The 244,982-nt window shown below is 41.9% G+C and overlaps 2 protein-coding genes across 2 annotated transcripts; one reads left to right on the forward strand and one right to left on the reverse strand.

Annotated features, from left to right (window-relative positions):
- Positions 1–21,666: 21,666 nt before the first annotated feature.
- Positions 21,667–99,149, reverse strand: LOC126418520 (cytochrome P450 6k1-like). The gene is made up of 8 exons (XM_050085319.1): positions 99,026–99,149; positions 73,042–73,268; positions 68,366–68,604; positions 56,832–57,094; positions 52,402–52,583; positions 42,783–43,004; positions 29,177–29,428; positions 21,667–21,966 (listed from the first exon to the last, which is right to left on the reverse strand). Exons 2-8 carry the CDS (start codon positions 73,259–73,261, stop codon positions 21,800–21,802), a joined length of 1,545 nt encoding a protein of 514 aa, XP_049941276.1. The 5' UTR covers positions 73,262–73,268; positions 99,026–99,149; the 3' UTR covers positions 21,667–21,799.
- Positions 99,150–198,364: 99,215 nt separating this feature from the next.
- Positions 198,365–234,783, forward strand: LOC126418522 (ribosomal protein 63, mitochondrial). Its single transcript, XM_050085324.1, has 3 exons — positions 198,365–198,499; positions 212,957–213,068; positions 234,515–234,783. The coding sequence occupies exons 1-3, from the start codon at positions 198,441–198,443 to the stop codon at positions 234,659–234,661; spliced, it is 318 nt and encodes a 105-aa protein (XP_049941281.1). The 5' UTR covers positions 198,365–198,440; the 3' UTR covers positions 234,662–234,783.
- Positions 234,784–244,982: the final 10,199 nt, after the last annotated feature.

The following is a 244,982-nucleotide window of genomic DNA, read 5'->3' on the forward strand; positions in this document are numbered from 1 at the left end:
AAGAGTGCTAAAAGGAACTCGTTAAACTTCGGTTACACGATAAATCAGTCAAATCTAAAAGCCGTAAATTCAACTAAATACCTAGGTATTACAAATACGAACAACTTAAATTGGAAGGAACACATAGAAAATGTTGTGGGGAAGGCTAACCAAAGACTGCGTTTTATTGGCAGGACACTTAGAAAATGTAACAGACCTACTAAGGAGACTGCCTACACTATGCTTGCCCGTCCTCTTTTAGAATACTGCTGCGCGGTGTGGGGTCCTTACCAGATAGGACTGACGAAGTACATCGAAAAAGTTCAAAGAAAGGCAGCACGTTTTGTATTATCGCGAAATATGGGAGTGTCATAGAAATGATACAGGATTTGGTCTGGATATCATTAATGGAAAGGCGTTTTTTTTTGCGACGGAATCTTCTCACGAAATTCCAATTACCAACTTTCTCCTCGGAATATTTTGTTGACACCGACCTACATAGGGCGGAACGATCACCACGATAAAATAAGGGAAATCAGAGCTAGTACGGAAAGATATAGGTGTTCATTCTTTCCGCGCGCTATACGAGATTGGAATAATAGAGAATTGTGAAGGTGGTTCTATGAACAATCTGGCAGGCACTTAAATGTGATTTGCAGAGTATCCATGTAGATGTAGATGTAGAAGGACCTGGTAAGGGCGCATAGACGCGCGTACCACGATTACACCCATAGTGAAAGTCTTGCAGCTAAACTGTATTGGTAGCACGACGGTGGCCGCAGAACTTAGTAGGCTGATCAACGAGGTATGCGCGGCCATATTGTGTCTGCAAGCACCGCACACACGAGATGAAATAATTCCAGGCCTTCCGAGGCAGTATATGCAAATCACAGACACAAAAAAGGTCAAGTCTGCAATCATTGCAGTAAACAATAACATTACAGTAACACAAATAACGCAGTTACGCACACAACATACGGTTGCAGTCCAAATAACTTTACGGACGCCAGAGTACTAATAATAGTCGACTTTATAAACGAATGTAATCTTTTCGTTTTAAACAAACCAGGCCAATCCCCAACTTATCACAGAAATAATGGAGTAGGCAGCAACATAGACATATCTCTGGCAAACATCGCATCCTACATTCTGGTAGCGAACTGGCAGGTGGTCGATAAGAAAATACTCAGTGATCACAGCGCAGTAATTATTCACACTAAAACAGGCACAGACACATTATAATACCCAAGGTTGCTGCTACGCAAAGCAAAAAGGCAGAAACTAGGGAAAGTGATTGAAGAGTTTCCATTATGTGGCTCCCAGGGAAGCATAGATTACAGAGCTCACGTTCTTACAGAAGTTTTACAGAGAGCACAAGCTACATCAATGCCTGCAGCACGCCACGCACCCAAACATAGGGCACCATGGTCAGCACTATTAACAAGACTAAGAAAAGGCGATATTACCAAATATCAAAGACATCACAGGAAAGAGAAATTAGGCTTCAATATTATCGTGACGTTACTATACGATACAAGGACGAACTACATCAGACCAGGAAAGACCACTGGGACACATACGTTAGCACAAACTTACAGAACAACATCCGGGGAGCCGTTTAAACTGCAGACGAATAAAGACTCCTGCAGTATTATCAACATTGAAGAAACCAGATGGTACTACCACAAGACAGGAGATGCGGAGCACAGTATCTTCTCAACAAACTACTTCTTGACGAAGACCACTGTCAGGACAACCAACTTCAAACTGCTATTCGTAGACTTTCTTTTTCTGTTTTGTCATCAGGAATGGTTTGACGCGGCCCGCCAGGAATTCCTCTCCTGTGTTAAACTCTTCGTCTCAGAGTAGCACTTGTAACCTACATCCTCAGTTATTTGCTGGATGTATTCCAATCTCTGTCTTCCTCTACAGTTTTTGCCATCTACAGCTCCCTCTAGTACCATGGAAGTCATTCCCTCATGTCTTAACAGATGTCCTATCATCCTGTCCCTTCTCTTTGTCAGTGTTTTCCATCTATTCCGTTCCTCTCCGATTCTGCGCAGAACCTCCTCATTCTTTACCTTATCAGTCCACTTAATTTTCAATATTCGCCTGTAGCACCACGTCTCGCATGCGTCGATTCTCTTCTGTTCCGGTTTTCCCACAGTCCACGTTTCACTACCATACAATGATGTACTCCAGACGTACATTCTCAAAAATTTCTTCCTCAAATTAAGGCCGATATTTGATATTAGTACGCTTCTCTTTGCCACTGCTAGTCTGCTTTTGATGTCGTCCTTGCTCCGTCCGTCATTGGTTATTTTACCGCCTAGGTAGCGAAATTCCTTAACCTCATCTAGTTCGTGACCATCAAACCTGATGTTAAGTTTCTCGCTGCTCTCACTTCTACTACTTCTCATTACCTTCGTTTTTCTTCGATTTACTCTCAATCCATATTCTGCACTCATCAGACTGTCCATTCCGTCCAACACATCATGTAATTCTTCACTTTCACTCAAAATAGCGATGTCATCAGCGAATTGTATCATTGATATCCTTTCACCTTGAATTTTAATTCCATTCCTGAACCTTTCTTTCATTTCCATCACTGCCTCCCCCAATGTACAGACTGAGTAGAATGGGCGAAAGGCTACAACCTTGTCTTACACGTTTTTAATACGAGCGTTCTTGGTCGTCCACTCTTGTTATTCCCTCTTGGCTGTTGTACATATTGTATATGACCCGTCTCACTCTATATCTCACCCCTACTTTTTTCAGAGTTCCGAACATCTTGCACCATTTTATATTTTCCAACGCTTTTTCCAAGTCGACAAATCCTATGAACTTATCTTGATTTTTCTTTAGCCTTGCTTCCATTATTAACTGCAACGTCAGAATTGCCTCTCTCGTGCTTTTACCTTTCCTAAAGCCAAACTGATCGTCATCTAGCGCATCCTCAATTTCCTTTTCCATTCTTCTGTTGATTATTCCTGTAAGAAACTTGGATGCATGAGCTGTTAAGCTGATTGTGCGATAATTCTCACACATGTCACCTCTTGCCGTCTTCAGAATTGTGTGTATGACGCTTTTCCAAAAGTAAGATGATATGTCCCCAGACTCATATATTCTACACAGTAACGTGAATAGTCGTTTTTTTTTGCCACTTCCCTAATTATTTTAGAAATTCTAATGTTATTCATCCCTTCTGCCTCATCTGATCTTAAGTCCTCCAAAGCTCTCTTAAATTCTGATTCTAATACTGGATCCCCTCTCTCTTCTAAATCGACTCCTGTTTCTTCTTCTATCACATCAGACAAATCTTCCCGGCATAGAGGCTTTCAATGTATTCTTTCTACCTATCCGCTCTCTCCTCTGCGTTTAACAGTGGAATTCCCATTGCACTCTTAATGTTATCACCCTTGCTTTTAGTGTCACCGAAGGTTGTTTTGACTTTCCTGTGAACTGAACCTGTCCTGCCGACAGTCATTTCTTTTCGAATGTCTTCATATTTTCCCTGCAGCCATTTAGTCTTAGGTTCCCTTTACTTCCTATTTATTTCATTACTCAGCGACTTGTATTTATGTATTCCCCGGAAAGTTGTTATACTTCCTCCTTTCACCGATCAATTGAAGCATTTCTTCGCATTTACCTATTTTGTACCTATGTTTTTCTTTCCAACATTTCTGATTTCTTATTTTAGAGATGTCCATTCCACTTCAACTGCACTGCCTATTGAGCTATTTCTTATTGCTGTATCTATAGCATCAGAGAACTTCAAGCGTATCTTGTCATTCCTTAGTACTTCGTTATCCCACTTCTTTGCGTATTGGTTCTTCCTGACTAATGTCTTGAACTTCACCCTACTCTTCATCACTACTATACTGAGATCTGATTCTATATCTGCTCCTGGGTACACCTTAGAATCCAGTATCTGATTTCGGAATCTCTGTCTGACCATGATATAATCTAACTGAGATTTCCCGTATCACTCGGCCTTTTCCAGTTATACCTCTTCCTCTTGTGATTCTTGAACAGAGTATTCGCTGTTACTAGCTAGAACTTGTTACAGAACTCAATTAGTCTTTCTCTTCTCTCATTCCTTGTCGTAAGCCCATATTCACCTGTAAACTTTTCTTCTACTCCTTCCCCTACAACTGCATTCCAGTAACCCCATGATTATTAGATTTTCATCTCCCCTTACACACTGCATTATCCTTTCAATATCCTCATGCACTTTATCTATCTCTTCATCTTCAGCTTGCGGCATGTATACCTGAACTATCGTTGTCGGTGATGGTTTGCTTCCGATTCTGATAAGAACAACCCTATCATTGAACTGTTCACAGTAACACACTCTCTGCTCTGCCTTCCTATTCATAACGAATCTTAGTCCCGGTATACGATTTTCTGGGCCGGCCGGAGTGGCCGTGCGGTTCTAGGCGCTGCAGTCTGGAGCCGACCGACCGCTACGGTCGCAGGTTCGAATCCTGCCTCGGGCATGGATGTGTGTGATGTCCTTAGGTTAGTTAGCTTTAATTAGTTCTAAGTTCTAGGCGACTGATGACCCCAGAAGTTAAGTCGCATAGTGCTCAGAGCCATTTGAACCATTGAACCATTTCTGCTGTTGTTGATATTACCCTACACTCATCTGGCCAGAAATCCTTGTCTTCTTTCCACTTCACTTCACTGACCCCTACTATATCTAGATTGAGCCTTTGCATTTCCCCTTTAAAATTTTCTAGTTTCCCTACCACGTTCAAGCTTCTGACATTCCACGCCCCGACTCGTAGAACGTTATCCTTTCGTTGTTTATTCAGTCTTTTTCTCATGGTAACCTCCACCTTGTCAGTCCCCTCCCGGAGATCCGATTGGGAGGTTATTCCGGAATCCTTTGCCAATGGGGAGATCATCATGACACTTCTTCAATTACAGACCACATGTCCTGTGGATACACGTTACGTGTCTTTAATGCAGTGGTTTCCATTGCCTTCTGCATCTTCATGCCGTTGATCATTGCTGATTCTTCCGCCTTTAGGGGCAATTTCCCACCCCTAGGACAAGAGAGTGGCCTGAACCTCCGTCCGCTCCTCCTCCCTCTTTGACAAGGCCGTTGGCAGAATGAGGCTGACTTCTTATGCCGGGAGTCTTCGGTTGCCAATGCTGATTGTTAATCAAAATTTAAGCAGTGGCGGGATTCGAACCCTGGCCGAAAGACCTTTTTTTTTCAATAAGAATCAAAGATGCTGCCCCTAGAGTACGGGTGCAGACTACTGTCTCACAAATATGAAAACGAAGGTATCACCATCCCCTTCGCTCGCAAAGAAGTTCCACTGACAACACACAAAATAAAAAACAAGATGTCTCCTGGTGCTGATGGCATCCACCCCGTAACAGTCAAACAAGCTCCTCCACTTATCGTACCATACCTGACAGACTTAGTAAATGATGCTCTTCTAGAAGGACGAATACCGAACATAGAGAAGACGGCAAATGCAGTTATAATAAAGAAAACAGAGGACAAAGACCCGACTGACTCTAAGACATACAGACCAATAAGCGTCGTTAACGTTCTGGCAAAGGTACAGGAGAGACTGCTGTGCGACAGACTTCAGTCGCACCTGCAGCTCTTCACGTTTAGCCCACATCAGTTTGGTTTTCGAGCACATAAATCCATCGGCGAGGCAGTGAACAGCGTCATAGAAATGACACAGACAATACAAGACAAATACACTACTGGCCATTAAATTGCTACACCACGAAGATGGCGTGCTACAAACGTGAAATTTAACCGACAGGAAGAAGATGCTGTGATATGCAAATGATTAGCTTTTCAGAGGATTCATACAAGGTTGACGCCGGTGCCCACACCTACAACGTGCTGACATGAGGAAAGTTTCCGACTGATTTCTCATACACAAACAGCAGTTGACCGGCGTTGCCTGGTAAAACGTTGTTGTGATGCCTCGTGTGAGGAGGAGAAATGCGGACCATCACGTTTCGACTCTGATAAAGATCGGATTCTAGCCTATCGCGGTTGCGGTTTACCGTATCGCGACATTGCTGCTCGCGTTGGTCGAGATCCAATGACTGTTAGCACAATATGGAATCGGTTGGTTCAGGAGGGTAATAAGGAACGCCGTGCTGGATCCCAACGGCCTCGTATCACTAGCAGACGAAATGTCAGGCATCTTATCCGCATGGCTGTAACGGATCGTGTAGCCACGTCTCGATCCCGGAGTCAACAGATGGGAACGTTTGTACGACAACAACCATCTGCGCGTACAGTTCGACGACGTTTGCAGCAGCATGGACTATCAGATCGGAGACCACAGCTGCGGTTACCCTTGACACTGCATCACAGACAGGAGCGCCTGCGATGGTGTACTCAACGACGAACCTGGGTGCACGAATGGCAAAACGTCATTTTTTCGGATGAATCCAGGTTCTGTTTACTGCATCATGATGGTCGCATCTGTTTGGTGACATCGCGGTGAACACACATTGGAAGCGTGAATTCGTCATCGCCATACTGACGTATCACCCGGCGTAATGGTATGGGGTGCCAATGGTTACACGTCTCGGTCACCTCTTGTTCGCATTGACGGCACTTTGGACGTTACATTTCAGATGTGTTACGACCCGTGGCTCTACCTTTCATTCGATCCCTGCGAAAGCCTATACTTCAGCAGGATAATGCACGACCGCATGTTGCAGGTCCTGTACGGGCCTTTCTGGATACAGAAAATGTTCGACTGCTGCCCTGGCCAACACATTCTCCAGATTTCTCACCACCTGAAAACGTCTGTTCAATGGTGGTCGAGCAACTGGCTCGTCACAACACGCCAGTCACTACTCTTGATGAACTGTGGTATTGTGTTGAAGCTGCATGTGCAGCTGTACCTGTACACGCCATCCAAGCTCTGTTTGACTCAATGCCGAGTCGTATCAAGGCCGTTATTATGACCATAGGTGGTTGTTCTGGATAATGATTTCTCACGATCTATGCACCCAAATTGCTTGAAAATGTTATCACATGTCAGTTCTAGTATAATATATTTGTCCAATGAATACCCGTTTATCGACTGCATTTCTTCTTGGTGTAGCAATTTTAATGGCCAGTAGTGTATTATATATAAATATGCACGAAATGCTATATAAAACAGGCAGCATCCTTACTTGAGAAATAAATAAATAACCCCCCCCCCCCCAGACGATTCATGGCTTCTCTAAAGACACCATATGGCTTCAAACGCAGTGAACATGATCTGACGCACACGAATTTCTGAGCTGTGGCGGGCTTTTTCTTTTCTTTTCTTTTGTTTTCTTTTCTTTTCTTTGAGGCAAATCAGAAACTTCTGCGTCCTAATGGCAGACAATTCCTGGGTTTCAAAAAAACGACCTCTAATTGCGTGCTCAGTGTATGAGACTTATAGAAAAATGGATCGTTACAGTGGATAAAGCACCCGCGCAAGTTTTTATTCGTAATAAGCGTTGTTAGTTGTTGGAGAGCGCTCCGTTCGGGGCAGGCGTGTCTGAACGTTTTACATTTACATCTACATCTGCTCTCAGCAAACAGCCGTAGGTATGTGTCAGAGGGTACGTCCCACTTTATCACTTATTAGGATTTCGTCCCGTTCCATTCACGAATGGAGCGTAGGAAGAATGATGGTTTGAATTCCTCTGTGCGAGCAGTAATTATTGTAATCTTCTCCTCACGATCCCTAAATGAGCGATACGTAGGAGAACGTATTATATTCCTAGAGTCATCATTTAAAGCCGGTTCTTAAAGCTTTGTTAATAGCCTTGTAGTATATTCCTAGAATCGTCATTTACAGCCGGTTCTTGAAACTTTTAGGAGTTCTCGGGACAGTTTACGTCTACCTTCAAGAGTCTTCCAGTTCAGTTTCTTCAGTATCTCTGTGACACTCTTCCACGGATCAAATAAACCTGTGACCATTCGTGCTGCCCTTCACAGTATACGTTCAATATACCCTTTTAGTTCTATTGGTAAGAGATCCACACGCCTGAGCAATATTCTAGAAGCGCTCGCACTAGTGGTTTGTATGTAATTTGGAATCTCCTCTGTAGACAGATTACACTTCCCCAGTATTCTACCAATATACCGATGTCTACCTCCCTCTGTACCCACGCCTAAGCCCATGTTGCCATTCCATTTCATATACCTGCAATGTGTTACACTCAGGTATTTTTATGAGTTGGCCGATTTAAACAGTGACTCACTGACATTACAGTCATTGGATGCTGTGTTTTTTTTTTTTTTGTTTTTTTTTTCGTTTTACGAAGTTCACAGTTTTATATTTCTGGACATTTAAAGCAAGTTGACAATCTTTGTATTCAAGGTCTGATTCAACATTTATGCAGCTTCTTTCACATAATACTTCATTGTAGATAACTACATCATCTGCGAAAAGTCTGAGGTTATTATTAATATTGTCTACAAGTTCATTAATTTACAACATTGAAACCTTCCCGTCTCCTGTATATCAATTTTTTTGTTACGCAACCTTCCCTTTTGCAATAACCTATGAAACCTTCCCTTAGGATTTCTACCTCTTGCTTGGTAATAATAAATGAAATCTTCCGTTTGAAATTAATTCTCTTTCTCAATCTTCGCATACAAATTTAATTGCTGCTTATTAAAAGTTATTTTCTGATTATTTCGACGAAACATAGAATGTGTCGTCGTCGTGGCCCTCAGTCGTTACCTGCAATAATCCGAAACTGTTCCTTACCTTTTTTACTATTACTGGATCGCCATCTGACTGCTACATCGAACTGCGACACGAATATACTTACTCTGTTTTACTATACTCTATTAGATGCTGGTGGGCTGTCATAATAAGTGGCTGTATTTATTACCAAAGCTGACGTTATTCTTTAATAGCAAAGCTGACGTTATTCTTTCATTAATTTAACTGAAGTTACGTAATTCATAGTTAAACTTTTTCTTGACAAGAATAAAATTTTGCGAAGTTTTACGTTGGTGGTTTTTGAGATGGATTATAATCAGTAATGCAATATTGCTGGCAAAAATTAATTATATTCTGAATGAAATGATTTTACAAACTTTCAAATGGGACTTACTATGTACAATAATCTTACAACTAGCAATACGCAAACATACTTTCAGCAGTCTTGAGTTTCTCAAAAAATTAATTCTATAATATTAGTTCCTCTTATGATAATAATTAGTTGAGGTCGATGTACATCCGTTTATAATCTCTTATAAATCATAGCTGGTGGCTGGCAGGCACACTACTCCTCTCAACGTCTCGCTTCAGACCTGCTACCAACTCGCTTCACATCTCGCTTACTACTCACTTCCTACGAACGCTAAAGTGCGGTCTCTCCTGCCACCAATGCTTTCTGGTGCAGACAATCGCTGCTACCATTACAAAATGTATCAATGTGCGGTCTTTCCCGCTCTTTTCTTAAACTGTATCCATACTCTGTCTCTCCCGCCCTTTTTTAAAATTATATCAATGTGCGGTCTCTCTTACCAACAATACTTTGATGCAGACATTTCCTGCTACCGCAATTATTTCCGACATGACAAATATTAATTATTCCTACTTAATGCTATTAATAAAATACAAACATCTTTAATAAATTGTGGTTTGACAATAGACGATAGAAATATACACGTCTTACAACATGAACAGCAATGGTCCCAAACACTTCCTCGGGGCACACCTGAAGTTACTTCTACTCAGCTGGTGACTCTCCACCCGAAACAATATACTTGGTCCTCTGTATCAAAAAACCCTCAATCCAGTCATATTCCGTATAATGCAGCGATGCGTCTCTTTTGTGTGCATAAATACGCTAAATGTTAGTCAGTTGTGACAGTTCAGAGACTATTGCGAACGAAGTATCACATAAAATAATTTCACGTAAAAGGTACAACAGACAAACCAATCTATGGCTGGTAGAGACCGGCCGCTTATGTGTTGTGAAGGAATCAGACCGCGAGCAAAGAAGGTGCAGCGCGTGGCCGAGCCGTTTGTCAGGACTCCGGAGAAGTCGAGGACACACGCCAGCAGACAGCTACAGGTACCTCCGTCAACTTTCCGGCGCTTTCTACACGTGCCTCTGCGTGTAAAGGCGTACCGTCTGCAAAGAGTTTCGTTCTGACTTCGGCAGTGGCCTGCATCGGCTAATGGAAGAAGACGGTTTTCCACAGAAATGGGTTTCCGGTATCGTCGCCAAGTTTCATCCGTCTGGAAGAGTGAATCGCCATGACAAGCCTTCTTTCAGACACATAACACATTCGTGATTTATCTAAAGTTAACATCTTCCGTTCTCTGTCCTCTTCAAACATTTACGGACCATTTTTTCTTTGCGGAGATACTTCTGGCTGTTTCGTGCACATGAACATGCTGCAGCAATGGATAGTGCGAGAAATACAGCAAGGTAGTGGATACTTCGTTCCACAACAGGAGGGTCTCCACCATAGTTTCTCACAGACGTTAGTGATTATCTGAGTGCTGAACTGCCTCGCTGTTGGTTTGGACGAACTTCCTGTTGTGGCTTTCCTCTTCCTCGGTGGCCCCCATCGTCACCTGACGTATGTGCACATGAGCTTATGTCAGAGATAGTGCGATTCTGCCTCCACTGCAACTTAATAAGAAAGAGTCGTAAGGAAGGATAATGGAGCAGTCTCTAATGTCGACCGTGTCAAAAATTTGACTATCGCATTGACATTAGCATCGTCACAAAAGGTGTCCTTATTGAACGCCTGTTGTTGTTGTTGTGTTCTTCAGTCCTAAGACTGGTTTGATGCAGCTCTCCATGCTAATCTATCCTGTGCTAGCTCCTTCATCTCCCAGTACCTACTGCAACCTACATCCTTCTGAATATGCTTAGTGTATTCATTCTTGGTCTCCCTCGACGATTTTTACCCTCCACGCTGCCCTCCAATGCTAAATTTGTGATCCCTTGATGCCTCAGGACATGTCCTACCAACCGATCCCTTCTTCTAGTCAAGTTGTGCCACAAACTCCTCTTCTCCCAAATCCTATCCAATACCTCCTCATTAGTTACGTGATCTACCGACCTAATCTTCAACATTTTTCTGTAGCACCACATTTCGAAAGCTTCTATTCTCTTCTTGACCAAACTATTTATTGTCCATGTTTCACTTCCATACACGGCTACACTCCATACAAATACTATCACAAACGACTTAAATCTATACTCAATGTTAACAAATTTCTCTTCTTCAGAAAAGCTTTCCTTGCCATTGCCAGTCTACATTTTATATCCTCTCTATTTCGACCATCATCAGTTATTTTGCTCCCCAAATAGTAAAAATCCTTTACTACTTTAAGTGGCTCATTTCCTAATCTAATTCCCTTTACTTTTGACGTTCATCTTATATCCTCCTTTCAAGACACTGTCCATTCCGTTCAACTGCTCTTCCAAGTCCTTAGCTGTCTCTGACAGAATTACAATGTCATCGGTGAACCTCAAAGTTTTTATTTCTTCTCAATGGATATTAATACCTACTCCAAATTTTTCTTTTGTTTCCTTTACTACTTGCTCAATATACAGATTGAATAACATCGGGGAGAGGCTACAACACTGTCTCACTCCCTTCCCAACCACTACTTCCCTTTCATGCCCCTCTTATAACTGCCATCTGGTTTCTGTACAAATTGAAAATAGCCTTTCGCTCCCTGTATTTTACCCCTGCCACCTTTAGAATTTGAAACAGAGTATTCCAGTCAACATTGTCAAAAGCTTTCTCTAAGTCTACAAATGCTAGAAACGTAGGTTTGCCTTTCCTTACTCTTTCTTCTAAGATACGTCGTAGGGTCAGTATTGCCTCACATGTTCCAACATTTCTGCGGAATCCAAACTGATCTTCGCCGAGGTCGGCTTCTACCAGTTTTTCCATTCGTTTGTAAATAATTCGCGTTAGTATTTTGCAGCTGTGGCTCATTAAACTGATAAGTTCGGTAATTTTCACATCTGTCTACACCTGCTTTCTTTGGGATTGGAATTATATTCTTCTTGAAGTTTGAGGGTATTTCGCCTGTCTCATACATCTTGCTCACCAGATGAAAGAGTTTTGTCAGGACTGGCTCTCCCAAGGCCGTCAGTAGTTCTAATACACTCCTGGAAATGGAAAAAAGAACACATTGACACCGGTGTGTCAGACCCACCATACTTGCTCCGGACACTGCGAGAGGGCTGTACAAGCAATGATCACACGCACGGCACAGCGGACACACCAGGAACCGCGGTGTTGGCCGTCGAATGGCGCTAGCTGCGCAGCATTTGTGCACCGCCGCCGTCAGTGTCAGCCAGTTTGCCGTGGTATACGGAGCTCCATCGAAGTCTTTAACACTGGTAGCATGCCGCGACAGCGTGGACGTGAACCGTATGTGCAATTGACGGACTTTGAGCGAGGGCGTATAGTGGGCATGCGGGAGGCCGGGTGGACGTACCGCCGAATAGCTCAACACGTGGGGCGTGAGGTCTCCACAGTACATCGATGCTGTCGCCAGTGGTCGGCGGAAGGTGCACGTGCCCGTCGACCTGGGACCGGACCGCAGCGACGCACGGATGCACGCCAAGACCGTAGGATCCTACGCAGTGCCGTAGGGGACCGCACCGCCACTTCCCAGCAAATTAGGGACACTGTTGCTCCTGGGGTATCGGCGAGGACCATTCGCAACCGTCTCCATGAAGCTGGGCTACGGTCCCGCACACCGTTAGGCCGTCTTCCGCTCACGCCCCAACATCGTGCAGCCCGCCTCCAGTGGTGTCGCGACAGGCGTGAATGGAGGGACGAATGGAGACGTGTCGTCTTCAGCGATGAGAGTCGCTTCTGCCTTGGTGCCAATGATGGTCGTATGCGTGTTTGGAGCCGTGCAGGTGAGCGCCACAATCAGGACTGCATACGACCGAGGCACACAGGGCCAACACCCGGCATCATGGTGTGGGGAGCGATCTCCTACACTGGCCGTACACCACTGGTGATCGTCGAGGGGACACTGAATAGTGCACGGTACATCCAAACCGTCATCGAACCCATCGTTCTACCATTCCTAGACCGGCAAGGGAACTTGCTGTTCCAACAGGACAATGCACGTCCGCATGTATCCTGTGCCACCCAACGTGCTCTAGAAGGTGTAAGTCAACTACCCTGGCCAGCAAGATCTCCGGATCTGTCCCCCATTGAGCATGTTTGGGACTGGATGAAGCGTCGTCTCACGCGGTCTGCACGTCCAGCACGAACGCTGGTCCAACTGAGGCGCCAGGTGGAAATGGCATGGCAAGCCGTTCCACAGGACTACATCCAGCATCTCTACGATCGTCTCCATGGGAGAATAGCAGCCTGCATTGCTGCGAAAGGTGGATATACACTGTACTAGTGCCGACATTGTGCATGCTCTGTTGCCTGTGTCTATGTGCCTGTGGTTCTGTCAGTGTGATCATGTGATGTATCTGACCCCAGGAATGTGTCAATAAAGTTTCCCCTTCCTGGGACAATGAATTCACGGTGTTCTTATTTCAATTTCCAGGAGTGTAGAATGTTGTCTACTCCCGAGGCCTTGTTTCGACTCAGGTCTTTCAGTGCTCTGTCAAACTCGTCACGCAGTATCGTATCTCCCATCTCATCTTCATCTACATCTACGCCTGTAACTTGAGTTAAAAACTTGGACGGAAACTGTAATCACTGATATGTGTCTATTTTCTGCTTGTCTTGCAGTTTTTGGGCACAGGTCTTGTGAAAAACCGCGGAGGTGCAGCAAAACTGAAATCGTATCTACTTGATACCACCCTCTGAACCTCGCCGTTGGTGGGGCGGCTTGCGTGTCTCAGCGATACAGATAGCCGTACCGTAGATGGAACCACAACGGAGGTTTATCTGTTGAGAGACCAGACAAACGTGTGGTTCCTGAAGAGGGGCAGCAGCCTTTTCAGTAAGCTGCAGGGGCAATAGTCTGGATGATTGGCTCATCTGGCCTTGTAACATCAACGATGACGGCCTTGCTGAGCTGGTACTGCGAAAGGCTGAACGCAAGGGGAAACTATAGCCGTCACTTTTCCTGAGAGCATGTACTTGAACTTCATGGTTGGATATAATAATTCCAATCCCAAAGAAAGCAGGTGTTGACAGGTGTGAAAATTACCGAACTACCAGTTTAACAAGTCTGGTTGCAAAATACTAACACGAATTCCTTACAAACGAATGGAAAAACTGGTAAAAGCCGACGTCGGGGAATATCAGTTTAGATTGCATTGAAATGTTGGAACACGCGATGCAATACTGTCCCTATGAGTTATCTTAGAAGATAGCAAACAGAACAAGGTTGCTATAAAACCAATTTTAGTATCATTTCATGTCGACACATCCTGTCTCTCTCCCGGGAAGCCAGAATCTACAAGCTTCCAAAGAGCTGTAGGTTTCAGCAGGGCACAAGAGAGCTAAACATTGGTGAACTGAGCTGAAATAGCAACAATAAGTTCCCATGCTTACGGGTTCTACTATTATTCAATAATTATCAGTGCAGTCTCACATTAACAACTGATATTGACACTGCAACAACCTTTCTACAAGCCTAGTAATTTAGCTCTTTTACTTTCAGTTTAGTTAAGTGACATAAATAAAAAATAAAAATCAATACATTGTTTAAGTCATAGAACATGTCTTCAGTATTTCGATTAACTACCACAGTAACACAGTAAAGTCAAAAAACTTAAGCCGGCTGATATTGCACGAATCTCTCCTAAATCTGATGACTTCCATGGAAGGGGAGTACCCCATAAGATTATGAAAATTTAATAAAAACAGTATCACGTAGCTGAAACATCTTATTGCAGAAAGACTACTCAGGGTGACCCAGTAAGGACGAAAATATGGGTACTGCATCACACACACACACACACACACACATATATATATATATATATATATATATATATATATATATATATATATATATATAAGAAACAAACTATTACCATAAAGCAACGAACAAATGAATCAGCCACTGAGGTAAGTACATAACCATTTAATAGGTGGACAAAGGATTGCAATTATGGAGTATAGCCTTGACACAGATGGATGGACATGTGAAAGTATAACATGAAACTCTATTGCGGATACGGCCAATGACTGAGGGAATGATTGGAGGTTGAAGAATGAACCCAAAAAATTAAGTACAGACGCCAGAAGAATTATAAAAAAGCGTGATGTAAGTAACCAGTTGCTGTTAATGGTAAAACTGTGCAACAAAACCTCAGTTGACAAGTCTTGGTTGCCCCTCGATTCTGTGATCTCATTACCTTCTCTTACCACTCCTATACGGTATTAATGTGAAAGACGGAGGCGGTATTGGCTGGAAATTATGAGTCCAGGTCGACCTCTGTGCTCAGTTCTAATATGGAGACATCCATCTGCGAGATCCCTAAGCAACAAGAGTGTACTCTCTTCGACCATCTGGTAGCAAGGATTTGCCCATCAATGGTCTGGCAGCGAGTGGCTTCTGACAACTCTCTGAAACTGCGCTGCTTCTGCCAGCGTAGGAATCTCACTGGCCAATTGGAACAGACCTTGCGAATTCCGAACTATAATAATTTTCCAAATAAGTTTAGCTCCTACTCTCACAGACCCTTTTTCATGGATAACCAGTAGTGGTCTGACGTGAGTAGGAAGCCATAAAATCTCTACCACTCCACGATAGCTTTCGAACCATGGCCAACTGAGGAACTTATATATAGACACATGTGGGAAAGTGTGCCTTCAACAAAAGTAACTATTGTGAGACAATCAGAGTGCCCTTTACTAAGATTTTAAGCAAACATTCTTTCATGGCACGATCACTGGGTAATAGCCAGTCTTACGTTTCCCCCGCTCTGGTGCCTACAGGTAGATTCACATGTTGTCCTTTCCAAAAGGATTCGTAGTGTCTCACACAATAGAGTTTTGTGACAGATAGGCTGCCCTACATTGCCTGCAGTGCTGAGATGGGTCGTAGTGAATTCTGCATCTCCTCCTGCTCAGGAAGACAGCTTTCAGCCATGAACACGTTTATGACACCTCCTAGTCCTTTTAAGTAAAATATCGTGTTGCACTGGCCTGCTAGAAAGAGCTCCAATGCTGCAGAAAATAACAGGTTCCTCTCACTGTAATAAAAGATGAGGGAAGATAAAAGTAATTAGATGTGCAATCACTGGCCATATTGAATATTGGCTGCAGTTATGATGCAGTGTTAAAGGACTGACTACTCTGACTATTGGAGTGCGCGTGTTACGTTATACAGTTTGTTGTAGATAGTTTGGTGATAAACCGCTATGTAACGTCTGTGCCACGTTTTGCACTGTATATACACTCAATCACCTACAAACATTATCATATACTCTTCCTACTAAAGTGTACATGCATAAAATAAAAATTTTGATATTTCCCGTATTCACTGACTTTACAGTTTCAGTGGCCGGCAGTTTATCATCCAAACGTGGTAAGTTGTTAAGCCGGTCAGCCTGCCACTGCATTTACATTTATTTTTACTACACTTTCATCCATTTCCACTTGACTAATATGTTTCTAATTGTTATGTATACTTACCATACTGTCTTGCACTGGCATGGCAAACCCCTCAATATTATTTTTAGTACTATTATTATTTCTTTCCTTTCTCAGACGTTATGTCTGGTTAAAAGTGGAAAGTGTCGCGGACTTGATCAAGCGTGACTTCCTTTTAACTGTACGGTATATGTTACATTGCATTTAGAAACTTTCGGGTAAATGAACATGTATCAATAATTACAGATTTCTGTAGTTGTATATATACGTTAGGATGTAGCTGTATTGCGTTGATGTACTGGTGGATATTATGTCGTATGACTCCTGTAGTTGATAGTATAATTGGTATAATGTCAACTTTATCCTGATGCCACATGTTCTTGACTTCCTCAGCCAGTTGGATGTATTTTTCAATTTTTTCTCCCGTATATTTGTTGTATTTGCTATGGATATTTCGATTAGTTGTGTTAATTTCTTCTTTTTATTGGTGAATATGATGTCAGATTGAAACGTCCCCTTAGAAAAATTTATGAATGACTGTACTAATAAACCTCTTACATTATTTGATTTTCAAACAGATGAGCAGAACTGAACGTACTCACACATTTCGCTCTGTACCTGTTCTGATGAACACTAAACTGACACACAATATTTTCAGCGCAACGCAATCTGACTTTCAATAATCCCTACAAAAGAATGACCCTGACTAACATTAACCTATACCTTTCACAAATCACTTACCTCGCAAAAATCTTCGTTACTCGAACTACTGCAATACATCGGGCGCCACTACTGCCAGCTAAATAAAAGATTCAAACTACTGAAGGCACTAACTACTGATAGGCATGGTTAGCAAATGAAAGATTTTGATAGAGAACAAACAATTCAAAAGTCATAATATCAGTCCATGATACTCAATATTACAAATTTACTGTCTCTCCGCTCTCAAAACTCCGCCATCTCACTCCCCACATCCACAACTGCTGGTGGCTCACCTCCAACTGCGCAACGCTACGCGCTGTTAACAGCCAACTGGCCAACACTACAATGGCAAACAACAATTCAAACTAGCCACAGACTGCACACAGCACAGCCAGTGATTTTCATACAGGACGCTAGGTGACAGTGGTTACCAATATAAGAACCTAAACAGCCTACTTACAAGGTTTGCTAAGTGGTGTTGTTTTATCTGTTATAATGGTTCTGTTCAAGTATAATTTGTATTCATCATTCTCCAGTACATTTTGTGGTGCATACTTGTATGTGGGAACGTGTTGCTTTATTAGTTTATGTTGTATGGCAAGTTGTTGATGTATTATTTTTGCTACATTGTCATGTCTTCTGGTGTATTCTGTATTTGCTAGTATTGTACTTCCGGTTGTGATGTGATCTACTTTTTCTATTTGTTGTTTGCAAAGTCTGCATTTATCTGTTGTGGTATTGGGATCTTTAATAATATGCTTGCTGTAATATCTGGTGTTTATTGTTTGATCCTGTATTGCAATCATGATTCCTTCCGTCTCACTGTATATATTGCCTTTTGTTAGCCATGTGTTGGATGCGTCTTGATCGATGTGTGGCTGTGTTAGATGGTGGTGGTGGTGGTGGTTAGTGTTTAACGTCCCGTCGACAACGAGGTCATTAGAGACGGAGCGCAAGCTCGGGTTAGGGAAGGAGTGGGAAGGAAATCGGCCGTGCCCTTTCAAAGGAACCACTGTGTTAGATGATATGGGTGCTTGCCATGTAGTGTTTTCTTTTTCCCATTTACTTTCTTCGTATCTGTTGATGTTATGTGATCTAAAGGGTTGTAGAAGTGGTTATGAAATTGCATTGGTGTAGCCGATGTATTTATATGAGTGGTTGCTTTGTGTATTTTGCTAGTTTCTGCTCGTTCTATAAAGAATTTTCTTAAATTGTCTATCTGTCCATAATGTAGGTTTTTTATGTCGATAGATCCCCTTCCTCCTTCCTTTCTGCTTAATGTGAATCTTTGTTGCTGAATGTATCTGATGTATTCTATATTTGTGGCATTGTGATCGTGTAAGTGTATTGAGTGCTTCTAGGTCTGTGTTAGTCCATTTCACTACTCCAAATGAGTAGGTCAATATTGGTATAGCATAATTATTTATAGCTTTTGTCTTGTTTCGTGCTGTCAGTTCTGTTTTCAGTATTTTTGTTAGTCTTTGTCTATATTTTTCTTTTAGTTCTTCTTTAATATTTGTATTATCTATTCCTATTTTTTGTCTGTATCCTAGATATTTATAGGCATCTGTTTTTTCCATCTCTTCTATGCAGTCCTGTGGTTATCCAATATGAAATCTTCTTGTTTAGTGTGTTTTCCTTTGACTATGCTATTTTTCTTACATTTGCCTGTTCCAAAAGCCACATTTGTATCATTGCTGAATACTTCTGTTATCTTTAGCAATTGGTTGAGTTGTTTATTTGTTGCTGCCAGTAGTTTTAGATCGTCCAAGTGTAGCAAATGTGTGATTTTGTGTTGGCATGTTCCAGTAATTTTATATCCATAATTTGTATTATTTAGCATGTTGGATAGTGGGTTCAAAGCAAGTCAGAACCAGAAAGGACTTAATGAGTCTCCTTGGTATATTCCGCACTTAATCTGTATTGGCTGTGATGTGATATTATTTGAATTGGTTTGGGTATTAAGTGTGGTTTTCCAATTTTTCATTACTATGTTTAGAAATTGTATCAATTTAGGATCTACTTTGTATATTTCCAATATCTGTAGTAATCATGAGTGGGGTACACTATCAAAATCTTTTTGGTAACCAATATATGCGTTGTGTAGCCACCTTTGTTTAGTTTTAGCTTGATATGTCACCTCTGCATCTATTTTCAGTTGCTCTTTACATCCACGTGCTCCTTTGCAACAGCCTTTTTTTCTTCATTTATAATTTTGTTGTGTTGTATGTGTCATTAATTTCTGTGTAATGACTGAAGTTAACATTTTGTATATTGTTGGTAGGCATGTTATGAGGCGATATTTTGCTGGGTTTGATGTGTCTGCTTGATCTTTAGGTTTCAGATAAATTATTCCTTATGTAAGTGTATCAGGGACTGTGTTGGGTCTGCAATGTAATTGTTAAATAATTTAGTTAGATGTGAATGTGTTGAGGTGAACTTCTTTATGCAGAAATTTGCTATTTTATCTTTTCCAGGGGTTTTCCAATTGCGCATAGAATTAATTGCTCGGGTGACTTCACGTTGCAAAATTATCACTTCAGGCATTTGTGGTATCATCTTGTATGTGTCTGTTTCTTGCATGTCTGTTATGTTGTACCAGGTTTGACCATAAGTTGCTCCAGAAGTGTTCCATGTCTGTTATGTTTGGTGGATTGTATATTTTAATGTGTGTGTTATCTGTTGTCTGGTAAAATTTCTTTTGGTTTGTGTTGAATGTTTGGTTTTGTTTCCTTCTATTTTCACTTTTTTTGTATCTTCTAAGTCGTTTGGCCAAAGCTTGTAATTTCTGCTTCTTCTCATCTAATTGCTCTATCGCTTCTTGCTGTGAGATTTTACCTAACCTTTTTCATTTTTTGTCTGAAATTTCATTTCTTATAAATTGTGTAAGCTGTCCGATGTCTTTTCTCAGTTTTTCTATTCTGATCTGTAGCCTGTGTTGCCATGCTGGTTTTGTGGGTTTCTTCTGTGTGTTGGTTGGTTCTGATCTCTGCTTAGTGTGTATATTTACTGTAGTGAGTGCTCCTATGTAAACCAGTTGTTGTAACTCTTCCATAGTTGTATTTTCATTTATTTTGTTGTGTATGATTGTGTTGATAGTTGTTATTATTGTTTCGACTTGTGGGTTATTTGGTGGTCTATGTAAGAATGGCCTAATGTCTGAATTTGTGTCTTTGTATTCTATATATGTCAGCTGAAAGTTTTCTTCTACATCTAACATGTGTGTCACTTCGTGTTCTATTTATGCTTGTTCTGGTGGCTGTCTTAAGATTTCGTTTTCCTCTGATTGTTTAATGGATGCGTGTTGTTCTTTGTTTGCTCTGGGATGTTTGAGCCCATTACTGTATTTTCTTCTTCTTCTTCTTCTTCTGATTGCACATTATTTTGTTCCAGCATTTGTTGTACTTGTTTTCTAATTCTGACTGGGGTATCCTGTTATTTTTGATTATTACATGGATCTAATCAGGTAGTCGTTGTTTTGTAAAAAATTTTAATTCTGAGTGTCTGATAATAAATGTTGTGTATACTTGTGATCTGTATTCAGTTGTGCTGGTTCCTAAGTTTGTTGCTTGGTAATAACAGAACATGAGGTGTCGGGTAACTTCATCTGACCATCTCATCCGCTGTCTTTGTTTTCCTTCTAGAATGGTTGCAGGAAGCATATCCTGCAAAACACCTCTATTTGGATTTAAATCATTTTCCATGTGGCTAGCAGTGTCGTTACCATTGTGGACGGGCATAGTGTTCAAGCGTCGTGCCCGACCATGACAGCGCTTGTCCGAGGCTTCATTAGTTCTGTCCTGAACCAACCAATCACACTAAAAGGGGGGTTAGCCCTATTAGAGGTTTGTTCTTTTCGTCGCCTTTTACGACAGGCAGAACATACTGGAGCCCTGTTCTTTTTGTTATGTATACTACTTACCACACTTCTTGTACTGGGATGGCAAACCCCTCAACATTATTATTACTATTATTATTATTATTATTATTGTTACTATGCCTTTTATGATTATTACTTTAATTATAACCAATATTATTGTAAATGTTACACATATTTTACTGAATAGCAGGTATTTATAAATATCAGGTGGTTTCAGATGCTGTATTAGAAAGTGATATGAATAATTCAAAGACTAAATTGAATAATGGCCACAAAATTGTAATGTGATCTATCTAATTACACCAGTAGATAACATACCATAAATAACTGCCAGTAGACAAATAACTGAGCTGAAAACATGGTATGCAAATTGTAAAAGCGGCAGGTTTTTTGTTTCCAGAGTGACATGATGGAAGCAGCCGGAAAGTTCAGTGTTCATAAAACGAGGGGCTTTCCTGTGATGAGTGCTGTGTAGTTATCACTGTGAATTTTGGAAATACTCTGTCCATAGTGCGAGGAAGAAAGTAAATGTGTGAAAAATAGATTCCTAAGTATTATACTTTTATTATTACAAAATGAAACAAACATATGCTACTGCTGCACAATAGACAGACGATTAAGCCACGTACAGTCTTTAAAGTTCCTCTTTATGTCATGTTGGCGCGCTAGTGAATCTCCTAGCATCGTTCCACAAATTGCAGCTCGATTTCCTTTGTGGGCAGCAGCAGTACATTTCTGGTGTTGTAGGTGACATGCCTGGTTGTGTTCTTCGTAGGTCGCACGCAACACTTGGACAGGATGTTCGCAAGACCCACTTTGGTCTGCAGTAAACCGAGTCTCATACCTGCAAATCGAAAAGAGGGTGTCACCCTGATTATCAAAAACTTTATTACAGCAGATCAAGATTCCATGGGGTTTCACAGTGAAGGACTTCAGAATGCATATTTCGCCTTTGTTTAACATTCTGAAAAGTGTAAAATATTTAAGCACATTAATGTTTCTGAAAATTTCAGAACTAAGAAGACTAAATGTGAGTGAAGTACACTAGACATCAGGAAGTAGGTACAGGGAAAAACTAGTTATTAGAGTTACAGAACTGTTCATGATCCGTGATTTTGGGAATTCATTACCGTACGAAGAACTCTCGCTGTGCTGTACTTCTTAACCACAGTGCACGTCAAGAGATTCTGATGGCATTCCCGGTGATTTTTTCGCCATCTGGTTTGTGTGCAAGTTCAGGAACTTTCTAGCGCTGTTGCTGGAGAAGCAACCTTTTGAAGGAATACAGTAGCTCAGGGAACATACACTAAAATGAAGGTCGACGGAGAGAAGGTTAAAATACTAAATTTAATCTTCAGAAATTGAGTAGTCGATAAAAATTATACTGTTACTGTTTTACAATTTAATCCCACCAGACTAAATGTTTGGCGCCCACACAAAACAGCGCTTTGCCCGTTTTGGAGTGTTGTAGGCCGGATACCTGGCAGTCATGTGACCCTCGACCCGCGACATAAGTAATGGTAGTGGTGTGATGTGTACGTTACAGCCGCTTTTGTGGGATTAGAGCTCAAACAAGGAACTTCTTGAGTGCAAAGTAGCAAGCTCAGTCTTCAGTAAGTGTCTGTTGAAACCGTTGTGTTAACAGTTATGATAGGAAAAATATTAGCTGACAATGACTCACCATATGCATCACGAGGGCGACAGAAAATGAGTGTCCAGGAGGTGCAGAGATCAACCTTCTACGGGATGTATGTACCACACTTCACAAGATGGCCATAGCTGACACTTAAGAAATCTTCGAAACAAATCATTAGCTTGCACCATGAACACGGAATGCTACAGTGATCACAAAGGTTCGCCCCATCAGATTCTAAGGCGAACTCCTTGGGAGTTACAAACAGGGTAGGATTTTCAGCTAGGTGTCCACTCTTAAAGAATGCATATAGAATCATACTGGTGTAACACGGTGACAAGAACTGATGGAATGTGATGACATGCAACGGAATACGACACGGCCTGTAGTGCAGTTTATCGTGGAACTGGCTATCTTTTAAGGCGCAGCTGCAGATAGTGCGATAATATGTTTTATAGGTGCGGAAAAAACAGACATCCTGAGGCTGAATTTGCCAAATAGTGCCAGGTGTATGAATTGCAATGTCACACACTTTTCAGCAAGGATAGTTTGCTCTTAAGGAGTATGATTTTTATATGCAGACCAGAAATCAAGCAGAAGCAAGTTATTTTAACCAATTACTGGTCAGAGACAGTGGTCATACCATAGTTGTAGTTCTCGTACGTCCATTTTCCCACTCTTGCTTGCTGTGACGTAAATATTCCCTAATGCCCTTGCAAGCCCACGTACACGAGAATAAATCGTAGGGGCAGAGCACCACCAACCTCACTCAACACAATAAATAACTTTGCCGTCAATTTACCATCCAGATTAACAGTCGGGATAATTGTATGCGACTGCTTTGAGGGATTGATGTTAGTCGATCTTCATACAACTCTCTTGTACCTCTAATTTCCAGCGTTCCTTTAATATGCATTTCCTCTTCAGATCCCAATTGGTCAGAGTTCAAAACTAATTCCTTGTGATCAATGGGATTATTTTGTTTATCTCTTCAACAAATGTTTGGGGCGATTCCGCAGTTTGTTGTTACGTCTTTCCATTCTGTAGCTATGTTTGAAGGTATGCAACCATTCACTGCTTCCTTTGAAATCATTACACTCAGTGTCTCGCGTACTCTGATGTGCATAAAGTTGTAGGTTACTAACACACATCTTGTAAGCTGTATCGAGTATCCCGGAAACGCGGAAACACTAGGTTTTGTAGCACGTGCTTCTTGTCCTTGCTTGAATATCGGTATTTTTCTTTCACACTACACGATAATATTGCTGCAGACTTACTCGAAATCTATTCCTAATTGTTCTTTTACTATGCTGCGGATGATTTTCCATGTACGTGATTATATTTAATACTCGCTGCTTGGACATTGATTTCCCTTACCACGTGTCACTGGAGATGGGATCTGTGGCTCTCTGTCCGACAAGGATGATGAACTACTTGGCCAGTCGTTGTGACTGAGCGGTTCTAGGCGCTACAGTCTGGAACCGCGCGACCGCTACGCTCGCAGGTTCGAATCCTGCCTCAGGCATGGATGTGTGTGATGTCCTTAGGTTAGTTAGGTTTCAGTCGTTCTAAGTTCTAGGGGATTGGTGACCTCAGATGATAAGTCCCTTAGTGCTCAGAGCCATTTGAACCATTTGATGAACTACCTGTTTCAACACCACTCTCACTTAAGCACGTACCGTCATCATTGTACTCCTCATGTACATTGTCCCCACAGTCGATTATATACGATACCACACATTTCACTGATTCATTTTACATATACGCTAATCTTTCATCTGCTACTTCTTTCTCACTCTGCGTTTCCTCGGGTTCCTTTGTGACGAAATGTCAATTTCGGCAGCTGTTATTACAGATAAAACGCAATGTTTGCTTTGTTTATCGTTTCCATTGCTCTGCTTTGTACGAACAGCACTAGCACTGTGAGGTACTCGCCTCATGCTGCGCTCACTATTGGATTCCTTCAGTACCGCCCCTTTTGCCATTAGCTGTCAATATTGTGATCGCGTAGTAGACAATGTGTGGGGCGTCGCATGCCGTAAATATTGTTGGCCTTTTACGACCTCACAGTCAAGAAGTTCCTTGTAAATCGACACAGAGAGATACATAGTGACAGAGAAGAGCTATCGTGTTTCGACGTGATCGCGACCACACCGTGTATACGGTTGCCCGATTTGTTGGGAGATCGGCGCGGACGGTGGAACCTGTCTACAATGAATGATGTACCAGACACAGAATATGCAGACGGCGTCAGAATAGTGGTCGTGAGAACATCCTAACAGAGAGAGACAGGAGGTGAATGTCACGCCTTGTCAATGACAATCGGTCGCAGAACTGTAACGTTTCCATCTCAAACAGCTTACGAACGGACAACACGTCATCATCAGGCGTAGTCCGGTGTTACACGGTATTACAGCGCGACGTCTCTGAAGGGGTGACTGATCTTTTGCCCAGCGTCCTTGTTGCATAAAATATTTCTAACAAATGATATTATTACTGTGCCAGTTCTCATCGTTGGAGTACACAGTCATGTAAATTTACAGGGTGGCGCACAAAATGCGTTACCAATTGTTTCTTTCACAATTTACGACGCACATCAGATATCCCTCTTGGAGCTCTACAGCAGTACCAGTAGAGCTTGGAAAAACAAATGAGTTAGGAAATGACGTGTAATTCACGATACTGCTGCTAGGAGACTAGTAAGCAGCAATGGCTGACAATGGAAGACTGACGACACAGCAACGATCGGCAATTGTGTTACTTTTTCATGAAACGAAAGACCTTGTTGTGACTGTTTTCGACAACACGATGGGTCCCTTGCAAGAAGACCATCCACAGGTTGTGCGATCAATTTGTACAGGAAGGAACAGTATTGGAAGCGAAGCGACCTCGGCCTAAGACCGTTTGTTCGCCGCCGAAGAATATTGAAGCGGTACGAGTTGCTGTACAGAGAAGTCCCGGGAAATCGTGAAGAAAGGCAGCTAGTGCAACTGGGAATATCCAGAAGCTCCGTTCAACGCATTCTTGAAAGTGACCTCCATGTGTACCCATACAAGATGACCTGTGCACAGAAGCTCACTGAAGAACACAAGCAGCAGAGACTACTGTTTGCTCAGTGGGCGGAGTATAGGAACGAAACTCTCAACGTTTGGTTTTCAGACGAGGCGCATTTTCATTTAGACGGTGTGGTTAACAAACAAAATGTACGCTTTTGGGCCACTAAAAACCCACAAGTGCTTCATGAACGACAACATTATCCTCCGTGGATTACAGCGTGGGCAGCAATTTCCAGTCACGGACTTATTGGACCCTTTTTCTTTGAAGAAACTGTGAACAGCGAGCGTTATTTGAGCATGCTTCGCAATAGCTTCATTCCACAGCTTCTTGCTACTGCCTTGTCCTTCAGCACGCAGTGGTTCATGCAAGATGGAGCAAGGCCACATACTGCAAACACTGTGTTGGAGTTTTTACACGAACATTTCGACATGCGGATCATTTCACTCAGGTGTCCAGGTCGCTTCAATGACGGACAAAATTGGCCCCCCAATAGTCCAGACTTCAATCAATGTGACTTTTTTCTTTGGGGGTGCCTAAAGGAAAAATTTTTCCCGAAACGTCCACGTGATTTAATGGAGCTCATAAGACTTACTCTTCAAGCTTGCAGTGAAATTACGGAAGACATGTGCCGTAGGGTAATGACTAACTTCAGTGTTCGTTTGAAGGAAGTTAGGAAACGAAATGGTGGACATATTGAGCATGTGCTGAGTTAGAACAAATCTCCATGGACGGCTCTTCATTGTAGTATATGTTCCTTTCAGATTGTATTGACAATAGAGTTTATATTCAGAAACAAAATGGTAACACATTTCGTGCGCCATCCTGTATGATCTCTTTTAAAAATTACTATATTATATCCTCTGTCGTAACGTTGGAAGTGGTTAACTTCTCATCACAAACAGTGATAAGTGGGCCTGAATACAGCTGTGTAAGTAGCAATCAAGTAGGCTAATGAAAGGAACGCATTGTAAAGTGTATTTTATCCAGGGAAACACCTAACATTCTGCGTGGTGTCTGTTTGTTCTAAGTCGTGTCTCCCTACCACTTTCGCGCAACGACGCACTGAGCCTGTTTTTAGGGAATTGACTAGTTTGAACCTGGGACCTGTTGCTGGTAAGGAGACGCCAGACCACACATGACATGTAGCGTTCAGAAGAGTTCAGTGAGACTAGCGATGATATAACTAAACACTTAATGATTTCAGCGTCAGCTCCACTGCACTCCCTGTAAAAGAATCTTAATACTAACTAAATTTAGTGGAAGGGGTTCAAGGCTTTCCTATTTATAGTTAGCTGGTAAAATAACGTCGAGAAAGTAGTTAAGTTTACCATTGGAATTTTTATTCTACTCACAAAACATTGTTTATAAATTGCACTATTGATAAAAGGAAATATTTTAATACGTGATGATAAAAACCAACTGCATTCAACAAAAATGTGAACGAATATTCTCTGAATGGGTTTCCAAGTTCTATAATGGATCGAAGGATGACCTATGCCATATCACATCTATAATCTAGGTTTAAGTTAAGTTTCATAAAAGAGAAAACTATCAAAACGGTCTACAGTGACCCTCAATTATCTTCAATTACTTATTTAACTTGTCGTAAATTACAGTGGCTGATGTGGCTTCTCAATAATTATATAACAGAAAAATCATCGCGTTTCAGATTTTAACTTCTAGTAGCAAATGTGAATAGCTGTAATTGACGATCGACACTAGTATTACTCAAAAAGGCGATGTAACAGATGAGACTTCTGCAGTTCTGAGTGAAGCCTTATGACTCTTATGCGGCATCGCGTGCGTTCATTATCTTGTCGGTGGTTAGTCAGCGTCAGGGGGCGGCGGGCGACGCAGCTCCACACACCTCGCCGTCTTGGAAGCAACTCTTTCTATCTTCTCTTTACTACAGTTTACCGAAGCTGGTTTAAGAAAAGCTATCTGCCTGTGTTTTCAACTGACCAGTCAGGGTCTCAATGTTAACCTTAAGCTCCGGCTACAAAAATTCTGTCTATCCAATGAGAAACGTTATGCTTTTCGTGGTGGGGCAATGTTTTTAATGTTTGTGTGGTGTGCGTACTGTAAGACCTTCGATACACACACCATCAGATTATTTGACTTGTCGCTCTATGCGAGTGTCAGAAATATGTCTCGTGGTCTTATCGTGGCGTGTTTATCTTCTGGCGTTAGGTCAGACGATAGAAATGCCACTTGCACGCTTAGAGTAGCAGATTGACGGTGACCAACGTTAAACAGAACTTGATTAATTTTCACACACATTTATTAAAATAATAACAAGCCTAAAAACTACTTAACTTGGTTCTGGATGCTATTTTCAATTGACAATCGGAAGTTCCTTTGGTCTTGGTATGTTAATCTTATTCTCACATATCTCTGATACTTGACAAAGTGTCTATTCATTTATCCTCATGGCTATGTACAGGAATATGATAATCTTATTAGGCACAGACTGAAACTTGACTATAGACTGGTACAGACTAATGCAGACTGGCTAATTGGAGGTCTGTACACTCATTATAATACCTCGCGCATTCAGTTATCACTGCGCGAGTGCGGTCTGCGAGGAGAAAAGGTTCTACGTTAGCAGCAATCTCATTGGCTGTGTTACATATTAATATGCAGATCGGCGGAAGCAGAATTTGGTCCGTCTCTAAGGCAGCGCCATCTCGTAGTGCGGAGACGGACGAGCGCTGTGCCTGTGCTGTTGTGCTTAGCGTGGCGCGCTCTAGTGGGAAAGTTGTGTATGCGCTGACTATGCGGAACTATGTACACAACAGTTTGCTACGTAACAGAGACGCGTATATTCTCACGCTAAAACTTGCAGCTGGTGTGGCCCTTTTAGTGTTATTGTAAGATCTATACTGTTCTTCTGGAAGGCTCTATCATTTAACATGGGCTTGGGGGGTGGTCTTGACGGTCGGCGGGTGATGTGGGTGTCCCTTCTCGTAAGGCCTTCTAGCTTACACGACTCTGCTCTCGGCTTCTGTTCTCGTTTCTCCCCTCGGAACTGCGTCTGTTTCACGGTGGGAAGGTATGACATGGATTTAGGTGTTCTTGTCTTAGTCTGTGGTATTCCATTTGCTCACTCGTTGATCGTATTACTTTGGTTAATTTAATGTCAGGATTTATTCGGAGCTATGTCACATACTGCCGGATTTGCTATCATGTCAGGGTTTTCATGGAAGGTGTTGGAATTGCCTGACACCTTTCAACCTAACAAACTGCACTTAATTGTAGAGTAGACTTTTTCGACCACGTTTCGTTGCCTACTCTACTCCGGCTTCTGACTATAGTTGTATACCTATATTAATGTGTATCACGAACAGCAGTAGCCAATACAAACCTATGCAGATGTGAGGCCCGTCGCCGAATGGCAGGTACACGTAGGGGTGCCTCTTGGCCTTCTGCTCCTCGGAGAACCTCTCGGGGTCGTAGCGCTCTGGATCAGGAAAGTGCTCCGGGTCGTAGTGAAGGCCGAACAGGCTGATGACGACTGCCGTTCCTTTGTCCACGACGACGTCGCTGTCCGGGATCTTGTAGGGCTCCACGCAGTCGCGGTTCAGGAAAGGCAGCGGAGGATACTTCCTGAGCGTCTCTGTCGGAAAGTGGGAAGAGCGGACTCAGTCTGAAGCTGCTGGAACACACCTCAGCTCACCACTGGCGTGGAAGCTCATAACTGTTGGAGGACTCAACTGGATCTGGTACAGTATGAACGACGATCCATAATTATTTATTTATTTACACGTCAAGTCCCGTAGGACCAAATTGAGGAGCAAATCTCCAAGATCATAAAACGTGTCAGTACATGAAATTACAACACAAAAGTAATAACAGATAAAAAAAATGTTTATGAACCCGAAAAAATTCAGTCAATAAGATTAAGTAAATGCAGTCAACAATACAATAAGAATCAGCTTAATATAAATGATTTGCCCTCTAGTATTAAAGGTAACTCTAAAATGTTTCTGTTTCCTGACGACACTAGCTTGGTAGCAAAGGATGTTGTGTGCAACATTGGCTCGGTTTCAAATAGTGCAGAACACGACCTAAGTTCATGGTTTGTAGAAAATAAACTAACGCGAGTCCTCCCTCGGGCATGGGTGTGTGTGTTTGTTCTTAGGATAATTTAGGTTAAATAGTGTGTAAGCTTAGGGACTGATAACGTTAGCAGCAGTTAAGTCCCATAAGATTTCACACACATTTGAACATTTAAGTAAGGGAGAACGGAGTACAGTAAGACTCAGTTTTTACAGTTTCTAACACACAATTCAGCAAAACCTGACGATTTAAATTCACAGAACGGGCATATGATTAGTGAAACTATAAAGTTCAAATTTCTAGGTGTAAGCTGTCGTGGAAAGCTCACGTTCAGGATCTTGTTCAAAGACGTAACACTGCCATTTTTACTATTCGAACGGTATCTGAAGTGAGTTATCCTTTTTACACGAAAATTACTCTACTTTACTTATCTTCATTCGCTTACGTAGTACGGTATTATATTTTGGGGTAATCTTCCCATTCTAAAATTATGTTTTTGCCTCAGAAACGGACGGTTCGGGCAATAAGTGGAGCAAGTTCACGAACCTCTTGTCGACCTCTGTTCACGAGTCTGGGTATTTTGACATTGGCCTCTCAATACGTATATTCCTTATTGTCGTTTCTTGTTACCAATATTAGTTTATTCCCAAGTATAAGCAGCTTTCACTCGGTTAATACTCGGCAGAAATCAGATCTGCATTTGGATCGGACTTCCTTAACTCTCGTGCAGAAAGGTGTGCAGTATACTGCTGCATCCATTTTCAATAAGCTGCCACTCGAATTCAAAAATCTTAGCAGTAATCCACGCGCTTTCAAATCGAAACTGAAGAGTTTCCTCATGGGTCACTCCTTTTATTCTGTCGAGGAGTTCCTTGAAAAATTAAGCTGATTCTTATTGTATTGTAGATTGCATTTACTTAATCTTATGGACTGACTTTTTTCGGGTTCATAAACGTTTATTTTCATCTGTTATTACTTTTATGATGTAATTTCATGTACTGACACGTTCCATGACCTTGGAGATCTGCTCCTCAATTTGGCCCTACGGAACTTGACGAGTAAATAAATAAATCCGTAATTATGATTGTAAACGTTCAGAATGCTATATACATAATAATCTATTCCACAAGATATTAATAGACATTTTCATGAACACGACCACAAAGCTGTTGGAATACCCATTATTCCGCAACTACTTTAATTAAATTTACATCATTATCCGGTAGACTTTCGAGTTTATAATGACATATATCAAACGTACATTTTTTTAAAAAATATGATACATATCTACTTAATGATGAAAAAAAGCTAGTTGCAGCATATAGCGTGATGATGCGTCAGTCGATCAGAACATGTGGTGGTGGCATACTCTGTTCGTCCTACACGGTGAGAATATTTTTTTAAATGAAACTGAGTTTTGTAATTACTGGAGCTAAAGTTAACGTTAATCATTGGAAAAATTTCGTTTCTGAAATGCAGGTCCCGTGTCGCTTACAGAAAATAATCATCAAAGCTCGCAAAAGAACTGTCACGCACCAGACAGAAACTTAAAGCACCACTCGTTATCAGCTTAAATAACTGAAGTTTCTTTTAAGTGACCTTGCTTACATATCTCAGTGATAGCGTGTTAAATCACAAACGCAAACACCAGGAATTACCTTTCGCTCGTATTTTTATTTTCACATACCAATTACCATATTTGAAATGGATAAGTAGTTAAGTCAGAATTTCAATGCATAATGAGCCACGGAATAGGTAATGAGCCAAGTTAATGTGGCAAAGAAGTAATGAGGTTTTTTACCTCCTGCAGATTCTGCAGTCTGTTTTCATCAGTTCATGAAAACAGATAGTGGCTAATAATTATCGGCAAAACAGTAAAGGGAGTTGTCATGACGTCACAAACTTGAAGGCTATGTCTGCTACGTCAGTTGCCCCAAACATTAGCTTTTGGTCGTAATATTTTGGTGAAAAGTGTCAGCTTTCGTCATTTGCGAGTGTACCAAAAATTCTGATTATAATATAAAGTGTAAAGCAATCACATATAATTCGTAATTGGACTCATTCAAGCGATATTATTCTTTTATATACATCAATTCTGGTGGCGCTATTTACTTACTGTACTGGTTTCATTCCTGGAATTCGATTTTAATCTTTCTATCAGCCCAAAACTAAAAGCTCTCTGGGTGAACGCTTTGAGAAGAGAAGACTGGGAACTGACAAAACATAGCAAAATATTCTCAGTAGTTTTCGGGAAGAGGACCTAGACCGAATATCAGTTTCGTCGTTTTATATTAAGGAAAATGGTGCGCCGGCCGGGGTGGCCGAGCGGCTCTAGGCGCTACAGTCTGGAACCGCGCGACCGCTACGGTCGCAGGTTCGAATTCTGCCTCGAGCGTGGGTGTGCGTGATGTCCTAAGATTAGTTAGGTTTAAGTAGTTCTAAGTTCTAGGGGACTGATTACCTCAGAAGTTAAGTCCCGTAGTGCTCAGAACCATTTGAACCGTTTTTTTTAAAAACGGTCCGTTATGAAAATAACCATGTCACGTTCCACACTCCTCTTCTTGTTTATTCGAAACGTATACCACAAATAAAGTTACATTAACGAAACTAAATGCGTCTTATTACTGTACGAAAATTGCGTGTGAGGCCAGAAACACGTCTGAAAATGCCATCCTGACACGTATGCCACTTTTCTTCCACGTGACTTCCCCGTAAGGCCGTAGCGCGTTCACGACAAGTGTGGCCACAACTTCAAACGGCAGTTCGAAGATTCATGTGTTCCGAACGCCGAGTCCTGCATGGTCGACAGTCACTACACCTACGTTGCCGTCCGAGTGGTGGAAGCGATATCCATCGGTGGAACGTCGAAGAAGTCGTTCGCACGCTGCTTCATCTATAAGTTTCAGGTAAACTGTACTGGAGATGATTAAACAATGTATACCGATAAGTTCCTGTAGATCGATGTGCATGGTTTCACGCAGGAAATGCTCTACTTTGTATGCCTTAGGTCGTCAATACTGGGCATCGAACGTTACTTTAATCGTAGCCTTTCTATAAGAAAGCGCCATCGTCATTCTAGGTGGTCTGTTTACACTTCAATACCACTGCCCGCGCGAGTAAACAACGGCCCGCTTGCGGAGCCCCGCACAGAGGCTCGCGTGCGTCCGCTTCACAACACGGCTGAGAACCGACTGCGTCCATGTGAGCCACCGAGGACACAGATATGTGGTGTCACCGCCGGACACCACACTTGCTAGGTGGTAGCCTTTAAATCGGCCGCGGTCCGCTAGTATACGTCGGACCCGCGTGTCGCCACTATCAGTGATTGCAGACCGAGCGCCGCCACACGGCAGGTCCAGAGAGACTTCCTAGCACTCGCCCCAGTTGTACAGCTGACTTTGCTAGCGATGGTTCACTGACAAATTACGCTCTCATTAGCCGAGACGATAGTTAGCATAGCCTTCAGCTACGTCATTTGCTACGACCTAGCAAGGCGCCATTATCAATTGCTATTTATCTTGTGATGCATGTACCGTCAGACCGATGTTCACCAATTATGGATTAAAGTTAAGTATCCCTGAAGCTACGTACTATTTTTGCTACTATAACAACCGTGTCCTGTTCCAGACCTCACGCCAGCCTGCGTGAGCTAAACGCGTGCCTTTCGGCTTCCTCCAAACCCCGTGGATTGGCTCCTGCCAATCCACAACATATGGCGACGAGAATTTTGCGTTCGTATTGATATTCCTGATTTACTTGTGTCATGGCTTCGCCACAATCTCCAGATGTACTGTCCGAATTTTATCGCTTACAGAACCAGCAGACGCAGGCCTTATTGGATGCCCTTGGACAGCTCGTCCAGGGTCAACGTGCGATGCAAAACGATGCGGCAGCCACCGCTCCACCGCTCACGCAGCCACAACACGCAGTTGCACCACCTTTTCGTCCTTTTGATGCGGCACTGGAAAGCTGGACGGAGTGGTCACGCCAATTTGGATTCCATCTCGCCGCCTACAGAATTCAAGGTAATGAGCGGCAGCCTTTTCTCCTTTCCGCCATAGGCGTCCAGACGTACTGTGTGATAGTGAAATTATTTCCCCGACGCGACGTCGCAACTCTGCCCTACGACGAGATTTTGTCTGCATTAGATGCATATTTCAAAGAATCAGTCAATGTAGTTGCAAAAAGGTATACGTTCTTTCGTACAAAACGTACGGCCGGTCAGATTAATAGGGAGTGGGTTGCAACTTTGAAAGGCCTTACTAGGGATTGTGCTTTTGAGTGTCTAAGTGTGACTCGCTTATTCAGATACTATGGTGCGAGATGCAATTGCACAGAACGTTTCTGATGTTCGTAGAAGGAAATAGATTTTGAAACTAGTCAGTCCCTCCCTTCAACAAGTGATGGACATATTGGATCGGCAGGACACACTTGACTTTGCTCAGGAATCATTTGAAACTTCGCCACCTGTGTGTCAGGTTACCCAGCCTGCCAGGCGTGCTGCACGGAACAGTAAACAGCCCTCGCGCCCGTCCGCGCAGCTGCTGCCAAGCTCTCCGCCATGTGTGCTGCGCAAGCAAGCAAATGCAGTGCTAAAATCATGCCCGCGGTGTGCTACTAGACATTCGCGTGAGAATTGTCCGTCACGCCAGGCTATTTTCTTTCTCTGTAATAAAAAAGGACATGTTCAGAGTGTTTGCCAGAAAAAGCTCAGATCGGACACTCACAACCATTCCAGGCCCTTTGCTTCGCGCCGGAATTGGAATCGAACCAAGAATACTCAGGCTCGTGAACCTTCGCCCATGGAAATTCATGTAGTTCATTCCACTCCGCCCAGTGCCACTCTCTCTAACAGTGACTGTGCTCGTCCCACAAATAGTGTGCGTCGACATCGCCGGAAATCCCGTCAAGTCGCAAGTGATTCTGTACCAGTGTCAGTTCGCGTAGCACGAGACAGTCGCTCTTGTCGTCAGCAGGACAATAAACTTTTTGTGGATTTGGACATTAACGGCAAAGTGATACCGTTCTAGCTAGATACCGGAGCTGCAGTTTCACTAATCAATCAAGACACGTACAAACAGCTGGGCACACCTCCGTTGCGTGCCGCAAATGTTAAGCTCAGTTGTTATTCAGGACAAGCAATCCCTGTGTTAGGACAGTGCAGCCTTCTTGCAACATACAAGGGACAAACAAAACTTGTGTCATTTTACGTTCTTCGTTCTTCTTCTACTGTGAACTTGTTTGGTTTAGATTTATTTCAGTTGTTTAACTTGTCTATAGTCAATTAGACAAGGGCATCACCCTTAGTAATTTTGCCTATCAGTGAACCAGACTGTGCCTTCAGACAGTGTTTCTCGCCTATGTGAAGAATTTGCAGACATTTTTGCACCGGGCCTTGGTTGCGCTGAGAACTATAAAGCACATTTGGAACTGAAAGTAAACGCGCAACCGAAATTTTTCAGAGCGCACAATGTTCCCCACGCATTGCATGATGAGGTCGCAAGAACATTAAACGATTTGGAATCACAAGGTGTGATTGAATGTGTGCAGGCTTCTCTCTGGGCATCACCCTTAGTAATTTTGCCAAAACCTTCTGGCAAATTGAGACTTTGTGTGGACTTCAAGGCAACAGTGAATCCACAACTAGTGATTGCAACTTTTCCCTTACCCCGCCCGGAAGATCTTTTTGACAAACTGTGTCCAGGTAAATATTTTTCGAAGTTGGACCTAGCAGATGCGTACTTGCAAATACCGGTGGACGAAGAATCCCAGCGCGTTTTGGTGGTTAACACGCATCTTGGCTTGTATCGATTCAAACGACTGCCATTCGGGTGTGCCTCCGCCCCTGCATTGTTTCAGCAATATCTGCAAACTGTTTGTGCGTCGGTCCCTACTGCAGCAAATCATCTGGACGATATTGTGATCTCCGGAACGACGGAAGGAGAACATTTAGCCAATCTCAGAACATTATTTCAGGTCTTGCGACAAAATGGTCTTCGCTTGCGGAAGGACAAATGTGTGTTTTTTGCTCGTGACTTATCCTACCTGGGACATGTACTCAATGCCTAAGGCATACATCCGAGTCCCGAGCACCTCCGTGCCATACAAGACTTGCCTTCGCCGCAGAATATGAAGCAGCTACAGAGTGTGCTGGGAAAAATCAATTATTATCATCGCTATGTGCGCCACGCCTCTTCCATTTCAGCTCCACTTCATCGCTTACGCCGTAAAGGTGTTCCGTTCGTCTGGACGACGGAATGCGAACGCGCCTTTCGCCAGTTGAAATCGGCGTTGCTTTCCAATACTTGCCTTACGCCATTCGATCCCCAGAAACCCCTTTTGTTGATGGTAGATGCATCGAATTTCGGGATCGGTGCTGTGCTTGCGCACAAAGATGGATCACATGATCGCCCTATTGCCTTTGCGTCCAAATTGCTCTCCTCTGCGCAAAGAAATTATTCACAGATCGAGAAAGAAGCATTGGCTCTCGTATTTGGTGTTACTAAGTTTCATGATTTCTTGTATGGTCGTCACTTTACCATCATCACGGACCACAAACCTCTGACATCGCTTTTTCATCCAAACAAGCCTGTACCTCCACGTACAGCGCAGAAATTCATTCGCTGGTCTATTTTCCTCTCACAGTACCGCTACGATATCTTGTATTGGTCCACTGCTAAGCACGGAAACGCCGATGCGTTGTCCCGTTTGCCTGTTGCTGAGGATAGAGCATTCCATTCTTCCGAACTTGCTTGCATGTTCATTGACTCGGAAACCGATGACGTGGTCGAATCGTTTCCGATTGATTTTCGTCGTGTAGCTACGGCCACAGCTGCTGACCCTGTCCTTGCTACCGTTTTGCGTTTTGTTGCTACGCAATGGCCCTTGTCAAAGTCACGGATCGAGGATCCGTTGGTTCGCCGAGTTTTTACTCACAAGGAGAGACTTTTTGTTCGACGTGGTGTTTTGCTGTTGCGTTCCGATAATGATCAGTCCCGGGTCGTGGTCCCACGTTCGTTACAGTCCTCTGTCTTACGGCTTCTCCACCAAGGACATTGGGGTATAGTGCGAACGAAACAACTTGCTCGTCAGCACTGTACTTGGTTCGGAATCGATGCTGCGATTATGAATATGTGCTCTTCTTGCATGGCGTGTGCCGAACAACAATCCACACCGCCGCGGCAATTCTTTGCATGGCCGAAAGCCACTTCCCCTTGGCAACGCTTGCACATCGATTTTGCTGGTCCATTCTGGAATGCTCGATGGTTGGTTCTGGTCGATTTCTTCAGTAATTTTCCTTTTGTTGTCCGGATGTCTTCCACGACATCCACTGCCACCATCCAAGCGTTATCCACTATCTTTTGCATTGAAGGTCTTCCACAGACTATTGTTTCCGACAATGGCCCACAATTCATGTCCGCAGAATTTCAGTCATTCTGCAAGGCCAATGGTATTCAACATCTGACATCCGCGCCGTTTTCGCCTCAGTCAAACAGCCGCATAACGATTGGTCCGGACTTTCAAGTCACAGATGTTGAAGTTAAAAGAGTCGCATTCTCGGGAGGACGCGTTATTGCTCTTTTTGTCCTCGTATCGCTCTCAGCCCCGAGATGGTCGCTCACCGGCTGATTTGCTCCACGGTCGTCCTCATCGAACCTTGATGTCTTTGCTACATCCGCCGCATCAGGTTCCTGTGCAGCGGCAGACACCTGCTTTTGCTCCGGGCGACGTTGTATACTATCGCAACTATCGAGGTTCACGGCGTTGGCTCGCAGGGCGCATTCTTCGCTGCCTCGGCCGCGCTATGTATCTGGTTTTGGGGGCCTCTGGTGAGGTGCGTCGGCATCTCAATCAGGTGCGCCTCTGTCGTCGCACGGGTTCTGCCGCTCCCCGTCTGCTTTCAGCGACGGTGCCGTCCGGTCAGCGCCCTGGGGACCCATCTACTGGCTCGCCTCAGCCCCAGGTGTTACCGACGCTGCCTTCCATTTTGCCCCATGGCGACGCGCCGCCGCCTGTTCTCCCGCCGGCGACGCCCGCCGTGGACGCGTCGCTGCAACCGCTGGGCGCCTCCCTGGGTCACGCGCCGCCGATCGCTTCCCATGACCCATTGTCCTCCGCCATGGTCTTCTTGGCCGCTCCGGACCACATGACGTCTTCGCCCGTCGGGTGCCCCGACCCGATGGAGGTCGACCCTTCGGCCCCTCCTGTCTCTCTACGGGCGCATACACCGCATGTTGGCGTGCACCCTGGACTAGGTTTTCAGGCGTTTCCTAGCTCCCCTCGGACCGAATGGCAGAGTGCGGGTGGCACAGCCTCGCCTGTTGTCAGGCTCCCCACCTCGTCGCATACGTCAACATGGGGTCCTCCCCACGGCGGGCGGAAGCCTTATAACACAACCGTACGCCGATTTGCGGGGGAGGAATGTGGTGTCACCGCCAGACACCACACTTGCTAGGTGGTAGCCTTTAAATCGGCCGCGGTCCGCTAGTATACGTCGGACCCGCGTGTCGCCACTATCAGTGATTGCAGACCGAGCGCCGCCACACGGCAGGTCTAGAGAGACTTCCTAGCACTCGCCCCAGTTGTACAGCTGACTTTGCTAGCGATGGTTCACTGACAAATTACGCTCTCATTAGCCGAGACGATAGTTAGCATAGCCTTCAGCTACGTCATTTGCTACGACCTAGCAAGGCGCCATTATCAATTGCTATTTATCTTGTGATGCATGTACCGTCAGACCGATGTTCACCAATTATGGATTAAAGTTAAGTATTCCAGAAGCTACGTACTATTTTTGCTACTATAACAACCGTGTCCTGTTCCAGACCTCACGCCAGCCTGCGTGAGCTAAACGCGTGCCTTTCGGCTTCCTCCAAACCCCGTGGAATTGGCTCCTGCCAATCCACAACAAGATGAATAGCGCGACTGCAGCGACTTATCCCTTGCACGCTTCCCGTGACACCCACATTCCCAACTGTCCACGATCTACATACGTAATGCACCTAATACCCACTGGTTGCCCGATCTCTTACAAGAATCGTCACTTTAGTGTGCGCGAGTAATGAGTGGATGGGCAAATATTCATTAGGTACATTACGTTATGTAGACTGTAGACAGTTGGGAATGTGGGTCTCACGGGAAGCATGCAAGGGATAAGTCCGTGCAGTCGCGGTATTCATCTGTGTCCTCGGTGGCTCAGATGGACGCCGGCTCGGTAGCTCAGCGTGTTCGGTCAGATGGTTAAACTACCCTATGTAAAAAAAAAAACTGAGTTAACAGATCAGCGGTGAACCTGAACGGGTGTCATCGGAGGTCCGCCACGAACAAATTCAGCGGACAATGTAGAACAAAATGAGATCAAAAAAAAAAAAACACACACATGGATAGAGAGTGTGCCATGTAAGCAGGAGATCCAGGGTTCGAGTCCCGGTCGGTGTACACATTTTCAGCTGTCCCCATCGAGGTATATCAACAACACCTGTCGGCAGCTGAGGGTTTCAATTAATTATCAAAACAATTTCAGATTAATTTCGATCAATTTATGGCATTTAATCTTTGGTATTACTGGACAGTGTACGATACGCAACTGAAATTTTCCGTTAGTGTGTTGTCTTCAATACTGGAGGAACTACCTATTGAAAGTCACTGCTATTCACCTTAATATAATAATACGATATGCGGTCACTGCTATTCACCTTAATATAATAATACGATATAACGGAAAGGTGTTTTAAGAGCTATATTGACGTCTACACAAACAGCTGCCGTTTGTGTACTTTCAATTCCCTTGAACCTGAATTTCTGCCTTCCTTCACATTATTATTGTTGTGGTCTTCAGTCCAAAGAATGGTTTGATGCAGCTCTCCATGCTACTCCATCCTGTGCAAGCCTCTTCCTCCCCGAGTGACTACTGCAACCTATAGCCTTCAGAATCTACGTCGTGTCCTCATCTCTCGGTTTCCCTCTACGATTTTTACCCTCCACGCTTCCCTCCAGTACTAAATCGGTGATCCGTTGACGCCTCAGAATATGTCCTACCAACCGATCCCTTCATCTAGTCAAGTTGTACCACAAACTCACCTTCTCCCCAATTCTATTCAACGCCTCCTCATTAGTTATGTGATTTACCCATGTACAGTATTCTTCTGTTGCACCACATTTCAAAAGTTTCTATTCTCTTTTTGCCTAAACTGTTTATCGTCCATGTTTCACATCCATACATGGCTTCACTCCATACAAATACTTTCAGAAAATACTTCCTGACAGATCTATACTCGATGTTAACAAATTTTTCTTCTTCTGAAACGCTTTCCTTGCCATCGCCAGTCTACAATTTATACCCTCTCTACTTCGACCATCCTCATGCTGCCCAAATAGCAAACTTCATCTACAGCTTTAAGTGTCTCACTGGCTAATCTAATTATCTCAGCATCACCGGATTTAATTCGACTACGTTCCATTATCTTCGTTTTGCTTTTGTTGATGTTCATCTTACATCCTCCTTTCAAGACGCTGTCAATTCCATTCAACTAACTGCTCTTTTAAGTTCTTTGCTGTGTCTGACAGAATCACAACGTCATCGGCAAACCTCCAGGTTTTTATTTCTTCTCCCTGGAGTTTGATTCTGACTCCAAACTTTTCTTTGGTTTCCTTTACTATTTGTTCAGTATAGAGGTTGAACAACATCGGTGGTAGGCTACAACCCTCTGTGACTCCCTTCTCAACCAGTGTTCCCCTTTCGTGCCCCACGACTCTTATAACTGCCATCTGGTTTCTGTACAAAGTGTAAATAGCCGTTCGTTAGTTTCACATTGTAAGTAGTAATTCTTAAGAGTATTTTAGAAAAATCTTTTTTCTGTATTTTTTCTCTTATTGGGGCTGTGTCGTGTCTGCTAGTAACTGGGGTAGTTACATGAAGTCACAGCCGGCAGTTCCCGCACAGTGCAAGCTGCAGCTCATAGTTCAACACAACGCGACGTCATTCATCATGAATCCATGCTTTATACCCACGGCTCCACTTTTGCTGAGGTGCTGATGGCAGCCTGTGCGTGGGCCGTTCATTTCCATACCCGGCTGCTGCTAGCCTCCACCGAGTAGTGCGGGATGACCCCGAAAGCTGCAGGGACCTCATCTCTTGTTCTCACACGGCAGGCGCAGAGGCGAGGAGGCCACGACGTTCCTGGCGCACACTACGGAGATCCTCTCCTGTGGTGCTCAGACGTAGTCAGCTGAAACCTTGAAAGCAGGTACGCCTGCCCTACCCTCATCTGCCCGTGCAGTCCATCTGGATATTGCGCGATTAGACCAGTCGCCCATCGGAGACCCAAGATGCGGCTCCGATCAAGCACTGTCAGGTGCTGATAACGCCGCCTCATACAAGTGCGCAGCATCTCCGATCCTTTCAACATCTGACGCTGTTCACGCCCCTTACATACCCTACAAGACCAGGCAACAACACTAAACACGAACAACGCTAATTCAGTTTGCTGACCGTTTTATCTGCCCCAGGGAATTATTAACTCTATTCATTTACATACTCCTTGTCAATTTGTATGTGTACGAGTTTACACTGATGTTTGACAAAGTCTTCTGTGTTTTCTTTCTTCTTGGGCAGATAATATACGTTTTGACCCGCCAGGTTAACCGAGAGCGCTAATGCGCTGCTTCCTGGACTTGGGTAGGCGCGCCGGCCCCGGATCGGATCCCCCCGGCGGATTACCGACGTCGGCCAGTGTGCCGGCCAGCCTGGATGTGGTTTTTAGGCTGGATGTGGTTTTTAGGCGGTTTTCAACATCCCACTAGGTGAATACTGGGCTGTTCCCTACGTTCCGCCTCAGTTCCACGATTCGCAGGCATCTGAACACGTTCGCACTATTCCATGAATTACATTTGATGCAGACAGCTGGGGTACCCTAATTCCATCCTGGGGGGGGGGGGGTATTTGGTAGCGGCAGAAAGGGCATCCGGTCACCCCTTAAAATTAACCTTTCCAAATCCGTCCTGACCATGCCGACCCTGCGAAACCGCGGGTCAACGCACTAGCGAAAGAAAAGTATACATTCTCATTGCAGTATTCCTGAATGAGGTACCTAATATGAGATACATTTCCAAATATTCGCAAACTTACAGCATTTCCTTCGTTATCAGTACAAGTGTTTATTCATCTTCAGCTCCAGAAACGCATGTCTCGTTCCCCTCATTGACTACATCCTCAGGTTTTAGAATCTGGCAGAAGGGGCTACGTAACTCTTCCTGAGACTCCCTCCCTTGCAGCCCGTGAGCGTTTGTCAGTCTTTTCCTTCGTTCTTCACTTGCAATCTACTGGTCAATTTTAAATTCATCGCACATTTGGCAAGTCTCATTTTTGTGATATGGAAAGACAAACTAAAATATTTATTAAAAGTCGCCTGCAGGCCAGTTGCTTAACTGGCTGAATTTCTCTTTCCCAGAAAACACCCTGAATACACATCATTTCAATGTCAAGCAAAACACTGAAATTCCATATCTCATCTCACACCAGACGTAAATACTAATATAGAACTTGGAAACATCAATACGTAATGCTTGTTGTGTTTTTAATTACTTTTATCGTCTTCACAGTTAGCCCACTATAAACGCGAAACTCAAAGATACAATTCGCCTTATCCAACCAACACTCAGTGGTGATGCCCATGTTACTGAACGCAGAGGTATGATTTCTTAGAACTACACTAATATGTTAACGAAATTTCTTAACCATTTAACGGTGGAGTGATATATTCTCCAGAGCATCGACCATTTATTCCCCTCACGAATATCTGCCTTTGCTACAAAAAGTAATGACAAACTCAAAAATAGCAAAATGGTCGCCCCTTTTGGCTCAAGCTTGCATATGACATAATAAAATAAGCGGAAAAAGCTACGTAACTCACCGGAGACCACGTTGTCCAGGTAGGACATTTCCGCTATAGCGTCGTACGTAATGCAGCCACCATGGCGCTCCAGCACAGTGTCTATCTCCTGCTGCACATTTCTTTGGATGTCCTCGTGCAGCGCCAGCTCGTATAAGCTGGAGCTAATTGTAGTCGTCGAAGTCTCGAAGCCCGCGATGAAGAATCCAAAAGATTCTGCTGCTAGGTCGTCCATTGGAAAATCTGCAGTGACGAAAGATCGTTTTGATGTTAGTGGCAAAGACAAAAAACAACGGCCGTTTACTGAACCTACGAAGTGCACATTTTAGTTGATTGTCATAAACTGATACTGCTGTTGTTGTGCTCTTCATTCCAAAAACTGGTTTTATGCAGCTCTCCGTACTACTCTATAATGCGCGTGCCTCTTCGTCTCTGAATAACTACTGCAACCTTCATCCTTCTGAATCTGCTTACTGAATTCATCTGTTAGTCACCCTCTACGATTGTTAACCCCCTCCCTCCACACTTTCCTCCAATACTAAATTGGCGATCCCTTGATGTCTCAGAATGTGTCCTATGAACCCATCCCTTCTTCTAATCAGGTTGTGCCACAAATTTCTCTTTTCCCGAATTCTGCTTCGAATCCGTTCATTAATTACGTGATCTACCCACCTAATCTACACCACATTTCAAAAGCTTCTACTCCTTTCTTATCTAACCGCTTTATCGTCCATCTTTCACTTTCTTACACAACCACACTCCAGACAAAAACCTTCAAAAAAGACTTCCTAACACTTAAATCTATATTCGATGTTAACAAATTTCTCTTCTTCTTAAACGCTTTTCTCGCCATTGTCGCTCTGCATTCTATATCCTCTCTACTTCGACCATTTATTTTTTCACCCAAGTAGCAAAACTCACCTACTACTTTAAGAGTCTCGTTTCCTAATCTATTTCCCTCAGCACCATATGATTAATTCGACTACATTCCATTACACTTGTTTTGCTTTTGTTGCTGTTCATCTTATTTCCTCCTTTCAAGACACTGTCCATTCCGTTCAACACCTCTTCCACATCCTTTGCTGTCTCTGCAGAATTACGATGTCATCGGCAAACCTCAAAGTTTTCTTTTTCTTCTCTGGTTATTTTAATTCCTATACCAAATTTTTCTTTGGTTTCATTTACTGTTTGCATAAGGCACTGATTGAATAAAATCGGGGACAGGTTACAATCCTATCTCACGCCCTTCTCAACCACAGCTTCCCTTCCATGCCCACCGGTTCTTATAACCACCGTCTGGTTTCCGTACAAGTTATAAATAGCCTTTCGTTCCCTGTATTTTACCCCTGCTAATTTCGCACAACATTGTCAAAAGCTTTCTCTACGTCTAGTAAAGCTATCTTCTGAGAGAAGTTGTAGGCTATTTCGTCTGTCTCATACATCTTGCGCACCAAATGGAATAGTTTATGATAGCTGGCTCTCCCAAGGCTATCAGTAGATCTGACGGAATGTCCTCTAATCCAGCGACCATGTTCAGACTTAGATGTTCCAGTGCTCTGACAAGTTCTCCTTTTAGTATCATATCTAGGTCCTCTTCCCTTTCTACAATACCGCCCTCAAAGGTCTTGTCTTTTTACCTATTGGATCCTCTGCTGCCTTTATTATTTCATCTCTCAAAGCTACCCGTTCATCTTCTACTGTATACCTTTCCCCTGTTCTAGTCAACTGTTCCCTAATGCTCCCTCTGTAACTCTCCATAACCTCCCGCTGTTTCAACTTATCCAGGCCCCATCTCATTAATTTCCTACCTTTTCGTAATTTATTCAGTTTTAATCTACACTTCGTAACCAATAAATTGCTGTCAGAGTCCACATGTACCCCTGGAAATTTCTCACAATTTAAAATTTGGTCCCATAATCTCTGTCTTACCATTGTACACTCAATCTTTCCTTTGTCTCCATGTCTCTTCCAGATATGCAACCTTCTTTAGTGATTCTTAAACGAGTTGCTAGATTCTACCAGGCGGCTTCCTCTTCCAGTCCATATTATCCTATAATTTTCCCTTCTGTGTCTTTTCCTACTGTCGAAGTCCAGTCCACCATCACAATTAAATTTTCGCTGCCTTCAATATCTGAATAATTTCTTTTAGCTCATCATACATTTCTTCACTCTCTTCATCATCTGCGGAGGTGGTCGGCATACAGACTTCTACTACTGTGGTGGGTGGAAGCTTAGTGATTTCTGTCCAACGATAATGCGTTCACTATGCTGTTCATAGTAACTTACCCACATGCCTGTTTTCTTATTCATTTAAAATCTACTCCTGCAGTACTTGTATTTGGTTTTGTATCCATGATACTGTACTCGCCTGACCAGAAGCCCTGTCATACTGCCACCGAACTTCACTAATCCCCTCTATTTCTAAATTGAATCTACTCGTTTTTCAATTTAGATTTTCTGACCTGCCTGCACGATTACGGGATGTAACATTCCACACTCTGACCCGTAGAATGCAGTTTTGTTTCTCCTGATGATAACATCCTCATGAGTAGTCCCCACCTGGAGATCCGAATGGGGGACTATTTTATCTCCAGAATATTTTAGGCAGGAGGATTCCATCATTATTTAACCATACAGTAGAGCACCATGTCCTCAGGAAAATTGCGGCTATAGTTTCCCCTTCGTTTCATCTGTTCGCAGTACCAGCACAGTACTGTCATTACGGTTTATGTTACAAGGCCAGATCAGTCAGTCACCCAGATCGTTGCCCCTGCAACCGAAAAGGCTGCCACTCTTCTGCAGGAAACTCATGTTTGTCTGGCTTCTCGACAGAGGGCCCTCCGTTGTGGCTGCACCTGTGGTACGGCTATCTGTATCGCTGAGGCACGAAAGCCTCCCCACCGACGTCTAGGTCGAGGTTTATAAAGGAATGTAATGTCGTAATATTACGTTGGACCTCTTGTCTGTCTAGATGGGTTAGTTTTCTTCCTACGCTGACACATTGTGATATTATACATTTTTCGAAAATGATGTGGCTATATTTGCAAAGAATATTGTTTTTCTTCAGTTGAAATAAGGAAACCAGTTCTATTCGCTTTTCCTTCCAGAATATTTATTTGAGTAACATACTAAGAATAGAAATCTGATCACATTATAAAATAGCGAGCAAGCAGAAAGAGATAACTTCATGATTTTACCATACTGAGGTCACGTTTCCGACAAAATAAGTCGTGGGTTTCGAAAAACTAGGCTACAAATTAGCTTCAGGACAGTGAGCAATGTAAGATCACGTCATATACACAATACATATATTAATAAAAATATAACATGTCAGGTATATATAAAATAATATGTAGTGAATGTGATACATTTTATATTTGGCAAAGAGAGAGGAACTGCAAAACGATATTTAGAGAACATATTAATCTCACTGGAGTCAGCCGCTCAGCATCCACTGCTCATTTAAGGGAATACAAGCATCCAGCTAATGACAGAAATAAAAACATCACCATTCTTCATAAAGCAGAACAAGGCAGATAATTAAATATTTTATATATATATATATATATATATATATATATATATATATATAAAAAATTGGTGTTTTGCCCTTAAAGAGCGCATTTGGACTAAACTACATGGCCAGTTCCTTTTGCTGCCTTCCTTGCTACCCGAACTTCCCTCATTCGCTCGCTGTGTTTCTGTTTCCGGTCCTCTGTCCATGCTTCTTGTCGGCTTTGTGTCTTCGGCTTCATCTTGATTGCCTTTTTGGTTGCCCATATTTCTTTCATCTTCTGGCTGTGATCTTGCTTGCGTTCTTCGGTCCATTTTATGCCTGTTCGTTTGTCGCGTTGTATCTCATGTAGTTTACTTTTCTTAATGATGTTTCTGAATTTTATTCTGTCGTTTATTGTGTCTGCTGTTATGTTGAGCTGGTTCAGGTCGTTTTCTACCTCTGCCACCCATTTGTTGTTTCTAGTGGTTACCCAGTCAAAGATCTGTTTGGTCAGCCTGTGTGATGGCATTCTGTATAGGTGTCCATAGAATTGTAGTCTACGTTTTCTAATCTTTTCTGTGATTGTCTCCGTATGTTTGTACAGTTCCTCTATAGGTTTCTTGATCCATATTCCATTGTTGTTAGTTGCGCCAAATAGTTTCCTAAGTATTTTCCGTTCTACTTTTTCTAATTGTCTGATATGTGTATGCCCTAGGATTAGTGTGGTCTCTGCTGCATATAGTGCCTCGGGGAGCACCACAATGTCGTAATGGCGTAATTTGGCTTTTTGTGAAATAGACTTCTTGTTGTAATGATTCCACACTGCTTTGTATGCCTTGTCCGGTTTAGTCTTTCTTTCTTCGTTTGAGTCTCTGTTATGTCCACTCATTTGTAGTGTTTCACCGAGGTATTTGAAGTTTGCCGTTTTGTAAATCGTGCCATACTTTGTGTTCAGAGATGAGAGTTTCTTTGTGCTCATAAACTGTGTCTTTTCGTAAGAGATCTGTAGTCCAGTTTTGGAAGCGATTTCGTGCAGTTTTTCAATAGCGTCTTTTGTTTCCTTTATACCTTTCGTGACAATCGCCAAATCGTCTGCAAAAGCCAGGCATTGAATCTGTAGGTTTCCTAAGGTTATCCCCTGTTGTGATGTTTCCCATTCTTTTATGACCTTATCTAACACCAGATTGAAAAGGAGAGGTGAGAGGCCATCGCCTTGTCGGACACCTGTGCGAACTTTACTTTGGAGGTCGTGTTGGTTAAAGTTTGCTCTATGATAGCCCGTGTTTTGTTGTCTACTTTGTATTCTGCTAGAATTTTGAAGAGAGTTTTCCGGTCGACAGAGTCGTGCGCCTTTTTGAAGTCAACAAAGGTAATGATCAGGTTCTGTTTGTGTTGTAAAATCATTTTCAGGTTCCAAATTTGTTCCGCACAAGACCGCCCTTTACGGAAGCCTGCTTGGTATTCCCCAATCAGGTGGTCGGTTTGGCATTCTAGTCTGTTCAGTAAAGCTTTAGAGAGGATCTTGTATGTGACCGGTAGTAGGGATATTCCTCTGTAGTTGTTCGGGTCAGTCTAGTCACCTTTTTTGTGTAGTGGGTGTATCACGGCAGTTTTCCAGTCGTCAGGAATTTTCATGGTCTTCCAGATGTCTTCCAAGATCCTGTGGATGTCTTTGGTGAGTTCTGGGTCTTGTAACTTCCAGATTTCCGCGATGATGCCATCTTCTCCTGGTGCTCTACGATTGTTGAGTGACTTTATTATTTCTTTAACTTCTTCTAGAGTTGGAGGTTCACTATCTGGATTGTATGTGCTCGTTTCTGTCATCATTTCTTCCATGGGGGGGTCCGTGTTGAGCAGTTTTTCAAAGTACTTTGCCAGAATGTCACAATTGTTTTTGGTATTGGTTTCTAGGGTTCCATCCGGTCTTCTGAAGCACAAGTTGGGTGGTTGATATCCATATATATATGACGAAACAACCGCACAAAATACTTAATGTGCAAACAGAGTTTCAGAGTAAGAAGTATATACCAAAGTTCAACAGTGTTTTAGCCAAAGAAGCTGGACTTGGAGTCTCTCCATATCCTGCAAGCAAAGTTGTCTAATTTGACCTCATATATTGGATTATTTTGCAATTTCATACGGTTTATACATTCCACATTCATATACCATCTGTTCAAAGCTTGTATTTTACATATATAAACGTATACCACAGGTGTGCAAGACTTGTAAACAACAGAAGACAGATAATGTAAACTCCTCGACTTGTCAGTTCCGTGTTTACACTATATGACAGTTATGTCAGACGTGATCAAGACTCGTCACTATCTAAGGTCCGACAGCAATAACATACCCGACAACCTGTGTTGTGTATGATAGGAGTGATTTCATATCCTGTCGCATTAACTGACGCACTCATGTCATTGCTATAGAGATACATAATGTAAACAGACATATTTCTGCTATTATATATACAGTTGCCATGATGTAGAACTCGATGTACGTACAGTTGTCTGCTCCTCTGTATCAGACGCCACTGGTAGTGGGTTAAACACTCGAATAGCACTTTGGCAAATAAACATTTTAAGTGCAGCCCATGATGTTCTGAAAATATCCTTCAATAAATATCTTAAAGCTCCGGGGCACCAAGCATTCAACCTTTTTAGGGTGAGCTAATGCTATTTTCCGCTCTTTTGTAAACTTAGAAATGTTGTCATAAAACAAGTATGAATCTCTTATAATCTTTGGTTCCGACGGTCTCAATAATTCTGCTGTAATAGAGGGTGTGTCGTTTTTTAGTATTTTTATGGATTAATGAATTTATCGCTCTGTCGGTGTGAAATATTCCTCACTTTTTTCTAGTATTGCTGAAAATTCTGGTTTGACTGTTGTAACTCGATAGTTTTTGATAACACTTCATAATTTTTCTTCTTATTTGATCCTATTTTATCATGTTTACCTATCAGTCAAATACTTGGTTTTTGATATTCTTTAAGTAAGTTTCGTAAAAAGTTCTCGTTTATTTTTAGTGAAATTTCCTTGTATGTGTTAAGATTGAGATGTTTCAAATATTATTTTGACTTGTCGGATTACTATTGATGTTTCTTTTCTTTGTTGTCTGAATTTTTCGAAGCGATCTCTCTTTAACATCTCCATTTTCTCCATTTTTGTTTTCTTTGTTCTAATCGTTCTTTGCAATCCTCATTGTTCAATTTCTTCTTTTTGTTATTTGCGAATGCTAATGTTTTCTCTGCCACTTTAGTGACCTCTACCTGGAGCTCATGCTAATCACATTTTTAGCTGCCTCACTTATTTCTGTAACTTTTTCTATGTACTGACTTGACAAAAGTCATGGGATAACGACATGCACATGTATATATGGCGGTAGTATCGTATATACAAGGTATGAAAGGGCAATTCATTGGCGGAGCTGCCATTTGCACTCAGGTGATTCACCTGAATAGGTTTCCGACGTGATTAATGGTTAATGGAGCTATGCGCATGGGACATTCCATATCGGAAATCGTTAGGGAATTCAACATTTCGAGGTCCACAGTGTCAACAGTGTGCTGATAATACCAAATTTCAGGCATTACCTCTCACTACGTACTACGCAGTGGCCGACGGCCTTCACTTAACGGCCAAGAGCAGCGGCATTTGCATAGAGTTGTCAGTGATAACAGACAAGCAACGCTGCGTGAAATAACAGCGGAAACCAATGTGGGAGCAAGACTAGCGTATCCGTTAGGACAATGCGGTGCAATATGGCTTTATTGGGCTATGACAGGAGGCGAGTGGCTTTGCTAACAGCACGACACCGACTGTAGCGCCTCCCTTGGGCCCCTGACTGGATCGGTTGAACCCTAGACGACTGGAAAACCGTGCCTTGGGAAGAGCTGATGGTACGACTCGAGTGTGGCACGGACGCCACGAAGCCATGGAGCCTAGCTGCAACAAGGCTGACACATGCAAGCTGATGGTGGCTCCATGATGGTGTGGGCTGTGTTTACGTGCAGTGGACTGGGTTCTCTGGTCCAACTGCACCGTTCATTGAATGATAATGGTTATTTTCGGCTACTTGGAGACCATTTGCAGCCAACAGAGATGGAATTTTTACGGGTCACGATGCGCCAGCTCACCAGGCCATAATGGTTGGCTGCAGACTCCTGACTAAGGTACGAGCACATGGGATTGGTTCCCAAATATGTGAGTGGCTCGAAGACTTCGTAAGTAATAGAACCCAGTACGTTGTCCTCGATGGTGAGTGTTCATCGGAGGTGAGGGTATGATCTGGAGTGCCCCAGGGAAGTGTGGTAAGTCCGCTGTTGTTTTCTATCTACATAAATGATCTTTTCGATATGGTGGCTGTTTGCTGATGATGCTGTGGTGTACAGGAAGGTGTCGTCGTTGAGTGACTGTAGGAGGATACAAGATAACTTGGACAAGATTTGTGATTGGTGTAAATAATGGCAGCTAACTCTAAATATAGATAAATGTAAATTAATGTAGATGAATAGGAAAAAGAATCCCGTAATGTTTGAATACTCCATTAGTAGTGTAGTGCTTGACACAGTCACGTCGATTAAATATTTGGGCGTAACATTGCAAAGCGATATGAAGTGGGACAAGCGTGTAATGGCAGTTGTGGGGAAGGCGGATAGTCGTCTTCGGTTCATTGGTAGAATTTTGGGAAGATGTGGTTCATCTGTAAAGGAGACCTCTTATAAAACACTAATACGACCTATTCTTGAGTACTGCTCGAGCGTTTGGGATCCCTATCAGGTAGGATTGAGGGAGGACATAGAAGCAATTCAGAGGCGGGCTGCTAGATTTGTTACTGGTAGGTTTGATCATCACGCGAGTGTTACGGAAATGCTTCAGAAACTCGGGTGGGAGTCTCTGGAGAAAAGGAGGCGTTCTTTTCGTGAATCGCTACTCAGGAAATTTAGAGAACCAGAATTTGAGGCTGACTGCAGTACAATTTTACTGCCGCCAACTTATATTTCGCGGAAAGATCACAAAGATAAGATAAGAGAGATTAGGGCTCGTACAGAGGCATATAGGCAGTCATTTTTCCCTCGTTCTGTTTGGAACAGGGAGAGAAGATGCTAGTTGTGGTACGAGGTACCCTCAGCCACGCACCATGGTGGACTGCGGAGTATGTATGTAGATGCAGATTGGTTTGAAGAACACTCTGGGCAGTTAGAGCGAATCATTTGGCCACCCAGCTTACCCCACATTAATCCAAGCGAACATTTGTGGGGCATAATCGAGAGATCAGTTCGTGCACAAAGTCCTGCAGCGTCAACACTTTGGCAGTCATGGACCGCTATAGAGGCAGCATGCCTCAGTAGTTCTGCAAGGATCTCCGAAAGAGTTGTTGAGTCCATGCCACGTCGATTTGTTGCACTGCTCCGGGAAAAATGAGGTCAGACACGTTATTAGGTGGTATCCCAGGAGCCTTTGTCACCTCTGTGTATATATGTTTGTAATATTGGTTCTACTAAAGTTGTGTGTGACTAGTTTCTGAAGTTTCTCTTTTCGTTTTAGGTGGATGGAATCGTATGTTAACATTTGAGAGATAATGGTCTGACTCAAATTTCTCATTTCTATACTTTGTATTGGTAAGTTGTATTTTTAAATTGAGCCTAATCCTAATCATACAACACACTACAAAAAAGTAAATTGTATGACGTGTTACATAAAACAGAAACTAATCATAAAATGAGTTATTTAGTACCACTTGCTGAATCATTTTCCCAACAGGTTCGCATAACACAGCACAATCAAAATTTACGATGGACATGCCACCATACAAAAATCAGTCAGCCGAAAGTCATGCTATATTAACAATGAGTTATGGATACATGGATTCAAGTCTGGGAATATGCTTCATGATTTTAAGATTATAATCTTATAAATAATAATAAAATTCCCTTGGGTGTGCCAAATTCCCCCCATCCTCCCCTACACCTACGAAGCATAATTGGTATGAAACTGTTTGTAATGATAAGGGACCTATTTTTCTTTATAGAGAGTTAACCGCAAGAATCTCGATGTCATAATTTCGCCATCTTCTCATCACATCGATATAAATGTGCGAGATATTGTTCACTTACATGCTACATTAAAAGCGAAATAACTCACAAGTTTTCTCTGTATTGTTTCCATTTTGCAATTTGTCTCCGTCGACGAATCCTTTATTTTTAAGTTGCATGAGGAGGTCTATAAAATCATTCCTCGTCACATTCTTCTTCTCCCTGTACTCCACATTGTCTGCTATCATTTTCCGAAAGAAGCTGCTGACTTCTGTGAAGCCACCTTTGATCCTGGAACGCAGAAATGCTTGATATTAATTACTTAAAGCATCCTCTAACACACAAAATGCGGTGAACATCTGATTAATGCAGTTCATTTTACGTGCTACTGTCATTTAGTTGTCAATTCAGTGAGTCGCTCAGTGAATAAAAGGAAACAAAAGATAATCCTGTGCTATCATAGAATATACTCTAGTTGCACAATGCCTAATTTTACCTGTACGAACTGAAATTCAAGAGAAATATTTTAGGAGAAAGTGCAGTGTGCAAATAAACAGAGCCTTAAATCCTGTCATTATATGCAGGAGAAGCATCTGGAGAAATTAATCGATTCACCATCAAGTTTCCTATGAAAATTGTTTCTCTTCGCTTTCTGTGATGTAGAAAAATTTCGAGCTCCTATAGCAAATACAAAAATATGTTCATTCCTCCATACATTCCACTCAGTATTTGCAACAAAATAGTATAAAATAAAATACAAAGTTGCAGGACAACTTAACGTAAATAATGTAATCCACGAAAAATGAAACGGCTCTGAGTGTATCCAAACTCTCTGGGTAGCCATAATGACCTAATATCTAATATCAAACAAAAGTATCATTGATGGTTTCCATGTGTGTGGATTTCTGCACAATGAAGGATGTGCAGCGCCTGTAACAAATATAAACGCAAAACACTTTGACGCGCCAAAATCACGTTTTTTAAAAATCAAGGGACGACTTAACTTGCCGATGAAATTCACATTTGGTTTGCAGATGACAAGCTATCAGTGCAGTAAACCAAAAAGTTGGTCCAGCAAAACCATATACTGTAAAATCACGGTAATAAAACAAAACGAATAAAAACTTCCTTTAGGCCTCATTTTGTTAGATCAGTTATAAACTATAATATGTTCACTTTCTACAGTTTTCAATAAACAAAAACCCATTGATGATGGCACAGAGGTGCTGAAACATGTTTGGGTAAAAAGAAAAAACAGTGTTTCCAAAAAGGCGGAACCTATATCCTACAAACGAACGATGCATATTTACCTAGAAAGATACAAATAAACATTGGCAGTATTGCATTGTGTTTAACGTTAAAAATACTTAGTTATGCAAACCAATGTGGGCTTAGGTCAGAACAACAGCGTTAAACAAAGAAATAACCAAAAAGCGTGAAAGCAGACGGAGTTTCCACATGCGAGCGAAAAGGCAGGCATGAAATATCGTAAGTAAAAATCAATATCTATTGTAACGAACTAGTTTCCGTTCTAGAAGGCAACTCAAACTGTAAATAGCATTCATTACAGACCACTTATAAGGTTTTATTTTAGTAAAACCTGACGCGGTTAGTGACAAAAACACGAATTTTCATACAGCTGCAAAGACGTCAAAACACAATAACTGTAAAATAATAATGGACAATATGGCCACACACATGAAAAATACTGCTTTGGGACGTAAAAAATCATAAGCTTTGTATTTTCCCATTTTCCGACACGGTTATTAATACAAAGTCAAATAGTGTTAATGCAGCAGTGGATTTAATAATGAATAAGAAAATAAGATCACGGGTAAGTTACACATTATTGTAGCCAACATAGACACGCAGCTCACACCTCCTACTGTAGTATAAGATTATATGCCAAATAGCTCCACACATGATGAAGAAATGTATGATGAGATAAAAGAAATTATTCAGATCGTTCAGGAATACGAAAATTTCATTGTGATAGGAGACTGGAATTTGATAGTAGGGGAAGGAAGAGAAGAAAAAACAGTAGGTGAATACGGACTCGGAGAAAGAAATGAAATAGGGAGCCGCCTGGTAGAACTTTGCACAGCGCATAATTTAATCATTGCTAACACTTTGTTTAAGAATTACGAAAGAACGTTGTGTATCTCGAAGAGACATGGAGACACAGGAAATTTTCAGTTTGAGTATATAATGGTAACACAGAAATTTCGGAATCAGATTTTAAACTTCTAGACATTTCCATGGGCACATGTGGACTCTGACAGAAGTTTATTGGTTATGAAGTATAGATTAAAACTGAAGAAATTGCAAAAAGGTAGGAAATTAAGGAGATGGGGCACGGATAGATTGAAACAACGGGAGGCTGTGGAAAGTTTCAGAGGAAGCATTAGGCAACAGGTGACTGGAACAGGGGAAAGGTATACATTAGAAGACGAATGGGTATCAGAAAAAAGATATTTCACAAGTCCTTTGTTGTCACAGGAGAAGTTAACTGATGAAAGGGGAGAATATAACAATGCAGAATATCAAAAAGTCGAAAGGGAATACAAAAATCTAAAATATGAGATTGTCAGGACGTGCAAAATAGCTAAGCAAGAGTTCCTAGAAGACAAGTGTAAGGATTCTGTAGCATATTTCGCTAGGGAAAAGATAGATACTGTCTACATGTAAGCTTAAGAGACCTTCGGAGAAAAGAGAAACGCCTGTATGAATATCTAGAGGTCAGATGGAAAACCAGTCCTAAGTAGAGAAGAGAAAGATGAAAGGTGGAAGGAATATATAGTGGGGTCTATACAAGGGGAAAGAACATGAGGGCAGTGTTATAGAAAGGGAGGACGACGTAGATGAAGATGAGGAGGAAAATATGATACTGCGTGAAGCAGTACTGGAAGAGAACTGCAACACCTAAGTTTGAACAAGGCCCCTGGATAACACGACATTTCTCCTTGGAAGAGCCAGCCATGATAGAACTATTCCATCTGGCGTGCAAGATATGAGAGACAGGTGAAACAGCCTACAACTTCTCTCAGAAGATTTGTCAAGGAAAGGCGAAATTATTTCTGTATCATTAGTAGACATAGAGAAAGCTTTTGACAGCGTTGTGAGGAATACTCTCTTCGAAATTCTGAAGGTAGCAGGGGTAAAATACAGGGAACGAAAGGCTATTTATAACTTGTACAGAAAGCAGACGTCAGTTGCAAGAGTTGATGGGCTTGAAAGGGAAGAAGTTGTTGAGAAGGGAGAGGGGATGTCACCGATTTTATTCAGTCAGTACATTGAACAAACAGTAAAGGAAACCAAATAAAAATTTGGAGTAAGGATTAAAGTAAGTGAAGAAAAGTTTGAGGTTTGCCAATGACACAGCAATTCTGTCAGACAGCAAAGGACTTGGGAGAGCGGTTGAACGGAATGGACTGTGTCTTGAAGTGAGGGTGTAAGATGAACATCAACAAAAGGAGAACAAGTGTAATGGGATGTAGTCGAATTAAATCAGGTGTTATTGAGGGACTTGGATTATGAAACGCGACTCTGATAGTACCATGTGAGTTTTATTATTTGGGGAGCAAAATAAATGATGATGGCCAAGGTAGAGAATATAAAATGCAGAGCAACACTAGCAAGAAAAGTGTTTCTGTAGAAGAGAAATTTGTTAACGTCGAATATAGATTTAATTTTAGGAAGAATTTTCTGCAGGTATTTGTCTGGAGTGTAGTCACGTACGGAAGTGAAAGATGGGCAATAAAGGGTTTAGAGCAGAAAGGAACAGAAGCTTTTGAAAAGTGGTGCTACAGAAGAATGATGAAGATTAGATGGGTAGATCACGTAACTAGTGAAGGGATACGAAACAGAACTGGAGAAAAGAGAAATTTGTAGCACAACCAGATTAGAAGAAGGCATCGTTTGGTTGGATATCAAGAACTCACAAATTTAGTCCTTGAGGAATTTGTGGGGGGCAGAAATCGTGAGGGAGACAAAGAGATGAATACACTAAGCAGATTGAGAAGGGTGTATGTTGGAGTAGTTATTTGGAGATAAAGAGGCTGGCACAGGATGGAGTAGCATGGAGAGCTGCATCGAACCATTCTTCGGGCTAAAGGCCACAACAATAACAACAACGTAGTTACAAACTAACAATTCAGATTGTTCCCTTTAATTGTACTGCAAAATCTTTCTTCTTGCCAAATTTCATGTTTCTAGACCAACGGAAAGAACCCTATAGGTTTTTATGAGTGAATATACGAGTATGAAAATATGTTACATAAATGGCCGTATCTTTTGACTGTAGTGACTTAGATTTTCACTTTTTTACGTCACGAATGGTCCGCAGACCCCAGCATGTCGTATGAATTCCAACTCGATTTGTCTACGCGTTCCTGAGAATAAGGGCTGTGAACAGTCAGACAGACGGCAAAGTGATCCTAAAAGGTTTCCGTTTTTACGGACTGATGTACGAAACCCTAAAAACTTAACTGTAGCAGTGCTTAAGTGATATTGTGAATTATGGGACGGCGCGAAACTCGCCTGAGTAGGTGCGCGAGGTGGGGGCAGATGAAGTTGAGCCTGGCACTGAGGCTGGCCTTGAGTCCGGGCGCGAACACCCTGCGGCCCCAGTCGCGGAACACGGCGTGCGGGTTGCGCTGGCAGTCCGAGTCGACGCCGAAGCCCACCGACACGATGACGTCAGTGGTGTAGCGCGCCGCCAACTCGCGCACCTCGACGGGGCTTCCCCGGCTCGCCGACTCCGCCGCCACGTGGGCCAGCTCTCGGCCGCACTGCTGGATCATCTGCCGGGCAGGCGTCGCTTTTGTGTTTCACAGCACTCAGCAAGAATTCAGTCTCAAACAATGCAGGGAGAATCAAAACGTATGTTTGTACACGCTCTTCTCACAACTCCATCCAGTTGACAGCAGCGATTTCGTGCTAAGGATATGCCAGTTTTACACTACTGGCCATTAAAATTGCTACACCAAGAAGAAATGGAGATGATAAACGGGTATTCATTGGACAAATATATTATACTAGAACTGACATGTGATTACATTTTGACGCAATTTGGGTGCATAGATTCTGAGAAATCAGTACTCAGAACAACCAACTCTGGCCATAATAAGGGCCTTGGTACGCCTGGACATTGAGTCAAACAGAGCTTCGATGGCGTGTACAGGTGCAGCTGCGGTCGTGCATTATCCTGCTGAAATGTATGGTTTCGCAGGGATCAAATGAAGGGTAGAGCCACTGGTCGTGATACATCTGAAATGTAACGCCCACTGTTCAGAGTGCCGGCAATGCGAACAAGAGGTGACAGAGACGTGTAATCAATGGCACCCCATACCATCACGCCTGGTGATACGCCAGTATGACGGTGACGAATACACGCTTCCAATGTGCGTTCACCACGATGTCGTCAATCACGGATGCGACCATCATGATGCTGTAAACAGAACATGGATTCATCCGAAAAAATGACGTTTTGCCATTCGTGCACCCAGGTTCGTCGTTGTGTACACCATCGCAAACGCTCTTGTCTGTGATGCAGCATCAAGGGTAACCGCAGGCATGGTCTACGAGCTGATAGTCCATGCTGCTGCAAACGTCGTCGAACTATTCGTGCAGATGGTTATTGTCTTGCAAACGTCCCCACCTGTTGACTCAGCGATCGAGACGTGGCTGCACGATCCGTTACAGCCATGCGGATAAGATGCCTGTCATCTCGACTGCTTGTGATACGAGGCCGTTGGGATCCAGCACGGCGTTCCGTATTACCCTCCTGAACCGACCGATTCCATGTTCTGCTAAGAGTCATTGGATCTCGACCAACGCGAGCAGCAGTGTCGCGATACGATAAACCGCAATCGCGATAGGCTAGAATCCGACCTTTATCAAAGTCGGAAACGTGATGGTCCGCATTTCTCCTCCTTACACGAGGCATCACAACAACGTTTCACCAGGCAACGCCGGTCAACTGCTGTTTGTGTATGAGAAATCGGTTGGAAACTTTCCTCATGTCAGCACGTTGTAAGTGTCGCCACGGGCCCAAACTTGTGTGAATGCTCTGAAAAACTAATCATTTGCATATCACAGCATCTTCTTCCTGTCGGTTAAATTTCCCGTCTGTAGCACGTCATCGTCGTGGTGTAGCAATTATAATGGCCAGAAGTGTATTATCTCCAAAGGCACCACTCAACACTGTTCGCCAGCCGTGCAACCTTTGAGGAGTGAAAAGCTATGTACACACTCATTCCTACCTTTGTAACACTAACGTATTGTGTCAAAAGTACACTTTATTCGGAAGAAAATTTTATTTCTATTTTTGTTTACACAAATGAAATTTGTAAACGAGTTGTAAATGAAATTTTTGAATGAATACTGGAGGCTAGGAGAATACAGCAAGCGCAGGAATAATGGCAACCCCAAGGATTAGCGACCTTTTCTTTTTTTTTTTTACGGAGTTTCCTTCGACCTGGGAATTCTGCCATCCGCTTAATTTTTGTCCTCATCGAACAAAAGGAAAGCACTTACATAACCAATAATCCTAAAGATACCCTAAGGATTGGTGAATTTTTTTGGCTAAGTTGCAATCGATCTGGGGATTCCAAATTCACTGGGTTCTTCATTTACACTTTCCTCCTACCTGCTTGGTTTTTTTTTTTCTTTCTCGTTGAACTGAAGGACAGTAGCTACATAAATAATAATCTTAAAGGTACACCCGAGTGGCCATTGTGCACGACAAAATAAGGCATTACGCACACGTAGTTAAAAGTGGCTGAATAAACTGAGAAAAGCAGTTAATCCTTCGAAAAAATGTATAGAGACAAAAAAGAACTTATTTACACTACAAATTATTTTTGTCCTCACCGACAACCTCACACTGTTTTTGGGCCCAGATTGGCATTTTGCCTTAACCTCACTGTTGGAAATGTTTTCCAGAAACCACCAATCCACCATTTCCCTCTCTTTATCAAGATCATGAGTAATGTTATTCCTCTCGCACAATTCAGGTGTTGTGCATTGTGGACCCTTACTTTCACGCCAGAAAAATCTTGCCTCAAATAATAGGAGATGGTCGTAAATTTTCGTTTCTTGTTTTGAGATAAAAATGATTCAAACCCTGCAAATACCTTATATTTATCCGAATGCGATGGAAATCGGTAGATTCAACTCAAATGTATAGACAAACGAATGCTTAACATGTTAGAAAAACCGGTTGGTTTGTACAAGAGAAAGAGCTTCACAAACTGAGTAACTCAATAACGCGTTGGTCTCCATTTGGCCCTTGTGCAAGCAGTTATTCGGCTTTGCATTGATTGATAGCGTAGTTGATGTCCTCTCGAGAAATATCCTGCCAAATTCCGCCTCATTTGCGCGTTATACGAGCAGGACAATTGTACTCCAGTCAATGAGATTCCAAGCCCGAGACGTGCCTGGGAACGCGTTGGACAGCGGATGGATGCCAACCCGACTGCTGCCCGCCTCATGGCGATCGTGTGGGGTGCCACTTGATTTTATAGCAGGACACATTTGGTTGTCATTTGCGGCAGCCCTGCAGCACAGCCGTACGTCGACGATATTGTATGCCCCGTTTTGTTGCCCTTCATGACAATCCATCCTGGGCTTACATTTCAGCAAGATAAAGAACATCAACACACGGTGAGAGTTTCTGCTGCTTATCTTCATGCTTGCCAAACTCTTCCTTGGCCTCCAAGGTCGCCCGATCTCTCACCATTTGAGAAGGTTTGGTGCATCTGCGGCAGGGTCTCCCAACCAGCTCGTGATTGTAACTCCAGTTGGACAGTGTTCGGCACGTTATCCCTGAGGAGAACATTCAAGAACTCTGCAATCAATTCCAAGCCAAATAATTGCTTGCATCAATGTCAGAGGTGCACCAACGCACTACTGACTTACTCAATTTGTGAAGCACTTTCTCTTGGATAAATCATCCAATTTTAGCGAAACTGTAATCATTTGTTTGTCTGTACATTTACATCAGATCTGTCGACTTCCATTCAGATAATTCCTTAGTGGTGCGTCGATCTTTTAATTATTTGTCTTAGAGTGCATTTCAATTCAGGTCGGGTATAGTGACCAGCCTTTTGCCACTGCGTCAGCCTAGACGCCATTCAATGACAAGTTGCTTTTAGATGGCGATGTGTACCGATGAAGCAATCGTAGACGTTCGAATCTGTCTCTAAGAAATCACTCTTTCAATACAATTATATTAGAAAATCCTCGATACTTAAATTAGTAATAATTACACTATGCAACTGAATTAAAGGATCGCTTTTTTGAAACCCTTCATTTCCCACTCGTTGCGACGAGTAAGTTTGTACTTTGGCTGAAATGTGGTAACAGTCTTTCTCCGTAACGATTCAAACGTCCTGCCACGTGACCCGCAGACTCGGCGGCACCTCAAACAGCAAGGTGCCGACACACAGGAAAAAAAGGCCACACCTTAGAAATTCATGTGACGTGTAAGGCGGGCTAGTGATGTCACATTGGCACAATTCTGCCCACCATCTCCGTGGACGTGTCACACGACCGGAATATCGTCACATCCCCAACTCGACGTCCAGCGTCGAAGCCAGGCGGTTTTCTTATGAGTGGCCGAGGAAAACATTCCAGACACGCAGTCGGCACGGAAAGGCCCCAGAGAGCGGCTTAAAGGACGTCGATGAAACTATATCTTTCCCTGGGGCGTCGAGGGGCACACATTTCGCGGTCGAAAACGATAGTTCGCAGCGGGATGGGCAACAGAAAGACGTTCTTCACAACCTTTGACATTGCTAACACGCTCGGCCGTTTGAACCCCTCTCTGAAGACATTGTGGGTCTACATCCACGTCACACGTGATCATACCCCTTTAGAGAACAGCGCAACCGCAATTTTTGCTCTCATATACAGGTTGGAACGACTAGGGGCAGTTCACAACCCTTCGACGAAATCTGAACGTGAGAAGCAGCTTATGCTTTTTCAGATCTCCTACTTTGTGTCTTCCTATGGCGTAATCGTGGGGAGAAGCGATATTGACACATGCGTGAATAAAGCGACAAAGGATCATTCTAAGACTCCTAGTTCAGCAAAATCCTCGGTGGCACCCGCACTCCTTTACTCAGAATATTAAAAATGTATCTGTACAGACTGAACCCGTGGCGAAGTCCTAGGCGCTTGCAGTCCTGCAACCCCTTCGACATTCATCCATTCCGGGTGGCCTACTATCAGGCGCAAGAGCAACAGTATAGCTGCGAAAGAGCAGCAGTGTAGCCTGCCTGCAGGCGCCAGGAACTCTCGCCACGGCTTCTGTCTGTACAGGTATACTTTAAGGTGCTAAACAGAGGAGGGTAGGAGGTACCAAGGGTTTTGCCGAACCACGGTGTCTTACAAGGATCCCTTTGCCATTTTATTCGTTCATGTGTGAATGCTGCATCCCCCTGTGATAAAGCCAAAGGAGGACGTGACTAGGTGGCATTCGTGTACCGGTGTGCGACTCGCTCTCCTTTATCTGCTCTGCACACTTCTTCCTTTTATCTTCTACTTGTTTTATGACCACTCGGTTTCTACTTTGATTGTAACAAGGTTGTCCATTCACACTGTGAACTTTTCTCTGGGAGCTGCTGCCGGCATCGGCCGCCTGATAACCGTGTCTTCGCTGCTCTGGACGAACTCTTGGATCCCCATTGCCACTTCACTACTCGAGACCACACGCAGCTCCGTTGTCATCACGCTGTTCCAAAATTTGTTACTATCGAGTAAGGTGGAAGAGAAAGAGTGATACATCTCTAGACTTGAAATATTCTCATTCAGCTTCCTATGATTACACTCTCCATTGCTTGAAGAATATGACTAAACTTTATGTCCGCTAATCACTTTTTACGTCAGTACTCAGTTAATACGATAGGTTTCTGTTTATTTGAGCTTCCTGTCCTGCTTAAATTCAACCGTCCATAAAATCCTGAAGCTGGCCTTGTGGCCGAGCGGTTCTAGACGCTTCAGTCCAGAACCGCGCTGTTGCTGCGGTCGCAGGTTCGAATCCTGCCTCGGACATGGATGTGTGTGATGTCCTTAGGTCAGTTAGGTTTAAGTAATTCTAAATCTAGGGGACTGATGACGTCAGATGTCAAGTCCCATAGTGCTTACAGCTGCCGACCGCGGTGGCCGTGCGGTTCTAGGCACTGCAGTCAGGAACCGCGGGACTGCTACGGTCGCAGGTTCGAATCCTGCCTCGGGCATGGATGTGTGTGATGTCCTTAGGTTGGTTAGGTTTAAGTAGTTCTAAGTTCTAGGGAACTAATGACCTAAGATGTTAAGTCCCATAGTGCTCAGAGCCATTTGAACCATTTTTAGTGCTTACAACTATTTGAACCATTTTTTAAAATAACGAAAATTAATACGGCATTTCTGTACTATAGCTTTCTACAAGTGTTGATACAAAAAAACTTCTTGTCCTCCCGTGAAACGTCCAGAGTATTTCTATATAATTATACCCTGGCTTAAACATAGTATTGGTACCTAATATTAAATGTTTCATGAAATAAAAAGGTAAACATTCCCAGATTCATAAAGAATTAAGATGTCTTCAGTGGAATATCTTAAATTTTACATCCTTAAGTAGCACGTTTTGATGTTTAGCACATGTGTTAGATTAGGCACTAGAGAGGCAATTCTGGCATTGCGGTTGATAATGGAAGCAACACTAAAGAACAATCAAGACACGTTCATAAGATCTGTCGACCTGAAAAAAGAGTTCGACAATGTAAAACGGTGCAAGATGTTCGAAATTCTGAAAAAAATAGGCGTAAACTACAGGGAGAGACGGGTAATATAAGATATGTACAAGAGCGAAGAAGAAATAATAAGAGTGGACGACCAAGAACGAAAAAGATTAAAAAGGGTGCAAGGCAGGAATGTAGTCTTTCGCCTCTGCTGTTCAATCTACATGACCAAGAAGCAATGACGGAAATAAAAGAAAGGTTCAACAGTGGAATTAAAATTCAAAGTGAAAGGATATCAATGATAAGATTCGATGATGGCATTGCTATCGTCAGTGGAAGTGAACAAGAATTACCTGAAACTTCCTGGCAAATTAAAACTGTGTGCAGGAGCGAGACTCGAACTCGGGACCCTCGCCTGTCGCGGGCAAATGGTCAACCATCTGAGCTACCAAAGCAAGACTCACAACTCGTCCTCAAAGCTTCAATTCTCTCAGTATCTCGTCTCCTACCTTCCAAACTTCACAAGAATTACATGATCTGTTGAATGGAATAAATAGACTAATGAGTATGGATTGACAGTAAATCAAAGAAAGACGAAAGTAGTGGGAAATAGCAGAAACGAGAATGACGAGAAACGTAACATCAGGAAGTAGATGAAGTTAAGGATTTCTGCTACCTAGGCAGCAAAATAACCATTGACGGACGGAGTAAGGAGGATATCAAAAGTAGACTAGCACTGGCAAAAAGGACATTCCTGGCAAAGAGGGGTCTGCTAGTATCAAACATAGAATTTGTAGAAGAGATTTTTGAGAATCCACGTTTGGAGCACAGCATTGTATGGTAGTGAAACATGGACTGCGGGAAAATCGAAAGAGAATCGGGACAATTAAGATGTGGAGCTACAGACGAACGTTCAAATGGCTCTGAGCACTATAGGACTTAACTTCTGAGCTCATCAGTCCCCTAGAACTTAGAACTACTTAAACCTAACTAACCTAAGGACATCACAGACATCCATGCCCGAGGCAGGATTCGAACCTGCGACCGTAGCGGTCACGCTGTTCCAGACTGTAGCGCCTAGAACCGCTCAGCCACTCGGGCCGCCACGAATGTTGAAAACTATGTGGTTTGGTATGGTATGGAATGAGGAGGGACAGGATGATAGGACATCTTTTAAGACATCAGGGAATGACTTCCACGGTGCTAGAGGGAGCTGTAGAGCGCAAAAGCTGTAGAGGAAGGCAGAGACTGGAACACATCCAGCACATAACTGAGGACGTAGGCTGCAAGTTCTGCTACTCTGAGAAGAAGAGGTTAGCGCAGGAGAGGAATTCGTGGCGGACCGCATCAGGTCAGTCAGAAGACTGATGACTCAAAGAAATAGCACATCTCGGTGTTTACAATGAAACATGTAGCAAAAGAGGCAGACGGGTTGCGCTAAATTTGAAGCTCAACGCAAGCTATGCGGTGGAGTTCCAACCCTCCTGGCAATTATTACAAAGAAATCGAACGAAAACAGACTACAAAATATGCCATTGCCGAACAAAGAGAGATGGTTACGTGACGGACTATGATGCAGTATGGAAATACGTGAGGCTAATGTTCCCATGACGTACCGATCTCCTCTTTAATATTTCGTATCAGGAAAGGAAAAAAAGTGTTTATTATATCTAATATATAAAAGTAGTATTTGCTTTCTCGTCTTCTATGATTTATCCGATTACGATGAAACTGTGGTTGGTTGTTGTGTGTGCGCTCATGAGGTTTTCTGGATTAGTGCAACCATAACCTTACCACCCTTCTACCGGTAGTACTAGCTATGCGCTGTGAGAACCCGCGACGTGTAAAAATATTCGATAATGACCGATATTAGTATCGAATCCATAGTTTTCGGGGATGCTCGACTTATTACCAACGGTCCCGCTGACGTTGCACCTCTAGCGGAAGGGGGCGGGGGGGGGGGGGGGCAATGACATACAGTACATCTCTGCAACACCTGAAGCAGTTTCTACCAAAGCGGGTACACACATAACTTGTAACTTGCTATTCGCACAAATTTCTGTGACAGTTGGACAATTCAAGCAGCACTACGGCTGAGAGCCGGTGTGAGTAGATGTGACCAAAAAGCATAGCTTGGGAACACCTGGAGCAATTCCAACCAGATGTGGCATATTCATGACTCATTACTTGTATAAAGGTAGTGTGAGAGAGAGGGTCCTCTACTACACCTGGGAATGGTGGCGGTAACGAGAAGGAGTAGCATATAAAAACCTTTGACAACAAGCTGTTGGGACTTCTTTCTTGACTCGAAATATTTTAAAAGTGTGAAGCGCATGTTGTGTTGTTCAGTGCGTCAACCAGGTAGCGAAAATGAGCACTGCCACGACCCAACAGTTTTGTCCTTATCTTTTGGTGGCACACTGCTGAAGAGCAAAGTGACAACGCCCTCTCCAGAATCGCATGGTGTAAAACAGCGCTGGGAACCAGACAGCTCCTTCAGGATTCAGATGATACTACAGCGAAAAATTTGCTACAGTTACCTGTGAAATATCTAAAATATATGCGAAATATAAACGTATGTGACGTATGCACAAACAGGCGAAGCCGCACGCAAAATGCTAGTGTGGATGTAAACACCATTCCGTTTTACGATTTCGCTTGACAGCGCCTGGGTCTCCAACGAGGAACCACGTGGACAGCTCTGATGACCAAATGATCCACTGGATTACGACTACTCGATTTTCATTTGTCTAGTTGACACTTTTCTTCTGGCCACCATCTCTTGTGATTTGTACTAAATAAGTCATCTTTCCCATACATACGCCGAAAACGGCTTCCATGTTATTGCAAAAGCTATGATGACTAAATCATTACATTGATACCGTCAGATTTAGTTGATATTTCAGTGGAAATGAAAGGAATGTGTTAGCAGGTTCTTATATGACTCGTATTATTGCAGTACGTCTTTCCAGTGTTGAAGTGCTTGAAAATGTAGTACTAACGCTGTTCTAGCGAATGCGGCAATTCTTCGGAATTGCTAAATACGTATAGGAACTACGTATACATCCTAACTCCTCCTCCACCACCTTATCCCCTTCTCCCTATCCATCCATACCTCCTCTTCTCCCTTCATCTCCTCTTGTCCCTCTCTCTGTCCATAACCTCCTCCCCTTCTCTCAGTCCACCTGCTCCTCCGATCCTCTCTTCAGCTCCTCTTTTGCCCTCTCTCTGTCCATCACCTCCGCCCCCTTCTGTCTCTACATCCCTACAGCCACCTCTCTCTTCATCTCCTTCCGTCCCTCTGTGCATCACCTTCTATCAGTCGATCACCTCTTCCTCTTCTTCCTTCATCTGCACCTCTGCCCTCTTTCTGTCCATCACCTCTTTTCCGTTCTCTCAGTCCATCACCTCCACCTATTCTCTCTTTATCTTCTCCTCTCTCTCTGTCAATCGATCCTTCCCCTTCTCTCTGTCCATTCCCTCCTCCTCTCTCCATGTCCTCCTGTCACTTCATTCTCTCTCCTTCACTTCCTCCCCTTCTCTCTGTGCATCCATTATTTCTCTCTTCATTTCCTCTTCTTCCCTCTCTGTATCAATCCCCTCCTCCTTTTCTCTATTGATCTCCTCTTCTCTCCCCTCTCTGTCCATCACTTCCTGCCCTTCTCTCTGACCATCCCTCCACCTCTTCACTCTTCTCTCTCTGTCTATCACCTCCATCCTCTCTCTATCTATCTCTCCTCCTCTTCTTTCATCTCCTCTGCCCTCTCCATCGCCTTCTCCCCTTCTCTCTGTCCATGCCCTCCTTATATTCTCTTCTCTCTTCTCCTTGTCCACCTCCTCCTCCCCTTCTCTCTGTCCATCCCCTCCTCCTCTTCTCCCCTCACTCTGCTCTCTCTGTCCATCACCTCCTCTACTTCTCCCTGTCCAACTTCATTTCTTCTTCTTCTCCCTCACGTTCTACTCACCTTCTCTCTGTGCATCCAGTCCTTCTCTTCTCTATTCGTTCCCTCTCATCTCTGTCCATCACTTCCCCCTTCTCTCTATGCATCTTCTCTTCCACTTTCTGACCTTGATCCCCATTTATTGTTATTGAAACCCTGACTGAGAATAAAAGTCGCTTAAAATGAATAGGTAAATTAGTTGGGATCATTGGTACATGGGGTATGAGGGAGACCTCTCAAGCTGCTGGAACTGTGAGGATAGTAGCTACAATGACAGTATTTCGCATAGTTTTAATTTTTTAATGGATAGGACTGCAAAGTTTCAGACGATTCAGACTCTGTTGTAGTATTCTAATCATAAAAACCACTGCGAGCAAGACAACAAAGCAACACATTATTGTATACACAATTTTTGTTTATATTATATATAAGGAGAGAGAACACATATGGCAAAATCAATCTTTTCTGCTACCTGCTATAGCAGTGAATACTGACTGCGAGAAAAAAAACGAAACTGTGTGTTTTCACAGCATAACATCATTTTTTCTTGCAGACAATTTTAACAAAAATATGTAGATTTTGTAATAAGAAATATATATTCTATGTCCTTCTGAAATCTTATTCGAGTATCGCCTGCATATCTGAAGAAAATCGGTCCATTTATAAATGTGCTCAGATAACACACAGCACAATTATGGAGATCTCAGAGTAACGGTAAATTAAAAAATGACAATTGAAACATTTTTGTTACGTTATAACAGTCAGTTAGAATCTAATACTTATTGCAGGAAAATGATAAACAAAGATCTGTAGTGCAGTAATACTATCGTTGAACCATTTTTATGAGTTCAGCATTTATATCATCATACGTGGATGCTGACTCAGTTTTCCAGATGGGAATAAGAGACGAATATGTAACACACACGTGGAATTCTTCCGGGTTATATGGCCATGGTCCATGGAATACTTCTATTCCTAACGTTTCGTCCAATACTACGTTAGGAATAGAAGTATTCCATGGACCACGGCCATATGACACGGAAGAATTATCAACAACAGTACCATCCGGTCGTGAAAGCCTTCATTGTATGACACACGTGGAAGCTTGATCATGGTCCAAATTCAACTGCAGTTGTGTGCCCGGTGTGCAATGGTAAGTGATGAGGGCGAAATGAACAGTAACAAGTAAATTGCTGAAACACTTCTCGAGATTTTTGTTAACAACGTTTTACCATTGTATACATACATTAAAAATTTGTAGCCTATGTCCAGCAGAAAGTTTATTAGAGCGTCGTGTAAAAGCTTGAAATAAATCGGTCAAGAACTTCTCAGTATTTTTGGTAACATCATTAAACAACGTCTTGTGTTTATGTAGTAGTGTAGATACACACGTTAGTGTTCAGCTCACCTGGAACATGCCCTTCAATTTGCCTGAGGTGAACGCAGGGCTCAGCTTGACCCTGCGGTGGCGCCACTCGTGAGAAGGCAGGAAGAACAGCTGCCGGTTGAGCGGCTCCTCGTCGTCCAGGTAGACCCCGCGGTCGTGGAACGAAGCAAAGTCCTTTATCAGAATTCGTCGAATAAGTTCAGGATCCCTCACGAGGAGCACAGGACGGAGTATCGAGTAGAACCCAATGAATCGTTTGCCTGAAACAATGGAACTGTGTGACTACCCACCAGGTCGGACCACTTTTCTTACTTCTAGTGCTGATATACACGGTGCAGTCACGTTAATGTGGCCAACCGTCAAAAGCCTGTATAACCATCTTTTGCAGTGTCGACCGCTGCGAAATGTGCAGGAAGACAGTCAGCGAGTATATTTGGCAGGTCGCTTGTATACCACATAAAATGAATAGCTCTATTTTGGGTCAACTCCAGCGTCATCCACAGACCTGTATTGATCGACAAGTGCATGGAACCCCACCCCACAACAAAAAGCATGCATGACTGCAAGCATGTATTCAACATTCTGGGGTTTACACCAATTATCAATGTGCCAGCATTTCATATTTGCAATGGCTTACATTAACGCGTGCTCTTGCAATGGTAATCACGTAAATATGGTTCCTAGACAAATGTAATCCCAAAATTTCATTACTCTAATTGCCGGCCGCTGTGGGCGAGCAATACTAGGCGCTTCAGTTCGGAACCGCGCTGCTGCTACGGTCGCAGGTTCGAATACTGCCTCGGGCATGGATGTGTGTGAAGTCCTTAGGTTACTTGGATTTAAGTAGTTCTGTCTAGGGGACTGATGACCTCAGATGTTAAGTCCCATAGTGCTTAGAGCCATTTGAACCATTTGAACATTAATTATTTTTTGACGTTGGATCAACACCCCTACGATTTTGAGAAAACCTCCCCTCCCAATCGACTTAAGATTTACAGGATCGATTGATAACTGAAAATTGAGCGTTGTTGGTCCACACAAAAAAATGTCTGTGAGCACTATGGGACTTAACTTCTGAGGTCATCAGTCCCCTAGAACATGGAACTACTTAAACCTAACCAACCTAAGGACATCACACACGACCGCTCGGCCACCCCGGCCGGCTGGTCGACACATAAGGGGTACGCAAATGCACATTTTCCTAGAAATCTAAGAAAGAAACTGTTACGAGTGCCACTCATAAAGCCATACGGATTTTACCGAACGGTGTACAGTGAAATATTCGCTGGCGTAGCGGCCAAGGCATTTGGGAGGGGATAATTGTGTTCCATTCCCATATGCATTCTTCAATTTTTTTATTTGTATTTTTTTCCGTATCTAAATTTTTAGGAATAGAAAATCAGTAAAGAATAATAACAAAGTAAACAAATAAACTTCTCAAATGACTTTATTTAGTAAGGAATCAAAATTTCCGGCCTCGTTGTATGACAACGCTGCGAATTCGGCGCAAGGGAGCACAGACAACCGACCCTGCGATGTTTGTTTCCGCGGGGCACGCCACAGAACTTAATGTAGAGATCTCAAAATTGCAATATGCTTCTCGGAACCTATCGGGAATTGCAAAAACGCAGCAATGATTCACAGCATAACTCATTACCAACTTTCTGCACCCATTTTACAGGTGATGTTATAGTGTGCGTGGTATGCATTAAGATTAATTCCCAAAAATGAAATATTTTAAAATGTAAACGAAGTCTGTTTTCCGACAGATCTTCGGAAGAAACGATGTAGCTGGACTAAATTACATTTATTAGATGTTCTTGGTGACGTGAAAATATTTGGGCCGAATGTTTGTATGCCAAGTACCATTGTTCGAAGGAAAGTGAGGTCATGTCAAAGACCGAGTGAAATGTCGGTTATAAGACAACCAGCAGTAGAGTCTTCATTCTTTACTAATCCCAGTCATCTGAAAAAATTATTTGCCTACCTTGTTGTTATTTCTTACTGATTACCTTAGTAACCACCCTATTCCTTCCAATTGCAATATGGAAAAAAATACAAATAAAGAAAACTGGAGAATGCAGATGAGAATCAAACACAGGATTTCTGCTCCCTGGCCAGATGCCTTGGTCACCATGCCAGCTGAAATTTCGTTGCTCAACGTTTCATTATGCGTACGCAAGTGGCTGCCATAAACGATTTCTTTTCTTGATTTCTAGAAAAATACGCGTTTGTAGATCCCATGACGATGAAGAGAAATGCTTATTTTTCAAACGTCGATCCGGTCAATTCTGAGTCGACTACACATCGTGAACTTCGGGGGTAGTTTTGCTCAAAAATGAGTGGGTGTTGGACCAAAATATCTTATAATCTTTTCATTTGAGCTTGTACACAGTGGGCCTGCCAAGTGTGATCCGAATCGGTTGACCGTGTCTGAGACCTCCGCCTTGTTGGTTTTCTGTCCACATGGATATTCAAAAACGAACTGCTCACTCATCGACAACGTGCCCATGTTAGACGCGCGGTATATGGTCACATCCGAGGACAGCCAGGAGTGGTGCCATTAGTTCATTATTCCTTGGGAGTGACAGCTTATGGATGTGGGAGAACGAGTGATAACCATAACTATAGTGCAGCTGTCATAGGAGTGGATGGCGCGTATCTCAACGCAACAAGTACACTACTGGCCATTAAAATTGCTACACCAAGAAGAAATGCAGATGACAAATGGGTATTCGTTGGACAAGTATATTATACTAGAACAGACATGTGATCACATTTTCTCGCAATTTGGGTGCATAAATCCTTAGAAACCAGTACCCACAACAACCATCTCTGGCCGTAATAATGGCCTTGATACGCCTGGGCATTGAGCCAAACAGAGCTTGGATGGCGTGAACAGGCACAGCTGTCCATGCAGCTTCAACACGATACCACAGTTCATCAAGAGTAGTGACTGGCGTATTGTAACGAGCCAGTTGCTCGGCCACCATTGGCCCGACGTTTTCAATTGGTGAGAGATCTGGAGAATGTGCTGGACAGGGCAGCTGTCTAACAGTTCCTGTATCGAGAAAGTCCCGTACAGGACCTGCAACATGCGGTCGTGCATTATCCTGCTGAAATGTAGGGTTTCGGAGGGATCGAATGAAGGGTAGAGCCACAGGTCGTAACACATCTGAAATGTAACGTCCACTGTTCAAAGCGCCGTCAATGCGAACAAGAGGTGACCGAGACGTGTAACCAATGGCACCCCATACCATCACGCCGGATGATACGCCAGTATGGCGGTGACGAATACACGCTTCAAACGTGCGTCCACCGTGACGTCGCCAAACACGGATGCAACCATCATGATGCTGTAAACAGAACCTGGATTCATCCGAAAAAATGACGTTTTGCCATTCGTGCACCCAGGTTCGTCGTTGAGTACACGATCGCAGGCGCTCCTTTCTGTGATGCAGCGTCAAGGGTAACCGCAGCCGTGGTCTCCGAGCTTATAGTCCATCTGCTGCAAACGTCGCCGAACTGTCCCTGCAGATGGTTATTGTCTTTCAAACGTCCCCATCTGTTGACTCAGGGATCGAGACGTGCGGACAAGATGCCTGTCATCTCGACTGCTAGTGATACGAGGCCGTTGGGATCCAACACGGCGTTCCGTATTACCCTCCTGAACCCACCGATTCCATACTCTGCTAACAGTCATTGGATCTCGACCAACGCGAGCAGCAATGCCGTGATACGATAAACCGCAATCGCTATAGGCCACAATCCGACATTTATCAAAGTCGGAAACGTGATGGTACGCTTTCTCACACGAGGCATCACAACAACGTTTCACCAGGTAACGCCGGACAACTGCTCTTTGTGTATGAGAAATAGGTTGGAAACTTTCCTCATGTCAGCACGTTTTAGGTGTCACCACCTGCGCCAACCTTGTGTGAATGCTCTGAAAAGCTAATCATTTGCATATCTACATCTACATCTGTGTGGGCTCTAATCTCTCTGATCTTATTCTCATGGTCTCTTCGCGAGATATACGTAGGAGGGAGCAATATACTGCTTGACTCCTCGGTGAAGGTATGTTCTCGAAACTTCAGCAAAAGCCCGTACCGTGCTACTGAGCGTCTCTGCTGCAGCTCTCACAGCATCTTCTTCCTGTCGGTTAAATTTCGCGTCTGTAGCACGTCATCTTCGTGGTGTAGCAATTTTAATGGCTAGTAGTGTATTTGTTCCGGTCATGTGTTTCAGGACTTTTTTTCTAGTTTTGATCAGCAGTATCTCCTAGATACACATTTTTAATGCACTCTCTACGAGTAAGTTTGTAACTCAATGTATTTTCACGAAGGTCAGTTGTACCATCTCATGAACCTATATCCAGGTGTTGTTAAACCTTTATATAATGGAAGCCGTTGTATATTCTGAACATAACGTCCGTAAATCAGTTCATAATAACCTAGTCTACCTGTTCTTTACCTTTTTCTCTCAATACTCTAAAATAAATGAATTTCTTGCTATTTGCCGCATTTTGTAATTACCACCTGTTATCAGCTACTATGTGCTCTGCATACAGATTTAATTGTAGTCATCAGATGTATCACTTGTATTATGATTCTTGCTGTCTACTATGTACACTAAACACTAATAATAATAGTAACAGCAGTGCTCTCAACTAATGCAGCAGTAAGGAAGGCCTTTACCTTTTGCCTTCTCGTACAGGTCACGGAGGACGTCCCCATAGTACTTCTGGCCCAGAAGGCTGCGTCCCAGGTTACCGAACGGGAAAGTCGGCTCCTCATACGGCACGCCCTTCCTCTTCCAGTGCTGGTAGCCACGCTGGAAGCGCAGGTAGAGCGCCAGCACCACAACCGACAGAGCCAAAACCAGCTCCGTCATCCAGCCGTCCAGGAGCACGCCCATCGTAGCTCTGCAAACGAGGAGTCGTGCTCTTTACGACCTGCGTCAACGCAGCTTCACCACTAAATGACCATTTAACTAAGCCACCATAGCCAAACTACTAGCTTAGACAACATCTGCACTGAGTTGCTAGCCACATCATGCCGCGGATGCGCTTTGTTGTGCACCACGATTTTCGTTGTTTTTAGTGGGTGTTCATCAGCAAGCAGTACAGGAAATTAAAGAGTTTTTGAAAAGGAATTAAAATTTAGGAGGCAGAAACAAAAACTTTGAAGTTTGTAGATAGTAACGTAATTCTTTGAGAGACAGCAAAGGTTGTGGAAGAGCAGTTGAGCGTAACGGACAGCGTCTTGGAAGGAGGATATAAGATGAACATCAACAAAAGCAAAACGAGGATAATGGAATGTAGTCGAATTAAGTCTGGTGATGCTGAGGGAATTAGATTAGGAAATGAGACACTTAAAGTAGTAAAGGAGTTTTGCTATTTGGGGAGAAAAATAAATGATGATGGTCGAAGTAGAGAGGATATAAAACGTATACTGGTAATGGTAGGGAAAGCGTTTCTGAAGAAGAGAAATTTATTAACATCGAGTATAGATTTAAGTGTCAGGAAGTCGTTTCTGAAAGTATTTGTATGGATTGTAGCCATGTATGGAAGGGAAACATGGACAATAAATAGGTTGGACAAGAAGAGAATAGAAGCTTTCGAAATGTGGTGCTACAGAAGAATGCTGAAGATTAGATGGGTAGATCACATAACTAATGAGGAGGTATTGAACAGAATTGGGGAGAAGTGAAATTTGTGGCGCAACTTGACTAGAAGAAGGGATTGGTTGGTACGACATGTTCTGAGGCATCAAGGGATCACCTATTTAGTATTGGAAGTCAGCGTGGAGGGTAAAAATCGCAAAGAGAGTAATGGCTCTGAGCACTATGGGATTTAACTTCTGAAGTCATCAGTCCCCTAGAACTTAGAACTACTTAAACCTAACTAACCTAAGGACATCACAAACATCCATGCCCGAGGCAGGATTCGAACCTGCCACCGTAGCGGTCGCGCTGCTCCAGACTGTAGCGCCTACAACCGCTCGGCCACTTCGGCCGGCGCAGAGGGAGACCAAGAGATGAATACACTAAGCAGATTCATAAGGATGTAGGTTGCAGTAAGTACTGGGAGATGTAGAAGCTTGCACAGGATAGAGTAGCATGGAGAGCTGCATCAAACCAGTCTCTGGACTGAAGACCACAACAACAACAATAACAACAATTCTCTGGGGTGTATCCTCGTACAGAAGTGAAACTTGGTCGATAAACGGTTCAGACAAGAAGAGAATAGAAGCTTTTGAAATGTGGTGCTATAGGAGAATCCTGGATATATAGACAGTGTAACTAATGGACTGGAGAGAAAAGAAATTTATCCCACAGCTTGACTGAAAGATTGGATCGATTGATAAGACGCATTCTGACGTATGAAGGGATTGTCAGTGTGATACCAGAGGGTAGTGTAGAACTTGTAAAATCCGTCCACTGCCCCTGGCAGGCCCGGCGGTACCGACTGATCGCCACGTCATCCTCTGCCGATGGCTTTATTGGATGCAGTACGAAGACGCATGGTGTCTGCACACCATTATCCAGGCCGCTGTCAGTTTGCGGGACTTGGAACCGCCGCTACTCGGTAGTTAGTTCCTCCCTCGGCCTCACGAGCCTCAGAGCACCCCATTCCAGTTGCGGCTCACAAGAAATACAAGCCGTGATGCGTATATAGCACGTCACACTGCAGGTCTTGCAAGTGCCAGCAGCCGTCTCTGGCAGGGAGTGAGTAACTATTTCAGATGAGTTTAATAATTCTTGTCTGCCCCTTTAAGTCTGTGCAAGCTCTTCATAGCACACAACAAAGTGAACTCCTTTAATATTATATACTTGTGGTGTGCGTACTGTAATACCTTCGGTACATGCACCATCAGATTATTTGACTTGTCGCTCTAACGAAGTAGGCGAGTGTCAGCAATATGTCTCGTGGTCTTATCGTGGCGTGTTTATCTTCTGCCATTAGGTCAGACGATAGAAATGCCACTTGCACGCTTAGAGTAGCAGATTGACGGTGACCAACTTTAAACGGAACTTGATTAATTTTCACACACATTTATTAAAATAATAATAAGCATAAAATTACTTAACTTGATTCTGGATGCTATTTACAATTGGCAATCTGAAGTTCCTTTGGTCTTGGTACGTAAATCTTATTCTCACATATCTCTGATACATCTAAATCTACATCTACATCTATACTCCGCGAGCCACCTTACGGTGTGTGGCGGAGGGTACTTATTGTACCACTATCTGATCCTCCCTTCCCTGTTCCATTCACGAATTGTGCGTGGGAAGAACGACTGCTTGTAAGTCTCCGTATTTGCTCTAATTTCTTGACAAAGTGTTTATACATTTCTCTTCATGGCTATGTACAGGAATATGATAATCTTATTAGGCACAGACTGAAACTTGACTATGGACTGGTACAGGCAAATTCAGACTAATGCAGACTGATGCAGACTGATACAGACTGGTGCAGACAAATGCAGACTAATGCAGACTGACTAATCAGAGGTCTGTACACTCGTTCTAATACCTCGCGCGTTCAGGTATCACTGCGCGAGTGTGATCCGCGAGGAGAAAAGGTTCTACGTTAGCAGCAATGTCATTGGCTGCGTTACGTATTAATACACGGATCGGCGGAAGCAGAATTTGGTCTGTCTCTTAAGCAGCGCCATCTCGTAGTGCGGAGATGGACGAGCACTGCGCCTGTGCTGTTGTGCTTAGCGGGGCGCGCTCTAGTGGGAAAGTTGTGTATGCGCTGACTACGCAGAACTATGTACACAACAATACTGATATCCCGTGTGCTCTGCACCGAGCCGAGTGTTCGCAACAGGCCTGCTAGTGTGACGTCACAAGTTCGTTGCAGGGCCCGTAGTTCTCGTTCTCCCCGGTTCCAGTCCTCTCCTCCCACCAAGGGAAAATGCCTGGCAGCACCGGGAATCCCAGATGGATCCCCCGCATGTCAGTCAACTGCTGTGACCACTCAGGTGTGGAGACGGGTGCAGAGAAGTGCAGGGTTAAAAACTGTAGAAGAACACAGTTAGCAGGTTCAACTGGGTGGAGGTTGCAGAAGTTATTTGCATGTGAAAAGATTTATACAGGATATGCTAGCACGGGGAACTGCATCACACCAGTCATTGAACTCAAGACCACAATAATACACATGTCGACCTTCTGAAAGATGGAAGGGATAAACACAACGGCTATACAACTGAACTGTAGATAATATTACAGGAAGGGAAAAGGGAGATAATGAATATGTGATGTGAAATACGATGCTACGAGAAGAATTTGGCAGAGCACTGAAATACCTTACTCAAAGAGACCTCTGGGATAGACAACTTTCCCTCACAATATTGAGATCATTGCAAGGGCGTTAACTATTGCTACTGTTGTGTAAGATTCATGAGACAGGCAAAACACACCCAGAGCCCAATAAGAACGTAATAATTTGAGTACCAAAAAGGCAAGTGCTCGTACATTTGCAAAATACTGCCACGAATTATTTACGGCAAAATGGAAAAACTGGTAGAGGCATTCCATAGGGAAGATGAGTCTGGTTTCAGGAGAAATATAGGAACGCACCAGATAACACTGACCCTTACCTCAGAAAGTAAGTTAAAGAAGGGAAAAATTCCATATTAGTTGTAGGTTTAGAGAGAGCTTTTGACATTGCTGACTAGACTACATCCTTTGAAATTCTGAATGCATCAGGGGTAAAATACAGGGTGCGAGAAGTCATCTACCACTTGGATAGAAACCAGACTATAGTTATAAGAGCCGAAGAGCATGAAAGGGAGCTGTGGCAGTGACACGGGGTGAGACAGTGACGTAGACAGTTCGCGATGTTATCCATTCCCTACAATGCGCAAGCTGTAAAGGAGCCCATGGAGAAATTTGAAAAGGGTATTAGAGTTCACGGGGAAGAAATAAAAACTTCGCGGTTTGCCGATGACATTGTAATTCCGTCATGGACGCAAAGGCGTTTGCAAGAACAGTTGAAAGGAATGCATAGTGTCTCGAAAAGGGATCATGAGGTGAACATCACCAAGGTGAAACAACGACCATGAAATATAATCGAATTTAAGAACGCGATGCCGAGGTATTTTGGCGAGGAAATGAGACACTAAAAGTCGTTGATCAGTTTTACTACTTGTGCAGCAAAATAACTGATGACAGCAGAAGAGGAGAGGATATTAAACGCAGATTTTTAGACAAGAAGAGAATAGTCAATAATATTCTGTTCAAATTTGACGTCATTTTGAGCAGTGGTTCTCTATCTACAGCGTTTTGAAACTGGAATATTTATTACAGAAACCCTGTATTTACTTTCATGATCCCTTCGCAGATGATTGTGGTCAAATTTTTATCTTTTTCATGTACAAAATATAAATACTTTTGCATTCTAAACTGATGTTGGATGAAATTTTACATCGTCGTTTCTTTCATGGTGGCATAATTATTTAGGTGACTAGCTGGGGTACTCGGCTTCGCTCAGGGAGTTGATATAACACTGTGTGAGAGTTGGAATAAAACGATATACAGGATGATTCAAAAAGAATACCACAACTTTAAAAATGTGTATTTAATGAAAGAAACATAATATAACCTTCTGTTATACATCATTACAAAGAGTATTTAAAAAGGTTTTTTTTCACTCAAAAACAAGTTCAGAGATGTTCAATATGGCCCCCTCCAGACACTCGAGCAATATCAACCCGATACTCCAACTCGTTCCACACTCTCTGTAGCATATCAGGCGTAACAATTTGGATAGCTGCTGTTATTTCTCGTTTCAAATCATCAATGGTGGCTGGGAGAGGTGGCCGAAACACCATATCCTTAACATACCCCCATAAGAAAAAATCGCAGGGGGTAAGATCAGGGCTTCTTGGAGGCCAGTGATGAAGTGCTCTGTCACGGGCTGCCTGCCTTGAACCAATTTCAGACGATAAGGTTTCATAACTAACCTTTCTCGTAGGACTCTCCATACAGTTGATTGTGGAATTTGCAGCTCTCTGCTAGCTCTGCAAGTCGATTTTCCTGGGCTGCGAACAAATGCTTGCTGGATGCGTGCTACATTTTCATCACTCGTTCTCGGCCATCCAAAACTTTTCCCTTTGCACAAACACCCATTCTCTGTAAACTGTTTATACCAACGTTTAATTTTGTGGCGGTGTTCGTAGCGACAAGCAATTCGCTGTAGAAACGGCTTATGAAGTCACCGCCACACTTTTAATAGCGGGCCGACCGGTCCGCTGGAACAGTGAACAGAAAGATGAAAACCCAAACACTCTGGTTAAATAAAAGTCGGTACTTATCTTTATTAACGAAGATACAGAAACAGTAGTGAACTCCGTGTCTACAGAAATCTGTCTAGTTCGAGTCGGAGCGGCTAGGTCAGCGTCGGCTGACGACAAACAACAACTCTGCTGCGATGAACACACAACTGACTAGCAAGTACACAATTCGGTGGCGAGTATACAACTGAGCGGCGAATACAGAACTGTCCTAGCGCTCGCGACTCCAGCGCTTAAGAACCCAGAAGCCAGCGGTGGCGCGCGCAGACTTGCGGCGATTTCCTGTCTCGCTGGCGCTGCTTATGCGGACGGCGTCCGGACTTTGATGCTGCCAACCTTTTGGCAGCGGGCTCGGGTGGCATTACTGGCTAGGATATAGCACTCCTCCCCCCCAAATCGCCGCACCGTCGTTGAATAATGACGTGACGAGCGTCGACGGCGGGGGAGGGGTCTGGCCGCAGGCGTAGCAGAAGAGACCGGGGCGGAGACTGTTGGCGGTGGCAGTCCCCGGTCCGCACCCCAGCATTGGCTGCGCGGGGCCTCGGGAAACACCGACTGAAAACCGAGGTCAGGGTGCACGCCTGTGACCACGGGCGCACTTCTGGTACTGGACGCGACGGGGCGTCGGGACCCACGAAGAGAGGCAGCGTCTCCTGACGCTGCGTCGACGGCTGCTGAGTGGGCGCCGGACAAGGCGCTGCGGTGTCAGACTCCTTGGGGGTGCCCAAGGAAAGCGGCTGCAGGACAGGCTGCACAGCCACCGCTTGGGAAGGCGGCCCGGCTGAGGGGTCGACGTCCATCAGCTCCGAAGGCGGTGGCGACTGAAGAGGGACCGCAGGCGCCGGAGCGACCACCTGGGGCGCTCCCGGATGAAGCTGCGCGAGAGGCATCAACGGGACGGGCTGTCGGCGTGGTAGCGGCGACGGCTGCTGCTGCTGTCCCGGGGGCGGCAGCGAAGTCGGAAGGCGCGGCTGGAACCGCCGCGGACCAAATCTGTGGACAAAGAACGAGCGGCAGAATCCGGGCGGCCAGCGCGGCGCAACTGGTTCTGATGCCTCCTGTGCACCCCAGTAGCACCTTGAACAGTATAAAAACCGCGACCCTGGACACTTATCACGGTACCACGTTCCCAACGACGGCAACCGTGATAAACTCTGAAAAAAACGGCGTCGTTGCGCTGAAAACGCGTGCGATGCTTAGAAGCGGCGGGTCGATCCGGGGGGTGCAACAACCGTAGTAGGGTGCGATGACGACGGCCGTGGAGAAGCTCCGCAGGCGAAGTGCCGTCGCGTGGCGTGGTCCGGTACGACGACAGGAACGTGATGAGGGCCTGCTGACGAGAGTGCGTAGCACGAAGGCGGTCCATATGATCCTTGAATGTGCGTACAAAACGTTCCGCTGCACCATTCGATTGAGGGTGGAACGGCGGAGTAAGAACATGGCGAATGCCATTGGCAGAACAAAAACTTTCAAATGCAGCAGAGGTAAATTGTGGACCATTGTCAGACACTAAAACTTCTGGAAGACCCTCAATACAAAAAATTGAAGTCAACGCCTGTATAGTATGTGCAGACGTTGTAGACTGCATGGGCACAACAAACGGAAAATTACTAAATGCATCTATCACGATGAGCCAACGAGAATTCCAATATGGACCAGCGAAATCAATATGTACCCGCTGCCAGGGACCGGCAGGGCGTGCCCACTCAAAATAGCGTTGAGGCGGAGCAGCTTGGTGTTCGGCACACGTCGAACAATCTGTAGACATCTGCGTAATCTGCTTATCAATGCCGATCCATGTACAATGACGGCGGGCAAGCTGCTTGGTGCGGACCACTCCCCAATGACCTTGATGCATCAAGTCGAGGACCTTGGATTGGAGCACTTGGGGAACCACTACACGAAGCTGGTCATTCTCGGTGCGTAACAGCAAAACTCCGTGCGAAACAGACAACAGATGACGTTGCGGATAATAGCGACGAACCACAGGATCCGATATGTCCTTTGCCTTGGACGGCCAACCACGTTGAACAAAACGTAATAGTAAACTCAGATGAGGATCCGTAGCTGTCTCACGTGCCACCTGACGATAATCAATCGGAAAATCCCGGAGGAATTGATGCTCATCGGCGTCAATCTGATGGCAAGAGTCGTCAGAGGAATCGAAGACATCATCCGCAGCAATCGGCAATCTAGAAAGCGCGTCAGCGTTTGCATGCTGAGCTGTAGGACGATACAGTATCTCATGCTGGTATTGTGATAACAAAAGAGCCCAACGTTGTAGTCTCTGAGCTGTCCGCTGAGGAACTGGTTTAGACGGATGAAACAGTGACGTCAGGGGCTTGTGATCTGTTACTAAATAGAATGGTCTACCATAGAGGTAGTGATGGAATTTTGTGACACCGAACACAATAGCCAACGCTTCCTTGTCCAATTGGTTATAATTACTCTGAGCTTTGTTTAGCAATTTAGATGCGAACGCAATAGGACGTTCGGTGTTACCGACTCGGTGAGACAACACAGCACCGAGGCCGAAAGAAGAGGCATCACAAGCTAACACCAGAGGCTTGTTAGGGTCGTAATGGACCAGACAACGCTCATTCAATAAAGCCTCTTTAAGCTGCTGAAAGGCTGATTGGCAATCAGCTGACCACACAAACGGAACATTCTTACGGCGGAGACGATGCAACGGTGCAGCAATCTGTGATGCATTAGGTATAAACCTAATATGTCAATTTGCCAAGAACTGCTTGCAATTCATGCAGATTGCGAGGGGCGGGCAAATCACGAATAGCTGCTAAATGTGACTGGGAGGGATGAATGCCTTGAGCATTAATAACATGTCCCAGATACTCCATCTCCGTAAGGAAAAATGAACATTTATCGATGTTGCAACGTAGGCCTGCCTGAGACAACACTGTAAACAAACACTCCAAATTATGGAAATGTTCAGCAGGCGTCCGACCGGACACAACAATATCGTCTAAATAGTTGCAACACGATGGCACATTAGCCAGAAGTTGTGACAAAAAACGCTGAAAAACAGCTGGAGCTGACGCACAACCAAAAGGCAAAGGCAGAAAACGGAACAACCCCAACGACGTGTGTATGACAAAATACTGTTGTGATTGCTCGTCGAGGGGCAATTGCAAATATGCTTCACGGAAATCAATTTTGGAAAAGAAACGAGCTTCCCCTAACTTATCCATCAGCTCGTCCGGTCTAGGCAAAGGAAAAGAATCAATGACAGTCTGAGGATTAACTGTCGACTTAAAATCAGCACACAAACGTAACTTGCCAGACGGTTTCTTTATAATAACTAAGGGAGAAGCCCACGGGCTCGCTGAAACGGGGTGAATAACACCGTTGTTTTGCCAACGACGAAGTTCATCTGCTACAGGTGCCCGGAGGGCGTGAGGCACTGGACGAGCACGAAAAAATCGAGGCTGAGCATTATCTTTTAACGTAATATGAGCGGCAAAGTTCGCAGCACAACCTAGTTCGTCTTTAAATATGTCACTGTATCGTTTACACAAATCGGTTATGCTGTCTTGAGGAACAACAACAGAATTAATTTGCAACACATTGTCTTGGATAGACAGGCCAAACAAGTCAAAACAGTCTAATCCGAAAATGTTTACACTGTCTGTAGCGCGGAGCACTGTGAATGAAACTGTTTTTGTATTGCCACGGAATGTGGCCGGCACGCTACATACACCTAACACAGGAATTTGTTCTCCACTATAAGTAGCCAAAGAATGTTTTGCCGCTGAAAGTTTAGGGCGGCCGATAGCCGCATACGTAGCACTATATATGAGAGTCACAGACGCACCAGTGTCTAATTGAAAATTGAAGGTCTTATCCTGGATGCGTAGCTTCACAAATAGTTTATTACACTGTCTCTGGATCAGTGCAGTGGAGGCGGAAGACACAAAATCAGCGAGTTTAGCGCGTGTTCGCTGCTTACGACAACTCGTGGGTTGGGCGGGTGGAACAACAACTCCCGCTTCACTTGCAGTCTGTACATTACTTTTTACAGCGTTTGAATTACGCTTGGGTCGCATAGCAGAGGGCTGGGTGGGTGGCTTATTGCGAACAAGTTTATTACCCACACGAACCGTGGAAGAGTCTTTAAACGCGACCTTCTGGGCGGGCTGGCTTTGAAGAACATGAATATCCATGGGCTGGGCAGCACTAGAATTGTTCTTGCGTTTACGCAAACAAACAGTCTGGATGTGTCCTTTCCTTTGACAAAAGTGACAAACCGCGTTTCTCAACGGGCAACGTTCACGAGGATGAGCAAGAACACACTTTGGGCAAGACTTAACTCTATCATTTTGCACACGCGGCTGACGAATGTGTTTAACATGACGCGGCCGGCTAGTGTTTACAGTCTGACTCTGCCGGTGGGGCCGCGGGCGTGACATAACTTGCTTAGCACAGGCAATTTGAGAAATACATGGCTGATCTAACTCACACTCAGCATAGTCAAAAGTATCTTGGGCTTCAATGATGTTCATCACAGTCTCTAATGACGGGTCAGGCAACTTTAAGATAGCAGCACGAATACGAGAATCTGCAATGTTTTGAGTAATAGCGTCTCGTAACATGACATTACTGTAGGAAGCTCCACACACACAATTAAATCGGCACTGACGGGTGAGGCCCCGTAAATCTGCTAACCACTGTTTATTAGATTGATGTGGCAGTTTCTTTAATCTGAAGAACTTGAATCTGGCTGCTGCCACATGAACTCGCGACTCGAAATACTCAGCAAGCTTGTTAACAACAACGTCATAGTCTAAAGCTTCTGGCTTGGATTCCGGGAACAACTTACAAAGTAGTCGATAGACTTCCACGCCTGCAGTGGAAATTAAATAAAGCTGCCGCTCAGTACCCGTGATTTTGTAGACTGTCATGTGCGCCTGCAACTGCGCGAAATATTCTCGCCATTCTTCTCTCGATGCATCAAAAGCACGGAAAGGTGGTGCTGCCTGTGCTTGTTCCTTTTGTGTTGGAGGATTAGCCGCTTGTTTGGCGATTGCTTCCACCAGACTTTGTATTTGCTGACTCTGTAACAAGATCAACTGTTGTAATTCGGCAGACATAGTGAACACAAATTAAACCAGCCCCCAAAATTTTATCGCTATAATTAGTATAACCAGAAACAAGTTGAACCAGCCCTGCACACGAGTTCGGAAGTCCTCGTCGCCAGTTTTGTGGCGGTGTTCGTAGCGACAAGCAATTCGCTGTAGAAACGGCTTACGAAGTCACCGCCACACTTTTAATAGCGGGCCGACCGGTCCGCTGGAACAGTGAACAGAAAGATGAAAACCCAAACACTTTGGTTAAATAAAAGTCGGTACTTATCTTTATTAACGAAGATACAGAAACAGTAGTGAACTCCGTGTCTACAGAAATCTGTCTAGTTCGAGTCGGAGCGGCTAGGTCAGCGTCGGCTGACGACAAACAACAACTCTGCTGCGATGAACACACAACTGACTAGCAAGTACACAATTCGGTGGCGAGTATACAACTGAGCGGCGAATACAGAACTGTCCTAGCGCTCGCGACTCCAGCGCTTAAGAACCCAGAAGCCAGCGGTGGCGCGCGCAGACTTGCGGCGATTTCCTGTCTCGCTGGCGCTGCTTATGCGGACGGCGTCCGGACTTTGATGCTGCCAACCTTTTGGCAGCGGGCTCGGGTGGCATTACTGGCTAGGATATAACATTTAATACACCACCTATCAGGGGGTTTAACATCACACTTCGTTCGAAATGCACGCTGAACAACTGTCGTCAATTCACGTCTGCCGTACTCAATAACACAAAAAGCTTTCTGTTGAGCGGTCGCCATCTTAGCATCAACTGACGCTGACGCCTAGTCAACAGCGCCTCAAGCGAACAAATGTACAACTAAATGAAACTTTATAGCTCCCTTAATTCGCCGACAGATAGTGCTTAGCTCTGCCTTTTGTCGTTGCAGAGTTTTAAATTCCTAAAGTTGTGGTATTCTTTTTGAATCACCCTGTACCTTAAAGTACAAGAGGTAAAAAAATTCTTGAAAACAATTACAATACTTGTTCAACTTCAAGAGCTAAAAAAAATTTATTGGAAATGTATTCTAACTATTTACAAATCTTACTTATAAACAACATTTTTCATTTAGTTATCCGGGTATAAATGAACAAATCTTTAGAATTTTCTTCTCGAGAGAAAATTACGTATGGTTGACCGTGAGAGAAGCAGGAGTCTTTGAGGATGATGCCGCAACATTTTAACGTTTGTCCTTGCCCTTTGTTTATTGTAAAACTATAGTCTAATTTGATTTGATATTGCTGTCTTTTAAACTGGAATAGTAGTTCAGTAGAGATCAGTGGTATTCTGGGGATAAATCGTGTGTATTCTTCGTACTTTTCAGTCCTAAGTTCGGTTTCGAGGATGTTATTAAATAGTTGTTTGACGATCATCCTTGTTCCATTACGCAGTTTTTGTAAGTTGGTATTTCTGAATAGTATGGTCTGATACTTGCAAATAGTTTAGAAATTCTGTAGGGGAGTTCATATATCGTTCATTGTTTACCATCGTGTCGATCGATTTGTATATTCTCTCTACACCGGGAATTTTCTTTGGAATATTAAAGTTGATGTCATCGAGAATATTATTTTTAGTTGGAAAAATTGCCCTTTCAAATAGCCAGTCCGGATCTGTATAGTTGTGAACAATGTGTGGAAATCACTGTTGAGTTTAATGTGACCATTCGTCTGGTCGTAGGGTATGTGCCTTCGTCTGTTTGTAAAAGTTACTGATCTACATGTGCTGTTGTTTCCCCTACTGTTTTAGAAGTTCACCCCGTCCAGATTCTCTTAAAATTTTACATACCGGGAATTGTTCTTCGGCTATATTCAACAGTAGTTGTAGGGCGAAATGGGCAGTTCGTCCTCCTCCTACAAGAGTGGCTGCAATGCCGAATGATCCTAGTGCAAGTGCGATGTGTTGATTAGCACGTATTTCCGCCACCACTAGATTTATTAGAAACGCTTTCCCTGTGCCGCGAGCCGGCCGCTGTGGCAGAGCGGTCCTAGGCGCTTCAGTCCGGAACTGCGCTGCTACTACGGTCGCAGGTTCGAATCCTGCCTCGGTCGTGGATGTGTGTGATGTCCTTAGGTTGGTTAGGTTTAAGTAGTTCTAAGTCTAGGGGACTGATAACCTCGGATGTTAAGTCCCATAGTGTTTAGAGCCATTTGAACCTGTGCCGACCGATGCGTCCAGGTAAATAATTCCACCATTGTTGCTGTCGATCTGCTCAATGATAAAGTTCTAAATTTTCTTTTGATTTTCATTGAGGAATGTTTTATTGTAAACAATGTATTGAAGTATATCGTTGATGTAGCAGCTTTTTTCCTTTGTAGTTTCGAAGTTTGGCACATTGACAGCATCTCTTCGTGTTGTTTGCATCCCTCGTTGTACTAAGGCCTGCTTGTTTACTGCTAAACATTTATCTTCTAGGCGAATGAATGTTTCATTGAAGATGACATCGTTGAATTCGATGATCAGCTCAAAATGAGCCTGTCTGATGTGGTACAGTGTGTCATCACTCATACTCTCCTTGAAGGAGTCCAGTAGCTGTTTTGGATTCGGTGGGTTACATGTTGTTAGAATTATGGCGAGTAAGTCTCTCATTTCTTCAGCAGGGGCTGTGAGTGAGACTTCTTGCAGTTTTAATTCCCAGTGATTGTCGCTTTACATTGGCCCTAAGCATTGACATGCTTCTCTGCTGGTAACCGTCAACATTCTTGAGATCTGTGAAACTTGTTGGTCCCTGTCTTTCTCGTAGCAACATCCGGAGCTAGAAACATCCGGCGTTGTTCGGATGTACCGTGTATACTCGGACTGGTGCGCCTGTTTTCATGATTCCTGCATGATGTTTTACTGGAATTTCTTTTTTTTTCCGTCGAGTACAGATTTTTCTTGTTGGGTTCCACGTATAATAGGTAGGGACGTCAACATATAGTAACGTTCTCGTTAATGGATCCGTTTGATACAGTTGCTAAAAAGCTGTTAATGTTGTGTTCTAAGGTAGCTCGCTTGCAATTTTTCTGCCGGTCTCCTTTGTGAAGTAAACTCTCTCTCCATTCTCCAAATGTACAGCTAGGTGTTGCACAGTTGGTTCACGTTCGTGTATGGGAAATCCGAAAATCCGTCGGGCTGCTTCGTTAGTTGCTGTATCTTCCCATTTGGTACATGATGATCTCCTCGTTTCTGTTTTGTTGTTCGCTGCATTTGGATGTTTGAAATACTGCCGTGTCACAGGCTTCGTTCACGTACTTACAGACATACTTCATGGATTTCACTAAATTACAGTATTCTACGTTTATGTGTGTTTGAAAAATTTTGGAAAGTGGTGTGTTATGTGCCACTACCCATCGATTATGTTTCCAGTTTGTCACTGTCTTGTATTCGTGCTTTTGCTGTGAAGCCACCGTTTTTGGGTGATCGTCTTCTGCCATCAACTCCGGTGTGTGTGTCGCCCAAGTAAGGTTTCAGTTTTTTTCCTTTATTTTTGGTACATTTTCCATCACTCACATGTGGCGAATTGGGGTTCAATGGCCGCCATAGCCCGTGAATCCCTCGTACAATATGCATTAGATGAGTATGTGCCAAGCAAGGTCGTAAGAGATAGAAAAGAGCCACCGTGGTACAACAACCGAGTTCGAAAACTGCTACGGAAGCAAAGGGAACTTCACAGCAAACATAAACATAGTCAAAGCCTTGCAGACAAACAGAAATTACACGAAGCGAAATGTAGTGTGAGGAGGGCTATGCGAGAGGCGTTCAATGAATTCGAAAGTAAAGTTCTGTGTACTGACTTGGCAGAAAATCCTAAGAAATTTTGGTCTTATGTCAAAGCGGTAGGTGGATCAAAACAAAATGTCCAGACACTCTGTGACCAAAATGGTACTGAAACAGAGGATGACAGACTAAAGGCCGAAATACTAAAATTCTTTTTCCAAAGTTGTTTCACAGAGGAAGACTGCACTGTAGTTCCTTCTCTGGATTGTCGCACAGATGACGAAATGGTAGATATCGAAATAGATGACAGAGGGATAGGAAAACAATTAAAATCGCTCAAAAGAGGAAAGGCCGCTGGACCTGGTGGGATACCAGTTCGATTTTACACAGAGTACGCGAAGGAACTTGCCCCCCTTCTTGCAGCGGTGTACCGTAGGTCTCTAGAAGAGCGTAGCGTTCCAAAAGATTGGAAAAGGGGCACAGGTCATCCCCGGTTTCAAGAAGGGACGTCGAACAGATGTGCAGAACTACAGACCTATATCTCTAACGCCTATCAGTTGCAGCATTTTGGAACACGTATTAAGCTCGAGTATAATGACTTTTCCGGAGACTAGAAATCTACTCTGTAGGAATCAGCATGGGTGAAACCCAGCTCGCGCTATTCGTCCACGAGACTCAGAGGGCCATAGACACGGGTTCCTAGGTAGATGCCGTGTTTCTTGACTTCCGCAAGGCGTTTGATACAGTTCCCACAGTCGTTTAATGAACAAAGTAAGAGCATGTGGACTATCAGACCAATTGTGTGATTGGATTGAAGAGTTCCTAGATAACAGAACGCAGCATGTCATTCTCAATGGAGTGAAGTCTTCCGAAGTAAGAGTAATTTCAGGTGTGCCGCAGGGGAGTGTCGTAGGACCGTTGCTATTCACAATATATATAAATGACCTTGTTGATAACATCGGAAGTTCACTGAGGCTTTTTACGAATGATGCCGTAGTACATCGAGAGGTTGTAACAATGGAAAACTGTACTGAAATGCAGGGAATGGCAATTGAATCTCAATGTAGACAAGTGTAATGTGCTGCGAATACATAGAAAGAAACATCCTTTTTCATTTAACTACAATATAGCAGGTGAGCAACTGGAAGCAATTAATTTCATAAATTATCTGGGACTAGGCATTAGGAGTGATTTAAAATGGAATGACCATATAAAATTAATCGTCGGTAAAGCAGATGCCAGATTGAAAATGGTTCAAATGGCTCTGAGCACTATGGGACTTAACATCTATGGTCATCAGTCCCCTAGAACTTAGAACTACTTAAACCTAACTAACCTAAGGACATCACACAACACCCAGCCATCGCGAGTGCCAGACTGAGATTCATTGGAAGAATCCTATGGAAATGCAGTCCGAAAACAAAGGAAGTAGGTTACAGTACACTTGTTTGCCCACTGCTTCAATACTGCTCACCGATGTGTGGTCCGTACCAGATAGGGTTGATAGAAGAGATAGAGAAGATCCAATGGAGAGCAGCGCGCTTCGTTACAGGATCATTTAGTAGTCGCGAAAGCGTTACGGAGATAAACTGCAGTGGAAAACTGTGCAGGAGAGACGCTCAGTAGCTCGGTACGGGCTTTTGTTGAAGTTTCGAGAACATACCTTCGCAGAGGAGTCAAGCAGTATATTGCTCCCACTTACGTATATCTCGCGAAGACACCATGAGGATAAAAATCAGAGAGATTAGAACCCACACAGAGGCATACCGAAAATATTTCTTTCCACGAACAATACGAGACTGGAATAGAGGGGAGAACCGATAGCGGCACTCAAGGTACCATCCGCCACACACCGTCAGGTGGCTTGCCGAGTATGGATGTAGATGTAGATGTAGATGCAGAATTATGTTTTTCACTTCTATGTCGTACAGTTCCGGATCTTCTTGTGGATTTCGGAATTCAGCTTGGATGATCTTGTCGATATCCGTGGTATGAATTCTGTAGTGTAGTAATATGATATTGTGTGAGTGAGGCAGTCCTTGTTTTTGCCATTCGATTGTGTACGTCCCGCATTTAACGCTTCCGAAGATGTATTTTGTGATGACTACAATAACGCTCTTTCATTTGTCGGAAACTCGAGCTATCATGTCGTGTCGATGGATGAGGGCTTATCTCCATCTTAGTTCTTTGATTTCTGGCCGCGACGAGTTGCATGTGAATGTTATGAAAAGGACAGGTAGTCCATATTTTCTTGTGTAGGTCAAGCATCTTGAGTGCATTCGTGCATGTGGCTCGGACTTCCTATGTATGATGAGGGTAAGCTTACCATTCTTCAAATGTCAACAATGTTTCCGCCATTTATGATTGCGTCTCGAGGGTGGATTATTCTTCCATGCGTAGTTTCTTCTGATTCAGTTTTATGTAAAGCATCCGTTCCGCTTCTGTTTTTGAACCCATATCTACCAGAACCTGTTGGAATAAACGGTGGGTGTTGAGAACGTGATTTTATGTTTCATTGTCTATGATCATTAAGCGGTAAGCATGGAACTCCTTGGAAGTGATGTTTTTGTTTGTTTCTACACCTGTTTCAGGTTGAATTTGTTTCACATTAAAACAGTATCCTTCCTCTCAGTGCAGAAATATTAATGGATATTTGAATGAATCGTATGAACGGCGTGTGTCTGCAATAAGTTGTAGTTCTTCTCTTCTTCGTTGTACAGTTATATCACGTCTTGTGTTTTCATTGTCCACAGCTACGATGGCGACTTAGTCTATCTGAGGTACATTAAATCGACGGACGTTCGCGTTCTTCAGTTGGTCTTTTGTCGACTTGAATTATAACTTTATAATCATCAGAAATCATTCGGTCTAGAGCTCTTTTAAATGTGTAAATCAGTTGATCGTATTTTTGTAAGATCCTCTGCATATCTTGGAATGCTTGTGTCTCAATTCGCTGATATCTGTGCGTCACTGAACAATATCTGTTTCTTCATTTCCGATGAAACATACTTGCGGAAATTTATGGTCTTCGTTGGGTAATGGTAGTAATCATCCCATGTTGTGATAGATTTATCCTTGGATGCAAGAAATATCTCTGTTAATGTTGATCGAAATGACACTGGAAGAAGTCATTTGGAAGCAGGCGTTGTACGCTTTTATATTTTGAAGAAAGTGTTTTGATTCTGGAGTTTCCCCGGCCATGTAACAAAAATTCCAGTGGTGGTAATCGAATTTTTCTATTCATGCAACAGAACCCTGTTGTTTCTCTAATGAATTTTTTCGTGTTGCAAAATTGGCAGATGTTATCCATTTTCCCGATTACGACGTGTTTGCGTTTGTCGTATTCTCTCGCCGGATCGTTCATTTGTTAGGTTGCACTGTTTACTTGTCCTCGACGGCGCTTCTCGTAGGTTGATATTTTCATGGGTGGCTTGAGTTCGTAATCTTTTATAATTAGATTGTGTCGCAATTCTTGATTCTTCAATCCTTTCATTTCGTTGTTCTTCGGTTTCTCTGCTTCTCTATGGCGCTCATTCTCCTTCGTTGGGAACTTAAACGTACTTCGCGCTCTTCGTCTGTTTCGTTTTTCCGCTGTTCTTTTTGTTTTCACTGTTTTGCTTCACAACTGGTAAGATACAATCCTGTTTTACGTTTAGGCATTGTCTAAAATATAAATCAAAGTAACTTTATACTAACAAATCCACTAAGTACACTTTAAACATGTTTTGAACTTTATTTTCGATTTATATTCAGTCACTGCATCACTTTGACTGCTCACACTTCGCTGTTTGCTTTTATTCACTCATTGCACTACTTTTTCGGTTCCTCCATTCGTCACTGATAAGAAACTGACGTTCGAACCTACGACGGGTCATGCTTTATATAACCCCACCAATGGGCAACCACACCAGTGGAGAATTCCAGAACATACGAAAAAGACTTCGAATGGTCCGCAATGTTTCAGAACGTTCTACAAGACTTGAAAGTGTTCTGAAATGTTTCACAATGGTATGGGATGTTCCGGGATGTTCTCGAACATTTTGGAACCTTCCCGAATGTTCCAGACTGTTCCCGGACATTCCAGAACATACCGGATCATTATGGAACATTCCGGAACATTCTGGAATGTTGTGGAATGCTACCACATACTCTACAATGCTCCGGAATGTTCTCAAATACTCTAGAATGTTCTGGAATGTTGCAGAAATTTCTAGAGGGCGAAACTTCCCGGCCATTATATCTTCAAAAGCACGCACTTCGGGTAAAAATAGGAACCTTCTTCATGGATGGGGGATGGAGGGTTACCACACTATATAAATCCCTTGGTCGTACCGGGACTCGTTTCTGAGCTTCAGTGGCACAAGCATTGTGCACTTACTTTTATAAAATACATTGATTTATTTCTGAGAATTGTATATTGTTGTCTGAATATTGCTGTACTTTGTTTCCAAGCTCCATTCAAACTTCAAACACCTGTAATCGCTAGCAATTACTCGTTTTATTTCCTATAGTTTATAATTTGTTACAATTGGAGACATGAGCGATGAAACAGTGAATGAAAGTTTTTGGGTGTGTCAGTATGACGCAGTATCACATCTGTTTGATAACGCGAATCGTACCCGTTGTTTCCTTGAGTTCGCCTAACAAACAGAGGATGCTCGGGATGACTGTCAAATATTATGTGCACTGAGAGCGAAATGTAGGAAGAGATCTGTAAAAGACTGACAGATCCGCACAATTATGTTTCACAAACAAAACTAACGTTTTTCCTCAGTCGTGGATAGATGTTGCATGACGTCGCAGAACTGTAATATTTAACGAACGGCATGCACAAGTCAGGCTGTAGAAATTAGCATTGGTAAATGACTAGAATAACTACAGTGCTGAGAAGCTGTTGATAAAGGCGTATCAAGTATGAAAATTATTAGAAAATTAAGTTTGTAGACTCAAGATCACTGTTGCGCCTTACAGAATATTACCTCACATATTGCAAATGAATTACTAGTACTTCCTACATTAAATGAAAGAAGTTAGGCCTATATACATAGTGTCAATGTTTGAAACTAAAAAAATGAAAAATGTGAAATTCTTTAAGCCGCATTATGAAATTTTTACTCAGTGGGCTGGAAATCGTGGGACACATTTAGTTAGGACATCGAGACATAGCAGCTTTATAGGAAGCATAGGGTGGTAGTCAGAACAGAAGACAGATCAAATTTGCAAATATAATTGAAGGTGTCAGGCAAACGTGCAGTCTTTCACCCTTTATGTTCTGTATTTATACAGAAGATACATTTTATTTGTCAAGGTCCGTTTTGATCACACAAATTTTACATTTCACTATCACTGGTTTCGGCTACTGCCATCTTCAGGTCATAAAATTGTCTGATGAAGGTATCATCGTCAAAATCCACACATGTAGGTACATAGTCAGTACCTACATGTATAGATTTTGAAGTTGGTACCTTTATCAGAACATTTTATGGTCTGAAGATGGCAGTAGCCGAAACCGGTGATATTGAAATCAAAATTTATGTGAACAAGGTTGACCTTTACAAATAAAGTGCCACGATATGATCACGGACTCATTTACAGACTTTATGTGTTCAATTGATGAACACAAATATAACCATTGTAAAGATACATCTACTGAGACAATAACTGGGAGAACATAAATGCTTTAAAATGCAGACGATTTATCTGTCTTAGTTGATCTAAGCACAGCTCTCAAAGAGCAACAAAAGCTATGTAGCAAAACACCAATAGCAGCAAACGCAAATACGAGTGCAGAATATAAGACACAAAAATCCACCGATTTGCCCCCCACACACGAAAGAACCCGGCCTGCTGCCAGGACTGAGGGACTGGATCCGATGTTTGGGTCCCGCACGTTACAACAGTGGGGAAACGACGGACCGCATCCCATGGTTCTGGTCCGGCACAGAAATCTGCTACTATGTGGCCGGACTACCGAGTGTGAACCTTTGACACCGCCAGCCACGCGTGATGGCGAAACATCTGGAAAATCATTAACAAGACGAAGGGCAAAGTTCACGAGACATGACCCAAAAGGTAATATGTCGACAATCGGCCACGAAAGCAACAACAATTTTCCATTACTATATTGGTTAATGCTATTCGTGAGTGTGCCTTCTAAATATGACTAAGTTAACTAGAAATCCCCCCCCATGAACCATGGACCTTGCCGTTGATGCGGAGGCTTGCGTGCCACAGCGATACAGATAGCCGTACCATAGGTGCAACCACAACGTAGGGGTATATGTTGAGAGGCCAGACAAACGTGTGGTTCCTGAAGAGGGGCAGCAGCCTTTTCAGTCTGGATGGTTGACTGACCTGGCCTTGTAACACCAACCAAAACGGCCTTGCTATGCTGGTACTGCGAACGGCTGAAAGCAGGGAGAAACTACAGCCGTAATTTCTCGCGAGGGCATGCAGCTTTACTGCATGCTTAAATGACGATGGCGTCCTCTTGGGTAAAATATTCCGGAGGTAAAATAGTCCCCATTCGGATCTCCGGGCGGGGACTACTCAGGAGGACGTTGTTATCAGGAGAGAGAAAACTGGCGTTCTACGGATCGGAGGGTGGAATGTCAAATCCCTTAATCGGGCAGGTAGGTTAGAAAATTTAAAAATGGAAATGGATAGATTAAAGTTAGATATACTGGGAATTAGTGAAGTCTGAAGTCTGGTGGCAGGAAGAACAAAACTTCTGGTCAGGTGAATACAGGGTTATAAATACAAAATCAAATAGGAGTAATGCAGCAGTAGGTTTAACAATGAATAGGAAAACAGGAATTCGGGTAAGCTACTACAAACAGCATAGTGAACGCATTATTGCGGCCAAGATAGATGCGAAGCCCAAGTCTACCACAGTAGTACAAGTTCGTATGCCAACTAGCTCTGCATAGGACCAGGAGATTGATGAAATGTATGATGAGATAAAAGAAATTATTCAGATAGTGAAGGAGACGAAAATTTAATAGTCATGGGTGACTGGAACTCGATAGTAGGAAAAGGAAGAGAAGGAAACATAATAGAAGAATATGGAATGGGAGTAAGGAATAAAAGAGGAAGCCACCTGGTAGAATTTTGCACTGAGCATAATTTAATCATAGCTAACACTTGGTTCAAGAGCCATAAAACAAGGTTATAAACATGGAACAAGCCTGGAGATACTGGAAGGTCTCAGACAGATTATATAAGACAGAGATTCAGGAACCAGGTTTTAAATTGTAAGACATTTGCAGGGGCGGATGTGACCACAATCTATTGGTTATGAACTGTAGATTAAAACTGAAGAAACTGAAAAAGGTGGGACTTTGAGGAGATGGGACCTAGACAAACTGAAAGAACCAGAGGTTGCAGACAGCTTCAGGGAGAGCATTAGGGAGCGATTGATAAGAATGGGGGAAAGAAATACAGTAGAAGAAGAATGGGTAGCTTTGAGAGATGAAATAGTGAAGGTAGCAGAGGATCAGGTAGGTAAAAAGACGAGGGCTAATAGAAATCCTTGGGTAACAGAAGAGATAGGAGTAAGATAGATACCGCCTACAGGAAAATTAAAGAGACCTTTGGAGAAAAGAGAACCACTTGGATGAATATCAAGAGCTCAGATGGAAACCCAGTTCTAAGCGAAGAAGGGAAAGCAGAAAGGTGGAACGAGTATATAGAGGGTCTATACAAGGGCGATGTTCTTCAGGACAATATTATAGAAATGGAAGAGAATGTAGATGAATTTGAAATAGGAGATATGATACTGCATAAAGACTTCGACAGAGCACTGAAAGACCTAAGTCGAAACAAGACACCGGGAGTAGGCAACATTAGAACTACTGACAGCCTTGGGAGAGCCAGGCCTAACAAAACTCTACCATCTAGTGAGCAAGATGTATGGGACAGACAAAATACCCTCAGACTTCAAGGAGAATATAATAATTCCAATCCCAAAGAAAGCAGGTGTTGACAGATGTGAAATTTACCGAACTATCAGTTTAATAAGCCACGGCTACAAAATACTAACACGAATTCTTTACAGACGAATGGAAAAACTGGTAGAAGCCGACCTTGGGGAAGATCAGTTTGGATTCCGTAGAAAAGTTGGAACACGTGAGGCAACAATGATCCTACGACTTATCTTAGAAAATAGATTAAGAAAAGGCAAACCTACGTTTATAGCATTTGTAGACTTAGAGAAAGCTTTTGACAATGTCGACTGGAATAATCTCTTTCAAATTCTGAAGGCGGCAGGGGTAAAATACAGGGAGCGAAAGGCTATTTACAATTTGTACAGAAGCCAGATGGCAGTTATAAGAGTTGAGGGGCATGAAAGGGAAGCAGTGGTTGGGAAGGGAGTGAGACAGGGTTGTAGCCTCTCCCCGATGTTATTCAATCTGTATATTGAGCAAGCAGTAAAGGAAACAAAAGAAAAATTCGGGACAGGAATTACAATCCATGAAGAAGAAATGAAAACTTTGATGTCCGCCGACGACATTGTAATTCTGTCAGAGACAGCAAAGGGCCTGGAAGAGCAGCTGAATGGAATGAACAGTGTCTTGAAAGGAGGATATAAGATGAACATCAACAAAAACAAAACGAGGATAATGGAATGTAGTCGAATTAAGTCGGGTGATGCTGCGGGAATTAGATTAGGAAATGAGACAGTTAAAGTAGTAAATGAGTATTTCTATTTGGGGAAAGAATTAAGTAGAGAGGATATAAATGTAGACTGGCAATGGCAAGGAAAGCGTAGGTGAAGAAGAGAAATTTGTTAACATCGAGTGTAGATTCAAGTGTCAGGAAGTCGCTTCTGAAAGTATTTGTATAGAGTGTAGACATCTATGGAAGTGAAACGTGGACGATAAATAGTTTGGACAAGAAGAGAATAGAAGCTTTCGAAATTTGGTGCTACAGAAGAATGCTGAAGATTAGATGGGCAGATCACATAACTAATGAAGAGTTATTGAATAGAATTGGAGAGAAGAGAAATTTGTGGCACAACTTGACAAGAAGATGGGATCGATTGGTAGGGCATATTCTGAGGCAACAATGGATCACCAATTTAGTATTGGAGGGGAGCAGAGGGTAAATATCGTAGAGGGAGACCAAGAGATGAATTTACTAAACAGATTCAGAAGGATGTAGGCTGCAGTAGGTACTGGGCGATGAAGAAGCTTGCACAGGATAGAATAGCATGGAGAGCTGCATCAAACCAGTCTCTGGACTGAAGACCACAACAACCTAGAAAGGCAGCTGATACTTTGAAAAAACAGCTAATGCTTTCTCATTTTATGTTACAAAGTTGCTGTTTATACCTGATATATCTTAATGTTTGCATGATTACATCGATACTTAAAAAAAGTTTTTCTACTTCTGTAAATATAGAGTCCTGCTTGCAATACACCTTTACATGTCTTACAGCCTGAACTGCTGCTGTTCATGTAGCTAACAGAGTTTTTCAATCCTTGAATGTAGGTAATGAGATATTTTCTTAATTTTCTTTTCAAGGACATCTTCAGCTTTTGTGTTCCTGTCTTCCTCAGTTGTGTGTAATATTACGGTATATTGATAAGATGCCTTGCAGAAAATAAAGGCGGAACGCGTATGGCATTAAAATTCAGTTGCTGTCAGACGGTCCATAAAGTAAAAATTATCAATTTACCGTTATTTCAAGGGTTTCCAAATTTCTTCCATTTGTTAGATGGAAGTTTGTTACACACATTTGCACCAGAATACATAACAGCACTCTGAATACTAGAAAAGGAAGCAAAGCCTACACGAAAATTGTTTTTGGGTCCACCATTGTGCCTATGTGCATCATTGTTTACCTAAAACTGATTGTCATTCTGAGTAACAAAAACAATTCAGGAGTAAATATACTGGGAAGTGAGCGTATGAATTCCATAATCCCTAAAATGGCTCTACGAAGCATGCAGTTAATTAGTTCATACAATATTGTTGGTGCTCGCTTCTGCTGGGTAAAAACTTTTTTATTTACCTTGTGGGGAATACACAGAAGATAAATCCAGTAAAGTAAGTCAACACCCTTGCTATTAGGTCAGCACAAGGAGATACATCTCTAAGGGCAAAATATCCTGAAGTGAGCTCCTTGATTACTTTAGCCAAGTGTTGACTTCATTTTAACTTGTAATCGAGTTGGAAGCTAAGGCATTTTCATAAAGTTGTATAACTAATTTGTCTGCCGAATTACCATTAGTGTGCCCTATTGGTACTGGCCTGAGGATGTGTATAACACCCGATTTGAACAAATAATTACTGAATCCACAAACAAATGCTTAATTTCCAGCAACAGACATCTACAAAGAAGCCATGTTATACTACACATTCCTCATATGTATTTACAAAACAGTAAAAGTGAAGTAAGTACAAACGAGTACAACAATTAATTAATATCAAGGTTGCCAAAACCAATAAAACAGTATCAAATGATATACTTTGTATTTTTTCGGTTCCACCTTCAAAAATTATTGAAACTAAGAACGCAATGGATAGTTACACTCTTGAAAGAAACATTTACAGACGGGAGGAAAATGCAGTAGAATAATCAGAAAAAGCAACGTTCATAAAAAAAATACCAGCTTACCTTACAAAATGCATACTGAGAAACGAATGTTCAAGTAGTCAGGGTTTATCAATGAAAGATCAATCGATAGGGTTAACACATTAGATGGTTTACAGAGAACGGCAGCAAAACCCGTAGTAAAACAATTTTCCTTTCTCGGAGGAATCCAAACAGTCGACAGTAGTTGAGATGATGAAGAAGAAATACGTTAGAGTCTTGCAAAAGGAGAACTAAAATACAGATATTAAGTGGGCTAAGGGTCATGTAGGCATGTATGAAAATGAATTTGCAGATCAGCTGGCCAAAGAGACATCTGCGATATAAGAGGAGGTTTTCTGCAGCAAGCGTCACAGAACCTGCGTCAAACATAATGCGAAAAGCAGATCTGGAAATATGGTAGAATGAGTAGTAACAACCCACAAAGAGAATGATTACAAAAAAATGCTTTCAATAGGTACACCTGATGCTGACTACTAAATTACAAATATGTCCTAACTTCACGGTAATGATAACAGTGTTCCAAAAAATGAAGACTTTTCTGATACACTGAAAAAAACTTATGTTGCTCTGTGTATGCGAATTGGATGTAATTATATTGTGGATCAGCTTCACTGGTGTGTAGCAGCTTGGACAGAAAAAGGGACACAGTATTGAAAAGTGTAATAATGGAGGACGACAACAACATCAGATATGAAGAGTGAAATACCAAAACTGATTTTAGAGGATTTTGATTCCATCGAATTTCGAAATGTAAGAATTTTACTCACCTATTTGCAGAAAAAACACAAAAGTAATTCTAGGGCAGTAACAAACATAGCGTAATCAATGCGATATTCCCAATAACTTTTCTGTATCTAGAACAATGGTCACAATGAAATGCATCAATACATTCAGGATTACGCTTTGCAATAGAACACTGGAATCAAATAAAAGAAATCCTTGGGGAACTGAACGTAAGTAAATTGGAAGTTAGTTCACTTACATGCGGCAGAAGACCGAAACGAGTATCGCTGACCTTACACTCACACAGTTCAGTCAGAAAGTAAATTATCTTTCGTAACAGTTTTCTGATGCGAGCGAATGGGATTCACATTGCTGTTATCTGGAGGGACTGTTTTATATATGATCACGCACTCTGCAGCGTAATGCTGATGATTGTGCGTGTGGGGGGGGGGGGGGGGGGGGGGAGGGGAGAGGGGGGATCTGCTGCAAAACAGTGACTGTGCTCGCTAAGACGCGTGTCATTCTCGTCCCATCAGCGAAGGCCACAGTTTATGATAACGAACGCTCCGGGCCTCAAGCAAGAATTACGGTGCTAGAAACAGCTGTTCAAACAGTGTCAAATGTCAGCGGCTACCTGAACACTTTCTGACAACGTGGACACTGGATCTTAAGAAATACTTACGATGTCACAGTCTATGTCTTCTGCATGAATGAATTACAAAAACATTTGTTGCATTTCAGTTAGCGCATCGATACTGAATGTTTAGCTCGGCGCCAGTTGTAAGTTTCCGGTTCGTGTAGCTTCCGGTAGGGATCTGCCTTATTCGGCTAACTCGTTTGCTGTCTCGTTCGTCACACAACGTGCGCCGAGTCTGGATCTAAACCTACACCTACATGGATACTCTACAAATCACACTTAAGTGCCTGGCAGAGGGTGCATCAAACCATCTTCACAATAATTCTCTATTAGTCTTCTCTCTAACAGCGAGCGGGAAAAACAAATACCTATATCTTTCCGTGCGAGTTCTGATTTCCCTTATTTTATTATGATGATCGTTTCTCCATAGGTAGGTTAGCATCAACACAATATTTTCTCATTCGGAGCAGAAAGTTGGTGATTGAAATTTACTGAGAAGACTCCACCGCAACGAAAAAGTCTTGTATTAACTGTGTTCATCCCGTATCCCGTACCATGTCCGTGTCAATCTCTCCCCCATTTCGTGATAATACAAAACGTGCTGCTCTTTGTTGAACTCTCTCGATGCATTCCGTTAATCCTTTCTGGTAAGGATCCCAGACCAAGTATCAGTACTCCAAAAGAGGACGGGCAAACGTAGTGTAGGCAGCCTCTTTAATATTTTAAATTTTCTAAGTGTTCTGCCAATTAAGCGCAGTCTTTGGTTTGCCTTCCACACAAAATTTTCTACTGGTTCTATCCAATTTGAATTAATCGTAATTGTAATTCCTAGGTTGTTGTTGTTGTTGTTGTTGTTGTGGTCTTTAGTCCAGAGACTGGTTTGATGTAGCTGTCCATGCTACTCTATCCTGTGCAAGCTTCTTCATCTCCCAGTACCTACTGCAATCTACACCCTTCTGAGTCTGTTTAGTGTACTCACCCTTAGTCTCCCTCTACGATTATTACCCTCCACGCTGCCCTCCAATACTAAATTGGTGATCCCTTGATGCCTCACCATATGCCCTACCAACCGATACCTTCTTCTAGTCAAGTTGTGTCACAAACTTCTCTTCTCCCCAATCCTATTCAATACCTCCACATTAATTACGTGATCTACCCATCTAATCTTCAGCATTCTTCTATAGCACCACATTTCGAAAGCTTCTATTCTTGTCTAAACTATTTGTCGTCCACGTTTCAGTTCCATACATGGCTACACTCCATACAAATACCTTCAGAAACCTGACATTTAAATCTAAACTCGATGTTTACAATCTCTCTTCTTCAGAAATACTTTCCTTGCCATTGCCAGTTACATTTTATATCCTCTCTATTTCGACCATCATCAGTTATTTTGTTCCCCAAATAGCAAAACTCCTTTACGACTTTAAGTGTCTCATTTCCTAATCTAATTCCCGCAGCATCACCCGATTTAATTCGACTACATTCCATTATCCTCGTTTTGCGTTTGTTGATGTTCATCTTATATCCTCCTTTCAAGACATTGTCCATTCCGTTCAACTGCTCTTCCAGGTCCTTTGCTGTCTCTGACAGAATTACAATGCCATCGGTGAACCTCAAAGTTTTTATCTCTACTCCATGGACTTTAATACCTACTCCGAATTTTTCTTTTGTTTCCTTTACTGCTTGCTCAATAGACAGATTGAATAACATCGGGGATATGCTAAAACTCTGTCTCACTCCCTTCCCAACCACTGCTACCCTTTCATGCCCCTCCACTCTTATAACTACCATCTACCTTCTGTACAAATTGTAAATAGCCTTTCGCTCCCTGTATTGTACCCCTACCACCTTCAGAATTTGAAGGAGAGTATTCCAGTCAACATTGTCAAAAGCTTTCTCTAAGTCAACAAATGCTAGAAACGTAGGTTTGCCTTTCCTTAATCTATTTTCTAAGATAAGTCGTAGGGTCAGTATTGCCTCACGTGTTCCAACATTTCAATGGAATCCAAACTGATCTTCCCCGAGGTCGGCTTCTACCAGTTTTTCCATTCGTCTGTAAAGAATTCGCGTTAGTATTTTGCAACCGTGGATTATTAAACTGATAGTTCGGTAAATTTCACATCTGTCAACACCTGCTTTCTTTGGGATTGGAATTATTATATTATTCTTGAACACTGAGGGTATTTCGTCTGCCTCATACATCTTGCTCACTAAATGGTAGAGTTTTGTTAGGCCTGGCTCTCCCAAGGCTGTCATTAGTTCTAAAGGGATGTTGTCTAATCCCGGCGCCTCTTTTCGACTTAGATCTTTCAGTACTCTGTCAAACTCTTCACGCAGTATCATATCTCCTATTACATATTCATCTACATTCTCTTCCATTTCTACAATATTGTCCTGAAGAACATCGCCCTTGTATAGACCCTCTATATACTCGTTCCACCTTTCTGCTTTCCCTTCTTTGCTTAGTACTGGGTTTACATTTGTGCTCTTGATATTCATGCAAGTCGACCTCTTTTCTCCAAAGGTCTCTTTAATTGTCCTGTAGGCAGTATCTATCTTACCCTTAGTTATATGTCCCTCTACATCCTTACATTTGTCCTCTAGTCATCCCTGCTTAGCCGTTTTGCACTTCCTGTCTATCTCATTTTTGAGACGTTTGTATTCCTTTTAGCCTGCTCTATTTACTGCATTTTTGTATTTTCTCCTTTCATCAATTAAATTAAATTTCTCTTCTGTTACCCAAGGATTTCTATTAGCCCTCGTCTTTTTACCTACTTGATCCTCTGCTACCTTCACTATTTCATCTCTCAAAGCTACCCATTCTTCTTCTAGTGTATTTCTTTCCCTCATTCTTATCAATCGTTCCCTAATGCTCTTCCTGAAGCTCTCTACAACCTCTGGTTCTTTCAGTTTATCCAGGTCCCATCTCCTCAGTTTCCAACCTGTTTGCAATTTCTTCAGTTCTGATCTACAGTTCATAACCAATAGATTGTGGTCCACATCTGCCCCTGGAAATGTCTTACAATTTAAAACCTGGTTTCTGAATCTCTGTCTTACCATTATATAATCTATCTGATACCTTCCAGTATCTCCAGGCTTCTTCCTAGGTACTTAGTTGAATTACGGCCTTTAGATTTGACTGATCTATCGTGTACCCGAAGTTAAACGGATTCCTTTCACCACTCATGTGGATGACTGAACACTTTTCATTACGCATCAGTTGGCAATTTTCGAACTATCACATATCTTTCCTAAATCGTTTTTCAATTTCTTTTGATCATTTTATGACTAATAGAGAATAAACGACAGCGTCGTCTGCAAACTACGCAACGCGGCTGCTGACGTTGTCTCCTAAATAGTTTATATAGATAAGGAACAGCACAGGGCCTATAACACTACCTAGAGGCACGCCAGAAATCACTTCTGTTTTACTCGATGACTTTCCGTCAGTTACTGCGAACTGTGACCTCTATGACAGGAAACCACGAATCCGGTCACATAGCAGAGACGATATTCCATAAGCACGAAATTTCACTATTAGCCTCTTCTGTTGGGCAGTGTCAAAAGCCTTTTGGAAGTCTAGAAATACGGAATCAATTTGAAATCCCTTATCAATAGCAGTCAACAGTTCGTGTGTTTGAACAGCTAGTTGTGCTTCACAAGAACGATGCTTTCTAAATCCGTGTTGACTGATTGTCAATAGACCGTTCTCTTCGAGGTAATTCATAATGTTCGAACGCGATATATGTTCCAAAATGGTGCTGCATTAATGATATGGGCCTGTAATTTTGTGGATTACGCCTACCACATTTCTTGAATATTTGTGTGACCTGTACAACTTTCCATTCTTTGGGTACGGATCTTTCGCCGAGCGAACGGTTGAATATGATTATCAAGTATGGAGCTATTGCATCAGCACACCGTGAAAGGAACCTAATTGGTATACAGTCTGGACCAGAAGACCCACTTTTATCAGGTGATTTAAGCTGCTTCACTACTCCGAGGATATCTACTTCCAAGTTACTCGTACTGGCAGCTGTTCTTGATTCGAATTCCGAAGTATTTAATTCGTCTTCTTTGGTGAAGGAATTTTGAAAGGATGTTTTTAGTAACTCTGCCTTCGCAGCACTGTCGTCGATAGTACTCCATTACTATCACGCGGAGAAGGCACTGACTGTCTTGCAGGTAGCATACTTTACATGCAACTATAATCTCTTTGGATTTCCTTCCTGGTTTTGAGACAAAATTTCGTTGCGGCAACTATTAAGCATCTCGCATTAAATTCTGCTCTAAATTTCGAGTTTCTGTAAAAGATCACTCATCTTGGAGATTTTGAGTTCGTTTAAGTTTCGCATGTTTTTTCGTTGTTTTTACAACAGCGTTCTGGCCCGTTTTGTATACCAAGGGGGACCAGCCCCGTTGTTTGTGAATTTATTTGGTATAACTCTCTCAATTGTTGTCGATACCATTTCTTTGAATTCAAGCCACATGTGGTCTACACTTACATTATTAATTTGGAAGGAACGGAGATTGTCTCTCAGGAGTCTTCCTGAGAGACAATCTCCGTTCCTATGCATCAAGTGAGTTTTATCTGCTTTTTTGAATATTTTCGTTCATTTTTGGAGAATTTGGGGGTTACAACATTCAATCTCCCAACGACAACTCTGTGTTCACTAATTCCTGTATTCGTTTTGACGCTCGTTACTGGGTCAGGATTAGTTGTTGCTGAGAACTCAAGTGTGTTTTCACAACCGTTTACTATTCACGTGGGTTCATTAATTAGTCGAAATAATCTTCAGAGAATACGTTTAGCATAATTCCGGATGATGTTTTATGCGTTTTTCCGGATTTGTAATGTATTTTCGCCAACATATCGAGGATAAATTAAAGTCAGCACCAACTATAATTGTATGAGTCGGATAAGTTTTTGAAATTAAACGCGCTTTCTTTGAACCTTTCAGCAACTGTATCATCTGAGTTGGGAAATCGGTAAAAGGATCACCGGCCGTTGTGGCCGAGTGGTTCTAGGTGCTTCAGTCCGGAACCGCGCTGCTGCTACGGTCGCAGGTTCGAATCCTGCCTCGGGCATGGATGTGTGTGATGTCCTTAGGTTAGTTAGGTTTAAGTAGAGACTGATGACCTCAGATTTTAAGTCCCGTAGTGATTAGAGCCATTTGAACCGTTTTTGTAAAAGGATCCAGTTATTATTTTATTTCGGTTGCCAAGAATGACCAGTGCTCATACCAACTCACAGGAATTATCTGCTTCAACTTCGCTACAAGATAAACTACTTCTAACAGCAAAAAGCACGCTACCTCCAAATGTGTCTCGCCTATGCTTTCGGAACACTGTTAGGGTCTTCGCAAAAACTTCGGCTTAACTTGTCTCCTGATTTAGCCAGCTTTCAGTGCCTACAACCATTTGAGCATCAGTGCTTTCTATTAGCGCATGGAGCTATGGATGGCGACAACATAGTAACTAAAGGCGTTTTACGTTCTCCGTTTGAACGGGTGCAGTTCAATCACGTCAGACAGAGATACGATAATAATTCCAAAAGCACGGCCTCCTATTTTTTGTAAGTACACAGGCCTGTTTATTTCTACAATGGTTTATATCAGTTTACAGCTTGAACATTTAGCTATTTTTCGACATAATCACCATTTATGGTGATGCATTTTTGTAGACGTTGAGGCAGTTTTTGTATGCCCATGTCATACCAGCTCGCCGCCATGCTGTTCAGAAATTTATGAACCTCTTCTTCACCTAGTCGTCGGAGCTGAATCGCTTTCCGGCCCCATGTTCTTTTAACCTAGGGAACAGGTGACAGTCACTGGGCGCCAACTCAGGGCTATGGGGTGGGTGGGTGATTATGTTCCACTGAAACTGTTGCAGGAGAGCAACGGCATGCCGAGCGATGTGTGGGGAGCGTTGTCATGGAGAATGTGTATGCCTTTGCTCAACATTCCTCCGGTTCTGAATTGCTCGTTTGAGTTTTTTCAGAGTCTCACAGTACCTGTCAGCGTTAATTGTGGTCCCAGTGATTCGGCTCCGACGACGAGGTGAAAGAAGAGGTTCATAACTTTCTGAACAGCGAGCTGGTATGACAGTGGCATACGAAAAGTGCCACAGCGTCTACAAAAATTCATCGATAGAAATGGTGATTATGTGGAAAAATAGCTAAATGTTCACGCTGTAAACTGATGTAAACCATTGTAGAAATAAACAGGTCTATGTACTTAGAAAAAATAGGAGACCTTACTTTTGGGATTACCCTCGTATGAAAAATGACTAACTCACTTATGACACGAAGATTTGATTTCCGTGAACTATGTGTAAAACACTGCTGAATACCCACTACGTTTTGAACTGGTACACTTGTACCTCCTTTAAATGGTGGCACGAACGACAGAGTGGCTGACATCGAAATAAGTGACCATGGATTAGAAAATCAACCGAAATTTCTCAGCAGACCACTGGGCCTGATGGAATACCAGTACGATTCGACATGCTCCTCTTACAGTACAGCGAGCAACGAATTATTCCTGATGATTGGAAACGGCTACAAGTCGTTCCCGTTTTCAAGAACGGCCACCGAACAGACGCACGAAACCATAGCGCCATGTCTCAGACGTCGGCCAGTTATAGGATTTGTTGTTATATACTCGCATATAATGACATTTCCGCAGGCCGAAAATCTTCCCTGTAGGAACCAACATTGGTTTCGAAAACAACGGTCGCGTGAAAATCAGCTAGCTCTATTCGTCTACGAGACACAGAAAGCAGTAGATACAGGGGCCAGGTAGATGCCGTGTTCTTTCACTTCCGGGAGACTTTCGGTATAGTTCCGCACTGCTACCTAATGAACAGAATTCGAGGGTGCGGAATACCGGACCCGTTGTGTGACTGGACTGAAGAGTTTCTGGCAAACAGAACACAGCGTGTTATTCTGAAGGAAGGGAAGTTTCCTGACGTAAAAGTAACTTCGGGCGCGCCTTAGGGGAGTGTTATACGACCGTTACTTTTCACAATATAAATGAGCTAGCAGATAATGTCGGACATTCTACGAGAGTTTTCGCTGACGGTGCTGGCATAGACAGAGCAGTCGCTGCAGGGGGACCTGTAGAGGGCCGACGCTTATTACAGGGAGTCGCGATTAATCCTCAATATAAACAAATGCAAAGTATCGGAAATACATAGACAGAAATACTCCGTATTCTACGATCAGGCAATTGCAGGACAAGCACTGGAAGCAGTTAGTTCCATAAAATACCTAAGAGTATGCGTACGGAGCGATCTGACCTGGAACGACCATATAAAACAAACCGCTGGTAGAGTAGATGGCAGACAGATTCATCATCAGAATCCTCAGGAAATGTAGTCCATCAACAAAGGAAGTCGCTTACAAAACACTCTTTCGACCAATACTTGAATACTGCTAGACAGTACGAGTTGCGCACCAGATAGGACTAATAGAAGATCCAAAGAAGAGCAGCATGTTTCGTTACAGGTCCATTTAGCAAACGCGAAAGCGTCGCCGTTGTGATCAACCAACTCCAGCGACAGAGGCTGGAAGAGTGGACTTCTGCCTCACGTTATGGCTTATTGTTACAGTTCCGAGTGCGTCCATTCTTAGCAGAGTCAAAAAATATATTTCTTTGTCCGACGTATATCTCGCGGAAAGGCCAGGAAGATAAAATTATTGTGATTTCAGCTGAGGCTTACCGGCTATTGTTCTTAACGAGAACTATTCGCGACTGGAACAGGGGAGGGGGAGTACGAAGCTAGTGGTTAGCGTTGCCGCCTCTGAATCACGGGGTCCCGTGCTCGATTCCCGGCCGGGTTGGGGATGAAAATTTTCTCTGCCCGGGGGATGGGTGTTTGTATTGTTCTCATCATTTCATCATCATCATCATCATCATTCGTGACAGTGGCTAGGTTGGACTACGTAAAGGTTGTAACTTAAGACGGGAGCGCAGTTGAGCGCCCCACAAGCCAAACATCATCATCATCAGGGCAGGTGGGTAGTGAAAGTGGTAGACAAGACACCCTCCGCCACACACCGCAGGGTGGCCTGCGGACTGCAGATGTAGATTCTGTTGTTGTTGTTATGGTCTTCAGTCCAGAGACTGGTTTGATGCAGCTCTCCATGCTACTCTATCCTGTGCAAGGTTCTTCATCTCCGAATAACTACTGCAACCTACATCGTTCTGAATCTGCTTGGTGTATTCATCTCTTGGTCTGGGTCTACGATTTTTACCCTGCACGCTGCCCCCCAATACTAAACTGGTGATCCCTTGATGCCTCAGAACATGGCCTACCAACCGATCCCTTCTTCTAGTCAAGTTGTGCCACAAACTCCCCTCCCCAATTCTGTTCAATACCTCCTCATTGGTTATGTGATCTACCCATCTAATCTTTAGCATTCTACTGTAGCACCACATTTCGACAGCTTCTATTCTCTTCTTGTCCAAACTAGTTATCGTCCATGTTTCAGTTCCATACATGGGTTCGCTCCATGTTAACAAATTTCTCTTCTTCAGAAACGCTTTCCTTGCCATTGCCGGTCGACATTTTATATCCTCTCTATTTCGACCATCATCAGTTATTTTGCTCCCCAAATAGCAAAACTCCTTTACTACTTTTAGTGTCTCATTTCCTAATCTAATTCCTTCAGCATCACCAGACTTAATTCGACTACATTCCATTATCCTCGTTTTGCTTTTGTTGATGTTCATCTTATATCCTCCTTTTAAGACACTGTCCATTCCGTTCAACTGCTTTTCCAAGTCCTTTGCTGTCTCTGACAGAATTACAATGTCATCAACGAACCTCAAAGTTTTTATTTCTTCTCCGTGGATTTTAATATCTACTCCGAACTTTTCTTTTTGTTTCCTTTACTGCTTGCTCAATATACAGATCGAATAACATCGGAGATAGGCTACAGCCCTGTCTCACTCCCTTCCCTACCACTGCTACCCTTTCATGCCCCTCGACTCTTATAACTGCCATCTCGCTTCTGTACTAATTGTAAATAGTCTTTCGCTCCCTGTATTTTACCCCTGCCGGCTTCAGAATTTGAAAGAGAGTATTCCAGTCAACATTGTCAAAAGTTTTCTCTAAGTCTACAAATGCTAGAAAGGTAGGTTTGCCTTTTATTAATCTATTTTCTAAGATAAGTCGTAGGGTCAGTATTGCCTCACATGTTCCAACATTTCTACGGAATCCAATCTTATACATCTTGCTCACCACATGGTAGAGTTTTGTCAGGGCTGGTAGATGTAGAACTGTGTATATCGTCTTCCATAAACAACCAGTAGTTTAAAATCGGTGCTGTTATGCTCGAAAGCTTTGAGGGTGCAGAGCCGTACCCTGCAGTTAATGACCTCGCATACAATATTCATAGTATCGTCAGGCCTTTTGCAGATGATGCATTTATATATATTGAAGTTCTGACTGAAAGAAGCTGCATAAATATTCAGTCAGATCTTGATAAGATTTCAAAGTGGTGCAAAGATTCGTAACATGCTTTAAACATTTAGAAAAGTAAAATTGTACGCCTCACAAAACGAAGAAACGTAGTATCCTAAGACTACAATATCAATGAGTTACTGTTGGATTCAGTCAATACAACAAAATGCCTGGGTATAACACCTTGTGGGTATACGAAATGTAATGATCATATAGGGCCAATGGTGGGTAAAGAAGGCGGTAGACTTTGGTTTATTTTTAGAATACTGGGGAAGTTCAATCAGTCTACAAAGGAGATTGCTTACGTATCGCTTGTGTGGCCAGCTCTAGAATATTGCTCAAATATTTGGGTCCCGTACCAGATAGGACCAACAGGGAATATCGAACGTATACAGGAAAGGGCAGCATAAATGGTCACACGTTTGTTTATGTGACCGTTGCACAGGGATACTGAAGGAACTGAACTGGCACACTCTTAGACGTAAACTGTCCCAAGAAAGTCTGTTAACAAAGTTTCAAGAACCGACTTTAAATTATGACCCTAGCAATATACTACGATCCCCTACGTATCGCTCACATAGGGATCATGAGAATAAGATTAGAATAATTACTGCGCGCACAGAGGCTTTCAGACAATCATGTTTCCCGCGCTCCTTACATGGATGGAATGGGAAGAAACTCTAATAACTGGTATAATGGGACATACCATCTTCCATGCACCTCACAATGTTTTGAAGGGCATAGATGTAGTTAACTGAACTGCAGTGGTTGAAATGTCTTTTGTTCTTGTGCTGTCACCGCCCCTCCTCAGCTGATATTGTACATTATACCGTATAAGCTGTAGCAGTCGGATGCCTACGGGCAACTTGCAGCTGCCGCTAAGCTAAACATTTAGTTTCTATGCGTGAACTAAAATCGTTCTCAAGTTTCTATCTTCATTCACTTCATTCATATACAAGACGAATTTTTTGAAACTGCTTGCACTTTAAATGTTCATCTTCTCCTATTGTTAGTGCTCTAACTGTGTGGTCAATACATAACAGTTAAGGGGGGGTAAGGATGAAATTTCAATCTGATCGTAAAAAAAATATCACAGATGCCTGAAAACTTGTTTCATAACATATCTTGGCACGTTGAATTAAGTGCCTAAATCTAATCCGTCATACAAAAATTTTTTCGCAATTTTGGGTTTTTGAATTTTGAATCGAAATCGTTAGTTTTTCAAACCCATACATGAGGTCGTTGGTTATCACGGATTGTATTCACAAAAACATTTGAGCCAAAAATGTTTAAAATTGAGGGAGAAGTAGCATCTTTTCGTTTCGTTTCGACCACTGTGATTTTTTTCCCCGAAATTGAAGTATTGTGATGCTTTTAATACTACGTACACACCAAACTTGTTGATAAATTATAAAAATCCTGTTTTTATAATACGTGACAAGATTTACCATAAAATGGAATTACTACGACATTTACAATGTTTGGCCAGTACGGAGGAAAAATAAATAAAACACAACTTAACACGTTTGAAAACTGTATCCTTCAGTTTCAGTTTGTATATTAGACCGCATGCGCACCTTATGTGTGTGGATAATACGCAGTTACATTAAAACAACCCATCATCGTAGTTTCCAGCATCACCTTCGAATATATGGCTCTGAGCACTATGGGACTCAACTGCTGAGGTCATTAGTCCCCTAGAACTTAGAACTAGTTAAACCTAACTAACCTAAGGACATCACAAACATCCATGCCCGAGGCAGGATTCGAACCTGCGACCGTAGCGGTCTTGCGGTTCCAGACTGCAGCGCCTTCGAATATAGCTTCTTCTTTTTTATGCTTGGCAAAATCTATTTTTCGAGGAACTTCTTTGTATTTTTTCGAATATTTCACTTCGGATTGCTGCAATGCTGCTTTGTCCTAATTTTCTGATGCTTGTGCTGTTCGATAAGCATGTTTGGGTCCTCACTTTACCATTATTTCAGAAACATAGTCTGTTTGTGATACCTACTCCATATAATACTGTCATTGACGTTTTGTGTTATACATCGCGCACATCGTATTAGTAGTGATTAATCAGTCAAGCGACTATAAAGAGGCTGTATTTTATCCAGGCTCAATTTCTTTTGACAATGCTGGCTGATAAAAGCACCATTATGTCTCTCCTTTCGGGCAGTGAGCATGCTTAGGATTTTTATCAGAAGCGCAATGATATATTGATCCATATATTGCAGCTTTAATATTCTCATGAAAATAAATTGGTTGACACTGTTCCAGCTGTAAAATGGCAAACCATATCGAAAAGCATGTTCATAAATACGTTCATATCACCTTTTTTTCTATATATTGGTTTTTCTGTAATATCTTACAAGTTTTTTTATCATAGTGTCCTTCATTGTGCATGACACTTGCCACCCAACGTAACTTTCCTGCTTCTTTCTTCTTTCACAATTTGTATCATACCTACACAGGCCTTACAAAAAGTATGTGTTGTAAATCTTGCCTATGCGAATTTTGCGGTATAAATATTGAAAGTATAATAGTTGTGAAGTGGGTATGTGTACACGAACAGGGAGACAATTATTGAACTATACGAGAAAAACGTAAAAGAGCTACAAACTACGGCGTGCACACACTTTATTCAACATGTGAACGCCACTACAGATATTCGGATTTATGTTATGTCCGACATACCTGCCATCATTGGCGATGACGTGGCGTAAACGAATTGCGAAATTCTGCATGACCAGCTGAAGTGTTGGAACATCGATGCAGTCGGTGACCTCCTGAATGGCTGCTTTCAGCTCAGCAATGGTTTTGGGGTTATTGCTGTACATCTTGTCTTTAACACAGCTCCACAAAAAGGAGTCGCATGTGTTCAAATCTGGATAACATGGCGGCCATCCGAGGCCCACGCCAGTGGCCCCTGGGCACCCCAGAGACAGAATGCGGTCCCCAAAGTGCTCCTCCAGGACATCAAACGCTCTCCTGCTTCTATAGGTTCGAGCGCCGCCTTGCATGAACCACATCTTGTCTAACTTAGGGTCACCTTGTGATAATGGGGATGAAATCATCTTCCAAAATCTTCACGTACCGTTCGGCAGTCACCGTGCCATCAAGGAATATCGCGCCGATTATTGCACACCACACAGTCACCCGTTGAGGGTGAACAGACTTCTCGATAGCGAAATGCGGATTCTCAGTCACCCAAATGCGCCAATTTTCCTTATTGACCAACCCATCCACATGAAAGTGGGCTTCTTCGCTGAACCGAACCACACAGCACATACTAATTCCCATCATGTCCCCCGGCCAACCGTGCACTTTAAACGTCCTAATGCAAACCATTCAGAAGTTATGAAGATTTTATTTCATATAGTTCAATAATTGTCACCCTGTATGTATATACAAGAGATTTGGTATAAACATACTGACATACAATACGCTTTTGCAACATGATTTACACATTCTTCCATTTGCATTTTATGATAATCTTCATAAATATTCAGTGAGACGACATGATTGAAAGCTTTTGAATCACCATCTCGAAGCATTTCGGTATATCTAAATCCATAGCTTTTGATTGGTCTCCACGTGTTTTCAGCAGTCGTAAGTTACATCGCATCAGAGGATTCCGAATGATTCACGGAACACTGATTGACGTGCCCTTCCAACCAAAAATTAATTTCCGATGGTTCTTTTTATTTTTAAAATGGTTCAAATGGCTCTGAGCACTATGGGACTTAACATCTATGGTCATCAGTCCCCTAGAACTTAGCACTACTTAAACCTAACTAACCTAAGGACATCACACAACACCGAGTCATCTCGAGGCAGAGAAAATCCCTGACCCCGCCGGGAATCGAACCCGGGAACTCGGGCGCGGGAAGCGAGAACGCTACCGCACGACCACGAGCTGCGGACAATTTCCGATGAATCTTCGCCTAATTCAGTTGCTGTTTCCATGCAAGTCTGACAAAACTTTGTTACAATATGAAAATTGACGGTGTATTCTGTGAACAAATACATAACGCTGCCAAGATCAACTTTTGATCGGAAACCTCTAGCTGGCTATGAACCATAAAGTTATTTTATCATCTGAGCTTTGCACTATTATATCATTTTTGCCAGCATTATAATTAGTAATCTTACAATCAGAAGCCACGTGCGAATTGTCTTCACATTCTTTATCAATAAGCTCATTACTGGAATCGAATTTTGCATTTCCCCTGGATCATTATGAATAAGCTCATTCTCAAAATCCAATTTTGAATCTTCACCAGAATCACTTTCAATAAGCTTTGACCTTTTATAAGTATTTTTTACTATTAAACGACGTTCATCAAAAACGACTTTCGTAGATTCATCAACAGCAGTCTCTATACGTCGCAAATTTTCTTGAAAAGTATCTCAGGGGAAATATTGCATATTCATAATCATCGTGAAACATTGAATACTCGAATATCCTCTTTCTGCGTATATAAATTCCAGGTACAGACATGTATTTACATCAAAAGGAGCCCTGCTTGTATTTTGTTTGAGACATGATCTCGACGTTTGGAATATGTGATTTGGAAGATTCATTGCCACTCAGTTCGCAGTAAGAACATTTTAGCGTGATTCTACGCTGATACCACCAGCACGTTTGACTTAATTCAAAATTCAAGGTATTTTGGTCGCAATCAGAGCACTTCGTTTTTGATAACGATGATGTTAACAATGAAAAATCGAGTAGAATATACAATTTCATCTGACTTACCTTCCGTGTTTTTTTCGTCGATATTACTAACAACATTGTGCTTCACAACGCTATTCTCAGCAGAACTGCCAAATTTCATTTGTTACGTATGTTTTTCTCCTACGATATGCACTGAAAATTCAAAGAAAGTGGTTCACCTGCCTAATATCGTGCAGAGCTCCGCGAGCACGCAAAAGTGCCGCAACACGACGTAGAGTGGAGAGAACTGACATCATGAATCCTGCAGGGCTGTCCATGAATCCATAAGAGTACGAGGGGTGGAGATCTCTTATGAACAGCACGTCGCAAGGCATCCCAGATATGCTGAATAATGTTCATCTCTGGGGAGTTTGGTGGCCAGCAGAAGAGTATTCCTGGAGCCACAGCCACTCTGTAGGAATTGTGGACGGGTAGGGTGTCGCACTGTCCTGCTGGAATTTCCGAAGTCCGTCGGAATGCACAATGGACATGAATGGATGCAAGTAATCAGACAGGATGCTTACGTACGTGTCACCCCTCACAGTTGTTTCTAGAAATATGGGACCCCTGATATTTCACTCCAACTGCACACGCCCACACATTTACAGAGCCTCCAGCAGCTTGAACAGTCTCCTGCTGACATGCAGGGTCCATGGATACATGAGGCTGTCTCCATAACCGTACTCGTCCATCTGCTCGATACAATTTGAAACGAAACTCGTCCGACGAGGCAACACGTTCCCAGTCATCAACAGTCCAATGTCGGTGTTGACGGGCCCAGGGGAGGCGTAAAGCTTTGTGTCGTGCAGACATCAAGGATACACGAGTGCGGCTTCGAAAGCCCATATCGATGATGATTCGTTGAATGGTATAAACGCTGACACTTGTTGATGGCCCATAATTGAAATCTGCAGCAATTTTGCGGAAGGGTTGCATTTCTGTCACGCTGAACGTTCCTCTACAGTCTTCGTTGGTCCCCTTCTTGCAGGATCTTTTTCCGGTCGCAGCGATGTCGGGGATTTGATGTCATACCGGACTCCTGATACTCACGGTACACTCGTGATTAGTCGTACTGGAAAAATCCCCACTTCATTGCTCCTCGGAGTTGCTGTGTCCCAGCTGTCGTGCGCCGACTATAACACCACGTTCAAACTCACTTAAATCTTGATAGCATGCCATTGTAGCAGCAGTAAGCGATCTAACAACTACGCCAGACGTTGTCTTGCATAGGCGATACCGACCTCTGCGCCGTATTCTACCTGTTTACGTATCTCTGTATTTGAATCGCACGCCCCTACCAGTTTCTTTGGTGCTTCAGTGTAGTTGACACTTCCACTACTGCCACTGGCACTTTCGTTTTCTTCTCTTTCCACATTTTTTCCTCTCTTCTTCACTATCTCGTTGCAATTCACCGAGTGTCTCTTCCGAGGCATGTTTTACAGTATTAGTTAGTGGTATTTCATCATATGTAAGAGACGATGAAGTTGTGGAACCGAAACTCACCCTTCAATGCAGAAAGCACATTCCCGTCTCCGCTGCGTCCGGACGGGAGGGTAGTTGGCCGCGGGTACAGCTGGCCACGAGGAGTAAAAGTGGTTCTTTTCTGGCCGCCAGAAGTCGTGCTACCATCAATCGCCGGGCGTTACAGTTGGTAGACTGTAGGGGCGTTGACAACTAGAACGTACGTACAGGGAAACAATTATTGAACTGTATGAAATAAAATAGTCACAACTTCTGAACGGTTTGCGTTAGGACGTTCAAACTGCACGGTTGATCGCGGGGCATTATGGGAATTAGTATGCACTGAATGGTTCGGTTTAGCGAAGAAGCCCACTTTAATTTGGATGGGTTGGTCAATAAGGAAAATTGGCGCGTTTGGGGGACTGAGAAACCACATTTCGCGATCGAGAAGTCTCTTCACCCTCAAGGTGTGGCTGTGTGTTGTGCAATGTCCAGTCACGGAATAATCGGTGCGATATTCCTTGATGGCTCGATGGCTGCCGAATGGTAGATGGAGGTTTTGGAAGAAAGTTTCCTCCCCATTATCAAAAGTAACCCTCATTTCGACAAGTTGTGGTTCATGCAAGATGGAGCTCAACCCATCGAGGCAAGAGAGCGTTTGATGTCCTGGAGGAGCACTCTGGGTACTGCATTCTGGTTCTTGTGTAGCCATAGGCGACTAGCATGGGCCTCGATTGGCCGTCATATTCTCCGGATCTCAACACATGCGACTTCTTTTTGTGGAGCTATATTAAGGACAAGGTGTACAGCAATAACACCAAAACCATTGCTGAGCTGAAAACAGCCATTCAGGAGGTCGTCGACACCTCAGCGAGTCATACAGAATTTCACTACTCTTCTGTGCCACGTCGTCGCCAATGATGGCAGGCATATCGAACATGTCATAACCTAAATCCGAATATCTGTAGTAACGTTTACATGTTGAATAAAGCGTGTGGACGCCGTAGTTTGTAAGAAATATACTTTTTTTCGCATAGTTCAATAATTTTACCCTGTGTGTATCGTGGTATGAATAAATTTATGTAAAATAGCTGGGCTGTGTTCGAATGTTGATCACCTGCTCGCCCTAAGGATCTCACACCTCGCCGCCTCCTATCCTGGACCAGAAAGCTTTAAAACATAATGCTATCTAGTTCACAATTGAGACCGCTGCGCACTTAAATCCGCGTTTCTGTAAATGGGAAAAAAACGTAAATTATGTTACACTAATATATTTACGTTGATTTCGGATTTACATATAAATTAGGCACATTTACATACATGTTTGCAGGTGTACGTATAGATTATGCACACATATAGACATATTCATACAAAATTAATGTTTAAATTAAATTTCTGCACTATCCATCTAGTGTTAGAAAAATAACTATACCTAAGTTTTTCTAAAAAAATCAAATTGGCAGCAATAAAAAATTCTAATTTTAAACATAATTGGCTGGAACGTTTTTTGCGCGTACATTCCGTGACAACCAACAACTTCACGTATGTGTTTGAAAAACTAATGATTTTTTTTCAAAATTCAGTAATCCAAAATTAAGAAAAAATTTTCGTTTATCAAACTGGGTGTGTCCACTTACTTCAGCATGCCAATATATGTTATAAAACAAGTTTACAGTCTCCTTTAATTTTTTATGATCGGGTTGAAATTTCACCGGTACCTCCTCTTAATGTGCCGAACCGGAACTTGAAACTAGGACATTGTGTCCAACGCCTGCCTCGCTCCTCTTGCCGCTGACCTACCGTCCTTCCTTCCTTTCTCTCAAATCCTATGTCAGTGACAGTCGAGAAATCAAACTGCTGCGACGTAAGATACTTCGTGAAACAACTACCGAAGGCTAAATTCGAGTCACATTTTAGATGTTTTATTGTATACAGATAAGTACAAAAAATTAGAAATAAAAACATATTCCACACCACATGCTCAGTGTCTAAACGGAGCTGACCAAAAATGATTTTCAAAACTTTACAAAACGTTCTACCTCATATTGCGCAAAAATGAGTACCACGGCCTTCTATCACAAATATTAAAATGCCACTTGCTTGTATACAAAATCTGTATCCCATATAAATTAAGTCTAAGATACACTATTTTCAGCGAATTTGTACTCCATATGTCTTATTTTCTATATTCACTAATGTTTACAACGTATTTTATTCTTCAGATTCAGCTCCTCTGTTTTAATACGTGATGTGTTCGATCAGTCTGGATCATCTTCAGATCTAAAACTAAATATGTACTTTCTATTATTCAACCTCCAGATACCCTTTTAAAACACTGGCCGCAGTTGCAAAACACGGCACTCTGATGTGAGCTGCTGAGAAGACAAGGCTGGTCGCTGACGCAACTACACAAGTAAATTCTACATTTATGTACACTTCTTTTCTCCTTGCTGTTACATAATACACACTACATGTTCAGTTTTGCTTTGTTTTAGATATGAAGATGATCGAGAGTATTCGAAACATGTGGTACATAAAAAATGAACTAAGACTGATGAATAAATTTGCATTGTTTTAAATATCACAGCTGCTGCTCTCTCGCAACGAATACGTCAGCTATAATATAATATATAATAACTAATATCTTATCAAAACAAGAAGAATGCAGACTCCACACTTTTAAGGTATTTTACAGTGTAAAACATCTGGAGCGTTGCACTATGTGGTGCGAAGACCTGGACATTGAGAAAGGAAGATGGAGAAGCCTGGAGGCACTAGAGATGTGGATATGGAGAAGAATGGAAAAAGTGAAATGGGAAGACCGAGTAAGAGTTGCAGAAGAGTTGGAGAAGGAAGAAACATGCTAAAAGTCATCAGAAAGAGAAAACGGAACTGGATAGGACATTGTTTCAGGAGGGACTGTTTATTGAAGGAAGGAATAGAAGGAATGGTGGAGGGAAAAAGGGGAAGAGGAAAAATGCTGGACAATATCAAAGGAGGCAAATATTCAGAAATGAAAAGACTGGCTATGGACAGACAAAAGTGGACGAGGCTTAACCCATGACTTGACCTGCCTTAAGACAGAATACCATACTACCACAGTGTTAATATCGATGACGCTCTGGTTAGAGGGACAAGTAGATGAAGTGCTATTTTCGTTTTATAAATTCATTATTCTTGCTGCATTATAGTTACATTCAATAGGTTCAAATGGTTCAAATGGCTCTGAGCACTATGGGACTTAACTTCTAAGGTCATCAGTCCCCTAGAACTTAGAACTACTTAAACCTAACTAACCTAAGGACATCACACACATCCATGTCCGAGGCAGGATTCGAACCTGCGGCCGTAGCGGTCTCGCGGTTCCAGACTGTAGCGCCTAGAACCGCACGGCCACCCGGCTGGCACTCCATAGGTGTTTCGCTTTTTGTGTTACAGGAATCATCATTGACTCGTGGTACTTTTAGATTCGAAACAGTTCACAATTTTCACACGAATACAATACTTGTTACAGTCACTCGTCTGACACACAAAAACTGGGTTTCCCGTATTTGTAGTTGTTCATGTCAAAATAAACTGGTAGTATCATACTAACATCTCTCACAGACGTTTAATTGGTCTCTACTGTTCTTTGCGTTAAGGGGATACGGAATCACCTATCCCCGCAATGTTAATATATGCCTACTATAGGGAACATTTTCTCACAAACTACTGGAGACAGAGAGGTAAAAATTTTACTGTATGTGCATTCATATGTTACAACAATACTGAAACAACAGTTTATTGTCAAAGTATTTTCTTACAGAGATATTGTACATTTATTTTTAAGTAAATTTTTTCCATCGCTTTTTACTAGACTATCACCCCTAAGTCTTTTGTAAATCAAGTAATTAAAAAATCGTTGTTTCAGTATGTAATAGGGACCTATGTCACTACGTCATAAAAATTTCAGACTTCTAGGTTGACCAGTACCTGAGATAATGTTCCTAGATGAAGTAAAAAGTAAACTTACGGGAAACGGAGAAAGAAGATTAAAACATTCCTGATCCGTAGCTAATACCCCCTTCACAGTCTTCATAATCATCTTCAAGTCTTCTTTTGGCACCCCTCTGCACCTGTCTTGCTTTTTTCACTAATGTCTTGATTATATTATCAGCATGCCTTAGTCTGTGCTGATCTAAAAAGAACATAGCACGTACCGTACGGGAACCAACACACATACCCAACTTTTGAAGGACCTGGCATTTAGTTATATTTCCAAGATTGAAGGTTGCCACAGCATCATACACACCAAAATGTAGTGTATTAATTCCGACAAACACTGTTTTTGGGAGACGATGCCATATCACACTATTCAAGCACTCGTTGGGGTTCTGCGTTTTTCCGTGAAGACATTTCATCAGAAGACTTCTGTCAGCCAGATCTCTGAAAATGGGCTTTATTTCTGCCATGATGGCTGATGGTAGACTGTGGTGGTGAATGTATTTCTCTCCTGTTGTTAGTCCCCTATTGTATTTACACCAGCTGTTTTCACCTTTGGGGCACAAACCATGTTGTGGATGCTCATCCGTGGATGCGGTGTGGAAATATAAAGCCCATATAGCTCTCCTCATTTCTTCAAGATTGCCTGTATTTTGCCTGATTGCAAGGCCATAGCAGTTCTGAATGTGGTCTATTATGGAATCAGTCAATCTTCCTCTGCCATCCAAGGTTTTCCCATCATCTAGTTTTTTCCCTTTCATAACTGATTTTAACCTTCTCAGCCTGGCACCCATTCTCTTCTGCACATGTCCTATACATTCAAGTTTGCTTATATTTACACTGTTCCCATATGGTTTGCTTTCCAAAACTTCTTTGAATGCTTTAGAGTCACCATCTCCCAGATATTTGACATAGCGAACATTATACCACTGTGAAGAGCGATGAAAAATTTTCTTCACCCCAGCAACCTCCATGCCACCACTACTACCATAATAATTAGCAATACAGTCATCACTGTGTTCATTTTTCAGCCTGCCTGTGCACCTACAGTATTTAGACATTATTGCAACATCAATAACCTTGCCAGTATCAACACTAGTTGCTGTTACAACACCATTGTTGGAGGTGTGGCCCCTTTTCTGCCACGTGCCATCAAACGCCACTGTGAGGTCACGACTGCCGTCATTTTCTTCCACTGCTTCTTCCACAGCAACCTGCATTGACTTCTGTGCTACATCTTCAACTGCAGATCCTAGTACATAATTGTAAGCTTCAAACTTTGAAGGTGCACTTGGAAGATTTAGAACACCACATAGCATATCACCAGCTGCTTTGCCCTTACCAATTGCTCGCAATCCATAAACTAACCTAATATTTACACTATAAAGTTCAGTTTTCTTGTATCCATTATTTACAGTTACTGAAACCGAACTTGGAAACTTACAGCTGTATTTACAAACACTGCATATTAAATTAAACTGGGCAGCCAGGCCAACATGGGATTCTACTTTCAGAGAAACGTTTCCATGACATTTTTTGCAGCACAAACTGTTTTCAAGAGCTTCACACAATATATTCGTATCAATGAGTTCAAAAACTTCATTCCCTCTATCAAGTAAATTATATTTCTCTTCCAAATCTCTTAGTTTTTTATGAGAAGCACTGTTTTCATTTGGTGTAAGTTCGTTCGGCAAATCAGTAATAAGTGGATTCACATTTTCCAACAGTGATGATGATGAACTGCTTTGCTTTGCTAATGAATCATTATTTCTTTTCTTTTGCCAGTTCACACGCTTTTTAAATACTTTTGCTTTAGCTCTAGGCATTTTCACTGCGAAAAATGAAGCACTAAATACGAAATAACTCAACAACAACTACTTTCTTATATCACACTGTTTACAAAACAGTCCCGCCACAAAGTCAAAGAGTAACTTGAGGAAACCAGAGAGAAACATTTTCGGGCAACTAGTGTATAAATAGCCGCTGGAAACCGGGATATTTGAATTCATGTCACTTTAAAGGTACTGCCAAAAAGTTCATGGTCAGCCACGAGAGACGTGTATAACTAAAGCGCAATACCCGATCTCACAAATATATAAAAATAAAATAGTTATAATTGTAGTAGAGCTATGTATGATACGTCATTTTAAAGAGGAAACATGGCAGAATATAATACGCCAATAAAAAAAAATTCGATTTTTTTAACCCAAAATCCGATTCCGTATCCCCTTAAGTATTTGCTGATATCGACAACATGTCGATAACACTGTTATCTCTTTGAAACTGTATCGGCCACCTCCAGTAGTCATTGTATATGTTTGTTCGGTAGCGTTCCTGCCTACTCTGACAGTGAATCTTAAAACAATACTGATAATCTGAGATATGCATTGTCAAGCTGCAAATGCCGACTCATTCCGTAGTTAAATTCGGACACGTGCAGGAAACATCACGCAGTACAGTTGCAACTGTACTAACACCATATTTCGCACGTTTCGGAAATAACAACGGCGCTGTTACCTAAAGCACGTGGGCCGTACAATACTTCTTATTCTTGTAGCTTGCGTTTATTGTTGACTTCAGTTTCCAAATCGAATATTTCATAAATTGAAGTTGTTTTTCACATAGGCAGCTATAACACTCAAAATACTAAACAGCTTGCTAATAGTTTGTCCTGTAAATGTGATGCAACGATGAACAAAATTATCTTCAAACACCAGAGGGAGATGATGCAAAAGAGGTGTTTTACTTCACGAAGAGAATTGAAAGGTGTCTGTTTCAACCATCTTTAATAAAATTATTACATGTAATGATCGCTTCATTTAGTTCTGTAGGTCGCTTTTCTAGTACTTGCTCAAAGATGTAGTCATGCGTGGGAGAAGGACTGCATAGGGAACCAAGTTTATTTTCTTCACATCAGCTTCATATGTTACACTTTAACCTTAATCCTAAACATGGATAGCTCCGTGACGTATGAATGTGTGAATGACTGGAAGTGCACGTGCTGTCGGAGGATCAGAGTAGCTTCTTGGTTAGCGTCGCAGGAGCGTGGAAACATCCTGCGAATTTAGTTTTCAAAGCTTCATGACCAGACCAGAGACAGCAGTTTGCCCCGCTCTTTTTAAAAAGTACGTTTTGCGATTGATAAGGCAGACCGACGCGGAAGCTGTGGAAATTTCCACCGAACTCTTGCTCAGATTTTCTACGGTATACTGGAGGGAGACTTGAGCAAGAGACACGGACATAGTATAGCAACGACCCGACTGCACAAAGGGCCCATCGTTTCTCGATGATCGGCTATTCTCTGCTCCCACTCTGGGATGTTGCGCCAGACCGTAGCGTCTGGGGAGCCTTATAAATTTGGTGAGTTCGTTAGATTGCGTCTAACTGTGTGGCGAGTAATTCATGCTGCTTACTAGCGCAGTCAGGGTAAAAAGAAATTTGGTTGGGACTATGAATAGCCGTTTCATTTCACGAGGTAGGTAATCCCTGCAGAAATTACATTCCGTTATCAAGGGACTTACGTAGCTAAACTTTGCGAGTGTCAACTTAGTTTTTGGAAGGACGGCTTGCTTTCATTATCCAACCACGTTAAATTTTTTCCATTATGCTCTACAGAACTACTTGAACAGAAGTATTCGTCTCAATCCAGATTTGATAGCAACAGCTCGCAATACGTAGGAATTATTTGGTATGATGAACTTATCTTCTAGTAACATTCCATTCCACTTGTAATGAGTGTCTGAGTTATAGTACGTTGACAAGAGCACCCCTGGCCCACCCTTTTGGTAATATTATCCTTTTATGAGAGAATTCTGCCAAGAGAGTTTGTTAGGAGAACGCTCTCCTGTGAGGAAATACAATATTAAGATGGCTTTGCCTTGTTAAAAAATTCCTAAAACCGAGGCGAGAACATGTTGCTAATAATAAATGTCCTCTTTCACGGGATATAGATCATTAGTCTCCCTTCTGCCTCATCTGGTTATTGACAATAGCTGTTCGACTTGAGATATGTCTTTTTGAATGCTTAATTGAATACATTCCTTGACAAGTCTTCGTGAAGTCATTTACTTAGATTCCGTTGCGCATTACAGACAAATCGTTGGGTCAAATTCCATAACATTCTTTTAATTACTTCAGACAACATTACACACAGTGTAATTTGCAAATATAGGGGCATCGCCTGCTCATGATAAGAAGCACAGTGGCTTCATATAAAGTTCACGGTATATAGCGAAAGATGTATCCCACATTTTAATAAAATCAAAATTCAGAATGGGCCAGTAATCAGATAGCAGATAGCACCAATTCCGACAGTAAATATTACACAACGGAAGTGAACCGTGAATTTACTTTCAAAAATCTTTTCTTAAGATTTTGCTTTATTTACTAGCGTTTCATCAAGAACATTAACACATTTAATCACACTATGTGAGCGTGGAAATAGTTGCCAATTGGTAATTGATGAAACAGTTAAAAAAAATTTTAGAATGAGCTTTCGGGCTGAGAACCTTGTCGCTCCCTTTTAACACGACGGCAGTCACGACCGCTCACAACAACCTCTGAAAGACTACACTGGTGCAAATCTGCAACACACCAGATTACTTTAAACTAAAAATTTTAACAACTCACACAAACACATAAACTATACACCCCGTAAGAGGGATGAAAATGGTACAAAACACTCACATTAAAAATTATTTGCCACCGAAAGTGCAACTTGTTTTTAAAAGAACTCTTACGGTGGAAGGGTGGCAACTTTATATACTAAAATGACCATTTAAATAAAAACCCATGAAATGCAGTTTTACAGGAAATGTACCAACATGCTCTACATTACACATATACCTCCTCGAAAGATGATAGGCAAGAAAAAAACATATTCTAGGAATTCGGCCTTTACACCTTAAGCAATAAATTCATTAACACCGAATCCGACAAACAAGACACAAGCATCTATTAACGCAAGGCAGACCGACAGACAAATGCCTAACAAATGCGGACCGGAGACAGACGAGCAAGCTGGGGACGATAGACTGACCAAGGAAACAAGTAGAATTTAACAAGTAAATGAAACAACATATCACGAATCACTTAACTTCTAATAGACTGCGATGTCTGGCGAAGACCTGGCGCAGCACCCCCAAAACGCTCTCCCGAACCGTCCGCTGCCAGCCGCTTCAACGGACGCAGGAAGGCGCGCCGATCTCCCGTCTCTCGGCGTCGCAGCTCGCGCCGGCCAGGCCGATGTCATGGTTTGACTCCTGTTGCTCTCGTGTCGGCCGCGAAACCACTACTCCTCGCTATACGGCGCGGCCACTGGACTGACGTGGCGACCTCACACGCACCGACGCTCAAGACGGAGAAATCTTGTGTCTCAGTGCGCGAACGACCAACCGGCATCTGGCCCTGCGTCACTAGTCTTACAGCGCACCGAGCGAGGGGAGGTGCGATTGATAGTACTGTGTTCACAATAGCGAGCAGATAAATACAAATCCACTTCTATCCATCCCGATTCTGGTTTTCCGAGGTTCCCCTCACTCGTTAAAAGCGAATGCGGGGATGGTTCCTGTTATAAAAGATACGTCTGTTTTTCTTCGGCACAAAGTTGGGTCTCGCCGCTAATGATATCGTCGTTCACGTTATATTAAATCCTGCATTTGCTTCCCCTCTTGTAACAGCTTGCGCAGTAGCTGTCTGCAGGTACCTTCCGCGTATCCTGACGAAGAACCTTCACGAAGTTTCTTCATGAAAAACGGCGCCCACCTCCAAAGCCGCGAGGCAGCTAACTCCCGCCTGTGCGATAGCTCTCGAATCGGAGTTAAGTCACTCTTTCGCGGGCTGGCAGCAGCTTAGTACGCTGCTCTACAGCCTACAGACTTTTTAAAAAACGGAAGAAGAAAAGAAACAAGAAAACAGGCGGTAAAACGGTGACTTAAAGTGTAAAATGGCGGAAAAATGCGGAAAGTTAAAACAGAAAGCAAAGGCGTTGGCAATGTTAATAAAATACACAGGAATCAGACAAGTAATATAGTAGACACACAATTAAAAAAAAACATGGCGACAGTCTGGTTTCTGTTCGCAAGAGATAAAAAATCACACCCAGCGACAGTATGATGGCCGTTCACAACACTTCCCAAAAGACACACAACACGGAACACTCACTGTAAAACACTGCACGAAAATGGAGCCACAAAGATGACACTCCCGAGCCAAGGGCAGACGGGGGGAGGGGGACCTGGAGGAGGGGGGAAAAAACAAGGAGTGAGAAGAGGAAAAAACGAAAAAGGGGGGAAACCAAGGAGGGAGAGGACTCATAAGGGGGGGGGGGGGAACCAAGGAGGGAGAGGACTCATAAGGGGGGAGAGGGGTAGGGCAGACCCGAGAGGGAATGAGAAAAGGCAGAGGAGGGAAATGCAAAAGGACTCGGGGGAGAGAAGGGGGCAGAGAGAGGGGAGGTGGAGAAAAAAGAGGATGGAAGGGGGGGTATAGGGAGCCCAGGAAAAGGACAGAGGAAAGGAGGGAGAGCCCCGCCGAGCTCATAGCGCCCCTTAAATGCGCGTGGCTACCTTTCCCCTTTCCCACCAGAGGGAGACACCACAGCCGCGACAGCCACAGCAGCGCCACCGCCAGAAACAGAGAGGCGACTGCTTCACACTACACGCTGCGGCGTGCTCTTCAAAACAGCAAATTTTACTATGGCTCAGGAAGTCTTTTAGGATTACTGTCTATATTACGAGCGTTTAAGTTTCAAAAAGAGTCGGGCAGTATATTAGTTCCCATGATATGCACCTTACGGAATGAGCGGTTCAGAGAAATTCGCTCTCGTGCGGAGGCTTGATGACGGTCATTCTTCACACGTATCATTTGTAAATAGAACAGGAGATGGGTTCCAGAGTGTATACATAAACTTAGACGTTAGAACGCTAAACTCTGTTGATTCTTTTGAAGACAGTTCTACGTCTTTGGGATCTCCTCGATCGTACTGATCTCTCGGTGGATCACTTGCCATGGACACTTCAAAAGGCGTCTTATGTGTGGCACATATCGAGGCATGGAGACCTGACAACACAACACTGAGCTCGTCCACCAGTCGAGTGTGTGACAAACGACAAACGGACGTAATAATGTTCCACCGCGACCCCGTTAGGGTTGATGAACTATTCCTGGAATGCTGAGCAAAACGTCACCACACAGAAGGAAGGGAGCATCAGCCTGAACCCCACTCACAGATTCGCAAGAATGTACATTCAGAACGAAAGAACGCATATTCAGGAAGTAGACGAAGTGTGAAGTTGGTCAATACCACAGCTCCAGCTCGGCTCCTGCTGACAAAACAAAAGAAGTCGTGGCCACCCAATGGCAACACCTAGCTACAACAGCTTGTTCTGCTGCTGGAGAAATACTGGACAGCAGACTCTCATAAATACCCCTCTCCTCCCCCCCCCCCCCCCAAGTCAGAAACTCACTCTCAGGTGTTCTCAGATGATCACCGACGTGTTCTTTAGACGACCGTATCAGGGTGTGAACATGATACCGAACGCCACTGTTTTCATCAGCTGTTAATTTCAGGACGAAGATCTCCGCAGCACTAGATGAAGCCCGCAGTCACTATCCGAGGTCTCTGCCCGCAGTAGTTCCAGGCGTCTGCCTGACCTGGAGACGACTTCGCGCCTTCACACCAATGAGTCACCTGCCGGACGACTATTTTCTGCTGTTGAAGGCCTTCACGGAAGTTCACGTCTTCGAACTTTATCTCTCTCTTGCTGTACACCGGTTTCTGAGAGCCTTCATCGTCGCTGACGCCTGCTCGGTGTGGTTATACGCCTCCAACTTTGGCGATGTTGGACGTCAGGATTAAAAACACTGTCTGTGCCGGTGTGATGGCGGCGAGACGAGGTAGTCAGGCTGCCAGAAGCTGCGTCGCGTGCTCTCCAGCGGCAGCTTCGCCTACGCCGGTGCCGTCGCTGCTGACGTTAGCCGTCCTTCGAGCCAGTGACTGCCGCCCTCAGTGCCTGGCGAAATGGCAGCCACCTACGTCCCCGACAGGGATTAGTCTTCAGCCTGCTGCGATCCCATCACCTTACCGAAACGAATAAAGGACCATTGCAAACAGGGCTGTTCCACTAACGGCTCGCCGAATGGTTTCATTCATTGCAACCTCTGTAATAGGGAAAAAGTCGAATGGTCGAGGCCTCCGCCGCCCTGGGCTCACGTCCTGACCGCAACAGTAATACAAACATGTACACTGAGGAGCCAAAAAATTATGACCACCTACGCAATGATCCTGCGTGTCACGGATTCGACAGAGGTTTGTGGCACCAGATGCGTAAGCACGGATCACACAGTTCTACATGTACATCCATACTCCGTAAGCCACCTGACGGTGTGTGGCGGTGGGTACCTTGAGTACCTCTATCGGTTCGCCCTTCTATTCCAGTCTCGTATTGTCCGGTGGAAAGAAAGATTGTCGATATGCCTCTGTGTGGGCTCTAATCTCTCTGATTTTATCCTCATGGTCTCTTCGCGAGATATACGTAGCAGGGAGCAACATGCTGCTTGATTCCTTGGTGAAGGTATGTTCTAGAAACTTCAACAAAAGCCCGTACCGAGCTACTTAGCGTCTCTCTTGCAGTCTTCCACTGGAGTTTATCCGTCATCTCCGTAACGCTTTCGCGATTACTAAATAATCCTGTAAGGAACCGCGCTGCTCTCCGTTGTATCTTCTCTATCTCTTCTATCAACCCTATCTGGTACGGATCCCACACCGGTGAGCAGTAGTAGTGGGCGAACAAGTGTACTGTAACGTTCTTCCTTTGTTTTCGGACTGCATTTCTATAGGATTCTTCCAATGAATCTCAGTCTGGCACCTGCTTTACCGACGATTAATTTTATATGGTCATTCCATTTTAAATCACTCCTAATGCCTACTCCCAGTTAATTTATATAATTAACTGCTTCCACTATCTCACCTGCTATACTGTAGCTAAATGATAAAGGATCTTTCTTTCTATGTATTCGCAGCACATAACACTTGCGTACATTGAGGTTCAATTGCCATTCCCTGCACCATGCGTCAATTCGTTGCAGATCCCCCTGCATTTCAGTACAATTTTCCATTGTTACAGCCTCTCGATATACTACAGCATCATCCGCAAAAAGCCTCAGTGAACTTCCGGTGTTATCCACAAGGTCATTTATATATATTGTGAATAGCAGCGGTCCTCCGACACTCCCCTGCGGCACACCTGAAATTACTGTTACTTCGGAAGACTTCTCTTCATTGAGAATGGCATGCTGCGTTCTGTTATCTAGGAACTCTTCAATCCAATCACACAGTTGGTCTGATAGTCCATATGCTCTTACTTTGTTCATTAAGCGATTATGGGGAACTGTATCAAACGCCTCGCGGAAGCCAAGAAAGACGGCATCTACCTGGGAACCCGTGTCTACGGCCCTCTGATTCTCGTGGACGAATAGCACCAGCTGGGTTTCACACGATCGTCGTTTTCGAAACCCATGCTGATCCAACAGAGTAGATTTCTAGGCTCCAGGAAAGTCATTCTACTCGAACATAATACGTGTTCCAAAATTCTACAACTGATCGACGTTAGAGATATAGGTCTATAGTTCTGCACATCTGTTCGACGTCCCTTCTTGAAAACGGGAATGACCTGTGCCATTTTTCAATCTTTTGGAACGCTACGCTCTTCTAGAGACCTACGGTACACCGCTGCAAGAAGAGGGGGGGGGGGGGGCAACTTCCTTCGCATACTCTGTGTAAAATCTAACTGTTATTCCGTCAGATACAGCGGCCTTTCCTCTTTTGAGCGATTTTCATTGTTTTTCCATCCCTCTGTCATCTATTTCGATATCTACCATTTGTCATCTGTTCGACAATATAGAGAAGGAACTACAGTGAAGTCTTCCTGTGTGAAACACCTTTGGAAAAATTTAGTATTTCGGCCTTTAGTCTATCATCCTCTGTTTCAGTACCATTTTGGTCACACTTCCCGTAATTTATGGGCGATTGGTTTGTGGACGCCGAGCTGGCGCCCGATAGCTTCCCAGTTGGGTTTCATAGGATTCAGACAAGCCGGATTTTACGGCCGAGACATCAACGTGAGTTCAGTATCATACTACTCAGATCACTGCAGCACGATTGTGGCCATGTGACACGGACAGTTATCCTGCTGAAAGATGCCACCGCTGTCGAGGAAGACATCAAGCACAGGGAGTTACAGGTGGTCCCTAATAATGTTCACGTAGTCCACAGCTGTCATGGACGCCCAGATGAATGATGTCCCCCGTTACATTATACTGCTCCTATCGGCCTGAGTCCGCGGTACGCTGCATCTTTCGAGTAGCCGTTCGCCCGAATGACGGCATATCTGGAAAATACCGTCTGGTTTGGCAATAAACGGAATCCAACCGACCGGGCGACACAATCCCATTAATCCGCGGTCCAATCTGGATGATCCCGTGCGCACTGTAATCATAATTGGCGATGTTGTTGGGTCAACGTGGGAACATGTAGGGGCCTCTTTTTCAGAGCACCGTGTTCAACACTGTGTGCTGAACGGTGTGCTCCAAAACACCTGCGACTGTGCCACCACTGCACCCTATCGTCAGATCTGCCGCAGATCACCTCCTGTCCTGCTTTAAAGAGAGGGAAGGCCCACGATCCCTGCGATGAAGTACGAACGTCCAACTTCTGGTCGCCTACTCGTGGTTTCAGCTATCTTCAGCCACTTATGATAGATGCTCACAACAGTAGCACTCGAACCGCTGACCAGCTTCACAGTTTCCGAGATGCTCCCTCCCAGGGAGCAATCTGACTATCGTCAAAGTCGCATGTGGTGGCTACAATGATTCCCCATCCGCCTCTGCTCCGCTCACATACTTCTCTTATCGTGTTAACATGCCGTCATCGCCACCAGACCTCATACAACGTCGCACTGGGCAGTGGCCATAATGTTTTGGCTCATCAGCATATTTATGACTTGACCGCCATGTAAAAAATTTTACAGCAGTTTCTGGGTGACACAAGTAATTACGATTCCATTGTTGAACGGAGTGGACAGTGTCTTGAAAGGAGGGTATAAGATGAACATCAACAAAAGCAAGACGAGGATAATGGAATGTAGTCGAACTAACTCGGGTGACGCTGAGGGAATTGCATTAGGAAATGAGACACTTAAAGTAGTAAAGGAGTTTTGCTATTTGGGGAGCAAAATAACTGATGATGGTCGAAGTAGAGAGGATATAAAATGTAGACTGGCAATGGCAAGGAAATCGTTTCTGAAGAAGAAAAATTTGTTACCATCGAGTATAGATTTAAATGTCAGGAAGTCGTTTCTGAAAGTATTTGTATGGAGTGTAGCCATGTATGGAAGTGGAACGTGGACGATAAATAGTTTAAACAAGAAGAGAATAGAAGCTTTCGAAATGTGGTGCTACAGAAGAATGTTGAAGATTAGATGGGTAGATCATATAACTAATGAGGAGGTATTGAGTAGAAATGGGGAGAAGAGGAGCTTGTGACACAACTTGACTAGAAGAAGCGATCGGTTGGTAGGGCATATGGTGAGGCATCAAGGGATCACCAATTCAGTATTGGAGGGCAGCGTGGAGGGTAAAAATCGTAGGGGGAGACCAAGAGATGAATACACTAAGCAGATTCAGAAGGATGTAGGCTGCAGTAAGTACTGGGAGATGAAGAAGCTTGCACAGGATAGAGTAGCACGGAGAGCTGCATCAAACCAGTCTCAGGACTGAAGAGTGGCAACTGACCCTTAACATAGACAAATGTAATTTATTGCGAATACATAGAAAGAAGGATCCTTTATTGTATGATTATATGATAGCGGAACAATCACTGGTAGAAGTTACTTCTGTAAAATATCTGGGAGTATGCGTGCGGAACGATTTGAAGTGGAATGATCATATCAAATTAATTGTTGGTAAGGCGGGTACCAGCTTGAGGTTCATTGGGAGAGTCCCTAGAAAATTTGGTCCATCAACAAAGGAGGTGGCTTACAAAACACTCGTTCGACCTATACTTGAGTATTGCTCATCAGTGTGGGATCCGTACCAGATCGGGTTGACGGAGGAGATAGAGAAGATCCAAAGAAGAGCGGCGCGTTTCGTCACAGGGTTATTTGGTAGCCGTGATAGCGTTACGGAGATGTTTAGCAAACTCAAGTGGCAGACTCTGCAAGAGAGGCGCTCTGCATCGCGGTGTAGCTTGCTCGCCAGGTTTCGAGAGGGTGCGTTTCTGGATGAGGTATCAAATATATTGCTTCCCCCTACTTATATCTCCAGAGGAGATCACAAATGTAAAATTAGAGAGATTCGAGGGCGTACGGAGGCTTTCAGACAGTCGTTCTTCCCGCGAACCATACGCGACTGGAACAGAAAAGGGAGGTAATGACTGTGGCATGTAAAGTGCCCTCCGCCACACACCGTTGGGTAGCTTGCCGAGTATAAATGTAGATGTAGACCACAACAACAAACATGGTACTGCGTCATAATGTATAAAACTACTGCTGCTCGAGAAAAAAAAACAGCGTTTCGGCCACGGTTGCAGCCGAAACGTTGGTTTTTTTCTCCAGCAGCAGCAGTTTTATACATTATGAGGCGGTACCATACCCAGAAAACTTGTATGTCGATTGACTCTGGCGTGGAAGCCTACGCAATTTTCTTTTTCTTTCTTTCTTTCAATATGCTGTCGTCAGCAGCAACTGACTTTACCTTATACAGCTGTATCAGCCACGAGACGTGTTTGTATAAAATGTGAACGTCGTATGGCATTGTTGGCTGGGATATCTCACGGGGTGGGTTCAGCCGCCTTTCGGGAACGGTGTCCTTGCTGTGCACACACCGGCCCGTTTCCTTGCAGATAAGCGAGAGTTGCGGTGGGCGTACGTATTTGTGCAGTGTACTTAAGTGTAATTGATTGCTGTATAGTGTAGTGTTACGTTTGTGTAGTAGAACAGCGACGCCAATGACACGGAATAAGGCAGAAACACCGTGTCGACACACGGCCCACTCCTCTCGAATAGGAAGTCGGCTTATAGTTCCCATTCGACGGACAGATCGCCGTCAGTATCACGTGCCCTCATATCACGAGCCACCGCAGAGAGGCTGGGAATTTAATCAGGGTTAATGGAGCAAAGACTGACGATCAGGAACTTTACGCCACGCCCTGACCTTTCCTCGCCCGGCTGAAACTAGCAGTGAAAATTTCATCCGTCAGGATTCCAACCGCCTCGCCTCCGAGTTGAGCGTCACTGCGCAGGCGTGCGTTAGCGTCCTCGTCTACGCAGGCGTGTAAATGTTTGTGTTACGTAAAGAAAGGGAGCGATAACAGTTCTGAGTTCTGGCAGTGATTCAGCTTTATCTCTCGTTATCATCTTTCAGCAGCAGAGAGTGGAGCTTAGCTTTCTGCTGTGTATTGCAGTAAAACGCTTTGTCATCGAGAATTACAACACTGTTTCTGTGCACAAGCCAAATATGTTTTACAGCGTTCCAGCTTCTTGCTTATTCCCGGCATTTTTACACTAACTTTAAAAAAAATGAATATACCGAGTGATCAAAAAGTCAGTATAAATTTGAAAACTAAATAAATCACGGAATAATGTAGATAGGTACAAATTGACACACATGCTAGGAATGACATCGGGTTTTATTAGAACCAAAAAATACAAAAGTCAAAAAATGTCCGACAGATGGCACTTCATCTGATCAGAATAGCAATAATTAGCATAACAAAGTAAGACAAAGCAAAAATGATGTTCTTTACAGGAAATGCTCAATATGTCCACCATCATTCCTCAACAATAGGTGTAGTCGAGGAATAATGTTGTGAACCGCACTGTAAAGCATGTCCGGAGATATGGTGAGGCATTCGCGTCTGATGTTTTCTTTCAGCATCCCTAAAGATGTTGGTCCATCACGATACACTTGCGACTTCAGGTAACCCCAAAGCCAACAATCACACGGACTGGGGACCTGGGCGGCCAAGCATGACGAAAGTTGCGGCTGAGCACACGATCATCACCAAACGACGCGTGCAAGAGATCTTTCACGCGTCTAGCAATATGGGGTGGAGCACCATTCTGCATAAACATCGTAGTTCCAGCAGGTGTTTATCAGCCAGGCTGGGGATGGTGCGATTCTGTAACATATCGGCGTACCTCTCACGCGTCACAGTAGCAGTTACAAAACCAGAATCACGCATTTTCTCGAAGGAAAAAGGCCCGATAACGGTAGATGAGGTAAATACAACCCATACCGTGACGTTCTCGTCGTGAAATAGACTTTCCAAGACAGTTCTAGGATTTTCGGTAGCCCAAATTCTGCAGTTGTGGGCGTTGCCAGACCCTCGGAGCGTGAAATGAGCTTCGTTGGTCCACAACACGTTACTCAACCAATCGTCACCTTCCGCCATCTTTTGAAATGCCCACATCGAAAATGCCCTCCGCTTCACTAAATCGCCAGGTAACGGTTCATGATGGCGATGGATTTTGTACGGATAGCATCGGAGGGTACGCCTAAGTGCCTACCAAACTGTAGTGTATGGAATGCCGGTGTGACATGCGACTGCATGAGCGCTGACTTCCCCGTCCAAAGACGAACCCGCTAGTCTCCATTTCTTCCCGAACTGTCTCAGCAGTATTGCGCCTTGTGCTCGGTCGGCCACTACGGGGTCTATCGTCTAAACAACCCGTGGCTTCGAACTTTGAAATCATTCTCACCACAGCTGCATTTCTCAACGGACCTTTATCCATTGGAAACCCCTTCCTGTGGTGATAGGATCGTAACGCTGAACTAGCACATTCCCCATTCTCTTAATACAGCTTCACTAAAAGCGCCTTTTCAGGTAACGTCAACATGCTGCGACTGCTGGTGCATCTGATTCTCTCTCTCTCTCTCTCTCATTACAGCTCCTTTTATACACGATTGTCATGTGCAGTCACTGACGTTTTGTGTCCAGCGCCATCTGTCGGACATTATGTGAACTTTTTTTTGTTTTTGGTTCTAATAAAGCCTCATCTCATTCCAAGCATGTGTGTCAATTTTTACCTCTCTATCTACATTATTCCGTGGTTTATTAAGTTTTCAAATTTATACTGACTTTTTGATCACCTGGTATATATTTGCAGCTACGAAATTCCGCAGTGAGGGGCTCTCCAGTTCATCAACATTACGGGAACCATACTAAGAGAGCGCAGTTAAGCAAAAGCCTTAATTATCTTGGTTATTACCAATAGGTGAACAAAATTATTTCTGGTTTGTATTTATTAACACAAAATTTACTTGTCTAGAAAACAGCAAAAATGCACTGGATCCAGTCAGCTGGAAACGCCAAAATCTATGTCCTCTACTCACAGCTTTCTGTCTACTCATTAAAGCAAACTACTTCGTACCAAGAGCAGCAGCAATCTAATTTGAAGTCATCAGGAACAAAGCCCATCCTTCGGAATCTACAACACACTCAAGAGGTACAAATTTGCAGTTGTGCCCTAAAGAGAACGCAAGCACTCTTTGGGGGCGTTATAAAACGCGCTCTTTCACACAGACAATGATTCCATGTGAAGTCAACAGATGGCAGCACACGTCACATTTGTAAAATATGTGGATGCATTATGCTAGAGTGCAAGCCAGCCTTTCAAAATACAATCAAGAATTAAAGGCTATTGCTCTTGTATTCTGTGTATATCTTATGCAACAGAGTACCAGAACTACATCAACAAAGTTGCGAAGTTCGCTTCGGAAACTAAATGCACATTTTTAGCCATAGTATGTAAGTCTATTAATCAGAGAACCCTGTTTAATAAAGCATGAATGCCAATGCAAGTTATCTTGTGCGCGGTCGCATGTGATCGCTGGTGAGACACAGAAAGGATGTCTAGTCTTTTGTTAATTACTTCTTCTGTTATCTGTTCTGGAATGGAGTCGAGGAAGAGCCTCGCGCGTTAGACTGGCCGCTCTAATTTAAACTCTTTAATTGTATAAAATGTCACTGCATACTGCAGGGCGCATACTAGTAATTATACCGACGTGCAGATAATCAAAATATCACTAGTGATTAATATTGTATTCCCAATGTAAGTAGCATAGTGCATTCAGTAATTATAGTTAGCTGTGATTTCATTATTTCTTTAATCCATGATCCTAAAATTTTAACATTGTATGTAAACTCTATTTTCAGTATTTATCTCATTTTAGCTCAGAAATAACGTGGCCCACTAACCTCCTCCTTACGGCGACGAAATTCTCAAAGTGTATGTCCGATGCCACCTTATCAGGGTATAAATAAATTCACTGGTTTTTAAATATTTCCATCCATCTAAATTCAGTTCAACAATAATTAAAATAATATAAATAATCATATATATATATATATATATATATATATATATATATATATATATATATATATATATATTGGCGGCACATTGGCCGGGACTTTTATTTGTGAGCTAATAATTTTTTTGTTTTTTTTTTGTTTCATGTTTCATCACAAACATTACTCGGAGAAATCACCAAGAAGGAATGGTAAGAATATTAAATCCAGAAAGCATAATGGAAAATCTGGTCAGACTACGACAACAATCACCACAACAGAGAAGGTAGGACAGACTTATCATATCTACCGCATTTGATTCTGGCGCAATCTTTCATTAACTCGCGATATATAGTGAAGTTTTGCAAAAGTGTTTTTTTTTTAAAAAAAAGAAGTGATTTTTACTACTGAGTGTGATTTTTTTTCAAAATTTTATTCATATTTTCAAAGTACGACAATAATTATTGTAATATGGCCGATACACAGCTTAGTAGAGACAACATGGCGTGTAGATACATCGTTAATAATATATCAACTCTATGCATTGTTTGAATAACAGTTACATACAAGCTAAACATTGTAGATATTTGCTGTAGAGACGAGTTTAATAATATTTCACGCATTTACTTTACTGAATTTTCAAAATAATTTATTGCATTTTTGCTATTGATATGGTCACGACTCGTAGTATGGCAATTAGTGTTCTGAGCAAGCGTAATTTGATTCTGTGCTTCGTCATTGGATACGGAACTTGCAGCAGGCGACATAAACAGGTCGCCTGCTGCAAGTTCCGTATCCAATGACGAAGCACAGAATCAAATTACGCTTGCTCAGAACACTAATGCTCAAACAAGCGAAACAGTAAATGAAATACAGAACCTAAACAATCTAGCCGTAGCAACAGGCAGTAACATAGAGTCGCAAGATATGGAAACTGAATCAGAAGCAGTAAATTCTCACGATTTACCGGGGGCAGATAATGTTCAAACAGTAAATTCCTCACAATTTATCAATGCAGTTACGCAACAATTTCAGCAGATGAATACAAGTTTACAGAACAATGACAAACAGTTTACGGAAAAATTTCAGGAAATAAACAAAAAACTTGACGGTAATGTCGCTAAATTAACCAAAATTGGTACTGACTTAAACAAAAGGATCGGTGAAATGGACACGATGTTATCAAAACTAACAGTTTTAGCAAAACATAATGAAACCAAAATCAATATTCTTGAAACCAATGTCAAACAGTTAAGTAGCACGTGTGACACCGTGATGACAAAAGTAGAAAAGTGCGTCACCGCTCATGATGACATCACGAAGCGCGTCACACAAGTAGAGACAGATTTAGAAACCATGACAAAGACCATTGAGCAGACAATCAAATTAGAGACAGACAGACGTTTTTTCTAAAATTAATGAAGAATTTCATGAGTGGACTAACAGAAAAGACAAACATCTTGACGAATGCATTAGGACAAACCTACCGGCAATAGTCAAACAGACTGTAGATGAATATGTTGTAACGAAAGCGAGCAAAGTACCTGATGCCGAACACACGAGAATATGTGTAAACAAACGTGTACACGATGTTGACAGTACAGACAATTCAGATCACAGTGATAGTTACATTCAAACACACAACCGACATAAATTGTCGAGACGTAACAGACATAAGAGAGAATCTTATTCAGACAACTCAGACAGATGTAAATACAGAAAAGTAGAACAAAATCGAAATTTCGGAAACGATTCTGACCCACAGTCTTCTTGTCCTGAAATGTATCAGAGACGAAGGATGAGAAGAGGAAACATAGATCAATCTGACAGACAGCAAGAAAGTTTTATGAACCACCGAACCTTTCAACCTTTTACTTCAGACAAGAAAACCATTCACCCTGTAATTTTCATGAAAGCTTTCAAAGACGCATTTCCTCGCACGTGGAGTGAGAGGAGGAAAATTAATTTTGCTGTATCTTATATACTAGGAAACGCAGCTATTTGGGCCGATAATGAGGTACACAATGCCAAACTTTTCAGCAATTGGAAAATGCTTTCCCGTCAAAATTCTGGTCACATACCGTGCAGGAAAGAATAAGGTGACAGATCGTAGAACCCAAACCATTTAATCCACAGTACGGAAATCTTAGACGTTACTTTGAGAAGTATATAAATGTGACGCATTTCTTGTCAGAACCTGTCGCGTCTAGAGATCTGCTCCATGCGTTGAAAGCACGTTTACCGTTCTATATCAAAGAGAAATTGTTACATATTCCGGATTACGACATAGAATATTTTCTCCAGGCTCTAGATACTGTTGATCTGTTATTTGAAGATCAGCGTAGCAGCCGACATGACAACAAACAATATGACAGTCGTAATTCCAACCAAAACAAGCAGTATAGCTAACCTCATCAATACACACCACCTACCGTAGCATATGTTGCGCCGAAATTTGGCCCTCCAGCGAATGCAAATTATGCTAGCAACAGTGTACCTAATATGCAACGACCCATCTTGAATACTAACCCCGCCTAGCGACAATGGCTACAAGCGCAGGCGGAACAATAAACAAAACCGCAATTGTGAAAATGGCCAAAACTGGCAAAGTAACCGACAAAATTTTAATTACAACGGTAACCAAAACCAACAGGGGCAGGTTTGGTACAATAATAACCCAAACTACGGAATGCAATATCCATCATATCCGCAGCCTCAGAATGTAAACAACGGCGCATGGCAACATCAAACTCAATCACAGCCACCGCCGCAAAGGAATTACAGCAGTGCAGTACAGAACACAACACAACAGACACCTAATGCAACTTTTACACAGCAACAAGGAAGGAATGCGGGTGACTGGAATAGACAGTACCCGAATGTAAACATAATAGAGGTAGACAATAACCCATCTACACCAATACAGACTGACGGAACACAAGACAGACATTTAAACTAATGACAGCCATTACTAGACACCAAGTTGTCGCTGAGGAATACTGTGGGGGCGACTTTGATTTACAAGAATTATTTCAGACTGACACAGTAAGTACTGAACAAGAAAAAGTAATTAGTATTTACAAATATAAATCTGTGTTATTCTTACATTATAATTATGGTCAAAATTTAACAGTTGAACTCACTGAAAATGATGACAATATTTGCCGTTCATCACACAAAATAGTAGTACTTGCTTCCACTAAAGCAAAAGTAGGAGGTATAACTACAAGTCTCACATTAGATACTGGTGCAGCTGTAAGCGTATTATCTGAGAATTTTTACAATTTAATGCAAGAACATGGACAAGTGGATGTGTTTCCAGTGCAAGGATGCAACATACTGACTGTTGTAGGTCAGCGAAAGGCAAAGGTCCCGAGTTCGAGTCTCGGTCGGGCACACAGTTTTAATCTGCCAGGAAGTTTCATTTCAGCGCACACTCCGCTGCAGAGTGAAAATCTCATTCTGAAAAAAGCCTATTAGTATTAAGAAGCAAGTTCATATATCAGTTCAAGTAGAGAATGGATCGATCAATTGGGCATTCTTAGTTGTACCTAATTTAGTATGTGATGCTATACTGGGACTGGATTTCTTGTGCGAAAAGGACGCTATAATTGACTTCTCTGCACAAACATGTAGTTTTAAGGATTTTGGCAATCAGTACACCATGCACTTAGAAACTAGAGAAGTAATCCATGATAAACACTGTTCAGGATACAAGTAACAGATAATACATGAACATAATGATACAGAGACATGCACACCAGTACCTAAGCAAGACATGTTTGAGACAGATACAACTATACAGAGTAAGGTACAGCAATCATCGGCCTTATCTGAGGATGATCGAAGTGAAGTAGCAGAACTACTGCATAGATATGCCAGTGGTTTCTCAAATAGACCAGGAGTAATTAACACATATTCTTATAACATTGAAGTGAAGCCTCATTCAGTATTCTACCACAAATCATATAGTGTACCACACTCACAGAAAGCAGCAGTTTGGAAAGAGTTAAAACAGATGCTGGAGTGGATCTTCATATTGCAGCCCACTATTAGTTGTAAAGAAAGCTAATGGTAGCATTAGACTTGTGTTAGATACTAGGGCAATAAACAAGATTATACTACCTGTTAGAACTAAGCCTGAGAACCTTGAAGAGCAACTGCAGAAACTTCTAGATGCAAGATATTTCAGTTCCTTAGATCTGGTCAATTCCTTCTGTCAAACAAGACTGGAACCTCAGTGTACAAAATACACAGCTTTTTCGTTTAATGGAAAGAGTTATCAATTTTGTGTACTGCCTTTTGGCTTGAATATCAGCTCTGGTGTTTTCATCTCAGCCTTAGAGACGGTACTGAATGAAGACTTAAAACATTCTGTCACACACTTCATGGATGATCTTTTGATAGCCACCCACACATGGGAAGAACATTCATACATTCTTAACAAGCCATTAAACAGATTTACGGAATGTGGTGTTACAGTGAATCTATCGAAGTTTGCTTGTCAACAAATAAAATTTCTAAGACATATAATAAATGCACAAGACATAAGGCCAGATCCCATGAAGCTGGACGCACGAAGAATCTCCCAGCGACTAGAGCAAAGAAACAACTAAGGTCACTAATTGGGTTTTTCTCATTGTTTAGAAAATTTTTACCTCACCCACTTCTAAACAACCCGCATCTACTCAAACTACTTAAGAAAAACGAGAATTGGCATTGGAGTAAGGAGTGTCAGGAAGGCTTCGAGAAAATTAAACATGCACTAATGAATGCAGACATATTATGCCACCCAGATTTTAGCTCAGAATTCTGTTTAGCTTGAGATGATTCCAACTATGGTTTAGGAGCATGTCTTTTCCAAGTTGTAAATAAAGATGGTAAGGAAGAAGTTAGAATTATAGGATTTGCTAACAGAACTTTGACCGAATGTGAAAGATCTTAAACAACTACAGAACTAGAAACATTAGCCATAGTCAGGGGATTCAAGAAATTTAACTATTACATTTTTGGCAAGCACACAATGGTATAAACAGATCATCATGCGATGACATTTCTTCTATCATGTAAATTATTACACCCCAGATTAGCCAGGTGGGCGATTTCCCTTCAAGGATACTCATTTGAAATAATTCACATTAAAGGTACAGATAATGTCATAGCAGACACACTATCACGACTGCCACAAGGATTAAGTAATGTTACAACAGCACCAGAGAACCTCCATGATAACAGAATTTTGCTAATGCAGAACAGCAATTATACTCAGTATCACAAAGACTTGTGTACAAGCATGGAAACACTACAGATGGCAGACCATCACTGGTCAAAAATTAGGAAAGTTAACACAGATCTGCCTCAGCACACACTGTGTAGTAGATATAAACTAGGTAGAGGAGTATTACTTTACAGAAGACACATTTTGAGTAAAAACTGGTGCGTTTGTATTCCCCAGGAATATGAAGGATATCTTATTTGGCATACACATTTTCTCTTTGGGCATTATGGATGTAAGAAATGTTTTTCTAAATTAAGCTCATACTGTTACTTCACGAAGATGAGGAGAAAAGTACATAACACACTCAAAAGTTGTACCATATGTCAGAAAGCAAAAGCAAGTAACCAGTCACACAGAACAGAACTACATTCAATACTGCCTACCAAACCATTGGAAATAATTAGTACTGACATACCTGGACCTCACCCTACAAGCTCTGGAGGAGCAAAATATATACTTTTATTTTATGATGTTTTTAGCAAACATGTAAAATTATTTGCGCTGAAATCTGCAACAGCAAATGCCATTATCGGGAGATTTAAGAACGATTACATACCACATGTAGGAAAACCTGTTAAAATCCTATCATGCCACATACTATACAGTATTTCGTTGGAGGAAATTTTTATCCGACAACAACATACAATCCATATTCATTAGTAAATTTGCACCACAAGGTAACCCAGCAGTAAGAGTATTTAGGGAACTCAATCGGTACATATATATAGTTGTATCTTTCAAGAGTGACATTACTCGATATAACCTCCTTCAGCCGCGAAGACCGCCTCTATTCTTGTCCTGAAGCGATCGCACCAACACTCTCAAAACAGCACGCTCCATATTCGCGTATGCTGCTTCAATAGTGGTGCGCAGAGATGCAACATTAGGATAAGTCCCATAGTGCTCAGAGCCATTTGAGCCATTTTATATGCTCTGGCTCTGCTACTCGCTACAAGACTACATAACTAAACTTATTGTTCCGCCGCTTGAAATAACAATGCGTTGATATTCTCTACCTCTTTGTCTTGCAGTAGTAGTGTTGCTAACAGTGATTTTGAGATTTCGTTAACTTTGCAGGACGCTTTCGTGAAGAAGGCCTTCCTTTTTTGTCAGTGAAATTCGCCAGAATAAAATACGCCAGAATTTTGGTCAGGTACGTCAGGTACGTCCACCAATCAAAATTATGTAATTAAAGGACAGAAACTTGAAATTTGGAGAGGGCGATGATCTTATACTATGGACTCCGCTTAACAAGGAATTTTTCGAAATTCCTCCTCTAAGGGGGTTCATTTTATCGGTCAAAATTAAAAAAAATGTATACTTCAGGATTTTTGGATATTCCACGAATAAGGGCATAAAATATTATGTGAAAGATTTTTTGAAAATAAATCATTATTAACGTTTTGTTGTAGAAATAGTAAACAGCTAATCGGGTGCAATTTGGAAAGTTTATTAAAACCGCTTTACCATTGTTTTACTTCTTCACAAGGAGATACTGACAACTGGATCACATGTTGTGGCCAAGGTATTTTAAACACAGCCAAAAGGTATCAGTTGAATATAAAATTTCACCTCCATAATAAATTAAAACATGCACAACATGTTGGTTGTTATATCGTATTTCATCGCCAAAGTACAGCTGGTGCACACGTTGAAACCATGGTAAAGCCATTATAATAAACTTCCCAATTTGGAACTGACTGGCTGTTTACTATTTCTCCAATGAAGATTTCATTTTATGGTTGCTGCACCAACCATGCACAACATTTTATAACGTTATTAAAGTAGCAATAAAGCATTTTAAAGCTACATCTATGAGAATTGGTAGTTGACTTCCCGGTTAGCTTTTTTTAAAAAAAAAGACTTGTTTCCATTGTTTTTGAAAACGCAGCCCCCTAATGGGGTTGAAACAGTATGAGGACTTTTATGGGAATAATTCGTTATATTGAAACATTTCTGAAGTTAATCTACGAAAATTTGTATTTGACAGCTAAAGAAATATATATTAAGGGATGAAAGTTGTTACGGATATATCACTACAAGAACTCAAAAGACAGCATTAACTAAGACCTCAGACTCTAGCTGCCAGAATCGCTTTTTGGTCAGAAGTACACTCCGAAAATACAATGCTTCTATGGCCTTAATTAGCGCGCAAAGTTTAGAAGATTCTGAAATTTGTGAACATAAAAATTCAGTTAAAGAAAAAAGTTTAAAAAACACTGTGCAGAGTGTACAATCGACACGAGCCAAGCAGTGGGCGCTAAGCCAGTTTCTTAATAATATACAAAAAAACTACCAGCCTCGATTGCGGTAATGAAACCAACCTTTACCTATGTTTCAGCCGAAATAATTGAGCCTTCTTCAGAAGATATACCTGAATGTATAATTTGTCTAAGAGGGCATGGTCTAGAAATAAAACTAAAACAGCCTGAATAGGCGTAGTCATATTTTCAGGCTGTTTTAGTTTTATTTCTAGACTATGCCCTCTTAGACAAATTATAGATTCAGGTATATCTTCTGAAGAAGGCTCAATTATTTGGGCTGAAACCTAGGTAAAGCTTGGTTTCATTACCGCAATAGAGGCTGATAGTTTCCTATATATTAGATTATCACGATTGCTGACTGTGCTGCAATGTTGAAAGTACAAAAATAGTTTCTGAAGAACTGTGAAGAATCGCTCTGACCATATGAAACACTTGCACTGGCAAAATTCAATAGGCATCAACATACAAAATTATGAACAAAAAGAAACTGTTGTGCAGAGGGCTCGGCCATCAGGATCGAAAGGATTGAGCGATTGATTGAGCTTAAGCCACATATTTTACGTAAAACAGTTATTGAAACTTTTATTAAATTTGACATTAATCCACTCATCAAGACAGCTTTAGTCAAATAGCCTTTCAAATATTTAAAGATGTTTGCCAGTGACAGTGAATTCCGAAAACTGTTACAATAATAGAAAAAAGAAAGGCTGGCATGTAATGCAACTGTCGAAAATTCTTAATACCCTTCAGGAGAATGTACTTCAGTTAAGACTGGCAAGCAAGTAGGGATTAATTGTAGTAAAAGATTAAAGCAGGCAATACACACATACAACCACAACTCCCGAAGGAAGTTATGGTTCTCTTCGGCACGTCATTACACAAACATAGAGAATGGAGCTGCTTCTAAAGTGTTAAAGCAATCTTTCAATACCTTTAACTAATGCTATTATAATAGATACAGGACATTCATTGTAATATAAGGCACGAACAACATTAGCTTCCCTTGTCCACTGCGTGTTGCAGCAGCGTCAGTCTCCTTCCCACATGTGACAGACAGTTTGGCGCATCGTTTCTTTCAGTTAACAGCTGTAAAGGGAATCTAACCAGCAACAGACTATAATCAGTACCCACTAATCTCTGTTCTTAACAAGCAGAAGTGTCGGCGCCCAAAGAAACACTCTGTGGTGAAACTTTACAATAAATAATTTTGGTGCCAGATTGAATATTATGATCTCTGTAGAAAAACAGTAAATATGTTAAGGTTGATCTTGTTTTGTCACATTCTGGTGTCTTTAATTTCTGAACGTTGAACAGATTTTGTGGGGTTGGGAGTAAGTCTGATCATTATTAAATAAGAACCATTCTAGTGAAGAAATCGGTGTACATAATTTTTATTACAGTCCGGTGACCCATAACCATGAAATATTGCACTAGGAAATAACCCGTTCGTACCTCTCTCGTTAATGTAATTTCCTTTTGTGTGTTGTGACTAACGATTTCATAGAGAATCATCCTCAAATTGCGTGCGTATCTGATTTTCTAAATAATTAAATTATGTTTCTCTCACTAAGCAGTCAACAATGTTTACAACTCCTTCTATGCTGGTCAGTAAATGTAAGTTACACAGAAGGGGATTTAACAACGTGCTTTAATACAGGAACACAGTCTGCCGGTGGACTCAAATAAACTCACTGCCATGTAAGATGGAACTCAGAAAATATGACAGTACCTTTGAACACGAAGAGCAAGCGAAGCTCAGACTCGCTACACACACCACAGATGCATACCCTTCCCTCTTAGAGGCCCAGGAGGATACAGTCGTCCAATGTACAGGGTGCGTTGCTTAAATCCAGACAAATTTCAGTTTGAATTTCCCCCCAGTCACAGTTCTCCCGGAGGTCGCGATTGGCGTTCTAGAAAGCCATAGGCATCTAGTATACAGCCAGAACCTCAAAATGGCCGACATGTTACGGAGAAGTGGGGAGTACAACTGAAGAGCCGCGATTATCGAAAGTCTTGGCGCTGGGCGTTCCACCACTGAAATAGTTCGATTCTTCAGGTACACGATATCAACTGTTTACGATATTGTGGTCAGGTAAAATGCTTCGGGGAAGTGTGGTGAAAGGTTCCGCTAACTTGGCGAGGAAACCTCATTCGAGGAAACGCGTGTCACGAACTGCGGCAGTCATCGAAAAGGCTCAGGCGCTGATTTCGTAAGTACCCCGGCAATCGATTAGGAAATTGGCGTCAGTAGTGTATGTCAGCGAGGGAACAATGCCTCGGATGGCAGAGGAGGACCTCATACGAGCCATTTAGGTCAAAACTGTGTCTCGCATAACGTTCACATGTTCTGGTCAAAGCAGTCCGGATTTGATCCCCTTGTGCTACTATGTTTGGAGCGTAGTCTAAAGCAGGGGTCTCCAAACTTTTTAGTCCGCGGGCCACACTGACTCCTCCACGAAGTCATAAGGGCCATGATCTACCAAGTGTGACTACAGCACCATAGCACTTCATGATCACCGTAATGTAAGGCTAAAGGAAAGATGAAATCGCAAATATCTAAGGTTATGGGAATGGGTAACACTGAAACGAAGGCCTCGGCGCTTGTTGGTGACGTCACGTCAGCTGGGCACGGTGAACGTCAGGTCTGTTGCAGGCAGAAACGCCTGGGCGTGCTTATCACTATAAATCTCTTATTTTTTGGACAAAATGTTTGGTATTGTTTTGGATTCTGCAATTTTATTTAGATGAAAGATTTTCTTACTATCGTAAAGCTACAAATGAACATCATAGTTCTGTATTACTGAATCCTGTCGAAACAAACGCAGATCAATATGAGCTTCGGAAATTTTACTATATTTACTTGATCCATTTTGCTATCGAAATTTACCCCAACCCCCTTACAATTAACTCGTTTCTTTTATTTATTTATTTTCGTTTGACATCGTCACTGGAAATGTGAACTAATTTACATGTGTAAATGTCCAACTGTTAACAGTCATTAGATTACAGTCGTTTTCAACGAAAGGAATTCTAAACGGGAAACAAAATAGCTTCATACATCGAAAATACTGCTGAGCTTAAACTTTTTTGAACATGCCCATTAGAAAAGATAAATATTCCCCTCTTCCAACTGAAAGGAGAAACTTTATAAGATAAAAAAAATTTTATTTGACAAAACAAGTATCTCACTTTTGCCTCTTCTTCTGTCCCCCACCCCCTCCCCCAACGTGTACAATCGCAAGATATTTATGAATATTCAGTGCTCCTCACCCCATAGTCAACCAAGATACCAAAAGGAGAGCACCAATGTGTTCACAGTTTATTGTAAAAACAACCCAGTACAAACGTAACTTCCTCAGATTTACAAATAAGGTAAAGAAGCACGAATTCTGTTGCTGTTGGACCATGAAGTTGTTTTTATATGTCAGTCCTTAAAACAGGTGGCAATTTAAGTTCAGGAGTACACTATTTGTTAAGGAGTGTAATGAATTGCACAATTAATTGATTGCAGAAATCTCTCAGAACAATGTGTGCTGGTCAACTACCGCCAATAGTTTCACATTTTCCTGTGTCAGAGAGGGAGACACCACGGTTATGAGTATGCCAGCAACAGACCTGGCGTTCGCCGTGCCTAGCTGACGTGACGTCACGAACAAGCGCCGAGGCCTTCCTTTGAGTCGGTGTTGCTGGCTGTGCCGCACGGGGTAGCTGAGCGGTCGAGCAGAGCGGCCTGAGCTAGCGAGGCGAGCGCATCGCTGCCGTTGCGCGCTTCGCTTACTCGGCCGTTGAGAGCTCGTGAAGAGGTTTTCTGTGCTGTGGGCGCCGCGGATAGCAAATTGTCGTGCGTTGTTTTGACAACGCGTGCAAATTGTCGTGTTCCGCGCCTCGCAGCATGGGGAAGAACGGTGCGCAGAGGAAACCTGCCGCTACGAAGGGTCCCTCGGTTGTGCAACTCACTGAGTCTGCCGACCGTGCAAGGAACTCCAGAGAAGACGAGTCGCGACCTGTCCCCCCTTTGTACGTCAAGTGCAAAGGCGGGTGGACAGCGCTGTTCGACACCATGACGAACTGCGCTCGGAACGAGGTGGTCTACGAGTCTGTCGATACAGACTCGCTGATCTGCGTTCGAGCCGCAAACGTGGCCGACCACAGGGCGATCAAGGTCGCAGTGGCCGACCACATCGTCGACGCGCCGCTGGCGTGTGAGAAGGCACCTTCCGTAGGAAGGATGAAGACGACTAAGGCACTCCTCAGGGGGTTACCTTGGTGCTGTGATGAGGCAGCGGTCCGGGAAGGGCTGCTGCGAGCCGGGTTTGGTAATGCAGCCGCAAGGTTGCACAACCGGACCAACAGGAAGAGGGCGCCGCTCTATGCCGTGTCCGTGCAAACGGTCGACGGCGGGAGCGACATCCTCGACTTGCGGAAGTTGCTGGGCTTCCCGGTTACGACGGAGGCTCTCCCGACCGCCATGGATCCTCAGCCCCAGTGCTTCAGGTGCCAGGGCGAGGGCCATGTTGCGAAGTATTGCCGCAACGCGGCGCGGTGCGTCAAGTGCTCAGGTGAGCACGACAGCCGCGCCTGCGACCGCGGCAGCAACGCTCTGCCGATTTGTGTCCGGTGTGGCGGCCCGCACGTCGCCAGTTGGCGCGGTTGTGCGGCTTTCTCAAGCCGCAGCCGTGCCGGGGGCGGCGAAGCGGCCGCGGCCGCACCGACGCAGCAGCAGAAGAGAAGACGACGTCAGAAACGGCGTAGGGCGGAGAACAGCCCGGTGCAGCTGAGGGACGGCGCAGCAGCAGATCCACCTGCCAGGGGCGGGGACGGCCGCTCGGAAACGGGCAGCCAGGACGCAGCTCGCTCTCCCGTGAAGAGATGTGACCTCGAACTCGGCACCGCCGTGAAGGAGGCCACAGCAGCCCTCAAAGCCGTCATGGCGGCGGAGAGGGCTGCCTTCGCAGCCGCCGTGGCTGCAGAGAAGGAAGAGGCCTTGAGGCAACTGCGTGCAGTCTTCGCCCAAGGCCTCAGCGCAGTCGTACCTGCGAACACTCCTGCGACCTCGCAGAAGGACGTTCGCGCGCCTATCCCAGCTTTTGTTCCAGCAGCAACGCAGGTGAGAGGCGCAAAGAAGACAACCGCCGCCCCAGCGGAACCGGTGGCGACGCCGACGACCGCGGGGACGACCCTCATCGCGACAGCGAGAGCGAACGGCCTGCATTTCTCCGACGCTGAAGCGGCGCAGCTCACTGAACAAGCGGAGCTGCTCGAAGCTGCTGTGCAGAAGTCCTGCGCCGTGCAGTAGAGGAGGACGCTGAACGGTAGCCCATCGCCGCCGTTCTGCACCAGCCTGATGAAGCTGCACCAAGTCACTGACGACAAGGTGCAGCAGAGGGCCTAACAGCAACGCATGCGTTGCCGCGCCGAACTTTTATGTTACAGGGAGGAAGCCACTGCGGCCGGCCCAGGAGACTACAAGCGAGCCCCGCCGCAGCACCGGACTGACCCCGCTAACGACCACGCAGCACATAGGTAACGATGCACGATACCTCAAGCTAACCTTCCCTCACCTTGCATGCTCTGTCGCAGCTAGCAAGCCGCTACTGCCCTTACTACCCGTCCTACTGTCGCAGAGGTTTTTTTCCCTTGGCGCTGGCCGTGGCACTTTTTTTCCTCTGCTCTTAAAACCGCTACCCTTCGATCGTTTTCGACCACTTCTATTTCCTGATGGACCATGTTAATGAGTAGTCTTACCCAGACGCATGGACAACATCACAGCCTGCATCCTGTGACGCCTGATTCAAAAACTAACACGTTTACGGAGGTGACAGTAGAACTTTTGGTTTGGTCACCACGCTGGTGCGGGCGTGGAGGGGCCCCATCCTTTCTTAAAAAGCTGAGCGGTCTAGAGGCCCCTTGTCACAGTCGGCGCCGCTTCCCCCGTCGGAGGTTCGAGTCGTCCCTCGAGCATGAGTATGTGTGTTGTCCTCAGAGTAAGTTATTTTAAGGTAGATTAAATAGTGAGTAGCTTAGGGACCGATGACCACAGCAGTTCGGTCCCATAAGACCTTATCATAAATTTCCAAAGAAAAAATTTCTGGCTGTGGGGCTATCTGAAAGATGTGTTCAGTTTTCCGATTGCAAACTTAGCTACAATGAAGGCACGCATTGCGCAACACATTCTGAACGTGACCCCGGAAACACTTCCATCAGTTGTGATACATGCTGTTTGTCGATTTCAACTTGTTGCAGAAAACGGCGGACAGGATACTTTACATGTTTTGCGCCAGTCACATGGAAATTAATAATCAGATCTAATCTTGATTGGGCTCAGGACAATTGAAAACCTATGTGATTGATGCTTTTTTGCGGGTTTTGGCCTCAGGACAATTAAAAAATGGTTCAAATGGGTCTGAGCACTATGGGACTTAACATCTGTGGTCATCAGTCCCCTAGAACTTAGAACTACTTAAACCTAACTAACCTAAGGACATCACACACATCCATGCCCGAGGCAGGATTCGAACCTGCGACCGTAGTAGTCGCGCGGTTCCGGACTGAGCGCCTGAACCGCTAGACCACCGCGGCCGGCACAAGACAATTAAAAACCGATTTTTCCCATCCGATGTGATATGACCTTCCAGTGGTGGATGGGCTTACGTAACTAACACTACCACACTTGTAGACCCATGCACACTGAGTAGTAGAGTTCGTTTAAAGGCAAACGTACAACTTAGGCATTTTTGTACGATTCATGTGTCATTTGTACTCGACCACTATTAAATTATGACGCTTACAGTGCCATCTATTGCTACATTCTGTAACTATTTATTTTTCTTCTCCCATACCGTTTCCCCCCTTCTCCGATAATATTCCGTTGCAACTTGACGTCATTCTGACAAGTGGTGTTATTTCTACATAAGTTTTAAAGTTTAACTTTAATTATAATCATCATGCACTTAAATATATGCCCAGTATCTACCACAAGTATTATTTCTCTCTTATCTTTCCTTCTGAAAGAAGCTGCAATAAAACGCATTTTTAGGCCATTCAATTTTGAAAGCAAAACTTTACTGATGGCCCCATCGAAAAGTCTAACAATGCAATGGTCTACCTGAAGTTAGTTAACGGTTCAAATTCATCTACTGAGTCAATGGGTGACTGTACTAGAACTGCACCATAAATTCATTATTCAGAGAAAACCTGATAGATCGTAACGATCACAGGTCATAATTCATATAGATAATAAGGTGGCAAACATAGGAAGCAGGATGAGGATGTCTGCAGATGGTACTGTTGACCGTAGGGAAGTTGCAACGTCAGAAGTCTGTAGCCAACTGCAGTGAGAACTGTAGAGGATCGATGATCAATGTTTGTTGCAGTGATGAGCAGCTGACGGTCAATATAAATGAACGTAACGCATTGCGACCATGAGATGGATTACCATTCGATTGGACTATTAGCGAGAAATCCCTGGAAGCAGCAAGAAATATAAAATAGCTAGGGGCGACCTGAAGTGAGTGATGTTTTAAAGCGACTTGAGGGAACAATGGGTGCCAGCCTGAAAACTTTTGAACGACCCCTACAGAGACATAATTCGTTTTACACCTACATCTGCATGATTACTCTAGATTTCGTACTTACATGTTTGGCAGACGGTTCATAGCACCACCTTTACACTATTTCCGAAGAGTACCGCTCTCGAATAGCACATGGGGAGAAAGCACTCCTCAATCCTCCCGTGCAAGCTCTGATTTTTCTTTTGTTTCCTTACGATAGTCATTTCTTCCTATATAGATGCTATCGGAAGTGAAAATCTGTGACTGAAATTCGTGAAAACGCTCTAGCCAGAACGAAAAAAACACCTTTCTCTTAATGAGTGGCACACAGAATTCGACTATCTCATCCGTGTTACTCAGTCGCCTGTTTCGTGATGTACAGAACGAGCTGCCCTTCTTTGAACTTTTCCGGTGTCCTCCGTCAGTCCTATCTGGTAAGGATCACATATTGCGCAGCATTATTCCAAAGAGGAGGGACAAGTACAGTGCGGTCAGTCTTTTCTGTAGATTTGTTGCATCTTGTAAATGTTCCGCAAAGAAACTTAACCTTTGTGTCGTCTTCCCCAAACATTTTGTATGTGACGGCTCCAAATTAAGTTGACGGTGACAGTAGTTCCTAGATATTTCTAACGGCTATCAAAAAATTTTCGTTCATAGGCCGCACAGTATAGAATCTGTATGCCAATCAGGCAGAATTGCCATGAGCGTTGAGGACATCGTCCCACCGACGCACCAGCTTGAATATCCTACACTTTAATTCCTTTATCTTGGCGGTTCGCGCATGCTCGCCCAGACGCGGGAGATTGCTGCGTTGCCAGTTGCACGTGCCAAGAGAAGCAGTGCCTTAGTATAGTATAGTTAGCAAACTTACGTCTAGGGGGGAGCGCGCAGTTTATGAAGTAAAGCCACCACGGCCGCATTAACCCTTTCGCTGCTACAGAGACGTGCTCCCCGCATTCCGCGCTGTGCGCGATTTTGTCATCGCTGCACTGCTCGCCTGTGCAGACACATGGTGTTCCGACTGCTTTGACACACTTTATCATTCGATTTCACAAAAACTATTTGGCCCAAAAATTTTATTTTTACACATCTTCTTGAGTGATAACTTCCCCCCATAAATGACTTAATTTTGTTTCGATGTTCAACGCCGTTATTGTGCAGCATTACATGCAGTAAACCATTGCACAAAATTTTGAAGAGTTTGCAGAGGTAAAAGTCCATAACGTATACTTTCCGTATGGTCGATTTTAGTTGCCACTAGAAATTTCAAAAAATTACATTCAAACGAATAAAATTCATGAAGTAAGACACTTCGACATTGTTTTTAAATAAAGAAAATATTAAGCACCAAACAAGATTTCAACTTAGAACTTTTCATTTACCAGTCAAACACTTTAACCATTACACTAATGCAGCTCATCCTTTAACAGACCTCCCGGAAGACTTTAAAATATCACGCGAAATACCGACAAACACTGTTGGTATGACTATGAATTACTCACGTTTCGTCGAAGAACAATAGGAAATAAACAATTACCGCTGTTCTTTATTGCGAAAAAGCGGTTAGTGAGAATGATACAAACACCTTTCCTTGCTATCGCCTGAATTAGGAGGCTTATTGCTTGTTTGGTTTAATTAATTAATAGAATATGAAGCAATTGGTACAAAGAATGCTTTTTCCAAACTTTCTATAAAAGAAAGTCTGCTATCAAGACATTGCTTTTGTTCAATTACTTTATTTATGACTGGACGTTTCTAAAACTGAAGGCACTCGGCCGTGTTCTGCACTGCAGTCGAGCTTTGGCAACGTTGTTCTCTGTTCATTGGCTGACTGTGTTTTGTGATGTCAGATGCGCATAACGAACCTAAACTCGGCCACCGTCGTAAATGACACGCACTTTAGTACATGAAGAAGGCTGTAAGTGCCTGCTGCACATCTTTGTCCGACAGGCTAAACGCATGGGCAGGGATCAGGACAATAGGGCGGGTGCTCGGGTGCCTCCCTCTTTGAGTTGGCGTAACTTTTGCGCTATGACATTTGCAATATCCACAATGGTGGTTTTCTACAATCATGCTGCCCCATACACATTCTTCATTCTCCGACGAATGGTATCGTAGTTCGTCCTTCGGCAGCTAAGAAAAGAATAACAGCACGTTCTTCCTGTATGAACACATTTGGCAATAATGTCACTGTAGTTCACCTTTACGCCATGTGGCGTGGCGGTGAGCGCATCGGCGAGTCAGCGAGTGAGTTTGAGTTGGGAGGAGAGAGAAGATGGTGTGATTGCCCAAGGAGGGGAGGTAACCCGGTTGGCGAAGAGGTGCTTTTGAAAAGGCATTGTACAGGCGCCAGTTGTAACGGCTGTACCTTGAGATGGTCTGCGCAGCCAAGCAGTTGCTGGCTGTCAACCGATGACATTTCATTGGGAGATTGTAGTGGCGACCTGATTCTCTGATGCTGTTGGACGATTATTTCGCTGGACTGATAAGGTGACGTCGTTCTGTTCATGTTTTTCACTGGCCACCCCCTTCTGCCTCCCGTACTGCAGGTGTACATCATCTGAGACAAACTATTATAGAGTGCTCAGTTATGAAAATCTGTTAGTAAACCATGTTCTTGTATGACTCTACACAATTTGTTGCGCCATTTTGATGGAAATCTTGTTGCTCGGTGTCTAATAGCGTCGGCATTCTGCCTTACCATCCCAGCCGTGGGACATACTGTGTGTTTTAAAACTAAGTGTTTAGTTTGTTCCAGACAATCTGGTGGATCTTGAACTGTATGATGTACCAAGCTGCACTAACTCCGTGAGACACTTGTGCGGAGGTTCGAATGTCGGCATCCATCAAGCGGTCGATTATCGTAATAATAAAATATCATTTGCTGGTTTTCTTTCTCTGGGGCATCACGTATGAAATTGAGCTCAATCGGTTACTTAAAATATCTCAACCTCGACTTTAATTGTTACTCGTAAGCTACATTTAGCAGTCCCAATTTGTTTTAACTCGTGCTATACTGCTGCTATGGCTTTTTATTTAAAGTTGTTTTAAGTGACTGATTTTGCTTTTATTAACATAGCACTGTTTGAGACAATTGACTGTATCGTGTTGTTGCTGCGCCAGCACACGCGGTTTGTGGGACTATGATTGTGTCGTTCTGCATCTGTGCCTAGGCGGTGTGTCTCGGCCCTTCGGGTTCTCACTTATTCTGGAATCGGACGGTATTGAACGTTGCGTTAAGACCCAGATGCATCCAATAACAGGTCTCTGAATTAACCGGCTGAGGAAGAGCAGCACCCGACAAGTGAAGTCGGACCGAAAAATCGGGTCCGGACGGCACAACCAGTTATAGCCCGTGTTGGCCACTCCGCAGGACGTCCATGTCCGCACTTCGTGGATGCCGTGAGCTGGGAACTATTTGTAAGAGAAGTGTATGATATAGATTGTTGCCTGTCTAGTTAAGAGTCTGTATGGGAGGTTAATCTTTCTTTTAAATGACCACATTTGGACAGGGTCTTACAACTCTCTGTAAGTGTACTTACGATAGCCTTTTTTGACAAGATTTATACAATAGTCAGTAAATAAAGCAAACTAATGGGCTTTGCTTATAAATGTTCTCTGGGTGGGAGTTTATTATAAATATTATTTCTTCACTATTTGTTAATACAAAATACAGTTATTCACACTTCATGTTCTGTGGTGTGGGGTTGATCTGTTATTCTGTTATTCTGCGCAACGGATTAATCTGAGATGTACCTTTTACCCTTTGGTCCTGCAAGATGCAATTTCCACCCCCACACTACTACAGAAGTCAGACAGATGCTCCTAACGTTCTAAAGAGAAATGCCTGAAAAACTTCTGGAGTTGTCCACTGTAAGGAAATGACACAAAAATTCACAAAATTTCTTACGTAACTAGTGGGATACTTGGGTACTGGAGTAATGCTAGTTAGTGTAAGAAAAACATGAAACTAACGAATGTTATTATTTATTTTGCAAAAATTCTGAGAAATCACAATGGCACTTTTAGTTATGAATGGAACAAGTTATATCCTGGTTCTTTTCGGAATATGAAGTTACCTCTCAAGGATAGGATTCGCTAATGAAATTTCTATACAAAGCTTAAGATGGTTGTTGACTTGGAAGAATGGGTGAGAGGCGCGCCTACTCAACTTGAATAATTATCCTTTAGAATGTTGCTAGGTATGGTGGAGGCTGTCGCATGTGAAATGCAGTGAAGTGTACTGTTATGGAGGAAATATGGGGCTCGCAATAGCTGTAGCGCACAATACCGTAAGCTGCGATGACTGCTGTGTGCGCCGCTCACTGCTGACAAATAAGATAACTCTCGTTCTATCTGGATTGACCTTTGCCAATGAAACTCTCCTACACCTTGATGAAGTCAAGGACTCCTATTCGCCCCTAGTCTAACAATTGGAGTGATACACCGGTGAGATAACCAGTCCACCACGATGCCACTCAAAATTCGCTCGCAGGCGTTTAACTATAACTCTGTCCATTCACACCGCACAATAAGTGTGTCGGCCATCACAGTGAACAACGCTTAATCGCAAGGACTCAATATACAGTAGCACTTCGATTCGCTCTCGACAGAGGTGCTCTCCCAGTGAAGTACTGAGGAGAGACTTGTTCCTTGCTCCAAGAGCGACAACGGAACGGTGCCTCTCCACGCCAGATGTGAAGGGGTATATCTTTTGGTCTCTTCCATTATTCCTTCAGCTCAAGGCGTCAGAAATATCGTATCCCAATCAGCATTGTTCTTCTAAAACGGGAGAATGACGTTTCGTTTAAGGCAACCAATCCAGAAACCTGTAGCATTGGCGTTTGGCTTTTGCTGTCTCCCTGTGAAAATCTCTGAAACTGCATGCCAGGTGTAAAGAATTCGTAGGCTGGCCACTCCCACACAATGTAACGGAATTTGCTTTTAAGCCGAACACTAGGTTGTTCCTCCCTTTCACTCAGGCCCACGCTGTCCGCTACACGGGCGGTCACCGGTCGACATAAGCCGGGTCGTCCTCTGAAGGGACCGGCGTCCCGTTGTGCAGTTTCTCTCCCAAACTAAAAGCTTTTGTGTCCGTCGTGTCTGGAATGTATGTGTGTACGCCAGCCTCGAGTATTTCAGCCGCGGTGTGCTTACTTGTTAACTGTATATCGTTTACCTGAATTCATACAACATTGACTTTATCTTATCGAGTTTGGGTTCGAATGGAGCGTTTTGATGTGCGGAATATGATTGTGAGGGCGGAATATGTACGCAGTGAAGGTCAAGAGACCACAACGTCTTACAATGTGTAAAGTTACCCTTTTTTAAGGTATTGTCTTTCTCATTTGAAGAGTTGTTTGCTTGGGTATTGAAAGCCAGCTGATGCACTTTATGTCAATTGCTATTTCTGTTCACTGACTTTAATAAATATTGTGAACAATAAAAGGTGAATGCTCCCCTGCCCTAAGGTCCAGTCCTTCCACTTAGTCCTTTGGGAGCTTTATGATACGCCGAGGTAATACCGGTTTCAGTGCACACACGGCGGAAAGACACTAATGCCACACTAATCCCTTGCCTAAATATCGGTGCTTATATACCTGCATTGGAGTCACGCTCTGTTGTGTATAATTTGCAACATCGACCTCACACGGAAACCTGTTGATCGCCCCTTATAGTTGAATCGGCAGTCTTTAAATTGTGGAGAACCTCACACTTTTTACTGCTGGGGGCCAATTGCCACTTTTCGCACCATATCGACGCTTTGTATAAATTATTTTGCAATTGCTTTTGCTTTTGATGACTTTACTAGACTGCAGACGACAGCATCATTTGGAAACACTGTAAGACGGCTGCTCAGATTAACACCTAAATCGTTTGCATCGACTAAGAATAGCTGAGGGCCTGTAACACTTCCTTGTGGAACCCCAGAAACGAACTGTAATTTTTCTGTAAGGAAAATAAGAATCCAGTCGCACAACTGAGACTGTACTCCAGGTACGCAGTTTGATTTGAAGCCGATTGGAAAATCAGAAGCCTTCTGGAAGTCTAGTAATTGAACTGGAGATCCCCTGTCGGTAATACTCAGTGCTTCGAATACATAAAGCGCCATGTTTCACAATAACGACGCTTTCTAAATCCATATTGGTTATGTGTCATGCGTGGAAGATCTCGCTGCAAAACAACAAATCTATTTAATTTCGTTCATCATATTATATGATTCAAGTAAGTCTGTAATTGCGTCATTCATGATTTAAATAATGATAACTTCACCAGTTTTTTTTACCTAGCACACACGTTGCGAGAATTTATCCTCGTGTTAAAGTGCATTAGCTTACATGAATATATTTGGAGATGTTTGCATGTGTTATATTCTGCCTCTCTTACGTGTTTTTAAAGTTAGAGTGCAATCGGAAAATCGGACAAAATGAATCTTTGAGTGTCTACTCCATTATACAGAATATGACACACATGCAAATCATCACTTACACGGTTTGTCTACAAAATATGCCACAGATATTACGACAATATGACTTCACAAACAGTTTGTACTCAGTCAGAGTTGTTAGGGTTATTGGGTTGTACATTACAAAACTTACTTTTACCACTGTTGACTTAAATTATCGATTTTTTCCTAATGACGAAAAGTACATATTTATGAAAATTGTTAGACTTATCATATCGAGGAGAAACATTTGTAGAAATTAAGTGATTCACCATCTAGTTTGTCATTGAGAATGTTATCTCCTGGCTTTTTGTAGTGTACAAAAATTTCAAGCTCCTCTATTAAATCCATAGCACGAGGTTTTCGGTAGTGGTGAAGTATTTTAAAATCTTTTCATTGTTTTCGAATGAGTGTCCAGTGTTTTTCAGTGTTTCTTTTATGTGTGGTGCTATTGCTGATTTTGTAAATTGAATATATGTGTAGCAGTTGATATGTTCATTGCATCTGTGGTGTGCATACTGTAAGACCTTCAGTACACACACCTTCAGATTATTTGACTTGTCGCTCTAACAAAGTAGGCGAGTGTCGCAATATGTCTCGTGGTCTTATCGTGGCGTGTTTATATTCTGCCGTTAGGTCAGACGATAGAAATGCCACTTGCACGCTTAGAGTAGCAGATTGACGGTGACCAACTTCAAACAGAACTTGATTAATTTTCACACACATTTATTAAAATAGTAATAAGCATAAACCTTACGTAACTTGATTCTGGATGCTATTTACAAATGACAATCTGAAGTTCCTTTGGTCTTGGTACGTTAATCTTGTTCTCACATATATCTGAAACTTGACAAAGTGTCTATACATTTCTCTTCATGGCTATGTACAGGAATATGATAATCTTATTAGGCGCAGACTGAAACTTGACTATAGACTGGTGCAGACAAATGCAGACTGGTACAGACTAATGCAGACTGACTAATCGGAGGTCTGTATACTCGTTATAATACCTCGCGCGTTCAGGTATCACTGCGTGAGTGTGATCCACGATGGGAAAAGGTACTACGTTAGCAGCAATCTCATTGGCTGCGTCACATATTAATACGCGGATCGGCGGAAGCAGAATTTGGTCCATCTCTAAGGCAGCGCCATCTCGTAGTGCGGAGATGGGCGAGCACTGTGCCTGCGCTGTTGTGCTTAGTGGGGCGCGCTCTAGTGGGAAAGTTGTGTACGCGCTTACTACGCAGAACAATGTACACAACAGTATCTAATTTGAAAATTCTTGCCAGTTTGTCTAATGTAGTAGCATGAGCAAGTTTTACATGCTATTTTGTATACTCCTGATTTTTCATTGTTTAAGGTATGGTCTAGTTTCTGTTGTAGTCCACACCTTCTTTTTGTCGGATTTTCCGACTGTTGTCTATCTTCAAAAACGCGCAAGCGAGGCAAACCAAACATATTCATGTAAACAAATGCCACAATGCACTTCAAAATGAGAATAATTCACGAAATGAATAAGAACACAAGAGATATTTACGACAATGGTTCGATTGTTTGAAATAAAGTTGACGCCCTTTTAAACCGTGATAAACGTAGATTAGAAAATATGATGATCAGATTTTTGGGGTACGAGGTAATAGCAGAAGGTATAAGCCTCTTCCAGAGCGCGCACAAGCAATAGTAAATGTGCGCCAACCAGAAACATACGAAGAGTTACTTCATTTATTGGGACTGATAAATTTTTACAGGTGGCATTTACCATATATCACTGAGATTCAATCCCAACAGGGGAAATTACCAATGGCAAATATCAGATACCATGGTTACAGCGGATGATAGGAGGCTTCTCAAAACTCAAGGATTTTTTGGTGTTGGCTACTGTTATGTCACCCAACTCATACTGCATATTGGCTCTAATGGTTGAAGCAAGCCGGAGCCCCATTGGTGCAGCAATACAGCAGCGGGTGGTATCAATATGGCAGCTAATGGCAGTCATTTCAACACGTTCACGCCAGCTCAAACTCTGTGGTCAGCTATCGATAGGGAGTTATTAGCAATATACAAACAAGTAAAACATTTCAGTACAGATTTAGAGGCGACACCCTTCTCTACCGCCCACTAGTCAACGCCTTTGAGAGGATTCACCAGGAGAGTGAGTACCCCACGTTTCATCAGGCATCTGGAATTCATAGGACAATTTAGAACAGACAAACTTCACATCAGTCATTATGACAACATTGTGGCGGGCTGTCTATCAGAAGCCTGTACAGCGATTCACGGAGTTTCATGGCCCGGCACAAAAAGTGGACGATGAACTGCAGAGATTAAAGGAAGAGCCGCGCGGGCTTAGTCGAGCGGTCTAGGGCGCTGCAGTCACGGATCGTGTGGCTGGTCCCGGCGGAGGTTCGAATCCTCCCTCAGGCATGGGTGTGTGTGTTTGTCCTTAGGATAATTTAGCTTAAGTAGTGTGTAAGCTTAGGGACTGATGACCTTAGCAGTTAAGTCCCATAAGACTTCACACACATTTGAACATTTGAACATTAAAGGAAGACAAAAATTCGAGTTACGAATTGAAAGAAATTTATGCACCCGCCGAGCATACGACATTGTGGTGCGAGACAGCTCACGGTCAAATTCGTCCCTACATTCCTGAACAATACTGTAAGACCGTATTTCACATGGCTCACGACATTTCACATCCAGCAATTAATGCGTAGGTGTGTGCAGTCACTCAGTGTTCTACTTGACCGAATGCAGACAAGGACTGACGACGACTGGCAAGAGAATGTTTACAGTGTCAATAACGGCATGTTTTGCACCCATTGGCAACGCCAGTACTTAAGTTACAAGATTCATGCACACATATGTAGAGTTCGTGGGACCATTACCCTTGTCGTAAAGATATAGTTACCTATGTGTAATAACTGACCGCTCTACACAATGCCCAGAATCTGTACCGATTACGGACACCTCAGCAGAGACTGTGACTGGCAATTTTATCAGTGATGTTCAAATGGTTCAAATGGCTCTGAGCACTATGAGACTTAACTTCTGAGGTCACCAGTCCTCTAGAACTTAGAACTACTTAAACCTAATTAACCTAAGAACATCACACACATCCATGCCCGAGGCAGGATTCTAACCTGCGACCGTAGCGGTCGCGCGGCTTTAGACTGTAGCGCCTAGAAACTCTCGGCCACTCTGGCCGGCTTATCAGTGATGTATCGCCAGATTTGGATTCCTTGCAAGGTGATAACCGACGGAGGACGTCAGTTTGGGTGTGAACTTTTTTCAGAGCTTAAGAGATTATGTGGAATTTCATCTTGCCAGCAATGGCATGGTAGAAAGACCTCATAGAACTCTTAAAGCCATATTCATGTTTCACCTGGAGACGTGGATCTAAGCTTTGCCGGTAGTGCTGCCTGGGTTAAGAACAGCTATCGACCTAGCACAAAGTCTACTGGTTCTCGGTAAACAGATTCGTATTCCCGCGGATTTAATAGAGCATCGAAATGCAATGGTACGTTCAGCTAGTGTGTTACAAAGCTACTCACAAAAACTACAAAGTTCAATCCAAAAACTTTCCCCATAGGCTCCTCTGCATCGTGGTATAGCACCTGTATTTATTCATAGAGATCTTCATCAATGTTCAGCTGTGTGGTTACGAGTAGTAATTGCAGTCAAACCACCATTGTGCCCGACATATGTTTTACCATGCTGAGTCTCGAAGCGTTAAGGCACATGCTTTTGTCTAAGAGCAAGAAGGCAAGGCCATGGCAGTATCTACAGCGAAACTGAAACCAGCGTATGTGGCACAGTAGGAGGACAACGCGTAGCCTGCTCAACCAGGAACCACTAACAGTCGACAAGGCAAAGAGACATTGTTGTTGTTGTGGTCTTCAGTCCTGAGACTGGTTTCACGCAGCTCTCCATTATTATATGAACAAACAAAAGTTGTTTAATTAATAAACCATTAAAAGTTGAAATGCCAGGTGAAGGAGAATCTGTATATTTTAAAAATTATCAATATACACAAAAAGTTCCATTTGTAATTTATGTTGATTTTGAAAGTTTACTTTTAAAGATGGAGAATTGTGAACCAAATTCAGAAACACCATTTACAATGAAATATCAAAAACATGAACCAAGTGGATTTTGTTATTAATTTAAATATATATATGGAAATTATAAGGATCATGTTGTTTATAGAGGACAAATAGTCATAAAAATTTGTAGAATGTATAAAACAAGAAGTTGCAGAAATTGGAAAAATATATTCTGAAATTGAAGAAATGAACCCACTTTCACTTGATGAATTCAAAATGTATCATAAATTTACAATTTCTACACTATGTAAATGTCATTGTACAAAAAAGAATAAAAAAGTTTCTTCATCATGATCATTTAACTGGAAAATATATTGCTCCATTATGCAATACTTGTAATTTAAAACTTCAACAACCTGATTTTGTACCATTTATCTACATAATTTATGATTAACATCTTTTTGTAAAAGAACTAGGTTATGATAATAAAGAAATAAAATATACCAAATAATGAAAATCAATACCTAAGTTTTAGTAAATATATGAAGAAATTAAAAACGAGATTTGTTGATATATTTAGATTTATGGCTTCTTCACTTGATAAACTTTCATAACATTCAAATAAAAATCAATTAAAAATATTAAAAAGTATGTTTCTCCAGAATTATTTAATGTAGTGATTAGAAAAGGTGTTTATCCATATGATTACATGGATTCTTGGAAAAAATTTAAAGAAATACGATTACCAACTAAAGATAAATTTTATAGTGAATTAAATGATTGTCACATAAGTGATGAAGATTATGAACATGCAAAATTAGTTTGGGAAAAGTTCAATATTAAAAATGTTGGTGAATATCATGATTTATATCTTAAAACTGATGTATTATTTTATAGTTATATTTTTGAAAATTTTAGAATAACTTGTATACAAACATATAAGCTAGATCCTTCTTGGTATTTTACAGCTCAAGGTTTTTCTTGGGATTCAATGTTAAAAATTACTGATCAAAAACTTGAATTATTATATGTTATGATATGCTTCTAAAGGTTGAAAAAGGAATAAGAGGTGGAATTTCACAATGTTGTAAAAGATATGTAAAAGCAAATAAATATGTAAAAGATTTTAACAATAGAGAAAAATCAAATTATATAATTATCTAGATGCAAATAATTTACATGGTTAAATCCAGCATATTTACCATATGCTGGATTTAAATGGGAAGAACCAAATAATTGTAACTGTACAAAAATAAATGAAATTTCGAACAATAATCAAGATGGATATATATTTGAAGTAGATCTAGAATATCCAAAAGAATTACATGATTTACATAAGGATTTATCACTAGCTCCTGAAGCAAAACTTGTTCCAGGTACAAATGAAAGTAAATTAATAACTACTTTAGATAAGATGTGTAATTATGTAGTACATTATAGAAACCTTAAACAATACTTACCTTTAGGAATGCAACTTACAAAAATTCATAAAGTTTTAAAATTTAAACAATGTAATTGGTTAAAGAAGTATATAGATCTATACACACGGTTAAGAACTACAGCTAAAATCATTTTGAAAAACATTTCTATAAATTAATCAATAATTCTGTGTTTGGTAAAACAATGGAGAATATAAGAAATAGACAAGATATAAAATTAGTTTCACATAGTAAAATATGAGATAAACTTCTAGCTAAATCAAACTTTAAACATATAACTATATTTAATGAAAATCTTCCTGCTATCCATATGAATAAAACTAAAATAATATTTAATAAACCTATTTATATTGGATTAAGCATACTTGGTATATCTAAAGAATTATTGTAAGATTTTCCCTATAGAGTTATGAAACCTAAATATGGAGAAAATGTTGAATTATGTTATCGAGATACAGAAAGTTATATTTACAATATTAAAACCGAAGATATATACGAAGATATGAAATCGATAATTGATTATTTGGATACAAGTGATTATCCAACAAATAATATATGTAATATTCCACAAGTAAACAAGAAAGTTGTTGGTGAACTGAAAGAAGAATGTAATGGAAAAATAATGGAAGAATTTTGTGGTTTAAGAGCAAAGACATAGGCTTATAAAGTTGGTGACAAAATAGAAAAGAAATCCCAGGGAATTAAAACATGTCTTGTTAACAACAACAAAAATTTTATAAGATCATAAAGATTGTTTGTTTAACATTATAGAACAATACAGATAATTTAATTTAATTAAAAGTGAAAATCATGAAATATATACAATTCAAGTAACAAAAAAGCACTAAGTCAGCATGATAATAAAAGATATGCATTGGAAAATAAAATAGATACATTACCATATGTTCTTTACCCATTATTGAAAATCTAATAAAAAAATTATTACATATAAATCCAATAATTTTTTCTTTATAAATGGAGACTATAATCAATAAACTCAATGATGTTAGTGTCTCGAAAGAGAAAAAAAAATAACAACTAGCACTAAATGTTTTATATAATGTCACTGACTGTGAATATTTAAATACTAGATATGGGGAAAAAATTTGAATGGAGCTTAATAATTATTTTAAAGTTATTTTACCAAATTGATATTACAAATTAGTTGATCCTTGGAAACTTGAAATAATTAGAAAAGGGCAAATGAAACTGAAATATAAAGGAATGACGAAACTTAAAAATAGAAATAATGAATTTCATGATATAGAGCTCATGATGTGAAATTGTTAATAAATTATTTTTCTAACTATTTTATTTTGTTTAAATGGACAACACTAAGCCACAGTTAAGGCAATGTAGTGAATGTATGATTTAAAAAAGTACTGAAGAATTTCAGAGATAAATATCGAACTGGTGGACATAGTTATGTATGTAAAGAATGCACCAAAGAACGAGAAAAATTAAAATTACTTGTGAATGTGGTAAAACTATAAATAAACCATCTCAAAAACATTTACAAACAACAATTCATAATACTCTATGGCTGCTAAAGCAGAAAGTAAATAATTTTAAGAAACACATTTTTCACAGTAGTCAAAAATAGGGCAATATTTGGAACTAAGATAATGCTTTAAAAAAATGCTTCTTAAATTTTTTTAAATAAAATTAATTCACCTATGGGAAATGTATGTAAAATAAATGATTTTTTATTATAGCTATTATTATCTTATTTTATTATATTACATTATTATTAGGTAAAAGGGATAGTAGGATGTTTTTGTAGGTTCTGGATCATTAGATCAATCTTATGGTAAATAAAAAATGCGGCTGTTAACAAGCAATTTTTTATATTTTATAAGATTGGCCTAGTGGTCCAGAACCTACAAAAACATCATTTCTGTCTGTATGCTGTTCATTTTCGAATACAACCTATGACCAGCTTAGAGACAGAAGTGATGACACTTTCTGCAGGACCTGACCATTATTTTGCAGTAGAATGCTTAAGCATGTACAGTGCCAGCTGGTACTGATTTGTTTGATCGACGTGGCTGGTAAGTGCTATACCACCTACTGCACTCACCTGCCTTAAGTCCTTGTCAGATCAACTCGATTTGTACACCAAAGGAAACACTTCACCGCATTCGCTTCAGAACTGCTACAAATTCGTGGGGCAATGTATCTTGTTGCTCGAACTGTCATCACAACTGGCACTGCTAAGACTATCCTACGACTTCCACATCGCTGGCAACGGGTTATACATAATGCTCGTGACTACATTGAAGGTCAGTAAGAGTTTGAAACATGTATCTATTTTGTACGAGCTGTAAATAAAAAGTTGCCACTATCAAAGTTCCAACCCTCGTATTTAGATATTGCAGCAACATGAACATAGTACTTTGCACATATATGACGTATTTTTAGAATACTGATAGCAATCATATAGAAAAAAACATGGTATATAAAGTTTTTAAGGTGCCTTCTGACTGCAGAGTGGTGTTATCATACATAGCTTGAAGGCTTGTGTCATTTGTAATAATAGCAATAATTTAAAATCAATAGCATCATTCATATTTTACTGATGAATAACACAATCCATCATATTTTTCTTTCTTAAAATGGAGCTTGACAACAATTTCAGTGTGGGAATATTTACATTGAGGGTGTGTTGTGACACATTTGCCTGCTTAGCTCACATGTTTTTCTTCAGTTATAAGCCTGTTCGGGTTAGTTTTATAACATCGAATTATTAGGTCTAACTTCTAAAATATCAACTATTATTAGATATGGAACTATAGTTTTGGGATACATAGTTTACTGTTTTAGGCACTAATTTGGCGAATATGTGTATATGTGAAAAATTTCCTTTTACATTGCAGGCATTTGCGACATCACATTAATTGGTTTGAGACTTGTAGAGTTTTTTCATTTATTGATCTCAAGTAGGCCATGAACACTTGGTGTAAAATATCATACTTCTTGTGCTGTCCATGTATTTTGCAAACATTTTTAGAATTTATCAACATCTTAGATGAAGGGAATAATGAATTTATGACTCTGTTGTATTTTACTAACATGGGTCTGATTGTTAACTGGTGTTATTTTAAATAGCCATCACTAGATATGCATCATTTGCATTAATTTCAAAAACTGGCAATCAGCAGCACCATTTATATTTTGTCTAATGAATAACGCTTTGTTGGATTATCTTTTCCTCTCCTAAAATGGTGCTTCAGAACAGTATAAATGCGGAAATATTCAATTTTAGAATGTGTTGTGACTTACATCAAGAGTTGACCTAAATAGTTCCATTCAGTTCTCCATTGCATACTTAGGGCAGTATTTATAGCTAATGCATATATTTCTGCTAATTGACTTGGAAGAGCAGTTGAATGGAATGGACAGTGTCTTGAAAGGAGGATATAAGATGAACATCAACAAAAACAAAACGAGGATAATGGAATGTAGTCGAATTAAGTCGGGTGACGCTGAGGGAATTAGATTAGGAAATGAGACACTTAAAGTAGTAAAGGAGTTTCGCTATTTGTGGAGCAAAATAACTCATGATGGTCGAAGTAGAGAGAATATAAAATGCAGACTGGCAATGGCAAGGAAAGCGTTTCTGAAGAAGAGAAATTTGTTAACATCGAGTATAGATGTAACTGTCAGGAAGTCTTTTCTGAAAGTATTTGTATGGAGTGTAGCCATGTATGGAAGTGAAACATGGACAATAAATAATTTAGACAAGAAGAGAATAGAAGCTTTCGAAATGTGGTGTTACAGAAGAATGCTGAAGATTAGATGGGTAGATCACATAACTAATGAGGAGGTATTGAATAGAATTAGGTAGAAGAAGAGTTTGTGGCACAACTTGACAAGAAGAAGGGACCGGTTGGTAGGACATGTTCTGAGGCATCAAGGGATCAAAAATTTAGCCTTGGAGGGCAGCGTGGAGGGTAAAAATCGTAGAGGGAGACCAAAAGATGAATACACTAAGCAGATTCAGATGGATGTAGGTTGCAGTAAGTACTGGGGAAGAAGCTCGCACAGGATAGAGTAGAATGGAGAGCTGCATCAAACCAGTCTCAGGACTGAAGACCACAACAACAACAATAAGATTTAGAAGTTTGGACATTAAAGTGGTGAATATATATATATATATATATATATATATATATATATATATATATATATGCAAATGAACTCGCACTTTCTTTTACATTGCACAGGTATTTCTGCAATATCGTGACATCACAGTAACTGTTTTCAGTCCTACAATGTTTTTTTCATATATTAACTTCAACAACCAACGTACACATCGCACTTTTCACGCTGCCGATGTACACTCCTGGAAATGGAAAAAAGAACACATTGACACCGGTGTGTCAGACCCACCATACTTGCTCCGGACACTGCGAGAGGGCTGTACAAGCAATGATCACACACACGGCACAGCGGACACACCAGGAACTGCGGTGTTGGCCGTCGAATGGCGCTAGCTGCGCAGCATTTGTGCACCGCCGCCGTCAGTGTCAGCCAGTTTGCCGTGGCATACGGAGCTCCATCGCAGTCTTTAACACTGGTAGCATGCCGCGACAGCGTGGACGTGAACCGTATGTGCAGTTGACGGACTTTGAGCGAGGGCGTATAGTGGGCATGCGGGAGGCCGGGTGGACGTACCGCCGAATTGCTCAACACGTGGGGCGTGAGGTCTCCACAGTACATCGATGTTGTCGCCAGTGGTCGGCGGAAGGTGCACGTGCCCGTCGACCTGGGACCGGACCGCAGCGACGCACGGATGCACGCCAAGACCGTAGGATCCTACACAGTGCCGTAGGGGACCGCACCGCCACTTCCCAGCAAATTAGGGACACTGTTGCTCCTGGGGTATCGGCGAGGGCCATTCGCAACCGTCTCCATGAAGCTGGGCTACGGTCCCGCACATCGTTAGGCCGTCTTCCGCTCACGCCCCAACATCGTGCAGCCCGCCTCCAGTGGTGTCGCGACAGGCGTGAATGGAGGGACGAATGGAGACGTGTCGTCTTCAGCGATGTGAGTCGCTTCTGCCTTGGTGCCAATGATGGTCGTATGCGTGTTTGGCGCCGTGCAGGTGAGCGCCACAATCAGGACTGCATACGACCGAGGCACACAGGGCCAACACCCGGCATCATGGTGTGGGGAGCGATCTCCTACACTGGCCGTACACCACTGGTGATCGTCGAGGGGACACTGAATAGTGCACGGTACATCCAAACCGTCATCGAACCCATCGTTCTACCATTCCTAGACCGGCAAGGGAACTTGCTGTTCCAACAGGACAATGCACGTCCGCATGTATCCCGTGCCACCCAACGTGCTCTAGAAGGTGTAAGTCAACTACCCTGGCCAGCAAGATCTCCGGATCTGTCCCCCATTGAGTATGTTTGGGACTGGATGAAGCGTCGTCTCACGCGGTCTGCACGTCCAGCACGAACGCTGGTCCAACTGAGGCGCCAGGTGGAAATGGCATGGCAAGCCGTTCCACAGGACTACATCCAGCATCTCTACGATCGTCTCCATGGGAGAAAAGCAGCCTGCATTGCTGCGAAAGGTGGATATACACTGTACTAGTGCCGACATTGTGCATGCTCTGTTGCCTGTGTCTATGTTCCTGTGGTTCTGTCAGTGTGATCATGTGATGTATCTGACCCCAGGAATGTGTCAATAAAGTTTCCCCTTCCTGGGACAATGAATTCACGGTGTTCTTATTTCAATTTCCAGGAGTGTATTTTGCAGACTTTTTTGAATTTTTTCAAGATCTTACATGTCGAAAAATTAATTCACGATCCCGTTGTGTTTCTAACCATGCAGACTTCTGCTGGTGGCAGTACGAAATCGTTCATTTCGATCATTTTCAGTTCAGTCATCTGCTAGTGGCAGTAAGCATTCGTCTTCATTAGTGCAGCTATGTATTGGTGACGGGAGCAGTCAGGACATGAATCAGAAATTGCTATTATTTCCTGTTTTGTGGCACAGTGTTAAGGTAAAACTCATTTCAAGAAACACGAATTCCTAATTCACTATTTATATTTTATAAGAAAATGTTGTTTTTTAAATATTTGTAGAGAAATATGCTGTTTACACGTTACAATATCCCAAGGAAAACGTTTTGTAGCATGAAATGAGATTTACTGGTAAGCTAGTCTTTAAATGAATTTTTGGAAGTCACTGATGTAAACATAGCAGATAAAATTTTTGGCAATATAGATACTTTATCATATTTGGCTGCTGAGTAAGAGTGGGGGTGGGGGGTGCAGGTGTGGGTATGGGTGTGGGGGTGAGGGGACTAGAGGAGGGCATGGGGCATGGGGCATGCCCCCCTTCCCCCTCTATGATCTCAGCAAGTGGCCACATGCGATGCTGCTGATGTTAGGCATAATTGTCTTAGATGTAACATGACACCATAAATAAGAAAGTGCTGGTCCTGATATGAGCACCCTTTGGCCCTGAATATACACTGGCCTACTACTCACAGATTCTCCATTAATTAATTTTCACATCGCTCTTACAACACAAACTTTCGTTCCATGTTAATCAATGCCTTATTAATTCTTTATTAATAATACTTTACTCACCTGCCCATTCGTTGTTTTATCTTAGGTGGGTAAATGTCTGTACCTTGTCCATGTGTAAGTGCTGTGGTTAAATTATTAATATTTTGATTTGTACTTCAGAAAGTAAATATGGAACATTTTCTCTTCCTGGTGGCACTGTTGATCTTTTTCTATCCCTATAAGCAAATGAGGTAATGTATTGGCAATAACAGTTACCTTTCCTTCTACGTATACTACTTCAGAATCAAATTCTCCAACACTTCAATCTATACTATCATTCTTTGGTATTCATTAATAAAGAAAGTGATTTATGTCAGTGTATGCTATTGTTTTGTTTCCAGCTAATTGCTATCGAAACTGTTTGAACCACCACATTATTGCAAGAGCTTCTTTTTCTGTACATGTGTAATTACATCCGTGTTTGTGCATAACTCTAGAAGCAAAAACAGTGCTTTTGTGGTGCTCAGGATTTCTGAATTTCCTTTGGAATATTTCACATGAGATGCCATAATAAGATACTACAGAAAACATTTTAAAGACCCGATTAACTTTTTGGTGTACAAAACATTTGTACTTATCAATGTTCTCTTTATGTTAGCAAGTACTTCCCTTTCTAAGTCACACAAAGTTCGCTTGCTTTCTTGTTTTAACAGTCTCATAATGTATGGATACATGGTAGTAAGTCCAGGCAAAGAGCACCTGTAAAAATCCACCATCCCTAAAATTGATTTCAATTGTTTCTTGAAACTTGGATAAGGGCATTTATTATGGCTTCAATCTGTTTAAGATCAGGTCTTATTCTCTCACGATTCACTATATGTGCTAGATATCTGACCAGTTGTACCCCAAAGGAGAACTATTTAATTTGATTCTTATTCCTTTCCTCTATTACAATCGCTTTGTGTTAAGTCCATGTTTTTACAACAGTCATAACTTCATCTTCATGTACCAAGATCTTTTGCAATAACTTAGGACCCAAGGCTTGGTCTAAAGCCATTATAAATATGTTTACTGATACATTTAAGCTGCCAGACAATACGGTAAGATCGTAAGAGTGACTTCAAAAAGAAAAGCTGTCACTGGCCTGGAATCCATGTGGAGGAGAATTTGCTACTACCATGCCATTAAACTCATGCAATTGATATATTTTATCTTCTCTGCCCTGCATAAAATTTTCTTGACTGTTTCAGGTCAGTCTCTTTCCATTTCTATATATTGTTTCGATGTATGCATATCAAGAACTAATCATATGTTTCTTCATTGTTTCCTAACAACTGATAAAGGGTTATTGTACACCTTTGATAGCAGTGCCAAGGGTATGGGACAGGGTCTGACAAAAAATTATTTTGTTTCCTTTAACTTCATCTTACACTTGTAATCTTTAATAACCGAAGGTTGGTCAGAATAAATACTTTGCTGGCGTTTCAAGATTTCTAGTAGTTCTTCTTTCTCACAATCACACAGTAACCCTATACTCTGAACCTTTCCACACATCAATGTCTCCAAATTGGCTTCAACTTCTGTTATAACATTGGACCAACTGTTATGCCCATCAAAAGTTTCTACACATATATATATGGTAATTACTACCCTTCCCCCTCCTCACTTTGGCTTCTACTAAAAAATGGAACATTTATGTCCTCATCCTAGCAAAATTGAATACAGTTGTAGATTTAGTTAACTAATTTAAGACAAACAGTACTGCAACATTCAAATCAGGAATGATTAAAAAAATTATGTTTACTTGTTATTATTTGTAATGTAATGTGCAACTTTGCACTTATTTTTCAGACATGAGAAAGTTTCATTAATTAAGGAAGTTCTTTAATTTTTTCTGGAATTCAGCTGTTGGATAATGGTTCAATTCAGCAATGTTGTATACCCACAGCATTTTTTCACTTCAAGTTGCAGCCATATTCCAATCCACTTCATTGTAAAATATAAATACAGTACTGGTATGTGTAAAAATCCACATTATAAATGCACTAGATGGCAAGTATTTTAGTATACTCATATCATGCAATTCCAACTGCTATTCATTGCTTCAGATAATCTTTCATCATGTATTATAAAATTATAATTTTTAACAGAAAAAATAACTAAACAAAAAATTTATAATAAGTAACAAAAATAACAAATCACAAACAACTGATATCAACCACAAAAACCAAGACGAAATGAAATAAGGAGATCTGTGCATGGCCATGAATCAGGAGGAAATGAACTTGGGAGTCAGCTGATAAACAACAAATGGGTGATATCATCTGTCAAAACTTTCTTCCCAGGAACTCTGACAGTGCTACAACGTGAGGTGGCGTGATGGGGCAGACAGTGTGGATGCCACCATTTGAAAAGCAATGCAGAATATTTGATAGGACGAACATGACATGATGTGATGCAATGGCCACTGTGATTTGGCCTTTACATTGATATATTACAAAGTGGCACATTGTGAATAAAAGTTTACAAAAGTAACACAAATCGAAATATACACTAGTGTTTCTGGTAGTGGGTACATGGTTTTGAATTACAGTATGACTTGACATGTACATATTCATGCTTTTATTATACAGCACATTTGAAAAGACAAAACAAGAGGCATCAAATAACTTCAGATGTAAAGATGCTGCACTACTACAAATACATAGGTTTTATTATTTCATAGAAAATACAAAACTGTTATATGAGCCCAACTGCCCCCAAAATCAGAGCACAACCAAAGATCCCCAAATAGGACTCACCAGTTAGGACGACAGTTAACTCCAAGAATACTCCAACTGTTAAATAATATCTATAGAGAATTTTACACTTATGAAAGCACACACTCAGTTAAAAAACATGAGTTAACAATGCTCATAAAAGGGTGAAAAATCCCCAGAGAAGCTAGATCCACTTCATTTGACATTCTTAATCTATTCACAAATGTACCTCTCAAAGAGATACTTGAAATTATCAGAAAAATCCTTACTAAACACAAAACTAACCATATAAGAGAGTCATACTTGACTTCTCTGCTTGAACTAGTACTATTCCACAAATAATTCTCATTAATGATAAAATCTACCATAAGAAACAAAGCTTAGCGATGGATAACAACATGTCAAGGCTCCTGGCTGACATATTCATCAACCACTTAGAAAATAAATTATTTTAAGGGAAAAATAAAATTGTTGGAAAAAATACTTAATACAGAAAATACGTGAATGTCACTCTGTTCCTTGTTGAGGTTCTCAAATTTTTCAATTCACTCCACAATTAAGGAAAGTTCACAAATAAGCTTGAAACAGATCAGTTGACAAATTGCTAATACCTCATAACTGTTAATGAACAGCAAGAACATAATTCTTACAATTACAGGAATCCAACCTACACTGAAGTCACAATATGTGAATCATTACACTGCCCCAGTGCACACAAGTATGTTGCACTTAGATCCATGTTGAAGTGGGCACACACATTACCTTTAAAACCCAAAGCAATGGCAAATAAAATTGATGTGATCAAAGCAACTGCAATAAATAATGGGTATTCATAAAAATCAATTTACTAACTATCTAAGAAAATACAGGCCAACATCTGTAACACAGGCACTATGGGAGTAACAAATGACATAGCACGTAGCTTCACAAGCATTCCCTATTTAGGCATATCATTACAAAAAATTGGCTAGAGGAGGGTAGGGCTTATGATCTAAGGGTTTCGTATAAACTTAAGTATGTATATAGTCAATTCATTCACCTTGGCAATGGATAATCTCGATTATATTTGCCTGTTATCGACACTTTACTGGCGAGATATTGGTCCCAGGAATTCAAAGACTTTCGAGAATGCTTTAATTTTAAGTTTAGAGTCAGATAACAAATGACAGGAAAAGATATTTTTCGTGTTATCTAATTGTAAATTAAAGCTTTACAGAAATTTCCCCTTCACTTCTTTCTACTTTTGAACCTTGCTTCTTCCCAAATTTCACGATTCTAGGACAACCGTAAGTGCCTATAGGTTTGGTGAGTCAGTTTTTGTGTATCAAAATATGTGATATGAATGGCCATATCTTTTGATTGCGTTGACTTACAAGTTTCAATTTCTTATAGAAGCAAGGGACCCTAGATCTTAACATATAAGATCCCACCCCAATAACAGACCGAAGTGGAATATATCAATTGCAGGGTAACAGTTGCCTTGCATTTTATACAGGTAAAACAGGAAGAAGTGTCTATACAGATTGCAAAGAACAGACTAATGCTTATAGACTTAACTACTTTGATAAATCTCTAACAGGTAACCACAGGTATCAGACCGTAGTGGGCACAGACTGAGTGACTTCTATAACAGTCTTTACTCCACACAGGAGACCATAGTTAAAGACTTGATGTACTAAAACAATCAGAAATAATCTTACACAAAGAAAAGCCTTCTGAAAACATGTTGAATGAACAAACAGAATTTAGCAGCTGGAGTTTTTTCACTAGTTTTAAAGGTTTATTTTTCCCTAAATAAACAAATATTTCATAATGCAGTCATTGATAACATACAGCCACATTTGACACATTCACAAATATTTGTTTCATAAATGATGTCTGTGTCTAATTAATGATATAACAGCTTTAAATGATAAAACCCATGTAACTGTTGAGATGCAGCTTCTTTGCATTGGAAATTGTTCAGCTTGTTTTGACGTCTGTGCGCAAATGTGCTGTATAATGGAAAGTGTAGATATGTACGTAAAGACCGTATTTCAAAATTTGTACCCACTAGTGGAAACAATAAGATATTTTTCGAAGTGTCTTAGTTTTATAAAGTTATATTTACAAGGTGCCACTTTATAATTTACCAGTGTAATCTTACCATGGCCAGAATTAACCTAAATTTGCAAAAAAAATTATGTAGACTATTGAAGTATCTGTGAACTAACCCCCAGGGCTCGAAATGCATCGTGCACTGAAGTCATATCATGATTGTGACTGACGGTAGTTGTCCTTTATTTTATGAAATTGATATAGTTATGGAAGAAACACTGACAGCAAAGGATAAAATTAAATAAACTCCTGTGAATCTTCAGTTTCTTCTGCCATATTTGTTGAGCGAGTAGTCCGGAGGTGTACTGCTGGACTGTAGTGTCCAATGGGCACATTATCAGACATTTGCCATCGCCAGATGTGCTGAAGAACTGTGCACAGCCGACTTATATCCCCTCCCACAGGACGCCATTCCCCCAGTAGTCCTCATCCGAAGATGCATGTCAGCAGTTGTGGAGGTGCTTGCGTTGATGTCTGTGGTAGTATATTTGCACTGTCCTGCCTAGTCGCCAGTTCGTTTTGTTTGCTCATGGTCTTCTTAATTACACCCAGTGCTGGTTCCCAAATCTTGCTCAGATTATAGCCACAGTCTCAATTGATAAGATTATCCCTCATACACATTTAGATGGCTGCTCTAATGACTCTGTTCCAATATTTGACAGTCTGCATTAAAATTCTGGTCCATTTGTATTCCATAACACAATTCGACAATAAACAGGGCTCTGTGGGTCCTGACTTATTGGAGTACTTTAGTCGAGTTGCTGCTAGTGTTCTCGAGATCGATCTTCGATGGTTTATCCATATTTGTCTTACTACATTTGCATGCAATCTGATATAACTGAGGTCACCTTTTCCACTTCCCAATAATACTTATGTTTTACAGTGCTGGCAAAAGGTAGTTCTTACATGGTGCTTTTCCAGCATGTGGCAACTTTTCCAAAAAAGATCTATACTCAGAATGGCAGACGAAGCACGCTCTTTGCCCACCGCTATAGTGCAACCTGTGTAGACAGATAAAATCATGGAGGAAGCTGTAGCCACAGCCTTCATACCCTGCACTGACGGGCTGTGGGGGAGAGTTGGACGCAAATTGAAAAAGCACTGCATAAGAACTGTCGTTTACCTGCCTAGTAAAACATTAGCATTATTGGGGAGTATCAAAGATGACCTCGTTTTGCAGAAGGCCGGGGTATCACAGATTAATAATTGGGCTTCTGCCGTGTTTGTCGGCTGCACCAACAGACATATGGTGTGGATTTACATCTCATGATATACGAGCACACTGTAAGAGACCGTACAAGCTCTGAATTCATCCTATCGAGCCTGTGTTAATTTTCCCATGTATGAAGTGTGCTAGCACTTTATTACTGCATTTGGTCTTGTTTCTTTAATACATTTGTTTCGTTCGTGTTTGTAATTTACTTATCTCAACTTAACTTTACATGTGCTTCCAGCAATGTGGCGCCATCTGCCGAAAAAATTCGATCTTCCTGAATTTCATTAACCTTACACCTTATGGATACCAACACCGATTTTACGTTTTGGCATTATGATTAACTTTTGCTCTTCGATAATATGACAAATATTTTTAAAATTTTTTAAAAAAGTTTTTAAAAATATTTTCTGTGGTGTTTGTCACCTATGTTTGTTCCTTTTTTACTAATTTGTACAAACGCTTTTTGGCGTACATAACTGTACTGTGGTTGACAAAATCTTTGTCAATGTATCCATCTTTGTACATTTTTCAGTATTTTATCATTATATTTTACTGCACTTTGTATGTCATTTCTTCTTCTCATTTTTATTTTAGCTGTATCTTTTCGCATAGAGGGCGGGTTTGCTTTGCAGCGCCCCCTTATGGTTTCTCGTTGTCAATGTCTATTCTCAATGTATCACTTTATGTTTGACCAGTGATTTATACAGTGTTACTACTCAGGGACCATATATGTTGAAAGGTAAATTTGTATGTACATTTTATATGGTTTAATGTGTCTATATACATTTAATTGGTTTTACATTGCTTTATGTACATTTATTCATTTGGTCACTGTTATTAATTATTTTTATTTTTATTCTTGTATTTGTACCACCGATGATGGCTGTTAATCAGTTGAAATCGATTTGCAAAAGAAAATAAAGAAAACATGATTTTGTGACTGGTTGCTGCTTATTTGGTAATTTCACTGAAATATTGTTCCTGTTGGATACTACATACTGGTAGTACACTCATGGACTGTTCAATCAAGTAAAATCTTGTACTTTACTCCTAACATCAATTACACAACAAACAGCCCTTACATCAGCCTTTTGATGTAGACATCTGAAAGAACCTACATTGATCTTTCCCTCAACTGATATTTTGTACAAGAACTGTGATGTATTTGATGTGGCCACTTTCAATACAAAGCACTTTGATCTGATGTTGCCTTAAAGATGTTATTTTAGGTGCCATGTAACACGTCCATATTAACAATTGGGCCACTGTTTGAAGAGGAGTTAGTAGCTGTTATTTTTATAGACATGTTGTTTATAGTTTTAATGTTATAACATTTTAATATATTCATCAGTTTATGATAAGCTACAGAGTTCTAAGAAATCTGCATAGCAAAATATTGTGCTGTGGGATTATAATACAGCAACTAGTTTTGAAGTAAATACTGATATGATACCATTAGATTCAAAATGCATTTTGTGATTCAAGTGATGGTTTATAATTGTGGGATTGCGTTATGTGCTCCGTTTCTAGTAGTTTTTCAGCATTTATTAACTTTTTGATACTGTAACTTAAATGCCAAAAATTAACAATTTCCTGAACTTTGAGACAATAATCTACCTAATGAACTAGCTTCTATATGGTTCTCAAAAGATACTTCTTATTGCATTTTTTCTTGTACTTCACATAATTCTGAGAGAAAACCTAAATCTCTTTGAATTTATGCCTTAGTTTCAATCATTTTTACACTGCTCAGAACCAGTTTTTATGTGTCAATTTTTATAGACAGTATGCCACAAACATCCTGCAGTCTCATTTGTTACCTCTCATGCCATAGTACTGTGATCCCATTTTCCAATAGGACAATGCTGGTACACATATGGCATGTGTCGCTATGAACTGTCTGCATAATATTGAGGTACTGTGATGGCCAGCAAGACCCCAGATCTGTCCCTGATAAAGTATGTGGAACCCACTTAGACTTCAATTCTTTCCTGATGTCAGTGTCAGGGGTATAAAGGACCAGGTACAACAGCTGTGTGGCACCTCTCAAGAGAGAATACAGTGGCTTTATGACACCATTTCCAACCAACTCAATATTTGTATTCAGGCCTGATGTGGTGCAATGTTATGCTGATAAATAGACTCATACTGACAAATTCATAGTAAATCTGAATCAAATCTGTAATCACTGAAATAACACAACACACACTATTTCGTTTCATTCCCACCTCCCCATCTGCGTGCTTAATTTTTTTTATTAGGTAGTGTTCTTGAAACTGTTTGAGACCTATTTTTAAAGCTTGTGAAATGAATGAGAAGTACTGAACTGTATATAGCCAGTCTTGTTAAAATTTAAGGATAATCCATTACCTTAAAAACCACCTGATTTTTAAGGTAAATGGATTATCCTTCAATTTTGACAGGACACGGTAATACAGTTCAGTACTTCTCATTCACTCCATAAGCTATAAAAATAAGTTCTCAAACAGTAAATACAAAGAGTAGAAATTTTAGAATACAATGTTTTAAGAATAAATTAAAAGAGATGGTCTGTATGAGATATAGATGAAAAGAAATGCTAATGAGAAATTAATTACATTCAATAGTAAATTTGTATCAAAATTTGAAACTACTTTCCTAAGAAGTTATCCAAGAAGTCTAGTTAAAAAAAATGACAAGCAACCCTTGAATTACTAAAGGGGTTAAAATATCATTTCAGAGGAAAAGGTACATTTATATAGAGGTCAGAGAAAATCAGGATCCAATGCTATATGCATTGTACAAGAAATGCTGTAATATTTTAAGGAAAGCCACTAAAATGTCCAAAAATATGCATATAACAGGAGAAATTAATAATTCAGATAATAAGAATAAAACTATATGGGATATTGTAAACAGATTTTGTCCAAGATGCTATCATAGTTACACCAAATAACAATGTTGAGACTGATCATACAGGCTGTATTTTTAACAATCACTTTCTAAGTGTTAGAACAAAGATCAGGTTGAAAGTTTCAGTAGAAGAAGCAGGAGAATATATTAAATATGTTCTTCCACAAAACCTGCTTGGAATAGCACGAAAATCCTTCAGTAAAATTAATAGAATAATGAAACTTCTCAGAAGTAAAAGCTCCTATGATGCTGATGGAATTTCAAGTGGAGTTCTAAAGAGTTGTTCTAACTAAACAAGTACTGTCCACCGTGATATAAATAGTGGATCACTGCCACAGACATTTTTCTAGATAGATCGAAAAATGCTGCTGATACACAAGTGAGCACACATGTGTTCAACAACATGCAGACAATGGAGTTTAAGACTTAATGAAAGAACATTGTAACCTCCCCACAAAAATTTATAATATAGGACAATATTATTTATGAATGGTAATGGACATTGCGCTAAGTGTAACCTCTCCACTGAAATTTTAAAGACAGAAATAATAAATGAATGGGAGCCAAACGTAACCTCCCTAGCAATTAAATTTAATGACAACAAAAAAAAAAAAAAATGAGAGTCGCAATCTGACTGAAATATAAGTTCTTCACAAAAAAATTAAAGTCCATTCAGTGATAAGAAAATATCAGTGATAATAATAATTCAATTAAACCGAAACATCGGTCTTTGGCCCTGTGCAAAAATCAGAATTAAATTCTTACCTCATTGTAACTGCTAGTCAAATTTCTGCTCTTATTCTTGCGCATGGCTTGGAGGAACTGCATTGCAAATAATAATATTCTTTTTTTTTTTTTGTAATTTAACTGAAATTTTTCTTTAAGGGAAGTGGAACGAAATCGTTATTTCAATTAAATAAATTTTTTTGTAAAATTGCTTTTGAAATCAAAATTATTATTGGGGCACTTGTTGGAAATTAACTACAATAAACTTTACATTATCTGATGATTACCTTAATTAACAATATACCTCATTCACCATCTTGACCAGTGTTGCCGACAGACTACATCACACAACCGCACTGGGCTGCTACTACTGACAGAGTGCACTGGCCTACTGCAACTTGCGTACTGCTCTACATGACGACTACTAGCAAACTGCTTGCAACACTCGCGCGGTCAAGCGCAGACTAACCACGATTATAGGCTCTCTGGTCAAAGATTTTAACGTGCCTCACCATCACTGCTACGTTACATACGTGTTTCAACATCCTGTTTGGCAACTCCTTCTAGTGCAGTAACTTGAGATAAATATAAGTGTAAACCTTTTGTCTTCCATAATTTTTAGTCAGCCATGCTGTAGGTGCAACCACAATGGAGGGGTATCTGTTGAGAGGCCAGACAACGTGTGCTTCCTGAAGAGGGGCAGCAGCTTTTCAATAGTTGCAGGGGCATCAGTCTGGATGATTGACTGATCTGGCCTTATAACACTAACCAAAACGGCCTTGCTGTGCTGGTACTGCGAATGGCTGAAAGCAAGGGGAAACTACATCCATAATTTCTTCCCAGGGGCATGCAGCTTTACTGTATGGTAAAATGATGATGGCTTGCTCTTGGGTAAAATATTCCAGAGGTAAAATAGTCCCCCATTCAGATCTCTGGGCAGGGACTACTCAGGAGGACGTTGTTATCAGGAGAAATAAAACAGGCGTTCTACAGATCAGAGTGTGGAATGTCAGGTCCCTTAATTGAGCAGGTAGGTTAGAAAATTTAAAAAGGGGAATGTATACGTTAAAGTTAGGTATAGTGGGAATTAGTGAAATTCAGTGGCAGGAGGAACAAGACTTCTGGTCAGGTGAATACAGGGTTATAAATACAAAATCAAATAGGCGTAATAGGACTGTGGGTAACCTACTACAAACAGCATAGTGAATGCATTATTGTGACCGAGATAGATACGAAGTCCACACCTATCACAGTAGTACAAGTTTATATGCCAACTAGCTCCGCAGATGACGAAGAGATTGATGAAATTTATGATGAGATAAAAGAAATTACTCAGATAGTGAAGGAAGACGAAAATTTAATAGTCATGGGTGTCTGGAACTCGATAGCAGGAAAAGGAAGAGAAGGAAACGTAGTAGGTGAATATGGAATGGGAGTAAGGAATGAAAGAGGAAACTGCCTGGTAGAATTTTGCACAGAGCATAACTTAATCATAGATAACAATTGTTTCAAGAATCATAAAGGAAGGTTGATACATGGACGAAGCCTGGAGATACTGGAAGGTCTCAGATAGATTATATATTGGTACGACACAGATTCAGGAACAAGATTGTGTTTGTAAGACATTTCCAGGGGCAGATGTGGACTCTGACCACAATCTATTGGTTATGAACTGTAGATCAAAACTGAAGAAACTGCAAAAAGGTGGGAATTTGAGGATGTGGGACCTGGATGAACTAAAAGAACTAGAGGTTGTAGAGAGCTTCAGGGAGAGCTTTAGGGAACGATTGACAAGTATGGGGGAAAGAAATACAGTAGAAAAAGAATGGGTAACTTTGATAGATGAAATAGTGAAAGTAGCAGAGGGTCAAGTAGGTAAAAGGACGATGGCTGATAGAAATCCTTGAGTAACAGAAGAGATATTGAATTTAATTGATGAATGGAGAAAATATAAAAATGCAGTAAATGAAGCAGGCAAAAAGGAATACAAACGTCGACAGGAAGTGCAAAATGGTTAAACAGGGATGGCTAGAGAACAAATGTAAGGATGTAGAGGGGTATATCATTAGGGCTAAGATAGATACTGCCGACAGGAACATTACACTTTTGGAGAAAAGAGAACCACTTGCATGAATATCAAGAGCTCAGATGGAAACCCAGCTCTAAGCAAAGCAGGGAAAGCAGAAAGGTGGAAAGAGTATACAGAGCGTCTATTGTTCTTGAGGCCAATATTATAGAAATGGAAGAGAATGTAGATGTAGATGAAATAGGAGATGTGATACTGTGTGAAGAGTTTGACAGAGCACTGAAAGACCTCAGTCAAAACAAGGCCCTGGGAGTAGACAACATTTCATTAGAGCTACTGACAGCCTTGGGAGAGCCATGCCTAACAAAACTCTGCCATCTAGTGAGCAAGATGTATGAGACAGGCGAAATACCCTCAGACTTCAAGAAGAATATAATAATTTTCAATCCCAAAGAAAGCAGGTGTTGACAGATGTGAAATTACCGAAGTATCAGTTTGATAAGCCATGGCTACAAAATACTGACACGAATTCTTTACAGATGAATGGAAAAACTGGTACAAACGGACCTTGGGGGAGATCAGTTTGTATTCCGTAGAAATGTTGGAACACACGAGGCAATACTGACCCTATGACTTATCTTAGAAAATAGATTAAAGAAAGAGAAACATACGTTTCTAGCATTTTTAGACTTAGAGAAAGTTTTTGACGATGTTCACCTGAATACTCTCTTTCAAATTCTGAAGTTGGCAGGGGTAAAATACAGTGAGTGAATGGCTATTCACAATTTGTACAGAAACCAGATGGCAGTTATAAGAGTCGAGGGAATGAAAGGGAAGCAGTGGTTGGGAATGGAGTGAGACAGGGTTGTAGCCTATCCCCGATGTTATTCAATTTCTAGATTGAGCAAGCAGTAAAGGAAACAAAAGAAAAATTTGGTGTAGGTATTAAAATCCATGTAGAAGAAATAAAAACTTTAAGGTTCGCCGATGACATTGTAATTCTGTCAGAGACAGCAAAGGACCTGGAAGTGCAGCTGAACGGAATGGACAGTGTCTTAAAAGGAGGATATAAGATGAACATCAACAAAAGCAAAACGAGGATAATGGAATGTAGTCGAATTAAATCGGGTGATGCTGCGGGAATTATATTAGGAAATGAGACGCTTAAAGTAGTAAAGGAGTTTTGCTCTTTGGGGAGCAAAATAACTGATGATGGTCGAAGTAGAGAGAATATAAAATATAGACTGGCAATGACAAGGAAAGCGTTTCTGAAGAAGAGAAATTTATTAACATCGAGTACAGATTTAAGTGTCAGGAAGTCTTTTCTGAAAGTATTTGTATGGAGTGTAGCCACGTATGGAAGTTAAACGTGGACGATAAATAGTTTAGACAACAAGAGAATAGAAGCTTTCGAAATGTGGTGCTACAGAAGAAAGCTGAAGATTAGATTGGGAGATCACATAACTGATGAGGAGGTACTGAGTAGAATTGGAGGGAAGGGAAATTTGTGGCACAACTTGACTAGAAGAAGGTATCGGTTGGTAGGGCGTATTCTGAGGCATCAAAGGATCACTAGTACTAGAGGGCAGCATGGGGGTAAAAATCATAGAGGGAGACCAAAAGATGAATGCACTAAACAGATTCAGAAGGATGTAGGCTGCAGTAGATAGTGGGAGATGAGAAGCTTGCACAGAATAGAGTAGCATGGACAGCTGCATCAAACCAGTATTTATTTATGTATTTATTTATTGTTCCATGGGACCACATTAAGGAGAAGTGTCCATGGTCATGGAACGAGTCAATACATGAAATTATAACATGATGGTGGAAACATAAAATGAAATATAAGAAACTATTCAGGCGACAATTCGTAAGTTTCAGTAAAGAAAATCAACAATGTAACACTGGAATTTGCTTAAATTTCAGCTCTTCCAGGAGCTCCTCGACAGAATAGAAAGAGTGAGCCATGAGAAAACTCTTCAGTTTAGACTTAAAAGTGTTTGAGCTACTGCTAAGATTTTTGAGTTCTTGTGGCAGCTTATTGAAAATGGATGCAGCAGAATACTGCACTCCTTTCTGCACAAGAGCCAAGGAAGTTCATTCCACATGCAGATTTGATTTCTGCCTAGTATTCACTGAGTGAAAGCTGCTAACTCTTGGGAATAAGCTAATATTGCTAACAACAAACGACATTAAAGAAAATATATACTGTGAGGGCAATGTCAGAATTCCGTCTATTGAATAGGGGTTGACAAGAGGTTCTCGAACTTACACCACACATAGCTCGAACAGCCCGTTTTTGAGCCAAAAATATCCTTTTTGAATCAGAAGAATTACCTCAAAAAATAATACCATATGACATAAGCGTATGAAAATATGCGAAGTAGACAACTTCTCGTGTTGAACTGTCACTAATTTCAGATACTGTTCTAATGGTGAATAAAGCAGCATTTACTTTCTGAACAAGATCCTGAACATGGGCTTTCCACAACAGCTTACAATCTATCCAAACACCTACGAACTTGAACTGATCTGTCTCGCTTATAATATGCCCATTCTGTCTGATCAAAATATCGGTTCTTGTTGAATTGTGAGTAGAAACTGTAAAAACTGAGTCTTACTGTGATTTAGCATCAAATTATTTTCCACAAGCCACGAACTTATTTCATGAACTACATTATTTGATACTGTTTCAATATTACACACAAGATCCTTCACTACCAAGCTGGTGTCATCAGCAAACAGAAATATTTTTGAATCACCTGTAATACTAGAAGGCATATCATTTATATAAATAAGAAACAGCAGTGGCCCCAGCACCGACCCTTGGGGAACGCCCCACTTAACAGTGCCCCATTGGGACTGAACATCACTACGACTCTCAATATTGCGGAGAATTACCTTCTGCTTTCTGTTCTTAAAGTAAGAGGCGAACCAATTGTAAGCTACTCCCCTTACTCCATAATGGTCCAACTTCTGTAGTAATATTTTGTGGTCAACACAGTCAAAAGCCTTCGTTTAATCAAAGAAAACACCTAGCGTTCTCAACCTTTTATTTAATCCATCCAAAACCTCACAGAGAAAAGAGAATATAGCATTTTCAGTTGTTAAGCCATTTCTAAAACCAAACTGCACATTTGACAGCAAATTATGTAAATTTAAATGCTCCAGTAACCTTGTATATACAACAGTCTATGGACTGATGACTACAACAACAACAAATGTTCAGTCATTTCACTGGTTTTCACTTAAATAAAGTGTATGGCTTTGACTACTCTCTGCAGCCCCTGAGATCACATCCACATCTATATCACTGCATTTGATACATTCCATACAATTAGTGTAATGTTATTGATCACTTAATACCTATTTATTAATGAAATATTTCTGCCTAATCCATTTCTAGAGGTGTAGCATTTCTATTCTATCAGTGTGCTCCCTGCCGCCGTTGGATAAGCAGCTGCAGCAGCAAGTCGTATACTCCTAGCTCACTCATTTGTTACATAGTTTAATTCTTAATTTCTTTGCGTGTTTTTGGTACTTGCATTGTTTAATTCATAAATTTCGAGCGTATTATAGTATTTGAGAGTTGTAGCATCGCGTTTTTAGTACCTGAATAGTGTAAATTCGCGTAGTCTTTTGTCTACTGTTTTGTTTTGAACGGCCAGTGTCGGTTGGTCGCAGTCAGTGTGCTCCCTGCCGCCGTTGGATAAGCAGCTGAGCAGCAAGTCGTTTACTCCTAGCTCACTCATTTGTTACATAGTTTAATTCTTAATTTCTTTGCGTGTTTTTGGTTCTTGCATTGTTTAATTCATAAATTTCGGGCGTATTATAGTATTTGAGAGTGTAGCATCGTGTTTTAGTACCTGAATAGTGTAATTTCGCTTAGTCTCCTTCCGCCGCCGAGCAGTGTCAGCAGTGCACAAGTAGCAGCATTACTGCATTTACTAGGCAATCTTGTATTTTAATAACCGTTTAAATTTTGTCGATTTGTTTGCGCTCTCTGTAGATTAGTTCAGACGTTCTTAGCAAAACAGTTCTTAGCATGGATAGGGACTGCAACTGCTGTGTTCGGATGCAGGCTGAGTTGGCATCCCTTCGCTCCCAGCTTCAGACAGTGTTGGCTTCGGTCACACAGCTTGAGGCTGTTGCCAATGGGCATCACTGTGGGGGTCGGGATGGGGGTTTGTCGGGGACGGCCAGCTCGTCCCACGCATCCCCTGATCGGACTACGACTGTGGTTGCCCGGGATACTGCCCGCATTGAGGCTGATCCCTCACCTGTGGTAGAGTGGGAGGTCGTTTCAAGGTGTGGCAGGGGGCGAAAGGCATTCCGGAGGGCTGAACGGAAAGCCTCTCCAGTTTGTCTGACGAACCGGTTTCAGGCTCTGTCTCAGGCTGATACTGATCATCGGCCTGACATGGCTGCTTGTCCTGTTCCAGAGGTTGCCCCTCAGTCTGCAAGATCCGGGCAGTCACAGAGGGTGGGCTTACTGGTAGTTGGGAGCTCCAACGTCAGGCGCGTAATGGGGCCCCTTAGAGAAATGGCAGCAAGAGAGGGGAAGAAAACCAATGTGCACTCCGTGTGCATACCGGGGGGAGTCATTCCAGATGTGGAAAGGGTCCTTCCGGATGCCATGAAGGGTACAGGGTGCACCCATCTGCAGGTGGTCGCTCATGTCGGCACCAATGATGTGTGTCGCTATGGATCGGAGGAAATCCTCTCTGGCTTCCGGCGGCTATCTGATTTGGTGAAGACTGCCAGTCTCGCTAGCGGGATGAAAGCAGAGCTCACCATCTGCAGCATCGTCGACAGGACTGACTGCGGACCTTTGGTACAGAGCCGAGTGGAGGGTCTGAATCAGAGGCTGAGACGGTTCTGCGACCGTGTGGGCTGCAGATTCCTCGACTTGCGCCATAGGGTGGTGGGGTTTCGGGTTCCGCTGGATAGGTCAGGAGTCCACTACACGCAACAAGCGGCTACACGGGTAGCAGGGGTTGTGTGGCGTGGGCTGGGCGGTTTTTTAGGTTAGATGGCCTTGGGCAAGTACAGAAAGGGCAACAGCCTCAACGGGTGCGGGGCAAAGTCAGGACATGCGGGGAACAAGCAGCAATCAGTATTCTAATTGTCAACTGTCGAAGCTGCGTTGGTAAAGTACCGGAACTTCAAGCGCTGATAGAAAGCACCGAAGCTGAAATCGTTATAGGTACAGAAAGCTGGCTTAAGCCAGAGATAAATTCTGCCGAAATTTTTACAAAGGTACAGACGGTGTTTAGAAAGGATAGATTGCATGCAACCGGTGGTGGAGTGTTCATCGCTGTTAGTAGTAGTTTATCCTGTAGTGAAGTAGAAGTGGATAGTTCCTGTGAATTATTATGGGTGGAGGTTACACTAAACAACCGAACTAGGTTAATAATTGGCTCCTTTTACCGACCTCCCGACTCAGCAGCATTAGTGGCAGAACAACTGAGAGAAAATTTGGAATACATTTCACATAAATTTTCTCAGCATGTTATAGTCTTAGGTGGAGATTTCAATTTACCAGATATAGACTGGGACACTCAGATGTTTAGGACGGGTGGTAGGGACAGAGCATCGAGTGACATTATACTGAGTGCACTATCCGAAAATTACCTCGAGCAATTAAACAGAGAACCGACTCGTGGAGATAACATATTGGACCTACTGATAACAAACAGACCCGAACTTTTCGAATCTGTATGTACAGAGCAGGGAATCAGTGATCATAAGGCCGTTGCAGCATCCCTGAATATGGAAGTTAATAGGAATATAAAAAAAGGGAGGAAGGTTTATCTGTTTAGCAAGAGTAATAGAAGGCAGATTTCAGACTACCTAACAGATCAAAACGAAAATTTCTGTTCCGACACTGACAATGTTGAGTGTTTATGGAAAAAGTTCAAGGCAATCGTAAAATGCGTTTTAGACAGGTACGTGCCGAGTAAAACTGTGAGGGACGGGAAAAACCCACCGTGGTACAACAACAAAGTTAGGAAACTACTGCGAAAGCAAAGAGAGCTCCACTCCAAGTTTAAACGCAGCCAAAACCTCTCAGACAAACAGAAGCTAAACGATGTCAAAGTTAGCGTAAGGAGGGCTATGCGTGAAGCGTTCATTGAATTCGAAAGTAAAATTCTATGTACCGACTTGACAGAAAATCCTAGGAAGTTCTGGTCTTACGTTAAATCAGTAAGTGGCTCGAAACAGCATATCCAGACACTACGGGATGATGATGGCATTGAAACAGAGGATGACTCGCGTAAAGCTGAAATACTAAACACCTTTTTCCAAAGCTGTTTCACAGAGGAAGACCGCACTGCAGTTCCTTCTCTAAATCCTCGCACAAACGAAAAAATGGCTGACATCGAAATAAGTGTCCAAGGAATAGAAAAGCAACTGGAATCACTCAATAGAGGAAAGTCCACTGGACCTGACGGGATACCAATTCGATTCTACACAGAGTACGCGAAAGAACTAGCCCCCCTTCTAACAGCCGTGTACCGCAAGTCTCTAGAGGAACGGAGGGTTCCAAATGGTTGGAAAAGAACACAGATAGTCCCAGTCTTCAAGAAGGGTCGTCGAGCAGATGCGCAAAACTATAGACCTATATCTCTTACGTCGATCTCTTGTAGAATTTTAGAACATGTTTTTTGCTCGCGTATCATGTCATTTCTGGAAACCCAGAATCTACTATGTAGGAATCAACATGGATTCCGGAAACAGCGATCGTGTGAGACCCAACTCGCCTTATTTGTTCATGAGACCCAGAAAATATTAGATACAGGCTCCCAGGTAGATGCTATTTTTCTTGACTTCCGGAAGGCGTTCGATACAGTTCCGCACTGTCGCCTGATAAACAAAGTAAGAGCCTACGGAATATCAGACCAGCTGTGTGGCTGGATTGAAGAGCTTTTAGCAAACAGAACACAGCATGTTGTTATCAATGGAGAGACGTCTACAGACGTTAAAGTAACCTCTGGCGTGCCACAGGGGAGTGTTATGGGACCATTGCTTTTCACAATATATATAAATGACTTAGTAGATAGTGTCGGAAGTTCCATGCGGCTTTTCGCAGATGATGCTGTAGTATACAGAGAAGTTGCTGCATTAGAAAATTGTAGCGAAATACAGGAAGATCTGCAGCGGATAGGCACTTGGTGCAGGGAGTGGCAACTGACCCTTAACATAGACAAATGTAATGTATTGCGAATACATAGAAAGAAGGATCCTTTATTGTATGATTATATGATAGCGGAACAAACACTGGTAGCAGTTACTTCTGTAAAATATCTGGGAGTATGCGTACGGAACGATTTGAAGTGGAATGATCATATAAAACTAATTGTTGGTAAGGCGGGTACCAGGTTGAGATTCATTGGGAGAGTGCTTAGAAAATGTAGTCCATCAACAAAGGAGGTGGCTTACAAAACACTCGTTCGACCTATACTTGAGTATTGCTCATCAGTGTGGGATCCGTACCAGGTCGGGTTGACGGAGGAGATAGAGAAGATCCAAAGAAGAGCGGCGCGTTTCGTCACTGGGTTATTTGGTAACCGTGATAGCGTTACGGAGATGTTTAATAAACTCAAGTGGCAGACTCTGCAAGAGAGGCGCTCTGCATCGCGGTGTAGCTTGCTCGCCAGGTTTCGAGAGGGTGCGTTTCTGGATGAGGTATCGAATATATTGCTTCCCCCTACTTATACTTCCCGAGGAGATCACGAATGTAAAATTAGAGAGATTAGAGCGCGCACGGAGGGTTTCAGACAGTCGTTCTTCCCGCGAACCATACGCGACTGGAACAGGAAAGGGAGGTAATGACAGTGGCACGTAAAGTGCCCTCCGCCACACACCGTTGGGTGGCTTGCGGAGTATCAATGTAGATGTAGATGTAGAGGGTCCACCTTTCGACATAGAAAGTAAAATGTCGTTTCGCATACTACACATGTAACCATTTTTGGATTGTTTCCGTGTATTTTTTACAAGTGCTGTCTTTAAAACGTAAGTTACTGACAGACTAAATATCTAATGTCTGTTTCCTATTTACTTTACTTTTGCAATGCCTGTTACTCTGCTTGAACTTGTCATATGTATGCAATGCTAATCTCTCCAACAGCATTATGATTATTTCGTATTTACAGACCTTTTATTAAGTTTTTGGCTTACAATGTTTTTGTTTCAACTTGTGGAAAATCATATATTTGGTATGCATTCACCTGTAATATTACATATATTTTGGTAATTTATATGTGATATACATATTTTAAAAATAAATCAGATACTGCTGTGTAGTCAAATTAAAGTTTCCAGTCTTCTTTTGAAGCAATACCATTTCATTGTAAAATTATGTAATTGGCCAATAAGCAGTTCAGTGCTGCATATTTCTTATTTACTTCTCTATTTATTATTTTTTTACCAACATCAACTGATTACAAAAAATTTTATTTTGTTCCAGTCTTGTGGATAAGTCAGAGCCTTAATTACTAGAGGTACATATTATTGCCTAGTATTATTATCTACACAATTTTTTCTAAATTTAGTTGAGAGAACAATGTTACATATATGGGCTACACATAAAAACAATTTGCTATTGCAATACATAGATTAATAAATCATCAGTTTGTGACACAGTCTAAGATTTGAGATTTTAGAGTAATCGTCTTCCATCATACAAGTGTCCTATAACTAGAAACTCATCTATTGAATACACAGGACTGTTTAGGATCCATAAATTTAGTTTCTTTTTTGGTTCTGCAATGGAAAATTTGGAGATATTAGGGGGACGCAATACAGTAGTTTCATGCCTAGATAGTGAAGACATCATAAAGTGTAACCATGAGAGATATTGTGGGGTCTCTCTCCACCTCTAGAATTGTGGTCATGTAGGTCTTTAGTAAGTGCTTTGTTACCGTTTACTGCCATAATGATATCTTAAGTACATACAGGTTAGGAACAGTTAGTACTTTAAAGTCTTTAAACAAAATTCTGTCTTCTTCTGTGGGATAAGTACACTTTTCATATTACCTTTAATGCTGGGTCCCCATACCTCTATCCAGTAGCATAGATGGAATCAAATAGTCCAAAATACTCGTATATTTGTTTCAGAGTGACATTGTTACAAAAGGTGTCAGTTTACTTATACCACATATGGCAGTAGATGGCTTTTTGCAAATATCATTTACATGATTAGACCAATTTAACTCTACATTAAGTGTCAGGCAAAGAAACATGGTAGAGTATTTTTTTAAGGTATTCACAACCCATTAAAATTTGATTTTCATGACTTTTATCCCTCCCAAGATAAAATTCAATATAGACTGCTTTATTTGTAATTAATTTTAGTTTGTTTTCATTAAAATACTTCTGAATTATGCCTTCAGTATTACTGGATTCCATTTCATTTTGTGAATATCTGGGTTTATGCCAAATTAGTGTTGTATCATCTGCATATAATATATCTGTAGTGGGGTTTGTTATAGACTGAATATCATTAACACAAAAAATAATAATATTGACCCCTGTGGAATACTAAAATTTATGTTAGTGGTGTTTGATTTATATGCTCCCTCAGTAGTGATAATACACACAAACTGCTTCCTATTTGTCAAGTAGGATCTAACCAGATAATTGGCTGTGCCTCAAATGCCATAGTTCCGCAGATTGTCCAGCAGTATGATCATATCAACGTAGACAAATGGTTTTTGTAAGTATAGAGAGATGCTACATACATGTTCTTTATTGTCCATTGCTTCAATGATGTCGTCGATTAAGTTGGATGCTAATGCAATGCTAGATAACCTCTTGACAAACCCATACTGCTCCTTAGAAATCACTTTTTTCCTTACCAGGAAGTTCCAGATTCTTATGTGTATTACTTTCTCAAAGATTTTGTATATTATTGGAAGAATAGATATAGGTCGAAAGTTTTCTACTAGATTTCTGTTCTTTTTTTATAAATGGGCACAACTCGAGCAATTTTCAAGTCATCTGGAAGTAGACCATCTTCCATATGAAAACTGATAATTGCTGATAAAGGCGAGGCAACTTTATAGAAACATTTCTGAAGAGTGTTCAGACTAATGCCCTCATATACTGCTGCATGAGATCCCTTCAAGCTACTCACTATTTTAATTATTTCTTCTTAACTTACTGACACTGGTGTTTCTCTGGATTTATATTTGTGATTTTGAAGCTGATTATTTATGCTGGAGCCAACAAAGCAAAGTAATCGTTAAATAGGTATGCTACCTTATTCTGATCAATTTCTATTGTTCCATTTATCAGCAAATAATATTCTGTTGTATGTTTCCCAGAGTTACTTATTTCTCTATTTACTAGTCACCAAGATGTTTTGGTTGTTATTTGAGTTTTGGATGATACCAATGGTGCTGACTGTATGCAAAGTAGCAAATTCATTTCACACAACTAATCCAATGTTATCAACCATTACCAGGTATATAAACTCTTCTTCTTCAAAATATTATCGTAGTTTTAAAAGAAATTATGAAATTATTTGATAAATTCAACCTTTTTGGCATTAATCACGATAAATAAATTAAAAAAAACTGCACCTTTCATTTTGCTTGCATGACCCTTCGAGTATTTTAATAATGCAGCAGGACATATTACAGTCATAATATGTATGGCAGATTCCTCATCTCTACACATGATGTAGCAAACAATACAACAAATAGCGTTGCAGACACCGTGAAAACGATGAGAAGAGCTTGCTGTCAGTGTGGACAGAAACAGAGACATGAGACAAGAAACAAGCCAGAAACAGATGTCAAACACTGCACGAAACAATGTTTCCAACTGAAATTTGTCTCCATTGGTAACATGGAGGCATCCTGAGATGATTGTGGCCATATTCTCTGTACTATCGGTAATAGAACAGACAGGACTACTTCAACACTTGATTACAACTGACTGTTCACCGAATTATGTCGTTAATACAAACAATAACAATCACCTAATTAATTTAATCTTAGTAGGCCCTAGTTATTACTATTTTATGGTGGAAATACTTTAAAAACGTGACTTAGACTGAACTGTAACATTTTCTTCTTAAATAAACACTCTAAAGTAACAAAAATTCTAAATATGCACAAGAAATTGGTACATTTTTTACTATCACAAAATTGTTATGTCCGAAATGAACTATAACGATAGTATCCTTAGCAATGCAATAATATAAATTGTAAACGTCTTCAACCACAAAGTAAACATAACCAAGTAGAGTTTTATACATAGTTCCTACAAACATTTTTTTCAACAGTCGATGTGTACTGGTGTGCTACAAATAAAACATCAAACTTTTGTATTCCTGTCTTTTGACCTCGTTGCTTCTAACACCTCGTCTTTTTCCACCTCATTTTCATTTTTCTCTTCCTTACTTAACTCTGAATCACTGACAATGTTTGCTTCTATAATTTAGATCAGGGTCTGGGTAGAGGTTGAAGCTGAACTCACTCTCTACTTCATCAAGCATTGACTATACACATTCATCGAGTTTAGGGTCAGATACTTTTATTTCATTATGATCAGGTAACGCAATTCAGTCTAGGATAGAAGAAAATACTTTGTTAGAAAAATATCACTATCGTAGGGTCAGTTTGCTCCAACTGAAATAAAACTTGGTATACCATCATAAAATGTATAATATCTAGGATAATAACTGTACTACAAGAATTGTATGAAATAATGTACATGTGAGAAGTATTTCATTTCAACAAATTAAAGTCCCAATTCATGGAAGTCATCTGTAATGTACCATCAAACACTGCCTTTATTTTCCTCTGCTAGTCACCTTTGTAAGAATTATATCTGCAACAGTGTTGCTGTTGATATGAACTTCGTGTCATTCAAAACTTCAATGATACATGTCATTTTTGAATGGTTTGGGTGCTAAAAATTCACATGTCATCCTAGACACTTGGGTCTCACACTCTTGTCATGGCTGACTCGCGTAGTAGACAAAAAGGGCTGTGTGTACTAGACACTGTTACGAGCAGTTCCTTGTGATGCAAAAATGAGTAAATTAAACAACTTTATAAAAAAAACTTGTAGTGCATCTTAGCAGCTAAAAATTTTACAGTGCATTCCTTTTGTTGTACTCTTCCTGCACAAAAAATTTCAGGATGGGTTTCGACATGTCAGATTGGATCGTTTCCTTGTGAGACCCGCAGCGCGACAATGATATAAACATTAAAACTGAACAAAATACAAATTTCCAGTCCACATGACCCCACCATGCCAGTTACGGGTCAATATAACAGACAGTAACGTTGGGAGAGTTCTATTATTTTCATCCACCATTCTAGACTTCTCCTTCTTCCTCCCCACCATCCTTGTTAATGTTATGAATCATCAGACAAAGAAATTCTATGCCAAATGGAAAGTCATTACAGGACACAAATCTCGTATTCCTTTTGGAATGTAAGAGTCCTGTTCTCGGTCTAGTGCTCAGTATCTTTCTTAATTTGGTCTTCAGTCTGTATATTGCCAAAAATATCCTTTCAATACCAGCTTATGAATAGGATAGGCACAACAGTGACATCACCATGGCAGATAACTTGGGGAACATAGGTATCCCATCTCCCCATTTCAGTTTATGGACAGCATTTCAGAATTCAGTGCCAATTTCCTGAATGTCATTTTTAACTAAACTTGGAAACTTTGATGAAAGACTAGCAAGAGTCGCAATTCTATTGTCTCTAATGCAAATTGGGTAAAGTGGACCCAAATCTTTTAGAACATTACCACTGAGAGGAAACCATTTGAACATATGTTGAGCGCTCTCACTGAAAAAGTCTAAGCATCAAACTTCAAAGTTCTTCAGTCAGATCAGTAATTTAACAATTTTCACCGAAATCTTTGTCCTAAATACAGTTCATCAAGCTTATGGATGGCATTTCAGAATTCAGCTGGATCTGTACTCTTCTGTCCTACCTGTATTTCTCAGAACCCTCCATGCAATGCCAATTTCTTGAATGTCATTTTTAACTAAACTTGGGTAAAGTGGACCCAAATCTTTTAGAAAATTATCAGTGAAAGGAAACCATTTGAACATATGTTGAGCACTCTCAGTCAAAAACTCTAATCATCAAACTTCAAAGTTTTTCAGTTGGTCACAAGTCAGATCTGTACTTTCATCAATGTTCACCAAAACCTTTGTCCTAAATACAGTTCATCAAGAGTTTTAAAATGAGTAGGATTTTGAAACTGGACTTTTTTTGTGGGGTTGATTCTAGATAATTTTCCTTCCTGTAACATTCTAACATCATTTTCAATGTTGCCTCAACATCCTGATACATGGTGTGGATTTGAAGAGACTCTGATTGCATCTTAAGATTAACTGTACTGAACACAAAAACCAAAAAATTAAGAAAGTGTATTGTAGTATCATCATTTCATTTCTGCAGACTTGTGTCGCCTGTCAGAAATCTGTCATTAGCCACAACATCAATGAAAAACAGTTTCAGAGAATAATCCTGCTAAAGAAGCCTAGATGGAACCTTATGTAAAGAGAGACTGCATGTCTGACTGGGATGAAGTAATTTGTGCTGTTTCACTTTTACTAAGTTCTGAAACTCTTTTAGCTAACCAATATATTTAGGTCTACGCTGGAAATAATTATACATATCCCTCACTAAGTCTTCTATGCATTTAGGAAGGGTTTAAGCAAGTATAGGAAGTACATAGCGCAAATAATGGCAAATGCATTTCATCACGAACAGCTCTGAAATATCTTGCTCAAACAAAGTGGATAAGGAATGATGGACCCCTAACATAGCATTTGCTCCATCTGCTGCAAAATCAATAATATTCTCTTTGTAAGGAATGTTAGTATCATAGAAGAACTTCACAGTCTCCTCACTTAATGTGTGAGTAGTGGCATCAGTACGTGGAATCAGTCCAAGAAAGGCATCAGTCGTTTCATTTCCTTCAGTCAGAACATATACTGGCAAACACAAATGTTTTATGAACCATGCATCTGTTGAGTCACCAATAGTGAGGCTAAATTTATTTGTCTTAAACATGCCAGTTAGTTTCATAAAACTTCCGTAACATTAGATATGATTCCACCCACATGTGTTATGACACAATGAATATCTTTTGCTACTTGTAAATCAGGACACACTACCTAAATGACTTTCAGTAAATATTCAATAGCCCAAGGTGGTAAACCATATTCTGCAACAAAACTACGAAGACGAGTTTCACTGGCCTTAACAGTGTCATGTAATCTTCATTTGCCACTAACTGATGACATTTCAGTAGGTTTAGGTTGTCTTTGCTGGGCACCACAATTAATCATATGCTTATCACTCACATGCTCACTTTTTCCAAACTTAATTTTTAGATCACAATCACATCTTTGCCAATCGCTAAACACTGTTTCTTTTTCCCACTGGGGATTATATTTTGTAACACATTCTACCTTTTTGGGTGCTGTCACCACAGGTTCAGAATTCGACTTCAAACTCATATCCAAACGAGTATGGCACTCCACTACTTTGCACAAATTATGGTGTCACCTGGTAACAGTCACGAACTGCCCACTCCATGGCACATGCTTTGTTGCCCATATGCTCCTTTGTTGAATTGGCAAAAGTTTGAACACACCAGCTGGGCAGTGTTGGTTTTTCATGGTTTTGCTGGCCTTTGCATCCAAACAATACTGTAGTAGTATTGTGGTAGTAATTGTTAGCACAAGGAATCGTTGTGATTGAATTGATAGGTATGCGATATATAGCAAGTTGCACAGGCTGATCAGGGATTAACTTGGAGTGCACATTCTACGACGCCATTTTATTCCCTGGTTAGTTACTCCCAGAATAGTGTTCACGTCCAGTTAAATAGGCATCAACTGAAAATTCCTATGGGTATTTTCACGTACGTTTTTTCATATTTACTTGGTAATTTTTTGCATAAATAATGTGTCAAACATGAGTGATAAGTTACAGATCGCAATACTATATGCTTGAGGGTAACATGACGTTGGTAGACACTGTGAATGAGATCAAGAGTGTAGCAGAAAACAAAAAAACTGCTGCACTCTCATTCAATGAAGATATTAGTGCAAAACATTTAACTAAATTGGAAGGGTTCTTATATGTGTAACAACATAACGATCTAACTTGAAATTAGTTTAATTATCAGATATTTGTTGTTTGGCCACTAAGAGATCTTTCTAGATATCCAAATAAAGTATGGAAAAAATATGCAACAGTTTCCATTCGTAAACAACTTCACATAGATCTACAGAACAACTACAACAGACATAATTTTGTATCTTATTTCTTTTCAGAGAAAGAAACACGTAAATATTATGCGAAGTATTTCATAAAGTTGTCGACAGAAGGATGCCACAATCAGTTCAATTCAGGTGCAAGCGATACTAGTCCATCAAATGTATCTGAGTGGTAGATGGTGAATTGTAAGTAGGCACGTAATACCATAAAAGAGGATAAAATGAATCATCTGGGTAAAATCGATCACTTGCGACTTTCTCCATATTGAGTTCTTATCTTTGATAAATTTTAGTATTTCAGTAGATTGCAACAGTAATTCACAGCTAAAATAGTAAGCGCAACTTTATGATTGAAAAAATTCCGCTCAATTCGTTGAGATTAGACTAGATTCCGTTTTCTTTCCATAGACCCAAAATGAGATAATTCTCGTGCAAGTGGAGTAAACTCAAAATTAGGATCAGAAAATAAGAATTAAAACAAATGATTTCAGAATAAAAATGTATTAATCCACATACAGCTGTTCATTTTATTTTCATTTAATTACTTCAGAGAACAGAATTTAAGAAAACTGCCTCTCCTGCATGTAGTCCAGGGTCATATAGTGGTGATCCTGCAGGCTGTCCCCCTGCCAATACCAATGAAGTCTCCAATGGACATAAGAAAATCACCAGAGGCTAAATATTTGAGTGTCCGTAATAGACAGTTCATTGGTGGAACATCTGAAAAAAATAAAGAATGAGATGAGGTAATTCAAGAGAAATTTAAAAACTGAACTTGTCAGCTACTCCGTTTACTGTTATGATTATGTAGATTCAATAACTAAAGATTCCTCTTAGATGAATGAGAAGTACCTATGCTCTTATAACACAAAGATAACAATTACTTTATGATGGATATGGTCATGTGGATAATACTAATAAATGAGAAATACAACAGCTATCTGCTACAGATTCAAAACTGAATTTCCTGTTAATTTTACTGTGTTAAACTGAGCTTGAGCAAGACAAATAAATTATATGTTTATGGGAACAATGCTACGTGGTGGATAACTTTGTTGCTCTGACTCATTCACTGTAAGATGGAAAGTTGCTGTCCTAATGGGAGACAAGAGTGAACTGTCCTAATGGGAGACAAGAGTGAACAGTATTTTCTGTTACAGATATGGTTGAGTGAACTCTCGACATTATGTACTATCAAACTTTTTGTTCCATCAAACATTTATAATAAGCCATCAATTTCAGAAAAAATGACACTTCACACAAGTACAGTATAAGTTATTTCAATCTAATTTATCTTCAGTTTGACATAAAGCAGGACAATGAAAATAAATTGATATTCACAGAAAGTTAAAAACATAGTATTCCAGGCACTCCTCCAGATGCTACCACAGAACAGATTCAGTAACTAGATCACTGTTCTGCTCTTATAACATACATATATAGTTATTATTTTAGAATAGATATGGCGAGCCTTGTGTGCTTAATCTTATCATATTAAACTTATCCTGAGTAATCACAAACGTTTCACAGGCTTCGCTGAATAATAATACGCGGGAGACAGCGTTGTTGCTCCCAAGCATAAAGGAGCCTGTGGTCCTAATATTTTCACTAGAAGGCGGAGCGTTGTTCTGACACTGCTGTGGTGTTTCCAAGAAGGGGGCATTCACAATAGAAAACAGAGTGGAACACTATTTTCTGGTATTGCCGTATTGTGTCCGAGTGAAACAGGGATACTACTGTTTTATCAAAACGTTTTGCAACACGAACTTTGATGTTTGGTCTAAAACAGAAAAAGCTGTGAATAGAAATAGTACAAATAACTGCAATGGTTTTTCAATATGGCGCTGACTGTGAAATGAAACTAAACAGTCCTTTTCACTACCGCAGCCAGTGTAACACAAGCCAAATAAACAAGACTATTGTTGCACGAATCGTCATTTTAATGTGCCTGATTTATATATAAATAACACGAAGGAATTCACGAAGTACTGAAATCAAATGCATATTACTGCGGATACACAGTATTATTTAAGAAAACAGACAAATAGTCTCACTTATCCGTCATATCCTCCAGCTTCTCGCATACAAGACTGACAGACTTTGAGCGCAGGACAGTTCTTGGAACTAAACGCCTTGCAGATTCCTGAAATCGTGAATTACCAGGACCAGGGAAATTGCATGGAGGAAGACGAAGTACGGTTTCCTTCGATAAGCGAAATGTGAATAAAAATTCGGAATCGGCGCCATCTCTCTTTTTTCTCCTTCCTCATTCTCACGATTCTACAACCAGCCTCATAACAAAATTATTTGTTGCTATAAAGTTATAGCGATGAATTTCTGTCTTAATATGAGAAAGAGGAATTCTATGCAAGGTAATTATTTTTGAATGGGCAACAAATTATCGTGACGCAAAGCAAATCTCATTCGAGATCTATCGATACCACCAAAACAATGTTGAGTGTCAAATGTTTGTGCGTATTGTAGCATGTTGTTTATGTTAATACTATTTGAAAGAAGATGCGGCTAACTTTGCAACTTCTGCGGAAGAAACTTCCAAGAGGACACATATGGAGAGGGTTTGTGTTAATCGCAACATGTAATGCAATTGCGTGCCCCTGTCACTAATTAATTTACGATTGTTTGTGAGCTGGTATTGTTTAGTACGTTCTGTGACTTTAAAAATGAGTTGTGATTGTAGGTTATGAGTATCATATGCCATTGGCGCTGTGGCATGAGTATTCGGTAGGCAATAAAAATGCATATTCGACAGTGATCCAGGGGGAATTAGCCCTCCTACGTAGATATCAACATTTCGTAACAGGCCACATAGATTGTCAGAAAATATATTCATAGTGCTTCAGAGATTTTGGCAGCTTTGTGAAATCTCTTAAAAGTTAGGTGTGTAGTACCCACACGGCGGAAGGTGGATTGCAGGTACAAATGTTGACATATACATGCAGGTTGCACAGAAACCACCCTCCTCGACAAAATCCAAACATCAATGGAAGTAAACCATATTTACAGATTATGTAGAAACTGGTATCTTTTTTTAATACCACTTAAGACTTATTGAGATGTTTCAAATGCCAGAAATGTGTGAACACCTTTATATGATGTGAATGTGTTTCAAAAGACAGAATATGTAACATTGTTTTCTTATGCCAAAAGAACAGCATGCTCTGCTCCTGAGTTGTGTATTGACTGCTTGGGTTGATAGCCAGTGTATAAAAGGAAATACTTATATCTTCCCACAGTTGAAGAAAATTAAAAAAAAACGAAGGTGACTTAAGTCCATCTAATTTGAGGTGGTTACGTAGATAAGGAGTATATAGAGGGTCTATACAAGGGCGATGTACTGGAGGACAATATTATGGAAATGGAAGAGGATGTAGATGAAGATGAAATGGGAGATATGATACTGCGTGAAGAGTTTGACAGAGCACTGAAAGACCTCAATCAAAACAAAGCTCCAGGAGTAGACAACATTCCATTAGAACTACTGACAGCTTTGGGAGAGCCAGTCCTGACAAAACTTTACCATCTGGTGAGCAAGATGTATGAGACAGGCGAAATACCCTCAAACTTCAAGAAGAATATAATAATTCCAATCCCAAAGAAAGCAGGTGTAGACAGATGTAAAAATTACCGAACTATCAGTTTAATAAGTCACGGCTGCAAAATACTAACACGAATTCTTTACAGACAAATGGAAAAACTAGTAGAAACCAACCTCGGGGAAGATCAGTTTGTATTCCGTAGAAATGTTGGAACACGTGAGGCAATACTGACCCAACGACTGATCTTAGAAGCTAGATTAAGGAAAGGCAAACCTACATTTCTAGCATTTATAGACTTAGAAAAAGCTTTTGGCAATGTTGATTGGAATACTCTCTTTCAAATTTTCAAGGTGGCAGCGGTAAAATACAGGGAGCAAAAAGCTATTTACAATTAGTACAGAAACCAGATGGCAGTTATAAGAGTCGAGGGACATGAAATGGAAGCAGTGGTTGGAAAGAGAGTGAGACATGGTTGTAGCCTCTCCCAGATGTTATTCAATCTCCATGTTAAGCAAGCAGTGAAGGAAACAAAAGAAAAATTTGGTGTAGGTATTAAAATCCATGTAGAAGAAATAAAAACTATGAGGTTCGCGGATGACATTGTAATTCTGTCAGAGACATCAAAGGACTTGGAAAAGCAGTTGAACGGAATGGATAGTGTCTTGAAAGGAGGATATAAGATGAACATCAACAAAAGCAAAACGAGGATAATGGAATGTAGTCAAATTAAATCGGGTGATGCTGAGGGAATTAGATTAGGAAATGACACACTTGAAGTAGTAAAGGAGTTTTGCTATTTGGGGAGCAAAATAACTGATGATGGTCGAAGTAGAGAGAATATAAAATATAGACTGGCAATGGCAAGGAAAGTGTTTCTGAAGAAGAGAAATTTGTTAACATCGAGTATAGGTTTAAGTGTCAGGAAGTCGTTTCTGAAAGCATTTGTATGGAAGTGAAACATGGACGATAAATAGTTTGGACAAGAAGAGAATAAGAGCTTTCGAAATGTGGTGCTACAGAAGAATGCTGAAGATTAGATGGGTAGATCACATAACTAATGAGGAGGTATTGAATAGGATTGGGGAGAAGGGAAGTTTGTGGCACAGCTTTAGAAGAAGGGATTGGTTGGTAGGACATGTTCTGAGGCATCAAGGGATCACCAGTTTAGTATTGGAGGGCAGTGTGGAGGGTAAAAATCGTAGAGGGAGACCAACAGATGAATACACTAAGCAGATTCAGAAGGATGTAGGTTGCAGTAGGTACTGGGAGATGAAGAAGCTTGCACAGGATAGAGTAGCATGGGGAGAGCTGCATCAAACCAGTCTCAGGACTGAAGACCACAACAACATAGATAATGCAGAACTGTTGAATCCCTTTGTTTGCAATATCTTTCCCAGTTAGGATGGGGATAGTGTGGGTGCTCATCAGTTCAGATTGCGGTAATTGACAAAACAAAAGATAAATTGTTAGTGAGCCTATTACATATGCTGAATGAATTAGTTACAAACAGAGTAGGGCATACCTGAAAAATCGTTTAAGACACCAGTGACCTTGTCGGACAACTCCTTAAATATATTGAGGTCTGCTCGAGCAACCAATTAGATTCCATCAGTTGCCACCCTATTATACGAATGTTGAAGGGAACAGGGAAGATGAAAACCTCATTGAGCAAACTCTGCTGTATAATACAGTGGAACATGTATGGATTCAGAACACGTGTGGAGGAATTGTGTTAGTTCAGACATCTCACCTATGAAAAAAGGAGATATTTTGAAGTCGGTGATCCTATCCATAGAGGTTACAAATTCCCCAAAGGGCGTCCCTGGATACAGGGCTAAGACAAGTGGCCATCTGTGGCATATACCACTCGATGTGTGTGCAATACAAGCACCATTGAAGTAGTTGCTACAAAAATGCATGTTTCCTGTAATCTTATGCAGTGTTATCTCTGCCGTCTAATGAAGTCTTGCTTTTGTGTATATGATGTTATATTACAATCATTTTGCTACTTTCTCAAACCACTTTTACTTGTAGGAGATGTTGATATGTATGTAATGTATTAATTGACTGAACTTAGGGGAATGTAATGATATGGTATGTGAGGTCATAGTGTGGAAATAGGATAACAAAATACTGGAATCACTTGTTTTGTGTATACATTAAATTGTCGAATGCTGTCACACAGTAGTACAGCCAGAGGTCTAGATTATCTAGTGATTTTTTTAATTGCTTATTTTTTTAATCTGACCCAGATGAGGCCCGTAAGACCATCTCTTATATATAATAATAATAATAATAATAAATACACTGCTCAGGTTTGCCTCTGGATCATATTGTGTAAATCCCACAATATTTCATCGATGCAACTGCTAGACTTCTTCAGGTGGTGGTAATTGCTGCTGTCACTGCTGCAAGATGCAACTGATGATAATCGCACAGTGGCGTCGAAATTCATGAGGACAGGAGCAGGCAACATGCATGTGCAGGAAGACACTCGCAGTTGGAGGAAAGCGGCATTCAGTCACTCCTAGTGCTCCCAGCTGGGAACCACAGAAAGATGTTCCGCATATGACGTGGACAATGACTGTGCTGCTGGGCACTCCCGTAGTTAAAATCTGAATTAAATTTTGGCAGTGCATTGTGTTGAATCGTGAATCAGAAGTTCTTACTTTCCCTGTTCTGATTTAATGGCAGCCAGTGCTGGACTCCAGGCAGTGGGTAATTGGAAACCTGCATTCCTGTTGATAAGATTGTCTGCTGTATGGATATGTAGGGCCATAACAACACAGTCCCAGAAAGATGACACTAAAGATAAAAGTTCTGTCTTTTCATAAAACATCCGATGCCCCATGTCCAGGCAATGCTCCACTATCACTGATTTATCAGGTTGCCCCAGGCTTGCATGACAATGGTGTCCGACGCAACGTTCTTGTATAGTTTGGCAGATCTGCCCAGTATAACATTTTCCACAGTAACACGGAATCTTATACGGATTAACGGAAACGTCCGATTCCACCCGTCTGCTTTGACCAGTGATGTCACCAATATGGTGGAAATGACCATTCACAACTACTCCCATATCACGACTATGACGTCATTACGTAAACATGACAACAAACACAAAAATAGATCAAAAAACCATCAAACACATATTCCTCCAAAAATATAATGAAACTACAGCAACTACTGGTATCACACTATAAGTCTCAAAACTTACCACTTACCCTTGACCTGTTGTCCTTACAACATATCCACATATAGCCATTCCTGATCTGAGACGCCGGAACTTTAGTGAGCCTCATTTCTTCACAACACACTGAACAACTTCAGCCAACAGACCAAATAGCTGAAGAAATTTTACTAGAGACAACGCACTCCCCCATCATTGCCGACAACCAAAAACTACTGACCTTGTTAGCCATATCCATACCTACCAAAGACATAAACAAAGTGATTTACCTAAATTCACACACGACAAACAGAAACAAAAACTACAATAACATCGACATAACAAAACCAAAATCGTTAACTCACTAAAAACATATTCCGCTGAAAGCACAGTCACCACCAATACCACACATGTGCAATGCTACCACGCAAATTAACCCCATATGCCACATAACACGCTAACCATAAACACACCACCAGAGAGAACCACCGACCGCAACAATACGCCACCTATAAACATGCCACACATGCAAACTAAACCAAAATCATCACCTAACACACAACACATAAACACACCACCAGAGAGCTTCACTGATCACATCAAAATGACACCTACAAACACGCCACTCCCACAAACTAAACTCCGCGCTGTCGTGACATCGCACACCACAACAGCCTTACGTCACGGGTCAAAGCCGACGGTTGAAATCGGACGCTTTGGTTGACCCTCTTATACATGCCACGATCCTAAGGCTAAGGTTGTCTTTCACTGAGTACAAAAATTCCTCAGTTTTGCTGGAGGCCAAAAAACACACCTGGTGTCATACTTTTTGAGGATTGTTTCTACTCCTGAAGATGTGCTGCCAAATAAGGCAAGAATGCTGTTGCAGTGGGTACCTCCACATCTTCTTTTATGTTCCTGCTTTGAATTTGCTTAGAATGGAATGCATGGTGTATCTGTATCTGAATAGCTATTCTGTTGGAATACAGTTCTTACGTGTTGTAGCTCACTATGTAGACTGTCGGCATCTGAGACCACATGTGCTCTAAGCACCAAAGAGAGTAAGACACTACTGTGTTGTGCAGAGTGTTGACAACTTCTGGCCTGCAAATATAGCTCTGTGTGAGTTGTTTGCAATATAAACTATGTCTCAGTGTACCATCGGCTATTCATCTGACCATTACATCCAGGAATGGCAAAATGCCATCTTTTTCCACTTCCATTGTGAAGTGAATATTCGGATGGAGATAGTTCAGATGCTGGAGAAACACTGGTAATGTCTCTGTTTCGTGGGGTCACACCACAAATGTTTCGTCTATGTACTGCCAGAAGCAGGAGGGTGTGAGACTTGCCAACTGCATTGCTCTTTCCTCAAAGTATTCCAGAAAATAGTTGGCCACCATGAGGGACAGAGGATTTCCCACAGCAACACCATCCACTTGTTCAAAATACTGGTAATTGAATAAGAAGTAAGTTGAGGTAAGCACATGTATAAACAGTGCCACAATGTCTTTCTCAAACTGGCTCCTGATAAGCGCTAACGAGTCCTGCAGAAATATTTTTGTAAATAAAGATGCATCATCAAAGCTAATCAAAAGATCCAATGGTGTAGACTAGGTGTGTTCAGGCATCCTATGAAGTCCTCTGATCACACTTGCTTATGAGAAGTCCCAATACCACAGTAAGATATTTGACCAGAAAATAGGTAAGAGCTGCAATATTGCTCACTGTTGGGCGAAGAGGACTCACACCCTTGTGTATCTTCGGCAGGCCGTATAGTCCTGGGGGACTGCAACCTGTTGGCGCAGGCTCTTAGGTACTGTAGAAGGAATAGAACTCTTCTTGTGAAGGCTGGTATTTTTCTCTGGATCTTGCCAGTAGGATCCTCTCTTACCTTGCAATAAGCGGGATCGTTGAGCAGCACCTCCATCTTGCTGTCGTATTCAGCTCATGAGAGGAGAACTGTGGCATTCCCCTATTCAGTAGGTAAAATAACAAGGGGTTTGTCCCCTCTTCTGTGTTGCAGATGCTTCATTTTTTGCTGAGCTGATGTTAAACTATCATGGTGGAGCTCTTGTTAAAATTTAGCAGATCTCTCTCTTAATCTCTTCTGCAATATCAATGGGAAGCTTCAAAGTAGCTTGTTCTATGCCAGCCATGATATCATGGATTAGACCTGTCCATGATGTTAGTGCATAGTTCAAACCTTTCTCGAGCACTGCAACTACTGCTGCGTTGTCCAGGATTCTGTCCGTGATACTAAACACAGTGCAGTGATGTGGTGCACTCCTTTTTTGTGACTGGGCCTCAAGACCTAGTATACTTTGACATTTGGTGAACCTTGGCTTGTTGTTTTGACCACTCAACAAGTGTTCAGGTGGTGCTATCTACCTAGTCCCAGGATACAGCTGAGTGTTTTGAAGAGACCTTCAAATACATTGATAGTAATTTCATGGACACCATGCGCATTTCCCGTCGTGTGTAACGTGTCCTCTCTCACACGACAGGAAATTTATACAACTTAAAAGGCATGACATCAGGTGTGTTTTTGGCCATCAGCAAAATTTTGCCTTAGGAAAGGTGGTGTGTATAAGATCCCATTCCACTTTGGAATATCTTGTATTGTTTTACTATAAGACGGAAATTTTATCCCCAGCATAATTTTTCTGGGACACTGTTGTTAAAAGAGACCATATGTATCTGTACAGCAGACAATCTTTTCAACAGGCATGCATGTTTTCAATGAAGACTACCTGGAGTCTACCACTGGGTGCAATTACATCAAGAGGAAAACAAGAACATGATTCAGTGCAACACTTTGCTGGGATTTAATTCAGCTTTTAACCACAGGAGTGTCCAGCAGCACAGTCATTGCCCACGGGCGGAAGAATTTTCTGCGGCTTCCAACAGGGGACACTAGCAGTGCTACTTTCCTCCAACTGCGAGCGTCTTCACGCACACACTTACAGCGTGCTCCTGGCCTGATAAATTTAGACTCTACAGTGCGATTATCATCAGTCACCTCTTGCGGCAATGACAGTAGCTACTACCAACACCGAGCAGTTGCATCGATGAAATATTGTGTGATTCACATAATGTGATCCAGCGGCAAACGTGATAAGTGTATTTGCAACAGATTCATCAGGAAAGCCTGAAAAGCCACTAATAATAATAATAATAGTAATAGGCATTTAGAATGATATAGATTAGCTTAGCACATTTGAAAGCATATTTAATATTGTCAGAAGCAGAATGGATAAAGGAAGAGGAGCAGTTTTAAATGACAGTGAAAGTGGGGAAAGAACAGAATATAAATAGATATCTCTGCTGACAGGGTGTAACAAAAAGTTCTGGGGGAGGGGGAATGGTGAGAATGAAGTGCACAGAACATAGGAGAGGTGGCTATTTGGTAGGTGGACCATTACCTGTTCTTTTAACTTGAAGAAATTTAATTTTTCTGATATTTTGAGGAATATTGTTCCTGATTCAGAAAATGATTTAGAAAACATTGGAGTGCTGTGTGATGGTATGGAGAGAATTTTCCTTAAATGTTAAGAATGAGTATTTTAGACTACTCCGTAGTAGGCCTATATGTTTTAAGTGTACTGACATGTATCCGTGATAACTGTTCATAGGCTGCTGTGATAAGGTCGAAAAAGCGTACGTCACAAATGTATCATACACAAGCATTTATTGCTGGTTCCAGCCTGTGTGGGCTTTTGTGTATGAAAGTTCTTGGAAAATGGCATCACCAAGTCAACTCTGGGGAGTATTAGTGTCTATTAGCTTCTCTTTTTAAGCCCGGAAGGAAATACTTTTTTTATATTTCTGTAGTGAGTGAAGTGATGCTGAAACCATCTCGCAGACTGTGTGGTGTTCAGTCCAGTCTAACTGATGGTCCAGAATTATCCCAAAGTTCTTTGCAGAAGAAAAGGATATTTCTGTGTCACTTAGGATTAATGGAGAAAAAGATTCTCTGAACTGAGGGTTAACAAGTCTTCTGCGAGCAACTAAGATTGCTTGCATTTTTAGATGGATAATTTTCAAACTTGCGCTCTACGCCCGCACTGGGGAGTTTGGTAGGTGAGACCAGAATGTAAGTTGATGGATCAACAAAAGTGGTGTCATAAGAATTGCTATAATTTTTGTTATGATGCTAATTTTATGCATATTGGATTTCAATGAGTCATTTATATCCACCATTTTGATAATGTCATTGGCCAAATACGACGGTCGGTATTGCTATAATTAATCTTAATGTGCTACTGATATTACAGAAATCTTCACATGTTTGTGTAAATATGGTGTACAAATCTCTGGTACCATTTAAATATTTAAGAGTAAAATAACAACTCATCAAACAATAGAGGTGTTGGAGTCGTCGACAGGCACGTAAATGAATTTGGAAACTTCACTAGCTTTAGGACTTTGTGCACCCTCACACACACACACACACACACACACACACACACACACACACCTTATTTTATGCATTTCAGCTCGTAACATAGAGATGTGGTTGATTGCTTGTTGTATGTGACCACTTCCCTGATTGGTTCAGTCTACAAAAGAATGCTGTCAAAGCAGATATTCAGTAGGGAAAATTGCATACTGTGCAGCCCACAGCAGGATTTTGTGAGGAGTAACATTAGTGATACACCATGCTGATGTGTCTAACCCAAACTCCTCAGACTGACTTCAGAGGTAGCATGAAACAAGTTAAGATTAGACATCCTTCTCTGTGGCAGTTGTAATGGCAGACATCTGTTAAGAAACTTGTAGGCTTTAGTTTTACAGTGGTACAGACACAAAGAATAATAAGAGGGCCGGACAATTGTCTCAGCAATTGTTTCTTGATGTAATAACTTATTTCATTAGTTGTTAAAAGATGTGGGAAGGCATAGGGAGTATTTCTGTCAATGTTAGGTCACCAATAATATTGGGTACTGAAGCAGGAGTGTCTCCAAAGTGCACCTGGAGATATAACCAGAAACTGACATTACCACCACTCAAAGACAGGTTCAAGTTTTCCCTTACCTTTGGCAGGTAATGGAGAGGGGTAGTTGGTACATCCATTCCAAAAACTCTTAACAAGTGTGGTTGCTCAGTTTCATTAAGAAAGTTGGATTCTGCATTCTATTAGGCCAGGGAGACTACATCCCATAATGAACTAATCCACTACGATGTGGTACGCAATAATAAGAAACAGGTAGACTAAATCCTCTTAATTATTTTTAATAAAATTTGGCGTACTGGAGATTATGGTCCCTCTTCTGCTACTAGGGAATGACCATAATTTGCTCAGTAGCTGAACAGAGAACTCATTAGAACATATGATCAGCAAAAAATCAGTAGGGAAATCCAAGAAACAATGTTGTTGTCGTCGTCGTCTTCAGTCCTGAGACTGGTTTGATGCAGCTCTCCATGCTACTCTATCCTCTGCAAGCTTCTTCATCTCCCAGTACCTACTGCTGCCTACATCCTTCTGAATCTGTTTAGTGTATTCATCTCTTGGTCTCCCCCTACGATTTTTACCCTCTACGCTTCTCTCCAATACTAAATTGGTGATCCCTTGATGCCTCAGAATATGTCCTACCAAGCGATGCCTTCTTCTAGTCAAGTTGTGCCGCAAATTTCTCTTCTCCCCAATTCTATTCAATACCTCCTCATTAGTTATGTGATCTACCCATCTAATCTTCAGCATTCTTCTGTAGCACCACATTTCGAAAGCTTCTATTCGCTTCTTGTCCAAACTAGTTATCTTCCATGTTTCACTTCCATACATGGCTATGCTCCATACAAATACTTTCAGAAACGAGTTCCTGACACTTACATCTATACTCGATGTTAACAAATTTCTCTTCTTCAGAAACACTTTCCTTTCCATTGCCAGTCTACATTTTATATCCTCTCTACTTCGACCATCGTCAGTTATTTTGCTCCCCAAATAACAAAACTCATTCACTACTTTAAGTGTCTCATTTCCTAATCTAATACCCTCAGCATCACCTGACTTAATGCGACTACATTCCATTATCCTCGTTTTGCTTTTGTTGATGTTCATCTTATACCCTCCTTTCAAGACACTGTCCATTCCGTTCAGCTGCACTTCCAGGTCCTTTGCTGTCTCTGACAGAATTACAATGTTATCGGAGAACCTCAAAATTTTTATTTCTTCTCCATGGATTTTAATACCTACTCCAAATTTTTCTTTTGTTTCCTTCACTGTTTGCTTGCTTTTGTTGATGTTCATCTTATACCCTCCTTTCAAGACACTGTCCATTCCATTCAGCTGCACTTCCAGGTCCTTTGCTGTCTCTGACAGAATTACAATGTCATCGGAGAACCTCAAAATTTTTATTTCTTCTCCATGGATTTTAATACCTACTCCAAATTTTTCTTTTGTTTCCTTCACTGCTTGCTCAATATACAGATTGAATAACATTGGGGAGAGGCTACAACCCTGTCTCACTCCTTTCCCAACCACTGCTTCCCTTTCATGCCCCTCGACTCTTATAACTGCCATCTGGCTTCTTTACAAGTTGTAAATAGCCTCTCGCTCCCTGTATTTTACCCCTGCCACCTTCAGAATTTGAAAGACACTATTGCAGTCAACATTCTCAAAAGCTTTCTCTAAGTCTACAAATACTAGAAACATAGGTTTGCCTTTCCTTAATCTAGCTTCTAAGATAAGTTGTAGGGTCAGTATTGCCTCACGTGTTCCAGTATTTCTACGGAATCCCAACTGATCTTCCCCGAGGTCGGCTTCTACCAGTTTTTCCATTCGTCTGTAAAGAATTCGCGTTAGTATTTTGCATCCATGACTTATTAAACTGATTGTTCGGTAATTTTCACATCTGTCAGCACATCTTGCGGTATTATGGCAATAATATGATTGGAATGGGCAGTTAGCACGGGTTTTATATTTGCCTTGTAGACATGTTCATCAGCTGTAATTTTTTCCATTGCTCTACTTGTACACAAAATGAGGTTGACCTTTATTTGAAAAATTGTAACGTTTCTGGGTTCTACTTTTGATGAGGGACATATGTACAAGCTTGCTACACTTGAATGATTAAAAGGTCAAAGATATAAAAACACGGGATACATTAAATAACATCAGCCACGGGTCATGGGTGAGCAGACCAAACACCTATGCTCTTTTTCTTCAAGACTGTCTGCAGTCCCATCTTAACTTCGGATGCAAGCATTTTGGCTCATGTAGACTAATACTTGAAAATCGTATATCCTGTACACCATGAGGCAATTAGCGATGGAACAGCAGCAAAACTAAACAGTGCAATTCACAAACCATATTTTGAAGCTAGTAAACTGCCATTTGGCTGCAGCTTCCCATGATGCACCATGAATGCAGGACACTGTTGACCTCTTGTCACTAGCATTTACCACTGTTGCTTGCCTGACAGTGTAACAAATCTTCGTGAACAGACTGGCAGCAATAAGACCATTAGGGATGCATGTGAAGCAGGTGCTGATAGTTTTAATTTGAAATTTTTGTTTAGAATAAATATAAGTTTATTTCAATAAGGAAACCACTCACCGTAAAACAAAGCATTGGGTCGTTGATAGGCACGCACAATAGAAAGAAAGCTTCTATGCCCCTACATGGTGTCAGCTACACTGACTGTGGAAATGCTATTGTGCAGTAGGTGGGCTGGTTCTGTTGGGAATAGTGTTGGATAGGGTGAGTAGATGGAGGCAGGGAGAGGGACGGGTGAGACCCACTAGTGACTCAGAGGGAATGGCCAGTTTGCTGGCTAGGAATGCGGAAGAGAGCGGTGGCAGATATATGGACTGACAGCATTGAAGCAGCCAGTGGGAAGTAGCATACGCTGAAGACGATGTGGGAGCACGAATTGGGAGAGAGTAGCAGGATGTAGGAAGGGGAAACTGTTGTGTGGAGGGTGTATGGGCACTGGGTTACCTGAGATTGACAACAGGACAGTTCAGAGACGCTGGTGGTGAAGGGGAAGATGTGAATAGCTCGCAGTGAATCCCCTCATCAACCCCTCATAACACCCAGACGCTATCTAACTGACCTCTTCAATTTACCGCATCCTCCAAAACTCCCTCCCAACACTTCACAAAACCAAGAATCCAAGCAAATCCAAAACACTGTTGTTAACCTCTCCATCAAAAACCTCAATCCCAGAGACATTTCAGTCCTATCAAAGGCTTAAACTTCAGCCCTACCCTAAAATTTAACGATGTTGGTCTTGTCAAAGACTTGTCCACTTTCTCCCAGTCTCTATAGCGGAAGGAAGCACTAATTTGCAACCAACCCCCCCCCCCCCCCCCCAACCAAAGCCAACATAATCTCAACACTGAACCTTGCCTCTCCTAGTTCATACCACCATCCATCTGTAACCCTCCCTCTTCTCACCTAACCATCCCCTAGTCAGTTTCCAAGAATTTCTTACCTCAATATTGGCCTCACCATCCTTCCCCTGGAGCTCTTGCTACGAACACTAACCTTTTGGCAGAAGAAAAGACAGCCATACACAACCTGAAAACAGATCCAGACCTAATTGTCTTTCCTGCAGGTGAAGCCTCCACTACTAATTTAATGAGTCCCAGCGAGTACATGGTGGAATGTCTCTGTCACCTTTCTGACTCCGCCACATACAAGCTCTGCCAGAGTGATTCCATCCTGTAAGTCCAACGTAATCTACAATCCTTACTGAAATCCATTGGCCCCTACCAGACCCTTTCACCTGAGTCCATCTTATACCTCATCCCAGCAGCACCCTGCACACATGCTTTCTACCTGTTCCCCGAATCGACAAACCTAACAATCCTGGACACCCCTTTGTAGATGGCTATTGTGCTCCCACTGAAAGAATTTCCGCTCTTGTTGACCTACACCCCCAACCTAAAACCCAGCCTCCCATATGAAACATACAAACCACTTCCTTCACCAACTTTCAACCACCACCACCCCATTACCTCCTGAACCCCTACTCGTCACTGTTGATGCCACCTTCCTAAACATCAGCAATCCCTCATGCCAAGGCCTTACTGCTATTGAACACTAATACTCTAAAAGTCTTTCAAACTCCAAACCCACTACCTCATTCCTTATGCCAACTATATCCTGACCCACAAATACTTTTCCTTTGAGGGGAAGGTTTACAAACAAATCTGTGGCACAGCGATGGGCACATGGATGGCACCCTCCTATGCCAACCTGTTTTGGCCATCTTTAGGAAACTTTCCTGTCCTCCCAATACTCCGAACCCCTAGTCTGATTCAGGTTCATCAATGATATCTTCATGATCTGGACTCAGGCCCAAGACATCTATCCACATTCCATCATAACCTCATCTCCTTTTCCCCAAACCCTTTCACCTGGTCCTTCTCTATCCAGTGTGCCATCTTCATGTACATTGACTTTTACCTCTCTCATGGCTCCATCTGCACCTCTGTCCACATTCAACTCCTTGACCACCAACAGTACCTGCGTTTCAAAAGCTGCCTTTCCTTCCACAGCAAAAAATTCCTCCTGTACAGCATTGGTAACCAGTGGATGATATATCTGCAGTGTCAAGAACTCCCTTGCACAGTACACTGAAGGCTTCACAAAGGCCTTCACAGACACGCTATGGCCTCCAAATCTTGTCCAAAGATATCCCATGCCATATTCTCACACACCCCGAATCCTCCTACCACTTCCAAGAAAGCTACAAAGGGTGCTCCCCTTCATTATCCGATGTCATCCTAGACTGGAACAACTTAACGTCCTTTGCCAGGACTTCAATTATCTCTCATCCTCTCCTGAAATGAGGGACATCCTACCCAAGATGCTCCCCCCCCCCCCCCTTTCTTAAACTGGTATTCCATCACCTGCCCATCTGATACAACATCCTAGTCCATCCATATGCAACTCCACAACCTGCCGAATCCACCCACCCAGCACCTCCTATTCCAGTCCTGCTCCATCATAGGCTGGGCCACCTGTGAAAGCAGCCGTGTCATATACTAACTCTGCTGCAGCCACTGCACAGCCTTTTATGTTGGTGTGCGTACCAACCAGTTGTCCATCAAGGTGAATGACCACCCAGTGGTGCAACATGCATCAAACATAGCACACTTGATTTCAATGCAGTTTATAACTTTCTATCTTTTCTTTCATTTTTATCAGTTTTTCATATGTGAAGGGTCTTGTTAACCATCATATTTATGCAACATAATGTATTGATGAAAGTGGAAATGACACAGTCTACATCTGTTATCATAATGAAGGCATTACAAACTTTCCATGAAAATTATCACCTCTTTTGTTACAGAAAATATCGACTTGTATGGATTCCAGATGACAAAGCAAAGAAGGATCTTGTTAGTGACTACCGCCGTGAAGAGCAGAACATGTTTTACCTACGGCATCCGTACCTCACATTAGTAAGCTATTTTAGTTAAACTGTGGTAATTTTTTTCTCTCTCTACACATGCTCTCTCAATGAAAACAGCCACTCTTTTGAGACAAATTGAAGTCGCCTACTATTTGCTTTAAGTATAATTGTAACAGCCTCTTTCATGTGTTTTTACTATTATTAAATGAAATTCATTGATGACATACTGAATTATCAGGTCTTTTGCCAGTTGTTCACATTGTTCTCACACAGTATTTTGACAGTGTGACTCGCAGGTTTTTTTCTCCAAGTACTTCCTGAGATGTGTCCTTGCGTGGATCAGGACCACCTAAGAAAATAGAAATATTGTGTGAGAATGATGATGCTAACAACTGGCAAAAGACCCAGTTATTTAATATGTCAACATATCACCAGGAAATCCTGAATAACTATAAATTCATTGATGATAATCAGTGTTATCTCCTTAAATGCCTTTTTGTATTGGTATACAGGGTGTTACAAAAAGGTAGGCCAAACTTTCAGGAAACATTCCTCACACACAAAGAAAGAAAATATGTTATGTGGACATGTGTCCGGAAACGCTTACTTTCCATGTTAGAGCTCATTTTATTACTTCTCTCCAAATCACATTAATCATGGCATGGGTACACACAGCAACAGAACGTACCAGCATGACTTCAAACACTTTGTTACTGGAAATGTTCAAAATGTCCTCCGTTAGCGAGGATACAGGCATCCACCCTCCGTCGCATGGAATCCCTGATGTGCTGATGCAGCCCTGGAGAATGGCGTATTGTATCATAGCCATCCACAATACGAGCACGAAGAGTCTCTACATATGGTACCGGGGTTGCGCAGACAAGACCTTTCAAAAGTGCCCATAAATGAAAGTCAAGAGGGTTGAGGTCAGGAGAGCGTGGAGGCCATGGAATTGGTCTGCCTCTACCAATCCATCGGTCACCGAATCTGTTGTTGAGAAGTGTACGAACACTTCGACTGAAATGTGCAGGAGCTCCATCGTGCATGAGCCACATGTTGTGTCGAACTTGTAAAGGCACATGTTCTAGCAGCACAGGTAGAGTATCCCGTATGAAATCATGATAACGTGCTCCATTGAGCGTAGGTGGACGAAACTAAAATGAGCTCTAACATGGAAATTAAGTGTTTCCGGACACATGTCCACATAACATCTTTTCTTTATTTGTGTGTGAGGAATGTTTCCTGAAAGTTTGGCTGTACCTTTTTGTAACACCCTGTATACTTTGATGAGCTGCCTCACCTAGGTATCCTCAGTGCATTAATAGGCTTGTGACTGCATTATGAAACAAATTCACTTCAACAAAATGCCAATCCTGTTCTAATATTCTTATTCATGAAGCCAAGTGGAAACCAGTTCTCAAAATGAATGTTCAGTGAGGAAAAGGTGATCTACATTGGCAACTCAGAATATAGGTCTACCAATATGTCCTTAAAATAAAAGTGGAATACTGGATAAGTACACTTTATTCTTTGAAAACGAGCTTCAAGGCCAAGACTGTGAGCTCCCGCGGCCCCTCCTGCCGAGTGGGAACCAGTGTTACCAGCAAGACAGGGCCATTGGCTATAACTGCATTTAACCACTGATGAATGACCAAGTCCGCTGCAGTCTTCCGAGAGGCAAATCAGGCCTCCAGCGTTTATTAACACAACTTTTGTAACATGCAAATAACAAATTAGTCCACAGATCAAGCAGAAACAATTCTTGATGGAATTTTCATCACAGTCACAATAGAAATTACTCTGAGATCTTTCCAAAGTGGAAGCATTAAAGTCCAGCATCAATAGCCAGTTACAAGCATTCCATAAGTGCAGTTTTATAGGAGTGACTTGATTGAACCCAGAAGTTCAGAGTCTGGTGCAGTAAACACACACAGGATATCTGTGTTGCAGAGTCCACTTCTAGGGACGGTTGAGTATCAACAAAATAAGGCAGAGGGGGGCAGCCTTTTGTATGCCTCACTACGGATGTTTGTGCGACTGGCCTTCAGTAATGGCCTCATTCCTGCTGAGGCACCTTCACTGAACATGTGCGATGTTACACTTATTGATCATTAATTTGCATGTTTGGCAGTGTTATTAGAATTGGAAACTGCTCACAGAATGAAGTACCTGATTGTTACCATGAAAGACACAAGAAGCAGTCAATGTAATCATTGTTCTCTACATTAAAAAAGTAGTATGGTTATTCTTCCTGTTGTATTCAAATTGGTCATGTAGGTCACCTTTGAAGAAAGGGAGAAGTTGTTTTTCTGATGTTGCAATGCTAAAAATCAGTAATGTGTAATTATTGTGTACCAGGGCATATGTCCCCCCCCCCCCCCCTTCCCCTTGTCACAATTGGAAGGAAAGTATATGAAAGACAGTAGCAGAAAAATGTGGATTTTATTACAGAATTGCTGGTTGTAATACTTTGAAGGTCTAGAGTAAAGTGAAAGATTGCATCAGTATCTGAAAAACATTGAACTACAGTCTTGCATAACTACTTTTTTTTGTCGCTGTGTGTGATTTATTGGTGGATAGCAGATGTTCGTGAGGTAAAAAAGTAGTACGTACCCATAAACTAGAAGTATTGTATTTTTTCTGTACTGCATTTGCATGAATACATTAAAACTTAGATACTCATTGTAAGAAAGGAACTTCATGATTTTCGTGGTGAGTGGCTAACAATTTTTTATATTCGAGTAAGCAAATGACGTTTATCTGATGCAAGTGCTTTTATTCAGCATCGGGTGTATGCCAGTGGTAGGCAAACAGCAGCTCACAAGACACATGCAGCTCTTTGGCACCTTGAGTGTGGCTTGACCACAAAATATCATATACAGTGCGGTTGAAGATCCATTTGGCTCATGTGCAAGAGACTAGAACGGTAGTTAAAATTCACATCCGCGCGGTCAGCAATTCCACTTGTGCCTGTCTGATGTGCTTTGTCTCCCCTCTGAAGTTCCTCCAGCAGCGGCACTTTCTCCTCGACTCGCTGCCGTTTTGCGCTTTTAGGGGATATGAGGCTTCAGTTGGCCTGTATGCACTGGGAAGATAACCACGATTCTAGCACAGCTTTAGTGAGCCAGTCACCTCAGCATTCGAACTGTACACAAGTTACAGAAGCACTTTGTGTGCAAACCTTTCCAGAAGAATTTTGCAAAGTTATGAAACTGGTGTTTAGAATTATCAACTCTATTACAGCTGAAGCTCTTAATCATCGCCAGTTTAAAGAATTTTTAGTTTAAATGGGAGTGAATGTGCAGATCTTCTGCTGCATTATGATGTATGTTGGTTATCAAGGGGAAACATTTTGAAAAGTTTCACTTTCTTATGAACAGAAATTAAAACATTTCTTTTTGAAAAGAGTGTTCATTATCCTGAGCTGATGATTAGTGGATAAAAACACTTTATTTTGAGATAAACATTACGTCTCATTAGAACCAGCTTAATCGTAAATTGAGGGGTAAAGGAAACAATTGTTTTGGTGGTAGATTTTATTTTATTCAGAAACAAATTCTCTTTTTTAATGCAAGATTTTGAAAGAAAAAACTTTGATCACTTTACAAGCCTGTTGAAACATCACCAAGAAAATGATTTAGACATTGACATTTGCTATTTGAAAATAACACTTTTAACTAGGATGGAAGCTTTTCTCAACAGGCTTCAGGAACCACAAAGTGATGTTAGCCTTTTGTAAAAAAAAACACCTTAATGGTACTGTAACAGAACTGTGTTTTTTCCCTGTAAATATTGATATTGGCAACTGTGAAATTCCAATGCTGGATTTAAAAGACAAATAATTCTGAAGCATCAAAATTTGGATGGCTTCATACTGAATTAAAAATACATGTAATATTAGTTCAGAGCACAAGTACCCCCCAGGGGGTCCACAACTCTTTTGTGGACACGTGCGTAGCGAGCACGGGACCCCGAGCTAATGTGGCCCTCCTTCCTTTCCGGGCTGCATACCTTCCCTTTCCGTATCCTTCCCCATCCCCCATCTTGCCCCCCCCCCCTCACCTCTGGCTCTCTTTCCTTCCCTTTCTCCCCCTCTGGGAGTATGGTTTGTGCCTACGTCCGGAGACGGACGCTTGTAAATGTACCGCACTCTTCGCCTTCCTTGCTTGTATGTCTTCATATTTCTTCGTCCTTCTCTTTTCCTTACCTCTTCTCTTTACCTCTTCTCTTTCCCCTTTTCTCCGCTGTGGCGTTTGAGACCTCTCTTCTTTCCTTTCCCTGTCTCATTCTTCCTCCCTGTGCGTGTCTGAAGGCCCACCCACACACTTCCATGCGTAGCCGGTGACGGGGTAACGCGTAATTCCCCGCCCCGGGTAGACAGGTAGGACACGTACGTACCCCCTGGTAACGGCCAGGCCCAGGGAGGGGTGATTACCCGAGCTGATACCTTCCGAAAGTGCCGATTGGTCCCTCCGTCCGTTTGTCGGGAGGTGTGACCTGAGGTGTGAACAATCACCTAAGGCGGGTGTGCCCTCGGTGAGGGCCCCCACAAGGGAGGAGCGCGCCATCGGAGACGCCGGTAATCATGGGGATTCTTCCGCAATGGTTTCCTCACCTTCCACTATGTCTGCTCACAAACGTAAGTTCACTGAGTCTCAGCCACAGACGGTTCTTCCATCGTTGCCACAGTTCCTTGTTGATTCTCGGTCTGACGAAGGTCACGACTTTTCCACGGTCAACCCTTTCATTATTCAGAAAGGTGTCGACGCAATTGAGGGTCCTGTAAAGTCTTGTTCCAGATTACGGAATGGCACCCTGTTGTTGGAAACACACAGTGCCCTCCAGGCTCAAAAATTGCTGCGTACTTCTCTGCTCCACACCTTCCCTGTCCGGGTGGAACCGCACCGTACCTTAAATTCCTCGCGTGGAGTCGTTTATACACGCTCCCTCGATGGATTATCTGACGAAGAAATTCAGCACTACCTGTCTGACCAGGGCGTCACGGCTGTTCATCGGGTTATGAAAAGGGTTGACTCGAATATCATTCCAACCCGCACTGTCTTCTTGACATTTGACAAAGTTCAACTCCCATCAAAAATCAAAGCAGGGTATGAGACAATTTCCGTTCGCCCTTATGTCCCAAACCCTACGCGTTGCTATCGATGTCAGCGGTTCAATCACACCAGCCAGTCCTGTTCCAATCCGGCCAAATGTGTTACGTGTGGCAAGGATGCCCATGAGGGTGCTTGTCCACCTCCATCCCCTCGCTGCATCAACTGTATGGGTGACCACGCTGCTTCCTCTCGAGATTGCCCCGTTTTTAAGGATGAAAAGCTCATCCAGGAAATAAGAGTGAAGGAAAAGGTGTCGACCTTTGCTGCTCGAAAGTTACTCGCCAGTCGACAGCCCACCGAGCCTCAGAAAGGTAAATACAGCACTGTCCTTGCTTCTCCTCGACCAACAAAGGAGGCGGCCACGCAGACTTGCGACCTCACCTTTAGTACCACGGTCTTCAGATCGGCCAGCGCAAAGATCGCCCGTTCAACCTCACCCCTTTCGCCTGCCCACTCTATGGCTCACCCTTCGTCGGGTTCTGCTAAATCTCGAGCCCAAAAGTCAGACGCCAAGTCTTCGAAAAAAGAGCATTCTTGTGAAGAGTTTTTACGTACCGCAACTTCACAACCATCGGTTCCTCCTTCATCTAAACATCATACTGCTAAGAAGGCTACGAAGAAACACAGTTCCTCTCCTTCTCCGCCAAGGCGTGTCCCATCTACAGCACCACCTGGCGGAAATCGCCCTCGGCCGTCTTCTGTGTCGTCGAGGCGCACTGCTGGTGGCCGGTCAACTGGCCGATCGTTGGTGGCAGGAGCTGCTCCTGACCAACCTATGGATCAGGATCTTCTGCCTTCGACTGAATGCCATTCCATGCTGTCGGTCGCAAGCTCTGAGCAGTCGTTGAGTTGACAGCACCCTTGGTCACGTTCCTCCATTTTCTGTTCACCCTATGTCCATTATCCACTGGAATATCCGCGGCATTCGAGCCAATCGGGATGAATTGTCGATCCTCTTACGATCCTACTCGCCGGTCATCTTCTGTCTTCAGGAAACAAAGCTGCGTCCCCATGACCGCTTTGTTCTCCCTCATTTTCAGTCCGTCCGATATGACCTCCCCTCTGTTGAAGGCACTCCAGCCCATGGAGGACTCATGATTCTGCTCCACGATACTCTCCATTATCACCAAATCCCTTTAAACAGTTCCTTCCAAGCTGTCGCCGTCCGTCTTTCCCTTTCTGGATACACGTTCTCTCTTTGTACGGTATACATTCCATCGTCCACACCAATGGCACGAGCTGATCTCCTTCATCTTCTTGGTCAGCTTCCACCCCCCTATTTGCTGGTTGGGGCCTTCAATGCCCACCACCCGCTTTGGGGTTCTCCACATCCTTGTCCACGTGGCTCACTATTGCTAGACGTCTTCCACCAAGCGGATCTAGTCTGCCTCAACACTGGGGTCCCCACATTTTTGTCTGCCTCCAAGACAAATTTATCTCATTTGGACCTTGCGGTCGGTACTGTTCCGCTAGCTCAGCGCTTCGAATGGTTCGCCCTTGATGATAGACACTCGAGTGACCACTTTCCATGTGTTCTTAGACTGCAGCCTCAACTGCCATATATGCGCTCGCGACGCTGGAAGTTTGCCCAAGCCGATTGGACACTTTTTTCGTCTCTAGCGACATTCGATGACCGTCGCTTTCCAAGCGTCGACGATGAGGTCACACATGTTACCGACGTTATTCTCACAGCTGCGGAACGTTCAATACCACGCACCTCCGAATTGCCCCGGCGCCCCCCAGTTCCTTGGTGGAACGAGGCATGCCGTGACGCAATACGTGAGCGGCGACGTGCTCTTCGCATTTTCCGTCACCATCCAACTTTGGCCAACTGTATCCGATATAAGCAGCTCCGTGCGCGATGCCGTCGCGTCATCCGCGATAGCAAGAAGGCAAGCTGGAAATTCTTTATTAGCTCATTTAACACCTTCACTCCCTCCTCGGAAGTTTGGAGTCGGCTTCGACGGTTCTCAGGCGCGCCTAGTTTCTCCCCGGTCTCTGGGCTCACTGTCGCGCATGATACATTAGTGGACCCTGTCGCAATTTCTAACTCATTGGGTCAGCATTTTGCTGAGATTTCGAGCTCTTCAAATTACCCGCCAGCATTTCTCCCAAAGAAACGTGCAGCGGAAGTGCGACATCTTGCTTTCTCCTCTCAAAATCACGAAAGCTACAATACTGTTTTCTCCATGCGGGAACTCCAACATGCCCTCTCTTCTTCTCGCTCCTCCGCCCCAGGACCGGATGGTATCCATGTCCAAATGTTGCTGCATTTATCAACCCATAGTCTGCGTTACCTCCTTCGCCTTTATAATCGAATTTGGACCAACAGTACCTTTCCCAGGCGATGGCGGGAAGCTATTGTCGTTCCCGTTCCGAAACCTGGAAAGGACAAACATCTCCCCTCTAGCTATCGCCCCGTCTCACGAGTAGTGTCTGTAAGGTTTTGGAGCGTATGGTGAATTACCGTTTAGCTTGGTGGCTGGAATCCCGCAGTCTTTTAACACCAGCCCAATGCGGATTCCGAAAGCATCGTTCTGCCGTTGACCATCTTGTTGCTCTCTCCACTTATATCATGAACAATTTTCTCCGGAAACGCCAAACGGTAGCAATATTTTTTGATCTGGAGAGAGCATACGATACCTGTTGGAGGACAGGCATTCTCCGCACACTGTTCTCTTGGGGCTTTCGAGGCCGGCTGCCCCTTTTTCTTCGCGAATTTATGGCAGAGCGCACATTTAGGGTGCGGGTGAACACTACTCTCTCCCGTACTTTCTCCCAAGAAAACGGGGTACCCCAGGGCTCCGTGCTGAGTGTTGTACTGTTTGCCATCGCCATTAATCCAATTATGGATTGTCTCCTTCCTGATGTCTCGGGCTCCCTCTTTGTGGACGATTTTGCGATCTACTACAGCTCTCAACGGACCAGCCTGCTTGAAAGACGTCTTCAAGGATGTCTCGATCGCCTCCACTCGTGGAGCATCAAAACCGGCTTCCGTTTCTCACCCAGTAAGACCGTTTGTGTTAATTTTTGGCGACGTAAGGAGTTTCTTCCGCCCTCCTTACATCTAGGTCCTGTCAACCTTCCGTTTTCCGACGTCGCTAAATTCTTGGGTCTTATGTTTGACAGAAAACTGTGCTGGTCCTCCCACGTTTCCTATCTTTCGGCTCGCTGTCTGCGTTCCCTTAACACCCTCCGTGTCCTGAATGGTACCTCCTGGGGAGCGGACCGAGTGGTCCTTCTCCGCCTCTATCACGCCTTAGTGCGCTCGAAATTGGATTATGGAAGCATAGTCTACTCCTCTGCTCGGCCGTCTATTCTTCGGCGTCTCGACTCTATCCACCACCGTGGATTACGTTTAGTGTCTGGAGCTTTTTACACCAGCCCTGTGGAAAGCCTTTATGCTGAGACTGCTGAACCTCCGCTGTCCAATCGGCGGGAAGTCCTTCTGAGTCGTTATGCTAGCCATCTGTCTTCCATGCCTGCTAATCCAGCCCATGACCTTTTTTTCGACGCCTCCTTTGATGTCGGGTATGCAGGCCGCTCCTCCTCCCTACTACCCCCGGGAGTCCGCTTCCGTCAACTGCTCCATTCTCTTTCCTTCCGCTTTCCTAAAACCTTCTTGACAACTTGGGGTACAGCACCGCCTTGGCTCCGTCCCCGGATCGACTTGCTGAGAGACCTATGTCAATTTCCCAAGGATGGTACCCCTACACTTGTCTACCGTCGGGCATTTGCTGCTCTATGTCCACAAATGACGGAAGCCACATTTATTTACACCGACGGCTCGAAAACATCGTTAGGTGTAGGGAGTGCCTATATTGTTGGCGACACCCCAAATCACTTTCGGCTTCCCGACCAGTGTTCGGTTTATGCTGCGGAGCTTTACGCTGTTCTCCAGGCTGTCCACTACATCCGCCGCCATCAGCGGATACAGTACATAATCTGCTCAGATTCTCTCAGCTCTCTCCTAAGTCTCCAAGCTCTTTACCCTGTGCACCCTCTGGTCCACCGGATTCAGGACTGTCTGCGCTTGCTCCACCTGGGGGGGCGTCTCAGTGGCGTTCCTCTGGCTCCCGGGACACGCTGGTATCTGTGGAAATGAGGCGGCCGATATAGCTGCCAAGGCTGCAGTCTCTCTTCCTCGGCCAGCTATTCAGTCTCTTCCGTTTACCGATCTACGGAGCGGTTTATGTCGCCAAGTTGCTCATTTATGGCGTGCGCATTGGTCAACACTTCCCCATAATAAATTGCGGGAAGTGAAAGCCCTTCCTTGCGCTTGGACCTCTTCCTCCCGAACGTGTCGTCGGTAGGAGGTAATTTTAGCTAGACTCCGGATAGGGCACTGTCTTTTTAGCCATCGACATCTTTTATGCGGTGATCCTCCCCCACTCTGTCCCCACTGCTCTCAGCTGTGGAAGGTCAGACACCTTTTAATTGAATGCCCCTATTTTAATCCGTTACGCTCCCGTCTACAGCTATCACCTGATCTATCGTTGATTTTAGCAGATGACACGCGCTCAGCTGACCGCGTTCTACAGTTTATTAGTGACAGTGAAATGACGTCAGTCATTTGATTTTTTTTGGGGACAACCAACCCCTTTCTGTAGTGGATTTTTAAGCATTCCTTCTGCCTTTAGTTTCTCAAATTTTATGACTTTGTTCCCCTTGCTGCTGATTTTAAATTTCGTTTTTTTCCTGTTTCCTACGTCACGGGCTGGGCGCTAATGACCATAGAAGTTTTGCGCCCTAAAACCACAAAAAAAAAAAAAAAAAAAAAAAAAAAAAAAAAAAAAAAAAAAAAAAAGAGAGCACAAGTAGTTTGCTTTGAAAGACCTGGAAAGGAAGATATGTTGATTTTTAAAACTTGAAATAGTATTCCTGTGTCAGTCAGCTGAAAGATATAGAATTTGTTGTTCTTTCCGTATTCAGGTGTACATTTTCCTGTGAACAATCATTTTCAAGCTTGAATTGTATCAAAAGTAAATTGAGAAATCGCCTTTTGAAACGAACATGGAATCATGCCTAAAATTAAAAACAACAACAGACAAACTTGACTTGCCAAAACTTTCCAAGGAGATGCTAGACCATTGTTGATGTTAGTGTTTGTCAGTCATTGTCATGGTTTAATTTTATGGACACCTTACAAGACACCTTACAACTTGATTGTATCAGAAGGTAGTATCATTATGAAGTATGGTATCAAGTTTTATTTGATTGGATAGATAAAAAATCTGCTTACCAAATGGCGGCAGAACACATACATAAAAGAAGGTTGTAACTCTGCAAGCTTTCGGAGCCAGTGGCTTGTTTTTTGGGCAGAAGGGTTGAAGGGGAACGAAGAGGGGTGAAGGAAAGGGACTGGAGAGGTCTAGGGAAAAGGGTAGATCGGGAAAATCACCCAGAATGGCGGGTCAGGGGACTCTTACCACATGGGATGAGAAGGAAAGACTGATTGCTGGTGACTGCATTGGACGAGATTTGGAAAAAAAATAGACAGGTAAGACAATGAAAAATGTAGAAAACCAAAAAAAAGGGTGAAGAAAAAAGTAGTTACTTAAAGAAATGCTGAGACAGAAGTAATTAATGCAAATAAATGCCAGGTGGATGGTGAGAACCAAGGACATGTTGTAGCACTCGTTACTACCTGTGGAGTTCTGAGAAACTGGTGTCGTGGCGAAGAATAGAGATGGCATGTATGGTGAAACAAGTGCCAAGATCTTGATTGTCATGTTGTAGAGCATGTTCTGCAACAGGATATTGCATGTTGTCAGTATACACCCTCTGCTTATGCCCATACATCACAATTGATAATTAGATGGTAGTCATGCTGATGTAAAAGGCCAAACAGTGTTTACACAACAGCTGGTGTACGAAATGTGTCATTTCACAGATGGCTCTAAGTATGACATCCTCCCTATTCACCTTATTCAGCTTTATATTTACCAACTACTACTTCACCTTTGAGGGGCAGACATATAAACAGATCAGGGATATGGCCGTGGGAACCAGGATACTTCCTTCCTATGCCAACCTTTTCATGGGTTGCTTGGAGGGGGCTTTCCTGGGATCCATAAGTCTTCAGCCCCTAGTTTGGTTTAGATACATTGATGACATTTTTAGCATATCGACTTGTGGTGAAGCTGACCTGTTAAAATTCCTGAAATCTCTGAATACCTTCTCCCAATTAAATTTCATGTGGTCCTATTCCGAATCCCATGCCACTTTCCTTGATATTGATCTCGTCCTCACCGAAGGCCAACTACACACTTCCATGCACATTAAACATACCAACAAACAACAGTAGCAGTTGCCATCCTTTCCCTGTCAAACGTTCCCTCCCATCCAGCCTTGACATCCGAGGCAAACGTGTTTGTTCGGATGCATACTCTTTACAGCAAGGCACCACCATTCTCACCTCAGCTTTCACTGCCTGTAATTACCCCACAAGCCTGGTTCAAAGCAAATTTCCTAAACCCTCACATCCAATCCTGGTACTACTGAATCCTCCCAAAAAAAAAAAAAAAAAAAAAACCACTTCAGAGCACACCATTGCTGACTCAGTATTATCCTGGTCTGGAAAGTATTAACTAGTTACTTCGAGAGGCCCATACTTGCTAAAATCATGTGCTGAAATGAGATCCATTCTGTCTGAAATTTTGCCCACCACACCTGGAATAGCTTTTTGTCACCCTCCAAGTCTCCACAATATTCTTGTTAGACCCTGTGCTCCTTCTGCACCCATCTCCCTATCCTATGGCTCCTACTCCTGTGACCATCCCCACTGCAAGACTTGACCTATGCACCCTCCTACCACCACCTATTGCAGCCCTGTAACTGGAAAAAGATACACTATCAAAGGGAGAGCCATCTGTGAAATGACATATGTCAAATGACAAATGTCATATAACACTGCTCGGCTTTTTATATTGGCATGACGATGACTAAATTATGAATTAGGATGAATGGGCATTGGCAGAGGGAGTATACTGACAACACTCAGTATCCTGTTGCAGAGCATGCTCTACAACATGACAGTTGTGACCTTAGCACCTGTTTCACCACACGCACCATCTGGATTCTCCTCCAGACACCTGTTTCTCAGAACTTCACAGGTAGGAACTAGCGCTACAACACGTCCTTGGTTCTCACCACCCACCTGACCTTAATTTGTGTTAATTTTTTCTGCCTCAACATTTTTTCAAGTAACTTCTCTTTTTCTTCACTCCGTTTTAGTTTCCTACATTTTTCATTGTCTTACCCATTTATTTTTCACTGCCCCCCCCCCCCTCCCCCCCATCTCTGTTAGATACAATGCACTTAGCTTTTCACTCTTAATAACTCATGCTTGATATTTATGCGGTGATCTCGTCCTGCATATTACCCTGTCTTCCACCTTTAAGCTCTCAGGTTTTCAAATCTCATCCGATGCAGTCCCCAACAATCAGTCTTTTCTCCTCATTCCAAGCTGTAAGTCTCCCCTGACCTGCAGTTCTGGGTGACTTTCCCAAAATCTACCGCTTTTCTTAGACCTCTCCAGTCCTTTTCTGTCACCCCTCTTCCCTCCCTTTCAACCCTTCTGCCTGAAGGAGGAGCCACTGGATTTGAAAGCTTGCCTAATTACAACCTTCTTTTATGTGTGTATGCTGCTGCCGCTTGATGAGTAGATTTTTTTATCTATGCAATTAAATTATTCCGTCAAAAATTGATTGTATTTGTTGCTATATTATCAGATTTTATTTAACATACCTATATTTTAACCAAGTCTTAAAAAGTCAACTGTAGTTTTATTCTAGGGAGTGTTGTGGAGTGTAATACAATGTACTGTCGATTGCTGAGAAAGGTATATTGACATGATTTGGATATATATAGAGAGGACAAGCAAGAGAGATGAAGCAAGTACACACAGGGTTGCCACAAGTTTCACCAAGTGAAGTTCCCTGATATTTCCCTGATTTCCAGACAAGTTTTAGCATTTTTCCCAAACAAATTTTGAGAGCTCAAGGGTAAGTAAAGACATAGATTGACAAAAAAAGTAAGGAGTTCTGTATTTTTAAATGTGTGAGTGAAAATCTTAAGTACTATACTAACATCAACATCTTTTGTAGTGAACTGTTTTTAGATGGAGAAAGCAGGCCAAATGGTACATACATTTCATTAAGACGACTGATGTTATTTTATTCCTATAAAACGAAACACATTTTGTTGGAGTTGCAAGATGGATTTAAAATACCTTCATTGGTTTCAGAAATAGCCTCAGGAAAAAGGTAGGCCTCTTGAAAGGGGTGTATAATTCAGGGAAGAGTTGTGTAAACCAACACTATAGGTGACTGCCAATAAAATGTTGGTTCTACTATATTCATTATTGTTGGCTATTACCCGTGATTTTTCTTTCAAGAAATACATGAGTACATAGTGTACAAACTGCCAGCGATTGCCACAATTTTCTTCTTCTTACCATCCACATCGAGTATAGATTTAAGTGTCAGGAAGTCGTTTCTGAAAGTATTTGTATGGAGCGTAGCCATGTATGAAAGTGAAACTTGGACGATAAATAGTTTGGACAAGAAGAGAATAGAAGCTTTTGAAATGTGGTGCTACAGAAGAATGCTGAAGATTAGATGGGTAGATCACGTAACTAATGAGGAGATATTGAATGGAATTGGGGAGAAGAGGAGTTTGTGGCACAACTTGACAAGAAGAAGGGACCGGTTGGTAGGACATGTTCTGAGGCATCAAGGGATCACAAATTTAGCATTGGAGGGCAGCGTGGAGGGTAAAAATCGTAGAGGGAGACCAACAGATGAATACACTAAGCAGATTCAGAAGAATGTAGGTTGCAGTAAGTACTGGGAGATGTAGAAGCTTGCACAGGATAGAGTAGGATGGAGAGCTGCATCAAACCAGTCTCAGGGCTGAAGACAACAACAACAACAACAACAACAACCATCCACACTTTCTAATGTAAAAAGTTTTTGAAGTGCCAAAATTTACTAGAATAAATAAAATGTCTATAAAATGCCACACTGTACAATGCACTTGTGGTGAGACAGTCGCAATTCCTGAAATCCATCGCCCGTGGCCTCTGGCGTGCCGAGGAGCACCCCAGTCCTGGGTCCATGGATAAACCATGAAAATCCACTGCATTACACCAGACACAAACAGATGCGGCCTGCTAGCAGATCAGTGAGACTAGATCTGATAGGCAGGGACTGCACATTACTGTGAACCGAATGGCTTCAGATCAGCAGGCCTGATCCATTACAGGTACCCTCAGAAAGGACCTGCAGTTTTGGTCTGTTGCAGAAATCCACTCATGTGGCCAGTTTATTCACAAGCCACAGACAGCATGTTGATGAAATGAGACCACGCTGATAAATTTGTGCAACAGATAACTTGTTCAAATACTCTGAGAATCAGTAATAATTGCTGAGCTGTAGACTGGCACACAGAAAAGACAATCATACTCCCCCTCAGGGGGTCCACAACTCTTCTGTGAATATGTGCGTAGTAAGCACGGGACCCCGAGCTAATGTGGCCTTCCTTCCTTTCTGGGCTGCATACCTTCCCTTTCTGCATCCTTCCCCATCCCCCATCTTCACCCCCCCCCCCCCCCTCACCTCCGCCTCTTTCCTTCCCTTTCTCCCCCTCTGGGAGTATGTTTGGTGCCTACGTCCGGAGACGGACGCTCAACAATGTAACACATTCTTTGCTTTCTCTGCTTGAAAGTCTTCGCCCTTCCTTTGTCTTTCTCTTTTCCTTACCTCTTCTCTTTGCCCTTTTCTCCGCTGCGGCGTTTGAGACCTCTATTCTTTCCTCTCCCTTTGTTTTTTCCTCCCTGTGCGTGTCTGAAGACCGATCCACGCATTTCCATGCGTAGCCGGTGACGGGGTAACGCGTAATTCCCCGCCCCGGGTAGACAGGTAGGACACGTACGTACCCCCTGGTAACGGCCAGGCCCAGGGAGGGGTGATTACCCGAGCTGATACCTTCCGAAAGTGCCGATTGGTCCCTCCGTCCGTTTGTCGGGAGGTGTGACCTGAGGTGTGAACAATCACCTAAGGCGGGAGTGCCCTCAGAGAGGGCCCCCACAAGGAAGGAGCACGCCATTGGAGACGCCGGTAATCATGGGGGATACTTTCACAATGGTTTCCTCATCTTCTACTATGTCTGCTCATAAGTGTAAGTTCAATGAGTCTCAGCCACAGACAGTCCTTCCATCGTTGCCACAGTTCCTTGTTGTTTCTCGGTCTGATGAAGGTCACGACTTCTCCACGGTCAACCCTTTCATTATTCAGAAAGGTGTCGATGCAATTGCAGGTCCTGTAAAGTCTTGTTCCAGATTACGAAATGGCACCTTGTTGTTAGAAACAGTCAGTGCCCTCCAGCACAAAAATTGCTGCGAACTTCCCTGCTACACACCTTCCCTGTCCGGGTGGAAGTGCACCGCACTTTAAATTCCTCACGTGGGGTCGTTTATACACGCTCCCTCGACGGATTGTCCGAAGAGGACATTCAACACTAACTGTCTGACCAGGGCGTAATGGCTGTTCATAGAGTCATGAAAAGGGTTGACATGAACATCATTCCAACTCTTACTGTCTTCTTGACATTTGACAAAGTTAACTCCCATCGAAAGTCAAAGCGGGCTATGAGATAATTTCCGTTCGCCCTTACATCCCAAACCCTACGCGTTGCTATCGGTGTCAGCAGTTCAATCACACCAGCCAGTCCTGTTCCAATCCGGCCAAATGTGTTATGTGTGGCAAGGATGCCCATGAGGGTGCTTGTCCACCTCCATCCCCTCGTTGCATCAACTGTATGGGTGACCACGTTGCTTCCTCTCGAGATTGCCCCATTTTTAAAGACGAAAAGCTCATTCAGGAAATCAGAGTGAAGGAATAGGTGTCGACCTTTGCTGCTCGAAAATTATTCGCCAGTCGAAAGCCCACTGTGCCTCAGACAGTAAAATACAGCACTGTCGTTGCCTCTCCTCGGCCAACAAAGGAGGCGGCCCCACAGACTTGTGATCTCACCTTTAGTGCCACAGTCGTCAGATCGGCCAGCACAAAGATCGCCCGTTCAACCTCCCCGCTATTGCCTGCTCACTCTATGGGTCACTCTTCATCGGGTTCTGCTAAATCTCGAGCCCAAAAGTCAGACACCAAGACCTCCAAAAAAGAGCATACTCGTGAAGATTTTTTACGTACCCCAACTTCACAACCATTGGTTCCTCCTTCATCTCATTGGTTCCTCCTTCATCTAAACATCATGTTTCCAAGAAGGCTAATAAGAAACCCAGTTCCTCTCCTTCTCCGCCAAGGCGTGTCTCATCTACAGCACCACCTGGCGGTAACCGCCCTCGGCCATTTTCTGTGTCGCCGAGGCGCACTGCTGGCGGCCGATCAACCGGCCGATTGCTGGTGGCAGGAGCTGCTCCTGAACAACCAATGGATCAGGATCTTCGGCTGAATGCCGTTCCACACTGTCGGTCGCAAGCTCTGAGCAGTCGTTGAGTTGACGGCAACCTTGGTCACATTCCTCCATTTTCTGTTCATCCTATGTCCATTATCCACTGGAATATCCACGGCATTTGAGCCAATCGGGATGAATTGTCGATCCTCTTACAATCCTACTCGCCGTTCATCTTCTGTCTTCAGGAAACAAAGCCGTGTCCCCACGACCGCTTTGTTCTCTCCCATTTTCAGTCCGTCCGATTTGATCTCCCCTCTGTTGAAGGGACTCCAGCACATGGAGGACTTATGATTATTCTCCATGATACTCTCCATTATCACCCAATCCCCTTAAACACTTCCTTCCAAGCTGTCGCTGTCCGTCTTTCCCTTTCTGGATACACCTTCTCTCTTTGTACTGTATACATTCCATCGTCCACACCAACGCCACGAGCTGATCTCCATCTTCTTGGTCAGCTTCCACCACCCTATTTGCTGGTTGGGGACTTCAATGCTTTGGGGATCTCCACATACTTGTCCGCGTGGCTCACTATTGATAGACGTCTTCCACCAAGCGGATCTTGTTTGCCTCAACACTGGGGACCCTACATTTTTGTCTGCCTCCACGACAAATTTCTCTCATTTGGACCTTTCGGTCAGTACTGTTCCGCTAGCTGAGCGCTTCGAATGGTTCGCTCTTGCTGATACACACTCGAGTGATCACTTTCCATGTGTCCTTAGACTGCAGCCTCAACTGCCATATATGCGCCCGCTACACTGGAAGTTTGCCCAAGCCGATTGGACACTTTTTTCGTCTCTAGCGACATTCGATGACCATCACTTTCCTAGCGTCGACGATGAGGTCACACATATTACAGACTTTATTCTTACAGCTGCAGAACGTTCAATATCACGCACCTCTGAATTGCCCCGGCGCCCCCCCCAGTTCCTTGGTGGAACGAGGCATGCCATGACGCAATACATGAGTGGCGACGTGCTCTTCGCGTTTTCTGCCACCATCCTACTTTGGCCAACTGTATCCACTATAAGCAGTTCCGTGCGCGGTGCTGTCGCGTCATCCGCAATAGCAAGAAGGCAAGCTGGGACTTCTTTACTAGCTCATTTAACACCTTCACTCCCTCCTCGGAAGTTTGGAGTCGGATTCAACGGTTATCTGGCGTGCCTAGTTTCTCCCCGGTCTCTGGGCTCACTGTCGCACATGATAAGTTAGTGGACCCCGTCGCAATTTCTAACTCATTGGGTCAACACTTTGCCGAGATTTCGAGCTCTTCAAATTACCCGCCAGCGTTTCTCCCGAAGAAACGTGCAGCGGAAGTGCAACCTCTTGCTTTCTCCTCTCAAAATCGCGAAAGCTATAACACTGTTTTCTCCATGCAGGAACTCCAACATGCCCTCTCTTCTTCTCGCTCCTCCATCCCAGGACCGGATGGTATCCACATCCAAATGTTGCTGCATTTATCAACCCATAGTCTGCGTTACCTCCTTCACCTTTGTAATCGAATTTGGACCGACAGTACTTTTCCCAGACGATGGCAGGAAGCTATCGTCGTTCCTGTTCCGAAACCTGGAAAGGACAAACATCTCCCCTCTAGCTATCGCCCCATTTCTCTCACGAGTAGTGTATGTAAGGTTTTGGAGCATATGGTGAATTGCCGTTTAACTTGGTGGCTGGAGTCCCACAGTCTTTTAACACCTGCCCAATGCGGTTTCCGAAAGCATCATTCTACAGTTGACCATCTTGTTGCTCTCTCCACTTATATCATGAACAATTTTCTCCGGAAACGCCAAACAGTAGCAATATTTTTTGATCTGGAGAGAGCATACGATACCTGTTGGAGGACAGGCATCCTCCGCACACTGTTCTCTTGGGGCTTTTGAGGTTGGCTGCCCCTTTTTCTTCGCAAATTTATGGCAGAGCGCACTCTCTCCTGTACTTTCTCCCAAGAAAATGGGGTACCCCAGGGCTCCATGCTAAGTGTAGTACTGTTTGCCATTGCCATAAATCAAATTATGGACTGTCTCCTTCCCGATGTCTCGGGCTCCCTCTTTGTGGATGATTTTGCGATCTACTACAGCTCTCAACGGACCAGCCTTCATGAACGATGTCTTCAAGGATGTCTCGATCGCCCCCACTCTTGGAGCATCGCAACAGGCTTCCGCTTTTCTCCCAGTAAGACCGTTTGTGTTAATTTTTGGCGTCGTACGGAGTTTCTTCCACCTTCCTTACATCTAGGACCTGTCAACCTTCCGTTTTCGGACGTCGCTAAATTCTTGGGTCTTATGTTTGACAGAAAACTGTGCTGGTCCTCCCAAGTTTGCTATCTTTCGGCTTGCTGTCTGCGATCCCTCAACACCCTCCGTGTCCTGAATGGTACTTCCTGGGGAGCGGACCGAGTGGTCCTTCTCCACCTCTATCGCGCCTTAGTGCGCTCGAAATTGGACTATGGAAGCATAGTTTACTCCTCTGCTTGGCCGTCTATTCTTCGGCGTCTCGACTCTATCCACCACCGTGGATTACGTTTAGTGTCTGGAGCTTTTTACACCAGCCCTGTGGAAAGCCTTTATGCTGAGACTGCTGAACCTCCGCTGTCCAATCGGCGAGCAGTCCTTCTGAGTCGTTATGCTAGCCATCTGTCTTCCATGCCTGCTAATCCGGCCCATGACATTTTTTTCGACGCCTCCTTGGATTTAGGGTATGCAGGCCGCCCTTCCTCCCTAGTACCACCGGGAGTCCGCTTCCGTCAACTGCTCCATTCTCTTTCCTTCCGCTTTCCTAAAACCTTCTTGACAACTTGGGGTACAGCACCGCCTTGGCTCCGTCCCTGGACCTGCCTGCTCCGTGACCTTTGTCAGTTTCCCAAGGATGGTACCCCTTCACTTGTTTATCGTCGGGCATTTGCTGCTCTATGTGCACAAATGAAGGAAGCCACAGTTATTTACACTGATGGCTCGAAAACATCGTTAGGTGTAGAGAGTGCCTATATTGTTGGCGACACCCCAAATCGATTTCGGCTTCCCGACCAGTGTTCGGCTTATATTGCGGAGCTTTACGCTGTTCTCCAGGCTGTCCACTACATCCGCCGCCATCAGCCGATACAGTATGTTATCTGTTCAGATTCTCTAAGCTCTCTCATCAGTCTCCAAACTCTGTACCCTGTCCACCCTCTGGTCCACCAGATTTAGAACTGCCTCCACTTGCTCCACTTGGGGGGCGTCTCTGTGGCGTTCCTCTGGATCCCAGGACACGTTGGTATCTGTGAAAATGAGGCGGCCGATACAGCGGCCAAGGCTGCAGTCTCTCTTCTTCAGCCAGCTCTTCGCACGATTCCCTTCGCCGATCTACAGAGTGTTTTATGTCGTTGTGTTACTCTTTTATGGCATGCACATTGGTCGACACTTCCCAATAATAAATTGCAGGACGTGAAAGCTCTTCCCTGTGCTTGGACCTCTTCCTCCCGAACGTGTCGTCGGGAGGAGGTAATTTTAACTAGACTCCAGATAGGGCACTGTCTTTTTAGCCATCGACATCTTTTAAGTGGTGATCCTCCCCCACTCTGTCCCCACTGCTCTCAGCTGTGGACGGTAAGACACTTTTTACTTGAGTGCCCCTGTTTTACTTCGTTACACGTCCGTCTACAGCTGTCGCCTGGTATATCTTCCATTTTAGCAGATGACACGCACTCAGCCGATCGCGTTCTCGAGTTTATTAGTGCCAGTGAGATGACATCAGTCATTTGAAGCTCTTTTTGGGGACAACCAACCCCCTTCTATAGTGGTTTTTAAGCTTTCCTTCTATTTTTAGTTTCTCCAATTTTTTGAGTTTCGTTCCCATTTCTGCCTTTTCCTAAGTCACAGACTGGGTGCTAATGACCATAGCAGCTTTGCGCCCTAAAACCATAAAAAAAAAAGAGAGAAGAAGCAATCATACTCTCACAACTAAAGTTTTGGCCATAGCCTTTGTCAGAAAATGAGACCACACACACACATCCACACAATCACTTGTACACAACTCCTGAATGTGTTACCACTGTCTCCAGTCACTGTGTCAAGTCTCTGAGAATCAAATCCAAACAAACTACTACTCACACCTCCCTGCCTCTCGTCGGCACCTGCTGGCTAGAGGCAAGGAGTGGTGGCAGCAGAGACTGCAAGCTGAGGGAAGTGGTAAAAACAGGAGAAGCAGTAAGAATGAGGGAGTAGGGAAGCAGCTCACATACTCAGTTGCACCCAGCCAGTGATGATGCATGACACCGCAATAAACAAACCATATCATCTACTGAGACAAAAACGAGATTTTTCCAGCGATTTTCCAAATTTCCCTGACACATTTGAAATTCCTTGATTTCCAGAACTTGTGGCAACCCTGATACAGGGCGAGTGTAGATGGTGGAGTTGGAAGGGGTCGACCTCACTGAACTTGCCATAATCAGATTGAGGACATTTTTCACAGAAGCCAGCTTTGGAATGCTGTAATTAAAATAACAACAATGTACTTACTAATACAGGTTAAGTTTAAAAAATTTGGCTCTCAAAAAAAATTTCAGTTATTGTACTGTTGGTATTGGCTCAGTTAACTAATTTGTTTGCCAGCTCCTAGTGTATTCAGACAGTGAAAGTGATTTTTGTGTATAAATAAATTCAGTTGGAAATAAAAATTAATGAGAGTTCTTAAACTTTTTTAATTCGTATAGTATAATAATTAAGTCTTTTACTTTATTTTGCTCACAGTGTTTTCCTGTGGATAGTTGTAGTAATTCTTCTTACACTTACTTCTTAAGAGGTCATAATGTTAATGGGTCCTTGATTATATATTCTAAACGAATTTGACAACTCTCTTTATTGTTGCTAGTAGATTTGCTTTGTTAGTGATATTGATCTATTCCATCAGTTCAAATTTTTGCTTTTAGGAACAGTCAAGTGGGCATGCAAAGGAACTGAAGAAACATGAACAGTGGTTGGCTGAGAAAATTAAAGAAAAGCCAAGGAGGTTTCCGGAAAATGTTACTTTAGAGAAAAGGCTCTGCCATCTAAGATTTCAAGAAAGTTGGGAGTGATAAGTGATGTCACACACTGTTTGCGAGATGGAATAAAACAAATGAGTAGTCTGTGTATTTGTGTTATTGTACTGTCAAGTAATAGATTCTGTATGTTATAATAAATGAACTGTTTGAAATTACTGAACTGTCAGTTTTGTTAGAAACTTGTATTTGTAATTAAATTATGATTCAGAGAACAGGCCAGTTCTCATATTATAAGAGGAAGTGTTGAATGGCATAGAGGCATGTAGAAATACCATTTTACATACTCCTCCTTCAGTGCGGATTTGAAAACAGCTACAACATGTACTTCTGATATTGCAGCATACTTCGGTGTGATACAACATATTCTTGGAATATTATATCTATTAACTTTAAGTGGAGATGATTTATATGAGACTTTTTAGACACAGAAAGAAATTATGTCAACTTCTAACTGAATTTTGAAACCAACTGCACCACTGTGCTACCTTCAATCTGTACTTCAAACCCAGGTCCTCCAGAGAATTCCTATGCTATCCTGCTGCACAAGACGTAATGGAAGCTTTTAAGTAACAGGACTAGGTTCTTCTCTGAAGCAGTTATGTACTGGTGCAAAATCCATCCATAAGATTGACTGTCATCGTTGTGGAGTTATATAAACTTAAAGATTGCAGCGTTTTTCATTGGATCCCAGGTAGGACACAAGCTATGAAAGGGGACCTACATAGGTTATATACACCAGTAATTGCTGTCAGGTTGTGACTTTATCAAGATGACAATCATTTAGTCAGTAAGAATGAATTAAATGACACACACACAGTATGCTCAAGAACGGTGTTTCTTAATCTTTTCCATAAGTGGAACCCAAAAATGTCCACAGTCCTCATGGAACTCCTGGTATGTTTCTAATGCAACATTAATTAAATCAAATATTATTTATTTGTTATAAAGAGTAATTCCAAAACTACCTTAAAAATTAAGTAACTTAAATTTAAAGTGCATAATCAAACAGGACATTTAAATGGTAATTAGATAAGTGGTACTGGTTTATTAGGCTAAGAATAAAAATGGAGATTTCTACAAACACACAGATACAGGTAGTAATACTGACTATCCAAAATGTCAAGGGGAAGTGAGGATTAATTATTGTCCTACATCTTTTTTTATTTTTTGGGTGCATTAATTTTTATTTTATTTCTAAAGGTACCTAGTTTTGCAGAACTCTTGAGTGATCTCCCCAATACTCAATGGTTGCAAGAAACACAGTTTAAGAAACACTGCTCTATAACAGAACAGTAGCAACAAATGTGATTTGAATACTTTTTGACAAATGAAATATCCAGTAGTTTGATAGCTATATTAACGTTCAGGATGAGCAGTGTTCGAATTTCTCAAAAATTGATCTAGATTAATCTTTCTGCAGTTTTCCTACGTCACTTCTGAAGAATGCTTGGATATTTCCTACATCACTACTGAAGAATGCTTTGAGATTCCAGAAACAGGTCACAACCATTCCCTTTCCTATTACTCTCCAATTGAGATAAGTCTCCATATTAAATGATGATGCTGCTAATGCTGAGATTCCTTTTATTGTATGTATCAGATGGGTAATTCACTGACTTATTTTACAACCATAGACTTGCTGTTCAACATGTGTTCTGGTCTCTCATGTTCCTAGTGGCAGTTTTGTGAAAAATTCACAGAAACAGAGGGGCTGGTCAGTGCTTACTTTAGCTCAGTACAGCAAGACAGTCACACAAATTGATGAAAATAAATAAAACCTAGCTTTTGGAAACTTTTTCCTTCATCAGGTTGGAGAGAACAGGGAGAAATAAAGGGGAAAGAAGGAAAATTAGACACAGACCACTCCACGGTCTACATTATGGAGTAACATGGGGAAGGTAAGCAAAGATGGAGTAAAGGGTGTCAAAGGAAAGTCAAAGGTAGTACATCATAAGTACTGTGCCACTTTCAAAGGTCAAAAAATTATAGACTGAGAAGTAGAGAGACATAGATGAGATGAATACCACTAAGAAGAGAAAGAAATGATCTATATATTACACACATGTCTAGGGGGGCAAGAAAGTGTGTAAAAATAAAGAGGAGTCAGGAGCAGAGGTTTTGCAGTGGGGTCAGTTACAGGGACCTTTACGTAGGGAAGGGTTTGACAATGATGTTACAGAGGTTATGTGGATGGTAGAAGTCCACTCTGGGTGGTGTGGGGAGGATGTTGTGAAGGGATGATCTTTAGTTCAGGGCTTGATTTGAAAAGTTGTAGCTGAGGAGACTAATTGAGACATTCAAGGCCAGGATGGTATTGGGAAACAAAGAGGATAGGAACATCGTGGCTAAAGTGGGGGGAATGGATCTGCTCAGGTGATCTGCTTATGGACAAAGTCCGCAGGTTAGTTGCAGGAGATGAAATTATTAGACCGGTTATAGATGGAGCTGTTGAGGGATTTGTTGTTAGAGCAGATATGTTTACCACAGATATCTAGGTTGTAGGGAAGGAAGTATTTGATGTGGAAGGGATGGCAGCTATCAGAGTGAAGGTATTGCTGTTCATTTGTGGGTTTCATATGGATAGAGGTTGGGATGTATCAACAAAATGGTAAAAACATCCAGGAATATGGTGCGAGTTCTAGAGAACCAGGTGAAATTTAGATTAGAAAAGAAGTTGAGATCTTGAAGGCACTTAAGGAGTTTTTCTTCGCCAGGAGTCCAGCCCACAAAGATGTCATCAGTAGACCTATAGCAAGCTCGGGGATGCAGCTGTTGGGTCTTAAGGAATGCCTCTTCCAAGTGTCCCACGAAGTGGTTGGCACAGGACAGGGCCATCCTGGTCACTAAAGCTAACCCCCTAATTTGTTTGTATACCGTATTTACTCGAATCTAAGCCGCACTCGAATCGAAGCCGCATCTGAAATTTGAGACTCGAAATTCAAGGGGAGAGAGAAGTTTTAGGCCGCACCTCCAAATTGAAACAAAGTTGGTCCATTTTAATATGAGACTCAATTTAGGTTGAATGAATGACGATACAGCTACAGTAGTTTGGTTCGAGTCGTAAGCTTAGCAGTTAAGCTTTGCCAGGTAGCCATTGCTATGCGTATTTATACGGGTACCCTTCCTTTTTCACGTGCTTTGTCTGGTTTGAATCGATTGCTTATTTTTCTTTGATCTCACAAGTGCCGTTCTCTTTGTTATAGATGTTAACGTCACTCTAAGCTGAAAACGCATTATTGTACTGTGTCACGCATTGTTTGTCGCAGCCGGCTGCGGTGGTCTCGCAGTTCTAGGCGCGCAGTCCGGAACCGCGCGACTGCTACGGTCGCAGGTTCGAATTCTGATAATAAGTGTTTACGGCTGTCGCCGCTCAGGGCATAGCTTGCTTTTGTGCGCGCTACCGCCGCTTACAATGAAAAAAAAAAAAGAGGAATTGTCTCATGAGCGAAACAATGGCAATAGACTGCTATTTATTGTTACTTACACGACTGCTTTCTTTGATAATGATCAACAAGAACCAAATAACAGACTGTGTATGATAGAAGATGTTCTGAACGAGAGTTTAGCGAAAATTTTTCTCCGTTTGAAAATCTTTGCAGACACCTCTTTAGCACATTACATTCTGCACAGAAATTAGTCATCTTAGCTTCAAAAATCTAGTCAATTGCCGTGCTTAATTTCTGACTGTATCACTATTAGGCATAAGAATAATACGAATATAAACATGACACAATATGTATATTCTTCCGCGTTTGCTGTTGTCTCACTCTAGTTTCGTAGTTTATTAGGCAGACAGGATTTAAATGAGATAGCAGCAAACACGAAAGAATACATGGCAAAATGTTTATATTCGTATTATTCTTATGGTGAAGAGAATACTGCATGTGATTCACAATTCATAAAAGTTCCTGTTAGCAACCATCAAAATTCAGAATGTAGAGTTGGCCATATTGACAAAAACCCCAAACAGTCTTGCCACTCGGATTTTTGTAGTACATTGAAATGCTGCTACATTCGAAGATGAACAATATGGAATTTGTATTTACTTCGTTGAATAATGTATGAAAATACAGTGCTAGTAACTCGGGGCGGAGAAAAAAGATTGTCTTCCACCTTTTTTTCTTTTTTTTTTTTTTTTTACTGACGCAGAGGTTTTGGCGCCAGTATTTATCTTTGTGCCTGCAAAGCAAGCCTGTGTAGCGCTACGTATATTCGACGGCAGAAGTTAGTTGTGGCAGCACCTACCAACATTTTTCAGAACTTCCGCTTACTTTGCACTCGATTCTAAGCCGCAGGCGGTTTTTTGGATTACAAAAACCGGAAAAAAAGTGCGGCTTGGATTCGAGTAAAAACGGTATCTGTCCCTCAAAAGTGAAGTAATTATGAGTGAGGAATAAGTTAGCACATGTGATATGGAAAGAAATTTTTGGGAGGCTTTCAGGTGGGCATTGGGCGAGGTAGTGCTCGATGGCAGAGGCAAATTCTTAAATTTATATTAGATGTTAAAATATTTCTGTCTTACAGAAATGCTTTCTTGCTGCTGCCAGTCTGCATTTTATAATCTCTGTACTTCTGCCATTATCAGTTATTTTCTGTCCAAATAAAAAAACTCTTCTATTGTTAACATCTCATATCTTAGTCTAATTCCCTCAGCACCACCTGATTTAATTCAGCTGCACTCCATGATCCCTGATTCACTTGTGTTAGTGTCCATTTTATAACATTTTTCAACACATTATCCATTCTGTTCAACTGATCGTTCTTATATTTTGGTGTCTCTGACAGGAATAAAATGTCACTGGCAAGCCTCAAAGTTTTTTATTCTTTCCACCATTAACTAAAATTCCCTTTCTAAGTTTCTCGCCGTCAGTATTTTGTTCAGCTACCTTCAGGTCAAAAAGTATGCAAGTCAACACTGTCAAAAGCTTTCTCTTAATCTTCAAATTCAATAAACATTGGTTTGCTTCTCTTCAAACTATCTTTCTAGATAAGTTACAGGGTCAGTATTGCCTCATGTGCTGAGGTTATTATGTTCTTCTTGAAGTGCGAGTGTATTTCAGTTGTCTCATATATCTTGGCTACCAGGTTGAATGTTTTGTCATGCTAGGTTTTCCCACAGAATTTGGTAATTGTTAAGGCAAGTGGTTTACTCCAGGTGTCTTCTTTTGACTTACATCTTTCAGTCCTCTATCAAATTTCCTTGGAGAATCATGTCTCCAGCTCATTATCACCTCAGATACAGTCGAGTCCATTGGAATTTGTCTTCCATGTACTTCCTCTCTTGGGACTGTTCCCAGCTTTACACACAAAGGATTAAGGAATTGGTGACCTTGTAGTCTGGTCTGTTTAATTCCATCAATCCTGTCATCATTTTCATCTACTTTCTCTTCCCTTTCGATAATATTGTCTTCAAATTTCTCGCTCTTGTGTAGCCCTCCTTCATATTCCTTCCACTTTTCAGCCTTTCTGTCTTTGCTTTGTACTGATTTGCCACCTTAGTTCTTGATATTCATACAGTTACTGATCTTTTCTCCAAAGATTTCTTTAACTTTCATATAGATGGCGTCTACCTTTCTCATAGTCATGCAGACATCTACAGCTTTCTCTACTTCTCTTCTTTGTAAGTTTCCTTTTTTCTGATCAGAGGCCCACGGCTTATATACTCCATATTAGAAGCAACTGTAGCTCTTTTGTGTGCTAAAGGTGAAACTGGATGGCCTGGATGGTGTTAACAGTCAGTAATCATAAAATGAACAACCTCATACAGTATATGAGATCAGTTCTGAGGTTCACACATTTGAAGCATCTCGTTTTATAGCTGTACTTGCTGTTACTTGTCAGGCCAATAGCTTATTTCCGTGTAAACCCCCTTTCTTACCTCCACCCCACCATTATGGCGACATATCATTGGGGCTATCATTATTCAGCAAATGACTCTGAAGGCATTTGGATATGACTTAAAGGTAGTCATTTTCAATTGCTTCCCATATAACACCATTTTCCCACCTCCATCCACATGCATGAGTGCTAGGCAGCTCTTACAACCCATGTTTTACCAAAGTGGTATGTGCTCCAAGTTTGGGTGAAATTGTTCTGCACATTCCACATTTATTCTTTATTTCTCACCCTCTTCCAACAAACACATGTACACACAGTCAGTGTCAGTTGTCATTAGGACTGCTACCAAGTAGCCTAGCAACCCTAAATTCTATGGATACAATTCTAATATATATAATTTTGGATTCTTTTATGTTGCTCACTTTTCACACCCATTCCCACCAATTGTGTAGGGATGAAATGTCATTTGAACTGCCACCGGTCAGCCTAGCAAAACAAAAAATTATAATTTGATGCTATTACTGGTTGTTTCCAGTTATTTTAACCTCTTACACCCCCTTTCCTCACTAGCTTCATCTTTCAGGTATGCTAGGGATGTCCAAGTTTCTTCTTCTTCTTCTTCTTCTTATTATTATTATTATTATTCCTAAGTCTATTTGTATCAAGTTTGATCAAAATTTTCCCACGCATTCTACAGCCGAGCAATATGCCACCTTACCTTCTCCCAAACGATGCTAGGGACCTCTTACCACCAAAGTATATTTTCTATGTAGAAAGCCGTCTGTACAAAGTCCAGTTGGACCTACTTCAATCAAATATTGTACACATAGCTTATTTATGCTTTAGATGCTTATTGCTACTCTTACCCCTAGGGACTAAACATTTGCAGGACTGTCATGAATTGGCAATACTACTACCATTCGTTCGTGGTTATTTTTGCCAACACCACTATAAGGGATACGATACCAATGATATCTTCAAATTTGTACCCGGATTAACTGTCATTTTATTAAGGTAAGGACAGTCACAATGGGATAACCAGAAAACTTACATTAGTTAGTTTAGTGTAAAATACTGCAGTAATAGCTTTGAATGCAAATACTACAAAGCTTTTTTTACAAAACATTCCAAACAATATGGTTCATATGGCTCTGAGAACTATGGGACGTAACTTCTGAGGTCATCAGTCCCCTAGAACTTAGAACTACTTAAACCTAAGGGCATCACACACATCCATGCCCGAGACAGGATTTGAACCTGCAACTGTTGCGGTCGCGCAGTTCCAGACTGTAGCGCCTAGAACCGACCGGCTCAAAACAATAAACACTGTACATTAACTTCTATCTTTCCATTTTAAATTTACTCTCTAACAAAATCATTATTACTTACTTCTTTTGCTTTAGTCAGCAGTTTCTTATCATTCGTAACAATTTTTAAAAAATACTGTCAGCGACAGTGGGGGATAGGGAAAAAAACCTCTTTAATGTCCCATTTCATTGTTATTTTTTTGCCAATTTTGGCATTATTTTTTGGCTGGCTTTTACATCAATTACTGACAGCTTATTTTTGCAGTACTGTATAGTCCCTGTTTTTGTCTTATTTCCGTAGTTGTCAGTGTTATGTAGCAAATGAAAATATACCCATCAGTTATATTTTTTGACAACAACAATGTAGGAAAAGACAGATTGCTACTCACTGTAAAGAAGAACATTCCAAGTTGCAGACAGGCACGATTAAAAGACACTTACATAAAGCTTTCAGCCACAGCCTTCATCAGTAAAAGAAACACATGCACGCACATGCACCTCACGCATACATGACCGGCAACTCCAGCATCTCTGGCCGGAATGCCAGAGTCAACGGTCGTGTCTGCGAGAGTGGTGCTTGCTTTTGTGTGTGAATGGTCTGTGTGTCTCTTTTATTGATGAAGGCTATGGCTGAAAGCTTTGTTAGTGTCTTTTAATTGTGCCTGTCTGCAACTTGATGTGTCTCCTTTATGGTAAGTAGCAATCTGTCTTTTCGTACATTGTTGTTATTCCTATCTGGAGTTTCCATTGTTTGATTTGTTGAGGTCACATTTTTCGCATTAATAAAAAAATCATTTATGTTAAACCCCTTTAAATCTTATCAGTTTAATAAAAAATTACTTTACAACTATACACTGCTGAATTTCTCAACAGAAAGCATTGCCTGAACTTAAACGATATCTTCAGAGAAATTACACAGCAAATCCGTTACCACTTCACTAGAGTGTGAAAACATTTGCAGGGAGTCTAGTATGTGACCATTAATGTCTACTTCTGATGTTAACAAGCCATTATCGCTGGTTAGTAATCACATAATATGTACCTTTCTTAGATTAAGACTTGAAAGTGTTGACTTTGACTCACCTGGAGTCCTGTTTGGCTGCCATTTGAACTGTGCTAGGTATGAGCTTGTACCTTTGATTAGTACTATTGTGTCATTAGCAACATTACTTTTTTTGAACCACCATTTAAAGTCATTGGAAGAGCATTTGTGTAGGTTATAACAGGAATGAGCTAAGTACCGACCTCTGTGATAGTCGCATGTCAGTTTCATGCACGAGATACTGTCTGTTAATGAGATTATCTGCTTCCTGTTACGAAAGTGAGATTCCATCCATGCAAGAGGGATGCCATTAATGTCACAACACTTAAGTGTGTTAAGAATTTTGTGATCCACACAATCAAAGACTTTGGCAAGGTCACATAATATGCCAGCAGGATAATTATACTTGTTTAGCTCAGTACTACATATGAGAGGTCTTATATTGCTTTCTGTATTGAGAAACTTCTTTCAAAAGCCATGATGAGAACCAGTTAACATGTTATGTTCAGTTAAATAAGACTGCTCTCTTTTATTCACCACCATAGAAATGCTGAATGAAACATTTTTGGCTATCAACAGGGCAATGTGTGAACTGTTCAATGAACATCATAGCAGAATCTTATAAAAATATCTGAAATTAAGGGTAACAAAGCAAATGGAGTAATACTGAATTCCAGTTACTCGTGCCATTGCATAAGCGATAAAAATATTACTGCATTGAGAAACAGTTAAAATTAAAGATGACTTCAGGGCCAGATGGAATCCCTGTCATTTCCTATAAAGAATTTGCTGTTTAGTTAGCTCCTATTTTAACCATAAAATGCAATTAGTACCTTGAATAAAAAAACTGCACCCAGTGTTTGGAAGAAAGCACAGGTCACACTTGTCTACAAGAACAGTAACAGAAGTAATTCACAAAACTACCGTCGCAACTTGATATCCATCTGTTGTAGACACAGTTTTTCTTGACTTCTGAAAAGCATTTAACTCAGTACCATACAAATGAATATTAACAAAAGTATAATTATTTGGGGTATCAAACAAATTCTGATGTGATCAAGAATTTCTTGGTGCGGAGGGCACGGCGTGTTGTCTTTGGTGGAGAGTCAAAGACAGAAGTAGAAGGAACTTCAAGTATGTCCCAGGTAAGTGGGTTGTGACCGTTAGTGTTCATAGCGTATATCAATGACCTGGCAGACAACATTAACAGCAACCTCAGACTTTCTAAGAGGATGCAGTTGTCTATAATGAAGTACTGTCTGTAAAAAAACTGCACAAATATCTAGTCAGATATCGATAACATTTCAAAGGGGTGCTAACACTGGCAACTTTTTTTCAGTCATCAGAAATGTAATGTGTGTACTCCACAAAACAAAAGAAGGTAATGTCCAATGATTACAGTGTCAATGACAACTGGAATCAGTCAGTTCATAAAAATACCTAGGTGTGACAATTTATAGGGATATGAAATGCATAGGTTCAGTCATAGGTAAGGCTGGTGACAGGTTCATTGGCAGGATGCAGGGAGAATGCAACAAACCTGTAGAGGAGACTGCACACAAAAAGGTCCTAGGACCCATACTAGGATGTTGCTCAAGTGTGTAGAACCTACACCAAATATGAGCAATGGAGGGATATTGAATATATAAAAGGAATGGCAGCCTGAATGATCACCTTGCTTGACTCACAGGAAAACATCATGGAAGACAGATCTCAGTTACACTTGGAAAATTTCAAGAACTAATATTAAATGAAGATTCTATAGATACTTTTCATTCCCACATATATATATTGCTCCAATTGGGACTGTGAAGACAAGATTATAATAATTACGGCATACACCAAGGCATTTAAGCAGTCGTTTTTACCATGCTCCATAAATGACTGGAGCAAGAAAAAACCCTAACATGTGGTACCATCCTAAGTCCAGTGTGCCGTGCACTTCACGGCCATTTGCAGAGCATTTGGGTAGATGAATCTCATGTGAATCCCTGTCTCTGCCACCAGTTTTAATTGTATGACTCTACCATTCTGTAGCAAGTTGAAACATCTCACTATTACAATTGTATGATAAGAAAACTTAGCACATTGTCCACACTGTCTGTGAAGCACTGTGTGTCTACAGCTCCTGACACAGGTGGATTATAAAAGCATCCAGTTCAATGTT

This window comes from Schistocerca serialis, chromosome 9 (assembly GCF_023864345.2).
Source record: "Schistocerca serialis cubense isolate TAMUIC-IGC-003099 chromosome 9, iqSchSeri2.2, whole genome shotgun sequence".
NCBI lineage: Eukaryota > Metazoa > Arthropoda > Insecta > Orthoptera > Acrididae > Schistocerca > Schistocerca serialis.

Bases quoted from the DNA above. Each gene is read 5' to 3' on its own strand.
- LOC126418520 (XM_050085319.1), bottom strand. From the start codon at position 73,261: ATGGGCGTGCTCCTGGACGGCTGGATGACGGAGCTGGTTTTGGCTCTG. The intron at 43,005-52,401 runs GTGAGTTATTTC...TCGTCACTGCAG, and splicing joins AAACAATACAGAGAAAACTT to ATTTTCCAATGGACGACCTA. The intron at 29,429-42,782 runs GTGAGTTACGTA...ACTTTCCGACAG, and splicing joins CCTGGACAACGTGGTCTCCG to AGACGCTCAGGAAGTATCCT.
- LOC126418522 (XM_050085324.1), top strand. From the start codon at position 198,441: ATGCGGCTAACTTTGCAACTTCTGCGGAAGAAACTTCCAAGAGGACAC. The intron at 198,500-212,956 runs GTTTGTGTTAAT...CTTTTGTTACAG, and splicing joins AGAGGACACATATGGAGAGG to AAAATATCGACTTGTATGGA. The intron at 213,069-234,514 runs GTAAGCTATTTT...TTTTGCTTTTAG, and splicing joins GGCATCCGTACCTCACATTA to GAACAGTCAAGTGGGCATGC.